Source organism: Leptonotus elevatus, chromosome 4 (genome assembly GCF_054856555.1).
Source record: "Leptonotus elevatus isolate MCC_2025b chromosome 4, RoL_Lele_1.0, whole genome shotgun sequence".
Taxonomy (NCBI): Eukaryota; Metazoa; Chordata; class Actinopteri; order Syngnathiformes; family Syngnathidae; genus Leptonotus; species Leptonotus elevatus.
The window spans coordinates 7,205,791-7,414,963 of NC_141242.1; the positions used below are offsets into that span (position 1 = coordinate 7,205,791).

The following is a 209,173-nucleotide window of genomic DNA, read 5'->3' on the forward strand; positions in this document are numbered from 1 at the left end:
TGACGCTCCGTCTAATGGATATCTGGGGAGGCATTTGGGATATTGAAGAATTATATGCTATGAGTGTTATTATCATTACAATGCATTTTGATCGTTTTTGTTTTTAATGAATGGAGCACAGAATTGTCCAAAATGTCTTCTTCTTTTGAGATATGAGCTGTCATTCAACCGTTTTGTGTGTGTATGTGTGGGGGGGAGGGGGGGGTGATTTCAGATGCAAGCGCTACAATATATGTAAAAATACACTTGGTGTATTTAAAACAACAACGTACCTGCCTTAAAATGGGAGTTTGCAATTTTCTAGTAGCTTAATGCTAACACATTATGGGAAACACTACAGAGCGGCTAACGATTAGCATCTATGCGGAGGTGTTAACGCTTTACGGAACGAACATTTGAACGGAGCAGCAACACCCTGAACACAGCAAATGGAGCAATTCTTATGGGCATATATTCTTTATCCTCTGTTAATTTGGTTATAGTTTAATTTTAAAGTAAAATATTCTATAGTGCTAGTTTCCTTATATCTAAAACATTTTTTTTGTTTTTTTTCTGGCATTTTCCATTCATTTTAACAGGGAAAGATTATTTGAGAGTATTTTGCATGACTAAATTTGTATCTATTCTCTAAGCACATCTGTTGTAACTTCTTGCAGAACTGCTCAGTCAGAATAGCGATTTGATACATGTGTACATAAAAAAATAAAAAATAAAATAAAAAAAAATAAATAAATAAATAAATAAATATATATATATATATATATATATAAATATATATACCAAGTAAATATTGCAAACGTGCCACTGGTAAGTGTGGGGAGACTGCAGTTGGCGCCAAGTCAAAGCATCAGACTGCGTTGTGCACCAATGCGCACATCCACAAAGTCCCAGTGCAAATTCAGCCTGTCAATAAATACATGCTGAATTCATTTGCAACCCGTGTGAAAGTAATCTCTGTTGTCGGGCATAATGAATCAATGGTGATAATGTGCGCTCGGAAGCCTTATTGGGAGTTAACAAGCAATGCGCATTCATTATCACATTAATATTTCAAAGCGCGTGTGTCACACTCAAGGCATTAATAGAATACGAACCCCCTGGAAGATTTGCAATAATTATGATGCCCACAGTTCAATGCATTACAATCCCCATCAGGCAGCACAATGCATTACTCGGCCTGTAGTCCAAACGCGCAAATGCACCGGCGGCTCAGCAGCGGCGCGCATTCATTCACACTGCGACCATTCATAATTATGTGCGAACAAATCGAACTGCGCTTGTATTAATACATCCGCGGTTGAGTACATTCCCTATGGGAAGTCCGGCTCCGCCCCACACTATGCTGACTGCATGCCTGGCATATTTGACAGCACGTAAAAAACCTTCTGAGAGGACTGTCCGACAGCTTCGGTCCAACCTAAGAGTGTGGGAAGCTTTTGCAAAGATACACGCAGGATGTGTGGTTAGTCTTTGGATATAAATGAAAAACTGTTTTCTGATAATGAATTTCTGCACACAGAAACTTAAGTATTCATCAAGTTAGCTATAGAACACTGGTTCATAACATTGTTGTTGGTACTGAGCCCCATCAGTTTCCTATGCACATTCACAGAACCCTTCTTTGTTAATTTTTTTTTTTTTTTCAAAATCAGGACTTATAGTGTTGTTTACTGGTGAACAAAATGAAGAGGGAGAGTATCTTAGAATAGTGTTTTGTTTTTGCTTTGCTAGATAGCTAAATGTGCTGGATTACAATTGCACAGTTTAGTTCACTCAATTCAATTCTATATTTATAGAGCACTTTAAAAAAAAAACACACCACTGTTTTCTTCAAATGGAACCCAGGGGCAACAGATACAATGAAAACAGCAGAGGTCCCAGAATTGAACCCTGTGGAACACCGTACATTCCGTTATACATGTGAATTCATATTGCACGTATTCGTCCGACCACATTTTTTAGTTAATATGAAAAGAAAACATCCACAAGTCGACTACTGAGCGCATCAAATTCCCCGCAGCTCAGATAGGCCAAGCAATGTCATGTGATCATCTGCAACCAGTGATGGCCAAGCGGGGCATAATCATGCCAAACCTCCGCCAAACCCCTGAGCGTGACTCGCACAACCCCTGGGGTTCAATCGAACCCGGGTTTAGAACCACTAACCTACCATTTTTAGTGTGTATTCATAAACGGAGCAAGAACTACGCATCTGGCATTTTTCTCCTCACATTATTTTTGTGAGTAAAAACCCAAAACATGCGGCCGCAGTTAATCTAATTTGTCTAATGTGCTTATGTATAATATTAACTCATCACGAACATAATTGGCAAACGGCGTTACAATTTAATCTTGCTGGCAGCACAAGTGAAAGGAAAGGAAACGAAGTTACATGCTTCCAACGGAACCAAAGCAGACAAATGATAACATGAATTAAAAGTCAGGCAAAAACAAAAACAGTGATTCCAAGAGTTGGCCAAAGTACAAAGCAGTGGAGCAAGACTGAACTTTGGCTCGCTTGTTCTTGACGATCAAGGCGCCGAACTGCGGTTAAAGGGTGCTTGAACCGGTAATGACTGTCAGTTAAAAGAGTTAAGGACACATCATAAAGGAAGTTGACTGGTGAGCAGATCGGTGTGTACACTGTAAAAAACAAACAAAAAAACTGTAATATTTATTTCTCCGAAATTTTAAGTACATTTTACAAGGAGAGTTTTTAGTACTTTTAACCTTTTTGTTTTTAAGTTACTCGAGCGTTGAAGAATGAACTCATGGCCTTCAGCTTAGGGGACACTCACTCAACCACCTGAATTCAGAGGTAAAAAATAATAACAATAAAAAAAAAAGAGTTTTCTGTTTTTTTGAATAATGTTTTTTCAGTTTTTTTAATTGTTTTTTTCAGTTTTTTAAAATATTGTTTCCCCCTGTTTTTCAGAATATTTTTTTCAGCCTGTTTTTTGTGACAGAAAAAAATATTCAGTAAAACAGAAAAAAAATATTCAGAAAAACTGAAAATAAAAAAAAAAATACAAAAAAAAACTAAAGCTCCCCCCAAATTTTTTATTTTTCAAGTGAATGCAATACGGTTCCGTAACTTTTTTTCTTTTTACAGTGAATCTACCTTTCACTCAAAGTCAGCTAATAGACTAGCATACCCGTGACCTTTAACAGCTGTATAAAAAAAAATGATGGACGTTTCTAGGAAACAGTTGGATGCACTTCTGTTACCCATCCAAGCTGTTTTGGAGACGACAAGTCCACGAAGACATTTCCTAAAACCCAGTTTTTGTCCTTTTGCTACAAATCCAAGTCATTAACTATCCTCCGATGTCCCCAGGGTCTTGCTGTCAGGAGAACACATTCCTTGTGATCCAGGCCACTATCAGCCCATTCAGCGGGAGTGGAGCCTGCTTACATGGGCCTCTCTCCGGGCTGACCTCCCGGGTCCTCGCCTGACTCAACACTCCCGCTAATCCACACCTCAAAGACTACAAACACAAAGTCGAGATTAAAGTCTGGAGATGGAGCCGCCACCGAGCAGCCACATGAGCAGAACGTGATCGGAAAGGCGTGCAGGCCTGTCGCCACATACAAACACACAGACGTACTCGTAAAAACAACAATACAGAGTTAGGAACTGCGTTGAAGCGAATGAAAGGACGTGATGTAATCAGTATTGTATGTATTTTTGGCATGACTTCCTTAACATTAAAATCAATAGAAAACGTTGAGTATTTTAAGAACGCTACAGCTTTAAGGTCAATGATATGGCTACAAATAGGCTACATATCTTTGAGGCGGGATTGCCATTGTCTCTCTTGCCTTTAGTGCACGTGTTGCTGTAACACGTACATAAACAATATCGGTCGGTCAGTGAATCTCAACCAGGATGCAGTTGAGAGATCATCAAGGTCGTTGCAGGAAAGGATCTCATTTTACTACACTTGTCCAATAATTAGAATTTGATTAGGGCCCGACTGATAGGGATTATTTTGAGGCAGATGCAAATACAGATATTTGGCGGGGGGGAAAAAATACCAATGACCAAATAATCGGCCAATTAATTAAAAAATATATAGTGCATCAATTCCCCACCCCAACCAATGCATTGTCAATTAAATGCACTTTCCTTTTTGTTTTCCAGAATGCATTGCACCACACAATGCATTTAATTAATGAAGTAATAAAGACATTAATCCATTTGTGTTACGTGTGTCATATTTTACACATTTATGTTGAACTATATTTTTATTTGAGTGTTTTCTAATTTTTTTAAGCTGCTGAATGATTTTTTTTTTTTTTAATCGATACTGCCACATGTGGCCGAAAAATGAAACTGCACACTCACTTCTTCACGTACACGATGCACTCATGACAGCACATCCGCAGACGGAGGGCGGGAAATTCAAACCCAAATCCAGTCTGAAAACTATTGGCCAGAGGCTTGCATTAGTACCCATTGTGAACAGCTAAGGCGTTAATCTACTAATTAGAATATGTTTCAGTCATAAATGGGCAAATAAAAAAGCTATTGTAAAGATATTTGGGGGCAAATTGTTACAAAGAGCAGCGTTAACTATAAACGTATCTTTGTTTCTCTATCTATGCCAGCGACCTAGAGTGACAGGCCAATGCTCTTCCACTAGATGGCAGAATGCATAATAAACCAGTGGATACACCTGCTGCCATTCGTACAACAGAATAAGTTGAGTATATCAGTTTTGTGTTCAATTGAACAGTCCGAGGTGTCACTTTAAATTAGTTTGTGACTAAATTGAGACAAGCTTATTATTTCAGTAGTCATAATTGTTATTTTTTATTTTTTTGGTGGTGTGCCATGACATTTTTCAATTGTAAAATGGATGCCTTGGTTCACTATAGGTAGTATCTAAATATAATTATGTAATTTAAATTTAGGGGCAAAGACACACTGGGAAGATTATCGCTTCAGCTCCAGAGGTCAAATATTTTTTATTCAATTGTATTATAATGATTTTGTCACAATTGTTTACATTTAATTCGAGTTACCAAAAAAAAGTTGCTTTTTATTTTTGCTATTTTAAAATCCCATAAATTATCCAATTGGTGAAAACGCAACATTATAAGGCTCATTGAATGAAGTCTTTTTGATGACATGACTTCAGGACTCCAGCAAAGAAGGCAAACATTTAGATACTTGCAGCTTGTGTACATATTTGTGATGGCCATAGTACACAAAGACGCACGTTGTCAATGGATGTCGTGTTGAATGTTTGATAATGTTGCGCACTCATGCCGACAGGCAGTTGCGAGTGCAAGCGCATTAAGAGGCGATTACGCCGTTCAACTTTGACGTCGCGAAGACGATATGGATATCGCGGCGTTACAAACTGGCTGCCGGTTTGCACTCAGCTCAGCGCAACCGCCTGAATGTGTCGAATGTGTTCATAAACATTCGTGTTGGGTGAACTCTTGCCCTCCGTGCCATGCTGTAAAAATGAAAATACTGTTCCTACTGACGAGCACTGGAGCCAAAACCAACTGGCGAGCGAGCAGATTTTCACGCCTCGGGAAGATATAATACACCCACGCTGGCGTAGCACTCGCATGCAAATGCTGTGTAAAGTTTAAAGTATCCACATCCTGATTAGTCAAAGCTCATTAAATCCATGTTTAGTTTCACGTAAGCGGGCAAATGTCTTGAAGTTATTACCAGCAGGCTCCATGAATGTTTTGACAAAAACAAACCCTCAATCATGTTTGAATACCCACTTTAGTGCTCTCATTTTTTATTCAGTGAGAGCATTTTCCATCTGTCTTTACTGTTCGGTTCCACAGCGGTCGTGCGTTGCATGAAGATGGGAAGGGTGGGGCGTGCAAAGACACTTTGGCGTGAGACATTGCACGTTTTCTTCGTTGCTTGTAAATCGAATCCTTCTAAATTCCAGAGTGAGACATTATGCCAAGTATGACTTCACCTCCTCACTGACACGATTTATGATTTTTTGACACAATTTACAATGGCCAGGGCCAAGCAGGCCTCAGGAAGCAGTTTGGAAATGAGACGCCACGCTCACCAGCAGAGAGTAGCTGAACAAGTTGAGTCATTCGCACATAGAAGAGTTTTTTTTTTTTTTTTACAAACTCTGTGTACAGTAGCTGTATTCTTGTATTGCATTTTTTTTTTACTCTGTATAAGATAATTTGCCTATCAAATGAAAAATGAGTACATTTTGCAAGGAGAGATTTTGACGAAAATTTACTAGTTCATTTTAAAAAAAAAGTCACTCAAGGGTTGAGGAAGAAACCCACAACTTCAGGTTGGAGACAGCCAGTCTACTCACTGAGCTCCTACTGTGTGTTAGTATATCGCTCGTGTCAGCTGGAATCTTTGTGCCTCCTTTTGGATATTAGCAAAGAGTAGGAGTGGCATAGCTCAGTTGGTAGAGTGGCAGTCTCCCTTATGTAACTTAAAAAAAATAAAAATAAAGTCATATGTACAAAAAAAAAAAAATCCTTCTAAAATGTACTAGACGTTTGTCATGGCCAATGCTCTCATACACAGTAAAAATATTTAGAGTAAAAATGACTATGTTTAGAGTGGGACCAAATAGTCTCTAGAGTAAAATGTATGTGTACAAAAATGTACAAAATTTGCCGTGTATATATTAGGGATGTAACAGAAGCCGGTTTGAACCGGAGAATCTTTTTTTGAATAAAACCGAATCTTTCCACTTTGAAGTATATCAAGATATGTATCAAATCGTCTTTTATTGAGAGAGAGATATCTTAAAAGCAAACGGTGCAGTTCATTCAAATGTATGTAAAATGGCAGCAAATAAGCCATTGCGTCATACCCTCTCGAACTGAGAACCGCCCTTGAATCGTTTCACACCCCACATATTGTAAACCGTATCCAATTCTCTTTTGCGGAGATGCACACCGAAATAAAACAGATATTTATGCAAACAAAAAGCGCAGCTAAGATTTTCCATTATGAAAAGCGAAAAAGTATCCGCCATCTTGCTCTTGTGACACATTTTAAGGCGCACGTAGCGTCTTGACGCCACCATGAATAATGGTGTTGTTCACTGATACTCTCCCCTCCATTTCCCTGTTCAAGGATGCTCATTAGGAGACCGAGCAGCTAATCTGGTGTTGGGGTCCTGATAACTGCCCCTTGCTTGGCGTCACTCAAATAAATTGCCGTTACTCCCTGTTAAAAGCCGGCAGTAGATAGCGGTATCAGGAGACTGGCTGCAACGGGGAGACAGAGTGTCCGGCTCCAAATGACCTCCTGAAATAGACAAGGGCCTCAAGACCAAGAGCCGCAGGCACCAACAGCCAAAGCAAACCATCTAAGACGGGGCATTTTCAGGAAGGGCATGTCATCACCGCCATTGCCGTTTTTTTTTTTTTTTTTTTTTTTTTTTTTTTTTTTTTTTTTTTTTTTTTTTTTTATAAGAGCTCAGTATTGTTCATTCGGAAATGTCATCATCATTGCTCTTTTTTTTTTTTTTTTTTTTTTTTTTTTTTAAATATATATATATATATATATACACATATATACATACATATATACATATATACATACATACATACATACTTTTTTTTTTTTTTTTTTTTTGTGTGTGGGTGAGTATGTGTGTGTGCGTGCGTGCGTGCGTGTGTTTGTTAGCTCACCAGAAAACCTATTAGAAAAAAAAATCTTATACCGTTCACCTAAATCGAACACCAGGAGACCCGAGGGGACCGAAGAAAACCAAGGAAGGTGAAATCCAGCACCGACCAGACACCCCCCACCAGAACTCCTCCCCAGCCCAAGAAACATCCAGACCCCAACAAATCCAAAAAACATAAAGTCAGGGAGGCCTCAAGAGACCAACGGAGAGACCGAGAAAAGGAAGGAAGGACAGACGAAGCCGCGTGAGATCCGAGACACCAGCCTCCACCGATTCAATAACCTGAGGAGGAAACAGATTGTGTCTGAGTTTCGGTAGATGCTGGTGTGGTGGATCTGGCATGCATGAAAATCTCCACCAAAGAGGGGAGCCGTCGACCCCCGCCGGAACAGAGCAAGCGCAACACCTCAGGGCCCCCCAGGCCGCGGCAGCGCCAAAGGACGACCCCCGGGCCCCACCAGGGCCACCGGCCGGAGAGCAAACCCAGGAGCAGGAGCGCCCCCCGCCCCAACACGGCCCGCGCCCCCGGCCCAACGCAGCAGGACGGGGCACTGCAGGCCCACCAGGCACCCCACCGGCCCCCAACCCCCGCCCCCCCACCACCCCCCGCCCCCCATCCACCCCCCGCCACCCACCCCAACCCAGCCCCAGCCGCCCCCATGCCCCCAATCCCCCAGACACCCCCCACCCCCAGCACCCCCCCACCCCGCAACCCCCACCACCGCCCCCCCCCCAACAAAGCCGCCCCCCCCCCCGACCAACCGGCAGCCCCCCAACCCCCGACCCCCAGCCCCCGGGGACCACCCGCACCCAGGCACCGGCGCCGAAGAGGGGCCGGACAGCGGAGCGGAGAGGGCAGCCGCGCCCACCCCACCCCCCGCCGTGTGGAAGGACGGAACACCGGGGGCAGAAGGGGGAGATGGGGGCACCGGAGGGCGGCCGACACCCCCGAACCCCAGGCCCAGCGGGGGAAGGCCCCGGTCGTCACTCCAGCGTTCTTTGTGAAAATTAACCCCTGTTACTGAGTCCGCCAGCTCGCGGACTGGCGAACTCTACCCCTAAACCGTGAATGTGACCCCACCCAGTGTATATACAAGTGTGTGTGTGTGGTGCATTAAAATTAGGAGCAGGTGAACCGGAGCCGATGGAAATGATATTCCCACGCTCCGATCCACCCGCCACCCAAGCATGTTGCTGAGTGTATGTGGTGCATTAAAAAAAATAGATAGGGCGGGGGGGGGGGGGGGGGGGGGGGGCGGGTGGCGACACGGACAGGGGACCGCAGCACTGCTCTATACTGCGGCCCCCAACCGATGGCACCCCCACAAGCCCCCAAGCCCCCCCCCCCCCACCCACAAGTTGTGTGGTGTATTAAAATTGGGGGGGAGTTGTAGGGTGAAGACGGTGTTTCCACCCTACCCCACCCCCCAAAGTGTGTTATGTGCCCTATATGTCTATAAAAGTGTATTGTGCAAACCTAGTGTAGTGAGTTAAGAGGTGTGACCAGCGGGGCCCCCCCCAACCGGGCGGGGGCAGGAGGCGCACCGGCCCACCAAGCCCCCACCCACCCCACCAGGACCCCGGCGGGCATATGGGACCCGTCCGGCGGGGCGATAGGGCTCGCCCCCCGGATACTGGGTCCCGCCCGAGGTGTCAGGACGCCCACCAGAGCGGGGCGGGCACGACACCAAACCCCAGCCACCCCCGCCGGCCCCCATAGCACCGAGACCCGGGCCATGGATGGAGCCCCCGGCCCAGGGGAGGGGAAGGAAGGCGTACCGGGGAAGGGGAAGGGAGGAGGGAAGGGGACGACAAGAAGGGCAGGGGGCAGCGGCAGGGACGCAAGGAGAGGGGGAGAGGAGGAGGAAGGGCGACGAGGGAGAGGGGACAGGGAGGCGGAGGACGGGCGGGGAGAGGCGAGGAGGGAGAGGCAGCAAGGGGGAGGAAGGGGGAGGGGAGAGGGAACCACCGGGCACCCCGGCGGCCCACAGGCCCCGAACCGCGTCGCCGGGCCCAGAGCGACGGACCGCGCCGGAACGGCGCCGCCCCCGACACCAGGGAAAGCCCCGCAACGCAGCACCCCCCAAGAGACCCAGGGAACGGCCAAGACGCAGCCGCCACCCAGCAGCCAACAGAGGGGCAGACCCGCCCACTCCCCGCCAGGGGGGACAGCACCCACAGAATTAACCCACTGGCATGCCGTGAATCCGAATATCAACCCCTGGTGCCCATCGGAGGTGAATCCGCTCGATCCCGCTGGCAGCAGCCGGGTTCCTGACTATGGAAACACAACCATTAGTTACAAATTGCCTAATACAGAAACATCAATGCCAGTTATAACGCTGCTGTGGCTCTCGCTAACAGGCAGAATTAAAATCCAAGTTTAGGTTAAAAAAATTCTATATACGTAGACCATGTTTCTTTAAATTTTGACATTTGGTTTTTATTTGAGGCAGATATTTTTTCCATTAAAATATGATTTATGAGGAGGTTAGACCATTGGTCGATATTCAAAGTTTGTTTATTTTTCCAGTTAACAAGAATTGTTTTTTTTGCGATAGTAAGGGCTACAAGTATAGATTGAAATTGTTTATGTGGTAAGTCAATTGTTGTTAAGTCACCTAGCAAACACAAGTTTGGAGAAAACGGTATCCTACAGTCCAAGACAGCGGAAAGTTTTTCTAAGACTTTAGTCCAGAAACACATAACCGGAGTACATAACCATAAAGCATGAAAATAAGTGTCTGTAGTGTTTTGTAAACACTGGAGACAAATGTCGGAGTCTGAGAGTCCCATTTTCTTCATCATATATTGAGTAATGTATGTTCTGTGAATAATTTTATATTGGATAAGTTGTAAATTTGTGTGTTTTGTCATTTTAAAAACATTTTCACAAACTTGAATCCAAAAGACAGATTCCGGAGCTATAGACAAGTCTGTTTCCCATTTTGAGATGGGTAAAGACGTTTTATCAGTATATGAAAGTAACTTATATATTTTTGAGAGTTTTTTTGTTGTTGTTGGAGAAAGCTTGGTAATATCTTTAGCTAAAACAGGCGGTTGGAGCGTACCCTGGAGTGTTGGAATTTGTTTCTTTATCATACTTTTAACTTGCAAATAATGTAAAAAGTTTCCGTTTTTTATTTTATATTTTTGGAGCAAGGATGTATATGATATAAACATATTATCTGAGAAGAGATGGTGGAGATGTGTAATTCCTTTCTGCTCCCACACATTCAAATAAAACGATTGGTTGTTAATTTGAAAGTCGGGGTTATGCCATAGGGGAGAAAGCCCGCTGGGCTCCACTTTGGCTTTTGTCATTTCTAGTGCCTTCCACCAGGCAGTCAGGGTGGCGGAAATCATTGGATTTTTAAAGCAGTTATGGCGCTTAATCGATGTTGTAATAAAGAGTAAATCTAGGAGTCTGAGGTTATTACAATCCTTCTGTTCTAGTTCCAGCCAACAGTTAGTATCTCTATTGGGTTGTGCCCATAAAATAATATATTGTAGCTGGTTGGCTATATAATAGTGCATAAAATTTGGTGCCTCTAGACCTCCTTTGGATTTATTTTTCTGAAGAGTAGATAGACTAATCTTTGCTTTTTTTTTTTTCCAGTAAAATTTTGTAACGGCTGAGTCCAACAACTGGAACCAGTTAGCCGTAGGTTTAAATGGAATCATTGAGAAAAAATAGTTTATTTTGGGTAAAACTTTCATTTTAATAGTGGCTATTCGTCCTATTAGAGAAATAGGAAGATTATTCCAGCGCTCCAAGTCACTATAAATGCTATCCAGAAGTGGAGTGAAATTTAAATGAACTAAATCAGTTAATTTAGGTGAGATTTTTATGCCTAAGTATTTTAAATTACCTATAGGAAATGAGTAGTATGGGTCCTGGCTTGCAGGGTTCCATGAATTTTCTGTAATAGGTAGAAGTGTTGATTTTGTCCAGTTAATAGAATAGTCTGATAACTGTGAGAATTTAGTTATTAAGTTAAATACTTCCCCTAATGAAATAGCAGGCTTTTCTAAATAAAGTAAAATATCATCGGCATATAGATTAATTTTATGTTCTGTTACCCCAGAGTGAATTCCTTGAATCATTCTTTCCTGGCGTATGGCTAATGCAAGCGGTTCAATAAATATTGCAAATAATAAAGGCGACAGTGGGCATCCCTGTCTTGTGCCTCTCTGTAGAGTAAAACTCTTAGATATAATCCCATTAGTAGTAACAGTAGCTTTAGGAGAATCATATAATACTGACACCCAGTGAATAAATGACTTCCCAAAGCCAAATTTATTTAAAACAGCAAAGAGGAAGGACCAGTTAACTTTATCAAAAGCTTTTTCTGCATCCAATGATATAATAACTGCCTTTTTATCATGCCGCTGTGACATACTAATAAGGTTAAAGAGCCTTCTAATATTATTAGTAGAGTGACGCTCTTTAATAAAGCCTGTTTGGTCGCTATGAATGATTGTCGGGATTACTGTTTCTAATCTAGATGTAAAAGCCTTAGTGATAATTTTAATATCAGTGTTAATTAGTGAAATCGGACGGTAACTTGATGGAAGGGTGGGGTCTTTTTCTGGCTTTAATAAAAGTTTAATTGCTGCTGTATTCATGTGTGGGCGTATGTGACCATTAGTTTTAATTTCTGTTACTACTCTTAAGAATAGTGGAGCAAGCATTGACCAGAAGTGCTTTAGAAATATAGCCGGATAACCATCAGGGCCGGGTGCTTTGCCATTTGGCATACTATCTAGAGCACTGTACAACTCGTTTATAGTAAGTGGTGCATCTAACATATCTTTATATTCAGTAGTTACCTGAGGTATACTTAAGCTACTGAGGAATGCCTCAATATGCTCTGGGTTAGGTTTATTAGTTTCTGAGTATAAATTGTGATAATAATTATAAAAAATTTGATTAATTTCTTCTGGTGATTGTGTACATTCACCAGTTGTACCTTTAATAGCCGTTATAAGCGATTTTTCCCGATTACGTTGAAGTTGGTTTGCAAGAAATTTACCTGATTTGTTATTATATTCAAAGTTGTTGTATCTCAATTGTTGTATTATAAACTCTGTCTTTTTAGTTAACATATCGTCTAACTGTATTTTTGTATTTTGTAAGTCAGTCCATATTTGGTTATTTGGGTTTATTGCGTACTCATCCGTCAGTTGTTTAATTTTATCTTCCAAGTCTTTTTCTAATTTTTGATCCTGTTTCTTTTTATAAGATGAATATGATATAATTTTACCTCTAATTACTGCTTTCCCGGTTTCCCAGAGAAGAGCTGGAGATAGGTCTGGAGAGTCATTTATTTCCAAAAAGTCCGCCCATTCTTTTCTTATAATTTTGTCAAATTCTGCGTCGTTTAGTAGTGAGATGTTAAAACGCCATGTGGGTGGTGGTTTAAAGGTATAATCAACTTGTAGGGAAAGGGAGACTGGTGCATGGTCGCTAATAATAATAGGATGTATTTTTGTAACGGTTTTATCAGCAATAGAATTATTTGTAAGAAAAAAATCAATTCTTGAAAAGGACCGGTGCACAGCGGAAAAGAAGGTAAATTCCTTCTTATTTGGGTTTTTAAGTCTCCAGCTGTCGACGAGGCCAAAGTCATCCATATATTCCCCTATTACTTTTGTGGATTGTGATCGCCTTATACATGTTGTTTTATTAGAACGATCTATTAATGGATTTAAGGTTGTGTTAAAGTCTCCTCCAATAATAATAGTAGAGTTCGCTGCTAATTCAAACAGTTTAGAGAAAAATTCATGGAAAAAGGCCGGATCATCATTATTAGGGGCATATAAATTACCGAATGTATATATTTTATTAAATATAGTCACCTGAATAATAATGTATCGGCCCTCTGGGTCTGTTATTGTATTATTTAGAGTAAAGAGTAAATTATTATGTATGAGTATACAGACTCCCCTTTGTCTACTGTTATAAGGGGCAGAGTACGCTTGGCTAAAATTTTTATCAATAAGTAATTTTTCTTCAGATTTTTGTAGGTGGGTTTCTTGTAGGAGGCAAATATCTGCTTTTAATTTTAAGAGATGGTCTAAAGTTTTTATTCTTTTTGCCTGTGAGCGAGCGCCACAAACATTCCAGGAAACCAAAACTAATTTATGCATACAAATAATATAAACACAGTCCTATGTATATATCTGTATAGGCCATTTGCCACCACTGGCATGTTATAGGATAGAATCAAAGTGGTTAGGTGATTTATATAGTTTGTATAAAATATGAGGTAACGTATAAGGCAACATGTAAGGTAATGTGTAAGGTAACGTGTAAGGTAACGTGTAAGGTAACGTGTAAGGTAACGTGTAAGGTAACGTGTAAGGTAACGTGTAAGGTAACGTGTAAGGTAACGTGTAAGTAAATAAAACCGTGCAAAAACGAGTAGGGCGGTGAAAGTGAGGGAAATTAACAGGGGATTAAACATAACAATACACCAGTAACCCCAGCGAGATTTTTTTTATTTTATTTTTTATAAATATACTTTAGATATAGTTGTGTATTAATATTATATTTATAATATAGCCTAAACATAATAAGTATTCATGTTTTTGGTTTTATAACCACATATACAGTATATGTATACACCTAGTAATCAAACTAAGTTTAGTTCCACCAATGCTAATTAGAACAGCCAGGGAGTGGAATTGGGGTTCCGGAATAGTTGGCCATCGATATATAACTTATCAACGGCTATCGTAGTCCGCTTACCCTCCTGCCTATTTTGTTTCATTATAGGAAACAGTACCTTTCGCCGCTCATTGATCTCTCTCGGGAATTGATCATTCATTCCAAATGAGGTCCCTTTAAGCTCCCGTCCTTTACTTTTAACAAATAATTTCTGTTTAAAATGTTCAAACTTTGCAATAATAGGACGGGGTTTGTTGCCTCTACGGGCTCCAAGCCGATGTACCCGGTCAAAAGAGATGTTATTTACCGTCTCCTGAGGAATTTTTAATGAATTCGTCATAAAATTTTTTATCTCAACCTCTGGGTTATCAGAGGTATTCTCAGATATACCTGAGAATATTAAATTCTCCCGCATACTGCGGGATTGTACATCTAAAACTGTTTCTTTTAGCGTTTTATTTTCTTTTTTCATAGTTTCCAGCTCGGCTGAAACAGTCGTGAGTGTAGAATGTAACTCGGCATTTTCCTGTTTAAGGACACTTACCTGCTGACTGATAAATTCCATACTTACTTTTAATTCTTTGACGTCCTCGAGGATGAGGCCGAGGACGTCAAGTTTTTTATTTATGGACTCCAGCACACTGACCGAAACGTCCGTAGTGGTGGTGGTTAGGTCGTCCGTGTCCGTCGCTGAATCGTTTTTCCTCTTCTTCGAAGAGGGTTTCTTTGATGGTTTCTCGACGGCAGGATCCTCCATCGCGCAGCTGTAAAAATATCCGTCGATGAAACGTTCAAGGTCCTCCACGTTGGGTGGTATTTCAGATCTGCCGGATGAAAAAGAGAGAAGAGAAAATGCAAGATATATGATGGTTAAATTTGGATTAGTTTAGTATATTAGAGCTAGTTCTATCTTAGCAGCAGGACGCCGCCATGTTAGGGTTTCTGGTCTCGCTGTAGGTCTCGCGATAGTCACAGCATCTCGTGAGCGACTTCCCCTCTCGTGAGCGACTTCCCCCTCGTGAGCGACTTCCATTGCCGTTAATGGTATGGAGATATACAAGGAAGGCGGCACATATTGAGTAAACCATAACCACAAAAAAAAAAAAGCACATGGTTCTCGCATTGACAGATTTGGACAGAGTGGGATCTATTCTCGAGTTGATGGTAACGTTTTTTTGTTTTGTTTTTACCGGGAGAACTCTTTCGGTAATTTTACCGATTTGACATGTCATCATCATTGCTCTCTCTTTAAAAATTTTTTTTTTTTTATTAATTTGTATTTTGTATGTGGGTGAGTATGTGCATGTGTGCGTGCGTGTGAGTGTGTACTCATTAGTTCGCCTAAAACCTATTAAAAATCCCATACCGTTCACCTGAACCGAATACTTCAGAATCCAGCTAGAGTCGTGAAGTTGTCAGGAGACCCGAGGAAGGATCAAAGAAAAGAAAGGAAAGTGAAATCCAGCACAGACCAGACATTACCAACTACCCACCGGGTTACCAACCAGAGTCTTTCACCAACCACAGAAACATCTAAATTCCAACAAATTAGTGAGACCAAAGGAGAGACTGAGGAAAGGAAGGAAGGACAGAGTTGATGGTAACATTCTGTCTTCATAGTAAGCAGCCAGCGTGTGTGAAATAGGGACTTGTGTTTGTTTTGCTCCCGACTGAGTTCAAGGCTCGCTTCTTCACCGCTCAACGACTTGACTTTCAGAACATCCAGACGGCAAGAGTTGCTGCAAGTGTTGCCTAAATTCTGTGATTTAAGTCCCGCCGGGGTGGGCTCAGTGAGCGTATCTTTCTCCACGTAGCGTAGTTTCCACTTCACCCATCTGAAACGCCTGCTTCGGTCATACATAGGAAGGCTAATTAACATCCTGACTGGTCTCCATGCAATGTCAATAACATGGAAGAACAGGAAGCATTGAATCGTGCATTGAAATTCCAGTGCCTGCTTAATGATCCAGCGCTCGGTGAGGCAGCGTGAGATCAAGTGAGTGAATGAACCTTGGGAAGAAAACATTATTGAAAACACAGATGGAAGAGCTGAGGAGTTGTGGCTAACTGTAAAAGATACGTGACATGATTTGATGTGGTGCGGCGAATACTGTAACTCACTTCGATGATCTACAAAAGATTTCACCATGAACAGAAAGCATTGTAAGCGTCATAACAAAACATATGAAGTCATTTTTCTTCCAAGTCTATGGCAGGTGCAGAAGATTTATAATCCAACTTTGGCTTGAACGACAAATTGCTTCAGTCTGAATTTTGAGTGCAAGATAAGTGTTCAAGGTTTGAGAAAAGGCCCGTCGAAGTCAAATTTTCTGTTGAAAAGAAGAAATGAATGTACGGCTGAAATACAATATGAGGATGGTATCTTGTTTGCTGAAATGTGAGATGCTCAATTAAAAACAGAAGATAGCACCAAATATCATCATCATAACGCTCGATGACCGAAAAAGCTGTTTGTCGAGGCGGCAGGATCAGTTGGTGATTAAGATTCTTAAAGTGTAATGACTTGATCTCACATCTTGGAGGAAACCATGGATCGCCTGCCAGTCTGGCGCTGGCAGTCTCCCTGTGTGACCTTGGTCCATAGAGGCTACTCAGGGCTCAAAATAGGTGGCGCACTGCGACCAAAGTCACCGGTGCTTAAAGAGATGTGGGAAGAAAGGATAAGCTTGAAAGAGTGTGGACATTTGCAAATTTGTTCAGAGAAGCCCCCAAAAAACGTTTTCCTGTAAGACTCATATTGTTGCCCTTGCAAAGGAATTATTACTCTCCAAAATGTTCCCTTCATATTTATTTCGATGTATTATATAACTAAAGTAGTAAGGAGAAAAAATAAATAAGCTTCAAATTTGGATCTGGATTGATACTATCAGAAAAGTTTTAATTTGCGTGTTTATTGTTGTGGTTGTAGTTAGCGGTGGTGTCAGCCTGCACGGCGTGATACTGAAATGTGTTTCCCAATTTAGCATCATGACAGAAGGACTAACTAATAGAAACACATTTCAACTACAGCAGTGCACAGCTCTTGTTAAAATATCCCCAACTTGCATAACACTGGTCTGCATCAAAAAACAAACAAAAAAACAAACAAAAAAATGATATATTTTCTAGATAAAAATTTTTTAACACTGAAAACATTGGTGACATTAATTTTGCTGCTTATGCTCTAGTTTTTATGTTATTTTATTTAAAAAAAAAAATATATATATATATATATTTTTTTTTTTGTGGGGTGGGCAGCAAAAGTTAAGTTTATCCTCTACTGGTTGTAGCCTCAATATGGATCCGTGTAAATATAATGTTATATGCATTTTAGATTTTCTGAGGTTTGCTTGGTAACTCAAGGCATATTTTAGTGGGCAAGCATTTTTGGTTTAAATTGTGGCTAATGTCATGAAAAAAAATTCAACTTTGTTTCAACAAAATAATCAGGTATAATAATAATAATAATAATAATAATAATAATAATAACTAGACTTTACAGAATCTGCATTTTTCGGCCGATCACTGATCAGCAAGTTTGAAAAAAAAGAAAAAGAAAAGATAACCGAAGACCCGTTCGAACTGAAGATCCAATCAGATCGGTGTAAAGTCTAATAATAATAAAATTTGTGAATACCATGTCTCAATGTCAAATTACAGAAAAACAGGAGCATATACACATGAACTGAGATATTTGGATTCTACGTCCAAAATTGTCCTAGCTACTTTGTTAACGCATTAAAAAAAAATGCAGACCAAAGTAATCGTTGTAAGGTGTTCGATTCCACCTAAACGTTATTAGCCCTAGACTTTCTTTATTGTCATTCAAATATATTAAGTTTACAGAACAAAATGTGGTTGCAAAATCAAAACAAAAACAACACCCAACCAGCAGCTGAAAATGCTGAGGTAGAGTATAAATAAAGATATAAAATAGAGGTAAAACTAGAATAAAAATACAATGTATTTAAAAGTGATGCAGCAGTCGTGACTAAGGTAAAGTGACAACAGAGTACAGTTCTTTGTATGGGTGTTGAAATGATTGTTACCCATTTTCTGAACCAGTTTCTAGTGGAAAGAGGGTAAACAGCCCATTCCATTGAGCAGGTTGAGCAACATTGTGGTCAGTGAGTCCAGACTTGTTCCAATGTTAGAAATTCTGCATTTTCGGGAGAAGAAATTTGGCAATTTGTGATTGTGACGAGGGTGGCCAATGGAAACATGCACTTATATGATTATATTATATAATGAGATGGCCAAGCCGAAGCCAAAAACCAAGGGATTCCCCAAGCGTGTCACCCCCTCAAGGTAATGAGTGTTTTTCTTACAGCTTCTCTCTGTCCTATAAACAAAGCAAATCAAACATGGCCTGTTGACTCGTCTCTTAGGCATTAGGCCCGCCTGCCAGAACTTGGTTGTGGAACTGCCATTTGTCATGCTGTATATTTACAGCCTATGTCAGAGCAGGGCGGGTGGACGCGAGAGACGTCTCCGCTCTGCGCCCGGCTCCATGGACGCCAGACGCAGAACCTCCCCTCATTCATCTGTTTACTTTCTAAATATGCCTCTGTTTGGACTTGCATCAGTGGGGAGACAATATCTAAGAAAACGAGGAAGGAAATCTGTGGAAAACAAAGGAAAGGGAAAGAAACCCTATGTGATAGAGACTGCCCCTCGCTGTTCCTGATTACGGCAGATTTGCACAGCGCTTGGCGCCATCAAAATCAGCCATCCAGGCAGCCGGCCGGGCAGGCTGACTGGTAGTGACGTTAGAAAATAACAAGTAGGGGAAATCTTTCAGTGTTTATGTATTTTAGATGAATGTTTTTGCTGTGAAAAGGAGGAGAGAAAAAAAACCGTTAACAGTTACCAAACTTGTTTTGAATGCCAACTTGGCCATTTTTTTTTTTATTTACTGAGAGTTTTTGTTACACTCATTGTATTACTTTACAGCACTTCACACATTAGATCTTATACAATGCCTCTCAATGTGAATTGTGAGCTAAGGCTTCCTTGTAAAGGAAAGTAATTGTCTAAATTGCATTTGCAAAATTCTAGTGACCAGGAATTACCATTACCCTTGTTTTCAAGACTACATATGAACCAAAATGATACTGTACATGTTATTGCAATATTTCAAGTACATATGACACATATCACTATCGGGTGGAAACCATGTGCAGTTATGTCCAAATGAAGAGAGTCAAAATTAGTGCGCTCATTTTGAGTTAATTTAAAGTTCCTTTAACACCACTAATTTTTTAACGCGCGATTAGAAATCCTGTACTGGGGGAATTCCAGTCGCAATGCAGCAGACACATTCACGTCACAATTTAGCAGTAATACATTTAATAATAAAGCATATATTTGTGGAGACTAGGGTCAAGTTGTATTTTACAATTAAATAATTTTTTTTAGTTACTTTAGTCACTTCATGTTATTAGATTAGATAGCTTTTAAAAGAAAAAGAAAAATACACTGAGCTGTCATCAATGTCTTACAAATGCAATTATGCCATCTCAATCAATATCACACTTGTTTTTTAAAGTACAGTACATCTTTTTAATTTTAACTCAATTTTTTAATTTTAACTCAATTTTGCGAAAAATATTGTGAAATTACTGATGCAGTCATATTTCTATTAGTGTAAAAAAAAATCTACTTTTATGTTAAGAATAGAATGAAAACGTAGAAAAAAATTATTGTACATAATATTGTACATTAACAACAGATATAAAATGTGCGATTAATCGTGAGTTAACTATTGAAGTCATGCGATTAATTACAACTAAAAAAAACACCCCTATTCCAACTATGGTCAATTTCACACCAATTTTATATATTCATACTTTTGGTCTGTCCCCGTGGCATCTATAATTTGTATACATTATTAACCAATTTAAAGTGTTGAAAATAGTTTGAGAACAGATCTATTAACCCAATTAAACGCTCAATTGTCTGAGAAGTGCAGTAAAACTCCACCTCTTCTGGCAACACTTCTAGGCCATAAATTAAAACAATTAAGTTCAAAACCGTAAGTACGGGTAACTGACCGTGCCTTCTTATGCCGTGAGGTGAACCTCAAAATGTCATATCGGGAACCTCTTTAACAGAAGATCTCATGCATAAACAAGGGGGAAAAAAATGTTATACAGTATAATTCTATTATGACACTCCTGAACTCTAACTGCTTCTCACTTAGGGAGTATTTTATCGCTATGTTTACAAAGACGGGCTAAATAGGCTAAATAATGACAGCATGAAAGACGCCGCAATCTCGCCTGACGTGTTAACTCCTCACAGAACTATGAAGGAGGCCTGTTAGTTTACATCGACTGTAGATAGCTCCAAAACTGAAGGTCCACAAATCTAAAATATCTAAGGTCAACCATTTACCAAATTCTGTTTAAGGAATTCCTATAGTAAATAAAAGTACCCAATTCATACATGTCCAGTTTACGGCGCTCACAATTTTTTTATGTCAGGAATGTCATGCCAATGTTTTAGACTTAATGTAACGTCATGTTTATATATACTGTAATGTTATAATGCATACTTGTACAAAAAAAGAACTACAGCATTTAACCGTATCTTAGATTAATGCTAAATATTAAATACCAGGAATAAGTCAAAAAAATCAATCAAAAATCAAACCAAAATAATTAATTTCTTGACAATACTATATTCTTTGCCACCCCACTAATCTAAATACAGTATTTTTGGTTAATATTGCATTAGTGGAATATGAGTTAAGCAGTAAAATCCAGCTGTTTTTATCACTATTGGAAGGCGGCCATTTTGCCACTTGCTATCGAGTGAAAATGACATCACAGTTGTTCAGGTCTCAGGTAACAACCAATGACAGCTCAGCTTCAGAAAACAGGTGAGTTGTGATTGGTTGTTGCCTGAGCACGAGCAACTGTGATGTCATTTTCACTCGGCAGCAAGTGGCAAAATTGCCGCCCCGAGATGGATAAAAATGGCTGGATTTTGCTGCAGAACAAATGTAATATTAATCACAATATCATGGCCACATACATTATTGTGAAGACATTTTTAAGATTGACTTCACCTTTAAAATGATACATTTTCACTTCCAAAATGAAATTTTTGTCAAGTTAGCTGATCACTCCATATCTTGACATTTTTGACAAGGTGAAATAGGTGAGGAAATGATTTATAGCATATATGCGCTTCAGGATCTTATTGCTAACTGTTGGTTTGAGATGGAGCACATGGCATGCAAAACTCCATATTAAAAAGATCAAACATGCTTTAAAAGCAGCCAAAGCAGGCTGATACCATTGAACTAATAAATGTTTGTTATCGCGTTCATGTGCCGTTGAACCAGTAATTCCTCCATGTTTTATGTCGCCGCAGTAACTCTATCTAAACTCCATTAAAAAAAAGAACAAGAACGCCATAAAAACAACACGACTGGCTGGAGTCTGAGGCAAGAGTGAAGAGAAAATCAGCGGTAAAGATTTGAAACAGGAAGAGCGTGGCGTCAGTACAGGCGGGAGATAAGAGCACTGCGCTCCATACACAAACACAGGCTTTCTGAGGCTGAGTGACTGGCCGCTCTCTCGGCGCCCTCACAGTAGCTTGTCCTCTTCCCATGGCCCGCTCCGGACCACGGGCCGCCACCCAGCCCTGCGCACAGCAGATCCAGGGGCCTGATACACCCTAACTGACTCCAGGGGTTTTAAAGGGGATTTGCGCAAGCTCAGGGAACGGATGGCCTCAAACAGGAAACTCTGGGGGAAAACGAGGGTACTTTTATCTATGCTGCCTTTTGGCCTTTCCTGCCTAAACGTCAGCACAGATCAAATTGAAGGCAACCAAGTCGTGCAGGTCAAGTCAACCTGCCTTGGGGCAGTTTGGAACGGTAGAGGAACATGGAAAACCGACAAGAGATATTTATCCTTAAATGGTTTTAAATCAACATCTACAATATCTAATTTTTGTAGTGTGTTCTCTGGTGAAAACGTAACAAAAAGTGGAAAAATCACATTTCATTTTTCAATAACGAGAGGTTCAGCGAATGTGCATAGCAAACTGGCGGTGTTCAGTACATTCAACCAGGTTAAGAAGCACTGAAATAGTATCGTAGTTCTAGCAACTACCATCGAGCGTTACTGTGGTATTAAGGTGCACAACCAGCATGACATGTTTTTTACTTCACCACAAAACCGCCATCTATTGAAAGCACGCTTCAAATCCTATTATCGGAAAATCCTGAGTCAGATATCCTCCCTAGTGCATCTCACACGGCCATCAATCAGCAGGCCTCTGTATGTTATGACAGAAAGGTAGTGTGAGAAAAGACAAAGCGCAAGTCAGCTTGTGCACGGGACAGAAGCATCCTAAAGTGAAAAAATTGTAAGACATAAATTGTGTACAATTCCTTCTTGCTCTTGAAAGGTTTTCCAATTTGCTGCCGCCAGTGCGCAACGTTTTCTTTAGCTGGCAGAGTGTGTGTGTTTATGTGTGCATGAGCGGCAAGTAAACCTTACAGAACTGAGTTGAAGGCTGGGAATCCTAGCTGGGTTAATAAAACCAGCCCGTGGGGCAATGTTTTTCCAAGCGCTCTCTGTGATGTTTGAGCGAGAACTCAGACAAGCCTTCATTATGTAGCCGCAGCCCCGCAGCCCATCGGCGCAGGAAGAGAGACGCATTTCCATCGACGGGCTTGCAGCCTGCTTCGGCTGCAGCATATCCGTTTTTTCACAACACTTTACATGGCAGTGGATTTTGCCCTCCTATGACTACTCTGACACAAAATCATAGCTTATTTCCACTTCTTTAGACATCTTCCCAATCATCCGTCATGGAAAAACAGCTTTAAAATCCCGAGAGTAGGAAGACTCAAATCTGCCGTTTGTGGCTTTGGAGCGGTGTGATTGTGACATGTTGGTATGAATGTAACACGTAACATACAATGGCAGCTGGAGTAGAGACATAGGTGCAGCAGCATTCGCCCCCGGGGTTACTTTTTTAGTCTGAGCTAACAGCGGATGACTTCGCATACACTTTTCAAGAGATGGGCGGAGTCAAAAACGGGATGGAGAAAATGACAAGCAAAGAGAATATCATCTCTTGGTCGGCGAAGGACAAATTGTGCGGGGACAAGACAGAACATTTAAGCGGCTTGAGGCAAGATGGCCGATAGGCCTCCAAATGTTAGTCTGCGCAGCTCCCAAATACAAAATGATTCATAACCACTGACTCTACTTAACCGAGTCATCTTCGAAAAAAGTATTCATTATTCATGGAGAAATGATCACAGACTGTTTTGTCTGCTTTGTAAACAGTAAATTCTCCTCCATGGCTCCCATTAAGTGAAAGAAGTGGCTGGTTCTCATCCCGTGCTGTGTTTACAGACGGGGTTTGACTAAGTGCTTAGAGAAAATTTATTGTGTTGTACTTTTAAACCCATACACTTCAGAAACACCCGGCACAAATCTCAGCTCATTTACGACTATTACTATTACGATTATTGGAAGCTACATTGAACGGCGAATCATAAGTATCCCCAAACAGGAAGCAGTACCATATAAATGTTAGTCTCTTTGGTTACAAAGGTCAGTGAAGGCAGCGTGCCACATCATGTGGCAGTGACGGAGGAGTGACACCGCAACAATCCCAAGCATGCATTTCATCAAGCGGTGCTGATAAGTCAACGTAGTTGGACACTGAGGATCCAGGAAGTATCGAAGAACTCCCGCTATGTTGACTCTAGCAACGGGCTACGTGACAAGGAATCTTGCTGACCTCTCCTGTGGCGAGCACTTGGGACAGGTCAACAAAATGCAGGGTGAGAGTTTACGCTAAAGCATGGACGATGCTGAGTTAATGTCACTGAACAGTTTGTCCTGTCGAAAGGTCAGCGAGCTTTGACCTGCTAATTCTTGCACGGTAAATTCTGTAGAGTATGTTTTACTCTAAATAAAGTGTATTTAGTCCCACTCTAAAGAAAATGTACACAATTTTACTCAAAGTATTTCTAGTCTGTTCTAAGAAGTTCTAAGTAAATTTTGCAAGGAGAGATTTTTGACTAAATGTTAGAAGTTTATTAAAAAAAAACACAAGTTACACAAGGGTTGAGGAATGAACTCACCACCTTCAGTTTGGGAGACCTACTCCTTTTCCTACTCCTACAACACACCTCCTGTTTGCTTGTGTCCAAAAGGAGAGTTTTGTTCCTCAGCCCTTGACCAAATAGACTCTGTTTAGCGTAAAAATGTACTCTAACAGAATTTACTGTGTGCCTTAAGTGTACTTTAGTCTGTCAAGCTGATCCCCTTAAACAGCATCACAACTCTCTACAAGACCTACAGGTATTGTTAGAAGATGGTTGTAACCATGAACCCAACACATTTCGTAGAAAGTCGAAATAAAATGAACTACTCGTGTAGCCTACACTTCCTTGGATTCCGCAAGGGCGACATCAAGGTATTCCCAGACCAATTGCAAGATGTAATCCAGTCTCTCCGGTGCATCGGTCCTAAGCCTCATCCCTATTAGGCATTCCCAGAAAACCATTAAGAGGAAAACATCTAAGAGGCATCCGGAATAGATTTGAGAGATGATTGGGAGACAGAATGATGTGGACTGGGTTGTCCGGTCTTCAGTTCCCAAGTCTGATGGAGACAACAATTGGCATTTTAACAATTAGCGCATGCCATTTGGAGACCATACCAGTATGAAACATTCATATTCTCTGTTGATTTATTTGGGGGGAGGGGTTTAACCAGGGCTTTCAAACTTATTTCACTTCAGGGGCCACATTCACCCAAATTTGACACTGACCAGTATATTTGTGGCCTACTAAGTAACAAATAATGACAATTCACATTTTGAAGAAAAAAAAAGTACATCAGGAAAATATTTACACTTATTGATTATTGATGCATATAAGCAATCTGAAATGTCGAAAGAAAAATGAGTGCAATTACAACAATATTAAGTTTTGAATCAGTGTTTTCATTTACACGTGCAATTCACAAATCACACTGGATCTACATATGATCGAGAAATTATTTTAAAGTTCCAAACATGTCCACATCCATCTGACTACCAACAGACAACATGTATTAATGACATAAATAAAAAGCTGGCATACAGTAATTTTAGCTCAAATTCAAACAATCTATCTGAGGTAAGCATTAGTCTTCATGAACAATTAGCAACTCATCTCCAACGCATGCATTAAATGAGCTTGCACACCTCACTAAAACATTGTTTTTTGTGCTCATAAATTCACCTGAAACCTGCTAAAAATCCCAAACCCTTCACCTTAACCGGATACTTCAGAGTCCCGCCAGAGTTGTGAAGTTGTCAGGAGACCAGAGGAAGGATCAAAGAAAAGAAAGATGAAATAAATTGAAATCCAGCACCAACCAAACACCACCTACTACCCACTAAATCATTCTAATAAACATGTCCCAAGTCACTTCACAAACTTGTTTTTAACTGCACACTTGCACACAAAAATTACTTAAGCAATATATACCGCATAGCATGATATGATACTGTATATAAAGGAGTTTGTATGGTTCTAAGGATCCTGTGTCAAAATAAAAGCTTGAGTTTTAAAATAAGCGTCTGAATGTAAGAATGAAATAAGCAGAAAAATACTCACGGCCAGTTCTGGCCCGCTGACCGTATGTTTGGCATCCCAACGTTGCAATGATATGGTGTTGCAGTATTTCCATAGATGACAAAGGTATTGCTATTCTATCTAAATACATGGTGTAGCCCGACCTGGGTTTACTCTCATGTCAGAACTGCAGGGCCGATGTACTAAAGGGACGTTTCCATGTTTGCATTATCCTAATCTTAATACAGCAATTTGAGAGGAGACAGTCAGACTGCATAATTGTACGATATTGGCATGACAACCATTAAGGTTGACTTCCATTAATATTGATTCAAGGAAACATAATCTGCTCATCTGAAGATCAATGGTCTGATGTCTGTTGTCAAGTGTTTTGTTGAATGAGTCAGTGGTAATTGATTAATTTTGATGGAACGTAATCAAAACTCATTTTGTCATTCATTCGGGTACAACTTGTACAGCAATATACACCGTTCGTTGTAAATTATTTTTGACAACTACAATAAAAATAATAGCATAGACGTTTGAAGCAGGATTCAAAACAATATTTTGGGAAGCGGGGGTGGAGAGTTGGGGTTGGGCAGGGACACTGTCGCTCATTGATCTGCGCCCCAGGCACCTCCATGCAGACTGTTGTTGTGAGCAGGTCTGCAGAGCCTTTCTTTGCAGAGCCGGGCAGATTTAAGTGGTGCCACAGTCAAGCGGCTGGGATGTGCAGTGAATACAGTCTGCGAGATAAACAGTGCCTTGTTTAGCCATTTCTTTGCCGCTGCTGAGCCAGCTGATAACAGCGGCGGGAGGGCAGGCGGCTCTCGGAGGCAGTCGAAAAAGGCAGAGGGAGGTAGACACTCTGGCAGCAACGGCCTTCCCGCCGCCTTTGCTCCCCGCTGCCAGGCTAATCTCACATCTTTTCTTTTCACAAAGCACGATTGTGCCTATGAAATGGCAAATGGAGAATGGAAACTTTCAGTCAGGAATCAGGATTAGGGATGACTGATTTCCTCTAAATATTGGGATTTAATATACGATTATTCCCATGTATTTAAAAAAACACACACACACACAATCAATAAACTAATATAAGGAGTCCCCAAGTTACGAACGAATTCCGCTCCTATGCTAGCGACGTAGCCCAAATTTCCGCGTAAGTCGTATATCAACGCTAAAGCCGAAATTTACGCAAAATACTTTGTGCATTAATTAAAAAAAAAATACATATTTGTTGCACCCAGAAGTTGCTGGAACCAATATTTTGTGTTTCCACACGGACATTTATTACTGACGGATGGCAAGGCGGAGCTTAGACATAACGGAAATGTGACGCGCATGACAGCGAGCCGACCTGCTCGATGGACGCCCGTTGCTGGAGGTAACAACAACACAATTATAAAATGGCGTAATTAACAAAAAGGTCCTCTTCCCATGATTTTTTTTTTTTTTTAAACACAATCAATACCAACAATCCGATTTATTGTATAGCTAGCCTTACTACAAGCTAGCAGAAGAAAGATGGGAGTTGAACGGCTCTCCCACTCAACACCGCAGGCTGTCGACTCATTGTCTTGGCCCGGCACCAGTCGCTGGAGTAATTGCAGCAGTGCGGCATTGTGGGGAATGCTTTGCATTCCGACTTTCACAAAGACGTTTTTCTTCCTTCCCTCCCTCACACTTGAAACCATCTCAAACGCCGATGTTTCCTCAGGGATTCCGAGGTGAGGCCGTCACGGTCGTATGCGTGCGTCTACATCGGGCACATCTGATGTTGAACTCGTGAATGTGTTGTATAATATAGGTCAATGCCAACAAGGCCTTTCAACAAAGTCTTAAATGGCTTTACAAAAGGTGGAACTTCGACAACGTTGTGATAAATCAGATGCTTTATTCCCCTACACATTTTGGACCTTGAACAACAGCCACCCATTGTCAACCTGACTCTTCGAACCCTATCGCAAGCCCAAGCAAATCAGAGCATAAGCAATCAATAATGCAGGAATGTCTTGCCCAGAACCCATGAAAACTCCAGCACTCCCACCTCCCCTTCCATTACTACCCCACCCATATTCTGAAGGGACCACATCTGTTTCCAATATCGCTGCCTCTGTGCTGGAGAAGTTACACAATCATCATCAAGTGTGCGTTTTCCAAGACAAGAAACAATCACAAATATGGATGAAGACCAATACCAACACCCTTTTATGGCCCACCAAAGGAATGAAGAACAAGATGTCACTGTGATCACTGAGCGAGGAGGATGCGTTTAATGGTGTGTTGTTTGGAATGCACGTGCCTTGGGGGCATCGTAGTTCCAATAATCTGACTGAGACGTCGTTGACGTTTCCTCACTTCCTGATCACACAAACAAAGAAAATGTTTTATTTTGTGAGTTATGCCTTGAAGCAACTCAGCCAACGGGTAATTGGGAAATGATAGTATATTGCAAGAATTTTTGAACGATATGTTGTTGAGTGCCAGTCTTTAAGATGTTTTTGAGAGGGCTAAATCTCCCACCTAGACAGTGTTATGACTCCATATCATCTTTCTTGAACCCACCCAGGTGGCACTGTGATTTATTTTTATACATTTTTAGTACTATGAAGAGACTTGCAGTTCCTGCCATTATAATTCGAGCCCTCCAACCTGGCATGGAGTTAATTTAGGACTTAGCACCCTTCCAAAATTGACAAAGGACAGAACATAATGAAGAATAAAAAAAACAGTCGGGTAACCCAATTATGGATTAAAAAAAAGACAGATCCACTTTATGGGTCAATTTGACTCAAATTTCTGGCTTGTTTTATACAAAATGACCCAATTTTTTACCCTAAGTTGGGTCGAATTGACCCAAGTAGAGTATCGGTCCATTTTTGACCCATAGTTTGACCCAACTGTTTTTACATTGTAACAGTACATACACTGACAATATTTACATCCAGTCCAGGTTTGTGTTAAGGTCAAAATACCCGTTTACATTCACAGAGATATCAATGTATTCAAGTTAAGCTTCTTTTGCCAGTGGCAACGTAAGATGGCCGCCGCACATACAAGCAGACCAATGCTGCATTCGAGGATGGTCGGAAGTCGAATATATCCGAGATGGTTATTTCTTAAGCATTCCATACAGATCAGTAGTTCACCGTATAATTTCATGCAAGGAGCGGCATACTGTCACGTACGTTGCGTTACGTGGAGTTATGTCGAATATTTATGAATGAAGAAAGCAATCTAGTTTTATACTCGAGTAAATTGTATTTGACCATTCAGGGTCTGTGTTTCCAAAGGTGTCGCCATTGTAGAGTGACGTCACATTGTAGTCCGTCGGTGAAGTCGGGCTCCTTTTTTTACCCCCGACTTCGCAAGTGGGATTTCCGAGTTCCCGTTCACACTTCCTGGTTTGAACTTCTGACCATCCTCGAATGCAGCAAGAGCGTCCTTTTGAACTGAGCATATGCACAACAAGAGCTAAAGTTTCGTTCAAAGGAGCTACCCCAAATATTCGAGTTAAAAAGGTAACCCAGTCCTGAGCATATTTGTGTTTTTGCGTGTGTTTCCATGGCCCGTATTTGGGTTTACTGACTGCATGTAGTTACTGTTAATGTATAAATATGACAACAACTCTGCATATGACACACTTCAACATTAAAGTGACAACATCTTTCGCTCAACAAACCTCATCTTAAATGTGGACCAGCTATTCTCATTTTCATGACTATCCAATGAAACCATTCCTCCAAGCCCTTTGCTAACACTAAGCGTAATTAGTTGCTTCTTTGTATTTGAACAAAATGCTTGAAAATATTCAAGACATCTGGCCAGGCACATTAAAGACAACCGTCTCAGTGGGAAGCTCTTCCCCACATATGGGAATTCTCACGGCTGCACCAAGAAGGAGCCTCCATAAAATATGGTTACAGTCTAGATAGCCCGAATCATACATTACACACTTGGTGCTGGAATGCATTATACCATATTTCAACTGGATCACAGACATCTTTGTAACACCCTTACTTATACATGACTCAAAATAGCTGCCAATGGTTAGAAATTGCTGTGTCATTTCATCTACTTCATGTTATTCGTATAAAAAGGTTTAACCATAATTAGAATCTGATTAGCACTGTTCCATGATTGATGGGCCAGATCAGGGGTCAGCAAACCATTTTAGGCTAAATAAATAACAAAAAAAAATCTGTCTGGAGCCGCAAAACTTTGATCATTGCGATGAATAAAACAGTGTGTTCGTGTTATTCTTAGTTAGTGTAGTTAGTCTAAAGTACTGAGGGCCTAAGAGCTACTTAGAGCTGCACCAGAACAGAAATATAGAAGAACAGCATCCAATATTCTTCTACCTTTCGTCTTCTGTTTTTGTAATTTTTCAGACTTCTTCTTCTTTTTTAATACATTTTTAGACTTTTCTGCCTTTCTGTCAAATGTCTACATTTTAGGCTATTTTATGGACATATTATGGTCATTTTCTGCCTGTCTTCTTCCTTTTTTGGACATTTTTCCTGCCTTTTTTGCCTGAATTTTCTGACATTTTTGTGTAAGTTTTATGTTATTTTCAGGATTTCTTATTTTGTTTTTGGACATTCTAGGGTTAATTTTTGAAAATTTTCTTTTCTAACTTAAAAAAAAAATTCTCTAACATTTTTGGTAATTTCATGGACATTTTATGGTCACTTTTTAGACAGTTCTAGATCATTTTTGAAACATTTTCTTTAATCTACCTTTTGTCTCTTTTTTTTCACAACTTACAAATTTGAGCTCTGGCAATTTTGGAATATTTCTTTTTTCTTTTTTAATCAATCGTTAATCCATTTAAAGAATATTTTATATAAAAAAATAAGAATAAATATGTTTATTAATTTTCTTGTCAGATATCCACAGGGAGCCACAGGAGAGGGACTAAAGAGCCATAGGTGGCTCCAGAGCCACAGGTTGCAGACCCCTGGGCCAAACAAAAAAACAGTTGAGTACTACAAGTAATACCAAGAATACAATGAAAGGTAGACAAGTGTGGCATCAAAATCTACTTAGGAATGACAGGGTGAGGTTTCTTCACGGCACAGCTCTCCTCAAGTTGCATTTTGCAGCAGTTCATTTGTAGTACCACAACTCCTTCCTACCTTTCCTCACCACATAAAACATAAACCTGTCTGGCTTTTGCTTTGTTTGATTACATACTTTGCAAACAATGCCCAATGTTCTCAAACTGGTTCTCTAGCCTGTGCAAACTGGCGCAGACTATGATTCAGCCCAGACGAAGAAACACAATGGGGCTGACCTTAATGAGTAAGATAAAGTTAGTATGTCACGGGAGCCTGAGTGATAACATTTATGACCCATGTCTCTAGTTAGCTTTGTGCCTGGGTGGTGCCCCGCTGGTGCCACTTTGTCTTCTACCCGCGAGCTGATAGAATATTTTTTGTCTGTTTCCCACAACAGAACGCAAGCGTTCTCGCCATCCTTGGCTAACCTTGCATGCACATATCAGCAACACTCAACTCCACCCATCGAGTCACGCCCGTCGGCAGGCTGTGAAGCAGTGAGGGCTGCCAGTAGTATCTGCTTGATCAGACCTTGATGATAGTGAGGAGACTGGTGTCTGAACTTGCCGACTAGTTAGACACGATTTGTGTAAGTAGCGAGACAGCTTCTGCTTTTAGTTCTCATGCAGGGTTTTGACCTTGGTTTTGAAAAACACGCCACATTAATTACCATAAAATCTAGTGGCTGATTTTTTTTTTTTTTCTTCTGGTTTTTTTCACAGTTTCTCTCAAAGCAACACGCGATTCAAAATTAGGCACTTTTGAAAAGAAAAAAGAAAAAAAAAGAAAAAAAATGTTTTAATTAAAAAATTAGGCACTGTTTATAAACATTAAAAATGCATATATATATATATATATATATATACACACAACGACTGAATATTACTGTTTTTTAGTTTTTTTTGTTTGAAGTTTACAAGGAAGCTTTTCGAATACTTTTTTGTGGTAAAAGTTATGTCCTACGGCAGGATGCAATTTTTGTGCGGGGGTAAATACTTTTGGCACAACAGCGGAACGCTTCCCCCTATTTTGGTGTGTGAACATAGCATAAAGCCCTTCTGAAATGTTCCAGTGTGCTCGTGTAGTGTAATCCGTTTCCACCGATATCTATTATTTCTTTATTCCACGGAGTTCTGTCCACCGGCTCCGTTCTCTGTGTATCTGACGAGTCCCGTCGATGTTTTTGTTATCTGTTATTTTGCACATCATTGAAAATATTTTTTTTTAAATCAAAATAAGTTTCCCACGTATGCCTTGTTACAATCATGTTACAGTAAGTGTAATGCAGTAGCCTAATGCATGTGTAAGACCTGTTGTGTTTTAGGTATACCTGTGCCATACGCAGTTTTCTTTGCATTTCGGTGGTTTGAGGAGGATAAATAAATAAAAATTCTGGCTGTGCCGTGACCTTTATGTCAGGGAGTTCTGGTAAGAAATTCTAGCCACTTTCACCCCTGCATAAGATATAATCAGAAAGAATACGACTGGGTTGTAATTGTAAACATACATGGCAATACAATTTATAAAAAAAAAAAAGTGAGGCAATTGCAGTTCGCAGGTTGCATATCGAGCCGGGTTTCTCAATGCCATCTGATCACAATTCACTGAATGGTAGAGTCCACTCTGGATAGATTCCGAAGCCGGGAGATCTTTTCTGGATACGAGCAACAGAGATCTTGACCTTTCAAGTAGCAATGCCAGGAGCGAATACTTAACTACACAGCAACCAAGCGGCTCCTCTGATTGTAAGCCACGCTAAACGAGGTCAGCGGAGACTCCAAATAAATGGCCGTGTCGCCAGTGCTCTCCGCTGCTGAGTCGACTGACGAAATAATGAACCGCGCAGGCTTGTTTGATTTCCTCTGGAGACAGCTAGAGTGGGAGTCTGATCCTCATTCAGCCCTGGCTCCCACTAACCCAATCTGCTCTTTCTCTCCGTCTCTGACCTACAGACAGTGTCTGCGCAGGCCTTTTTAGGAGCCATCTATGCACTGTGATTTATTGTAAATTAAAACGCTGGGAGCTCAGTTGCATGGCTTAAATGCCCTCTCTGACTACCTGGCCATGCTCCATACAGTCTGGGCTGGATTCCATTTCCTCTCATGTCAATGTTGTTGCTATTGTAGCTGACCAATAATTCACATGAAATTGTGTGTTTTCAAGGCGAAGGAGCATTGAGCCCTGAAGTTTGTAGCACATAGTCATCACACTAAAATTAGACAACGGGCATATATGAATATTATATATACCACAGTCTGCTGGTATAGTGCTTTTGGCTGGATTTCACCACACTGCGGTCGTAATATATAGTAATTAGGGCTGTGTGATATTATAGTGCAGAAGTAAGTCATGAAAAGCGCACAACAAATGCAGTATTCTTCTTCTGGGAAATCAGCAGTTTGGACGCGAGCATGTAGGCAGTCAGCGGTGATGTGTCTTGGCAGGCCGAGATACGGGCAACATAGTCATGGAGCCAGTCATCATCATCTGGCCACACATTCCTACCCTATCTGTGCAGCAAACTGGATCTCCTTCTTCCGCTTATCAGCCATGAGGAATTTTCTATGTCGGGCCCTCTTTCCCTCACGCTCCTCACTATCTCTTTGGCTCTTCGGGCTCCTTTTGCCGCGTTTTTTTTTCTCTCCCTCTTCCTGTCCCTTCCTTTAAGTTGACACAAAGCAGAAGCGGTTAATGGTCATTAAGATAAGAAAGCAAGGAGACGGTAGGCGGCTCTTAGGACAGGGTTGAACCCAAACAGCTCTGATGCACACTGCGTCATCATGAAAGGAGGCTCGGGAGCAACATTCACAAGCAGGATGCGTTGAAAGGGGAATTTCTTCAGCTGTATGCAAATTATAGTCAGCCACATGTGCCGATATTGAGGACTTTAACACAAACGAATAGAGCTTGACTTGGGGTGGGGGGGGTAGCGTAAATACTAAGAGAATAAATTTGAAGGGAAAAAGTAGCACATTAGGGAAAGAAAAAAATTGTCCACAAATATTTAATATTACTATTAATATTAACTAAAAGCGAATTGCTTAAAGACAAATGGGCATACGACTCATTCCTGGTCTACATCTATCGATGTATACACGCACTGGTCACAATAATAGGTACCCAGTACAATTTAATCTAATTTCTCAAATGTTGTTCAAACACAAAAACAACAACAATAATAATAATAATAATTATTATTATTATTATTAGTATTTCACCTCAGGCATTTAAATTCTGGGTAGATCATACTGTGAGTACGTCTTATTTGGGGGCCACTATTTATAAAATTGAAGAAAGTAGCAATAAAAATGCTCAGCATATTTAAAAGGGAAATCCACCCAAAAAATGTGTTTACAATAGAATGTTGTATGCGCCACCAGTTGTCTAAACATCGCATTCTGATTCATATTTAGTTTGTGGAGTATGAATTAATCAGCAAAGTCCACCCGTTTTTATCCATCTCAGTGGGCGGCCATTTTGCCACTCGGCGTCGACTGAAAATGACATCATAGTTACTCAAGGCATAGATAACAAGTAACCGACCAATCACGGCTCACCTGTTTTCTGAGTTTGGTCATGTAACATTCGCAAGCTAAGCCACGATTGGTCTTTACCTGAGCCCTGAAGAACTGTGATGTCATTTGACAGCAAGTGACAAAATGGCCGTCCCCTGAGATGGATAAAACCGGGCGAATATTGCTGCTTTATTCATGTTCCAAAAACAGAATAGCAATCTGAATATCGTGTTAAGACTAGTGTGGGTGCATACAATATATTATTGTAACAACATTTTCAGCGTTGAATTCCCCTTTAACTCATTCACTGCCATTGACGGCTATAGACGTCAAAAAATCATTTGAACTATTTCTATTAGTCTTTTTTTCCCACTTTTGTTAACAAGAGTATGATAATTTTACATTTAGAACAGATATCAAATGTATGATTAATCGTTAGTTAACTAGTGAAGTCATAATAATTTAATTTAATAATTTAATTACAATTAAAAAATGTAATTGCCTGACGCCCAAATTAAAAAATAAGATAAATTTAGAAAATTGTCTTCTTAATTAATCGCATGACTTCAATAGTTGACTCACGATTAATCACAAATTTTATATCTGTTATAAATGTACAATAAACATTTTTTTCTAGGTTTTCATAAAAAATGAAATGAAAAAAAAAAGGTAAACTAATAGAAATAAGTTAAAATGAATATTTGACATCTACAGCCATCAATGGCAGTGAATGAGTTAAATACAACTTTTACCATAACAACATTAACCCACCATACTTTTACTATGGAGAAGATTTGGCTTTATTGAATTGTTGATGTGGTTGTCATAGCAACAACAACAGACAGTGGTGGGTGGATGCTTCACTGACAGCTTACTGGCTTACAGAAAAGCACAGATCACATATAGTATGTCAACAGGGTGTCATTACTTGCCACCAACCGTCACGCAAAATGGTAGCCATAGCACAACTTTCAGCATTCCATATATTGCTCCAAATTACCGTACACGGGTGTCTAATTATAGCTTCAGTCATAGAACATGACTTTTTACCATACAGCTGTACATAGGAGCTACTGCTTCAGTAACACATGACATTTGCACCAATGCCAGAGGCAGTAAATCTGAAAACCGTTTCATCCCAGTTGGAGTTTCCATTAGTAATCTTCCACTAGTGCCGCAGCTATGTAGCAATTAAGGCCAGAAGGGGCAGAACCAAAGAAAAAGTCAGTAACTGCTTGCACTCAGTATTCAACATAAAGTCATACTGCAGAAATAGAAAGATTTAATAATTGATTAATTTGGTTGAGAATCCACTCTCCTGGAATGATACCAAATAATGCAAACCGTCGGAGTTGTGGTTATAGTTCTTTCTTCGTTTAACAAATAGTATTTTTTTTTTCTGATGAAAGAAGAAACTTTTGGTAGGTTCCATGTTTTTTATAGGAATAGAACACAATATTCTGTGAGCTTTGCAAAATCAGTCCAAATCCAGTAAAACAGCTGGGAGCAAATGGGGTTGCTTCAGTGAAAATGGGTGAGTGAATGAGTTAATTTCACGCCATTTTAAGATATACTATACAATACTATATTGGGATATATAGATCTTTATTTAAAATGATGTGTCATTGTGTTTGTTTGTTTTTTATGTATCAAAAATACGAGCGGCAACGATACTTGGTACTCACTCGCACTGGTATCGATCTGAAAATAACCGAACATCCCTATTTCATGTTTCATGATAGCACTTAACAACTGAATTTGTCTAGAAAGTATATAAATACACATAAAAAATATTCATATACTGGACCAAGCAACCAAAATGGACTTTCTCCAAACTGCAGCTCTTGCGACTTAAAAACTGTATTATGCTACACATCCATTTGAATTGGATTAATTGTTCAGTTCTACTCCCTCCAGTCTACAAGCTGAAATCCTGCCACTGTGCACTTAATCTTGTAGTATCAAAGCACACAGGGGTTTCTCACCAGTGTGACCATAGACCCCTGAGAGAAGGGCTTTGTTGGTAATTGAGTTTACCTCGTTTTCAAAATACCAGCAGCACTGCCTATTAATGGAAAATATGCCTATGCTGGGGGTGCTTACTATAATCGGACAGAAATTAAACAGCTCTATGCATGTCTCGCAGGAAGCCTGGATAGCAGGGATTTTTAGTCATATCCACAAGGGAGCCTGTAATTACTGAGACAACAGTCTTGCCGTCAGGTCACACACCCCTGATGCTGTTAATAATGTGTCCGTGTTGTCCTCTCACTTACACAAAGCGGTAACACAAAGTTTGTCATTTAAGTTGTTTATGACACTGAAGCAAGTCATAAGTCCTCCATTTGCCTCCAATTCCGCAAAAAGAGTCAAGCATGCTCCAGATGAACTTCAGATAAGAGTGCAATGTTGCCACAGAACTACATGTGATCACACAGCAGACACGCTGCATTTTGTCACTAGATGCGCGCGCGCACACACACACACAAGCACTAATTATTGGCTATCTTACCATCAGCGTGGAGGATGGCAGATGTGCGTCTTTTGGAAATAGGATCCGCCACAGCCAAGACTTTTTCCATCCTGAAAAACATTATTTTGATCTGGTGCAAATGTAGAAAGTGCTCCTGGAAGGACGACAGTATATTTTTAACATTTCTAAAAAGTCAACTTGCCAGTGTAAAATAAGGTATGTGCGATGACAGAATGGCTGATAAGTAAAAAAAAATTCTACTCTACAGTACATCAACGTGCACAACAGCCCATTTATACTGTGAAGAAGAGATAAACTATTCAATAAAGATGCATCAATCAGCAATGAATGCCACATTATCACTCAAGTAATCACTTATGTCCCGAAGTCCAGCAAAAGCGACATCTATTGCATTGAAAAATCCCGCCATTCTTTTGTTTACTTAATATTGGAATTAAGGACAGGTCGAGGATAAAAGCAGACATGACAACTGCAGTTGTGCAGCGCAAACCGCAAAAAAAAAAAAAGACGAAGTCTCAAGAATATTTGCTCAAACTTGGAGTGCCCGATAATCATACCAGTAATGACTGTGTGTTTGCTTTGCCTAAACACTAGGGGCAGTGACCTACACGCATGAAAACACACATATAAACATAAGTCCACAATCTCACACGCGTGTATTGCAGGGAGGCTCATGAAAGCGAAGAAATGACAGGCCAAAGGCTTTGGTTTGAGTCATTCAAAGAAAACCAACAAAAAAATATATATATTTATGAAGAAGAAAAATATTAGGAGATTCATAATGTCACAATGAGAAGGGCTAGGGAATTGATCTGCAGTGATAACAGTTAATTGTGCACATTTTAAAAAGGTATCATAGACATGAATCAACCTCAATTCAGATTCAAGGTCGGGTCAAAAAACAGAATAAATTAAACAAATGAATCAAGCTAATAATAAAGTACTTATCAACCTAACCATAGATGGATATTGAAAAAAAAAAGTTTAAATAAATTTGGACCAACAAATCAAAAAGTTTCCCGTTATGAAGACCCCCCAACTCTCCGCCGCAACTATGAATATTATCATTTGTCGATAAAATTGTTCGGGTTGACTTGGAGCCAGTCACAAGAAGGAGTCATGCCATATCACCCATTACAAAACTTCCTTCAACGCTACATTTACGTCCGTGTGTCTGGGTCATTTCAGTGCATGGTAACAATCGGTGCTGGCCTCTAGTAGTCTAGAGTAGTTTTCCAGGTGTGCTGTCCCAATTTATTTATTTATTCATTCATTTTAAGCGTTAAAAATAAAAAGTGCCGTCCCGAGTTTTACGCAAATAATATATATATATATATATATATATATATATATATATATATATATATATATATATATATATATATATGTATATGTATATTTGCCTCTTCCACTCGCACTTCCAATTCCATCACTAAAACTTAATTTCATGTGGTGCACGCTCTCCCAAATTTTCCATGGAGAAAACCATCACAGCTCGCGTATGATTTTCCAATTTAAAAAACAATTTGAAAACGATTTTCCAACTCAAACAATGATTTGTTACACCCTGGCATATGCATCACCTCGGATCCATCCGGCTTCGACACTGCATCAACGGTGCCACAGCGGTACTCCAACTGCAGCCCAACCCAATAACTGACTGGAAAGCATCCTGTCACAACAGCACGAGTATGAATGAATGAGAACATTAGTCACAAGGTCAGGGTTCACGTCAAGGATGTGGTCGCAGGAGACAAGTCAAACATCCGCCTCACTAGCGACTGACGTTTGCGATTATTAGCTGCCAGGCCCAGCAGGTGAACAAACACTCTGGTATGTCTACTGTGGAACAGGCAACAACTTCCGAGGAGATGATGCTGACGTAATGCTGCTCTCTTGCTCACATTAAAATCTGTCTGGCTCCAGTCGTAGGGTTGGGCAATTCATTTTGGCTTCCCACGATCATAAAATCATTATAATAAAAGAAAACGGCGTGGTGTGTATTTGCGACTTCCTACGTTGTGAAAGCACCCTGAATGCACAATGCTGCTTGTGTAGCAAGCGTGTGACAGATGTTATTCTGCCCTCCCCGAGCGCGCTTTAAGTTGTTAAAGGACACCCCGCTTGGAGTTTACCGTAAAACTAAACACACAACAAAAATAATTCCTCACGTGGGCGCAGATGGCGCTGGGGACGGTGGGGGGAAGGGTTTGCTTGACGCATGTAAGCACACGGTTTGCTGCCTTCATCAAACTTTTCCCCGCTGTGGTCGATAATCTCCCAGGCTATAGGAGGCAGTGAAGAGCGCCTACGGCATATGAGCAACACTCCACTCATTTGCTCAATGTGAAAGATAGAAGGAATAATGTTCAGTCGGTGTTTGTAACTTAAATTAAATTTATAAAATACTAATCAGTAAACTTGTACATGTACACTATAAGATTTGTATGAAAATGTGTTTATTTATCTGAAAATTCAGGCTTATAACTGAGCCACTGCATTTGACAAACAGGTTGCCGTCTGTTTCATGTTTGAACAGCACTGAAATAAAACATTAAGGCTTAATGTTCCATTAATAAAACATTCTTCCATGCTTAATGTGTGAATCCTAACCCTAAGTAAGATGTTTTGTTGAGTATTCCCATAAAAAAATTGCTGTTTAAAAATCGATTCGGCCGCATATCGAATTGATTCGAGAATTGCGCGCTGTAATATCGCGATATATTGCCGAATCGATTTTTTCTAACACCCCTAATATATATATATATACACACACATATTCCCACTTCCTTAAATGCTGTTTTAGTTGTTAGCTTTTCCCTCTGCTGTTCAGGTCACCCCCTCCCCCCACCCTCCACTCATCCAAACCTTTGCCCACAATGCACCTGGAACAAGGCCAGTGTTGCTGTTAATTTGGCCTCGTTATTAAGTTAAATACAGCACAGGCCATGGTGCTGGAGTTAATGAGCAGCGCAAAGCTGGCTGTGCTACTCCCAGCCTCCCTGCCCCAGCTATTACCGAAATTAGAGAGTGGAAAATGACTCCGGGGTTGTGGAGGCATTAATTGAAGACATGAATGAAGCTGTCTCTGATCAGAGTGAACCCAAAATTCAGACTGGGAAGATTTCAGCCCCCTCTACCAAATAAAGAGGTCCAATTTAGGAACACAACGTCCTTTCGGTTTAGCAACATCCCCGCATGTCAAGGACGGAATGTTGCATTCAGGAGCTGAACCACGGTAAACAAAATGTCTTGACGATGTACGAAGACGAATTGTCTAACCACATCTATTGTACTTAAGTTTGTGTTTATATAAACTGGTGTGTTTAGAGAGACTTCTTTTGGTCTTGTTTATTCATTAAGAGGCTTTGTGGGCGGTCGCATTTCTGTGCAGCCGGTTTTGTATAAAGTACCTGAAAGCGACACTTCAGTAAAAGTACCTTTACAAGTGTGTTCACAGAAAACAACTGGTAGAAATTTAAGCCAGCTTTTGCTGTACTTCATTACAAAAAAAATCTGATATTAAAAATATACCTAAATATTGGATGTAAAAAGTACAAATATTTAAAGAAAAGTAAGTGGTTAAAATGTATATATATTCATTTAAATTGCATCCCAACCACACCCGCTTTTTGTGCACTGTTGTTCAAGCATCACGCCATGGAACAATTTCTTCAGGCTTTAGTTTGAATTAATGAGTAAGTTAGATGGTTAGGAGAAACATTAATAATAATAATAATAATAATAATAATAATAATAATAATAATAATAATGCATTCGATTTATATAGCGCTTTTTTGGACACTCAAAGACGCTTACATTTAGTTCAAGCCAAAGTTGCCAGAAATATGAACAACTCTCGTAGTTGCTGATAAAACACAGAAAAAGACTGTCCCAACTACCGGTAAGCTGAAAATGCATTATCTGTTCTTCGCTGAGGATAATGAATATATGAGGGACAAACAAGACACCTGGAAAAACTTAATGTAATCAAATAATGTAAAAATGTTCAAAGCTGTTCTGTTCAAACTCTGCTTAGTGTCTGTCTTTAGTTACGGCAGGGACTGTCTGTCATCTTGTGATTCAGTCAAGACCGTGAGAGTCTAGAAGGTTTAGGAGTTCCTATGTTGAGATGACTTTGAGGGTTTTTCTGCTCTAGCCCTCTCTAAATTGTCCAAACATGACCACACTGGCATTCATTTGCAGTGTATCCCAATGCAGCTTATCCTGACCACACAGTGACAATGTTTTTTCTGGGCGATACTAAGGAGATAGCTGGCCAAAAAGTCTTTGAAACAAAATCAGCAGCTTACGGGGCTCAACAAGAGACTCCGCTTTGATATTAAAAGAGATGGAAAGTTCAGCTTTTGGCTAAAGAAGGGCTCTGAGAAGAGATTGGCCTCAGGTCGGGCGAATTTGCGCGGCAGATGATGAAAATGATGATGTGTTTCCTGGAATGGAAAAGGACACCATTGTGTTTATTTTTTTTCACACAGATATGAATATTCCACTCTGTTGTGCAACACTGCTGGGTGTAAACTGAATTCAGAGAAAAGGGTCAAATAGAATGCTGCGTCAATTGACCGGCTATGGTAGCATCAATGTCTGCATAAGGACATTTAAATTTAAATTCAGACATTGTGCTGGTAAGCTCACTTTACGGAAGTGTTGCAATCTGTTTTAAGTCAGAGGTTGTAGTTAAGTGAGCTTTGTTCCATTGCTCCACTGAGACCCATCTCCCTTCGTTGCACAACTTTAATTAAGCGTGTGGCTGGCGACAGTGTACAGCAAATTCCTGTCACAGTATTGTCCTCTTGCGGGCCTGCTTCTGCAGGAGAGCACTTAGCCATGTTTATAGCTACACAGGTTCAAAGAAAGGCCAGCAGCACAATAGAACTGGACAAGTTGGCTGAAGCACCGCTGTGACGAAAACAGCAAGGACTCAAAACAAAAATATAAAAGGAACAACTTTGCAAGGAAACTCTGTCATTGAATTGAACTTTGACAAAAACATTTCCGACACAACAGGGTTCTTACCCAAATGGTCTTGATATTTGTTTTACTACCACTAATTTTAATTGCTACATTAGTCAAAAACATACTGTGCCGAGTCCAAAATATTTTTGAGGGTTTGAGTTGCGAAAGCGAGTTTGTTGGCATCAACCACTCGCTCAGAGAACGGTTAGGGCAGGGGTCTGCCACATGTGGCTCGCTAAAAAAAATAGTTTTTTTAAATGACCCATTCATTTTTTAGATACAATATTTTTTATTGAATTAATGATTAAATAACAATTAATTAAATATTCAAAAAATGTCAGTATCCAAATGTTTAAGTTGTAAGAAAAAGAAAACAAAAAAGGTAGATGAAAAAGTTTTTTAAATGACCACAAAAATTCCAAATCATGACCATAAAAAAAGGACGCAGAAAAGCAGAAAATTATCATAAATGTCCATGAAATTGCCAGAAATGTCAGAGAATTGATTTAAAAAAAAAAAAGGCTTAAAATAAAATGTTAAGAGTACCCGCTAACTATAAACTGTCTAAAAATAAGAGAAATCCTGAAAATGACTATAAAATGTCAATAAAATTGCCCAAAATGTCAGAAAATTTATAGCCAAAAAGGCAGCAATTTTTTTTTAAAAAGTAGACATAAAATTGCCATTACATTACATGGAATTGCCAAAAATGTTAGAAATTTGACAAACGCAGAAAATTATATAAAATTATGAAAACGGAAGTATGAAATCCCACCCCAAAAAAAATAATAATCCAAAACCAGGTAAAACAAAATTAAGGTCAAAGTATTGGATGCTGCTTATTTTTCTGTTATGGTGCAGCTCTAATTAGCTCTCAACACATGAGACTAATACTAACACATTGTTCCCTTCATCACAATGATCAAATGTTTTGAGGCTCCAGACAGAATTTTTGTTATTTATATGGCCTAAAACGGCTCTTTTGACAGTAAAGGTTGCTGACTGCTGGGTAAGGGTCATAAGAGGAGAGCATTTGTAACAGTGCTTAATATATCAATATGTATGACACTGCTGAATGTTTCAAACAGGTCTCGTTTCATGTTGGCTTCCCGTCATTAGAAGAGAAATCTGCGCATATTTGGCGTCAGTGTTGGTGAAGTGCAGACACGCAGGCCACATGAAAGGGATAAAACTGGAGTTTGGGCATTGAGTAAATGTTTAGCTAACACTGCTTCATCACCTGCTCAGCATTTCACTAAATAGTGGGCCCACGCTGACCATCAAATAAAGTCAGGGCTAGCAGTCTTCCCCTGGTGGCCTTCTCACCCTCAACCAGCCCCTGTGACCTGTCCTTCAGACCCCCTCCCACCAATGCTTTAATCCAGCTAACCTTGTCAAAACCACCAGACCTCATTCAGAACAAGCAGATGACTCTGTGCACGCCAAGCGGCCTCTATAAATAGAAATTTCATTGAGGGGCAGTGGGCTGAATGGGAGGTATTGTAAACAGCAGGGCAGCCTAAAGCCTCTCCGGGGCTAACCTGGGAAAGTGATGGAAAGTGACGTGCTGCAGCCATGAGGCATTCAGTACAATAACAAACTGACACCACTGGGCCACTGTCCTCCACTTCACATCTAAAGGTTTTTAGTTGACCTTGAAACGGCATAATAACCACAGTGCATTCCTTAGTTGAAGCAACAAATCATTGTGACTGATGGTCACAGGAGAAGCTCCAAAGTCGAACACTATCTGTTCTGTGACGTTGCTTGACGGTGGCTGTTGAGCCGAGTTTTTTCCTTTTGACTTTTCAGGCATGTTTTTCCAAGAACTTTTGCTTGAACTCAAATCCTCGTTTGCCGCTTTCGCTGTATTTCCAAGGAAACCATTTCTGAAACCGTCCTCTGACCGACTACTTTGTAAAAGGCAAAGAACCGCTAGAGAGAGAAAGACAGTAGTTGCACTGATTTCTTTGAAGAAACCATTTTTGGCATCATGAAGTCGATCAACACGGCTGCCTTTTGGTCTGAAGTGCAGTCTGTTTTCATTGGTTGGTTTGCAAGGCTACTGTCTTTTTAACTTAATTTCCTTCAATCACTTTATCACTATTCAGAATGATAGATTTGTGATTGCTTTTTGTTCTGTCTCATAGGTGGTTTGTCAAGGTAAGCACAGCCGAAGAGTTTTTGGCCAGGAGGCATATTTGTAGGTCATATTGTGCTTCTGTGCACTTCTGGACCATTTGTCAAGCACATCTGTACTAAACCAAGGGTGCTAAACTGTAGCCTGCCATTTGTGACCCGCCGTCCATTTTTAAGCGGCCCACAACTTATCCTAAAAATGCCATTTTGCTACTAATAAGTTTTACTAGATATGCAAAGATGCAAGTTAACTATTTACAGCAACAGCATTTCTCTTCGTAACTCTATGGTGAATAGAAGATAATGGTCTACAAGCAAAAGTGACTTTTTGGAATTGTGAACATATCACATTAATGATACCCATGTAACTGCTTAAAAAAAAAAAAAAAAAGGAGCGCTTATGAAGGTTGCTCCTGTTTTGGTTCTGAATATAGAGCTGGTATTCGGCTGCTATTCAGTGCAGGAGTTGATATTTTCAGAGGGTCTCCCAAAATCTTGTAGATATTTTAAAACTACTTGCCATGCAGAAAGCTGTTTAGGCAGCAGTTTTATAAAATAACACAGATATCTTGAAAATAAAACGCAATTGCTTTATGGACTGATTTAGGTGTGCTTGATAAATTCAAGTCCAAAAATGTCAAAGCGTTCCTTGCATCCGTCGAGTTTTCTCTATGTGGCCCTCGGAGGAAAAAGTTTGGACACCCCTGTACTAAACCATGGGGAGCGGGAGGGAGAGAGTGAGGACAAGAGCGGGGGAGAAGCTGAGCCACGTTTAAGCCACTCATTTGATTCACAATTCACACGCAGATCCCAGCCAGGGGGCAGGGATTTTGAGGAGGAGAGATCAGTAGCCAGGCTTAACTTAAAATGTCAAACGCTTTGCTTTGACTTCATAGGGGGAAAAAAAAAGACAGTTCAGAGACCCGCAGCAAACCACAAGCTACCAAACATTTGCCCACATTCTTGTATTTAAAAAAAATAAAAAATAAAGGCACAGACTGGCTCTTTCACAGAGCTTCAGCCCTGACGGCCAGCGATACCCAACTTTCAAACTGCCGCTAATTAGAGAATTAGTGCTCATTTATTTTGCGTATGCTGAAGAAGGTGTCAAACTCAAAGAATCATTCAATACTATCCTTCCTGAATATTAATCTAAAGACAAACCCTGGCTTCACAGAAGGAAATAATGCAGGGAACACACATACTGATTAAAAAAAGAAACACACACACCAGTTGTGTTTACTGCTCTTGGAGTGTGTGGTGTACTCGAAATAGCCAACATTGCACACTACAACATACCAACAATGGCTGACGTAGTACCAAGACTGACCTGTGAGAGGCAGCATGTTGCCACAGGTCAACCAGATTTCCAGAAAACTCAAAGAAGAAGAAGGAGAATGTGTAGGGGGGGGGGGGGGGATAGAAGAAGCTAGGTTAATTGTTAAATCATCTGGTAAATTACATTGCTGTTTCTCTTCTCTTTGTCATTTTTATTGTGGCGACTTGGGACGCATGTTGTACAAACACCAAACATTAGGGGTGTGCCAAAAAATCGATTCTCATAAGAATCGCGATTCTCATTTAGTATGATTCAGAATTTTATATTGTCTTCCCTTTGTTTATGTGTGCCTTTATTGGGAGTGCTGTTCATGTTGTACCCTATTTGGCCACTTAGGGGCAGTGTGGTTCCACGCGATCTGATACACTGTTAAGTTGCAGCCACATTAGAGAGTAGAAGGAAAAAGTCACGATCAAGTTATTTCAACAAAAGTTGTGGGTTTTTTTGCAGCTTGGAGCCTTTCTTTTGAGTGATAAAAGTGCTGCGAGTAGAGCACTAATTAGCATTAGCGAGTCAGACTGGAGTAGATGATTACGATTCCTTGAACATCTATAAATTGAAGCAAAAATCATTGTCAATCAAATCATTTTGAATCAAAAATCGCTCATAATCGAAAATCGATTCTGAATCGAATCGCACACCCAAAAATCGGAATTGAATCGAATCGTGAGACATTCAAAGATTCCCACCCCTACTTTTTGTGTCTGTGAGAGCTTTAGGTCGCTTCCTAATTGGTCATCATTCTTCATGCTATCGGGCGAATAAAGACATGCTTACAGGTAAATTATCTCGGCTTGCCATGACACAGTTGGGAACGGGAAACCATTTTCTTGCTTGCGCTTTTGCCAGTGCTTCAAGCTTTCTAGTGAATTGAGAAAGAGAAAAGGTACACGGCACAGTCCTTCATATCCGTAAGTTAAAAACAAAGTCATCCTCCATATGAATTGACAATCCTCAGCAATCAAGACTACATAGTGTTATGCAATTATTTAGTTATCATACTGCTTGGTTTGTAAATGGACCTTTACTCAATTCCCATTTTTCCAGGGGCAGTGTGAGAAACAGCATTCCACCTCTCTATTCTCCTGTACAAATTCATCATTCATTAAAGGGAAAAAGGGCACTTTCCTAGCAATCAATCAGAGAGGCGCTACCATAGTGCAGGGGTTTGAGGTGCTGACTGACACCCTTTATTAGCCTATGACCTAATGCAGGCAAGGAGTGAGGCTCAGTGCGGGACTGATCCCCTCTTTTCAGCTCCACACCCAAATCCCCCCATGTATGTATTTGTTGAACCTCCTGTACTGAAACCACTGTGAGTTCAGGAAAAGATTGGGGGTTGGGCAACGTGCAATTTTCCATGCGAGGCGGGCAATGAACACAGCCTTCGTTAAAAAAGAAAAAAAGGAAAGAAAGAAACCAGAACCAAATCAAAGACAGTAGTCATGTATGACATTTTAAAATTACAGAAGTGTATTGCATTCACTTGGGGGGGGGGGGACTGTTTTTTGGAGGGATTTGCTCTTTTGAGTATTTTTTTTGTTTTATTGAAAGAAATGTTTCCTGTTTTAAAAAAAATATATTTTTAAATGTTTTTCTGAATATTGTTTCCCTGTTTTTTTTCTGAGTAATTTGTTCCCCCTTTTTCTGAATATTTATTTTCAGTTTTTTTTTTAATTTACCCATTTTTCAGATATTTTTTTATAACAAAAACAAATATATAAAAAAAACAGGGGAAATAAATCAGAAAAACTGGAAAAAAATATTCAGAAAAATTAAAGAGAGAAATATACACAAAAAAAAAAGAAAGTAAAATGAGGGGTTTTTTTTCAAGTGAATGCATTACGCTTCCATACAAAACGACTGTTAGAGGGAGAAACGCTGCAACTGTCCTCAGCATACCGTTCACAAGTGAATTTCAAGGAACGGAACGTGCTGCAAGAGCTGGACAGGTTACCTGGTTGTGTGTTTCACTGGGACAGGAAATGTTGTGTTTGCATTGTGTCTCATCTGAGAGGTGTTTCCAGGAACTCCTCAAGTGGCTTCCTCTCTGCCTAAAGCCTGCGACTGACACCACAGACTACATACGTGCATCATAAATGCAACTGAAATTTCATTGGGCAGCTTCAATTCCTAAGTGTACAGAGCCTTTGGCCATGAAGGTTGCAAACAACCTTCAAGATTGAGTTCGGATGGCTAAAAAATGTCTAAAATATTTTCCGTTCTTTAAACAAAACAGGACTGCTTGCTACTTGCGTGTGCAAAGGCACTGCTGAAGGTTCACACGCTTTTGATAAACGGCACCCTCTGCTGCTCAGTCTGTGAATCCTCTCCCTGTCATCAATCTATGGATGAAGTAGAGAAGACCCAACTCTACAACATGCATTGGATGAGACAAACAAATGAGAAAGTTACAACCACACGACCAAGCTTTGGAATTCACAGACAATCATTTCACTCACACAACCAGGGCGGGGAAAAAGACCTTAACAGTTCATACTATAAAAAATGAAAAAGCTAGAGTGAGGAATGAGCAGAGAAATAAAGAGAAATTACAAACAAATTTTAATAATTATACCATGGAAAACTCAATGCTGGAATCCATTTCCATCAGCACTTGGATGAAAACAATGCAATGGCAAATGTATTCTATAATAATGGATATCAACTGCACTCATAATTGTCACGTCTGGTCCATCAGCCACTATGACGTTTGTTTGAATTTGTCGAGACACATGATTAGACATAATTCCATACAATCAGTAGTGGCAGTCGTGCATCAGGGCTAAAGACATTTCATCTCACTTGCTCGGTTTCTATTCAGCTCTCCAACAATAACACCTCCCCAATGAAAGGAAATTCCACCGCCTTCTCTGCCCTCGGCTGAAACACACTTAATCCTGCTCTGGTAATGAGGTCACCTCGCAAGCTACATTTCAGCCCTAGGATTTGGTTTGATGGGACCTCGATGCTGGGTGAAAGTTCCAATGATTGAATCCCCGAAATGTGCTACCCGCAAGTTTTTCAAGCTCATGATGTATTGAGAACCGCGTCGCTGCTCAAAACCCAACTTCCGAGATCAGCCAACGTCGCCTCAAGTGGAAGTGACAGTGTGTCTGCAAGACACATTAGCACTGGGAGGAAATTGGAGGTAAACAGATACAAAAATGCAATCGCTGCTGGAAGCGGCCAGGCACAGGGGGCAGGAAATAAACTTGTATTTAAGCTGATTACCCGAGCAGAGGCCGGGCCTCTTCGGCAGCCCAGCTTCGCCACTACCAATGTTGTTAATTAGAGATTGTTCGGGGTGGGGGGGAAAGGCAGCCTTGTCAGACCCGCTGTAGTGTTCGTGATGGCTGGCTGGAGGGGGACATGCAGAGCTCTTAATTGGGGCTGTATGCTGTATCGGTGGCTGGCCAGAGCGCTGGTGATGATTGCTGTGAGCAGGTGGCCGTGGTGGCAGCTCCAGGCAGGCCGTCCCGGGCCAGCCTGTCTGTTCTTGTCAGGGTCTGGAACACTGAGCAGACAGCTCCTGAGCCCTGCGCTCATTACGCCAAGTTGCCCACCCTGTTGCCGAGCAACGCCCCCACACCCCCCTCCATAACACTTCCTGCCTGGCCCAACAATGTAACCCGGAGTCATGACAGGCCGCTTCAACTTTGTCTAGTATTGGGCGAAAGGTGAACACGCCACTTTTGTCAGTATCCTCTTTCGACACAGCAAGTTGTGCATATTTATCATTTTACGACAGTCAAGGGCATTTAGTAAATAACCATTATAGCTTCATTTTTATCACAGATAATTTAAAAAAAAAGAACTATACATACCCATATAAGCAATTTCAATTCTTCTCATTTAAAATTCCTAGTACCTGATCATAAAATGGTTGATGTCGTGAGTACCGATATCCTGAAATAAGTCCTGGGATCTGCTCGATACTATCCCTAATATTTATATTGCAGATTGCAAGAACTGAATCATTTACGTCCCTTAAATAGATTTTCACATTTTAACTAAAAATTTAAAACTCATTTTTGCATTACTAAAAAGATACAATAGGATTTCTGATAACACAATTCTGATGGTACAAAATGAAGACAACGTGTACCTCAAATCCTCTTTTCCCATTGAAATGAATAGAAATGCCAGTAATCTGTTCCAGCCTCCAAAAATAATTACAACCAAAAAAAGAGTGCAACATGCTTTTTTAATAAAGAAAATAGCACTATGTCATATTCACTTTATAAAACATAATAATAACACAATTAAATAGAAAGTAATGAATTAAAACATTTGTGCATTATGATTAACTTATTAAGTCTGCGAGTTTCTATGACTTGGCCACCGGAGGGCAGTATAATACAGGCAGAAACAGGCAAACAAAAGAGGCTTTCACAACTACTGTAACTGACTTAGTAAATTGCGAAAATAGTCATTTTCCGCATAGAGTACAGAAAACACGCCTCTGAGAATTGTTATACTGTCTTTACGTGCTAATGTACCATTTATGTTTAAAAAATAAAACATTAGTTTAGTGCTGTCAAACAATTAATTTAGTTAACCGAGTTTTTTTTTTTAACATTTTCAATAATTTAATCTCCAGAATTTGTTTTAAAAATGCTTAAATTTTGACAGCCCTACTTTAGTTAAACCATCGTGATTATCTATGCTATTCATTACAAACTATTTATGGCATTTTGTATCATGCTTGTATCATGAAAAACCTATAAATGAGGTTACTTGTATTTCAAGGCAACATCATAAGAGCGTAGAAAAATACAATATTGTATTTCTGACAAGCACATACAAGTGGGTACAAAACCCTTTAAATCATTGAATTAAAAACATAGATTCTAAATTAATCAAGTAGCATAAACCAAGAGCCTAATCACCTTTTGATTGTCCTTTCTATCAATCCCATGTGGGTTGGTGATACAAAGAGCCGTAAAAGTTTCACGTGAAAAGATTTTTGGATAACAGAGAGATTCTTTTTTTTATTTATTTTTTAAGTTTCCTTCTTCAGCGGAATTTTGATGAGCTTCACGAAGTCTAACCGAACCCGCCATGTTAAGACTTTAGCTGTGCAATGAGACGACATATTTTATCCAGCCACATAAAAAATGACAAGTTGGAAAACAATCAAAAGCAACAATATTATCTGATATGCACTCACTAATCTGCCAGTAATAGATGGTATTTATATATCGAGAGATTATGGTTTGAAGAATAAGCACCAATTTTTTATTACGGCGTGTCTAGAATCTGTAATCAAATTAATTCAATCCAATCAGCAATAAACTGATGACACATCGTCCCCGAAGTGATGCCAGCATTCCGAGTGCAAAAAGTCAACATGAAATACATCAAAGCCGCAACCCAGAGGCTCACAAACATAAAATAATAATCCAAACCAGTCCAAGCCAAACCATTCTGCGGTGTTGACCTGGTCGCTGAAGCTGGACTATAAGAGGAAAACCTCATTTATCAATGCCAAGAGGCAGTGGAAAAGTTGAAAATGGGTTATCACAGGCAGCTCGCACGTCTGGAATGTCTCACTTTGTACACTCAGGATATCGGATAAAATGGGTCGCGGACAGGCTTGGGGAGTAACGGAATACATGTACCCGGCGTTACGTATTCAGATTACACTTTTTTTTAAACTGTATTCCATTACAGTAACAGGGAAAAAAACCATCTAATCAGATTACAGGTACATTTATTAAAAATGGGCATTACTTCGAGGGATTACAATTTCTACAATGAGAGGGAGTGCGAAAGAGGGCGAGAGAGAGAGAGTGCACGCCCGCGCGAGTGGGACCGTTGCTACATGTCGGGGAGGTGGGAACGAACGGACTGACTCGTCGTGTCCTCCACACGCGGGTAGCTTCACGGATGGGAGGAGGAAATAGCGACCGGTATTCACTGGAACTTACTCGGAGCGAAAGTTCAAGTCCACCGGCATGCTATGCGCTGCTTCTTGCTAGCTAGCCCGCTAGCCTACAACCATAATTTGAGTTACACCTTCCAAACAAATCTTCCTCCCACCAATTCACTATTTAAACATCATGCACAAAATCCATCCATCCGTTTTCTTAGCCGCTTGTCCTCAAAAGGGTCGCGGGTGTGCTGGAGCCTATCCCAGCTGGCTTCGGGCAGTAGGCGGGGTACACCCTGAACTGGTTGCCAGCCAATCGCAGCATGCACAACATATACACGGCTAAACTTGTGACTGGGATAAAAGTTAATTTTGCAGTTGATGTCACACATCATTTTCATTCTATCTATCTATCGATCTATCTATCAAACTGTGAGGTGTGGGTTGTTTTCAGTGACAGTTCGAAAACAGCATATCAATCAATAGCCTACATGCTTTTTAATTACACAAGGATTTTTACTATTTGTAGACTGCCCGGGTCCCTATCACCCGCAAATAGCAGGGGCACATTGTATAGAATATATAGTGTAGTGATATTTATTTTTATTTAGTTTTCATGAGCATACTCAATATTGGAGTAATCCAAAAGTAATCCAGTTACATTACTTTGAAATTATGGTACTTGGATTACGTTACTAACAAACAAAAAAATAGCAGGTAACTTGTAACTGTAACGGATTACATTTTAAAAGTAACCCTCCCAACCCTGGTCGCGGAGAACAGGACGGCTCTCGCGGTGGGGCGATCAAAGCGAGTGGCGCCAACACAACAGCGTTCACACGCAGCTGTGTCTTCTCTGGGTTCGCTAGCGTGAGACCTCGCGGTGGAAGTGCCTGTAAATAAATGGTTTTGTCACCGTGTTCACACATTCCTCCAAGCGATGAGTCCTCTCAGCCTTGCGCCGCCGTTAGCATAGGATGCCGTCCTCACAGTTGTCTGTTGAAATCAACCTTTTGCACTTGAGGACTTTGCAGATGTACCACAGGACAAAAATATTTTTTTGCCATGTGAGGCACGGACGGGACCGGGCTGAGATGATTTCCATGTTCACAGACGGTGTTCTATTGACTTTACTGGCAATGGGCATTAGCAGGGACACGCTTTGAATGGCGCAAGTTAACAATTCAATATTATTGAATTTAAAAAATATATATACAGTATGTCTGACGCTACCTATTAATTGCCTTGCCACAGATCAAGGTTTGTTGTTTCCATGCTTTCAATCTTTATCAGCTTTTATTGACTTCAATTCAAGGCAAGTGAATAGACATTTGCCAATATCTTTAAACGCAGGCTCTTTTGTTAGCATAGGAGTGAAAATCAGGAGGAAACTTCATACAACGTAATCTTTGAGAAAAGAATGTGAGGAATGCTCAAATGCCTTTGTAGCCAGTATTTGCTGTAGATGAAATGATAAGACTGTTTCTTCCTGCACCAAGAAGTGACATTCTTTATTGAAAATTAAGCAGAATGGAACGCATTCTTGTTCACATTCGGAATAGATGCATTACGTTTATTCACCCGACAACAATTTTGATGAACCTGCTAATGTTGTTACATTCAGCTGAGTTTGATTCACGTAGGGCTAAACATACTGTCCATTCACCGGTTCCCAGAATTATCATGCACCAAAATTGATATTCAGCATTTTGACAAATAGCCGCATCAGCGTTCTTTAAAAATCTGACGGCCAATAATAGATCAATTTAAAACTGTGTTAACTTCAGGGAAGTAATTATTTAATTTTTCAGTAAACTTTATAAGAGATGCTGCTCAAGCTGGGATTTCTCTGAATTTTCTGTTTTTGTTTGAAATTAAAACTAAGATATTATTTAACATTTCAGATATTTTGAAAAACTTTATTTACTGTAGAAAACAATAGTGAGGTAAAAACTTATGTTCATTTTTTTTAAACGTTTTTGGCATCTCCCAAAAATGCAAAAATTGTAAATAAATAAATTTATTTAAAAAATTAAAAAGACGACAAAAATGGACATAAGTGTTTTTCACAGGACAGCGACGAAATGCTTCCTTTATACGGTAAAATCAAATGGCACATTGTATTGCTTTTGCCTGTGACTAGCATACAAAGCAGGCAGATTGTTGTAGTAGTCAAACGACCTTTCGTAACATTTTGAAATCAAAATCAACCTCGCAAATCAAATGACAAGGATCCAAAGTCCAATGCTTCTCAATGAGCGGAGAGCGTCATTTCACCGAAGAACACCGCCATTTTGACTTGTGACGTAAGCTCGGAATCGTCAATAAATCGGTATAAATTCCGGACCTGAGAAAAAATATACGTCTGTCTCTAATCTATACATGCATGTCAGAGCAGGAGAACCAACCTCCACTGTACAACTTGATCAAAAAAATATCTTCTGTGTGTTAATTCCCTCTTTCAGTCTGAGGTAAAAGCAGCCAAAGGGAATTATTTATCTTACCCCATTCCAAAGCATCTTTCATCACCTTATGTGGGGAGGCAACTGGGCGTTTCTAACTGGCCAATAGACAAAATGATAGATGGAATCATTATAGAAAGCCAACAGCAGAAAAATAATTTTCTCCTTTCTGGTCTGACATTACAAGCATGTTTAACTTGAAGTATCAAGGGAGGCGAAGGACCCGCCAAAGAACCAGCCTGGGGAGGGCTACAATACGAGGGAGAGGACAGGGAGCAAGAGAGAGGAAAGGAAAGTCATTAATCACGCTAGTCTTGTTCTGGTGGAGGTATTCTTGCTCGCTCGCTCCATGGAGAAAGGCCAGTGGAAGAAGAACGCTCTGTACGGGTGGTCAATTAGTTTACAAATTTCAGTTGCGATCGAGGACTTGATCTCAGCTCCGCTTCCAAACTGCCGCCCACTCTGCCTGAGCAAACCGCATCGCGCCGGGGGCCAAATCCTCATGCCGTGACCCGTGGCATTCCCCGGCCTGCAGCGTGAAGCCGGCTCATTCCATTTCAGCCCGGCCTCAATCGTTTTACTGCGGTTACATTGGATCGCCTTACATCCTGGATCTGCCAACACGTTGGGCCCAAGTTCAGTTTTCCAGGCATCTGTCTCTTTTTTTTTTTTTTTTTTTTTTTTCAAAAAGACACACACTAACTTTCCCACTTCCATGAGATCAAAACATTTTGCAAATATTTTCCATTTTTGCACAGGACAATATACCTCTGCTTGAGCTTCCTCTGAACATGGGACGCAACTATATTTTGATTGTGATAGCCGTAACTGTCACCTAGCTACACCCGCACACAGTGCTGACGAACAAAAATAATAATAATAATACTGAAACGCACCCCGGTGCCGTAATTCATCTATGATTAACACCACTATCAATCATCCCCCGATCTAGTGACAACGTGTCCACTGGGATGCAATAGGTTTCAATGTGCAGTCTCAAGTGAAAGCTCATACGTCTTAAAAGTACTTCTTACTCAATGGGTGATAACAGAACACACAAAAATAGAGCACAGATCTCTTTGAAAACCGTGTGATGTTAATTGGATCAGCACTGAATTGTAAAGGACACCATTAGATTATATTCATGCATTATTCACTGAGATATGAATGCCCCTTTCCTCACTCTGCTCAACACGGCTATTAATGGTTTCCCATTGGCAACCCCAAAAGTGATACCAGGCACTAAATATTTCTAATAGCTAGTAGTTTGCTGAGCTAATGTTACATTGCATATGGCTGATGTAAACCCCTGCTGGTCGCTCTTGGTCGAGCAGATTTGTGATCGCTATGTCATTGTAGTGTTACAAATGTGAAGATTAGGGTTTTGATTCCGATTTTTGGCTCTGTGATTCGATTCAGAATCGATTTTTGATTCAGAACGATTTGATTGACAATAATTTCTGCTTCATTTTATAGATATGCAAATAATTGTCATGATCTGCTCCAGTCTGGTTTGCAAGACAGAATGACAAATTGAGACATTAAAATGTCTTCTTCTTTTTTTATTTACATTTATAAAAAGTACATTTTCTTAATTGTAAGTTAAGTGCTACTCTATGTAGCTAGCTATCAATGTTCTCGCTTTTACAGTACATTCTGCCCTTCCTGAGCAGACTCACTACAGTTTAGCTGACAGCCTCAAAAGAGTCCAATGCTGGTATCAGTTTCACCCTGTTCCGTTCTCACTGACCATACAGAGCGGACGATTAAAGCAGTGACTTTGCTTGTTTCCCGAACGTAGCTAGCTCAGGGCTAACGCACAATGGAAAGTGCCATTGACTCGCTAATGCTAATTAGCACGCTACTCGCGGCACTTTTTTCACTCAACACAACGGCTATTAATACAAACGCTTCAGGAAGGTATATGTTCTAATGTAGCTACGACTTAACAGTGTATTAGAACGCGCGGAACCACACTGCCCCTAAGTGGCCAAATCGTGTACAGCATGAATAGCGCTCCAAATAAAGACACAAACAAGGGCAAAACAGTGTACATTTTTTTTATTTAAAATCGATTCTGAATCGTAGTAAATGAGAATTACGATTATGAGAATCGATTGGCACACCCCTAGTGAACATCCATGCTACCGTTAGCGTACACTGTTGGACTGGATGCTGCACTATTATTCTTTAAAGAGCGTGTAGACATCACGTACTGGATTTAATATGTGATCTGCTTTTACTGACGACCAATTATAACAAGTTTTACTACCCCGTGTTTTCAACGAGTATATCTACTGGACATTCAAAACATCCACCTAAACACTATCGGATTACCATTTTGTTTGTGAAGCCAAAAGAGCCTAAATTCGAGCTAATTGCTCTTCTATTTTAAAAACAATAATCATCAACATGGGATCATGAAAATTTTGACAATTACAGCCTGGTTCACACGGCAAGATTTTAAAATTGTCGGCCGACTTTCAAACCGTAGGTATCTCACATTAATGTGTGCACAACAAAATGGGGCATACATTGGACAATAAGCAACAAAATATAAATTAAATGATTTGATGATAGTGCGAACTTCAGGTTATCTCGGAACATGAGTAATGTACTCAACTCTTATACCGATATCGCTAGTATTTATGATACATAACAACCCCCCCCCCCCAAAAAACAAACAAACAAACAGATAATTTAAAGAAGACCTATACGTCCCAATATAGCATTTTTACTTAAAATTGCAATAAATGAATAAAAATTGCCTATTCTAATTTCTAGTTGCTGTTGGTAAAACAGCCACAAGAATATCGGTCTCCGTCGCAAATACTACCTTGAAAAAACCTGGTATCAGTACGCGCCCATTCCTAATAGGAATCTATTATGATTATTATTGTTATTTACGGATATGCTCTCATTCAGACAATGACAGTAAGTTGACTTCAATATTTCCCAATTAAGACAAGATAACCCTTATTAGTCCCATATTGTGGAAATTCATGATGAATTTTGGTGTTTTGGTTTTTAATTTGCATGAAATAAAATAAATATGCAACAAATATGATCAAATTGATGGTTGGTGCTAAAGTTGTATACATCGCCGGTGTCGGTACCTCCAAAATGATCACTTTTCTAGGATTGACCACTATGGATTTTTGAAAGAAATTTGAAATATGAATTTAAAAAATATGAAGGTGTCGGCCCGACGCCAGCGATGTGGTTTTTAAAATCTGTCAAATGTATATTTTTTTCAAACAAAACAATTTTATATACTGTATAGACGTCGGCCTCATAATTCTGAGGTTTAGGGTTCAAATCTCCGTTTGCATCTGTCCGGGCAACAATCTGCGCCTAAGCACGGCGTGTTATTCTCCATCCATATGTGTATCATGTCTCTCATACGTGATGATGAGAGTGAACACAATCTCGATAACACTGCGTGCGTGCAGATATGCACGACTATACTGTATGTGTGTGGGAGTTCGGAAACGGATATGTAAAGGCTGAGGTAGTTCCTTGGAAACAAAGGCCCCCGAATCACATGAGTCTTTCCTTTCACAGGCGCCCGAGGCTCCCGTCCACCTCACTGGAACGCTTGAGAGAGAACATCCTGGAGCTGCCACCCCCTCGTTTCCCTTCACCTGACCTAAAGCACATCGCGGCAATCAATAACGCGCTCGTTTGTGAAACAGCAGCAATTCCTACGACAGTGCTGTCATAATGGGAGCTTTGGTTTAGAAACTGAAATGTAGTCAAGTTGTAAAAAAAAAAACAAAAAAAAACATGACCTTTCTAACCTTTCATTACTTTATTGCAGCATGGTCTCTCAAGATATCATCTTTCACTCTGGATAATCAACTTCCCTCACTTTTCATCCCTCCACTTTTGCAATGCTCTTACGCTTGGTTTTACTGGCCCGACTGCGCTGTTCAAAGGTCAACCCCCCTTCTCTTGTATGTGCCCCCGCCTCCTTTCCTCCTCTCCTTTTGGGAGGCCCCTTATCCAACACGCCCAGCGCGGCCGGCATTCCACAGACTGTGGGAGCACCTTCAAACGCTCCACAAGCATAGCAGACGGCCGCTCGCAGCCACATGTGGGGCCGACCGAGCCGTGGCCTCAGCTGCCATTAAGCCACGCTGGCGGCTTTGATTGGGGAAGGAACTATGGGAGCGGCGGGCGGCGCAGTATGTGTGATGACAAGGAGAAAGCAACTGCGTCCGGGGTGATAACTGCGTCGCATTAGCCACTTCCAAGCCGCCACAGCGATACGCGGGGTTCCACAGCGGGGCCTCTCGTGCGGGTGCTGGAGAGGCCGGCAGCTGCGGTGGCCGCGCCGGCTTCTCAGAGCACTTCTTCCCCTGACCTGCGCAAATCCTTCGGGTCGCTACGACACTGACACGCAGCTCCGGTTTCAGTCTCCCAAGCAAGGCCGAGCGCGATCGTGCGCGGGCCTGTGCATAAATGCACGAGTAACTCGCCATCTCTAATAAATGGTCGGTACATTCATAAACGTCACGTATAAATGACAGGATTTATTTTCACAACAAATGCAGTATAGTGGAACCTGTAGAGCAATGTACAGAAGTCCCTTGCGTGTGGCAGGGATTATGTTCCAGAATTCACCGTGATTGTTGAAAATCTGCAAAACCATATATTTTTTGTATTATTTATAAGTATTTGAAAATATTTACACATAACAATACAAAATAAGCATGTAATATTGAGGTGTTATTTATCTCCTCTTGGGGTTGCCATCCTCACATTCTACAATGTTGTATCTGTGACTTTGAATGTGTGTGACTTTAAAAGACAGGGGCTGCGCTCGAATGTGCACCTATATAGTGCCCTACTGAGGGGTCACGCCATTTTGTAGTGAAAATGTAGGGCACTCAAAATTACCCACAATGCACTCTGAAAAGTAGTGAACATCGATTTTCACTCAACCGGGTTGATATATCACTTTTTTTTTACTTAATTACAATCGGTCCAACTAGTCACCAAATGATCTACTAGGTTTCCATCCTCCATTCTCGTTGTTGGCATACCGATGAATCAAAAATAAAGAATAAACCTGCTGTTTTATATCATTCTTTTAACATTTACCATCAAAAATAGGAGCACCTTTACTATAGTTCCTTTTAAACAGGCATTAAACAAAACATTGAACAGGAAACACATAGTCTTAGTCATAGTATAGCAGTTTTATTTTATTTTATTCAGGTTACCTGAGTTTACATATTATACTCGCTGTCATTCTTTACGTCATCTGAAACTACGCTATGCAAAATGAGACAACTACACATGAGCAAATACGGTCAAGCTGTATGCCCTCAAAAAAAGGTGTGAGCAAAACCTGTGTGGTGCGACCAACTGAAAAAGTTGGTAGCGCCAGTGCTACCAGTACAAAAGTTAGTGTACAGCCCTGAATATTTTTTGCTTGCACTATTTTGCACTAGATAGAGAGTGCTAACTTTTAATTTTGATTTGAGATTTGCACAATAGATGTTGTTATCCAAAGTAAATTTATTCTGTCATTGTTTTTTTAACCCGTATAGCTTCTATAAAGGACTATGTAAACCCGTAAGCAAATTATTTATAAAAAAAACAACAAAAACAAACTTAATTCTATACCGTGATATATACCGTTACTGTAAAGGGATGCAGTTTATACCGTGATATGAATTGTTACTGCAGTAGAGTCTGTCAAGTGTATAAATAAAAAGACAAAAGACAAGTCTTAAATGATGAAGCAGAGTCACATGACAGATGTAGCTTACAGATCTTAACGTAACATTTGGAAGATATTGGCAAAATTCTAACGTTTGACTTTTGAAACTGTCCCCCTACGCCCAAAAAAATAATACTTGTACTTCTATGCAATATTGTGAGTAACTTGGATGCTACTGGGTAAACGTAGACGAAAATTGACAGACGATATCACGAGAATCTTCTTAAGCCTGTGTGCCAAATGATTGGAAGGCTTGCCGCAGCTTCTGCTTCCAGCACTTCTGTGATTATTAATGCTCACATCTGGATAGATTTAGCCAAGGAATCCTATAAAGAACCTAATAGGCTTCGCTCCTCTAACATTTTTTGGCGACTGATTAAGAGGCGTTTCAGATCTTGTTCACATCAATGAGCACCATCTGTGATGTATTACCTTTTCACTTGTTCTCCTTCAATATAATGGAGAATGACGACTGATGAAGATTCGCATGCAGGCCTGTGAAGGAGGGGAAGAGTCGGAGGACAGTTATATTCCTCAAAAATGTAATACAATTAACATATTGACATTGCATTCACGCCGTAGCTTCTGAGGCCTAGTTGGCATGACCCTTGTGCATTATGAGTAAACTTAAAATGATGAACTACTGCACATTTGTTACAAATTAGCTTTCCCAATGTCGTAATGTTACCACTTGACACTTCGGTTTGAGAAACACGTGGACATGCATTGAACGTCAAGTCCAGCTGCACAAGAACTACAATTATGGGTAAACTTGCACTATTACTGTGTTACTCTTTACTACTGTTGAGCTTTTCGCTCAAATTTTAATTGTGTTTCAATTGCAACAAATGTCGGCTCAAGATTTCTTAAACAGTGAAAAGGGTAAGAAAAGTTGAAAGACTCAACTGTAACAAGACCCTTCTCGAAAGACTTGCCATTTTGTACTATGTACTAATTACCGTTGTTAACCACGGGATGTCGCCAAACAACAAGCCGAGCTGGCGTTGCATTTATTATATTTTAAATGTCGTACATTCGTTAGTTACTTGATAATATATAGTTTCTAGCACACACAAAAAAAATGAGCCAAACAAAACTATTAAAAGGGTAACGAATGTAAAGAAATGCGAAATGTCAGCTTTCACTCGTAAATCAACCTGTTTTGTGACTGGTAAATAAGCGTATTTTCTCAAAATAAATCTGATATCGAAAATAAAAGATGTAAGCAAATTACCTCCTGCATCATTTGGTGTTCACGAAAAGTCCTACGACGTCTCGGAAAGCAAATATGCGGAAGTGACGCGTAATACAGGAAGTAAACAGGAAGCGACGTTTTGCTATTGTCGGCTGGTTAATAGATCGCTATTTTCAAAACAGACGACTTGCCAGTGTTTTCTCCCGTCACCTCGTCCTCCGTTAATATGCAGCTGTAAACACGACTGTCAACAGAGGTAATGTTGATATTCCTGTTTGGGGAATATGTGGCGAATACGCTGTTATTTTGCGTGCCTCATTTACTCGGAATTAAGAACAGAATGTTGCCGTTTAAAACATATTTTGTGTAACGACTATTCTACTTGACACCGTTTAAGTCGTGTTTGAAAATTAAATCAATGGCGCATAAAGCTATACAACGCATTTGTGATTACACAATTCGCAAAATGTTTGGAAAACAATAGCGTCTTTTGTATTTGTTATGTACAGCAATCATCTTCACAACTGTTCATTCATACTGCAATTCTGTATTTACTTTAAAACATCACATGGCACTACTGTGCAACTGCATTCTGTATACCGGTACATTTACATTGTATACATTGTGTCAGAAAAGTTCCAGGACTGGTGTCATGGATAACAAATTTCAAATCCGAACTGCAGGGTTTTTATCATGAAATCCAACCACATACTTCTCTGCTACGCGTTTATGCATCGCAATGGCCATCTTGATGTTGTCCACGTCTTCAAAACGAGTTATGTTTGACCCCCTTGAGCTTGGCAAAGAGGACACACAAATAAAAAAAAAAAGCTATGTCGGGTGAGTAGGGAGGTTGTTGCGCCAGCATTTTCCTCGACCAGGCGCTGTCAGATGCTCAGGGCATTGAGAGCAGTCACGTTGTCATGTTGAAGCAGCCACAGGTTGTCCTACCATAATTCTTGCCTCTTCTCGCGTAATAAACAAAGCCACCTTCTTTGCAACACCAGTCCTGGAACTTTTCTGACACACCTTGTGTATTTACATGCCTTACATGCACTATACCGTATACTGTTTTGCTATTTCACCAACGCTTACTTTACTCGTGATCTGCATTCACGTGCAATGACAATAAAGTTGAATCTAATCTCATCTAAATTCAATTTCAGTTTGTGGAATGCTGGTGTAAAACCAGTAAAAATGCACAGCCGTCTTCAAGAGTTAAAAAAGGAAGAGGAGACTCTCCTCAAAATCAAAGTTATGCTCCAAGACCAGCTAAACAGGTTAAAGGTGAGCATGAGATTTAAGCAGTGTTTTATTTGTGGTACCAGTGGTTTATATTAGAAATTTTGTATTTTCAATCTGTGTTTTAGTTTGAAGAAGGTGCCTTGAAATCAATCATAAGAGCTCAAACTGAGGAAGCACTACCTGAATGCCCATCTCCAGAAACTGAGGTATCACACCTAACCAGAAAGTGTCAATTCTCCAGATGCAGTGCGGAATCTAATGACATGCACGAGTTGCATCGAAGATACATGAAAATTATACAAAACCCTCAATTCTTATTTCTTCAGGATGTCAACCTTGATGACGAAAACAAGATTAACTGCACCAAACTTCTGCTGAACACCGCTGTTGATTATGAAATGGAGGAGGAAGAGGAAGAAGACGAGGACGAAGATGAGGAGGAGGAAGAGGAGAATGAAGATGACAACAATGAGTTTGGGTTTGTGCCTGATGGGGATTATGAAGAGCAAGAAGATGATGACGATTACTGAGCTGCTGAATGTGACCTCAGTATTTTATCAATCCAACACAACGTGATAGAGATGTGTTTATTTGTCCACCGGTGTCGTATTTTCATTTGAGATGGTTAATTTATTGTCACTGAGTTTTGTGGTTTGTTGGATTCATGTGTGATGCTCATAGTATCCTGTCCATTACCTAGTGAAAGACATTAGGATTTCAGTCAGTTTTTCAGATGTTAGAAATGTCACACTGAAATAGCTAGTGATGTTTAGGTGCTTATTTTCTATCAATTTGACTATTAGGTGATACTGTTCAGCTAAAAACCACAAATCAAAAGTTGAAATGTGCCTGTTAGCATTAAATGGTATGGCTGGGCCATATATTAAAAAAAAAAAAATACCATAAGCACAAAATAAACATTTATGTATGTGTTTTTATGTTCTGGAAGACAATTTTTATTCACATTTGTTACTGATCTGCATTATACATCGGTGACAATTATGATAGTAAATGATTTTCCTATTAAATAATGTGTAAAACCATCCATGTTCAATTTGTCTATGTAAATCCTACAACCAATGGTAATGTTTTAATTCTTGCTGTACCCGAGGCCAATGGGTTATGCAGTGTAAACACTTTCTGCCAACAAACAATTCAGCATTTTCTAACAGCTACAACAATGCAAGCGAGCCTCACAATAGGAGCAGCTTTGAAACCCATAGCGGGGCCAGCGCTGCACAGGCGTGCACTGCTACAGGCGGCAGGCCACAATAGAGGGGCTTTCCTCTATACATCGGAACAGTTTTACACTTAGCGGGCTGAAGTCACAGGAAGAAGAAAAAAAACATTTGGACTGAGCTCACACCTCCTACAAATGACCTCCTCGTAAAGGTAATTGGATTGGGATTTGTCACATTTAAAAGCGTGCGAATAAGCATTTTTTTAAGCTTTATTTGAGATGGATGTCACTTTTTTTTTCTTAGTAAACAAGAGCTTTAAAAAAAAATATTTTAAATGTAAATATATATCAAGGAATATGGGTCATTAAATGATACATTTGTCCGATGATGCCCATTTTATGAATGATCATGTAGTGTGATCATAAAGATATAAACAATTTGGCGCTTACATTTTTAATGCATTTAAAGACAGGAGTATTTATTCAGATTTGCAGTCTCAACTATGTAAAAAAGTAGTTATACGTGGACATCATGTGGCATGACCTGAAAAAATATTTTGTCCAACAAATACATATTTTCATTATAATTTTACTTGCGTGGCTAGCTAGCTTGTTTTGTTTAGATGGCTAATTGTTAGCCTCATAACTTTGATTTAAGTTGAAAATATAATGTGATGTGACCAACCATCATCAGGCTTTCCATGATAGATGTATGTCCTAAATTGTAGATAATAGTAAATAATAATAAAGAATAAATATTGTATGTTTATATCATATATGAACTGTGCTGGGTCTGGTAAAATCCTTATCCATCAATAACCCTTGTAAAGTGTAGCAAGGAAATTATAATAATAATCCAGCGCATTGTGGTGCACTTGTGTCACTATAAATGTGAAAAGTATGTTCTAAAATATTAACATCTGTTACTTTTTTATATTATTTATTTTATTGACCAAAAATGTCTATATGAATCCACATTAGCATCAAATTATCTAAACATTTAAAAAAAATATTAATATTTGTGAGGTTGCGAGATGAGTCCTAAATGTCACGTTTGTGTGCATAATATTTTGCTTACAGACGTGAAATCATAGTTGTGTGAGTTATGTCAGCCTCAGCGAGATGAGTTCACAGCCCATCGAGTTTGAATGGGGGAGTGCGTTTTGGGGATGACGGACCCCTCAGTGTCCGTCACATGCTTCTATGATATTCTATAACCAATTCATTTGATTGTCTTCGATGTGTGAATTGTTGGAAATGTTGTTGAAATTACATATTGCAAATGCATGATGTGGACAGAAGTGGAGGAGAACCAGACCCCGAGTACGCTGCAAGCTGAAGAATATCATGTGGTCCGGCTGTGCACTCGGTGTGTGCCATGTGCTTATGTTGGTGCTGCGTGTGTCTGCGACTGAGGACTTCGACTGGACAAAGAACGACCACGGCTCCTTCTATTATGGCACTTTTCCAGCTGGTATGACCAACCGCTACGTATCAACAATATTTTCACACTTCGCAGTGATTAGGCATTGATTGGAGATCCCACAGTGGGGCTCATTTAAAACCATTAACCTTGCCGGCGAATAATCCCTACCGATGTATCGATCAGGATTTTCGTGGGGTGCCGGCAGTTCAGCCTATCAAACAGAAGGAGCCTGGGATAAGGATGGAAAAGGCCTGAGCATCTGGGATGTGTTCAGTCACAAGAGGGGCAAAATTCAACAAAATGACACCGGGGATTCCTCTTGTGAGGGTTACTACAAAGTCAAGGTAGGAGGATCCCGAGATTAGGGCAAGACTCGTTTCGCATACAAATAGCTGATTGGTTCTTATGTTGGACAGGATGACGTGGCACTGATGAGAGAGCTCAAGCTCAACCACTATCGCTTTTCCATCTCTTGGCCTCGCCTCATTCCCACAGGCATCAAGTGTGAGCAACTTAAGTGAACTGCTTGATGATGTTTTGGTTACCTCATTTACTCTCTCTGCTCGAATTTGAAACTGGTGGCGCATCAGGTCACACTCGCCAACTGTAAAGCTGACCTGAAAAGAATGGGAGGAAAAAAAGAACACTTTGATTGTGCAAGTGAACTTTATGAAGGTCATGTGACTCATGTATTTTTTTCCCCTAAACTCAATTCACAGCTGATCATATCAATGAAAGAGGAATTCAGTACTATGGCGATCTGATCGATCACCTGCTGGGCAGCAAGATTACTCCTATTGTGACTTTGTATCACTGGGATCTCCCTCAGGTCGGCGAACATAGATTAAAAAACGACCCCCCCCCCCCCCCCCCCCAAAAAAAATCTTCTTCATTGTGTCCTTTCATTTTGGTTTTTTTTAGGTCTTGCAAGAGCGTTATGGCGGATGGCAGAATATTAGCATGGTCAACCATTTTAATGACTTTGCCAACCTGTGCTTTGAGAAATTTGGCAACCGAGTCAAATATTGGATTACATTCAGCAATCCATGGGTATGCTTTCTTTGCACTCAGTCCTATTTTACATTTCAACTGTATAAGGCCTGACACGCTAATATTTCATGTGTAGTCTGTAGCGGTGGAAGGCTATGAAACAGGTGAGCACGCTCCTGGATTGAGGACGAGAGGAACCGGAGCATACCGGGCTGCTCATCACATTATCAAGGTAGGATCAGTGATGAGCAATGCACGGGCCTTCAGTTGGGACTTATACAATAGCACCGCTATCATGGCGCAGTTACCGTACAAACCGTCAATATTATGAAAAAAATATCCAATATAACAGCTGTTACAAGTTTTGCTCTGGCAAACTAATAATAAGATGGAAAAATGCTGGCATCATCAATGGCCGGCGCTCCGGCCCTGTGAGGACGAATAAAAACATTGGCCAGGATGACTCGGGCCGGTTAGATCGACTTAGTAGTACATAGAAGCTGAAATCTGATTGGATGGGGAGGAAAAATCTATTTACATACATGGACTCAGCCAAGAGAAACACCGGTACTGCAAAATGATGAGAAAAGACTACAGAATTTAGCTTGTGGCTAGTATTAATTTTAACAGCCATTTTTAATTAGTCAATGTTTTGTTTGTCTTTATTTTAGTCCAAGAAAACATATTATTATTTGTCTTTATTTGTCTGGTTTTGGTCAACAATAACTGCCGACGTTTTAGTCAGGACAACCATTTTACCCTTTTACATTGAAAATGTCCATCTGATCTAAAACTATTTCAGATCAAATTATATTTTCTTTCATCTCGTTGGAAAAACAACTTCACGCACAATCATAGTATATCAGCAAGTGGCTACTATGGCTGTAGCTAGTTAAGCTTGCATTAGTTAGTGTTCGGGTTAATGTTATTGTTGAAATCATATAATTTCAGTCTCGTCTTCATTAGTCAACGAAAATGCATACTATTAGTCCCCGTTGTTGTTTATTAATGGCAGCTTTAGTCTAGTCTAGTTTTCATTCAGAGAAAAATGTTAGTTGACGAAAATATTTTTGTTCAGTGTTTGTTAACGAAATTAACACTAGTTTGTAACTGTAGGTCAGAGCTTCTGATAGGCCATCAAAGAAGGTCTTACTAGGTAGGACGTTATAATAAATCATCTCAATCATAAACTCATTTTTTCCCCTCACAGGCTCACGCTAAAGTTTGGCACACGTATGATACGCAGTGGAGGCCAAAACAAAATGGTAAAGGATCACTCTATTGATCACCTCCCAGAATCCGCTTTTTGAGCGCTGCCTTCTTCATCTGCAGGTCTCGTGGGCATCTCCCTGACAGGAGACTGGGGAGAGCCCGTCGACATCAGCAACCAGAAGGACATCGAAGCAGCCGAGAGATATGTCCAGTTCTCCCTCGGCTGGTTTGCAACGCCCGTCTTTCACGGAGACTACCCTCAAGTGATGAAAGACTTTATTGGCAAGTTCAATGCCAAGTACAACCTACTACACCCCCCCCCCCCCCACACTCTCCCTCCCCCCAGCCTAGGCTATTTTAATAACTAAAACTACAATTTACCCAAGGCTATTTTAATAACTAAAACTACAATTCAACAAACGTTTTCGTTACCGAAATAAAATAAAAACGAAAATGCTTTAAAAACATAAAAAAAACAAAAACTGAAACTACATTTCACATTTCCAAAAGCTACCTAAAACTAACTATAATTAGAGTGAAAATGGCCTTAATTTCCGTCTTTGGTAAGTACTTTAACACATGAGCCTTTGGGGCTAATTTTGAATGTGATTTAGGTATATTTATTCTGATGAGGACGTTTGAAAGTGTGTCGCACAGAAGTGATGTCATCTTGCAGTAGCCAATATAAAAACACCTTCACGTGACGTCGCTCCGAGGTGATAATTTTGCGTGTTTGACTTGCTCGCCTCGCTCGCCTTGCCTGCTTTTTCATTAAATTCTGCCAAAACGCAACGCTAGGTAAGAAGTGCGTTGCATTTTTATTTTATTTACTATGGTATTTAGTAAATCTTCCACACAAGTAATACACGAATACTAAAACAAACTAAAACTAAACTGTTTTGAAATAACTGAAACTAATACAAACTAACAGAGCTGCCCTTAAAACAACTAACTACATTTAAAAAAACAAAACTCAGAACGAAATAAAAACGAACTATAATGAAAATTCCCAAACTATAATAACCCTGGTTTTACCAAACCTACATCCTCATCTATCTCTCTTTGTGTCAGTCCTGCCTGTATGTTAACAGAGAGGGATTTGTGCACAGGTAGGAAGAGTGTCCAGCAGGGTCTCGGGGCATCCCGCCTGCCTACATTCTCCCCCCAGGAGAAGAGCTACATCAAGGGTACTTGCGACTTCCTGGGCATCAGTCACTTCACTACGCGCTACATCACCCAAAAGAATAACCCGTCGGGCCGCGGCACCAGCAGCTTCTTCATGGACCGTGATTTGGCCGAACTGGTTGACCCCCAGTGGCCTGACCCCGGCTCAGAGTGGCTCTACTCTGTGCCGTGGGGGTTCAGACGCATGCTCAATTTTGTCAAGGTGTCTGATGGTGAACTTGTCAGCTTATATAGACCAAAAAAGAATACTGATTTGATTTGTTCTTTTTTTTTTTTTTTAGACTCAGTATGGAAATCCAATGATTTATGTGACTGAGAATGGAGTCTCTGAGAAGATGCAATGCACGGAGCTATGCGACGACTGGAGGATACAATACTTTAAAGACTATATCAATGAGATGCTAAAAGGTGAACACGCTAAAGCTCCTCCATATTTTTTTCTCTTGGCATTATGCGCATGGCATAAATTGAATTTCGTTCTCATCGTGCTCTCATCTCAGCCCTCAGGGACGGCGTGAATCTCAAAGGTTATACCGCATGGTCCCTGCTGGACAAGTTTGAGTGGGATGAAGGCTTCAGTGAGAGGTTTGGCCTGTATTACGTGGACTTCAGGAACAAGAACAAGCCTCGCTATCCTAAAGCTTCCGTTCAGTTTTACAAACGCGTCATCAGCGCCAATGGATTTCCCAATCAGAGAGAGGTATGAGGCACTCACAATGATAAAATGAGAATCTGTTGTTGGACAGTTTTTGAGATGTAATCGGTAGACAATGGAGAAGACAAAAAAAAAGAGAGAAAGAAGTGGTGTTGTATATGTGGTATTATTATCATAGTTAATCGTCGGGCCAAAATCTTGTACTCCAAATTCATCACTTTTCAGGAGACCCTAAAAACGGCACATTTGCCCAACCATTATTAAGATGGCATCATCAAAGAGAGGAAGTCATTTTCAACACTTAAGATTGGTCAATAATTGGTTCAAATGACACGCACACGTGGGAACTGACCAAAAGTATAGATTTTTTAAACAATTAGCCAAATTGCGACATATGAGGTTGCGGCCTTAGGTCTTTTCACATTCATGTTCATAATTGTTAAGGATAGGCGAGTACCGATACCAGGTATCAGTATCCGGCTGATACTGAGCCTTATTTGTGGCAGTTTTACAATCTGCAACAAGAACTTGGAATGGAAAGATGACATTAATTAACATAATTTTAACTCATTTGCTCCCAAAAACGTATAAATACGTTCTATTTTAAATATTACCATGCTCCCAAAGACGTATTTATGTGTTGTTGTTTTTATTTATGTTTTAGCATACAGAAGGCTTTGATGCAGCCTCTGAACTGCAGAGAATGCACGAAGCAATGGTAGTTATGACAAAAACGGCCAGCAGGTGGCAGCACAGTATAAGTGAGCAACCAGGGCCCTGTTGCAAATAAGCTGATTTCCCCACAGTTTTAAACAGATTTGTGAATAATGATGAAACTTAGCTATGTTCTAATGCTAATGCTTTCCTGATGAAAGAAGAGACTCTATTCTTTCTTTTGGTAAATTCCATGTTTATAGACCAATATAACAAAATCTGTCAAAATCCAGTAAAACAGCCGGGAGCGAAGGGGGTTGCTTCAGTGAAAATGGCTGCGAGTGAATGAGTTAAGGAAAAATGCTATACTGAGATACATAGCCTTGTTATTTAAAAGTATCTGTCATACAAGTGGTATTTGTGACGATTCAAGTGTTGAGTACTCGTACTGGTCTAAAAAAAAAGTGGTATAGAACATCCCAAATTGTTATAGTTTTGTTCAAAGAAAATTTGTCAAATTAGTAATAAGTGGTTCTACTGCCTCATATTAAGGCACACAAGGTCAATTTTTAACCCCTCAAGTAACCAAATATGATCCCTTGGCCTCTTTAACACCCATTCAAAAAAGAATACTAAAAATAACATTTTTAATTTTTATAAGCACCTTCTGACTGTCTACATCTGAAGAACGCAGAAAGAATGAATCGCAGTGTTGATCCTACTGGAAAACGTATTGTACAATTCCACAGGTTGAGAACTGGAGGAGGAAGGCTGTGGAGACGTGCTCATCAAGTAACCAGCTCCTTGCTGCAGGTCAGTCTGCTTTAAAAAACAAAACCCCCATCACTAACAACTAGCTGGGGTAAACAAATAAAGATTCTGACCTAAAATGGAAAACTTCAGACTACTATTATTTGGAAATTACAACCAGAGTTTACAAATGTGACACCGAATGAACCAATGATTGGCACTCAGTCGTGTAGACCTCTGCCAAGGCCAAACATTAGACAACTGCTACCAGCACTGCGTTCCTAATACACTTACCCATTTAACAAATTACCTTGGCAGAGAGATTAAGTCAATTCAAGTAGTACAAATGCTAAACCTAGCAAAAGAAATCTGAGAAATCTTCTTTGTTTGCTCCCCCCAGCTAGAAGAAAAGCAACGGAACATGCAGAAAAGCCAAGGGTTTGGCCTGTGCATGATGAAGTTTAGAACTTGATTGAGGGTACAAGTCTTCACTTCAAATTGTGTCCTTTTGTGGTCTTGCGCTTCGCCATTTTACTAACAGTTCACTTGCATGAAGTGTGTCGCCTAACTGATTAAATGTTTAGTCACATTTATGAGTTTACATTTTTTTTAAAAGATGATGGCTGTAGAAAAGCGGGAGGGGATTTTGGAATTGCCTGGTCATGGTGCCAAAGCTGTTTGTTGCAATTGTTCCTACTTAAGATGCATGCAGTTCTCAAAGGGTTATCAATTATTGTTCATCAACTCTGAGTTATTTCTCTTTTTTTAATAGAGGATCAGCGGAGTACTGCTGCCAATATTCTAAGACTTATACATGGTAAGACACCACCTGTGCTCAAAAGAGATCAAATAAGGACAATAAATAACATTAAGTATTTTGGGAAAACCCTTTGAGTGCTGCAACATGCTATATTTTTTTTGGCATCGTCTAACCCAACGTATGCTTGTAAGTTTCTAAAATAGTGTGTGTTCTTTCCAGACCCGCTGACCAGCCACATGGAGATGGTAACTGAGATTGTTGTTCCGACTGTGTGCACGCTCTCCATTTTACTGAGTGCCATCTTCCTCATGTTCCTGCTACAGAGGCGGAACTAAATGGTGCAACAATCACAACCCGCAATACACAACCACTCAGAGGAGAAGTGAATCAGATATTTAATGGATTGTGTGTTAAAATAAATACGTTATTTTTTTGATTGAATTTCAATTTGATGTGGAAACGGTGAATCTTCTCATTAAAACATTGCTGTGAAATACCCGCACTGTTTTGTTTTTGCTTCAAAGTTGAAAGAGTTGCAAGGGACTAAAATCGTTCCTGTGTGACGTTTGTGGTGCTACCTAACCTGACAAAAATGAGAATACAAAGAATTCCATTTCTGTCTTGTGTAAATTCAGGCAAAATTGACATGTCTGCAGCACACCAAGGTGGAGAAGTAGAGAGGCTCGATGTTGTCATCGGCTGCTGTTATATTTGGGCAAGCTAAAAGGGAAGGACGAAAAATGATGTTACATACATTAAAGGTATTTCCACTTGGATGTGTTGGAGTGGACAAAACTCACCAGCTTCAAAGATCATGTGATCAACGAGTGGTCTGTCGCTGACTTGGAAGGATGTCTTCACTTTGTGAGGCCCTTGCCCACTGGAAACTTCCACTCCCCACACGGCTGGATGCTCACTGTAGTAAACATAAACAAAAACTGAGGATGGACACAACAATAGGGACAACAGCACAGTCTAATGCAATGATTCCCAACCTCTGTGCCGTTTTATTTTTTTATTATTATTTTATTACACTTAATTGGCCGAAATTTTTTTATTACCTCATTTGCTCCCAAAAACGTATAAAAACGTTCTATTTTAAAGATTGCCATGGTCCCCAAAATGTATTCATAAGTTTTTAATGTTTTTTTTTATTTATACTAGAGCATACAAAAAAAGGCTTTGATGCAGCCTCTGACCTGAAAAGGTCGCTTAAAGCAATGGTAGTTATTACAAAAAACGGCCAGCAGGCGGCGGCAGAGTATAAGAGATCAACCAGGGCCATGTTGCAAAAAAAAGCTATTTTCCCCAGTGTTTTAAACAGATTTGTGAATAATGATGAAACTTAGCTATAATCTAATGTTAATTGCTACAAAGCGGAAACACAAAGAAACATACTTTTTTCCTGATGAAAGAAGAAACTAATCCTTCTTTCAGTAGGTTCCATGTTTTTATAGCAGTAGAACACAAAATTCCGCGGGCCTTGCAAAATCAGTCAAAATCCAATAAAACAGCCGGGAGTGAAGGGAGTTGCTTCAGTGAAAATGGCTATTGTGCATTAGTTATTTTATGAAAAATAATGTAGTGTTGGCTATGTAAAGTGAAAGGCAGAACAATTAAATGCTCTTCCGCTAAATGGCAGAAGGTATAATTGAAAGCTTCGAGTTCAACTAACTAGCCCACATTTCACAATAAGTACAAATGTATACAGGGTGACACAAAAAAAAAAGGGAACTTTTTAACAATCCAATAAAACCAAGAGTGATGGAAGAAAAATATTTTATTCATAGTAATTGAAACTTTAAAACATCCCATTTAAGAAACAATGATGGAATTTTCTTTAAAAAAAATAAAAATAAAAACGTCCTGCACATGTCATCTTCCTGCACAAATCCGTTGAAATTCCTCATTGACCGCCACAACATCTCAGCTGGGATTCCATCATTGTTTGATTGTAAATGGCATGTTTTAAGGTTTCAATTACTATGAATAAAATATTGTTCTTCCATCTCTTGGTTTTATTGGATTGTTAAAAAGTTCCCGTTTTTTGTGTCACCCTGTATTAATTTAAGACGAAATCCTCATTCATTCTTTATTGATACTTTTGTGACTTTTTGTTTACCAGTGTTCCGTGAGATTTTTCGGTTCAAATGAGACTAAATATGCACAAAAAAATAAATCTATTCTCCCTTACTATAAAGCTACTAAGAAATAGATGACAATTTAAATCAAAATAAAAGTGAAACCATTTGGACATACAGTAATAGAGTAGCTTTTGTTCAGATAGATGTCTTCCTTACTTCTGGTAGAAATGAGTGATCAACGCCGGTTTGATTTGCAGTTTGAACTCATGTGTCTCATCATAGGGGGATGTATTGTAGTGCTGTAAACACAACCTATACGAATGGAGAAGAGAACGCCATAGTCAAATTTTAGTGAAGGTTTAAAAATAATAATAATAATAGAACTAATGCAATGGGAAAACTTAACTTACTGTGTAAGGAGGAAGAGTCTGTCATATGGCAAATCTATGAATGTACTGCAGGTCACAACTACTTCCATGAGATGGTGCAGTTTCCTCAGTCTGATCACCTGCTCCTGTAGATCCGCCTCGGTGTTCAGGTAATAACTCTGTGTGGAGTCAAAAATAGTCAGTATCTGCTCCACAGCATCTGGTAAAATGTCTTCAAGCTTACCAAGTTTTTTGGAGTTGTCAATTCTTGACCTGAGGGAAAAAAAAGAGGGAGTATCATAAAAGGCAATGTGTTTGCTGCGCAACTCCAACACACACAACCTTTCAATATGTATCAATAACTACAAGTATTTTTAATGGCTGACGCCGGTCTTTTTCTGATGAACTAATTTAGACTGAATGAGCACCTCCGTGGGTTGCCGCTGAGTAGCGCACTCCACTCGGCCTAAACAAACCACTTAATCAAATATGCGCATCCCTTGGGCACAAAATCCTCATCCAGAGTGTTGCTGAGCGTTTACCAACGAGGTAGTTGAAGTAATCTTTCCTCATCTTGTCCAGGCCCATTTCTAACAACATTTGGACGGGCTTGAGGCCTGTAAGCGACACATGCTCCATCTTCTGGTGGTACGACTGCAGGATGAGCTTGCTGAGGGAGCTGCTATTGTCTCTGTGAATCTGGTGGGAGCACAAAAAGTATCAATAACACGGCAGTCAATGACGCAGCCTGTCATTTCTCTCTGTTTGCCAGTTGAGAGAAGCCTTACCCATGGCTTGATGTCGCCATAAGTCAGCGCCTCGATGGCCAATTTCAGGCAGTCTCCAATGTCTTGATAGCACGCAACACCTGAAATATGTTTATTTATTGCCACCCGAGTTGCATTCCAACCACCTGCATCCTCGTTTTCCCTAATGACGGAACTGACTCACTCTTTCTCATACGAACCCACAGCTGCTCCACAAAATCCAAATCGCCTCGTTCCAAGAAAGCGTTAAAAAGCGGATGGGCGATTACAGGATCTGTCTTTAGAAACAAATATGTTAGATCAGATGGGACATCATTGACCACCATTCCACTCAGTGAAATTGTGCTAAGATCTTAAAACCCGCGACAACGGCAAAGAGGATACACAATACGATATTACAGGTATAACACAGTGCCAAATGACTGTAAGATGTTGTCTTAAGCGATGTCTTAGTGCAAGGATATCCATCCATCTTCTACTACTTATCCAGTTCAGGGTTGTTGGGGAGGGTGGGGGGTGGTACGGGTAGTTGGGTTGTGGTGGGTGGAGCAGGGGCTCCTGGGTTTACTTTCCGGCCGGTGGCCCCCGCGGTGCCCGGGGGTTGTGCCCTGGCGCTGCCGCGACCTGAGGGGCCCCGGGGGGTTGTGCTTGCCCTGTCCTGGCCGGGGGTCGTCGGCTAACCTCTTTGGTGGAGATTTTCATGCATGCCAGATCCACCACACCAGCATCTACCGAAATTCAAACACAATCTGCTCTCTCCCTCTGGTCGCTGAAGCGGTGGAGGCTGGTGTCACATCTCACTGCATCATCTATCCTTCCGTCTTTCCTTTGGTCTCTTGAAGTCTCCCTAATTTGTTGGAATTTAGATGCTTCTGGGTTTGGTGAAAAATTCTGGTTTGTAACCCCGTGGGTGGTAGGTGGTGTCTGGTCGATGCTGGATTTCACTTTTCTTTGATCCTTCCTCTGGTCTCCTGACAACTTCACGACTTTAGCGGGATTCTGAAGTATTCGGTTTAGGTGAAGGGTAATAGGTTTCAGGTGAATTAATGAGCACAAACTGACACGCACACACATATGCACACGCGCACATAAAAAAAAGAAGAAAAAAACAAGAGAGAGCAATAATGATGACATGTTGAATCGGTAAGATTACTGAATGAACAATACTGAGCCCTCAAAAAAGAAAGAAAAGAAAATATGCCTATGCATTACTGTACCTCTGTTGGTTTGGAACCCTGCTCCAGTTGTGACTTTATGGGGTTATGTAGCTCTTAAAAATAAAAAAAATACACAGGATTATAATAGGTAAACCTGTAAAACTTGTAAAAAGAAGTACCAGTAAATACCTTCAAGGTATTCCTTGACCAAATCCACTGCTGACTTGCTTTCCAAAGGATCTATCCACTCCATCTCACCAGTTCTTAAACCATCAGCAAGAATCTGAAAGAACAAAAAGCAGGAAGAGTCTATAATTGTGTGGTGACAGAGTTACACAGTTTTCAACCTTTTCTTTTTTCTTGATTTGTTTGAGGGTAAGACTAAAATGATGCCCGCTGATGCACTTGGGCCTCTGGCATGAGTCACAACTTGAGCTCCCCAGTGACGTAGTCGAGCGACCATCAGCTGTCACATTATGTCCCCACCAATATGTGGAAGTCGGCTTATGTGCTTATTTTATGACTCCAGTCAACAGTAAATCTTCATTTTTTAAGCTAAGCCTCCTGACGTGATTCTACGTCATTGCATTCATGGTGGATGCAGACACTCCTAGCTCCAGTGAGTGAGAGTAAAATCTCAATGGATAGTGCATAATTGCTTTTTTATGTAATCAGTCCCATTTGGCAGGATTGTTAAAAACTCTGTGGTGTGTCAAATTCATCCATTCCTAATCGCTTATCCTCAACTACAAAACTTTTTATTATTTTTTACAGGTGTGTAGTGTACAAATTCTCTATTATCACATTACTGGAGAAATATGCATACCTGAAGAAACTGCAGCTCCCTGAACATCTCAAACATGGGGCTCCTCATGTCTCCACTGGCAACTTTGATATTCTGCAACATTTGAAATGGTTCGTCACAGTGTGTGTTTGAGTTTGAGAGCCGGGTGACATTTGAGTGTGAATTTAGCTTACTAGTGTCGCAGTAGAGGACAGCGGGGGTGTCTCCAGGACACTGTCGACGTGGCTCCACTTGAAATCCACTGTCACGCTGCTTTGTGATTCAATTGTTGTGTTTTCAACCACAGTGGAGCCAAACATGACGAACTGGGCACTTCCTTTAATTGCCATCTAGAGGCAATCACAGGAGGAGTCACATCCCGTAATAGAAAACTCAAAGTGGAATGAGAGAATGTTGGTTTACCGTGGATGGCTGGTGCCTTTTCTTGTGCTCTTGTTTTAGCTTGTCTAAAGTTAAGAGTGCACTTTTGTTCACAACAGGGCCTAGATGTTACGTTGGGGAAAAAAAAAAGAAAGAAAAGAAAGTCACAAATCATGGGTTCATTTTGTTTTGAGATGATTTACTGTAAATATTTCGGCCATATACCTGTGCATGTAACAGAGTACAATTTGACACCAGTCACTTTACTGGCCACGCAGACACCTTCAGCTCCAAACCAGGTTGTACAAGCAGGATCCGACATGTCACATCGTACCCACAAAGGTCGTAGGGCAGGATCATCCACAGCATTAACGTTGACATTTTGAGATAATGTGTACAAAGACAGCAGCTGCCTTTGAAATAAAAACAGAACAGAAGATTAAAAATATATATATTTCGGCTTATGGCACTACATCCCACAAGCAACCCCAAGCACCACATGAGTAGCCTGGAGAGTGTTGACGTGTTCTAAAAATAGCTCACTAGGTTTGTCATAAGAATGGTATAGAACAGATAATTTGGAAATGTAAATACATGCAGAGATTTGTGTAAATAAAGTGATACAGATTGGATTCCTAACTTGTTCAATTAGTGTTCATAATTACATTATGATCGGTGTCTTCACATGAATATTTGAGTACATTTGTTGTTTCAGAAATGTGACCCTTTCCATTAATCAGTACCCAAGAAGTAGCATTCCGTTTCAAAAAGGTTGGTGACCCTCACAATAGACTATTTGGCTAGATAAAATATTGTGTTATCAATCGCTTAATTTGGGGTGTTATTTTTTTTTTTGGAATCACCTTGCTTTTCTGATGGTGAGAGGCTGTGGTGCCAGTCCAGGGTGAAGGGCAGTCAACACATCGTCGTCTGAGCAGTTTGATGTCTCAAGCGTCGACTCATCATCAGAGTTGTTTGGTTTAGGAACCTATGAGAGAACAGAAATAAAGAACATAATTAAAAAAAAAAAAGCTTATGTTTCAGTTATGTTATGTATGGGCATACAACAAAGATTTTTCTTAAATTGAGAAGTTCTCACAGCTTTTTCACAAATGAAGACTTCCTGGTTCTCGTAGTCCAATAAATTCAGAACTGCGATACTGTCTCCATCCTTTTTCAATATTTGGATCTCATCCTGAAAACAAAAGAAAAATGTTAGAAGAATAGAACAGAACAGAGTTGTATTGCCATTTGCAGAGATTAAACACAACTGTACGTGCCCCTGACTTACAGTAACAAGTAAGCAAAGTGTATTAAACAGACGGTGTAGAAATCTCACTGTCGTCAGAAAATTTTATTACCTCATACGTGCACAAAGGATCGTTTTTATTTTCTTGAAGATCCCTATGAACAGAAAACCACGAACAACATTCATCAGTGTACTTCACAGCTAACGGCTATCAAAAGAAGGCTTTGCCATTTAATCATCCCAATAGCGAAAACCATGCAACGAAACGTACAACTCACCTGAGCGTATTAAAAAACTGTTTCACACTTGATAAAATCTTGGTGGCCATAAAAACGCAGTTTGTTGTCACTTCAACTTGTCTGCTGCTGTTTTGATTTTGACTATCGCGCGCTCTGCTAAAAATGACGTCATGAGGTCAGAGTTCGAAACAAATAGTAATAGTTTCAAATAAATTCTAAAGTAAGGAAATATATTATGAAGAAATATAGACGGTAAATCTGGGTTATTTTGTGGTGATTATTGACATTAAGTAACTACATTAAATAATATCGTCATGTTCGGAAAGCACTTCCGTTTATACGTCCACGTTCGACAACAGGGCGTAAAGAAATAGTCCCCACAAAAGACACCACCTTAAATGGACAGATTTCGATCAACAGGATGGAAAGTCGCAAGTTAAATGCTAAAATACTAATTACAAATATACAATGTTTCTTTTGTCGTTTTTACAGTGTCTTTGTTCATATTTGTCTTTTGGCGGAAGTGGCGTTCCTTTCGGCGGAGGCATAAAACGTCGAGGGTTTATTATACACTTCCTTTTTTCTGTGGCCGCCATAGCGAGAGGAGCGTGGTTCTTGGCGAGCCGAAACTTAAATAACTATTATGGTAAGAAATTACTGCCATGCTCTTTGTGTAACATATATGTCGCGTTGTTGTAACAACGGTATCTTAAGGTTACCAACTAGAAGGGTTATTTTTTTATTGTAATCAACAGTTTCGATCTGCATTGCACCCGGCCCCAGCAACTAGCACGAGGAGCCATTTTGAACTAGTCGGCTATCTCCTTGTGACACGTGTGTCAGCTTTTCCCACAACTTTTCTATCGAAGCCCCAAAAATATTATTTACAAAAAAATACAGAATAACCACATGCAGCTTTTGTTTGTGTAGATTTATAAAAAATATTTTGTGTTTCAGCTATGTTTGCAGGTGCACTTTGTAGACCTACGTAGCTAGGCTAACTAGTGAGCTAACAGGCCCCGTTCGGCTTCTTTACGAGTTAAATATAAAAGATAGTTACTATTTTCATTCCGTTAAATTAAAACTAACAATGGATTATGTAGACTCAGATTGCATTCTTCTTCATGACAATTACATAGCATAATAGCTTTGCGTAATCTTATCGAATAGCTACTGAAAGTAAATAATGATTTTTGCTTTTTAGGCCTGTGCCCGACCCCTAATCTCGGTTTACTCCGAGAAAGGAGACTCCTCAGGCAAAACTGTAGTCCTGCCTGCAGTGTTCAAGGCTCCCATTCGCCCTGATGTTGTGAATTTTGTGCATACCAACATGCGCAAGAACAATCGCCAGCCCTATGCAGTCAGTGAGCTGGCAGGTGAGTGCATTTAATACCGGTCAGTGCCTCATGTAAGCATTTTATGCAATGATGTTAGTTACATAGTGATCTGTGTATTTTAGGCCACCAGACCAGTGCCGAGTCCTGGGGTACTGGAAGAGCTGTGGCTCGTATCCCTCGTGTGAGGGGTGGAGGTACTCACCGTTCGGGCCAGGGTGCTTTTGGAAACGTATCCTTTTTCAATTAGACACCGTCCCGCTACTGGGTAATTGTCACACGTGCACTGATGGTGTAATTTGCGTCCGACACTGCGTCCAGTGACAGAATGCCTACTGTCAAATACTGGCTCAGCTGACTGACGAACATTGTTTCTGAGCATGCTAGTTTACTATTTTAAATATTACATTAGTGTTTGAATAATAACCTTGACTTTGCTATAAGATGTGTCGTGGAGGGCGCATGTTTGCCCCCACCAAGACCTGGCGTCGCTGGCACCGCAAGATCAACACAAGCCAGAAGCGTTATGCCATCTGCTCTGCTTTGGCTGCTTCTGCCATCCCTGCACTTGTCATGTCCAAGGGTGAGCTATGCCTCAAATGGATCACTATCCTTAACTGATAATTTACTTGGTTTACGGCCATACTACCCTGAGAACTCCCAATCTTGGAAGCTAAACTGACGATTCAGTAGATTAAGTTGAGACCACTTGCGATGATGGTGTAATTTGCGTCTGACCTTGTGAACAGTGACAGTTGCCTACTGTCTCAAAGCTGTCACAGGGTGTTGATGTGTGTTTTAAGTCTGAGCAGGTTCAACTCGAGCTTTTATGGTCAATGTGTGGTGTTCCAAATGTTGACATGATCTCCTCTGCAGGACACTGTGTTGAGGAAATCCCAGAGGTCCCTTTGGTGGTTGAAGACAAAGTTGAGGGTTACAAGAAGACCAAGGAGGCAGTGCTCTTGCTGAAGAAGCTTAAAGCCTGGAATGACATCAAGAAGGTAGTCACAAGTTCCAAGAATTTGTTTAAATTTCACAACGAGCATTGGTAATTCATTAATAGGTGACTATAGCGATTTTGATGCAAGTCAAATGTACTCAACAGTTTTTGCAGTGCTCTAATGTTGTAAATCTCCCATTTTAAGGTGTACGCCTCTCAGCGCATGCGTGCCGGTAAGGGTAAAATGAGGAATCGTCGACGCATTCAACGCAGAGGGCCTTGTATCATCTATAACCAAGACGCTGGTGTCACCAGGGCATTCAGAAATATTCCGGGTACGTTTTCATATTGTTGGTAGGAGTGGTTAAATACGATTTTATAAAGTTAGTCCTCGAACAACTCTGCTGTAATATAATCTCGACTTTCTTTTCTTGCAGTCTGTCACGTGTGCACCGTTTAAGTTTGAATATGGGCCAATAAACATTCTCAATCTTAATGTTTATCTGAATAAAGCATACTTTTTTATATGGCCATAAGTGTAGCCCTTCGAGACTACCAATACCTTAAAAAAAGATGAGAAAACGTACAAATTGAATTTAAATAAGGTAATCTAGAAAATATAAAGATTATCAGCAATTTCTCTTTGTGCAATAGCAAAGATGTTCTTAAATGGTCAGTTAATGGCACACAGTTGAAATAGTGCAGGAGTAAAACTAAAGCGCTGAAGTCAACTTTGAAATATTGAACACTAACATTGTAGTAACACTTTGAATAATGTAGTTCTTGCCCAGAGTGGATCAGAGGGCCATGCCTTTCTGTCAGGTGTCACTTGATGAGCGTGCATGCAAATAGATGGACACGTTTAATTTAAACTTCTTGTTAAATGATACTCACACGGTCAGCTTGATAACGTGCGGTCTCCTTTTTTAAGTGAATAAACAATTATTTTTATGCGATCCCAGCTTTCATGTGGACATGGTTTTCGGCCTCGTTTTTCTCACCATCACATTAACCTGAGACTTTACATTGTGTAACATTAAACCAAGCTATTGGAGTTTCATTTTCCGATCTTCTCATACTTCTGAACTATTTTGTCAATTTTAGACCTTCAAAAAATGTGTAAATAAGTGCTTTTTAAACCTAGAACCGATCAACTTAAAATTAAGTGATTGGCCTGATGTCCGATAAAATAAATTGTATGAAGTTGCACTTGTTTTGCAGGCATCACTCTCCAGAACGTGAACAAGCTGAACTTACTGAGACTTGCCCCCGGTGGTCATGTTGGTCGCTTCTGCATTTGGACCGAGAGTGCGTTCCGCAAACTGGACAATTTGTACGGCACCTGGCGTAAACCTTCTACCCTCAAGGTCGACTACAAGTGAGTTTATTTTGGAACTGCACCGTTTGCTCTACTTACTGTGATGAGCTTTCCTACTTCATGGTCCGTGTTTTTGACACCCGTGATATGAATGAAGTTCTGAGTCTATCCAATAACTCAATATGGTTGACATTTTGTGTTGTAAATGAAACAAGTTGAGTAATAGTCCTTCCATTTCAGCTTGCCAATGCACAAGATGACCAACACAGATCTGGGCAGGATTCTGAAGAGCGAGGAGATCCAGAAAGCACTTCGCGCACCCAGGCAAGTGAACGTTTAATTTTTATTTTCCCTTTGTCTGTGTTTCTGAATCGTGGTATGTGTGAAGTCCTGAGCAAAATGCTGCACCTCACATTTAATGGTATTCGTCATTAAGAGTTTGCCTCCACCTTGCAGGAAGAAGATCCACCGCAGAGTCCTGAAGAAGAATCCTCTGAAGAACTTGAGGATAATGTTCAAACTGAACCCGTATGCCAAGTCAGCCAGACGTCAAGCCATTCTCAAGCATGACCCCAAGGTAAGAAACTGGCAACCACTCTTGGTATTTGGACATTGTATTTTTATTTGACGAAATGGCTGATTTGTGTTTGTTTGTTCCAACAGATCAAGGCTAAGATGCTGAAATCCAAGAAGAAGCCTGCAAGGAAGGGAGCGCCCAAGAAAGTCAAGGCTTAAATTTATACTTGCCTGGAGTTCATTGAATAATAAATAAGTTTGGTTCAAATCAAGAGTCGGAGCCATCTTTAACATTTTATGCTAGAACTACTACTGTAGTCGGCAAAGCATTTTAGAAGTCATTGCGGGAATGCACTACCAAACCAACTACAATTTGTCACGTTTCAAACAGTGTACAGTTGCGGCCAACTCTCTAAAACAAATTGTGTACTGCCAAAACGTTTTAGTACATGGTTAACCAAACCTATTTTTCTTCCTGATCTTGTAATCATTTAAGATGAAGGTAAGAATAGGTAATGGCGTGTGCATGTTAACGTCAACTTTTCAAACAAGTTTTCATGAAATTATTTTCTACAGGAATCACTGCAGAATGAAGTCAACCTTCCTAGCATAACCCCTTGGTGTTCAAGTTGGCTGCTCCCATACATGGTCTGGGTGCTTCCTGTAAGATGGATGAGCTGCATACCACCTGCTGTCACCTTGCCTCCACATTGACTGCAAGTGAGTTTCTAGTGTGACACTATCAAAAGTATAAACTTTTGCTACTATGATGAGCTTCCTACTTCGGTCCGTGTTTTTGACAACTGTGATAAGAGTGAAGTTCTGAGTCCATTGCATGGAACATTGATTTAACATGGTTTTTGTAAGGGGAATAATTTGACTACTATTCCATCTTTCAGTCTGCTGATAATCAAGATGACCAACACAGACCTGAGCTGGATCTTAAAACGTGGCATCCAGAAATACCTATGGGCACCCAAGTAAGCAAAGCTTCCGAACTTAAAAAAAAAAAATTAGGCTGTGATGATACTCCTACTTCTGGTCCGTGTTTCTGAATCCTGATTAGTTGGAAGTCCTGAGCAATGCATACCATATCTAGCTATTGCTTAAGTGTGTATGTACAGAGTTTAACCTAAATGCTATTTTGCACTTTCAGCACTACTGAAGAACTTTTGGAAGCCTGGGAACAAGCACCTGCTTAAACCGAGGCATGATCTCAAGCTGGATTTCAAATAAGGCAAAGGAGGCGGCATCTTCACAGTTTAATTCACCAAACTTTTCACAACAACAGTTCTTAGCGTGAAGCACACTTACGATGGCATTATTAATTAGAAAAAGATGGCTTTTCAGGCAGGCTTGCAAAGCAGCCCAAATTAGTTTCACTTTTGTAATTTCACTTGGCATGTCTGTTTGAAATTAAAATACATAACATTTGATTGCACTTTTTGGCCTAACACCTCATACAAATCATAGAGAACCCTGTAGGACGATTAAAGGGCACACACAGCTTGTACTGTCTAATTCGCTGGTGGTGGTCACATAGCTGAGCCATGAGTGGGCGTCCCAGGCTGGTTGAGGCCAATGGTGGTGCACAACCAGCCGGCAAAATCAACTTGCTCTGCCTCTGACTGTCTGATGAAAGAGTGCACCTGTTGGGAGAATGACATGGCAGGTGAGCTGAAGCTTGAATTGTGCAGCATAGTGATAATGTTTCATCGATACACCAACCATCAACTGTTTCAGGTCTGCCCTTTCTGCTGGGTTCTTTATCAAGCTGAAATGGAGGTTAAACCGGTTAAAGTGGCAGTTTAAAATATGTCCGGTAAAAAAATGAAAATTATTTCAGACCCTTTCACCTTACCATTTATTGACAAAGTCTTGGAATTCTGAGCTGAATAACATCCCGGGCAACTTTGGTGGAGGCTAACCAGAAAATACTGTTAGTGAAGTAGTTACCATTATGACATTTTCAAATGGGTGAAGCCTCACCTCATTTACTATATAGTCAAGTAATTCAAAGATGGCCATTGGAGGCCTACTGTCCGATCCATATGCTGAAAGTACAAAAATGCATAGTTAACATGTGCTGGAGGGGGGGGGGGGGGGAAATATTCAAAGGTTGGAACTTTGTCCTTGGACTTACAGCCGCCAGGTCGCCCAGGAAGCCCAGCATTTGGTGAGGACTCTGCGGAGTTTGCACCTCCCACTGAAGTCCCAAAAATGTGTTCCAGCTCCTTTGTGTCAGGCGGTGGGATAGGGAAACGTCCAATGGCCATTTCAACCAGGGACAGACCCATACTCCAGATGTCTGACTGGACCGAGTAATGGGTGCCCTGTAAACGCTCCGGCTGTGTAAAACGATAGAACAGGAAAATAATACATGATGCACTGCAAGGGTTAGGGTTGAGCTGAGATTTGAACCTAGAACTTATTGACTGTGTTTGGTGACCATGCCGTTCTGATTGCAAATGAGTTTCTCCTTTTTCCTTGCCGTTTGCGTGGAAGCGCTGCGTGTCCACATCAACTTACAGACATGTAGGATCGGGTTCCCACAAAGGAGTTGGCCATGGAGTCTATGAGCTGTCCACTCACTCCAAAGTCGCACAGCTTGATCTCACCGCGGGAATTCACCAGGATGTTCGATGGCTTGACATCTGACAGAGGGAGAGATGATGTGAACATAATGGGGATGGCGTCGCTCAAGTTTGACAGGTAGCATGCAACATATGAGACCAAATTTGTAGTAGTAATGTTGGATAAGTGATCCAATGGCAAAGACTAGCACTATTTTGTTCTGTATGAAATACATCAGTGGTGTCAAAGTGAGTTTTAGTTATTGACCTCTGTGCATGATCTTGTGTTTCTCCCTCAGGTAGGAAAGCCCTTTAATGACCTGCAAAAATAAATAATTTCAGATGTCAACATGCTTGTAGTATTTTATTTTTTTGCTGAGCCACAACTTTAGCAGGGTGGCCAGGGTGATGCAATAAAATACTAAAGGGCTTATAAGGTGACGCATGTAACCAAGAGGTTCCGGGTCTACCTTTGCTACACACTGCACATGGCTGGGAAGTCCGTTTATGGTACAGTCCACAGTTATGGTTTCACAGAATAAAATGCACAACACAAAACCTTGCCCAACACAATCATTATACAAGCAGACACAAATATAAGGAAAGTGAATGTTTTGCTGGCCTTATTAGATTCTGTAACTCATTTTTCAGCCAATCCGTGATCAGTAGTTACCGACGGCTGCAACATTTTGCATACTATTATTTATTCAAAGCACAATGTCGCAACCTGCTAATTCGTTACAATTCTAAAGGTTTCTTTTCACTTGGATTTGTTCCTGCTTGTGTTCGTTTCTTTGGCATTTTATTTCATGAAATCCTGACTGGGTGGCATGAAAAATGAGTTCCCAGCCATGTTAATTGTATAAGATGTCAAAGTAATCTAAAAAAAATGCTTACTACATGTATCGAATGTTTCATTCAAAAATATTTTGCCTCCACCCATCAACACTTATTGTGATGGATGGTCAATCCAAATCAGGGGTGCCAAAGCCTGGTCCTTACACAGCCTATTTCAGATCTTTCCCTCCTCCAGCACATGATCAGCATCAGACAACTGCAAAGTTTGCTGATGAGCTTGATCATTTGATTCAGGTGTGTTTGAGGGGGGAAATTAACCTCTAAAATATGCAGCACGGTGTTTGAGATTGGTGAAGATGTAACTTCGCGGGTTTTTTTTCTCCACTAAACTCTAATTGAGCTTTCATCAACTTGTTTTGTGTAATTATATTCTTGGCAAACCGAGCTGTCTAGTGGGATCCACTGAAGCTGTTTGTCTTCATTTGCCATTAACCCGAATCTATTTCAGTCTGAACCAGCATCAAAGAACGACATATGGGCCTTGTCAATCCCTGGAGGTGTGAATTTATGCTTGCATGAGTGAATCATCCCGGAAGTTTGTGGTGGTGGGGGGGGGACTGAATATGAATGTGGGCTACATACGGCAATGCTGATTTTGCCAAGGATTTGCTCTGGGATCTTTCCAGCTTTCTTGAGTGACTGATCCAGGGAGCCACCATCCTAAATCCAGCAAGAAAGTAAAAGATCTCAAGGAGGACTCAAAAACAAATTTGCATTAGAAAATGGGAGCGCTACCATGTGCTCCATGCAGATACTGATTTCGCCATCACTGTAGAAAGCTCCATAGAAGCCCACAATGTAGGGGGAGTTGCATTCATGCAGCACTTGAAGCTCCCTTATGATCTGGTTCCTGATAGCGGGTTTGATTTCCAGGTGGATGAGCTGCAACGGAAAAGCCGTCACTTAATACTCATAATTTCCAGGGAGGAATCTAAACTGCTCTGCAACCTTATACACAGCTTTACCTTCCTGGCCATGATCAGACCAGAAGGTCTGTGGGAAACCTTGAAGACGACCCCGCCGTTGCCCGCGCCGAGCTCACAAATCTTCTCAAAGTCGTCGTCCTTCAGCTCTCCCACTTTCTGCTTCTGCGTCAGGAAAGCTTCCAAACGTTTGCGTTGCTGTTCATCCAGTTCCAGCTCTTCCAGTTTCTTTTGCAGCGCCTCTAAGTTTGTTCTTGCAAAACAAAACAAAAGACACGTGCATGTTAGAATTTCTTCTACAGAAGAATTTGTCATTTGGGGACAATGACGAGCAACCAAGTGAACAGAAAAATCAGCGAAAGTTACTGTTTAGCCATTTCTATTCTCTCGCCCATTTTGTCTTATGTTGCGCATGCGGCTTTCTGTCGCTCCTTTAGCGCTGTCATGGTAACCGATTACCTTGAGAAGCCAACAGGATAAAGCATTAAAGAGCTCTTTTGACAGGCCGCTATTTCATTTATTATTGGTGTCGAGCCGCACTGCATCATTCTGAGTGGTGTTTCTAATATCGAGTCTTGATTGACGGTGTCGTACATCTGCGTTGGGTGACTGCCGGAAAAATAATTAAATACAAATATTTGATTTCTGATCGCAGGCCTGTATAACGATGAATACCGCATGCCGAGTTTGAGTTCGCCGTGGGCGGCGTGGGCGTTTTGTCGACAAGAGCAGAAAAGTGGAGGACGCCAGAAATGCTAAAGCAGCCTGAAAAACACACACACGCACACACACACGCACACACACTCACACATGCTCCACGCACTACATGTGGGAGGGACCAAGAGGAGCGGCACGCTTGCTTGTGGCGGAGGAGGGAAGTGTGCACGACGCAGGCCTCTTGAACCCCATCCACACAATGACCAAGGACATCTGCTAGCGTCGAAATAAAGAGATGCAGTGGTTATGTCATCTGTACTTTCATTTGGGACTTTTTAGCATGCTGACACTTCTCTTGCTTAAACAAGGGCCTCGTACAATATAAATGGTGGCATTGTAGGGGGAAAAATACAAAATATTCAATGTTTTATTCAAAAATAAATCAACCCAAAAATTACAAGAATGTGTTATATGTGCACCCGTTCGTCTAAACAGCATTCTGATTTATAGTGTGTCTGTGAAATCTAAGTTGAGCAGCAAAATCCACCTGTTTTTATCCATTTTGCCAGTTGCTATCGACTAAAAATGACATCACAGCTGCTGGGCTCAAGTAACAACCAATTAAGGCTCAGCTTGCTAACATCACATGACCAAACTCAGAAAACAGGTGAGCTGAGATGAGTGGTTGTTGCCTGAGCCTGCGCAACTATGATGTCCTTTTAAGTCAACAGCACTGATTTGAATATATGACTGGATAGCCGATAGCGATAGCCCATACACGCCCGTGCAAGCCGTTGAAGCGACAGGGCGGCCATCTTGCTCCTCCCATCTCGCGAGTCGACTACTGTATACGTGCAGATTAGACATATTCAGCTCGTAGGCAGTTAGTATGGGGCCGGGGTTTAACAAGTAAAATAAATAATTAACAAGTGGACGTATGGGCTGCTTTATTTTATCACTCAGCTCCTTAGACCCCAATATCAGATTTGGCAGAGGCATCTTTTGTTGAATTAGTTATAATTATTTAATAAATAAAAAAAACATACAAGTTTCCTCCTGTAAACATTAAGCATATAATTTATACATGTATTTAAGGCAAGTTGTCTGAAATCCTCTTATGTTTAACAAATTTAAAACATCCTAAATCGTGCTGTTTCTACTAATTACTGTCTTAAATGTTCTCCAATTTCGATAAATGTATAGGATTGTATGCCGTCATATGGCAGCCCCACGGCTTCAAAAGTCTTGGCCTATCTGCTATCCAGTCATATATTCAGATCAGTGATTGACAGCAAGTGGCAAAATGGCCGCCGCCCTGATATGGATAACAACAGGTGGATTTTCCTGCTTTAACTCATATTCCATAAACATAATATTATTCAGAATGTCATGTTTAGAGTTAGATTAGTAGTGAGGTTGCATAGAACATATTTGTGTAAAGAACATTAAACAGTTTAGCAACAGCATAGCAGACTAGCGGTTAGCATTAGCTGCCTCACAGTTTTGAGATTTGGGTTTTTCGAACGTAGGCTCAAGTTTCCTTCCTTTGTAGACTTTGGATGTTCTGTCAGTGCTTACGTGAGTTTCTCCCCATACTCCCACTTCCTCCCACATTCCTAACACATTGGTTAGCTACACTGAACCGAACACTGAATTATCAATACGTGTGAATCTGAGTGTGAATGTTTGTTTATATGTGGTCTGTGATTGACATTGGGCATTCACGGTTGGAATCGGATCTTGTCTGAATACTACGACTGAGAACTTCAGTGTGAAAGAGGAGGCAGATTTCACCATGTCATAAATTCTTAACTGTTGTTCCATTAGGGTGTGCTGTTCCTTGGCTAGTCACCACCTGCCTCAAGCAACAAGGAATGTGTTCAAGTATCATGCTAACACCATGTCGTCAGTAGCAGCAGTAGCAGTAAAGTCAAGACAACTTTTAGCACACGTTATCAACCCTGAGGTATGTTTTTCAGTTTAAAAAAAAGGAATGTAGCCTACAGTACTATATGATGATCTGTTCTTGGCATCCAACCGTTCCTGCGAGACAAATATTTACTTTCACAATCACACATTTAAATTTACAGAGAGGAGGAAAAAAAAAAAAAAAAAAAAAAGTATATATATATATGCAGTTAAGAATCATTTATTTTTGATTTTTGAGTAGATTGTCTTTCAGAATAAACTTTGATGGTTTGAGTTTTAACAATATTAATATTCACAATTGTATATTTCTATATAAATGAATCTTTGATAGTGTCAGTCAAAACGGAATACTGTATTATGTAAGGCAATATTGCTAGTGCTTGTTGGATTCCTTGAGTTTGTGCGGGTGTACCTAATGTGGATTTATATTTATGTTTTTTAAAGACAGATGTGTGTATATATACAAAAATACAGGGGGGGGGGGGCAAATGGGATACTGCATTCCCTTCAGATGCATGATGACACAATGGCAACACAATAAAAATATTCCACCTCTTTGCCACCTTGGAAAAAGCATCCAACATGAGAGTTGACACATTATGTAATTCCCTGCATGTTTCTTTGGCCTGGCTGGGAAGTGATAACTAGAGCAGTGTCACAACTACTCACTATCAAAATTACTGGTGGTGGGAGGAAGCCTACACACCAAACTTCAATTCATGAATAGCCGCAGACATATGCAGATTAGGATCTTATATAATAGAAGTATATTCTATCAAATGTAATTGCAAAGCCGAAATTGAAATAATATACTGCAAGATCAAGATCCCTCTGTCTAGAGAGTAAACCATGCAACTCCTAAATATGAGCACACACACGAGGGGGTGTTTTGGTGACACTCACTCTGTGGCTCCGCTGCCGTTGATGATATTCCCATCGGGGATCGGGTTGAGTTGGATCGGCTCCGGCTTCCTCCTCTTCTGCATCGTGTTCACAAATGACAAGCGAAACCACCGCTGTGCTGATGAAGATGATTATTGTTGGTAATAACAAGGAGGACTGTGATGAGGATCGAATGTGAGAAAGTGTTAAAAGAGCGACTGCGGCGTTGTGGCGACCTGCAAGACTGAGATAGTTATTAATGGCTGGATGGGAATCATCCGGAAGATGTGACGTCACGAAAATATTTACACTGGTCTTCCGCATGGCCGTGCGTGGTTTAGCGCCCCCTCTGCCGGCATTGAGACGAATTACAAGTCGTTGCAGCAGGGTTAAACTAGGCCATTTTTACATTTAATAAATAAAATAAAAATACGAAACGCCAACAGACGACAATACTGTAATAATGATTACATTTACGCAATGTATGTATTCAATGTCAAATATGGGTCAGTTTAATTGAACAAAGATAATGTGTTCGTAGGAAGCCATGTATTATGTTGCGTGAACGGCAACAGGTGGATACGCAAGTTTTTGCCATCTAGTGGAAGAGCATTTCTGTCCAGCCTGTCATAGCTAGAGGAACAAAGAGACATTATTTGTAGCATAATGTGACTTGGACCACAAAATAAAACCAACCCTTTAAGGTGAACTGCACAGTAAAACGTCTTAGTGCATATCGATGTTCTAATTGCAAAACCGTCTCACATGTAAACGGGGACTCGTGTGCTCGTTTCCTCCTCTTTTTCTATTCCCGTATAAATTTGGTGCCCTTTTAAACGTCTGGATGCTCTAAGCTGAAACCGCCCGCAAATCCAGCGGAACCATTAGAACACACTGCCCATGTAACCATGAAGATCACAAGTCAAGCGTGACTCGAAAGCCATGGAAATGTTCTGTGGCGTCTCAGCAGTCAGCACATTGTCCTTGGTTGCAGACGCACGAGACCGCTGAAACGTGTCTGCCTGACCAAAGAACATCTTGCTGCCAGAAGAATCATTTTCTCCATAAAGCAGCACTGACAGACAGGGAGGAAAGATTGGCTGTGTCCTGTCTCAGCCTCACGGACACAAGCCGTATAAATTCTAAGTTGCTTTTGACAAATTGGCTTACGCGCAGCCGAGCAAAGCAGGCCTCTAATACCGTTCTCCTGCTTGGACCATAAAACATCTACGCTCGCCGAGAATTTTATTTTCGCTGCCTTTAACCTCTGAGAGTGAAATGTGTTCTTTAGAGCTGTGTGATAAAATGATATATTATTATTCCACAGAGTTATTTTTTCCAAGCTTTTGGGACATTGTGCTTCAGATTTATGCTCTGGACAAAATCTCATTTGTGATACACTCTCCCCCCAAAAAAAGACGTTTAAAAAATGGGTTTTGCTCATTGTTACTTGCCTTAGATGTTTGACCTTAACTGTGCTGGAAGATATATGTGCACAAACACGAGAGTATGAATCTACTGAGGGACCAAAGTGAATCAAATTAAGACATAAACCTACAGGGATTTTATTGCGAAGTATCTTGTTGGGAATCTTGCTGAGGCTCACTGTAAAAGCCATTTTTGTTAGTAGGCTACTGTCCTGTCAATGATTTATGTTGTGGATTTAAACTTCCCACCACTTGGGGGAGCAGTGGCGCCAATTTGACACAAATCTACTTATTAGGATGATGAGATGTTGCGGAGTCAGAATTTTTTCCCCAACTTCATACCAGGAAGTATACACGGTAACGACCCTTTGAACTCAGAAATCACTCGACAATGGCGAATCCTGTAGATTTAAAGACCGTGAATGGCAAAACTTAATTTACACAATGATAACAATGTTTATCTAATTATTATTTAGAATATTAATAATAACTTTACATAATCCAACGGGGTTTCGACTGATTGTGTTTACCAGAACAACAAAGAAGTTATCGGAATCAGCCATCTTTAATGTTTACATTTACTTCAAACGCTTTGAGGTTGAGATTGGGAGCTTCCAAGTGAGATATGTCCAACTTCCCACTTTCCACGAATGCAGCATCACATGTGAATGCACTGCCCCGAGCTGGTGAAGCCAGAAGGTAGCCATTTTACGTTGCCACTCTTACTGACAATGTCAATGTGCTTTTCATAGAAAACACTTACCTGTTTGATTTACACCAGGATCTCTGTAAGGACAAAGGGGAGCCTCTTAAAAGAACGAACTTCACTGTTTGCATCTACCGTTCAGAGTTTATTAAGTAATACAGAGGTTATATTTACATACATTCACGTTGACACAAGTTGAAACGTGGGCCTCCTCAACAGAAAAGACTACAGACTGTATACGCTTGCCTTCAAATATATGTTCTGTATCTTTAAATTCAAGACACATCCTCCAACTTTAACGTAATCAATTTGAAGTCATTTGTGAAATGTTTTACTGATGAATATTATATTAGGAATTAATTTGCCCGCCCTCCCCCTTTTAACTTGAATTAGGACTAAGACTAAATCCAGAGCAAACACACAAGAGAAGGGCAATGGGAATTGCCCAGTGCCTCACAGAGGCCACTAAACTTCCCTTTCCACACTTCAGTCTAACACACTACAGACAGTGTCTCAGCACTGCCAGTGACAGCGAACGAGACATAAAAGAGTCGCGGGCCGCAGCAGCAGAACACACTGTTGTTTGATGCTGAGGATTTGTTGCCTCATCCGCCGCTACTCCGTGAGGGGACTTGGGGATTTGTGGTCAGGGATTACAGCAGGCCACGACGGTCGCTTCTGAAGCTGACGATAACAGCGGTCGCTCTCCGACAGGCCCGAACGTACAAATGCAACTACTAAAGGCTGGCGCAGGATGGGACGACTTTAAGTGCATGCCCTCCAAGATGATTGCTGTCTGTGCTTGTGTGGCTTCTTTGTGGATGTTGAAGCTGCCTGTCGGTGTGAATGTGAGAGCGACTGCATTGGCTGGCTCTTATTTGTCAGTCCTGTGACTGACAGGTGATGAGCACATGGTGTACCCCGTTGGGATCGGCTACAGGGTATAAGCAGTATAGAAAATGGAAAGTATCATTCATGGGGGTTCGCAGCAGCACATGCAGGCCTGCTTCATTTGTGTCCCCCGTGAGGGACAAGATGGAGCGCAGGCAAGACTTTTTTGTTGCTTCTGCCGAGTATGAAAGAAGCCAATTGAAAGCTCCTGTTGTTTTGATAAGTGTTTGTTTATCGGTTTGTTTGAATTGGAATTTATTTTCTTCTTGCGGTTTGAGACACATGTTGAGCACTGAAAAAAATTAAGTTAAATTATTAATTTAATAGAAATAATATACTTCTGTTTCTCTAGCTAAGGGTTTAGCAGCCTTTCCTGTCAAAAGAGCCATGTTAGGCCAAAGTAATAACCAAAATTCTGTCTGGAGACGCATAACATTTGAACATTGTGATGAACGAAATAGTGTGTTATTGTTATTCTAATGTACTGGGGCCCAAGAGCTCGTTAAAGCTGCACCTTAACAGAAAAATATTCATTTTATCCTGCCTTTCGTCTTCTGTTTTTGGATTTTTGTGTGTGTGTAATTTTTCATATATTTGTAGACTTTTCTGCCTTTATGTTAAATTTATGATGTGTTTTTTGGGGGGCAATTTTATGGACATATGGTAATTTTCTGCATCCCTTCTTCCTTTTTTAGACTTTTTTTTGGACATTTTTTTCTACCTTTTTTTCCCCATGGACATTTTATGGTATTTTTCAGCTTTTCCTCTTCCCTCTTAGACATTTTACGTTCACTTTTTGGACATTTATATGTTTTTGTTTTTGTTTTAGTTTTTTAAAAACTTTTTCGTCTACCTTTCATCTCTCTTTTTCCAACAACTTAAAAATCTGGACTCATTTTGAATATTTATTATTATTATTTTTTTAATTTAATTATCGATCAAATGGAAGAATATTTTATCAGAAAAAACAAAATAAATATGTAAAAAAAAAAATTCTAATTAATTAAAAAAACATTTTTTTCAGAGATCCACAGGAAGCCAAAGGAGAGGTACTAAAGAGTCACGCGGCTACAGAGCCGCAGGTTGCAGACCCCTGTCTAGCTATATGCCAGCGACAGCCAGTCCCATGTGGTACGATAGTGTTCTACCAAACAGGCTCGAATTTCACAATCAGCAATTCAATTTGTGAGTACATTGAAACTAGATCATCACAGTATATACTTATTGTGATATTTGTTTGGTAGCGTGCAGTGATATTTTTTTAAATTTTAAAATATGTTCCTTGGCTCAATAAAGGTTTGTTGACATTTTACTAACAAACTTATAGAGACAAACAAAAACATTTGGTGCACCACAACTTTTCCCACTTTTTTTAAGGCTGAAAATTGTTGTCGACTTCGTCACCTCGTTCTGTTGTCATTTGAATAGCGACATTGGCCGTGTGGAAGGGGCCAGTGAGAGATTCATCCAAAAAGCAGCAAACCTTGCAGTCTCTTGAGTTAAGTGATGGATTGTGACATTTAATTCCGATCCTCATGTCTCTTAGATGTCGCCTTGTGCAGCTGCTTCCCATCTGTTTTTGCAAAGATAACCAATACAAATGCTACTTGCAAATGTTGTCTTTAGCATTCAGGAGGAGGAAAGCCAAAGAGCACACTCAGAGGGTAGCACTTGTACAATGTGCAACAACACATTTGCAGTCAAATGTATTGCTCGATGACAGTGAACCACATGCACTAATCAGATATGCGTGAATTTAACTGAAAAGTTCATCAGGATTTTAAAAGCATTTGGTGCTGCACATCTATCAATAGACTGCATTCAAATTGCACCTTTCTATTTTCAAGGTTCACAAATTCCCGCAATGGTGATAGAAGAGTGATGAAGCAGCATCAGGTGCTACCGCTGGTTGAGTTTCTTGCCCAAGGACACATCAGCTGGCTGAAAGACAGCAGTGGATCGAACCTGCGACTTTGTGGACAGCCACGCTGGCACTCAAGCTAAGATGGCCCACAAGACTGTGAGTTTCCACAACTTTGTGTGTGCTTCTGTTGTCCTTCCCATTACACTTGAGATATAGACAGCTAGCTACAATAGAATATTACAGTTTATCATGCAAAATGTAATAAATATACAATGGAAAATGTTAAAGTGACAGTGTGTAATTTTTAGCACCATCTAGTGGTGAACTAATAATTCATTCAATTTAAAAACCCACAATTGCTTTCAATAATATGCACACACAAAAAACAGCTTTATCACATCAACGTAATTTTTTTTGGGGGGGGGGGTAATATAATCGTATGTCTCATAATCACTAATTATATGACATGGCTGGAGTCTCACCTCAGTCTCAGAGGCTGACATCTTCCTGCTACCCAAAGGACAACTTTGCGAATGTAGTTAGCTTGAGTGGTGCTTCCATCGAGTGTCGGACCCAACGGGCCGACCGCCGCTTACCTTCCACAGATGGGACCTGCAAGCTTTTTGCTAGCTTACTAGCTTCTCCCACTAGCCGGTCGTTCGCCACTCCAGCCTATATGGCTCCGACTAACTAGCCGTATTTGTTAGCTGCTCCGGCTAAATCCGGCTTGGTCTTTCAGTGTCGCTCGCCGGGCTTCATGCCGGCTGCCGAGTCGACGTCGCTAGCTGAGATGCTCATTCCCTCACGCAAAATAAAAAATGGTGGTAGGCTTGCGAAATGTGGTCTCTCTGAGCCACACTTTTCTAATGTATGCGCTTTGGCTGCATTCTATGCTATAGCAACATCTAGTGGTCACTCTTTACGCACTGTCACTTTAAAATAGATTTACAGTAATTGGCGTTAAAAAGGGGTATATGCTATAGATCTAATGTATCTAATACAATGATTAAAATATTATAGATGGACAATAGAAAGCCTTTTTTTCATACTTCAATAAAGTGCAATTACATATCCACTACAGTAGGTGGCAGTGGCACCCTCATTGTCAGAGAGTGCACAAGGTGTATTAGCTTCTCTGCAGAGACGCATATATAGCAATCTTTACACAAAATTATATTTATAGTCGCGGCAGAGAGTTGATGGAGCGTGAATTATTTTCTTCCTCCTGGGGGTTGGGTGTAACAAAAAATAATTGAGAAGCACTGGTTTAGGTGTCCTTTCTATCTCGAGCTTAAGTGTGCATTTAAAAGTTGCCTTTTCCAGAGTACTTATGTCATTATCATACTCTTTATTCGCCGTATTTGTATATCCATCTCATCATCATGAACCAAATTGGAATGCTACTGCCATGTATTTTGTTTACATAAAAGAAATCATACTTCCTTCAATTTAATCCGTGGAACGAAACCATTCAGGAAATGACCGAGCAAACAATCCATGATCGTTTTCCAATCAAAACTCGGACCTGTTTTTCCGATGAACAGAATAAAGACTCCCACATAAGTGAGCCCAGGTGTAAAATCAGCTATTGACCTATCTCGCGCAAGCTTGTCAGTGAATATTGCGCTAGAAAGATACTGCCATGATTGACGTGATGTTAGCGCGTTTTGTGACTTCACTTCGCGACAGAGAATTTTGTCTTTTGTGATGTGTTGGAAACTAACAGTCTGTAAACCTTTTCTAAAAAAATTGCACACTTGAGTAGCTTGATGGCAATCTAATGTGGCAGCAAGAACGGGATAATACAGAAGAGTGTGATTGCGAACGTGTTCAAAAAGCATCTGTGTGTGTGTGTGTGGGGGGGGGGGGTCTCTGTTTCATAAACATGCAAATACCAGACATCTTCCTTTGTAATACGTCGCACGTCTGGTGTCTTAGCATCAGGTTCTGGGTTCAAACATTCATCAGAAGCACCTGCAACAGCCCTTTAACCGAAAAAGTGCATCCCGAAAGAAGTCTCATTCCACCTGATGTGCTTCTTTTCTTGCTTCATCAGAGAACTGAGGTGTTCACTCTTGCAGAAAAACGCTTGCTCCAATCATGATAATTAAACCTTTCCAGACAATTTAGTCACTCTCCCTTCATATTTTATTGACTGCAGCTGCCAGTGGTTAGAAACGGAAGGAATTCAAATAAAGAGAATGTATCTTGAGTCATGATTTTGTATGGTAGAGCAGTCATCCCTCACAAATATTCCATTTGCATTTGCAATCACACATTTGGACAATTTTGATTTTAACTTGATTTACTCATTATGATACCTCAAGAGGAAACATACACTGTGTTGCATTTTTGTGTGTGTGCTGCACACCACATAGAGAGCCAGATCACAATCACACACATGCAGATATGCAAGAAGAGATGTTGCAGTGAAAGGGTCACACAAGTCACACAGTTGTCGGTGCCTTGCTCAAAGGCACTTCGACAGCAGTCGGGGAAAAAGACTAGCTTCTGTCCAATAACTACTTTCTGTTGTTACGCAGTGGGAATTGAATTGTGATCCTACGGCCAGTCTTCGGTAAAGCTAACTGCATGTTTTTGGAATGTGCGAGGAACTAGAATCTCGGAACCGTGAGGCGGGTGTGCTAACCAGTTAGCTGTTGGCCAGCATACCCCACCCATAATGTATAGGAAATCAGAAAAAGTACTCAGACTACTGTGTAAGTAAATAGAAGTAGCCTAAAGATATTTAGGTTAAAAACACTGGTAAAACGAGAAGTAGACCTCGGCCTACTGATTCCTACTGATTTCACTCCTTTACAACTAAAATGTACTTAAGTATAAAAGTAAAAATGTATTTTAACTGTCAGTTATGTACAACGCCTGTGAAAACTTGGTGAGCAAAACAATTGCATACAAGATAATTTCCCTCTTTAATTCACTTGTCCTCATACAGGGAAGAAAGCGAGCTAGCTAGCATAGGGACATGCTATTATGCTATCAAAGGCATTAGCTTGCTAATGTTGTGAACTGACTAATAAAAAACACTAAATTAGCTAATGATGACAACTGAAAAAATACTACAAAGGGGCAGTCAAATTTTAACTTGCTCCAATTTTGAATAAGTTTGAGAAGATTAAACATTTGTCAAGGAAAAGAAGGATAATGTGGCTTTCACTTGTTGAAGGTAAACGATAGCAACGCTAGCGAATGTTGATGTCACGTCATGGTTTGTTCAATCATGACATGGTGTCTGTCTTTTTTCTTCGTGTCATCAAGAGGCGTAAAGCGCGAGTACAGTTACTTCCCACTACTGTTTCAAATGTTTAAAATGCAGATGAGGGGCCATGTGTGTTGCATTAATGGCTTGTTTGGAGCAAAAAACGTGTGTCTGATGAAGGTGGGCGTGGCGTCGGCATCGGCATCGGCACCCGTGACGTCACTGTAGTTTAAAGTGGGCCGCGCTTCAGCCTCAGATAAGCATCCGCGGAGGAGAGAGGAGGAGCAGAAGAGGAGAAGGGGGCAAGCCGCTGCATTCTGTGTGTGACTCAGGTCCGAGCACCGACCATGCTGTGTTTGCACTTAATTGTGGAAGAGCGTGCCACCCGCGCCACCCGGAAATATCTCTTTTGTTGAGGGTGACAACTTTGCATCCACAGGGGGGTGAGTTTGAATTGATCTTCATAATCGAAAGATGTCATTTTAATTGGCAGTGACGCCGCGATTATACAGCGGCGATTTGTGCTCTGATGTATTTGCTTGTTTGTGTTTTTCCACGAGTTGCGAGCACGCTATCGTCTTATTATTTTTTTGCTTTTGGGGAAGCTATCAGGCTGTGATAAATTGGGCTTTCTATTTAATTGAGCTGTTGGCGAGTCTATGCTATGGAAAGAAGCGTCGTGTGCCAAAACGTTGGATCAGCCAGGAGAGCTTTTCAATTTACTGCCAATGCATTGTGTGCTCCAGCAACGCTATTAGTTGAAACATAGCCTACATTCATGCAAATGGCATGTAAGTGATCGTCCGTGAATTGAAGTGCAACAGTGTGCAATTTTCTCCAAGTGAAGCCCAATAATACCTCAACGTCTCCCCCAATTGAATAAACACTTAATTACCTGTCATTTCTTGCTTTGAGCGAAATGTTGAGCTTTTATCTAATTGTCTACCACAGTCTATTCATTTTGAATGGGAGCTCGAGAGGAAGTTCTGTCCTTCACAGAGGATGAGGACGACTGATGAATGTTCTGATTCCAATCGAAAGATCCCACGCGTACGTGTTGTTTCACAATTGAGCCGCTAGATGGCAGTGGAGTGCAGGAAACCGAAGCTGATTAAACTCCCATTAGTCTCCCCGTCAAAGTAAGTCGGCATTGTTTAATAATGAAGATGTTACTGCATTGTGGGAGAATAAACACACCGAATCACGCCACTTAGTAAAATTATTGTGAAATACGTACACATTGCAGTGTAGTGTGGCTGTTTTGCACTATTAGAGCCGCATATATTAATGTGTAAAGTTCCCCGACGCCATTAATCATAATTGAATCAATGCTTGGAAAAATGAATTAACTTTATTATTTTTTAAATCTTTGCTTGTTTATACATTTTAAACTCGACAATTATGTGGAAAAAAAAGAAATAAACCATAAACCCTTGAATCCAAGAAAAAAATTAATAGAGATATTTAATCTTAAAATTATATTTAATATTCCTTTTTTTTTCTTTTCTTACAGTAACAATGAGATCATGACATTTCCCTCAGTTGAGCGCGGACATGCGAAACAAGAAGAACACAATATCATAAAGCAGATCCTTCAAGGGCACAATAAGCCTTGCAAACTTTTTGTGTTTATACTTTACAATCCAGTAAAAGCCATCCACTGGAAATCCTGCCTTTCATCAATACGTGAAACTAGTGCTGATGAGTCAACGTCTGACTTTTCAACAGGGACGCTTTGCTTCCGATGCTCCTTGTTTTTCATGTTTGTTAAATAGTATTTGTGCTAATGTGACATTTTAACAGCTGTTATAAAAACACATGGGCGCTTACTTTTAATTCCTCGGTATGCTCATTTGGACGCATGCATGCACACCATCCATTAATTAAGAGTTGCTACCACTGGTGGTCTGCAAGGATTGTCTGGTGATGTTGCCTAATGATGCATCGTGTCAAATTTGCAAGACCAACTCGTTATAGAGAGCTCACCTCTATGAACCCCAGTTTTGAAACCACACCAAAACATACATTGTTGTAACTCAAGACAGACTTGAACTTGATTATTTTGCTCTCTGGTTTTTTTTCTCGTCTGTCAAACCGCCTCAAAAGCAACAGCTCCAATGACCTTTATTCCGCGAATGAAGCTGTTTTTGCTCGCCGCTGACTGATAGCTCTTATTATTTCAGCAAAAAGCGCACTGAACGTTGGACAAACACCCTGGAGCCATTACAAGTGCATTAAGAAAAGTTAATGAAATACACGCCGGTGCGGTCTGCACTTTGCTTTACTTGTGAAAGCCGTGGCATTTACATGTTTGGGGAGAAGGGGTGAAAATGAAACACAGAATGTAACCTCTTTTCTGTTATGATATACCAACTTGAGCCGATATGAATATTTTTAAGCCGATTCCGATGTTTGCCAGAATAAAATTCTGATAACCGGCTAATTCATTACAAAAATAGATACTTAACACATTCACTGCCATTGACGGCTATTAGACGTCAAAAATTCATTCGAACTGTTTCTATTAGTTTAAATTTTTTCCCCACTTTTGTTAACAAAAGTATGAAAACATAGATTTTTTTTGTATTAGAACAGATATAAAATTTGTGATTAATTGTGAGTTAACTAGTGAAGTCATGCAATTAATTACGTTTAAAAATTGTAATCGCCCGACGCCCCAAATTTTTAAAATCTTTTCTTTAAAAAAACACTATTAAAAATAAATAAATGTTTTTAAAAAAACATTTTTTAAGAAAAGATTATTAAAAATGAGAGGCATCAGGGGCACATTTGTAATCGTAATTAATCGCATGACTTCACTAGTTAACTCCCGATTAATCACAAGTTGTATATCTGTTCTAAATGTACAAAAAATTATATTCTAAAAATTCTAGGTTTTCATACTCTTGTTAACAAAAATGAAAAAAAAAATTAAACTCAAAAATAGTTCAAATGAATTTTTGACATCTATAGCTGTCAATGGCAGTGAATGAGTTAATAAAATAACTTTTTTAAAGAATTTAAGAATTTTACAATAATTTGTCCTTTACTATTTGTTTTTTTAACTTTACAACACAGAGAAAAGAATCAGCAAAAATCATCCTATTTTTATGGTGGGAAAATGCTTGAATGTCATCTTTGTTGTATGTTATAATCAGAATCTCAATAATCTTCATTGGCCAAGTAAGCAAGAACACACAATGTGTTGGGAAAAAAAATCGGTCATAGATTTTGAAATAGCTAATATTGTCCAATTAAATCTGTCTAATCGGCTGAACTCTAATTATGTTAACTTGCACGACAGTGACATCCAATATTTTCCCCACCTTTATGCAACCACAGCACATATTATACATTAGAAAATGTCATGGCATACCACCAAACAGTGTTACAAGAAATTGACGAAATAATGATCATTTCAAATTTACACTCAAATTTACTCACTCAGTGAACTTTGTTCCAGCTTAGCTTAGCACAAAGCTGATATACAATTTATGTGTGTATTGGTTACCGTACGCCGCCGGCATATAGATGAGCAAAAAGATTAGGGCACAACTATTTTTAGAATAGATTATTATATCGCCTGGATTGGCTGGCAACCAGTTCAGGGTGTACCCCGCCTACTGCCCGAAACCAGCTGGGATAGGCGCCAGCACCCCCGCGACCCCTGTGAGGAATAAGCGGTTAAGAAAATGGATGGAATTGATGTTGTACTCACCTGGCTTTTTCAAACTAATTCAGTCACTGGTTCAGTGATTGTTTTCCAGAATTTTTTAAATTTAAAAAATGGCTCTAAACGATGACTCCATTATTAAAATAGTTGTCGATTAATTTGATAATCGATTACTTGTCGATTAATCGATTTGACACCTCTAGAGAAGATACATTATTTGTAGTAAATGATGATGTAATGAATGAATGATACTGAAGTATTGTGTTCGAGAGCTGTCTGATATAGTCATTCTCAAAGCGCCCTCTAGTGGTATGTAAATCACTTTACTTTTCACTACAATACTTTTGCATTTAATCTTTGTTTTTAAACTTTAATGTAGTAACGTTTATGTGCAAAATATTTTAATTGAAGCATTTTTGACGGTTGACATCCTTTTATTGAGCTGGTCATCACCTTATGCCTGGTGAGTGTATCCTATGCATGTTTATAACAGTCCAAAATGCTTTCTGAGGCTTACAAAATATTGCTGAGGCTTAAGACATATTGTGCACTACAATGTGCAGTCAAAGTGCAAAATGATGATAGACCGTTCAAGCGCCACGTGATTCGGCTGCACGACATCTTCCGACGTCAGCCATTTCAATTCAGCTTGCTTAGCTGTCTCGCAGGTCGCAACCGCGTCTGCATCTGATTACGCTTGCGAGCATTTAATTAATAATTGGACAATTGCCGACGGTCACGTTGGTCAGCCGGCACTCTGCGGAGAAACAGATTGCCTCGCTCTGATATGCGAGCGAGGAGCACGAACGGGCTGATTTGGGAGATACGAGAACTCCGGTGTGGCGCCGTGTTAATCCAATTTCCCCCAAGGTGCCTCCACCTCTCCAATCCCCGATCCTTGCTGTGCACTGATGAATAAACTCATTAGTTTCTCTCTTGTTTAAAGACAGTCATGTATGTCCTTTGTGTGAAGCTAGTGCCTTTTTTTTTGCACATCTATTTTCCAGCACGGGATGTGGAAATGAGCAGCGACGAGAGCCTCCGTGTGCGCGTTTGGGACGCGCTTTTGTCGATAAGGCTATCAGTCATCGTTAAGCCTTAGACAGCAAAAAATCCGCTCTCCGTCATCGTCTGGAATTCTACGCCCAGTTACCTCCTGCTTACAGATCAGATAAACAGGATTCTTTCACTAATTATAGTGGCGTTAGAAAATGTAATCCACTTGGCTAATTTTCAACAAAGTCTGGCCAGCAGGGGACAGTTTGCAGCCCGCATCCCGATTTAGATTTTCTTGCGGTGGATTGATATCGTGGAAGACGGCAATCGGTAGAGCAGAGAGCCGTCCGTATGCCAATCAGGTGAAAATCAAGCTACGTTGAGAACATTTAGCATTATGCAAAAACAGGTGACTTAAAAGCACAAATACTACTTTTAGGAAGTTGACCAAAAAGACACAAATTAGTTTGAATTGTTAAAAATATTTATATCTCCAAAACTAGATCCGATTCAAAGAAACTGATGTCGTTTTCGGACTCAAATTACCCTGAAATCATTAGCATATCCGTCTTAAATGGCTTCTAAATTCCACTTTGACTTCTATTTCTAAAATTTGAATGCTAAATACATGAATTGTAGCGTTTCACACAGATTTGAAATCTACTTGGGTGGGTGGACTCTTGGGGAGGGGGTGTAACTAATGATACATGCGGTATATCTGGCCGCGACACGTTTATTTTTTAAATGCATTTTTTATCTTGAAACCTATTTGGGTGGTGGCCAGTTTATTTGGGTGGCCCGCCCAAGTATTAACCCGGTGTGGGAAACACTGAATTGTTCCAATCTGAAACCAAGTCGAAGCTCGCACAATTTGCCTACAGTGGTTCTCAAATTTTGACAGCAAGTACCACCGAAAACAAAAATCACTAACATAGTGCCCGCGGTATCTATAAATAGTTTAGTAGTGATTGGGCATTGTCATTTTCTTGGAATGTTGTATAAATGTTGTTTATAAAAAGTTTTCCAATCATTATGAGAAATCAAAAACATGACCACCGTCTTCATATGTTCTTAATTATTAATAATAACTAGAGCTGTCACTAACAAATCTTTTTAGAATTGATTATCCTATCGATTAGGTATGGGCGAGTACCGATACCCGTCCTTACTTCAAGGTGGTATCGGTACTCGTGACGGTGACCAATACCAGTATCGGTCGCCCTCTTGTGGCCATTTTACTAAAAATGAGAAGAATAGAAAATTGCCATTCCTTGCATGCAATTTTAAGGAAAAAATGCTATGTTGGGATATTGATGTGTATATGTGATTTTTTTTCAGGGGAAATGTTATGTATCAAAAGGACTGCTCACGGTATTGAACATCCTTACTATCTACTTATGTGTGTAACCCCCCCCCCCCTCCAACCCAGACATTTCTTTTGCCCTTTTTAAGAGCTAATCTCAGCTGATTAAATCAGTTCGCCGATTAATGGGTTGGACTGTAACTGTAACATTCCTAAATGTCATACAAATTACAATTTAGCCACTTGACAATAAAATGCAAATAGAACGTCACTGTTAACCATTTAAATGTATTTAATTGTCTTTTTTTGCACATTTGGAGCAATCAACTTTGAAGGCTTTTGCATGTAGCTTATGAAAATATTAGACACATGATGCACTGCAAACTACAACCACACCAAGTAAATAATGTTAAGATAATAAGTGCGCGTCAATTCAATATTACCTTTGCAAAGGTCAAACTTTTTTTCTTTTTTCTTTTTTTAAATAAATCTTGTTAGGTGTGGTTATAATGCGGTATAGTACAACCGAAGGCACTTGCTTTATGTTATCTGATAAAATAAAAAGCTTAACAAAAAACAATGATATCTTTTCCCAGCATCCCACAGCGGTGAAGATTCATCAAAGTCATAAATTAGCGTTAACGTCTTGCCCCTTTTCCCTTTTCATCAAACATTATTTAATGAATATTGAATAATTTATCAGGCACGCTAACAAAAGACGGAGAGGCTTGAAAGGTGAGGGTGAACCATCGGCGCGGGCTTGATGAAGTTTTAAGGCTGGTGTGATGCAACGTTTAATTAACATGCAAAGCTGACCCGAGCGTGAACCGCTACCTCGTGACGTGTTTCGCTACTGTAGGCGACACTGTCATTAGATTTCACTTTTGATTTCACGTAGAGTCATTCAGTAGCGTGATGAAGGGTCTTCGGTGTGACCAAAAAGAGTTCTGTTGCCAGGTCAACTTTGGACTCTTGCTGAAATCATGCTATTTTTTTCATATGCTGTACTACTACTTTGTATGCAAGAAAGAAATTAAATAATCCCTTTTGATTGCTCTTATGTGAAAGAAAGCTAGATGGGAATAAATGAATAAATACATGGGAGCTACCAAGTTGGATATTGTATAGTATTAGTCAGAGTGCTATATGCCGCCATCTACAGGAATCTACTAGCCATTGCAGTGGTTTACAAACCTGGATTTGACCAACTCTGAATATCCCTCTTCCGTTTGCGTATGTACTCTACATATCGCTACTTCTAATTTCAAATAATCTCCGTCGTCTTTCGTGCCACTCTTTGTAGTAGATTTAACATGCCGAAAACTTCACAACAACAATCACAATAAGCAGCTGGAATTTCCAGAGCTCCGCCATGCTCACAGGTTTCCACATAACACGGATACACAGTGATGTTGTCCAAAAGCGACCCACTGATGACCATGACTTTTCTTCACCTATTCCCATAAAAAAAAAAAAAAAAAAAATACTGTAGTCGACGACAATTTCTGTCACTGCCGCTCCTCGTTAGGTTTCCCGTTGACGACACTTTACGTCAACGGCACTCAAAGAGTTAACAAGAGTATGAAAACCTAGAATTTTTTTATTGAACATTTAGAACAGATATAAAATTAGTGATTAATTGTGAGTTAACTAGTGAAGTCATGCGATTAATTAAGATTTTAAAAAATTAATCGCCTGACAGCCTTAATTTTTAATAATCTTTTCTTCTTTTTTTAAATTGCGTCAAGCGATAAATTTTTTTGTAAAATAATTCATCGCATGACTCCAATAGTTAACTCATGATTAATCACAAATTTTACATCTGTTCTAAATGTACAATCTTTTTTTTCTAGGTTTTCATACTCTTGCTAATAAAAGTGGGAAAAAAAATGGTTAAACTAATAGAAATAGTTCAAATGAATTTTTGACGTCTATAGTCGTCAATAGCAATGAATGACCAAAAAGTAGTTATTTTATTCATTACCATACATTACCAATTGATCAGTTATCGGAATTTAGAATACTGGAATCGGCATCGGCCTAAAAAAAATCTAATCAAATCCATATCGGTTGTGCCCTACTAGACACAGCTCAATATCACTACAACATTTGTATCAAACATTAGTATCTTGAGGCAGCATTTGGAATTTTCTATGATCCTATCATAATGTCGTGTCCAATCTCTGTATACTCACAGGATTAGTCTAGATTGGACTCAAACGGGAAATTGCTTACTTCCACACATGCAGGCGCACCGCTGCGTTATATTTTGCATGTCGCATCGTATCGGCGCATCTCGTCCGCACGCTGAGCCTCGCCTCTTCAATCAGTGGCAGCAAGTGAACTCTGGCCCATTGCCAAAGTCTATTGATGGATTTCCGCGTTATCATCGAGCCAATTTGAGCCCGATAACACGAAGCTCCCGCGTGCGCTTATTCAGCAGCCATCTACCTGGCGTGTGATCAATGGGCAGCTGTCAGAACGCTGAAGGGAGCACACGTTAAACCGCATCTGGGATTTGGATGCTGAATAACTGCCCGTTCGACGGGGGGGCGCCTCTTGAATAATACAGCAGCGCGGCCGCGCGTCGCGTCTCCTACGGCCCCACGCCGGCAACGCTTGTGCACTCGGAGCAGGTTCGGGGCACTCAGGACATGGCAATGGATCATGTCAGCAACACGCAATGCTGCGTTGGGGGAAAGCGTCATGGAATAGACCGGAAAGATCTTTACAACATGTGCACATAAGGTCATTTATATTATTCACTCTGATAGCGATAATAATGGATTAGATATGCTATATTATACAAAAGTCTAGAAAAAAACCACATGCGTTTTAAGGGTCATTTTGGGGGTGAATTATACATAAGATTTTCCAGTAAATGTTAATTTCTGCATCATGAACAAAAGAGTTCAGTAAAAGTGCACTTTATTAACTCATTCAAACCCAAAAACATAAAAAAAAAATTAATACTCCCAAACACGTATTTATACATTTGTTATGTTTTTTGTTTGCTAGAGCATACAGAAGGCTTTGATGGAGCTTCTGACCTGAAGAGGTCACTTAAAGCAATGGTCAGCAGGTGGCAGCAGAGTATAAGAGATCAACCAGGGCCATGATGCAACAAGCTCTGTTCCCCAGTGTTTTAACATGTTTGTGAATAATGATGAAATTTAGCTATATGCTAATGCTATTTGCTGCAAAATGGAAACCGATATAAATATACTTTTTTTTTCCTGATGAAAGAAGAGTTCCATGTTTTTATAGCAATAGAACACACTATTGTTCGGACCTTGCAAAAACAGTCAAAATCCAGTAAAACAGCCGGGAGCAAAGGGAGTTGCTTCAGTGAAAATGACTCGGAGTGAATGAGTTAAATGGATATATTGGCAAAGTAGAAGTACTGTTTTAAACAGATTTGTGAGCAATATTTGACAGAAATGGGCCTTTTGTGTACAAAGCAAAAGTGTTGCGTTTATATTTTTGTTGAGGTGAGCAAAATATAACAGCGTTATTCTACACCACTGTGACGCGCCATCACAATAACAAACATTGTTATTAAATGAATATAGGTCCAACCGTGTCAATTAAAACTGTGCAGTCTCTTTGAAAAGTTAGAGTATTGCATATTATTCGAGTTGAATATTGCGAATTGTTCTGAGTATAAAAGTAATATTTTAGTGTGGGGTCTGTTATGTCCGTGACTGGCCAGGCATGCAGTCTGAACAGAATTGAATTGAGCTCTTATCTTTTGCTCATTTTTTAAAATATATTCTGACTAAGTAGGCGTATTTTGTTCAAGTGGACTGAAGGACATTTAAAAGGTCACAGTGGCAAAATTGGAGCCAGAACTTTTAATGCTAATCCATGTGATTTCACTTTCATTTCACCACGCCGGCTATGCGAAATGTTCCATTGGAGAATATTTTTAGATTCGATGACCATGCAAAGCCATTCCTCTTTCATGGAGTGACCACTTTTCCAAAAGAAATATAAATATAATATATATAAATGTGATGTAGCTTTTCACTTTAAGTTAAAGTCCTTTTAATTAGTGACAAGCAAAAATATTTTTAAGACCTGGATGGAGACTTTTTTTTTATAGTCACTTTATACATTTTTGTGGCATTTTTGTTTTGTGGTGTAGTGTTAGATTTTGTTGATGTGTAATTCAGTATCGGACCTTTTTTCAAGGTATCAGTACTCAAGGTTGTTTTACAATCAGGAACTACCACGTAGAAATTACAAAAAAATTGTCATGAATTTCATGCAATTTTAAGGAAAATGTTTTATTGGGATGTATAGGTCTGTTTTTTTTAAATTATCTGTATCATTTTATGTATAAAAAAATAATAGTGGTATAGGTACTTTGCATCAGTATCAGGTCAGGTTTCTATCCAATTGTTTCAAAATTTCCAAGCGAATCTACTGAAAATACGCAAAACGGGCATGCGGCTTATGCCCGTTTCCATCTGTTCTTCTTTTACGAATATTGAGAGGGGACTCCGCCGCTGTAGGTGGCGGTATACACCATTAAGAGATGTGATCCACCAGTAATTTAAAAGACGAAGAAGAAGACCAGTACGATGGCGTCTACTAAGTTTACTTTTGTAATTCTTGATAAACCGTAGCGTTTCTTTGCTGTGTTCCATCTATCAATATTCGCTTCTTTAATTAATTCAAAAAATATTTCTGTTTCGTCCCCCCCACCAAACATACCTTACTTTATCGTCCGACATTGCTTTGGGACTACAAACGTACGTGTGACGTAATATCCGGTCAAGCTGTGCGTGTATTCGGTCTTGCTAGCGGTTATTTGCAAAACCTGTTTCCATTGGCGAAAATCGCATTTTCCTTTTTTTCGATACGCTTTTAAATCCACCCTCTCGAAGCGTAAAAACCTTTTTTTGCGAATTTTAAGCCCTTTTTTGAATTTCTAGTGTTTCCATTCAGTTTTATTTTCAAATTTCTTGAAAATTTGAATAAAAATGGTTGGATGGAAAACCATCTAGTGACTACTGAAGAGTTTAGTCCTCATACTGGAATTGGTCTAGGAAAAAATAGAGGGATTGAACGTCCCTAGTAAAATGTATATCTTGGCTAAATAACGGGAATATTGTTCTAACCCAGCCACGCCCAAACTTTTTTGCCCCAGGATCTACTTTTTAAGCAGCCAGCCAAACACGATCAACTATTTATTTATGTTTTTCACAGGGTCCCCTCTCGGGGAATCGAACCCACATAGTGACCCTGTCTCTGGTTTATGAGCACAGAGCAGTGAGCTAAAATGAGCTAAAATTCACTTATCTGACCTTTAGATTTAATTTTTTGAATGTCATACAATCTGAATCTACCAATACCTATTTATTACCTTTTGACCAGTCGATTGCGATGGACATATTGGGCACACCTGGTCTAGGCCAATTAATTTGTAGGTGCGTATAAGCTACAACTAAAGCTATTCTTTTATATACTCATATTTTCACAACTCAAAACAAAGCTACCAGTACTTTCTCCTCTGAGCTCTGAAGGGTTCTCATGTGCACCTGACGCGCTGATGCGTGCACCCACGGAGCTTTTTTCTCTCCCGCTCACTGTTGTCTTCACACACCGCATACCCGGCGACATTTGGCTCGAGCTTCTCGCCGCCTTGCGTCTCACAATCTTGGACACTGACACAAAATAAATGAAGACGCGCCGAAGAAGACGCAGGGTTCGGGGTTTGAAGGCTGAGGTGCGAAAGCATTGGTGTGTAAAATTAGCTTGACAGCCGCGCTGTTGTTTCAGCATCTCATTGTGAGAGGGCGTCACGTCACTACTTGCATGTTCGCCGTCTCCTCGTCCTCAACCTTCTCTTTGTCACACAGCAGATGACGGTAGTTCAAGCGTTATTTAAAGAAGTCGTATGTTGGTTTGTTTTCTTGGTTGCTGTTTGACCCAGTCAGAAGTGCATTCAGTGTTATTTTATCTGATTGAAATGCCCCCTAGGTATTTTTTGTCTGAGTGGGAAAAGAGAGAGGTGACCTGGCTAGCACTGCAAAACACATACCACTGGCAAAAATATATCTGTCGACTTGTTGCTTAAAAATAACAACATTGGTGAGGCATGGGCTACGGGAAAAACTACTGAGCATTGGTACACATCGAGACATTTTTAAAGGGAACATATTATGTAATATTGACATTATAATTGCCTTTATTAAAATAGTTGGGATTCTGGTGTCCATAGCCCACGCATTAAATGTAAAGTTAAATGTCCAGTTAAAGCTGCCACTAACGATGATTTTAATAATTGATTAATCAGTCAAATTTTTGGGGGACAATTAATCAGATATATATATATATTTTTATCATTCACATCACTGTGTTCGTCTTTTTTAAATTTATTTATCCAAAATTCGGAATAAAAAGATTTACACGAAAACAGGAATTTTTTCAAATTGACAGTTCAAAAACAAGATGAAAAAAAAAGATTTGATAACTGGTTTGGTTAGTAATAGGGGTGTGAATTTCCGTACCACGATCCATAGGTCACAATTTGATTCGATACAGATGAATCCCGATACGAATCTAAAAATTTATTATTGCGCTGTTTTAAAACTCAAATTTAGAAAATACTAATCTGTAAGCTTCTATATGTACGTTGTATTTGTATGAAAATGCATTAATTTATCTGAAACTTCAGTCTTATAACTGTGAGCCACTGTATTTAACAAACAATCTGTTTCATGTTTGAACAGCATTGAATAAAAAAATCAAGGCTTAATGATCCATTAATATAACATTCTTCCATGCTTAATGTGTGAACCCTAACTCTAAGTAAGACGTTTAAAAACAAAACAAATTCCATTAAAAAAAAATTTGAATTGCGCGTTGTAATATCGCGATATATTGCAGAATCAATTTTTTTTTACACCCATAGTTAGTAACGTCACAAAATTGGCAAAAATATTAATTGTTGCTTTCCAAAGTACTCAACGCAGGACATTAAACTTTCAAATCGCTACTGCCACTTGTGGCCGAAAAATGAAACTGCACACTCCCTTTTTCACATACACACTGTGCGCATGACGTCTCTTCGTAGACAGAGGGCGGGAAATTCAAACCTGAATCCAGTCTAAAAACTATTGGCCAGAGGCTTGTATTGTGAACAGCTAAAGTGAAGTTAATTAGAAGATGTTTGAGCCAAAAATAATCAAATAAAAAGGCTATTGTAAAGATATTTGGGGGCAAATTGTTAGCTATAAAGCCGACGTTTAAACATAAATGCCTTGTTTTGATTCAACACGATAATCAGTCTGCTTTCATAGAGGACTAAATACATCTGAGAATAATTACTGTCAAGAGACTGAAATTGTGAGGATATGGACAATTGTGGGCCTCTAAATGTTTAATTGATCATCAACAAACATTGATCAATTAATTGTTAATTGTGGTTAATTGATTAATTGTTGCTTCTCTACAACTAACTTAATTGGTTGTCTGCCTCGTTCTGAAAATGTGGACGAGCCAACAAATCAAACAACAAATTTGCATACAAACGGACAAATTCATAAATGAGCTAGAGACGTGACAGGTTTAGAGTGCCTTGTTGTTAGCTGTGAGTGCGTGCACGTTACACAGAGAGTAGGGTGGATTATTTTTTTCTTTCTTTTTGACAGCCAGCAGGTGGACCGGCAATTCAGACGGGCAGAGCCACTTTAGAGCACCTCGTTGTCTGCCATGAGTGTGTGTAGACATTGAGTCAATCTTAATTTGTTCTAGCCAATGTGTATAGATATTTTAACAATAATAAAATAATCCCAAATGAAAAATCTAGCCGGAATGGGGCATCCAGCCACGGGGGTTCATGGGGGCCAAAATTGGGCCCCCAGGAAGTTTAACTTTTTTTCTTTTTTTTTTAAAGCAGTTTATGGTGTAGAAGTAATCATTTACTTTTATTGTACTACTACTTTGATCCACTTGTGGTCAGATGTACCGACCAGTTTGCTGCTCTCATCCATCGTGTGGCTGATTCCGCATTCACAAAACAAACGTTAGGAGGGAGGATACAGCATTTCCTCGCGAGCAATTCCTCACCACGGTTGAGAGTTGAACCACGACTGCCCGAGAGCAAACGAGACGGTGTTTGTCTCCTCTGCAGTGGAAAAAAAAATAAAATAAATGAGGAGCGGTTCCCTCCAATGGGCCGTGTCTTGTGTTGGCCTGCCCTGCAGCGAGGCAAGGTTATTCACATGAAAGATGGTGTTGAGATTAGTGAGCCCTGCCCGGGCTCGCGCCGATGTCCAGCGACGCCGCGCTGCGTGATTTATGAGAGTCGTGATATCTGCGCTCGCCGCATGAATAAACCATGTGGCCAGAATTAAGCTCCTGTTAAACGACGCACAGCACTTTCGTGGGAGCCTCGGCCTCCGAGAAGGGACTCCCTGTCAGGAAAGTTGTGCTGTTGTCTTATGGCACTTTCATTAGGCCGCTTATTGATGGCAGGCAGTTGAATCTTCTCTCAGCGAGCTCCAAATTGCACATAATGAATGACTTTGAAGTTGAAGTTGGATTATATTAAGTCCGGTAATGATTCGAAGGCTGTTTGAGTGAAAGAGATGAACAAAGATGGGGAAAAAATAGAATGTTTGGAATGTTGAACATAATGTCAACAGCAGCCTTTGGTCCTGTAGCGACGAATGATTGGCTTTGATTTATTGACGCTGAATTGATTGTTGACGTGTCAACATGGGGTCAAAACGCTTTGACTGCTTCAATGCCACCTGCAGAGATTCTGTTGAATCAACTCCAACTTGTTCTCGCTCTAATGAAACAACAAGACATCAGCTATGGGACGTCGAGCTACAGCCATGCAGACGTTCACGATGGCACAACTCGTCCATGTCTCATTGTACTGATCAATGCAACACCGACAAGAACAATCAGCGAGCGATTATCCCATACCATTAAAATAAATTCATGTTAATTCATTGTAGTACATTGTTGACCAAGGACATTTAGTCAAATACCCGTCCTTCGTAAAACTATGGAGTTATCATTCATCAATTGTAATCTCTTTTCACTGTGTTAAAAAATTTGAGCCAATATTTTAAACCAACTAAGATTTGGTCATAAAATAAAGAACCAATAATATTATTCCTACGCCCCATGAGCCTTTGCGTGAATTATGTTCCCGACTTCCGGGAATGGTGTTTTGTTAGCATCGAAACTGACTACCAATATTGGAACGCCAGTTGCTGCAACTTTAGCTTCCTGCTAATGTAGCAGGGCAAAAAGGCCAGCAACAACATGCAGCTGCTTGTTTACTTTCCAAACTCTGTCGCTTCAATGAGCAAAAAGTTGGTGGCGTTTTGTTAACTCATTCACTCCCAGCCATTTTCACTGAAGCAACCCCCTTCGCTCCCGGCTGTTTTACTGGATTTTGACTGATTTTGCAAGGCCCACAGAATATTGTGTTCTATTGCTATAAAACCACGGAACCTACAAAAAGAAAGATTATAGTCTCTTCTTTAATCAGGTTTATTTTTTTTAAATCTGTTTCCGTTTTGCAGCAATTAGCATTAGATTATAGCTAAGTTTAATCATTATTCACAAACCTGTTGAAAACACTGGAGAAAAGAGCTTGTTGCAACATGGCCCTGGTTGATCTCTTATACTCTGCTGCCACCTGCTGGCCGTTTTTTGTAATAACTACCATTGCTTTAAACAAGCTTGTAAAGCCTTTGTATGATCATATTTGAAAGCACTCACCGGCAACAAAGGAGGTAATTAGCAGCATCGGCAAAAACAAAAAAAATAATTCTCCTGACACTTCATCGGCAATCCAACATGTCCACCCCGCGCATGTATATCATGTCCTTTTCATCAATCGACTGTCAATGCTCTTGGGCGGAAAGTTGACAGATGAACGCTAGTTTTCGCCCTCCACGCCATTGTAAGCCATTAACGCTGCGCCAATGCTTTCCTGCCACAGGGGGGCGTGTTCAGAGAAAGCCACGTGATGTCAGGATCTCTATTGGATGAGTTTTGGGGTGAGTTTAACAGGTCAGAATAACCCCAAAAATGTCCAACACTGACAACTCGCCACCGAGCGCTATTGTGCTGGGAATCGCGTGAGAACGAACACAATCTGTGCCATTACCGATCACTGTGACCTATTTGCACTTATTCTTGTCTGCAATAGTTGAATTATTTGAAATAATTTTGTATTTTTCCAATTTTTCCTCAGCAAAGTGACAGGTGCTGTCAGTAAAAGGCATGAATTATCCATGCTTAAATTTCGGTGCGAACACACAAAATAGCAGCAGAGCCATTAGAGTGCTTCGATAAACACGATGTTTTTCACGGTAGCAGGAAGTCGAGAGTTGGCTTTGTAGTTGTGTTGCTTTATTTGTGACATAGCTGCGTGTCATTACCTCCTCCCAGCCTCGAACACATCAGACGCACATGCAGGTACGCCGCTAATGCAAAGGGGAGCACCGCAGCCTCGCTAATGAGCCCTGACTCTTAATGACATCCTCCCCCACTTCCCCTCTCCCTCACATATGCATGACAAGCGCCGGCCAGCACCGGGTCTGATCTCATTGGCACTCCGTGCGGCTTGCTTACACCTGTAACCTTTGGATCAGTCCAAATTTGTCTGCTCGGAATCCTTCGGCAGTGATTAGCAAACAGATTGAGCAGCAGGATGAATTCTCATAAAAAATGTATGTTGGCGCTCAGCTCACATTTAGACGATTGAACAAAGACGCGATACGCACAAAAGCGCCTCGCTGATCAGGCATTCTCTCTGAGGCTCCGCACAAGATTGCAACGCCACATGTTTTTTTTTTTTCCCCCCTCTCGACTTGCTTATGTACAAGCATATTTTAAATGAACGACTAGCAGTGAGATGAACTTGGGATAGTATGTGAGATCCGGAGATAGGACGCGGTCCTCTTAGCAAGGTGTGCTGTGCAGCATTCATGGAGGAGTGCAGGGGCTGGTCAGCCAGGGGACATGCAGTTTAATTGCATTGCACTTTAATAAGTCACACGCAGAAGACATCCTGCTTTAATCATGCAGATGTCTCTGCTGATAAGCACTACAAGGGACAGAGGGGGGGCGCCGCCTCATCAGCGTCGGAGGTTTCTCTCTGCAGGTGGAAGTCCGACGGTGCCCTCGTTGAGACTCCCAGGTGCTTGTCTGATTTTGGATTCAGAACGATTTTTGATACAATTGATTTGATTGAGATTGATTTGCAAGGCAGAATAACAAATGGAGACATTAAAGTGTCTTTTATTATTTTTTACATTTGCTCCGTTTTGAATTATAAGGAAAGTGCCTTTTTCCACAACTGCTACACCATATAGCTAACTGTAAATTTTTATAGCTTTTATAGTACAGTGGAACCCTCGGAGTTTGAACGTCTCGGAACTCGTACAAATCGGACTTCAACCAAAATCGGAGTAAAAAAATGCCTCTGAATTTGAACTCATTTTCGGAGTTCGAACACCCAAGCAAAGCAAGCTAAGCCGAACGTACCTTGAAAACGGGTAAACGAGTGAAGCCGAGCGAATGCTCACGTTGCGGTAGTTGAGACGATGCACTGCTCATTTCCAGTCAGATCGTGAATACTCCCGGAGCTGCTCCATACTCGCGAGTGCATTTGGATTTTTCCGCGCCAATTTTCTTCGCCATGGGCTCAAAGAAAGACAACAGTGCCAGTGGCAGCAAAGAAAAAGGAGATTATCGCGCCGTTGTAACTACTGTCACTACTTCTGTAAATACTGGCACGAGGACCCCAATTAGCTGTTCAACAACGTGCCTGACGTTAAACAACGCACGCAAGGACCGCTTAGAAGTCTAACAATATGCCCAATGTAAAATACAAGCATTAACATAGCATTTATCATCCACTGATGCCATCACACCACAACAACAAAAAATATTTTTTATTGTTTAAATATTGTACAAGGTGTAAATGTAAAAAAAAACATAAATAGAAATTAAAATAGGAATTTTCAGTTTTTGGAGCTTGGGAACGGATTAATTGCATTTACGTTATTTCCTATGGGGAAAAATGTTTCGGAGGTTGAACAATTCGGACTTTGAACACTTTGCAGGAACGAATTATGTTCAAACTCCGAGGTACCACTGTATATATTCTTCCCTCCCTGAACAGAATGAGTACAGTTTGGCATATAGTAAACAGTCCCTCAAAAAGAGTCCAATGTTGCTGGTTTCAAGCCGTTTATTACACTCCAGTTGAGGTTATCTGTAAAACTAAACACAAAACAAAGAGAATTACACAGCGAGTGAACACTGAAATGCAAACACACTCTGCTTAGCTCGTTTCCCGAACGTAGCTTGCTCAAGGCTAATGAGCTAAAGCTAAGTCGGTAGCGCTAATTAGCACACTACTCGCGGCACTTTTATCACGCAAACGAACGGTTATTCATACAAAACGCTCCAGGTATGTATACAGAGAAGCATCTTAACGCTACTCACACATGTATGTCAGGCACATGCGGTTCATCTTTGCAATAAAGCGGTTATTGATTTTTATTTTTTTACTGTTACAGCATTTGGTGATTTTGTTGACAGCTGATGTGAAGCCTTAATGTTGTTAGCCAACTGGCATTAGCGTCAGCATTTTTAAGACAGGCGTTGGTAACATTTTTATACTTGAGGATAGATTTGTGTATTGTGCAAGTAACTGTGCTCCCATGAGTCTTGATTTCAGCAAGGCGCCATGTCCTAAACACTTGATTGGCTTCAAGCCGTAGACTAATTGATGCAACCCCTAGCGCGAGAGTCATTTGTTGACTAGTTCAAGTTCTGTCTGGTTCTGGCGCATTGCTTATTGTGTGGCTGGCTTTACATTCTAAAAAGTGTTTTTATTTCACTGTTTTGATCATACGCGCAAACAGTTTGAAGGTTTCATCATCCGAGATAAAAGCATTCAGAAATGGGGGGCAAAAATCTCTACTGGGATAATCGAATCTCGGGAGGAGATTTACTTTGACGGAATGTGAATGTTTGAAGTGTAAACAGACGCAAAATGTCTTTATGAATGTTGATGGGGAAAAAAGGATTCATCATTACAACAGTAAAACACACCATTTAAAAAAACACACACAAAGTATTTAGGGCCCATATAAATGGCTACAGGCTTCAATTGTAAATTGTGATTCACTTTTATGCTTCACTGGTGATGGTCATTTGTTCACAGAGGGGTGTTCAGGCTCGTCCACATATTGTAGACAGCGGCCATTTGACACAAACTCCTGACTGATTATGGGGGAAATGATCACCTAATTCATTACTTAATAGGCATTTTTGTTGTTGTACATTTCTCCTGTTGGCTGGCAATCAGTCCAGGGTGTGTACCCTGCTTTTCGCCCTCAGTCCTCCTGCAACCCTAATGAGGAAAAGCGTTAAGCAAAATGAATGGATGGATGTCATAAATGTTATTAATATGGATGGCATAAAATAATAAGGAAAGGCTTTTGGGGCTTTTCTCCCCTGGTAAAATAAAAGTTTTAACACAATGACTTTTAGCTCTTTTTACAACCATATTAATGCTCAATTTCAGGCTGCAACTAAGGATTATTTTAATAATTGATTAAGCTGTTGATTATTTTGTCAAATAATCGATGAATCGGACAAAGAATGTTTACATTTGCATCTTTTTTTTCTTCCAAAAATAGCACATTACTTCAAATGAACAGTGCACAAACATAAATTAATTATGATTCAGCTACTGGTTTGTTGTATAACATCAGAAAATAGGAAAAAATGTTAATCATTGTTTTTCAAAGCCAAAGCAGATATTTTATTTGGATTCAACACAAAGATAATCAGTCCAGTGTTTCTGCTGGGAAGCTGAAATTCTGAGCATTTGGACAGTTTTAAATTATGTTTATTTTTATTTTTATAATGACTCTTCAATTATCAAAAATAATTCAATAATCAATTAGCTGTGGATTAATCACTGCACTTCAAGCTCGTACACTACTGACTTGAAAGAAATGGCAGGGGTCCATTCAGGGGAAACTTGTATCCTTGACATTTACATTTATAATAACCAAGCTGTTCCAGTGACATTAGATGCAGCCAAGCTAAATTGTCGGCGAGGCAACAAAATATGGCGTGAAATCTCTTGGCACAATAGTGACGAATTGCGCATATGGTTGGATTAAAATATTTGTCCCTCTGTCCATCTGCAATTTTATCCATGTCTGTCTGTCCGCCCGTTGGCCCACCCATCCATCCATCCATCCATCCATCCATCCATCCACCAGTCCAAGAGAGCTAATTTCCTACTCACTCCAGTACTTTAATTTAGTTTAACTAACTAACTAACTAACTAACTAGCTAACTAACTAACTAACTAACTAACTAATATTGAGCTATACTACACTACCAACTAACCTAGCTTTGTGTGTTTAGGATATTATATATATTTTTGCCATCAAAAATTCAATATTGGCCTACTTGTTAGACAATTACAGGTTATCACACACTTAATGGCAGAAGTTATTTTTCAGTCTCCATTGCTAACGAACGAACTAACTAACTAACTAACCAACCAACCAGCCTCTTAGTTTTGAGATCATTTTTATAATAATTTTACTTACAATTAAAATGAAATTAGCTCGTTAGCTACCTATGGGCTTCCAGTATGTTACAAAGTATGCTATATGGTTAACTAAACAAAACAAAAACAAAAACAAAAATATTATTTTCAACCAATTGTCTTACTGTTGAAACTAACTAACTGGATATAGTTTTTAAACAAGTGTCTTATAAACTTTTTCAACACCTTTATCTAGCTAATTTGCTAAAATATTTACCTATCGTATAATACTGGACACTAACTAACTAACTAACTAACTAACTAACTAACTAACTAACTAACCTCTTAAACGTGTAAACAAATATTTTTCCCAACCAATTTCCTTATTATTGACACACCATTTTATTAATTTGGTTAACGCTATATTGTAGTATATCAAACTATACACAGTAAAACGCTTGCTATCCTTATATTCTATTTTTAGCACGAACCCCTTTAGACCCATAGATGATCCCATTGGACATGACATATTCGCATGTCTAAACCAAAAAACCCGCATCATTTGGATGATGTCAACACTTCTGGTTCATGATTGGATCTTACATAACCAATCACAATCGCAAGTTGTAATGATATTCATGTTAAAAATGTTGCATGTAAGCTTATAGGTTTACAACACGTTACAGCCATATTATCCTGGCGTCCACTATAACAACTAAAAACATGATAACCCCCCAAAAACATTTCCATGTTGTTCTTATGTGGGAAAAAGAGTCAAAAGCAGCAAATAAATAAATACTAATTGCCCAGCAGAAAAAAAACACAATTTTGTTGCTGCAATGTAAAAAACCTATTTTTACTACAATATGGTTAGCAAAACAGTATTTTTTTCCCCACCAGCCGTAGTGGAAAGTTGAAATGACTATTAAAATATACTGCATATCGTATTCTAACGGAGTCGTTTCCTTTGAAAGGCAAGTCGTCAGTGAGACAAAGATATGTTAAATGAGCTTATTAGGGAGGGCAATGGAGTGTCTCTCCCTGGCAAAAGAAAGATGCTGCATTATTCATTGGGCCAAGAGATAAAGCAGTCCTATTGTGTTCTTGAAGAATCTCAAAAGTGCCCTCTGACCTCACCATGGAATCATTAGCAGCGGTGCGTTTAAGTGCGACGACAAACACACAAATGCCGCGTGTGCGTTATGAGCTCAGTTTAGGCTTTGTTAATGAGAGCAGATCATTTGGTCACACCGCGGACGAGCAAGCGTTTGAAGCGTGAACCGAGTTCATTATGGCTGCCCCTCTTGATTTAATGCAGGCTTTTATTTCTTTAGCAAAGCGGCGAATACCAGGTTGGAGAGACATAGTAAAATGAAATGAAAACTGTGATTGGACGTGGAGGCTGCACCGAATAAATTGGCCTTTCAAGAGCAGCTTATGTGAATTATACCCCTGTGGAGATTCTCGCTCCCGTAACAAATGTACCAGTTTGTGTGTGTGCGAGAGTGGCATGCGCGCGCGTGTGTGTCTTGTGTGTGTCATCATAAGCTCATTAGTTTTCTTCTTGCCAACAGATCTGTGACCTGTCACCGCTTCTCCCAGAGAGCGTGTGTCTAAACACAACACAAAGCAAGCTTCAGAGCACCCTCCCCACGCCCCTCCCACTTCTGTTCCTCGGCATCTGCACAAGCGTTACGACAAGGTGAGCGTTAGGTCACGTGTCTTTCGCTATTAGCTGACGTGTTATTGTCTTTATCTTCAAGGGCTCCAATCACTTTACGTGTAGCGAGCTTTTAACAAGCACCCTGGGAGAGCGCAGACCTCCGTCAAGGTTGAAACGCTTTTCACCTGCTAAATCAACTCGGATCTCAGTAGCCAAATTTTCACCCATAACCATCATTTCTTTGGAACAAAATACGAGTAGATCCTATTGTGCACAATTGCATAAATTGACAAAGATAGAGGTTTAAAGTAAATTATACTTATTTTACTCAAGTTGCAAGTTACATTACAATTTCATTCAAACCTGGATTAGATGACAGATTTGATTCCTCTTTCTTTCTTTCTTTCTTTCTTTCTTTCTTTTTTTGTTTACCTATTATAAATCCATTGCTCTAAAAACAGTTGGGCCAAAAATAGTCAAATTTTGGTAAAATAAATAAATAAATAAAATTAAATCAATTTAACCCAACTTTCTGTGTTTGTTTTTAATGTTTCTGTTTTGTTTTTTGTTTTACAACAAAACCTATTTTTGGACAGTTGTTTTATACAAAACGACCCATTTTTGTCAGGTTGTTTCCTGCGACCCGAGTGGGGGGTTCAGAAAATGTAACAAAAAAATTAGGTTGAGTTTTTTAAAATTATTATTTGTATATATTTGATTATTATTACTGTTATTATTGTTACAAAACTGGGCTGTTTTTTTTAACAAAAAAAATAGTAAAAAAAAGAAGGTGATTTTGTATAAAACAACCCAAAATATATTTTATCATTGTAAAAAGCAGCCCCCAGAATGGGTCTTTTTGCAAAAGAACCCAGAAATTTGGATCAAATTGACCCGAGTAGTAGATCAGCCCATTTTTGACCCAAATTGGGTTAATTTTGATGTTTTTTGTTCATCCATTTTATCTATAGCACTTACACATATAGACAAATGGGCATTCACACTCACATTCAATTAAAAAGAAAAAAAAGTCTTGAATGAACCTCACGTCATACGTTTTTGGAACGTGGGAGAAAGCCTGAGTAACTGTAGAAAACCCACTCAAGCGCAGGGAGAACTTTTAAACTCCACACAGGCCAGAGTCAAGATTCAAACCCAGAACCTCAATGATGTGAAGCAGCCACTACTCAAAAGTGGTGCTATAAAATATACAGTATAGACATTTATTTAACATTTAAATAACAAATATCCAAAGTAGAATGCTTACAAACATCTGTGCTTTTTGCATTAAAAAAACAAATTACAGTATTTTAAGGACCATTAAATGGTATTGTTTGGCAAACAATAGCATTAGGCAGCACAGAGACACAGTGTCTGTATTCTGCGTAGAAATTAATTGGCACATCCTTGGAAAAAATCCAACTAGGAATGCGCACTTGGCTACATTTTCAGCAACTTGGGGACAATATATTGAATAGTTATTTTTTTTTAATGATATGACCAACAGGGTTTGCTTTGCAGTTCTGAAGTTTTGGGTTCTAATAGAGGCGTCCTTTAAAATTCTCAAAACATGCAATTTAGGTTAAATAAAGACAATAAATTGCCCATAGGTGAGTGTGAATGGTTGTTTGTCTATATGCCCTCTGCGATTGGCTGGAAACCAATCCAGGGTATATCTCACTTGCCAAAGTCAGCCATTTCTAATCATTATAGATTGTGAATGGGGTTCTGCTTGAGCCTGTCTATGAAAATACCCAAATAAATAGAATTTCCCCCAGCAAGCATATTGATGATGCTAGTAATAAAAACATTTAATTGACCGTGGGGGAATCAATTAATTGTTTGATGGTTTTATGGAATCTTTTTCAATTCATTTTTGGAAAAAAAAAATTTTTCCACAAAAATAGGACATAGTGTACTTAATTGCCTCAAGATCAGTTCTGCTTAATTGACCGTGTTCATAGCAATCATTCAACCAAATAATTGAATTCCCATCCCTTGACATCACAACTCATGACTTGGATAGACGTGGCAGATTAACTCATTCACTGCCATTGACGGCTATTGACGTTAAAAAGTCATTTGAACTATTTCTGTTAGTTTAACATTGTTTCCACTTTTGTTAATAAGAGTATGAAAACCTGGAAAAAAATTATATTGTACATTTAGAACAGATAAAAAATGTATGATTAATCGTGAAGTCAATAATTAATTATATTTTAAAATTGTAATCACGCGATTTAAAAAAATAAGAAAAGATGATTAAAAATTAGGAGCGTCAGGCGATAACATTTTTAAATCGTAATTAATTGCATGACTTCACAAGTTAACTCACGATTAATCAAAAAATGTATATCTGTTCTAAATGTACAAAAAAAAATCTAGGTTTTCATAATCTTGTTAACAAAAGTGGATTTTTTTTAAACTAATAGAAATAGTTCAAATGAATATTTGACGTCTATAACCGTCAATGGCAGTGAATAAGTTAAATTCAAATCAGATCTTTTTTTTTTTTATTAATATATTTTGACATTCTCAAAAACAGGAGTGCGATTTTCAAATACATCCAAAACTGTTACCGAGAAGTTTCACTCCACTAAACACACAGTTTTCCCCACTCCCACTCATAACCCATCTGCGGAAAGATATTCTGGACATCGACACTTTATGTAACAGCTCCTGCACCTTCCACCACTTGTGAGGTCAGCCAAATAGAAAATGACAGGTGACGCGCCAGTCCACTCGTCCAGAACAGTCGACGGCGAGTGGTCTCATCACCGGAGCAGTAAAAGCGTTCTTGTCAATCAAGTGGTGGCCCTCTTGTGTTTAACTAGATTATTTCAGAGCGCGGTGCGGAATATGAAAGCAGCTGTCTCCTGTAACAGGCGCGCACCTTGATTGATTAATCATCCTGTTAAGGAAATGAACGTGACACTAACCTCTGCCTGCTCGGATGGACTCCTACTTAGAGCAAGTGAAGCTCTGATTGATTTTCCCTCACTTGTGAGTGAACTACATGCAGCAATCAATGCGGAAGATTAGCGGGGCATGTGAACGCTGATGTTATTGGATACAGTTGAGCTCAATTCATATAAAAAAATAAAATAAAAAGTGTACATCTACGTTTGGTTTTTCAGAGATGGAGCCTAATAATGACAGCACAGATGTCAGACTTTCTCTCTGTTCCAAGCGCGAGTTGCTTCTAATGCATGCAACGTCTTTCTCACCAAGGCGGGCGTCAGTTTAGCGCTATTACCTCTAATAGCATGCAGGTATTAACCTATGCCATGCTGTGCACACTCATTCTTTATACTTAGTCCCCATTTGCTTGGAAAAAGACCTGCAGACGGAGGGAATTCATCACTGTCAGCCCCCCTCCCATCGTACGTTATCTCCCCTTGCATGTACGTCTAAAGAAATAAGATGCAGGTCGCAACAAATCACCGTCTCTGTCACTGTCACTGTTGAAGGTTGAAGGTCTCTCGGATGGAGACAAAGCACAGGAACATTTATTCTATAAGAAACTGTTTTGGGAATTCCAGCGACTTGGTTGGGTCTCAAGATGTATCCAATGAATAAAAGAGATTAAATAATTTGAGACATTTTTAAAGAAGATACAATGAAATTGTATGCGCTAGGGTCATAAGCATGTAAAATCCCTTTGAATGTGGTCAGAGAACTTCAGATACAATATTGCTGTCAAAGCTCTTCAGACAGGCTGTAAATCGTTTATTACATGTTTTGCCCCCCATTTCTTCTTATTTTTTTATTTTTATTGATTGATTCATTCATTCTAATCAAAGACATAGAACAGGGATCGGCAACTGGCGTAAACACACTCCTTTAATTAATTTTCACCCCCCTACACCAAAACGTTTTTTGAAAAAAAATTGGGTACTTTTTTTTTTTTCAACAAACCCCACAAATTCTTCTAAAAATGCTGACAAACATTCAAAATACCGTTTCCACACAATTTTGGGGGAAATTAGGAAAATTATTCTCATTAAAAAATGGGGAAAATCCAACACATGAAACAAATCGGTAATATGGAGGAGTTTTAAGTTGTAATATCACCAATAACCACTAGATGGCAGACATGTCTTAGTTGCACGTATACTGGGTCCTATACTGACCTATACGTGAGTAGGCTTTTTTTTTGGTGAATTTGGAATGATATGCTGGACAAGCATAATACTTCACTAATATTACAATTTTGAGTGAGTTAATTTTTGTGAGAAAATGTCCAAAATGAGTTCTTGCACTTAATGTTAATTTATCGTTCATTTTGCCCTCCTTAAATAGTATTTTTGTTTTTGCATTGGGGAAAAAAAATACAGTATGTGGTTATTTCGTCTTTGTTGTTGGTTTATGATAGCGGACTTTTAGAATCATCAAACATGAAATCTATAGAGAGCACGTATTTTGCACATATTTTATCCACATCTAAAATAGCATTTTGGTAAAACATCTGGTTGGGAAGCGTGTGCCCAAATAACCTTGCCCAGATGTCTCTTTTCAAAATCAAACGTGGCCCTTGAACACTTGAAAGTTTGCTCAAACCTGGTTGAGATAAAACTATTGTCTTCCAAAATGTCATGTCATGGCTAACTGATGCTGTTATCAGAATGCAGTAAAATATCAAAGGTCAAACACAATCCAGTCCGCGACGCCGGTCGACCTTCAATTTATTCACTTTTCAAAGTATAGGAAATAATAGTAATGTCACCAGCACAAATCTTGGATTAAATGTTGAGAAAAGTTTTTCATTAACTTTCATACAAGCCTAATCATGTAAAATCAATAAAATAATCTCTCCACGTATATTCTACAATAATGTACTTAAATCTTTGGGCCTCGACTTTTTTGCCATTAGAATTGATGTTGTAAAAAGTAAAAAAGAATTAGTAAAAATAAAAACACCGAGTGTTGATCCTGCGACGCTTTCTGAACTGAATCCCAATCATGGTGTGACTTTATTATTGTTTCAGATCGAGTGATGGGCTCACTTGTTGCCCTGTCGGCCCTGCTCCTCATTTTGGGCTTGACGGCTCACGTATGGACCCTTAACCCGGACGACCCCAATGTCTGCAGCCACTGGGAAAGGTCAGCATGTTTCTTCTTCTGCTAAAAAAAACAACCAATATCTGAATAAGAGACAGCGGTACGAGCTTGTTGAAGCTGCAGTATCTTTCGTGAAACAGGCTCTCTTCACCAAAAGTCTCAGATCCATTCCGGGCCATTACAGCCGTATCGATCCGGCACAGGCTGAGTCGCGGCGCGGTGAGGGATGGGAGGAGTTGCAGCATCAAATGAAATACGCAGGCAAATTGATCAGGCTACTCTCATCCTAATCAATCACAACAGCCACAGAGCCGGAATAATTATTAGCTACGCCGGGTGGTGTTACTTATGAGAAATAAGATGGAATAATTTCTGTCCTCGCGAGGGGGAGGAAAGAAAAGCGTGAAGATATATTACCAGGATCATTGCCTGACCAAGGTGAGGGTACTTAGGATTGCGGTTCCACCTTGTTGGCATTGATATGAATCCCATAAGTGGGCTTTGCTCACGGCTTTGTGGTCCGCCAATATCTATCCACCTGCTTCCTGTGCCGCATACATCAATAATATGAATCACCAAAAAGGTCCTTTAAGGCCCTTATTACACGGCTTCCAATGCAGCTGCGCACTCACAGGATCTTTTGCTGTGACGTTTTCCCTGCAAAGATACAAGCTGCTTTCACCATGACTCAACTAATGTCGGTACATTTGGCTTTTTTTTTAATTTTATTTTTTTAGCTACGCCGTCACTGTTCAGGAGTCTTATGCGCACCCGTTTGACCAGATCTACTACACCAGGTGCACGGATATCCTCAACTGGTTCAAGTGCACAAGGCACAGGTATGTTTGAAAATGTTTTCTCATCTGTCCTGGTGTTTTTGGTTCCTTCAAAATCAGCGAATGTTCTGGAATTTCAGGTTTATCTCATTGAATCTGAATATAGTGGGAGATTTATTTCAGTCGATCAGTTGTCAAAAGTTTAATTCACCGTATTATTTGGATTCACTACACAACATTTTTTGATATGATTTTTTTTTATCAACTTTTTTTTGTGCCTTACTAGAATAAACTTTAATTGCACTGCAAAAAATATTGGTATGGGAAAAGAATATTGTTTTTAACCTGGATTTAAAAGCATTTAAACTTCTTTGGTATGTTTTGAATCTTTGTTGATTTTATTTACTCTGAACTTTTTAAGGGTGATTTTTTTTTTTTTGGGGGGGGGTGCATATTATGCTCGAGTGCATGTTATTCACTGAATTTTACAGTACTCCTCATTTAAAGTCATTTCCGACTATAGGTATAGGCTGAAGTTGAATGGTTGCTAACTTAATTTTACACCACCAAGCAGAGTCATTCATCTTGTTGTTTAATGTCCAAACATAAATCTTACTGTATTTGGTTTCTCAAAATGTTTTGGCGGCAGACCACAATTTGGTTCGTCCCCACACATTATTGGCAAAACATCCCCATGTACATTGTTCAGGCACACTTTCTCATGCTCTGAAATCAAGATGTGTCTTACTTTACCGTTTGAATAAAAAATAATGATAAATAAGTCACTTGATGTGAATCTATTGCAACAAGCATGAATGAAAAAAAAAAAAGCCCAGAAAAAGAGTTCTTGCTCGATCAATAAAATAACTTGCAGCCTTTTACTCTGACAACTGGCAATCCAATCAAATTGACAAGGGATCTGTTTCGGGTCCCAAAGAAAGGAGCTTTTATATTTCACGGACTTTGACTTCTTATGACTCCTTTCTACTTGAAGAATAAATCAAAGCAAAAACATTGCCGTGTTTGTCTTCCTGCCCCTCAGGAGTGTTCCCACATGCTGTACATGACATATCCGTCTGGCTGTGTCTTGTTTCCTCAGGATCAGCTATAAGACAGCTTACCGGCGGGGAGTCCGGACCATGTATAGGCGCCGCTCGCAGTGTTGCCCTGGTTACTTTGAGAGCGGAGACTTGTGTGTTCGTGAGTATCCTGTTTGAATAATTTTTCCATTTTCAGACTGTGTCTTTCAGAGCACATTATTACAAAACGGAAGATAAAGTTGACAACAAAAATGAACATACAGTGTATATAAAAAGTCTACACACCCCTGTTCAAATGCCAGGTTTTTGTTATATAATTTTTTGAATTCAAAATTAGACCAGTACAACTCAATTAAAAAGAAAAGTGCACAAGTATGCACACCCTCATAACAGGGGATGGGGCTGTGATCAAACGTACCTTTCAGAATTTTTGCCAAAATGCTTTTAGGAGATTTCAAGTGTGTCACTATTGCCACCCTGCCACATAGCCCAGACATATGGAAGATGGAAGATTGTTGTGACCTGCTAAACAGCCAGTACTTGACAGAATTTCCTGCAGCTCCTTCAATGTTGCTGTCGGCTTCTTGGCAGCACCCCTGGCCATTTTTCTTCTCGTCGTTTCATCAATTTTCTAGGGACGAACAGTTTTTGGTTATGTTGCTGTTGTGCTATATTTCCTCCACTTGATAACTATCTTCACTGCGTTGCACGGTATAGCCATTGTAATGTCTTGGAAATCATTTTATACCCTCCTTCTGACTCACACACTCCTTATATGCTCTGATGCTGTGCAAGCTCTCAGTGGACCTTAGCTCATGCTGCAAGATATGACTACAAAACTGTCATGGAAAAGCTTACTGAACAGTTCAAGTTTATTTGGTGCTAATTAGAGGCATTTTAAATGGGTAGCAGGTGTGTACTGACTCCCATTTAACCTGAGTTCAAATGTGATTGGGGAATTCTAAACATAGTCACATCCCCGGTTATAAGAAGATGATAGTTTATTTTGAGTGCCGTTTTTTGTTTTAATACAGTTTTTTTTAAATGATTTACCTTGGTCTCTTTTTTTAAATATTACAAACACCTGCCTTGAACATGGGTGTGAAGACTTTTCATATCCACTGTAGTAAAATATGACAATTGCACAAAATTACGTTTATGATGCATGACTGTCAATAATACAGTGCCGTTTTCCAGTCAAGACTTGGGATTTATATTTATATAAAAAAAAATAATATTTTTTTTTCTAAGAGCTCAGTATTGTTCATTCGGTAATTTTACCGATTTGACGTGTCATCATCATTGCTCTCTCTCTCTTTTTTTTTTTTATATAATTATTTTGTATGTGTATGTGCGTGCGTGTGAGTGTGTGTGTATTCATTAGTTCACCAAAAACCTATTAAAAAATCCCATACCGTTCACCTAAACCGAACACCGCCGTCAGGAGACCCGAGGAAGGGCCAAAGAAAAGAAAGGAAAGTGTAATATATAATATTTAAGTGTACCGGAGCTCCTCCTAGGACGGACGTTGTAACATGCTGTTGTCCACCACTAACCCTGTTAACGCAGCAGTAAAGTCATAACTAAAGTAAATATTGGTATGAAAAACAGTTGTAGGCCGTAAATATAAAATAATTCAATGAAAAACGGCCAATACGGCGTTATCCGAGCGTGCCTTCTTCATTGTGCGCCATTAGTAACCTCAAAACATTTGACATCATTAAACCAAGGAGGATTCTGCCTTGTCATATCTTACTACCTGTCCATGAACCAATTTTGGGAATCACCGTTTTAAGCATTGTAAGTAAAGGATTAAAAACAGAATGACAATGGCAAGCACGGGCTAACACTTTACTATACACAACCAATAACACCTCATCAGCACCTCCTCTGTTAGCGAGCCACCATCCGAGGGGCTTTGCTCGGCTTTAGATGACTGGGCCTGATTTAACACGCAGGCATAGCGTTTTACTCCACGGACCGCTCTCTGTATACTTTTCCGGCTAAATTAATTTAATTGAAGCTGTATAACAATGAGAAAAGTTAACGAGCCAACCAGGTCCTGGTGGCAAACTGAGGGGGGGCCATTAAAAGCAATCAGTTTCAAAAAGCACAAGCCGTGAAAATGAGCCTCAAGCAAGATGCTGAAAATAAACCTTAACTGATTATTCTCGCATTAGACAAATACAAATATAATATTTTTGTTTTCAACCATAACTTGACTCATTTGTCGATAATGTTGCTTTCATTGGAAAAACACTACAGCAAGGAGTTCTAAAAACTGCGATCCGGGGACCCCAAGGGTTCTTTCTATGAGCCGTAACTTGGGGTCTGCAAAACAATTTGCAATCATGTTATTTTGTCAAAAGGTGTGTACACACACACACCAATATAAACTAACATACTACAGTATCTCCAGTTATTTTGCGCTATTTTCTCATGCAAGGCTTTGGAAGCGTATACCTTGGGTCAAAGGTTTCCAACATGTTAATAAATCGGTGCTTCATCATATAATGAGCACCATGCCTTTGGCTGTGTTCAGTGTGATTGATTGATTTACTTTATTGTTTGTTTGTTTTAAAGCGGGTGGAAAAGTTGCTAAACATAGCGGCCAAATTGGCCACACTGACTACCTGGAGCTCTTATATTAATTAATTGATTTAGTTTTTTTCTCCTTTCTATTAACTTATTCACTGCCATTGACGGCTATAGACGTCAAAAATGCATTTGAACAATTTCTAGTAGTTTCACTTTTTTTTCCAATTTTGTTAACAAGAGTATGAAAACCGAGAAAAAATGTATTGTACATTTAGAACAGATATAAAATTTGTGATTAATCTTGAGTTAACTAGTGAAGTCATGTGATTAATTACAATTTAAAAAAAAATGCCCCTAATAAAAGAAAAGAAAAGGAAAGATTATTAAAAATTAGGGGCGTCAGATGATTTTTAATTGTAATTAATCGCATGACTTCAATATTTAACTCACGATTAATCAAACATTTTATATCCGTTCTAAATGTACAATAAAAAAAAATTCTAGGTTGTCACTCTTGTTAACAAAAGTGGGGAAAAAAAGTGAAACTAATAGAAATAGTTAATTAATTTTTGACGTCAATAGCCTTCAATGGCAGTGAATGAATTAGTATCGAAAATTTAATTATTATTTGTGTTTAAATATAAATTTAGGTTGAAACATCCCCCAAAAATAATTCCCTTGGCATTGTGGGGTGGACATGGTAGTTATAATTAATCGGCTTGAGGATTATAAAGGAAAACTTTGTCCCCTGTAAGGAATCCTCAAAAAGTTTGCCAACCCCTGCACTATGTCAACTTTTTATTTCTGATGTGAATTTATCACTTCCAATTTCTTGTAACGTTCTTGTACTGTGTAAACAAAGAACAACAAAGAGCCATTATTCCTGATACAATTTAACAATCAAAATACAATTTTAGCTTTCTAGCAGACGCTGTGATGTGGATCAGCAGACCTTTCACTATTGATTTTTTTTCCTTTTTATTTTTGCTAAGCCACCACAGAAACGCAAACTGGTCAATTACAGCACAGCAAAGAAACAACTGTCTGACGGTTTCCTAGTGACTTATTGAATTCAATGAAACACAAAGTTTTTATTTTACATTTTTACACTTAGTTTTGCTTTTAAATTGATAATTATAGTTAAACAAAGTCCAAAATCAACAGGCACACCTTTGTCTTCTCCAAGGCAGGCAAAATTCATAATTTTTCCACATGGACAAAAGGGACAAAATAGAACCACATTGAAATAAAATAAGGTTAGTGCGATGATGCTGAGCCAAGAGGAAAGACTGCATAAAACAAAGAGAATGTCCAAAGTTTGGGATCATTTCACAATAAAAAAATGAAGATAAAGTGCAAACTCCAAAGCAGAACTGGCTTACAGTATGATTGGTAAACATTGTTAGCTAATTCAATATAGCCTACCACCACGGTATAGAACAAGGGTCACTAATTCCGGTCCTCGAGGTCCGGAGTCCTGCAGGTTTTAGATGTTTCCGCCCACTACACACCTGAATCGGGTCAATTTGAGGATTCCTTACAGGGGAGAAAGTTTCTCCAAGGACCCCTTGCATAATTCTCAAGCCACAATGCCAAAGAAGTTATTTTTTGGGGACCGAAATATGGGCATGGATATATATAAGTCTAAACATTAATAATTGTATTTTCTATATGAATAAAAAGGAAATTAACCAAATTCAATGAATTAATGGAGGAGCTACCGGTAGTTGATTGAAGATATGCATCGCTACTAGTGTACTGTACTTCTAATTTGTTTACTGATCAAACAAATAATAGCACATTCTTACTTACACTAGCTGTACAGCCACACACACCGAAGGACAACGTTCACCAGGCAAGCCCCCCGCCCCCCTGCCTTTTAAAGCCACATACATTCAAAGTCGCAGATACTACAGTGTAGAACGTAGGGATGGTGTCCCCAAGTGGACAAAAATAATACCTGCACCACACGTGCATATTTAGTATTGCAATGCGAGTCCCGTGTTTCACTATCCAGGGTTGTAACAAGGCAAAAGCTACAGGCTCCTGCTTGCAACGTTTAGTTTGTACAGGCAGACTGCTTGCGCTGCAATTTCCACTTCTTATTTCTTACACCTTACTACATATATCCTGTAATGTTGGGGATATTCGTTCCAGACAATGTTCTTATTCCCTTGGAAAGAAATTGAAATCACACTCTAATATTTACTAGACCTTTTGCACTCCATGTGAGACTTCCTTTTTGCTTGTCCTTGTTTTAGCTTTCCTGCTCTGGGAAGCAGGCCAGCAAAAGGGTATCAGCCTATACGATCGTCTGGGGGTCGTAAGGAGCGAGTCGCAGTTTGATCAATAATGTATTCATTAATTATTTGACCGACAATGAAGTTATGTATTATGTATTCATTGAATACTTTTCAGGGTGTTAACCAGGAGAATCTGCAAGTCGGGCCTTCGCATTTCACGAGTAGTTAGGTTTGAGTTTGAGTTCATGTCAAGCAGAGGGGGAAAATAGCAGCACCCCCCCTTTCCCCCGCCTCCACTTTGGGACTCCAGGCGCTGAGGGGCCGATAGGGCAGTTTTGCTTTCTGCTGCCTTTGCAAACTGTTTCAGCCCTTTTAATCCTAGCACTCTCACTTCCAGGATTAAGAGATTTGTACTCCCCGAGCTGTTTTGCATGCAGCGACAAAAGGGGGCATTATAGCGCGGATCGACCCAAAATGAACTCAATTTGTCTATTTCAGGACACTTTGTGAGGTGTATGTAAACTATCTGCTTTTGTTTTGTTTTGTTTCACTGCAGCGTTCCCAAACTGATACCGAGTAACGAAAACTGTATAATTGGTTTATATTTAATATACAGTACTATCGAGGGTCGAGGGGTCGAGCCCTATCACGAAGTACGTAACTGATGCTCTAAAAATGATTGTGATTGCCTTTAAACCATAAACATACTACAAAGTCATTTTACAACATAACCCCTTAAAAACAAAGATTATAAAATTATATTTTCCACCTCTCATTTAGCCTGAAAGAACTCCACTGAAAATTACAACCACAATTATTAACATTAATACTTCCATGCTCAGTCAAAACTGAGCATTATCATTATCATGCCTGTAAAGCACATTTCTTTTGATATGTTGGATCTTATCCCCGTAAAATCATGTGAAGATTTTTTTTCTTTATAAAATATCCAAAATTGTCCTACTGCACTATACTGTCCTACTATATACGGATTCATAAAAAAAAAAGAATAAATACAAACTTTTAAGTACCGAAATGTTGTATAAAAAGGTGTACTTTCATTCCAAAATAAAATTGTATTTCTAATGTTACTAATTTACGTAAAATGAAGTACCTTGTTTCCAAATAAATTGCTCACGTGTACACCATTGTCAAAATTAGTCAGCAGCGGCAACAGTTGATCATGCTGGAACACGTAGCGAAAACTTCAAAATAAAATATTTCCAAATTTAGTAATATGCTGACCTTAGTGCCTCGGAACCATTTTGTAAAACCATAATGGCTGGTTTGACACGTTTTTCGTGTCACAGTCGTTGGGGTGTCTCGCAAACTGTTGACACCGACGAAAACAACACAACATCATCCTGAAATCAAATTCAATCGCTATATTAAGGACACACCTAAAAAAACAAAAAAAACAATCACGCAGACATTGTATTATACGGCGCCCGTTGCCAGCATTTAGCGCCGGCTTTAGCGCTCCAGCATTAGCAGCTAGCTATTAGCCGCTAAGCAAGCCAGATGGTGGTAGATTGCGGTTGGACTACTTTTCAAAAGTCACAGAAAAAAACAGGCTTACTCAAATGTGCTGTTTTGCTGGCAAAATCGCTACTGAGGTTCTGATGTCACTTCTTCCTAAATCTCACACATTTTTATACAGATGAAAATTGTCTGCTGCTATCCTAAAAATACTTACATTTTGACATTGGTATTCTCTTTAAGCTACAACCTTGAGGCTGTATCTGTCTTTTCAAGCATGTCCGTTGTGTATTATTTCATTTTTGATGCAATATTGTGGTGGATGCCAACCGTTATATATTTCATATGAAAATAAAGCAAACATTCGGAAAATTTGATCAAAATTAGCAGTAAACAACTTACCTTTTGCAAATGAATTATCACTCAATTAATTGTCAAAATTATCGATATCTCTAAAAATAGAGCCAATCCAAAGTAACTGATGAATGAAATAAAAAGAATTACGCAAATCATTCAAATGTCTTTGGCACTCGGGGGGGAAAAAAATGCTGGCCAGTGTAATAAATGGATGCCAGCAAATCAGAGAACCGTAAAAAGTACAAAGGAGAAAATGTTTAAGGGCGATTTTAGATGGCCGTATTATACATGGGTGTGTAGTATACATGGGATTTTATGGTAAATTATCAAGTATGTCACTTTGTGTGTAAATTGAGACAAGATCGTCATTATTTCAGCAGCAATTCTGAATTTCAATGAACCTCAATACCCCCAAACAATTAGCAATTAACAATAAAGCAATTTCAAAAGCATCGCTGACACCAAATCGGCGCGCTCGCAATCTCTCGAGTGCGTTATCTCTCTTTTTGTGTGTAATTAGAGCTTAAGCTTCACCACTGGAGCTCTTCACGAACGCAGTTGCGTGACCTTTGATCCGTCGGAACCTGTTCATTACCTTAATCAGAAGCTCGCCCGAGCAGAGGATGTGAGGAACTCATTTCCTGTAATAAGGCTGATGACGACAGTTGAGGAGCAAGTGCGAGAAACTCACTAATGACATCACTTGGTTGGTATCCATGCAGGCTCTTTGAATAAGTCGTCTTTGTAAACAGGCAACATGACGCCTTCCCGTCCGCTGCTACGCGTTCTCAGCGCTCTCGCACGTCTTTCGGAATGAAATCAATTTTGTTTGACGTTTTGTGCAGTAACACGACATGTTTCATATTGGAGAGGCGATGAGGGGTTTTTTTTCCCACCAGGAAAAGGATCTCTGCGCCTTTGATATATTTTTCATCCTGACTTTGTTGACTTTTTTCCCGCGCTTCAAAGACAAAGTTTTTTTTTAATAAAATCATCTCCTTGATAGAAAGTTTGGAGGGAGCATGTTTGATACGTGCGATCGTAGATTGATGTCACTTTTGGTGCCATCGCAATTTTATTTCACTTTGGAAATATTTTGACCAAAAATGAGGCCAGTAGCACGATCATTTGCAAAATATGCAAGTCGACCCTCAAGTACAATAAAGCGCAGGTGAAACACAAGCAGTGATGCAGGGATTTTTTAAAAATGTATTTATTTATTTATGTATTTATTCAGCCTAGTTACAATATCCCCTCTTATGTTGGGCTATGTTATAGAACACAAGACGAGACAATGACATTTAGTACAATGCTGAGTTATATTTTCAATAGACTGATTATTGGCTTGGCCAATTATCAGTGTCGATATTTGTCATTTTGACGAATATTGGCATTGGCCTTTTTTACAAATGTGAAGGCTGATAAAACTGGTAAAAATGGTGAATGTTTACGAATTTAGTGAATTTTGAGTATTCTTCATGGTACGTGAAATGTTGCAAAATGTTGCAAAGATGTTCACAGTCAGTTGTTGTTACGCGTCACAAATTAATTTGGAAAATTTTCAGACAATTTTTCACTTTTGACGAACATTGTTGAAAACCCCAAATTTGCAAGCATTCGTCAATAAATAAGATACCAGCTTGATAAATCTATTTATGCATTTTATTTAAATTTTCACTTAACTTTATAAGTGGTGCTGCGGATACCGGGAACTCCTTGCACTTTTTGTTTCTGTTAGAAATTAAAATTTTCAGTTCGTTATTTACTTTTTTGTTACAATTTTAAAATTAAGCAATCTATTTTCTGTATGCATATATTAAAAATAAAAGCTTTCATTATGTTGAAAATTTGAATTAACAAAGTTATATTTTTTATTTTATTTTTTTACACAAATATTTTATCCTTTACGGCAAATAATTATCGGCTCCAAATATCGGTTGTTGGCCTCCTTGCCCACTATTAATCGGTATTAAATATCCGTATCAGTCCTGAAAAAAAAAATCGATCTATCACTATTATTCAATCATTTGCTTCTATGCCAGTTTGTCAAAATATGTCTTTATATAAAACTGGTACATGCTCGTGCAAAAAAATCTGCAGCTGTTTAACCCATAAGCCCAACACAATATAATATACACAGTTATAATATTACAAGTGGCCCTTTTTTGGGGGGAAGGTTCTGTTGAACGTTTTGAAAATAGTGGTTGAGTTTTATGAAGCTGTTTGTCTTTTGTCTGTTCCGTTATGCAAGAAACGTATTTCAGTGAGCCAGCAAATTCACAATGGATTTTGAATGAATTTGAGTGCACCTTGTAGGTGTCCTCGAAACCGCAGCACTAGCAATCAATTTTTTTGTCATACATTTGGAAAGAGGACTAAGATAGTGGCTTGACCGTGCAAGACTATAACTCTTATTAATGCTGCAGCGCATTTACCAATTAGCTCCATTGTTAACTGCTCTGATAACACCTCTTGCATAATGAGCTAGATTAGCCTTTTATCGAGATGAAAGACTCAATTTTCAGATTCCTCAGAAATGAGTTTGGTGGCGTGATTCATGAATTTCAATTAAAATGAAAAGACCTACTCCTGTTTGATTATGCCGTGCCTTTTTTTTCTTTTCTTTTTTTGGAGCGCCATTCAGATCTCAGGATGAAGTGTGCACTTCATCTTTTCTCCCTGGGCAAAAACTTCATTTCCATGTTTCTTTTTGTGACACGTTTGCAATTCCCCTCCTGGTCGCTGATCAAAATTTGCTGATTGAAACAAAATCAAATCAGCTCGTTGTGGTGACATTGAATTCGTCTCCTCGTTTTGAACACTCTGCATATTGTGGCCTCATTGATTACAGGTAGTCGATCTCGCACCTTCGTCAGCACAAATGCAGACAGACTCCTCTCCCCCCCGCCTCATTTTAATTAGACACTCTCCTTGCCAGAATACCGATGCTCAGAAATCTGCCCTGCATTATCTTTCAATCTCTGGTTTGCCGTTTTTGCCTGGGGAGCATTTCCGTGATTAGCAGCGGCTTGTGGCTGTTTGGGATTCTCCCTCTTCCTCCCCCTTTCCGGCCTCATCTCTCCTGCTGGCAGCCGACCCTAATCGAAGGCTGATTGAGTGATAATCTATAGTCGTACAGTTCAGGCATGCTGCCAGCTCCCGCTGACCTCTCTGCCTGCAGGATGAGCGCCATGATATCCCGCACAGAGCTGGGAAAATCAACTCCAAGCTTAGCGCGCCGGCCTGTTGTCTTACTTATGAGGAGAGAGAACAAAAAAGGCAGAATTTGGACGCGGTCCGATCGGGATCGGGTTATCTGTTTGTTTTGCTGCCCTTGGCTGTTTCGTTCGTGAACTGCCGATTCCCGCCATGCTCGCGCTCTTTCCCCGAGATAAGAGAACATCTGTCTTAACCCAGCAAACCTGATGACCTTGTCTTCCAACTTTGCTCTTTCATGCTAAGTGCCCATCTCTGTGATGGATTTTTATTTTATTTTTCCCCGTAAAACAGCAAACAAAATCTGCAAAACTTCCACCCGGCGGATGGTTCCAAACTCCCCGAACACGCTCGCAGGAATACAAATAGGATTCCAACGGTCGGGTGCCGTGTTGCTCAATAAGAATGATCAAGACAACACACACACTTAGTAAACACCGCAGTGCGCTGCCTCGCTGTATTCAACCATGAGTACATGACAAAGCACCGGCTGATCAAATTAGAGGGGATTTACTGCCCGCTCTGTCATGCCTCCGCCTGCTGATAACAGCTCGATCTGGAAAGTAAAACTGTGATAAACTGAGATGTTGATTAAGTCCGCACTCTCTGGAGAAATTGTTTAGTCTGCTGTCAAATAATAGAGATGGATGTTGAATATGAGCGTTTAACGACATATTTTCCCGCCTTCAAACTTAAAAGTGCGGGCTGCTTAGAACTTCACTCAGCATTTAAACACAAACTTAACATTAGCTAACATTACACACTGTGCCCGGTGTTGCTTCTCTATTACTTTTTCCAACATCGTGTGAAGTATGTAGAGAAGTGGTTCTTAAACTTTTCACACCAAGAACCATCTCAAAACTATGCATAGTTTGGAAAACAATCAATTAACCTCTCATATTTCAAAAAATATACACCCTCTTAATTCGTTCACTCCCAGCCATTTTCACTGAAGCAACCCCCTTTGCTCCCGGCTGTTTTACTGGATTTTGACTGATTTTGCAAGGCCCACAGAATATTGTGTTTTATTGCTATAAAAATATGGAAGAAAGAAAGATTAGAGTCTCTTCTTTCATCAGGAAAAAAAAAGTATATTTCTATCTGTTTCCGTTTTACAGCATTAGAATATAGCTAAGGTTCATTATTATTCACAAATCTGTTTAAAACACTGGCAAAGAGCCATTTTGCAACATGGCCCTGGTTGAGCTCTTATACTCTGCTGCCACCTGCTGGCCGTTTTTGTAATAACTACCATTGCTTTAAGCATCCTCTTCAGTTTAGAGGCTGCATCAAAGCCTAATCAAACCCTCTAGCGTAATAAAAAAAAACCATAAAAAAACGCATACATATGTTTTTGGGACTATGGCAATATTAAAAATATTATGTTTTTATATGTTTTGGGGAGCAAATGGGTTAAAATAATGGCCCAAGTCATATTTGGACAAATACTTTTTTCTTCTTCCCCTTAACACAATGTCATCTTCAGTCGACAACAAGTGGCAAAATGGCCGCCCCCTGAGATGGATAAAAAGGGCTGGATTTTGCTTCATAACTCATATTCCAAAAATGTCATATTAATCAGAATGCCATGTTTAGACGAGTGAGGTCAAATATAACATATTATTGTCAAGGAATGTTTAAGGTTGACTTCCACTTTTAACAGATAATTCAATTCAATTTCCTTTTTTTCCCTTCCCTCTTCATTCGCCTTCTTTTTCCCTTTCTCGTCTAAGAAATCGAGACACTGCGTAGCATTTCCCGTTCCCGCCTCCCTCTGTTAGGTGGCAATGTCTTTTTATGTTTCTTGTTAAATCTGTCCATTTGAATTAGAATTTTGTTGCCCTGTGCTTGTGACTACTTGTGCAATGGCAATCAAATCGATTTGTATTCCCAATTCTACCCTTGAAATGAAATAAGTAATTTATATAGTACAATGAAAGAATGACTTAGGTCAGGGGTCGCATACAGAAAAATGGAAGGATGCAAGGGCCACTTTCAAATTATTTTATTTTTAATGTATTAAATACAGTAAGATCAAACAAGAAAGCAATTCTGTGCTATTTATGCTTTCTAGTTAATTTGATAAACTCCTATAGTACATAACAGTTTTCTGTTAAAGGTGATAATGCAAATAGTTGAGGAATTTTTCGAGATTTTCAAGATTTTATCCCACTGGACCTGATTCGACCAAAACCCATCTTCCACATTCAGTACCAAAACAACAGCAAGCTGTAGTACGATGACCTTTTAAAAAACTGTTTCTTCAGGATCATTAATGCAATATCTTCATAAGTCGGACCGTGAAACAGAGCCGAAATTGAAAGAAACTATTTTGTGCTTCTAAAATTGAATGATCTGTATTCACCACAGTATTTTGAGGAGAAACCCTCTTATTATTTTACTCATTAATGTTTCATTTGTATCTTTTAACTAATCTAGACTCTAGCTCACCTTTGACCCTAACGCGTTAAAATGGATGGCTATTTCACAACAACGTGTCGTCATACATCTATTTATATTATTGCTCGACGCAGATCATGTAAAAAGTCAAATGTAGACAAATCTTAAATCTTTTTGTTGTGGCTCTTGAACGGGATCTGTGAGCCTCTTTGATATGCGATTAATAAGGACAAAATTGAGGTCTTATTTAAAAAAAGAAAAAAAAAACATTTGCCATCAGTGTTTTCATGATATGGTTTATTAGCGCTATAATGCTGTTTAACACACCCGTAACCCAAACTGCTGCTGACGTGTGTGCGTGCGTGCGTGCGTGCGTGTTTCCCCAGCTCTGTGCACAGAAGAGTGTGTCCACGGCCGCTGCGTGTCCCCCGATACCTGCCAGTGTGAGCCGGGATGGGGCGGACTGGACTGCTCCAGCGGTGAGTGCGCCTCCCTCCCTCAGTCACTATTCGTTACTTCGTCTCATTTACGCCTAAATGGCGTTCACAGCCTGTTAGTTTAGAAGCATTCGCCTCAGTGTACGCCTATCGCAAAGCTACTGAGCTTTGTATCCTCTCTTCTTTGCAAACACAGCCAATGGAACAGGTAAGTCTCAATGAATTCATTTTCATTTGCTGGAAGTGGAAGCGATAAGCTTGATGAATCAAACGGATGGATGGATGGCCGCGGCCCTGCTTACTGTTATGATCTTAATCATGATTAGACTGGCGCCTGCGACTTGGGATAAATCAATGCAGCGCTCTAACGAGCCATAATGACGGCGGTTCCGTTTAGTAGCTTTTTAACATACCGGTAGGTTCCAAAAGTTGGGAAGATCCTGAGATGGATGCTAGGCCTGGATGCGCTGAAATCACGGCTGTGAGTTGCATTGGCAAAAAGTCGGGCAAGTTGACCATTCGATCGCGCCGGGGCCACCAATCGTGGAGATGTCGTAGATGACGAGACGAGGGGATGAAGGCGGGTCATGTATCTTTACTCTACACACAAAAAAAACCCGGAATGTTCACATAGCAAGCAAGAAACTACTGCGCTTCAACCCTTTGATCGCTCTCATCCCTTTGATACAAGAAACATCGTACTCCGCTGCCTTAAAGGTATACGTCCCTGGTGAATGTCTATTCATTGCAACTGAAAGTGGCAATATAGTAAACGTCTTGATGTCACTTATTTGAAGAATAGTTCTCTATCTGCCAAACTGTTGCTTGTTATTCAGTATCAGAATTGTTTTTGCCCACAAGTCAAAGCAAAAAATAAATTAAAAAATCACCAAGTTTTGCATCCCTATGTTCGGGTCTGCAGAAAACATAAGAATGAACATACTAGGTTGTTGTTGTTGTTGTTGTTGTTTTTTTATGCTTAGAAATTCATTCCAGAGGTAACGCTAATAAATGTTTCATGAAAATTGCTGAACAATCAACTGAGCATCAACTGATTGATACCAAGGGATTAACAAAGCGCATGCATATTTATAATAAGGAACAAGGCCTGGTGCTGCATATCAGACAAAATATGTTGGTTGATTTGCAGCTCCATAGAAATTCACATATACATCAAGGCAATAACTTAATAACATAGCATGTGCAGTGGCCAGCGTACATTTCCATGAATGTGGCTTCACATGACAAATGTCTGTTTTGTCCACAGGGGCGTAGCCAGAAATTTTTCATTGGGGTGGCCAGGGTGCAACCATGACTCATATAGGGGTGGACTTGAGCTCGTACCTGAAATGTCTCAATAAGTGGATCTTAACCATGCAGCTATCATATCACTAACATAGGCTGACATTCAAGCAACATGACAACTGTGTCCAAAAACACACCCGCAGATGCAACACAGATGTTTGTTGATTTTTTAAAAACAATATTGAAGGTTTATAAGAATAAACTTAGGTTTGTGTGACCTCCACATGTGTAAGCTCTGAAATGTTTTTGGAATTATGTTTCTATCTGGTTCAGGAGATGAGATATCGATTATTTAGTAGGCATTGACATTGAGGAAGTAGTTATGGGAATCATTGGTCAGCTAATGCCTCGATGTTGGTTAGGTAATGCCATTGCAGAAATTTTAATATTCGGCCATCTTACGCCTCGCTAATGGCCGGCTAACGCCATGCTAGCAACAACTAAAGGGAATTGTCAAACTTGGACGCCGCACCTGAGAGACGAACTAGCTTAGCACTAGCTTGTGTGATAGATTTAAAATGGGACCAATGACAAAAAACATCCTTTGTTTTACCGTTAGCCAGGTTATGGATCTTGGAGGTTAACATACCGGTAAGTTATTTTAAACTTAAAAAGGTTAACCTTTCCTTGTATCGGTACGCTATGTCAACGTGCCGGTGTAGCCTACTCTTCTATACGTTTGAATGAGATAAGTGAATATGGCTTTGTAAACGTCAAGATAAAGTGCTTAAATAAGTGCAGAACAAAAATATTTACTGTTAATATTTATGTAGAAGTGCTGCTGCTTGCCTCAAAAATTAGTAGGGTTACATTATGTTTGTTTTATAACTGCAATCCATTTCTGTTTGCCTGTAGTTCAATATTGAAATAACTTGATGCTTTAAACTGTGACATTAGTTCATATAAAAGGTATGCATGTTACCATTTTTGCGCTTACTGTATACATTGCATTTATTATAACTCCTAGTAAGAGATCACTTTCTGAGCCACGCTTTGAAACGGCAGACCACACTGCTAACTAGTGTTTCAGTGGTGTAACTGCAGAGCAGCGCTGCCTCCCTCGAGCAACTAAACTCACACAACACATTCTCAGTACACAACAATAAATCAACCTGTCAGAATAAAGAATGAGAAATTATATCAGTGGTGTTAGTGTATGGATCTATGAATTTTCATTAGCAAGAAAGCCATTCTCTGATTAGCAGATGTGTGTAAATCACCTGCTCCTGCGTCAATGCAGACTTGCGGCGAGTTCAGCAGCAGTGCGTGCCCAACCCCCACACGGGTGAGACTGCAACATGGGAGTGTGTCAATCTGTAGGGGGTCCCCCCCGGGAGACTCTTGTCCCACTCTTGGTTGGTTAGAGGTGCAGCTGAGCGTGCAGGTGCTTTGCTAATCCAACTTATTAAAAGACTTGAGCAGTGAAACAGAGGCATTATTCATAACTTTGGATTACCATCGCAGGCGCCATTCCAGGCTTTTCATTTACAAGCTTTCATCTGTTGAAAATGCGCAATGTCTGCCAATTCTCAAATTAAATCTGCCCTCCTTTTTGTAGTGTAAATGGCATGTCTTCCTTATTCCGCATATGTGAAATATATAGGGGATGCAGTCTCATCAGCCTCCATATATGAGCATTGACACATACAACACAGTTATGTTCATTTTATTGATATAGTATGTTTCCGTTTCAGGAAAAGGTATTTAAGATCAAATAAAAGCCAATTCTCTGATTTGATTGCTGGGGAGAGGGTGTGAGCGCTGGTCACATAATGAGGAATGTGTGAATGTGATTAAAAAGCATGTCACACAGGCTTGGAGATGAAGTGGGATGCTCGGCGGCCTAAAGCTAAAGTGACAGCCTTCCAGCCAGTCATTTGGCTCCCAATCAAAGGCTTGGACTTACTTTGTGGAGCAGCACCTGGCAGGAAGTTGTTTTGTATATGTGTCAGGCGGCCAGATGAGACTCCGACTGTTTTTTGGGGCCGGCGAAGGGAAGGCGATAAGCTCTCAGTGATTCACCAAGTTGTCTTGCAGGCAGAAGATATCAGCAGTTTTTTTTTCCTTTTTTCTTTACCGCCTACTGGGATCCACCTGCTGATGCCAGAAAACATTTCATCCTCTCCCCAGTCTTGAATCGAGAGTCCCGCTGGGACCAGAGCTGCCCTGTGACCTGCGTGGGGTCCTGAGGGATCGCTTCCACAAGGATACAGTGGCTAGTATTATAAAGACGGTTAGACGAGGACAAAACAGGATGTTTCTTGTTGACTGTCACAATTCCGAGTTTAGATTTGAGTTCTCCTGAGGAATGAATGAATGATTAATTGTTGCTGCTGGTTTGTGTGGCGTGTTTGTGCTCTTGAACATATTCTCATATCATCATTTTATGTTTATCTTCTCAGTTCTCGGTGCACAACATTAAAATGCATTTTTATGTTTCGTTTTGGCTGTAAAGCTTGAGCTTTCTATTGTTTTGCTGTCTTCTAGTTTTATGATAAAATCTACTCTTATCTTGTGTTGCTCAACAAACGTGTTCACTTTCAAATATAAACTGTGGCAGTGAATAAGTGCTATAAGGCGATATGGTGTGTAATAGTACAGGGGCAGTGCAATGTATGCAATTTCATGAATTTGGCTGAAAATGATTACCGGTATTTATTCATTACGAATCCACCACAGTTTCCTTTGTACAACAAAGTTATTGCTTTATATAAGTTCATTTCACACTAAATTATTTACAGGGTTCCCGCGGGGGCCCAAAAAAAAAAAAGTCTTAAATTCAGAAACTTAAATTTTAGGCCTTAAATGTCTTTAAAAATCACCCATATTTTTATCCCAGGTCTAAAATTTAATTAACCCAACTCTTCAAAATTCTTATATCCGCTCCGTCCATTCCGAGAATTTTCTGTAGGAAAAAAAAAAAAAGTGCCTGCTGCGTTGTTGTTTCTACTGCCTGCATGCTGAAAAACGTCAACACCAAAAGCGAAGGGGGTCATTTGAGGGGGTGCGTTTCTATCGTAGTCAATGTAGTTCGGGCGGGCGGGTAGTTCATAGCGGTTAGCATAGCATCTAGCTTGTTGCATTCGGATCACGGCAGCCTTCGATCGCTGCAAATGGCTTTAAATTGGGTGGGGGTCGCTGTCTGTGCCTGAAGCGGACATTGAGATTGATTATCCGTGCAGCATTCTCAGCAATTAGTCTTGTATTTGTCTTTATTCACTTCGGTTCGAAGTTAGCACATGACGCTATCCCTTCAATTCGTGGCTCTCTTCTTCGGCTGTCTATGAAGTACGTCATTATGCGGGTGTGACTCAGTGTGCCACCAAGTGTTCAGACGGACACACTACAGTTTGTGTGAAGAACGGTTAAATGGGAGCTACTGTTGTATTGAATTTAATTATTTGTACTTGCCTTGAAAAAAATTTGTACAACCACATATTTTGAATGTGACTTTTATGGCCACTAGATATTTTACTTTTATTTTATTTACGCGTTTAGTTTTCAAAATTCATTTTATTGTATATTTACAATAATACAAGCACAAATGGTCCTAGAAATTTGATCAATAAATGTAATGAAATCATCACTTTAATACATAATATACAATGTTTTAGAGTTATGTTTTACTAATTGTGAATTACTTGATCTCTTATTAGGAATCATTACGTTATTTATTATCTTATTTTTTTCTCTCTTATTACAGCTATCTTTTTTTTTTGGTGTCGTGCTTGCGGTGATGAAGTGACGAGTGCTGTGTTGTGAATTTTGTTCAATCATTGACATTGCATCATCAAAGAAAGCAAGCGATTTACAAAATTCGAGATGGGGAATCATTTGTAAAATAAAAATAAATAAATAATAAAAATACACACTAAAACACTCAAAAAGGGTCTAAAATTTAACTTGGTGATTCCTGCAAGAACCCTGTCTTTCGCTATGTGAGGAACAAGATCATGATTTCCGTACTTTTTGGTGTGCCTTGAGAGCCTTGCTTCAATAAAGGTTGGGAAACGCTGCAATAGCGGTTCTACTGCGCAGAAATACATTTTGATGGTCGTATGAAATAGTTTTCAACATATATTGATCCCATGCAATGAGAAATCAAATATCTTTAGCAGTCCCGTGTACTATTGTGCTTTAGATTTGGTTTTAATTCAATAAACCTTCTGAGTGTAGGGGCTAATCCAAGGTTAGACTTCAAACTTTTTGGCTGCATATAACAAAGTCAGCTCAGGGTAAAGAAGGGTACATGAGTAGAGATAGGCGAAATATTCAATTGACTAATCAAATAGAAATACTGTTAATTGTGTACAAATAGTTGTTGTCTACGTCCATGCTATGACCCAACTTCTCCAGGCAGCATTATTCTGCTCAATACAACAGTGGCATTGAAACAGGAGTTCAGAACATTCACATACAAGGAGATCCTCCTATCACTTTAAAAATAGATAAATACATAAATGAATGAATGAATACATAAATAAATGCTATCCATTAATCGAGTGTTAGTTTTTCAGCAATCCCCGCGCATTCCTGCTATTTTCCAAAATTAAAAATTTAAAAATAAACGTTTTCAACTGTATTTTGTCCTGCCTCCTGTTTATTTTGGATGTAATTCCACTTATGACCAATAGATGATGTCACACTATTTTGTTCGACATGGTGTAAATTTGAAAGAAGAATAAAGACAGGAAGTGTTTCTTAAATCCTGCTTTTTACGCCTACAGAAAGTGACTGCTTTAGGTTCATTTATTAATGTACACCTTTGGGCAAGATTATTCATGTTTATTGTAAGGTGATAAGTTTGTTAATTTGGAAAAAAAAAGAAGGGATTTGCTACCTGTAAAGTGTTGGTCCACGGGTACGCTGTTTGTAGAGTATTTTTGTGTTAGCGTTAGCTCTTCCACTGCTCTTGCTCTTTCTCAATATAGAATTTGAACTATTTCTACTGTATATCACATATTTGATGAAGCGGGGATTACTGTAGTCAATCATGGAAATGTGCTCAATTTCCCATACCCTTGGGAGAATATAAGTAAGATAGACACAACCCGCCACACACAAAGCGTCATCATTATCTTTACGGTCAAATAGTGGTTGGTTAGCTACGGTCCACGACGCAACATATTCCTCCCCCAGTTGTCTCCAAATGGCACAAGGTTGGTGTAACACATATTTAATTGATGAATGTAGCCCCAGAAGACTTGCAAAGGCAAATTGCTACAGACAGGGGGGGGGGGGGGCAACTTACTTAATGCTAATTGCCAAATAAATCAGTGACATTATTGCATATTATAATTTGGCATCCGTGTTGGTTACTTGTAGTCTGCTGTGGAGGACATCGCAAGCAGCAGCACCAACGAGTTGAACCATTAACACGGAGCCAGACCTAATCCATGCAGCCAGAGAATATATTTGGAAAAGACTCCTGTGAGGATTCCCTCCCGGCACCCGTCAACAATATTTACACATTATTCTCTGAAGTGCATGTAAGCCAGATGGTTCCCCTCCTCTCCCACAGCAGCAGGACATTGACATGCATCAGCGTCAAAGACCTACAGGATGCAAATGACGCCATCCGGGTGCCACGTGCATGCACAGAAAGACTCACGTCAAGTCAGTTCCCCAGACCATTCATTAGGTATGTACACAATCTAACAAGGGCTGCAGCTCTGTAGCTACACATGCTCTGCATTGCAATTCAAATCTCTGGCATCTGGAAAAAAATCTCATAATCTCACAATTTGGCAAACTTGGTCGTTTTTCCCAAATCGATACTTTTGGTCAGTCCACACGTGTGGGTGTCATTTTTCACAAATGATTGACCAATCTAAAGTGTTGAAAATGGTTTGTTCTCTTTGATGATGCAATGTTAATAGTGAAAAATTATTTTTGAGGTACAAAGTTATATATATTTAATAATATAATAATTTCATTATGTCATGATTATATTCTGTTTCATTCAATAGGATTACAATTCGATTTGACATGGTACGGCTGTAGCTTTTTGTAATGTTTTAAATATTTCAACAGATCTCCAAAGCCCAAACTATCCAAACGACAAATAATCTGCAATGTCAAACCGATTTATATCTCTTATATCTCTCTCTCTCATAAAAGATGATTAGCTATATGGGGTGTGACATGATTCGAAGATGTAACGATTTTAAAATGTGCACACGGTTCGTCAAATCAAAACGTATATATATATATATATATATATATATATATATGATTTTAATCAGAAAATCGGTTTTGATTTGACGGGTACAACATTCAACAACATTCAAAGATGAAACGATTTTAAAATGTAACGGTTCGTCAAATGAAAACCTATATATATATATATATATATATATATATATATATATATATATAAATGATTTTAATCAGAAAATCGGTTTTGATTTGACGAACCGTTACATTTTAAAATCGTTACATCTTTGAATGTTGTTGAATGTTGAATCGAGGTATATATATATATATATATATATATATGTGTGTGTATAAATATACGTATAACAATCTAGCTTTTTACAGATACTAATGCTCCGTTTTGATTGACACCTATGTTTATTGTTATCGTTGGTTGGCAGTAGCGTAGGTGTGCACTGCATCACACTGAGAGGTGTTTAGAATATTTTTGCCCCCTCATGTTAGCTAATATGGTGGAAACCATCTTCACAGGATGCTGTGCAGTTAAAAGACTATTAGAAAAACAATATATTGTTAAACCAGCACTTCTCGGATTGGAGTGTAACAGCAAGAATATTTTCAACACCTCTAGAATTGGGTGTGATTACATGTCCTTGCTGTTTTAATGGTACACGATCCTGACCCCTGCGTGGGTCCAGTTCCCACTGTTGTGGAGTGTTGGTGTGAATGTGAACGGTCTCTATATGCGCTCTGTGATTGACTGGCGACCAATCCGCGGTGTGAGCCGCCTTTAGGCTCGAGCTCGAGAAGATGAATGGATGCATTTATTAGTGTGCCTAATAATAAGGCCCTTAAATTCACCTTCAGTTATCTCCAGTGCATTCTAATTAACTACATTCAAACGGTCTATTTAGGAATAACACCGATACACTAGCAAATTGATTTCCCTAATTAAACTACCCACTCAATTGAAAGTATTTCTGACGCTCAATGTGCGATTTAACAATCTTTTTTTATTTGTAACCAGTATTTGAATCTCATGCCGATATATATTTTTATTTCCCAAAAGTTATGGCCAGTGAGAGAGTATTTGATGATTATTACCACAAATAAAAATCTATTACATTCCTCATTAGGCAAACATGCATTTACTGACAACTATAACAATTTATTTTGTACCGTGTTAGGCTGTTTGCCTGTTTGCATTTCACCTTCATTCCGATTGTTATTTCTTAGTGGATTAATAGGATTTTCCATAGCACTTTTGTGGAGAGCAGTTCCAACTCTGTGAAACGGTGCACGTGTGTGTCCATATATCCATGCATCCTCATAGTCAACAGTATTCAAATATTGAGTGAGATTTTGCATGCCTATGTCAAGTGAGTTAAAACAGCTGTTTGTGTAAATTGTTTTTTTGGCCTCAGTGAGCGCATTGACTCGCCGCTCTGCTCTGGAGAGTCTTGTGCCATCCCATTAAACAGGATTTATGGCACCCATGAGCTCACTACTTCATTGCCTTTGGGGGAAGGCCTAAAATGTGTGTGTACATTTCTGCGGGTGTGTTTTCATACGTGGAAAAGAGAGAGTGGGGGGTGGGGGGGTGGTGGGGGCTGTCATGGTCAGCGCATCGCATTCTGACGGCCGCTATCGCGCGGATGTTTGTCATTATCTACTAAGAGAGTGTCTGAGAGTCTGCATAGATGGCCTGATTTAAGGACATTAAAAGGCCTTATCTGCTGTCCTTAAGAGAAGGTCAGCCCGTTTAAAATATCAGAAATGCCACGATAACAGTTTAGAGAGATGCAATGCCTCCTGAATACTAATGCAAAAACAAAGTCTGGTTGTCACGCTTGGGTTGGGTCCATTGCTATTTTTCAGAGGTTTGTCTGAGCAGACGTCGTCTAATTATTATTTTTGATGGCTTGTTTACACAAGTCGCAAATATGCTCCACTGCATTCCATCCATGCATTGCGATGTTTAGCTTGGAGTACTTTCTTGTATCGCAGCCGAATCTTCTTGTCTTCAAGGTTGTCTGGTCATCACCTTCCAACTGTTTTTTTTTCTTTCTTTTTTCTTTTTTTCCTTTTTCCTTTTTTTCTTAAAGAGCTCAGTATTGTTCATTCGGAAATGTCATCATCATTGCTCTTTATTTATTTATTATTTTAAAAAAATAATAATAATTTTCCTTCCAACTCTTTAAAGCGGAACGGTGTCTTCTCCAAAGGCGATGGATGTTTTTTTTAACATTGTGACGCGTATACAATACGTCATGTGATAAAGGCACAAACACACGAGCGTTTCAAAATGTTACGAGAGCTCAATAATGGCTGCAGGGCACAAGTTGTTTTTATTTCACTGTTGGTACTTAAAGTGCTCTCAGGCACACAATTGTAAATTGGGACCACTGTGGTCAATATCAACACATAAACAATGAAATAGAAGTAAAATATGTCGCGTGTGCACGCAGAGCTACTGTCGGTGCGCGACTCCCGTTGTGCATCAAAGTGAAACAACATAAACACTCATATATATATATATATAGATATATGTAAATTAGAGCTGTCAAACAATGACATTTTTAATCAGATTAATCACATCTTGGAATTTGGATTAACCACCATTAATTGCTTAATTAAAAAGGCTTTTTTTTTTATAAAAAAAAATGTGCCCGCCAAATTTGACGAGCACCTGGTATGTGTTAATTATTTCGGCATTTAATGTGACGAGGACGTCTTCAACATCTTTTTCTAATCAGTTAATTACTTGCATAAAAAAATAACCCCAATATTTTGACATGAACAAATATTCTATGTCATGCATAAACAAACATTTATTAAAAGCTTTACTTTAATGCATGTAGTTGTGCTTATTACGCTGTCAAGCTAAAGGATCATCTGCTGTCAAAATAATAGTTTGAATAATAATTAGTTACCACTTTAACTTTGTCAGCACTGATATATATATATATATATATATATATATATATATATATATATATATACTGTCAAACAATATATATTTTTAAATGGATGGATAACTAATTAATCGCACAATACCATTCATAATTAATCACAATTAATCACGTTTTTTATGACAATTTTTTACTGAGCTTGTAACAGATATTTGCTCGGGTAAAATCTTGTAATTGATGTAAAATCATCAAATAAGAAATTTAAATGCCATAGCTTTCAATGGTCCTTGAATACAACTTTTCTCCTGTAAACAAAACGATTAAATCAGACTCCGTTTTACAGGCGTATTCGTCTCATTTAACAATTCTTAAAACTTCCCGCTTACAGGTTCAGAAACTTCTCACATGTATAGTTCTACCTATAGCCCATGTTTATTCATCTTCCCACCATTGACTCCAAAAAGTTTGGCTGCACACTGAATTAACTGTGTCAAATTTTTTTAAACACTTTAATGAATAAATTAGTCTCCAGAGTTATTGCTTTAAAAGCTTGTTATATTGTATGCATTAATAATGTATGTTTAATTTACTTTAAGTTCCGGAACCCAGGGTGTCATTCCAATGGTCCATCCATTCATTTTCTTTCGGACCAATTTTAAATCCATCCGCTTATGTAGTACTAGTTGCTAGCTTGCGCTAAGCTAGCTGGGTAAACTCCCTTTGTATGCCGTTGTCATGGTGTAAGAGGACAGCAATGAAGTAACAAAGACGACAAAGCCTTGATAAACTGTCTTGCTGGGCTTCGTTAACTGCAGAGTTGAATCTAATGCTCGATAGCCGGCTAGCAAACAATTCCGGGTTCCCTTGCTCAAAGGCAGCGGGGGGGGGGGGATTTCACGCAACACGCGCTCTTCGAACGTAACGCCACACATAGATGTGAGTATGCGTGGCCGGTCAACATTGCTTTAATACTGTTTATAGCCTGAGAACTGAAGCCGTGTATTGTTTGCAAACCCTTAGTCGGGTTGTGCTGGAATCTCGCGCGTTTAGCTTCTTCGCATCTTCGGGGTCCTCCGTGGCGCCTGTGTTGGGGTGACCTTGCTTTATTCTACGTTTGGCGTAATATTAGCAGTCGCTACCCGGATCCGTTGGTGCCCCTGCAATCTCCTGATGTTTAACCCTGCACTTCATCGCAGTGGTGCAGTGATTACAGGCCATCCTGAGGAACATCGATTGTCCTGCTCCTCCTAGGCAAACCCCACACAATGCTGACGAATGAACTCGTGGCCCTGCCAAGTCCAATTAACTGTCAGTGCCGCATCGACGGGCTCCTCCGTTTGTTGAGAGTGAAGAAAAACAAACTTTTAATCAAATTTGCCTCCAGGCCCCAGGGTATTTGGGGTTGTAGTTTGCATTCTGCGGCGCTCTCAAACTCGCCCACATTCGTGGCACGCTATCCGGAGGTTCTATTGCATGTAGTGGGCACGGCAACTTGCACCTTTTCTATTATGTCTGCCTGATAAAATCAGCGAGCATTTTATTAATCATATACAGCGGCACGGTAGGGTAACAAGCGTGAATGGGTTCATTTGTATTTGCGTCCCTTAACGTACAGTACGGCGACACAGAATTACCTTCGTGCATTGTTTGTTTTCGGCGGGAGTTAACAGCGCTCTCGCACGAGTGCATGTCATTGTTTTGAATAGCAATAAAAATAATTGACTGGTTGATCAATAAAAGCAGGTTCCAATATTGCACAATAGTTTTTTTTTTTTTTTTCCAAAGTATTAACATCTCCACAAATCCCCTCTGTTAATTCTCCCAAGGTCGAGATAAACAACTGCGCTCTGCTCTCCTGTGATTAGAGTCATGCAGACATTACAAGCCCCCAAAATTCAATTAAATTGTTTGCTTTTGCCACACAGGGAGAAGGAAAAAAAGGGCAATCTACGATCTACTTTGGGCATTCCAACTCTAGTTTCCAAATATTGACAAAAGGCACTCCGAGTAATGAGGGTCAAATAATCCAAAGTATTTGAACGCATGAAGAAAATAAGCATTTGGCCACCACCCTTACAGCTCAAATGATTTTGTGTGCCTGTGAGAATTTTGTGAAAAAAATGGGAGGGTTTGAGAGAGTCTGACTCACAATCTTTAAAAAAGTTGTTTGAAGTGGTTGAGGTCAGGGCTGTTCTACAACTCAACTCACCTAAGCATGCATCTGCGGTCCTTGCACTTGTAGAAAAGAAAAAAAGGACGCAGCAGTAGTGCAGTCACGCTCGCCATGTCCTGTTGCGTATTCGCAATTAAAGGAGACTTTTTATTGGACCAGAGTGCTGACATTCCACTTCAGTTGAAATGAAGAAGCCCCCCCCCCCCCCCACCCCCACCGTCTGAGGTATTTGAATTGAAACTCCTCACTTTGTGATGCTCTTGCCTTTTGTTCCGGGCAGATGCGTTTTAAAGAACCAATGACACAACCCCCCCCCCCCCTCCCCCCCCTTCCCCCACACACCCAAGCAGACAGCACAAAAAGGGGTTTTAAGGTCTGCGGATCGATATCTCAAACAAGATTCCACGTGGATTCGGTTTCTTACATCGTCTCCTTGTTTAGTCTAATCAAAAGTGACCAGTGATTACACGTATTGACGTGTTGTTTTTAGTATTTTAGACACTCTTCCGCCCATGCTAGTAATCGATCACAATTGAAGGCTCACGCTGACAGTCGCTGGAACCTTGCGTCTTTTTCCCAGATGACTTAATTCATTTGTTTGACGCCTCTTTAATGTAACCACGGTATGTTTTCAATCTCTCTCGCTCGGGCTCTCTCTCTCTCTGCCGCATGCACACACACATAAAGCGCCGTAAGTTTACTTCACTTTGACTTTGAGACTGGAGGGAGAATTATTCATAAGCCGCGTGAGTTTCAGATCGAGGAAGAACGACGCTGCTTTCTGAACCAGCGGTTCATTTGACATGAACGCCAGGATTTCCTCTTTTTTTTCTTTTTTTTTTATAGGGAAAAGTCTGAAAAGAATCCATTTTATCCTGGAGAGATGAGATTGTAAAAAAAAAAAAGAAAAGAAAAAAATGAGATGTACTTTTCTGTTTCTGTCCTTTTGTAGCATGCAGCTACTCTATCTATCAATCTTTCGTCCATCTCTGTAGCATATTGAATGTGTTCATTTTCCTTTATATTTTAAAGATTTCTTGTTAGAACACATTTGTAGTATTTCAGGTGATTTTTTTTCCTGGCAGTGTATGTGTATTTAAATGTTCAGGAATAATATATACGCTCCAGCAACAGCCAGCAGTGTCAGCTCACGGATGCCAGCAAAACATCCTTATCATTTCCCTTTTCTCCACCGATGTAATATACTCCAATTTGGCACTCGTGGTGCGCCGGGCATGCAGGAACTCAACCCAAGAATTTATGACTTTATAATGATCATTTGCATAATGTGATATCATTAAAAAGCAATTATCGCTTAATTTTTGTGCGCCCGTGTCTCTGTGTTGTTTGGAGTAATTTAGTAGGTATCGGGGCGCTCCAGCTAAATTGCGTGCGCGCTCAGTTTGAGGGATGCGTCCATAACCTGTGGCATATGACAGGTACATTTATTGGTTTGGCTCAGAAAAAAAAGCTGTTTGCTAGCATCGAGGGAAACAACAGCACTAACCACTGACCGCAATGTACAGTCACAAACGTTTTTACTTTCATCGTTTGTCAGGTCACCTGTTAGTTAGTCATTCTCTGCCTGGACGATACCATTAGCATCTGGGCTCACAAGTGAAATCTAGTAAAGACATAAACGTGAAAATAAACTATAACGCTTCATTTGCATATTTATCCAGGTCCTTACCAACATTAAAAGACCCTGAAGTCAATTTAGATATTAGCTTCTAAAAAGCATCATAGAAGTTTGAAGAGAATTGCTTTAGAGCGCCTCGTTGTCAGCAGTGAGTGTGCGTATGTCATGGAGAGAAAGGTGAAAAAGTGAGGGGAAAACTCCGACGTGCCTGCATGTGGACCGGGATTTCGATTTGGCACTGCTGCTTTAGAGCGCCTCGTTGTGGGGTGGAAAAGCCCCGGACGACTTGGTGGTGTGTGTGTGTGTGTGTGTGGTCTTGTTTTTGTTACATAGTGGGGCCAACATTCCGGGATTTCACAGAGTTGTGGGGCCCACCCATCCATGTGGGGCCATTTTTATGGGCCCCACAAGTTTAGACCTCTTTTTGAGGGTCAAGACTTGGTTATAGAGTTTAGGTTTGAATTGGGTTAGGGGAAGGGGCTAGGAAATGCATTATGTCAATGAGATGGCCCCACAAAGATAGTAAAACAAACTTGTGTGTTGGGGGATAGGTGTTTTGTTTTTTTTGTATTATGGATGTTTTGATTGTTTAGCACTTTGAGTTGCATTTAAAAAATATGAACGGTGCTATTATAATAATAAGGTTTGATTGATGTGACATTTTGAGAAAATGTTGGCTGTCTCAGTGGGTAACAGCAGCTTCTCTTAAAACTACAGCTATGCTGATAACCCCATAACCCATAGATGTAATCATCAGTATGAGTGATTTTTATCCTTTGTTGAATCTAAATCTTGAGTCAATGTGATGGATCAAACTCTCAACTGAACGCACAATATTGGCTCAGTCCATTTTGGACCCAGCATTGGTTGAGCTATTTCACCCAATTTGGGTTACTTTTAACCCAGCAGTTCGGGTTTTTTTGTTTTTGTTTTTTTGAGAGAGAGAGAGAGAGAGAGAGAGAGAGAGAGAGAGAGAGAGAGAGAGAGAGAGAGAGAGAGAGAGAGAGAGAGAGAGAGAGCTCAATATTGTTCATTCGGTAATCTTACCGATTCGACATGTCATGATGCTCTCTTTTTTTTTTTTGTATGTGCGTGAGCATGTGTGTGTGCGGGTGTGTGTGTTCAAATGTGCGTGCGTGTGAGTGTGTGCTCATTAACTCACCTAAAACCTATTAACAATCCCATACCGTTCACCTCAACCGAATACTTCAGAATCCCGCTAGAGTCGTGAAGTTGTCAGGAGACCCGAGGAAGGATCAAAGAAAAGAAAGAAAAGTGAAATCCAGCACCGACCAGACATCACCTCCTACCCACCGGGTTACCATCCAGAATCTTTCACCAATCCCCAAAAACATCTAAATTCCAACCAATTAGGGAGACCTCAAGAGACCAAAGGAAAGACTGAGGAAAGGAAGGAAGACATTTATTTTACATTTTCAAAATACATGAATTGGCCCTTCCTTAGTGCATGTACCAACCTTTCACTAAATATTAATTGAAAAACAGTTGTGAAATGTTGCGTACTCCTGATCATTTGTACCTTCTTCTAAAGTAACTTACTAAATAAAGACCTAACTATATGCACATGTTCACCCAAATCTTACTATGTCTATGTACATCAATTTTAAATTATTTTCACACGGGTGTTAGCGGCCAATGACGACAAAATAATTTCCTGAGCATGCTTTGACTTTCTCATGACGCTGATGCGGGCGCCCCTATCGACATTCCGCGACTGAACATCAGTCTCTGCATGCGCTTAGACCGGGACCCCTTGTCATTGACTGCTAATGCCCCGTGGCACAATTGGCTCCATGCTAATTACAATTGATAATTGAAAAAAGGAAATCGATGTGTGCAAATAGCGAGTGGTAAAGAGTTGGTTTTATCAGGTTGACATTGTTTTTTGAGCTGTGCGTGTGTGATGCAGCACAAACATGACTTTTGTTTATTGCACTGCAGCAAGTGTGTACTGGTGCGCCCGGTGGAGATAAGCCATTATCCCCCTCTCAAGGCTTTCTGCTTGTTGCTATATTAAACGAAAGCAAAAGGTCTCTGCAGGATGAGTCGGGTTATTAAATAAAAAGAAAAGTGTGACAGTCAGTTTAACAATATGATGATCCACAAGCTTTTATGAGCTGCGTGTGAGGGTTCTGTAGAACGAGCGCCTGGTTTACCGCGCGGGAGCGTCTTTTCACGCTCGGCTCGCGCTGCTACAAGGAAAAAAAATGAATGGTTTTATTTGAAATACCATAAAGTTGTTCGAAATTAAGACTGCAAAGATGCGGTCTGGTCATACTCAGTAGCCGCCTTGTAGCGCACTTTTTTTTCCTTTTTTTTTTTTATCAGAAATGCGTCGTCCTTAAATGAGTTAAGTTATTTAGTCGTCACGTTGAGCAATCCGGATAATCAACCGTCACATCCTGTTTATACCCTTCCACCTGCAAGGCGCTATCAAGTAGCCCGGACGCACGTTCGGACTCAAGCGTCTGAGCAATTTGTGTTCCGAGCGTCTCCTCCTCATGTTGTTAACTTGGCCCCGCGCTCATCAGTCCTCAGGGGGGAAGGAAATGCACAGGGCCTCGGAGAAGATGAATTAAGGCAGGATAACAAACACGCACAACAACAGAAGCTGCTGCGAGCCGCTTCTCCAATCTAGCAGAACCACCCTTTATGACTATTGGTAGATTTTTATGTATGCTCTCCAAATGCATTTGTCAAGCTAACAGCGACGTGTCCGTGCTGTAGTTTTGTTCTGTTTACCTTTTATGGCTAATATCAAAACCTTAAATGGCTGCAGTGTTTGTAATCATTCGCATTTGAATGAGTCACGCACAGCAGAAGGTGCTTAGCATACAAAACTTGGATTTAAGTAAACAATGCTAGACTTGAGAAAAATGCTGACTTCTTAGCTTCTTTTTTTTTTTTTGACAACCCCCCAAAACAAGCTTTACCGTAAGGGAGGGGTTTTCAAGGTGCGTCCCCCTTGTGGAACATAAAATTGTTATTGCTGTTATTGCTGTGCTGCTACTGCTTGTATGTGTTAGTGTCCACTTGGGCATTAAAAGAGAGTTGTCGGTTACTTGCAATCTGCTTCAACAATTTAAAGACAGATTTAAATGTAGTCCTAAAAATAAATCTCTGTTTGAAAAAACTTTTATGACTTTGTGAAATTTAGATTATAATTTTTTTGAGAGCTTAGTATTATTCATTCACCAGCCTTCCCGAGTCAACATGTCATCATTGCTCTCTCTTTTTGTGTGCATGTGTTTGTGTGTATAGGTGTGTGCATGTGTGTGTGCGTGCGTGTGAGTTTGTGCTCTTTAATTCACCTGACACCTGAAACCCTTCACCTTAACCGGATACTTCACCAGAGTCGTGAAGTTGTCAGGAGGCCAGAGGAAGGATCAAAGGAAGGAAAGATGAAGCAAAGTGAAATCCAACACCAACCAGGCACCACCCACAGAGTTAGAAATCCAGAATCTTTCACCAACCCAAGATACATCTGAATTCCAACAGGGTTAGGGAGACATCAAGAGACCAGAGGAAGGACTAAAGGAAAGATAGATGAAGCAGAGTGAGATCCACAAATGCCAACCTAGTTTTAAGTTAAATTTTAAAGGGACAATGTTTAGTATTTAGTGCCATCTAGTGGTGAACTAATATAATCCAACAACATTGCATTTTGAAGCGTGTGCAGCCGAATCGATTTTTAAAGATCAATTTTTGATGGAAATATTCAACAAAATGTCTTAATTAGAGTTAGGGTTCACACTTTAAGCATGAAAGAATGTTATATTAATGGAACATTAAGCCTTAAAATGTGTTTGTTAAATACGGTGGACCACAGTTTATAAGCCTGAAGTACATTTTCATACAAATCTTACAGTGTACATGTACAAGTTTATCGATGAGTATTTTCTAAATTTGAGTTTAAAAAAATCACAATAATTGATTTATAGATTATTATCGGGATTAATCGATATCGAATTGAATCGTGACCTATGAATCGTGATACAGATCAAATCGCAAGCTACTAGGCAATTCACACCCCTAATATATATATATATATATATATATATATATATATATATATATATATATATATATTCATGTTGAAGCATTGGGCCTGATAAAAGTTCTAATAAAATAATCTATGTGGGATTCCTGAAGAGTTCTTAAACTTAATCTCTAAAACGTAATTACACCATTGAGGAAAATATGCTATTTTAAATGGTAAAATTGTAAACAACTAGAATCACAGAAATTTCAATGAACCAATATTTGTCAATGATAAGACTCTTCTATCGTAATATGAAGTTTTCTGAAGAAAGCATACATTAATGGATGCCTCGCTATTCTTGAAAATTGCGTAAGTAGGAAAATAAGGACTGCTTGTGAACGAAGTACATTATGCTGTACTGTACGCAAATCATTTTATTATCTCCCTTCACTAGCTGATTGATTTTGTGAATTTTCTCTTCTCTAGCGTAGGAACTAAATCACCGACATTAAGCTAATATGGCGGGTTGAATTTTTTTTTTTTTTGCTTTACTGCATTCTAAAGCTGCTCGATCACAGTTTATAATCCTCTCTCATTTCTGTAGTAGTTGCTTAGTTTGTATGTTTAGGAATTAAACATACGACAAACAATACACCGATGCTACCTAGAGTAGAACCAAAACTATAAATGACAAAGATCATACACAAGTGTCCATTCAAATGATTAAAATATCCTACCTCACATCTACTCCCGACACACTGATAATAGCTATTTCATCTGACATAGTAAACCTGATGTCCCGTCTGAATTTCCCAAAGACGAATAAATAACTACAACTAATAAAACACGGACCAGATAGTGTACCCTGTACAGTATTATAGCCATAAATATAACCAAAGTGAGATAAATGTATCACTTTACACAATCATCATCACTTTCCCCGTCGCACCAGTTCTGTGGAATCTTCACTTTATTCGTCCGCATGATTTATTCCATGTGCTATGAATGCATGAACGTTTGAAGAACTTCATTGGACGTCCCTGCCGCGTTACCACCAGCGCATTGTCGAAACTGTGCATAATGCGGCGTCAGCTGAATTGCAAGCAGAATTGTGTCATTGTTCCTATAAAAAAAAGATGAATGTTAAATATTTTTAGCGTGGAAAGCCTGCCTCGCCGTGTTCAAGTCATAATATGACTTTGTTATCCCATTGGGCAATCAATAAAGTTGCTACTCGTAAGTCATTTTAGTTATGAAAGATTCCAGTTCTTTGTTATGCCATCACTAATGACCCTTTGAACAGCAGTTATTTGTATATAATAAAACAGTGAATAGTAGGACAGATTAATTAGGGTTCTATTCGGTTTATGTAAAATCACAAAACGATTGTAACTATTAAAAAAAAAAAAAGTAAAATGGAGAGTGTGTGAGTAAAGCCATCAGCAGCCAGTGACACAATTTTCACACCAACTGCGAACGGAACAATCTGAGACGGAACGCTGCTGTCTTCGTTAGGGGTGGCAATCTTTGGACGCCAACACGATTCGATTCCGATTTAGGGGCTACGATTCGATTACAAAACGGTTATTGATCCATTTTTAATTCATGTATATTGATGCACTTGTCTCACTGAAGTGTTAATCATTTGGTGCAACGGTTCAAAAACTCAGAGCATGGATTTCAGTCACAGATCGGATCGTTTTTTGGGATCAGGAAAGACAAACAACAAAAGATAAATAGAGCTTTGTCTTCATTTATTTTATGAAATACTTTTTTTCCATTGAATAAAAAGATTCAACTCAAAATGTCAAATATGTCCATTTAGAATATAAAGCAGGACACCTTCTTATTTTATACATGGGCCATAAGCACGCCTTATATTGCACATAAAGTTGCGTTCCTAAAATCTAAAAGGCCATATTTGACATTTTGAAACCGGCCTGAAAATGGACCGTCCAAACTGTTTGGTTTGTCTACATTCTATTCAGTCCAGCATCTGAGGCTTCTCCAGTTGGATTCATAATGACGCAGGTCGAAAGCTCCTATGTCAATATTTGGTAAATGTAATCTTTTGAAAATGGCTTGCTCTCTTTGACAATGCAATGTGTATATTTTAAACAAACATACCATTTTTGGGGTCTGCTGATTTTATTTTTTTCGAGTTACAGGGATTCAACCCGACACCAGAGATGTGCTATTTTTAAGGCAATATTCTTGCAATATTACAACTACTACTATGACTTTGACCCTCTGCATTTTAGAAAACAGTTTCCTTTGCTTTTTGTGTTGTTTTTTTGGGTGATAGCTTACTTTGTCATGCATGGACTAAGAAATGACTGATGTACATTTTTATTATGTATGTCACAAATAAAAGTGTAGTGTAAGAGGAGGTTAGCGCGGCTATTTTTCATGTTTGTGTTTTCTGAGTGTATTCAACAAAAGACAGAAATAATTAGGTATGTTCATCAAACGGTGATCGAAGACTTTTACATTGTACTGTAAATCAGGCGTAAAAAGCTCTCAGTGTTTCTCACTCAACCGGCAACAATGTGTGTTAATAATAATTATGAGGCAGCGAGTCAATAGCAACAATGTGTTTTTCAAAGGAGACACATTACAAATTTTTTTTTCATTATCTAAAACCCAGGTGTCTAAATAGCATCAAAACACAGCAATAATGCACTATTTACGCCCCATACGATGTCCTTCTGAAATCAGGGACCAGTCTGTGGGACAAATCTTACAAATGTATGTTGTGGCCAACCGCTTAATTGTAGTCATAGAAGCCGAGCCCAGACTGTGAAAAACAGAGAGCATCTGTATAGACGGTAAAATCATTTTGACTCCTGTGGGCAGCTGTCTGTAAACTACGGTGCACTGTGTGTATGTGTCGAATGGACTCTGGCTGTTGTTTGGAAATTGACTCTGGGTTTTCTTAAAGGACTGTTATTAAGTAAAACTCCACTGTTTCAGGGAAAAAAAAGTATATTGTTTAATTTCACACTTCATTGGTGCGTGCACTCCTCAGACCCAATTATTTGCGAAAAAGAAAAAAAAAGTACATTTTCAATGGTATAGTGTAATCTCGATTTGCATATGTCCTAGTATGATTCGGTCTTCGACATTCTATTTTTGCTGTCTAAATTTTGTCCTGCTTTTCGTACATCCGACCGCTAAAGAACATGTGACTTGACCATTCATTTCCAGGAATTGATTCATGCAAAGCATTTCATAAGTTGTGTATTTGTTCAACAGACAGCAAAGCGTCTTCCGCAATGCAATATTTTAAGCTCGGCGACACTCGGGCAACATCAATGTAACACATCCTGTCAAAGGGACAGACCTTCAAAATAAAAGAAAACATATAATAACAGTTCCACCACGCTTTCTTGGGCCACATTGTGGCTTATTTTGCAGTCATGCTCAATAAACAAGCACAAAATTGTTAGGGATCGAGTTCTAAATAGGCCACCTTGGGCTCAACGAGGCTGTGGTGAAACTGCTATTATACTGCAGTGCTCTTATTTTGAAGGCCTGGCTTATGACAGGATGTTATGCTCGAACTTGTCCGAGTGTTGCCAAGCAGACCGGGAAGCTTGTTATTGCCTTTAGTTGTTGATAAAAGCTTGCATTGTGGATGCGGCTTGTCGCCTGTTGAACCTTTTTTACACTAAATGACTGTAAGTTCTGAGTTGCAGCTATTTAATAAAGAAGGCAAAGTTAAAAGTGAGGTTTATCGACTTGTCTTTTATATTTATATTTCTCTGTTTTTGTATGTGGAGCAGTAATTATTCTCTATAAATTGCATTTTTTTTGTGTGTGTGTAATTTCTGGAACGGATTGATCAGATATACATTATTCACAAAGGGAATTAGCGCTTTGGGTTTCGTACAGTTAGATTTTAGTCAGACTTTCTAAAACTGGTTCATGGTGAAAACCGAACTATATGAAGTGGAAAGGATCCAACTGCAACGACCTTGCGGACAACTTTCCCAGACAACCTGATTTGAAGGAGTTTGACTCGTCCATTTTGACTTGAACTTTGAGAGGCTTCTGGTGACTTTCTTTGGCACATCCTTATTATAGGGTGTCAATCAGTGTGTGCTCAGGAGGCCACGCAGAGGAGAACCTGCGAGCAAAGTCAGCTGCTGGAAGTTGTTTGTTCTTAATCCCACTGCAGCCGGTCACTCATCATGCCGACTCTTGAGCGCACTTCAAAGCTGGGCACCAGCGCCACGGCTTTCAGAGCCCGTGATTTGGACGTCACCTTCAAAAGTTTGCCATTGGCTCCTTCCTCACAATGCAATCTCTTTTGTTCCAGCCAAGGAGATTATACCCAGCACCTTGGGATTGTTCTTCTCCCCTGTATGTGAGGTTATCCGCATCCTTGCTCTTATACAATATGAGCTCTGAGAGTCCAAGGCGGCTTGTGTATGCGTCCGCTCGTTAGGTAGCCTGACCCGGGTCGGCGCAGTTAATGGGTCGGATGGTGAGACTCGCCGGCTTCAGACGCGCGGCGAGACTTGTTGCCGGCGCAAAACAACTCACCGGGGGCGGATCGTCGCATCACTCAATTTAGCCGCGCTCCCCAGAAACTGATGTCCTCACGCTCGTGTCCTCTCTCTGTGTTTGCTTGCCGCACATCAGCGCCGACTTCTAAATGACAGTTAACTGCTGTCAATGCGGGCAAAGTGAGAGGCGCCTGGGCCAAGTTGGATAATGGGCTTCCAACTGCAAGCCTGGCGGTTTACGACGCCGAATGGTAACACGGGTTGAGCTCACAATGCAGCTTTGTGTGATCACCTACACAGTAAATTCTGTCGAGTAAATGTGACTCTAAACTGGGTCTATTTGGTCCCACTCAAAATAGAGTCAAATTTACACTTGGAAGAGAGTAAAATACTCAAGTATGTTTAGTGTTTACGAGAGAATTTGCCTATCACATGAAAAAAAAAAAACTATTAAAAGATTTTTCACTCAGAAAATCAAAGTAAATTTGGTAAGAAGAGATTTTGACAAAATGTTGTTAGCTTGTTGTTGTTGTTTTTTAAGTTACCCAATCTTACCTTCAACTTTGGAGACTGCTACTCTACCACCTGAGCAATGCCACTACTACAGTTTGCTTTTATTCAAAAGGAAGCCAAAAAACATAATTTTTGGTCTTGGAGCTCCGAAGATTCCAGTTGACACAAGCGATTCCTCAACCCTTGAGTGACTTTTTTTTAAAACTCTCTTCCAAGTTTAAATTTTACTTTATTTAAAGTGGGACCAAATAGACTCCATTAAGAGTAAAATTTACTCGACAGAATTTACTGTGTACTGTATACAATGAAGGCAACTATGTGTTCATTGTGTTTTTTAATATTTATGAAACTTGGGTGTATTTGAATTGTATTTTTGCAAACCAAATTTCTCCATGGGGACAGTAAAGCCCTTCTTCTTCTGTCGAGTGAAATAGGGTCTGACTATCTGGCATCTGAATGGTCATGCTTGCTGTTATTATACTTGCTGTATATATCAACAAATTCAACTGAAAATGAAAAAGTAAGTAATTTCAGAGATAATGGTGCACTCAGCAATTAGCAGCAGAACAAATCTAGATGGAAACTGGAAAGACATGCACTTAACTCATTTGCTCCCAAAAACGTATAAAAACGTTCTATTTAAAATATTGTCATGGTCCCCAAAACATATTTATACGTTTTTTTATGTTGTTGTTTTTTGTTTTGTTTTTGCTAGAGCGTACAGAAGGATAGGACAGATTTTTGAATAATGATCAAACGTAGCTATATTCTATGCTAATTGCTGCAAAACTGAAACCGATAGAAATGTACTTTTTTTCCTGATGAAAGACGAGACTAATCTTTATTTCGGTCGGTTCCATAGTAATATTCTGTGAGCCTTGCAAAATCAGGCAAAATCCAGTAAAAGAGCCGGGAGTGAAGGGGGTTGCTTCAGTGAAAATGGCCGGGAGTCAATGAGTTAAACTACTCCTGCAAACTCGGCCTCAATGCCCTGACATTTTTCAAGTACTCAACCTTTAGGTAACCATTAATGCCGCACACGAGGCCACGCAGGAGCAGATTTATGTTCACTCAATACGGCCCGCGAGCCGCGCCGCCTCTTGTGGACGCGGCCGCAGCAGCCACGGCGGCCGAGCGACGTGTTTGATGACCACCCTCTGGGCGCACCTGTCTGTATCCGTGGAGGGAATGATCATTTTCCTGCAGTGTGCCTGGAGAAACAAGCTTGGCTGGCAACCACCAAATAGGCTTCATTGAGCTCCCACATTGGCTGATCACACCTCTGGCAAAACGGACATACGAGACAGCGGCCCCTTCGCCTGCCAGCAATCAATAGTAGAATATTCACCTAACAGGCTGCAGCCGATAGGGCTCAAAATGTGCTTTTATGGGGAGCAATAGAGCAGGTGTTGATGGAGCTACATCAGGCCATACCAATCACTTAAATCAGCACTCCACTCTCTCAAGAACAATTAGGTTTGCGAGGCAGCCGGCAACCTGCGCTCTGGGCCAATTGGTCTTCCCATAAAAAATGGCTGTTTATTTAACATTGAAGGATTAGCTCTTTGCTTGCAGTTTGTGGGATTATTGAGTGCCTCTAAACACACCTGTCACTTGCGCAGTGTGCAAATGTGCTTGTTTTACACCACTCCCTCAGGCCACACTTGGTCATGTCATCGGGCTATTTACTTGAGGCCACGTGAAGTAGCAATTTTTACAGTGTCAATTTAACAGTGCGGTTGCAAGAGCCAAGAGTGCGATTAGGGGAGATGAATGTTGTCTCATTCAGGTATCGTCTGCGCAATTACTCCAATGAAATACAATTAGTTTAGCAAAGTTGTAAGAGCTAACACTTGACCATCAATGCGGTTTTGTCAATAGTGACTTATGTATCTTTAAAGATTTGCCTACTTGTAGACTCATTTAAGGTTACGTTTTCTATTAAAGTTCTGATATATCAACATGCAATGGAAATTAGTAGAAAATAAGTAGTCGGCATTCCCTTTGCAGCTATTCCACAGTTCTGAGAAGACTTTCTACAAAATGTTGCAGTGGGTCTGTGGAAAGTTCAATGATGTTGGAACAGAGAGACGGCCTGGCTCACTGCCTCTGTTCTGGCGCATCCCAAAGGTTTTTGATGGCGTCCGCACCATACTTCTCTGGGCATGCCTGACTTTGTGCACTGGGAACAGGAAGAAGAAAAAAAAAGCCATTACTAAACCGTTACCACCAAAGTTGGAAGCATTGACTTGTCCAGAATGTCTTGTTACGATAAGGAATTAAATGGTGAGTACGCCGTTTTAAAACAGTTAGCAAGATTTAAATGTAGCTTCACTCACTTCACTAATCCCACCCCCCAACCTCAAGTTTGACCAAAGTGTCATTTATAATGGCATGTAATCATGAAAGCACATAGTTGTAAGAAATAGCTAGACAATGCTGTCCAACTTTTAATAAAATAGGCAGCACTAGCAAATAGCAATACTAAGCTAGCATTAGAACTGTAAACAAGCCTACGTTAGCCACAGCTGCTTCGTTGGTAGCATTTCTACAGTGTTACCATAACTCTAAATGTGTCAATTTGAAGTCACATTATTTTGAATGTGCAATCAACATTAGCATTGTAAACAAGCCTGCGTTAGCCAAAGCTGCTATGTTAGTCGAAGGACTTCTTCGTAACAGAAGCAGGGATGGCCAAGTTTGGTCCTCGAGAGCCACTATCCAGCCTGTTTTCCATGTTTCTCTCCACTAACACACCTGATTCATGATCAGGATCGTTATCAGGCTTCTGCAAAGCTTGCTGATGAGCTGATCATTGGATTCAGGACTCGAGGACCAAACTTGGCCACCTGTGTTAACACTAAATGTGTCAGTGTGAACAAGTCATATGTTTTGGGAATGTACAATCGACAAAAACCAAAAAGAGGTGAGAAATGTTTTGCTAATTCTGCGTGGCTTCTGCCTGAGGTCCCTTTGCTCAGCCTGTTTGCTAGCATTATGGCTAAATGTTAGCAAAGAAGGCCAGAGGTGGATAACCGGATATTCCAAAAATAGCTTGTAGCCCAAGCTAGCAGGTCAGCGTGCGGCTACAAGGGTTGGGAATGACTAAAAAAAAATATTTTTCGTGGTTTTATTCATTTTGGTACAGCACAGTGGTCTAATAGTTGAGAGGTTCTAGGTTTGAATCTTGACTCTGTCTGGAATTTTCAAATTCTCTCCGTGCTTGTGTGGGTTTTCTCCCAAATTTGTTAGATTTGTTGAAGACCTCAATTTGTTTGTGAATGTGAATGGTTGTTTTTCTCAATGTGTGCTGGGATTGACTGGCCAGTGGAGGGAGTCAGATGGACTCGGCTCCAGCTTCAGGCAAGCGCTGTAGAAAACAGATGGAAGCTCTGAAGAATTTGTATTATATTGTTGCTAATTCTTGGCAAAAATGCTGGCGCAGAATGTATTTTTTACTCGTAGGCCTAATGCCATTTGTGTTTTCCTGCAGGTTGCGAGAGTGACTTCTGGGGACCTCATTGCAGCAATCGCTGCCAGTGCCAAAATGGGGCTAAGTGCAACCCCATCACTGGGGCGTGCGTCTGCACCGATGGCTACCAAGGATGGCGCTGTGAGGAGCTCTGTGAGCCAGGTTACTATGGCAAAGCTTGCCAGCTGCCATGCCAGTGTCTCAATGGTGCCACCTGCGACCACGAAACCGGAGAGTGCATCTGCGCACCGGGCTACACGGGCGCCTTGTGAGTAGCGACGACATTTGACACAAGTTGAACTCCGCTTCCAGTTTTTACATGTCTGACTGTTGACTTGTGTTGGTGGCAGCTGTGGCGAACGTTGCCCCTACGGCAGTCACGGGCCACAGTGTGAGCAAGGCTGCCCGTGTCAGAATGGGGGCACGTGTCACCACATCACCGGGGATTGCTCCTGCCGCGCAGGGTGGACGGTAAGTCCCTTGAGTTAACGTTGAAAAATATTCATCAATCATGTATGATGATGCCAGGTTGGGCTAATTATTTTTGACCTCACACATTGAGTGGGCTAATGTTGGTAGCGAATTTGAAGAAGATTTAGTGTTACGTTATTGGGCACTATCAGTCAGGTGACTCCCGGCACAGGAAGTTTGCTTCTTCTCAGAAAATGTTTGTAATAAAATTAGCAATAATAATCCATCTGCTTATGCAATATATGCTGTATATGCAAAAATAACGCTTTCAAATTGTCTTTTGGCCCACTATCCATACCGCTTCCGAAACAGATAACTGAACATATCCCGCTGTCCTCTTTTCCACTTGGTTAGTGGAGAGGCTGCGGATCTAGTGCTCAATACCCACACCAAGCAGGGGGGCAAGCTCCTTTCTGTGGATCCTTTGCCTAGCACGCCCCACTTTGCAATACAACCATGTCACACTATTGTGTGCCCTAAAAAAAAGTTTCCCTTGAGGAACAATTAGTTCATTTTAACACTCATAGAAATTTACATAACTTGAAATCTTACATCAACCTTCCAAGAGACTACAGATGAAAACTAGCCTACGGCTAGAATCTGTCACATTTACATGCAAATGTTCATTAATATGCACTGTCTCTTTTTGGATAAATAGATCCTGAACAGAATAAGTGCTATAGAAAACGAATGGGTGGCTATTTACATTTTTTGCAGTATTACCACTACCTTGCTTTGCTATTTGGCTTGGAGACATAATAGACATCACGTTTCTCCAGCTCAGATGTTGGGTGTTACCAGATATGATTGTATTTATTTTTTTACACATAAAAAGCTACTAAACATCAACTTGTGTATCTATTACTACATTATTATGAGAAAAATAACAGAAATAGCATGATCATATTAATTATTTAAAGACTATATAGCATATTAATCATGTGTAATACGAATGTTTAATAATAAATGACGGGCTCTGAACCAACGGTGTTCGCCTTCATCTTCCATTGAGATATTACTTTTTTTTTTACAAATTTTCTTTTTCGTGTGAATCATAATAAAAGGTCAATGTACAGCACTTAAAATCATCAATTATGTACTAATACAGTAACAGTAACAATTAGGTATTGGTACATCATACATGCACTACAAATTTTTATCAAATTTTTTTGTAGTCACAACATTTTACATTATTCCATTGAGCATTAAAGGGGAAGTCAACCCCAAATATATATATATATATATATATATATATATATATATATATATATATATATATATATATATATATATATATATATATATATATATATATATATATTCAGCCCCACTAGTCTAAATATGTTTTTCTGGTTAATATTGCATTCATGGAATACGAGTTAAGCAGCAAAATCCGGCAGTTTTTGTCAATATGAGAAGGCGTGCGTGAGGGTTGACCCAAATGCGGGGAGAAACGGCAGGGAGACAGGAAAGAAGGGCAACGTGAGGATCTTTATTGAAACACGCAGAGACAGAGACTGGACTGGTCGCCAGGACCGGGCAGGGCGAGAGGAGGCTGGTCGCCAAGACTGGACTGAGACGAAGATGACTTGACTGTGACGTGGACAACTGGGTTAGCTGTGGCGATGACGGTGATTTGGCGGTGACGAAGACTTCTTAACGGTGACAATGAAAGATGCTTGGCAGTGAGGACGAAGGCTACTTAGCGGCCTAAGAAGACTTGGCGGTGAGGACGAAGAAGACTCGGCGGTGTGGACAAAGGCTACTTAGCGGTAAGGACGAAAAAGACTTGGCGGTGAAGACGAAGAAGACTTAACTGTGATGGAGACTTAACTGAGACGAACCGAAACGCACTCCTTGCACACATGACACCGACAATGCTTCCACACAGACTGGACAAACACAACAGACTAAATACACCAACACTAACGAGACACACCTGGGGAACACATAACGAGACGGGAAGAAATCAGGAACACATGACAAACACCAACCAGGCAAACACAACACCCATAATAAACAAAACCCAACCCCGACAAAACCGAAACATGACAAGGAGGCCATTTTGCCACTTGCTGTTGAGTGAAAATGACATCACGGTTTCTCAGGTCTCAGGTAACAACCAATCACATCTTAGCTTCAGAAAACAGGCGAGCTGTGATTGGTCGTTGCCCGAGCCCTGAGCAACTGTGATGTCATCTTCAGTCGACAGCAAGTGGCAAAATGGGCGCCCCCCGAGTTGGATAAAAATGGCTCGAGTTTGCTGCATAACTCATATTGCACAAGTGTAATATTAATCACAATGTCATGTTTAGACTAGTGAGGTCACATATGAATTCCCCTTAAAGCATTCCAGTCATCTATTGATAATGAATTGAAATGTAATTTCCACATTTTCGAAAAAAAAATTATTCCCTGAAATTGTTAACTATGAATCAACACACTTAAGAATATCTATTAATGGATCTCATATGCTTCTGCTCTTCACAGGGTTCTGTTTGTGGCCAGCCGTGCCCTCTCGGCAAGTACGGCATCAACTGCAGTAAAGACTGTTCCTGCCGCAATGGCGGCCTGTGCGACCACGTCACAGGCCAGTGCCAGTGCGCAGCCGGCTTCAGCGGCCGCAGGTACCGCCATGACATCGCCGACATCTCAATTTAACACACGAATGATGCAACGTGACGCCCACGTTGCATATCGGTCGGACAATGGGGTGATATATCGATGTTCCATGCAAAGAGTGACAGTTTTCACGCTGACAATTACACACCCTGTAAAGTCGCTCTCTGACCTATTCTCTTTGTTGACTTGCTAATGAGACACCAACCTGTTATTTTAAAGGAGAGAGTTAACGCTTGAATAAGTCCATTCTCAAGTGAAAATAAGTTGTTATAAAAAAAGCCATTATTCCATTTCAAGGTGAGCTGGAAGCTTCCAATAGTGTTGTAAATGTTTAATTAATCTCGTACTTCATACCGAGCGGTCAGGATTTCATGTCTCCAGCCTTCATCTTCCTCTACTCCCAACTTGTCCATTGATCTCACGGTGGGCTACATGCTGTTTGGGTTCTGGTCATTAACTATAAGTAATGGGTTTTTATTAAAGTCTCATTGAAATCCACACATCTTTTTCGTTCGCTGAGTCTGCCGCAGCAGCCCAGAGCAGCTAGACTTTATTACTCCAGCTCAGGCAATCGTCACGCTGATGAAAACTTTATTTTACCTTATTATTATTTTTTGCCAATTTGCGCTTATTCATTTTGCCAGCGATGAGTGAATTAACCTGCTAGGAATAGTCAGGCCCAGCCTAGCATAAAGAGACATACAGTATTGTGGTAGACATCCGCTCACTTTAGATAAGCCGTACAGAGGTGGGAGTAAGTCAAATAAATGCAAGTCATAAGTACCGGTAAGTCTGAAATCGTAATCTTCAAGTTCCGCGCATGTCCCGAGCTAAGTCATTAGCATTAGCTACTATGTACAGCGGTGTCTGCGCTGGTTAGCTTTTCCAACCAATTGACATTTCACCTTTTTCATGGTCCCAAACCAGCCTCCGTATTGTCTACTTTAATGTCTTTTCAATTAATTGGATAACCAACATGAAGCTTAGCTAATGTTTGACCAGCTATCGGTTAGCTAAACTAGCTATCTGTTTTTGTGAGTTTTATAGTCCTGTAGATGTTACACTTGTTGTTTCTCCCATCTTTGAATTGTAATTGTTGCATGTTGTAATTCTTTATTAACCCATTTTGTCAAAAACCTAGTTCTTATACCAAGATGTAACCTTGTGTACTGGTCTACTGGTGCAGCGCTACAAAAAAAAGAAAGAAAGACATTTCCTTCAAAAGCAAAACAAATCGCCATTGCCACATTGCCTTGAAAAACAGGCAAGTCATGTACAGAATGTTAGATTATAAGTCAAGTTATATGTCAAGTCTATTAGAGTCTTTCATGTTTTAGCCAAGCGAGTCCCAAGTCCTAAATTAGGCCACGTAACTTAAATCAAGTCATGTAACTCGAGTCCCCCACTTCTGTCAGATCAAATGAACTCCAGAAATACATACAGAAATTGACGAGAAACTGTCAGAAACATACAATATTTATTTAAAAAATAAGTCGTTTACAGTTATGTAGACTCTCATATTAGCTAGCTATTTGACTCCAAATGTGCAGCCCAGGAGATATTATTAGATCTGAGAATTTGAATATACTTTTGCTTTTCTTTCACATCTACTTCTCGAAGAGAGACGCAGTCATATCTGGCAGCGATAATGGTTACAAAGTCCAACCCCTGCAGAGACACTGAAGTGCTTCTCGCATACTGCAGGGAGTCACTTTGGACCATTTGTTCCCCTACAATATGAATGTAACATTTATTACTGTATTTAAATGTGTTGATGCTAAGCAACTGTTCATAAATTCCCGTTTAAGATGGATTTCAACTCTGGCGCAGTCGCTAACTAAACTTTCGCAACAAACAACAGACTAGAGCTTTAATTTCCTATTTCTTATTCAGTTTCCCTTTTAGGGTAAATGTGTTTTAAAATACTGTACAAAATGTGATTGCGTAAATCATTAAGCAGGCAATTTCTTGGCAAAGTGCTTTTTGATTTATTGTAATAAAGTCATTTGTTTTTATGTATGTGGTGATGTTGTTACATTATACGTTTTTGTAAATTTGTGACCCAGGGACAAAGCAAGTTTCTGATTTCTGTATTGAGCTGAAAAGTTTGGAAAACAGCAATTTCAATGGAGACTTACAGCTTTCAAATGAATAGCATCTGAAGTCACTTAACTCATTCACCGCCATTGACGGCTATGGACGTCAAAAATTCATTTGAACTATTTCTATTAGTTTAACATTTTTCCCACTTTTGTTAACAAGAGTATGAAAACCTAGAATGTTTTTATTGTATTAGAACAGATATAAAAAGTGTGATTAATCGTGAGGTAACTAGTGAAGTCATGCGATTAATTACGATTAAAAATTGCAATCGCCTTTCGCCCCTAATTTTTGCTAATTGTGTCTTTAAAAAAAAAAAGATAAAAAATTAAAAAAGAATAATTACAATTATTTGATTTTGAATTTTTTTAAAGATTTTTTTTTTTTTAATTAGGGGCGTCAGGCAATTACATTTTTAAAATCAGAATTAATCGCATGACTTCACTAACTCACGATTAATCACAAATTTTATATCTGCTCTTAACATAAAAATTAAAAAAAATTCTGGGTTTTCATACTCTTGTTAACAAAAGTGGGAACAAATGTGAAACTAATAGAAATAGTTCAAATTAATTTATGACGTCTATAGCCATCAATGGCAGTGAATGAGTTTAAGAAAGACTTTACCCCTGCTGTGTACAGGTGTCAGGATGACTGCCCTGTGGGCACGTACGGCCCGCAGTGTAACCAAAAGTGCGAGTGCCATAATGGAGCCAAGTGCCACCACATCAATGGAGCCTGTCTGTGTGAAACTGGTTTTAAAGGGCCCAACTGCCAGGAGAGATTCTGCCCCCCGGGCCTTTACGGCCTGATCTGTGACAAGTACTGCCCCTGTAATGCCACCAACACTGTGAGGTAAGTCAACGGGCTTCAAATAAAGGACTAGTCTAACTTCCATTTCTGCCTCACTTTTAACTCTCAAGCACTCCTCATTCTGAAGTCTGAACACCGCTCGGCCGTGTCGCCCAGTTAGCTTTTCATTGTGACCTCTGCTTCATTCATAATTTCTCAGCATTCATAGTTAATGTCGTGTTAATGCTCTGATTCTGGCTGCATAGAAGTCACCACAGAGTGAAGGAGAAAGGAGACGTCTCATTCATTTCAAATAAGCACGCACGCGCGCGCGCGCACACACACACACACACACACACACATGGGTTTACATCTGTAGTGGGGACATCTCATTGACATAATGCATTTCCTAGACCCTTACCCTAACCTTAACCATCACAACTGACTGCCTTACCCCAACCAAAATCCAATTCAAACCTAAACTCTAAAACTATGTTTGTACCCTGACAAAGACGTGTGGACTCATAGTGACCCCCAAAATGTCCCCACAAGGACACGTGGTTCCCACAATGATAGTAAAAAATAAATAAATGAAAATGGTCCCCGTGATGTGATATAAACCTGTACACACACACACACACACACACACACACACACACTTGTCTTTATATCATCGTGTTGACATCTCAGTGATTTGATGCATTTCCTAGCCCCTTCCCCAAACCCCAACCATCAAAAATGATTGCCTACCCCCATTCCTTACCCTAACCTCAACCATAACCCAATTCAAACCTAAACTCTAAAACCAAGTCTTGACCCTCAAAAAGAGGTCTAAACTTGTGGGGGACCACCAAAATGTCCCCACAATTTCAAGTTGGTCCCCACAATGGTAGTTAAACCTGGAAATGTATGCATGGATGCATGTATGGATGCAACAGGCTGATATTGTGCCCCTGTACTTCATCTAGTAAAAGTCCAAAAGCTTAATTTCTAACACATTGTGAACCGCTATGGACGGGCTCACAAATGGCATCAACGTTGCAGTATAAAACCTTTAAGTAACAAATATTGCAAACAGTGCTGCAACAAATACACAGAGAGAGAAAAGTGTTATCGTCGCATCCCTAATCCACGCACACACTCACGTGTGCATATTCATGACCTCAATTCCGTTTTTGTGCTTTTTTAGTCTCATCTGTTCTTGTTATGCTTCAAGCTGCCACCCCCTTTCTGGAGAGTGCACCTGCACGGCGGGATGGACGGGGGTTTACTGTAATGAGACCTGCCCGCCTGGCTACTTTGGGGAGGGATGCATGTTGCCGTGTAGCTGCACCAATGGAGCTGACTGCAACCCGGTCGCTGGTACCTGCATGTGTGCGCCAGGCTTTATGGTGAGTCTATGTGTGTTTTTGTATTTTATCCAAAGTATAAGTTGCTTTTATGACCAAGCAACATGAGCATGATGTACCTGTGCCCGTTCCTTTTGCAAGTAGAGCCCTATATCCACTGACACACGCTGTTCTGAAAATGCTTTTCTTTTTGTGCCCATATTAATAAGTGGTTAGGTGATTACAGTCCAATACGTCTATTTTCTAGCACTTAGCATTTGTTCTCTTAGGGCGGCAAATGTCATTTTACGAGAGGCACGGTACATAGCCACCAGTCAATCATCGTAAATATAGAAATAACCATTCAAGCTTTTGTCACATGGGGGGGGGGGGGGCTAAATGCATCATTCAAACCCAGAACTTGACAACTGTGAAAGTAGATGTGCTAACCACTGGTCCACTTTTCAGCAGGTTAAGGGCGCTAACGTTTCGAATATGTGCCGCAGGTACGGGACCGACTCGCTACTGGGGTCTGTTTGACCCAACTTCCTGGGTTGCATTGTACGAATGACCCGGTTTTTGTGGGGTTGTTTTCCACAAAACGACCCAGAAAGTTGACCCAAGCGGAGTGTACGCTCTAAAAACTGTTAGGTCAAAAATAACGAAATAACGAGGGGTGTGCCGCTCAAGGTTATTTTAGTTAACTAAAACTAACGATAAAACTAAAATTCAAAAAACAATTTAGTTAACAAAATAAAAACGAAAATGCTTTTAAAAAAAGAAAATGAACTGAAACTACATTTTATGTTCACAAAACTAACTAAAACTAACTATAATTATAGCAAAAATGTCCTTCGTTTTGCTCTTTGGTAATCAATTTAATGCATGAGCCTTTATTTTGATATTAACCGCAATAAGAACATTTAAAAGTGCATCACACAAAAGTGACTCATCTAGCAGCAGCCAATAGAAAAGCACCTTCAGATGTCGTTGCTACCATGGTGTTTTTTTAATGTTGCGCACAAGTAATACACACTTTTTTAAAAAACTAAAATTAATACTGAAACTAACTAAAACTAAGCATTTCTAATAAAAACTAACAGAACCACCCTGAAAACCAATTAAAGCTAACTTAATTTAAAAAACAAAATTCAAAACGAAATAAAAACTAACTAAAATGAAAAATTCCAAAACTATAATAACCCTGGTGCCGATCCAATATTGAAATCAGATACCGTTCCGATATCAGCAAAAAAAACTGTATTGTAATATTTCCTTTTCGAAAATCTCCGGTATTAGAGTATAATTTAGGGTACATTTTCAGGGTCCTTTATTTTGTATTTATTTTATTCAAGTGCAGTAAATGTGCACGTTTGAGGTTGAATTTATGTAACTAAAATGTTTGAAACAAATCATTTACATAAAATTAATATTACACACAGGATACATTTCTACTCCAGTCCCTTAGATGTCGCTAATGCATATTACACAGTGATTGAGAGCAGCCAACAGAAGGGAAACAAGCCAGTTTTTGCAAAGGATGATCATTTGAAAAAAATCTACACTGAAATGTAATTGTTCCCTCTTTGGGCAATAAAAAAAAAAATTGGGGGGGGGGGGGGGGCTTACACTGGTAGCAAACGTTTAAATAAAAATTACCTTCTGCATTGGTGCTTGTAGCGAAATGATTACACTTACAATTTGTAGATTGACATTTTTGTCCTTGCTCATTGTAGTCTCCAATGAGGCAAAGGGCAATATCTGACTTTTCCAGTTTCATAGTAAAATATTTCTCATGAGTTTTTCTCTCCCCAAAGTCAATCTTTTAGTTTGCATCATCTCGGCTTTAATCTCGTGTGTCTCCTTTGAATTGAGTGCTTTGTGTGCCTTCACTTGGAACGTCAGAGAAGTGAAAACAACAAGTGATTTACTGTACTCCCCCACCAAACGCAATCTCCAGCGTAGACGTGTCCGCTCCGTGCGGCCACATCGTCCCCCTCTTGCAGCTCTAATTATTTGTACAACTTCACTCGCGTGTTTCTTGTCTTGCAATCTGAAGTTACAGAGCAAGTGTGACCGGGAGAGTGCATTGCGGGCAACATAACATTTCGGTGGAAATTGCCTTTGTCTTGGAGCGGGGCCTCTGCGGCGAATTGAGCCACGGAGCGAGGCCGCAGACTGTGTCTTAATTTGCTACACCTGTTCTCCCACGCCGAGGAGGTCTGCCAGATCCATTAAACAGACCTTGAGGGCAAGAGTCGGACGGGAACAGACGCACTACATATGGAGGATTGGTGGGTGCGTGCAGAAAGGCGGCTGGAAACCTTTAACGAAAATAGCGCACATCATAGAGGCTGTGTCGCTGTCACATGGCGCCCGATCATTATCGCACTGGGCGCTTTTAAAAAGAACTTGATGATGGCGTCGCGGCTGTGATTGTCGGTGAAATGGCTTCCCGGGTCAGCGCCGATGGGCCCGAGCCTCCCCGCTGCATCTTTGTTCTGCAGCCACATCGGGGAGCAAAGCAAGCAAAGTAGACTGAGCTCCTCCATGCTTGATTTAACTCTGGTAATTGGACATGCTCTTTTTTACTGGGACAAAGTAATTACATGTTGCCTATTCAGGCATCCCAGTATTACATATGTTGTCACGTAACAATATCTGCGCTATCTTTATAGTATGTGCTAGGGATAGGGTGAAAATGCCAAATATCGGCATCTGCCTTTTTTGCAAATCTGAAGGCCGATAAAGTTGGTATCTCACTTGGTATCTCTGCTTGCCAACGTAGCAAATTTAAGGGTTTTCATCAGGATTTGTAAGATGTTCACAGTCAGTTTTTATTTTCGAACATATTACATCTGTCTGCGAAGATCGTTTAAAACCTTTTACGAACCCTGATGAAAACCCCATATTAGCTACATACGTTTGCATGTATTTATTGCTCACTGAGATACAGGGAATTTTTCATTTATGGATTTATTTAAATTTTCAATTCATAAAAAAAATTATGCTGACACTGGGAACTCATTTTTTTTTATATTAAAAAAAAAATTGTTGAAATTTTAGAAAACTTTATTTACAGTAGAAATCTTATGCATCCCATCCCTATATATATTTATATTTTTTAACTTAGCTCACATACTGATGATCCTGAAAGCTCCCTGCAATTTTTGTTATATTTTTTAAACAAAGCTGTCAATTCCTTATATGTTTGAAATTAAAAGAAAATGTTGTTTTGTTTTGTTTTTTTACGCTAATATTTTACCTTTTACTGCAAATGAATATTGGCTTGAAATATCGGTACTAGTGGTGCAACGGATCACGAAAGTCATGGTTCGTACCGGATCACGGATTTGAGCTACGGATCGGATCGTTTTTTTGGATCAGCAAAACAAAAACAAAAAAAAGATGAATAGTCTTTTGTCTTTATTTTGTAAGATGCTTTTCCCCATTAAATAAAAAATAATAATTAAAAATGTCCAATATAGCCGTTTAAAATTTAGTGTCTTCATTTATTTTGTAAAATGCTTTTTCTCATTGAATACATTTTTTTTTAAAAGCTATTCAAAATGTCTAATTTAGCCGTTTAGGATTTAGGAACATTCTCATTTTATACATGGTCCATGTGTAAAATAACAAGGTAATAAGGGCTTAAACTTGTGTTCCTACAATCTAAACGGCTTTGATTAACATTTTGAGTTGAATGTTTTTCTTTTTTAATAGGCAAAAGTGTTTTTATAAAATAAATAAAGACAAAGTTCCATTGATTTATTGATTGATTGATTTATTTAAATGATGAAAAGCCCTCAAAGTGTAATTTAAAGCATTAAACTCGCGGCTTGAGTTGCTCGATAACAAGTCGAGGTGACAGTGGACCAGATAGTCGTCCATAGCTGGAGCTCTCCATTCAAGTGGGCGAGACTTCCTTGTTTGCCGACCCGCTCACTCGACAAATGAAAGGCAGTTTGCAACGACGGAATCCAACCCAAGACACGCTTAGGACCGCCCCCCTCATTTGAATAACATTTCGTGCTGGCAGTTTGAACCAAAACTGCCCAAATTTAAAATATATAAATGACTAAATAAATTACTAAAAGTGAAAATAAAAACGTATATTAAAAAAATATAATTCAAAAATTAAATACAAATATATGTATTTGTGTATATATATTTTGTTCTTGTTTTTATTTCCATTTATATTAATTTTTTTTATTTAATTTTCGAATTGTATTTTTTTTAGATACATTTTTATTTTCACTTTTAGTCATTTATTTATGTATATAGTCATTTATTTATTTATTTTTTTTGCCGGTTTTGGTCCTTCATACCGTTGCATCACTATTGACTACTAATATTCTGTATCGTGTCGGCCTTGGAAAAACCATCGGCCTGTCACTAGTTTCTGCATTCTGTTAGCACTGCCGCATGTGAATGATGTGCGCATTAGCAAGTCTGAGATAGATTCCAGTCGGCCTTTGTTGGTGGCGAAAAGAAATGATTTCCTCGTCTCTCAGGGCTTTCCAACCTCATCAAAAGGTTCACAGGTTCATTTTCTGTCTTGCCGCATGAATTTTAAGATGCGCCCGCTCGTCGGGCTGTTAGATGAACTGTTAAGCAGTGAGACTGATTGGTAATTATCAGTGTCGTTTGCATCCAATCTCAAAGGGTAGCAAGCAGATCAATGTTGTGTCAGCGAGCGGCATTCGGGATGAAAACGGCAAGGAGTCGAGGCCAAGGACGGCCTGGTTTGTAGGTTCGACTCGTCACCTCGTTGAATGGGTTGTTACGTAAGGTCCTGCGACTCCCTCGCAGGGCAGACTGACAGCCCGGTGTTTTAATAATGACTCTCCGCATGCATGCTTTATTCTTCCTACAGCTCAAAAGGAATATGAATCAGACGATAACGAGGCCGTTCGTCTCTTGAGAGCCGCCCAACCGCAGGTCTGCTCTTCGTGGATAGCGGCAAAAAAAAAAATCAACATGGTCGTTTGCGGCGGCGCTTGGCTCGGATCCAGCGGTCATTTAGCGGCAGCTTGGCCAGTTGATCTCCTCCCCGCGCCCAAAAACACAGCAAAACTGCTTTTCTTAGCAGTCCTGGCGCTGTAATTTGCAGTAGAACAAAGGTTTATTGCAGCCGATTGATCAAAATTTCATCGGCAGACAGGGGCTTTTATGTCACACTGGGGGGGGGGAGAGCCGTTTTAAGATGCGCCTTCCGCCCTTGCTATCCGCCAGCACATCTCCTGCCTTCTGTTTAAACAGAGTTCAAAATGCTAATGAGAGCAGTGTGCGACCATCAGTCCCCCAGCGGTCGAGAGAGAGAGAGAGGGGCCCGGGCCCCTAATTGGAACTCTAAATCATTGTGTCACCTGTCACTCAAGCCTGCAATGAGAATGTGAGAGTGTGTGTGTGTGTGGGGAGGGGACTGTGTTATCCTTAGACTGGCTATGATCTCCAGCTTATAAGGACGGACGAGACAGGTGCGGTTAGTGCTCCGCCTTTAAAGCAGAGACATTCAAATGACAGCAGGTTATGGAGGACATGATGGGCAATACAGCGTGTCCTTTACCAGACGTAATAAGGAGCTTAAAGGCTGCACCACAGTGGCCACCAGCCTCCCATTGGCGGTGGTATTAATATGAGATTTGGAGTCAGTCAACGACTTTCTGTGATATCCCCGCACGTCTCACTGCCCACCCAGCGGTTGTTGTATTAAGCCCCCCTTTTCACCCCCACTTTCAGCCAAGCCCAGAACATGATCATCCAGCAGAGGATGAAGAAAAATCGGAGTATCCCCCAATGCACCATATGCACGGCGTTCTGAAAAAAAAGTCCGAAAATCCTACCCCGGCGCTCACACATGACCCCAACAAACGATAGCAGTCATAATTTTGGGAGGGGGGGGGGGGGGGAGGACGTGACCTTTGGAGCCATTACTGTTCGCTAGGATGCCGAACCAAGCTAGAAAAAGGAGAGTTGGTCTCTATGGCAACTGAATCCCAGTGTGTATCAGGTCCCCATTACAGCTGTTAACAGAACCAATTTACAGGCAGCATACATTTGACACAAAAATCCATCACACAGCAAATATTTATCTATTTTATTTTCTAACGCACATCTTTGACTTTGGACTAATTATATTGAAACCATTTTAACGTGAATGATTTAGTTCAGGGGTGTCAAATATATGGCCCATCAGGGGGTCCGATCTGGTCCGTGAGGACAGAACACAAACTGCAGTTTTTCCACTGAAATGAACCGTTGTTGCTTATTTTGTCCACTGCAAGGCGCAATGACAACCACGTGTGCAACCCGTTCTAATGTTTAATCATCAAAAATATCACATAACGCAATACAATGTTTTTAATTATTTCAAAAAAGAACAACAGACAAAATGTAACCAGCAATTAATTAGCTTACACTTACACAAAGAAGTACTTTTGAGAATATGATACACAACAGTAAACTATTATCATGACACTTCATACATTATAACTTCATGTGACTGGTTCTTAGCCTGGGAATCATTACACCTTTTCAGCAGTATCTTAATTGTATCATTTGTATATAAAGTACATTCACTATTCATAGCTAACTGAAAATGTTCATAACATTGACAGGAAGAGTTGCATCAAATTCTGCTTTTGCAATTACAATACCATTGAATTGAGATATTTGTTTAGCAAGGTCAAAAGCAGACTCAGTAATGCAAATTTTCCAAATGTATATCTCAGAGACATTTATTGCTATGCTGATGAATTCCCTCTTGCCTTGATGTAATTCCATCACAGGGTGAAGACTGTGCCACCGAGTGTCCTCTCGGTTTGTTTGGCCCGAGCTGCATGTCCACCTGCTCCTGCCATAACCACGCCTCCTGCTCGCCCGTCGACGGATACTGCATGTGCAGGGAAGGTGCGGTCCAAGTAACGTAATATCCCACCACTTCAAATCATTTGAGGCTGCGTCTGATGGCCTGTGATCCTCTAATGAAGTACTCTTGAGGCCTGCTGCCGAACAGCAACGGAGAACTTCGTGTCGTAAGTGACGAGCTGCTCTCAAAGGAATTGAACTTTTCTTCAGGCATTCTTCAAGGAGGTGAGGCCTCTGCAGCCCTTTGCTGTGTGGCCTATATGACAGGTTATGTCTAATGAGGACTCCAAGGAACGTGGAGGTCTTATCATTCTTATCAGGAAGCAGAGTTTGTGGTTCACTCCCTTGCGGCGCTGAGAGAGTAGTTCTGGTCCAGGATTCAGACCTGATCGGCGATACGGGTCTTGTTATGGTGACGGGATCATGCGTTGCCGTGCTAGGTAACAAGTTACAGTTCAGCCCCGGTTTGAAAAAGCGTTGTGTTCCAAGTGAATGAACGCCAAAGCAGTATTTCCTATAAGAAATCATGTAAACTGAATTAATCTGTTCCGGAGTCTGTAATCTAATGCATTGTATAGCAAATAACTTTTTACAAACAGAAAACAGTTTGAAGTAAATATATATGACTAATGATAAAAATAAGTATCAAATGGCTGAACATTTTGTTGCACAGTGTTGAACTCTGTTTTAAAAAACGTATAAAATACTTTAGAAAAACATGCATTAACTCCGGGAAACTTGTTTTTTGCTCTAAATATAGGAAACTGGAACAAAATAAAGGTGAAAACATTTGTCAAACCGAATCGTATAAAAACTAGGGAATACGAAAGCTAAGGTTCACTGTTAAAAAAAAAAAAAAAGTAATATTTACTTGAAAAAACCTAGTAAAGTTTTTTTACTCAGAAATTCTCAGCAAATATTAAAGGAGAGTTTTGAGAACATTTTAACCAGTTGTTTTTTTAAATGTTACTCAAGCATTGAGAAACAAACTCATGTGCTTAAGATTGGGAGAGAGCCACTCTATCACCTGAGTCATGCCACTCTTGCTGTTTGCCAGTTGCCACTATACTCCATTGCGAATGTGTCAGAAATGAGACCAAAAAATTGGGTCTCTTGGAGGTACGAGGATTCCGCCTGACACCATCAATATACCAACACACAGCAGGAGCGGCATGGCTCAGGTGGTAGAGTGGCTGTCTCCCAACCTGAAGATTGTGGGTTCGTGAGTATTTTTTTCTTAATATACAAACTGGTCAAATGCACTCAAAACTCTCCTTGTAAAATGTATTTAGAATTTCTGAGTGAAAAAAACTTTACTAGTTTTTGTTTCAAGTAAATATTACTCTTTATTTCTTTCTTCTTCTTTTTTACAGTGTTCCACAGTAGGAAACCTCATTTTGAAGAGGGTTGTTATTGAGGTTAAAGATCACCTTTTTCTGTTCCCTCCCATCACTACTCTTTGCTGACCTTACCTTTTCCACCCATTATTTATAATTCAGGTAATGTTTGTGTTAAGCCTCCTGATTTTGGTAAAAAAAATAAATAAATAAAGTAAGCAGAGATTGAATAAAAAGTCAATAAACATTGTCGCCGGGGCCCTGTCATCGTGTGACTTTGCAAGTTTCCCCAGATAAAAAGCTGCTGATGGATCTTGCTGTCTGTCACTTTTTTGCCTGGCGTACTCTGACGTGAACGCTCGTCGCCATCCATCACCGCACTGGCAAGAGAGGAAGCGATCAATGGCCGTTGTTAGACTTTGACACAGTCAGTGAGAAGAATGATTGAGTCAACAAGAGGGGACTTTCCTCACTGTTTAAGAGGCTCAATTGGACTGCACGATCAATACACTTCTCCATGTCATGGTCCACATATCTGCCGCAGTCAATAATGTACTGTACAATATTATGCACAAGAGTGGAACGCGGCCGCGTCCCCTCGGGAGAAGCTGGCAGGTGTTTCAGACAGCTCTCCAAATTGTCCATTTCGTCCCGCCGCATGCGTCGTGCTGTTCGTGAGAACATCAGAGCGAGCAAATCAGGTTTCAGGCAGGCGGGATTGCGGCGTGAAAGCAAGACTTTAGAATTATTTGATCATTTGCTTTTTACACAACTTTTTCAACTTTTTGGTTCTCGCAGTGTTTGGTCCTCCTCATTATCCAACCAGTTTGGTCTACGACTACTATTTTTTTCATTCTTTCTTTCTTTTTTTTGTAATTCAACATGCAGGTCGATAATGTCTGAGAGGTGGAAATGATTGCATTCATTTGAAATTGATAGGACGACGTGAGCGTGAGATGTGGGTAGTTACACTTTTAATTTATTTATATACAACCCCCTGCCCGAGGCTAGAGCATTGTATTTTTTCAATCCACATTTATACCATCACTCTATTTGGAAAAACACTAGACAGTCGTACAAGAAGGAGAAAATGAGCCACATTTTATTGAACAGGACAAACAGTCAAGCACACAAATGAGAACACTCACAAGGAGCTGCTGTTGACCACAACTCACATCAAGACGCTCACATGCCGACTCACGGCTCTTTCTTGTTCTTTTGTTCTTTCGCTGTGTCTTTCTTTCTTTCTTTCTTTTCTTTACTTTTTTTCTTCTGTCTTTCGTTCTAGAATCACACCTTAACAGTTTTTTTTCTCCAAGTCATAAAATTCCTACCACACCAAACATTAAAAAAGGCAGGTAGGGTTAATTCAAAACTCAAAAAAATCTGGAATAGCCGTCAGTTACATCCCGCTAAAAAAATTTTTTTAAAGCGCTAATGATTATTCAATATACGTTTTCTACAAAAAACAAAAACTAGTGGAAAAATCTCAGAACAAACAGGCAAAATAGCATATTGAAAAATATTGAGGGGGAAAAAAAGGAAATCTGAGAAGTTTAAGTTGTAATAACATCACTCACCACTAGATGGCATACATCACTTTTTATAGATTTGGAATGATATACAGGACAAACAGTACCTCAATAATTTAAGGGGGGAGGGATGCACAAAATGAGTTCTTGCACTTAGATGGTTTTCTGTTCAGCAGTTTTGTGCCATCTTTGAATATTTATTTTTGTATAAAGATTCATTTTTGTGCAAGACAGCCCTTTGTGCTGGGGAAAATAACACGGTATGTGGTCATTTTGTTGCTTGCTTCAAACCCTTTCTTGCTGGGTTAGGATAGTGGATCTTTTATACATGTATTGAGAAACATATTATGAAAAATTTAATATTTTTACAGGAATGCATTTAATTTGTCCGTATTTAAAGTGGTATTTTTGTTATATATCTGGTTAGGAAATGTGGCTCCCGGTAGCACTAGGTTACAAGGTGAGTTTGAATTATTGTTTGATTATCCAGTATGGTATGTGCCCCTGTGATTGGCTGGCAACCAATCCAGGGTGTAATCTCACCTCTCACCCAAAATCACCAAGGAGAGACTCAAGCTTACCTTCAAGCTGTTACCTTCATAGGGACAAGCGCTATAAAAAATTAATGGATTAATGGCTTTACATTGGAATTAATAGTGTCTCATTTGTAGGAGTGCAGTCAAATGAGCTATATCCCTTAAAAGCTTTTTTAAACTATATATAGACTGAATGAACATGATCACTGAAGTCATTTTAACTAAAACACGGCATGATCCATAATACCTTGTACGGTATTTAATGTTTCTCTGATTCATCTTGTACTCCAGGCTGGCAGGGGGTGGACTGCTCCATCCTGTGCTCCAGTGGTCTTTGGGGTCTCGGCTGTAATCAGTCCTGCGTGTGCGCCAACGGTGCCGCTTGTGACCCGGTCGATGGCACCTGTACATGTTCTCCGGGCTGGAGGGGCCAGCACTGCAAAGAGCCCTGCCCGGTAAGTTTGAAAGTAAACTAAGAGGATATTGCTAATCTCTTCATGACCTTCAACCCAGAATGGTGTTCAATTGTTGAACAAGGCTTAATAGTGAGGTTTTTTTTTTTTTGTCCAGGATGGCACTTTTGGGCTGGAGTGCAGGGAGCGCTGCGACTGCAGTCATGCGGACAGCTGCGACACAGTGAGCGGCTACTGCCGCTGCCACCCAGGCTGGACAGGTCGGTACTTATTCTTGTATAATATAGGGGGGGGGGGGAATTAGCTCTCTCTCAGAGAGCATGAATATTCATTTTCTACCTTTCAAAGCTGAAAGTCACCAGAAGCTAGACAGACATCAAATGAACAAAGAAGTACAAATAACGACGGCTGGTGTGAGTTGTAATGCATGTTTACACGCTTATGTCTAGGCTGTTAATTAAATGTCCAATTTGTTTTTGCCACTCAGCCAGCAGGTCACGCGCATGAGAGATGTTGAAAAGTAAGCCCTAAATGAGCGCTTGCAAACTAGCTGGCATACGACGGCGTTGTATTACATCCACGCAACCTGCTGACCCCAGCGGATAAATATTTGGAGGTGGAATCTATTATCCAAAGCGAAATTTCGCCAGCAGACTTTTAACACAGCTTGCCGTGCGTTTATTTATGCTTACCTAATCCAGCTCGTTAAATTTCAATGTTGTTTTTGTTCGCTTTCTGTGTAAAGATAATAAGGCTCAGCTTATGGATTGGATGGATCAGTTTACTATTTGGTTGCAGTGCAACATCACTGCTATGATTATTTTGTCCTTTTCCCATGAAGTTTTTTTTTTTTACTTTTTAAAACAAAACAATATATTAATGTGTACTACAGATTTATTATATATATATTATTTTGGTCTTGTTAATTAGGCTTTCTCTAAAATAAAGGCAAATCAACTCAATTTAATTATCTATTTCGATTAGAGTGCTATCTTAGTAAATACTTTGGCTTGCAGTTTTTTTTACATTAACTATGACAACTTCACAATATTCAATAAAACAAGTGTGGCACAAAAATAAAATCAATAAGTCATAAATTGGAATAAAAAAATAATGCAAACAGATTCATGGCTTTATCACTTCTTTTCATGTTTTTGAAACAATGATTGGCTGCACTTCTGCATTGAACTTATCGAGACACTATACTATATTATGAATAAATGCTAGTGCTGTCAATAATTTTTTTTTAAACTAATTAATCGCATTTTTTTTCTGTAATTAATTGCAATTAATCACGATTATTCACATTTTTGCTAAGAAATCTTGGATCACTTTGATCCTTGAATAAAATTCCTCTCCTTATTCATATGCTATTAGAATTTGGCTGGGAAAAGTGTGCAAATTACTTGAGATTTCGCCACCAAGCGTAAAACTGAAAGTAAAACCACGTATAATCAGTGTTTGTCGAAGTTTATCTGCAGGTTATAGACCGTAACATAACATTTGTTAACGCGTTTAGGAATTTAAATTAATCTCCAGAGTTAACGCTTTAATTTTGACAGCCCTAATAAATATACACTGAATTTGATTCATTGTTTAGCCCTACTAGTAAAGTAGCTAAATAACGTTAAGATCAATGAGCAGAAACACAAATAATTAATACACGGAGGAGTGGATGAATGTGAACATTTAAAAATGATATAAATAAACGAACAACAACATAATGTGGCTCATTTATGTGCTCCGTGGCTGATATGGCTGCTGCAATGTTGTTTCCAATGTCTTTTGAAATATTTTCTGAGCTGCGACTCGAAAACGTGTCGCCAAAACCAGTGTATGCTTAAAACTAAAATGTTGCATCAGAAAGTCAAATTTGAGGTAGGGATGTGGGTGGTGGTGGTGGTGTACGCGGGGGGTCCTCCAGCGTGGGTGGAGAGATGCACTCATGGAAAGAATAGATTCAGCAAGAAGGGTTAAGTGCGCTCGGCCTCCTGAGCTCGGGGCATTTATTCCGGGAAACTGTGGCTTTTATTATCTGCAAGAACGGACCTCTCTGCTCTAAATCCTGCACCGGTCGGGACCATCTGTCTGCCTTAATTGAGTCACGGGGGTGCAGGGCCAGGGAGGTACCCAGTGGGTCGGACAAACAGGCATTCATGCTCACTTGAAGTCATAGAACCTCCATAATGTGTTCTCTGAGAGGAGGTGCACAGAGGGGGACGTTATGGTCACAGGAGTCAATCTGAGAGGAAGTGAGCTGTCTATATGCTCAAACTATAGAGATCCTAATGTTCTTGTATTGCAGGAACAGCAATATTCCAGTCTGTATTTAAAACTATTTGATAAGATCTCGTTGTGTGTGTGTGGCCGCGGCCATCATTGGCCACCACATAGCTCCGCCCCTGGCTTCTGCCATCCATTCTTGGCAAAAGGGAGTCATTTTCTATGGTGTCGAATCATTATTTAATATTGAGCTACTAACATTTATATCCAGCAAAGGACCACAGCAATAAAGTTAAATGTGAACTCAGTACTTGGCAGGAAGTAGGTCACTCTCGCTGTTCTTACTTCACAACTGATCACAGTTTATTAAAGCTTCATAAACTATTAATGAACTAATTGAAAACCGTTGTGCTGTAGCCTACATGGGATAACCTTATCAAGGTAAGAGGGAGAAAGTATAAGTAAAGTTTGAACATTTATTTTCCATTTTCAGTATTGAAAAGGTAGAGCCAGAAGTTATATTTGTTTCTCATAAACTAAAAAATTGCTGGCTTGTTTTCCTAAACCACTTGCTGGGTCACCTGCATTTTGAGTAGATTGGGTTATTTTTACCCAAGGTTGGGTTAATTATTAATTAATTGATAATTTGATCCAACTTTGACCCCCACCCCAAAAAAATGACTCAACCCAAAAAGAACTTGACCCAATTTGCGGGTCGGCACCTAATTGACCGAGATTGGGTTACTAGCGTTCGTGTACTGAAACTATAAAATTATTAGAAAACGTTAGTAGTGGTTTGTGTTGTGTCAGTGAGTGACTTGCTGTGTGAGTCCTAACGGGGAAAAGTCATATTAATAATAATAATAATCATCATAATAATCATAATAATAATGTTTCAAAGTTGCTGCTTCTTCTTTGAAAATGTTGGCAATGAAATAAGTCTCATTTTAAACCAGAGGTGAACTAACCTGGCAACCCATTACTTGGTAGCTGTATTTTATTTATTTTATTTTATTTATTTTATTTTATTTATATATATATATATATATATATATATATATATAAATTATATATATATATATATATATATATATATATATATATATATATATATATATATATATATATATATATATATAATTCTTATTATTATTATTATTATTATTTTTTTTTTTTTTTTTTTTTTGTATTTTATTTATTTATTTGAAACCCCTTGTTGGATCCTGATCTTGACCCAATGTTGCTAGGTCAACCCAATCTGCTGGGTTCTTGGTACCGTTTGAACCCAGCGCTAGGTTAGCTATTCCACTTAATTTGACGTACTTTTTTTAACCAGTCTTTGCTTCCTAAATATGTGGCCATTATTCTAAAGTAGTTGAATAGACCATACTCCAACAATCCTGCACTACTCATATCAAGTAAAATGGTCGTCATTGTATTAAAAGTGTCTGTGATTATGGTAAATATTTTGTGTGGGTGACACACTGGATGAATAATGACTCACCTGGCGCAAATCAAACAACCAAGATTTGCCCAACTCCAACAGCTCTTTGACACTTAAATTTGGAGCTTCATTTCTAGTTCACGTAGTACTTCACCGCACTTCGTTTTTCTGTCGAGTTTCCTTTTGCGGCTAATTTGAGTGTTTACATGGACTGCCCGTTAAAGCGAGAAAGAGTGTTTTGCTTTTCTCTCCTCGCCTTGAACAAATTGGATGGCGAGACCTCTGGTTGCTTTGCAGCTCCTTTGAACACACCTGAACTTTGTCTTTTCTTCTTGTGGCTCAGCAGGCAACCAAAGTACCTTCGTTTGCCACCATTATATCAAGCTCTGTCCGCATTCATTCTCTCATTCTCTCTCAAAGCCTTGCACTTTTTCATCCTCAGTTTGCACAAACAGAACCGCACGAGTTTTTCCCTTCTTTTGAAATCGACGGATGGACTTGTGGTTAAATCATTGGTTACTGTGCCCCCGTTTTCATCAACACCAACATGTCCTTTCCTCTCTGCTCCTCCACAGTCAACCTTAAAGGTGCCAATGTTATTGTATAAAAACGACGATAGTCCCCAGAGTTTGGTGCCGGTCTAATTCAAAGGTAACGCTGTTTTAATGGCCACGCTATTCTCAGATATCCTCACTCAAAGGAAATTTCAAATGAGGCGTAAAGATAAAGGCAGGTGCTTGAAAGGATGCAGAGTGTGCAGTGCATAACTTTACATGTGCGCAAGTAACGGTGTAGTGTGACTGAAGAACCTGCATGCGTACACAGAACATGCGACTTTGGCCTTGGGTTTTCAAAGGCGCCAGGCATGCTAGCGAGAAAAGGCGCCGCTCCGTTGGATGTGCTAATAGATCTGCATGCGCAGCGAGAAGCCCCCCGTGTGGATGCGACGTTTTCTCCTTCGCCGCTTGGAGCTGATCCCGAACGTGCAGTGACACTTCCCACACTTTTGCCCATGTAGCCCGAGTAGTTTTTTTTTTTTTGTACTGTACTCCAAACCGGCTCTGCTGAAAGAGAATGGCAGACAAGCTGGCGCTCTCCTGAGAGGTAGCCCTGTTAATCAGCACGGCGCACTGGCATGGAGCCCTCGTCAGATCAAAAATAAAGTACATTCAGGAAGAACAGGGGGAGTCGGAAAAGATGGGCTGGAGTTTAAAAAGAAAAAACACCCTCTTCTTATCTGGGTGGAAATCAATCGGGGATCCATGCTGAGTAAATATCCCTCGGCAGAACTGCTGTGATGTGACATGACATTATCCTACGTAGCGCGCGTACGCTTTCATAGGTGTCATTGTCATGTGCCCCGCAGGAATCCATTGTGACAACGTGTGCCCGCAAGGCTACTGGGGCAGCAACTGTTCACTCAGCTGCCCGTGTCAGAATGGAGGCTCCTGCTCTCCAGAGGATGGAACATGCGTGTGCGCACCCGGGTTCAGAGGGACTTCCTGCAAAAGAAGTGAGTGGAATCCACAAAACGCTTGATCCAAAGTTATGAAACCCGTTGACTTCCACGCAGCTCAGTGGTAAGCAGTGCAGGTAGGTCTTTGTGTTTCATGCAGGTCTTGGGACATTTTTCACCAGATTGAGAATTGACCAAATTCAATGCTTCTCAATATTTTTTGTGTCACGCACACCCCAACGAGGAAGAAGTAATAATTTCAGACCCCCCCCCCCCCCACCCAACCCAAACTCTCCACCATGACTAAATTTGTCGATAAATTTGTTAACACACATCTGCAGATAAACTAGTACTCCTTCTGCACTCTCTGCCAATGAGAGCGCCACTGCCACCTACTGCAGGGATGTGCAATTACACTTCATTCTAGTACATCCCCAAAAACAAAGTTCCCTGAAGTCACACGCTCCCCCCTGGCATCACATTGTGCCCCCCCCCCCCTATTTGAGAAGCACTGCATTAGACAAACAAGCCTTCCAGGGTCCCCTCCAAACATATCGCGAAAAAACAATTATAAAGTTAAAAGGACATTCAAATGTATATTCCAGCATGGTCGTTCCGATGTGATTCAGGAAGACTGCAAAATTAACTTGTTGGCACTGCGGTTTTAACTCATATGATCATCTATCATATGATATATATATATATAGTGGAGAGTCACACAAATTATGCTTTTCATCACAAATACATCATTAAACATTAAATGTCGATTAATGTTCTTATCAATTACATAAAAACATTTACATGATTCAGTTGTTAGATAAATCTTCAAGAAAATTGTTAAAGATTTTATCTAGCTGAGGAAAAAGGAGAATTTTCTCAATGTGACACATTTTAGTTGATGAATAATCACTGGACAGGGGCATGGGGAACATTAAAAAAAATGGTTACGTAACTTCAAAGCTATCAGATAATTATTTTTCAATTGACCTCTTGAAGTGAAAATGAAACTTTTCTCAGTGCAGTAGACAGTTGTGGAGATAACTGCATCATACAATACTCTTAATATTGTACTTTTTTAAAACGTACCAAAACAACACAATCTAATCAAATCATTGACCTTACTTTTACTGTAACATAAATGTTGGTGACCTTGTAAAAACAGTTCCAAGGTGAGCCAGCTGAGAGGCAGCACTTGAGACGCCCGTGGTTCAATCAGAGTGTAACACCCCCCCCCACGCCCCAGCAGCACCCCCACTGACCTCTCACCTGCCTTTCACGGCCAGCTCACAGTGGGAAGCGCACAGGCGCAGCGCAGCACTCATCACACAGCAAGTGTCACGTCTGGTTTGTGAACACGTCTTGGTCGGTCTGAAGCCGCTCACAAGTGATGAGCTCACTGATTGGAAGTGAATTTGCACTCACCGGCCTGTAAACATCAATTGTAGCTGAGTGTTAGCGACAGGTCAAAACAAGCTGTGTCTAATGTGTTTGTGTGAACAGAAGAAGAATAACGTACCTCTCCGGTGGTGCATTATGTCCGCGCTTCTTAACTCAAATGAAGACAGCCCTCCAGGCAATGATCAATAATTCTTCTAAAAGTCATTTTAGAACAAGAGTAAAGTAAATCCCACTCCGTAATGGTTTCTGGGTTCATGGTGCTGCTTTTTCACAGATTATTTATTTATTTATGTATTTATTGTACAGTTATAACTTAGTCTAGTTTGGTCTGGGCCTTATTCATTTTCATGTCACTCCACTGTTGGCCATGAGATGGCGGCGCATTATTGTTTTACACTATGCCAATTTAAAAGAAGAAGACCGTAAACAGGAAGTAGACCAACATCCTCAAGGTTGCCCAGTTTTGTGCTGAAAATGATTTGATGTTAAATCCTCTGAATCCTGCGATTTAAGTCTACATAAAGTGACAGCTGTAGATTCATTTTATAATGTACATCTTTGGGCACAATTGTTGATGTTTATTTTAAGATTAATTTGTTAGTTTAGAAAAACTGAATGTTTGAGCAATATGTTTGTCTTATCTATTGCTATTGCACTCTTTCACTTTATCATAAATGTGTTTGTATTATTTTAAAAGTGTTTTTAAAGACCTTTTGGAAAAAAAAAAGTGCCATTAATTCTATGATTGAATAGAACACATTTTGTTTGAAAAAAAGTGGCTCCATTTGCAAATATTTAGTTCTGCTTCAACCACCCTAACAATTTTTCATGTAACTTTCTGTCTCTTTGCATAGTTTTATGTTTGATCATCTCGCACATCCCTTAAAAATCACCTTTTGGTTACCTTAAAGGTTTCTTATCTTTCAATACAATCGTGCTGACTTTTACAGATAAGCATCTGTGAGACATAGCGAACATGAAATGTTCTCAACTCTCATAACTTTTACAGTACACCCCGTGCAGCACAAGGCATGGGAATTATTGCATTGAAGACTTTTTTTCTGATGTCTTCCTCCCTTTTCTGTCTCTCTTGTGTCGCTTATGCTTTAATACCTCCAGATCACATTTTTCTGCACTCCCTTGATCACTTTTGACATGACGTTTTGCATTTTTACAAAATGATGTCTCGTTTTCTGTCCACTGTTAACTTGAACTTCTTGTCCTTTTCTCCGTTATGCTTTTGTTACCGCAGCATGCTCTCCAGGCTTTTACGGGCATCGCTGCAGCCAATCATGCCCGCGGTGTGTTCACAGCACGGGACCATGCCATCACGTAAATGGCCACTGCGAGTGTCTGTCGGGCTACTCGGGCCCTTTGTGCAGCCAAGGCAAGTGTCCTTCCCTTTGCATCCCCTTGTCATTTTCCCTCACTGACAAATGTATTCACTGTGACACCTTTTACTACTGGCAAATGTATGTTCCTTTCATCTGGATGTAGAATGCAAAATTAGCACTACCTGGTCAACATGGTTTGCGGAGACACATAAAATTGCAACCATGACAAGGCCATAAGAATACCTTTACACACCACTGCAATTGATTTTAAATAAAAAATTAGGGGTGTCAAAATTAGTGCGTTAATTTTGAATTAATTTAAAGTTTCATTAACACCACTCATTTTTTTAACACGCGATTAATAACAGCCCCTTACTTGGAAAGCCTGTACGGGGGGAATTCCAGTCGCAACGCAGCAGACACGTCCACGTCAAAATTTTGCAGTAATAAAATTAATAATAGTGCATATATTTGTGGAGACTGGGGTCAAGTTGTATTTTACAATTTTTAAAACGTGCAGAATTTCACAAGATTAGAAAAAAATGCGTGCCCAAACGCAGAGATCTAGCAGCCCGTGAAATTTAGAGTCCATTTTAAAAATCGGCTTAAAAACCTATCTGTATGTTTCGTGGGCGTTGCGCCAAGCAGCCGGCTCGGACGACGTCATGAGAGGGCCGTGGCGGCCGCAGGGGGAGAGGCGGGTTTTTGGTTTTTTTACTGAACCGAGCGTTTGACTTCCGGGTATGAAAAATAGCCACCGAAATAACTCATATTTCATAAGAAATTACATCGCGATTGTGTCAAAGGTAAGATTTCATCATTATATGCCTATAGTTAACTGTGGAAGGGCTTAAAATACCATGGTGCAGTCCCTTTAAATCATTTTTGTTTCATTTCAAAACCATTGCGGTGGTGTTTAGGGCCAAATATGTGGATGACTTCCCAATATTTATGGACATGACTGTATTTCTGCCCTGTGACTGACTGGTGACAAGTCTAAACTGTAATCTGCCTTTCACCCAAACTAAGTTCTTCAGTTATTTAGTTGTATAGATAAATGAATAGATGGATGGATAGTTTTATTTTATGATAGTCAAGGTTTTATGACGGCGACGGCTTTAAATGACTGAATTTACTTGACATTATTTGAGAAGAACTTGGAAGTCAACCATGTTCTACTGTACAGGCCAATACTTATGCAGAGCACCTCCATTTTGAGGGAGTAGATAGCACTGACGACAACCTGTGCATTTGGTACCTTGGTCTTCAACGGGGATTTATCCGACTTAATTCACTTCTCTTCACACCACCACTATCATGTTACAATGCTCACTTTATTACTTTTGCTTTATTCCAAAACATCATGGTCCAAATACTTGGACCCAACGAGCTGAGACACTTTCATACTTGAGATTTGACATCAAATCATTTTGAAACTGATAAAGTAGGGAAACGCTGGTAGTTTTTTTAATTCTCTTTCATGACATTTGAGAAATGTTTCATCCGATCAAAGTTTAACACCATGAAAAAAAAGCAGCGGGAAAGTAGTCATTTGTCTGAACCGTAATGAAACGGCGAGCAGGTGCGTGGCGAAAACAAGTCCCGGCGTTGAGCGTTTGTTTGCGTCCTCGTTCGTCCTCCGTCCTGCCAGACACAGCCTTAATGAAGCTCTCCTGGTGTGATGAGGCTCCAATCCCCACAAGCAGCCGAACGGCGGAGCTAACCTCCTGGCATTAATGACAGCCTGCTCGAAGGAGCATGAAAGGGGTCTCGACAAGAGCGGAAAGGCTGTTGAAATGAAATCATTAAAATCAGCCCAGATAAAAAAATAAAATAAGTATAGCAGCCACCTTATGTGACGTTGCTGAGTTATTCTCTTTATGACAGAGCTTAGATGTGCCGCGTGTCCTGTTGCTGCCGTTCCCTCATCCTGATGGTGAGGAGCATCTGGGCCTAATTTGTCCCGCTGCCCAACAATAAAGTACAATGGAGGTTTCATTGCAAGCGATATCTTTTATTGAAGAGTGCCAAGGAACGCTGAAATATTAATTTCATGAAAAATGTATCCAGTGGTCTGTGTACATGGTCTATTTTAATACTGTGGCGCATCAGTCATTCCGCTCGGGTTGGTGAAAATGGGGCAATTGTGCCACGGGAGGCGGTGATTGACTTCTTTGGTGTCGAAGCACATCACTTCATGTCCACTCAAATGAACACTGCCGTCCTTCTCATTAGCCAATGTCAAACTGCATTTTCACCGTTGCTTATTTCTGCTGACTCGCTCCCATTATCATCAGTTTTATTTTATTACTTGTAGCATATTCTGTATGTTCATATTTTGTGGAAATTCCAAACTTTCTTATAACTAATAGTCCAGTTTAGAAAGTATATTTTAGTCATATAGTTTTTGATCTGAGTGCGGATGTGCTAACCAGTGATCTTTGCAAACATGAAAGGAAAAGTCAACCCAAAAAATGTAATGTTCTTCACATTAATATGTCTTATGCAGCCCTGCTAGTCTAATCATGGTATTCTGGCGTTAGTGAAATATGAGTTAAGCTGCAAAATCCAGCGTTTTTAATCAATATGAGAAGGCAGCCATTTTGCTTAGGGGGTGGCCATTTTGCCGCTTGCTGTCGACTGAAGATGACATCACAGTTGCTCAGATCTCAGGTAACAAGTTAACAACCAATCACAGCTTTCAGATTCAGAAAACTGGCGAGCTGTGATTGGTCGTTGCCTGAGCCCTGAGCAACTGTGATGTCCTCTTCAGTCGACAGCAAGTGGCAAAATGGCCGCCCCCTGAGATGGATAAAAATGGCTGGTTTTGCTGCATAAGTCATATTCCACAAATGTAATATTAATCAGAATGTCATGTTTAGGCTAGTGAGGTCACATATAACATTATTGTCAAGAAATGTTTCTGGTTGACTTCCACCTTAATGAGGTTTTATTATAGTCTCAAGGATTTGAATGACATTTGCTGCATGTATGCAGGGCCAATAGCTATTTTATTGTCAAATCAATTTTGTCATTAACTTCTTTATCAGTTCACATATGATTTCAGAGAGACACTTTTGCCAATGTTCACATCTCAGTAGTGTCGTTATTACTGTTATTACTGTATTCTCCATTATTGCCCAGTCACTGCATCATTAAATTTGCTCAGTATTGCACACTTTATATTGCTAATGAGTGTCGTGCCTTTTTGCAAAACTCAGTGACTCTGACCCCGTTTCTCTGTACACATTTGTGTCTGCCAGGTGTGATCATATCAGGTTGTAATCTTGTTGGGGTTTTTTTTTCAGTCTGTCCCAGCGGCAGGTATGGAAGGGCCTGTGCTGAAATTTGCCGCTGCACCAACAACGGTACCTGCAACCCCATTGATGGATCCTGCCAGTGCTTCCCTGGTTGGATCGGGTACGACTGCTCTCAGGGTATGTCCACCCTCTTTTCTCCTTTGGTCTCATTTTCTAATTAACCTTCTATTTGCACCCCTCTTCATCATTTGATAATCTTGTGGTTTGCCACAGTCAATGTTTTAGGAGGACCTCATATATGAAAAGTATTCTCGATAATGTTTAGGATTGCAAAGTAGCGAAGTTTCGCTAGGGAGTTTACTGCAGAACTGTAATCCCACTTGACTGGATATTTTGGTCTCAATATCCCCCTGCAAGTAAGTTTGTGTTGTTATAGTTCTCTCTCGCACCAAAGGTACTGTCATCAAAATAAGATTATATTGCTAGTTTGCCCCCCCCCCCCCACCCCCCATAACAAACAATGTAGCTTCCCCTGTTGTACACGACCTATTCCAATTGATTATCTTTTATTCTCATTATTTGTATTACTAACCCAAATTGTATAATGCTCTATAATGTCAACCACTCTTTATTCAAGACTACTCTGTTGTAGTAGAAATAATTTCTAATAGATGTTATTTAGCTTTAGGCAATGGAGTCTGATGTATTCATTATATTCGCAAATAATAGAGTGGTTGAGCGAAGAGCTCCCAATTAATATTCTGTCAGCTTTCCATTTTATAGTTTGACGCGTGCGTAATAATGATGTAAAAAAAAAAAAAAGTCCCACGTTGCTCCTCATCTTTGGCTCATGTCTCTGTTGTGTGCAGCCTGTCCCTCGGACCGCTGGGGCCCAGATTGTCTCAACTCGTGTAACTGTCACAATGGAGCTCAATGCAGTGCCTATGATGGGGAATGTCGGTGCGGACCTGGCTGGACGGGCCTCTACTGCACGCAGCGTGAGTCCTCGAGCAAACACACACTGTCACCTAGAGGTTGTGTGGCTTAACTGCAGCAGGCGCAGACGCTGTCGAAACATCTGGGCAGATGCTGGAAGCCACTTTATCATTTAGATTCGAGTTGACAGCAGCATAAAAATTAATACATGTTTGAAGCGGCAGTTGTGGAGTTCATCTAAGTTAGTGTGACTCAATATGTCTTAAACTGTCAAAATGTGTTCCTTATATACTGTCATACAAGGTTCAGCAGTCTTTTATAGTATATTCATATCTTTGTTTAATAATCGACATCAAAGCATATTCTGCTGCTGTAGGAAATATTCGATGTCATTCGCGTTGTCCCTTATTGTGCATGCGGCACAGACGTTGAATGCTATTGATTTTGCTGTTGCACCGCAAAATGACCTTGGCTCTCGTCTCAACATTGTCTTCCCGTCTCTCCTCCATTGGCAACATTTCGCGCCTCCGTCCCAGGCTGTCCCTCAGGCTTCTACGGCAGGGATTGTTCCGAAGTGTGTCGCTGCCAGAACGGCGCCGAGTGCGACCACATCACGGGCCTGTGTGCGTGTCGAACCGGCTTCATCGGGACCGGTTGCGAGCAGAGTTTAGTAGGCCCGCCACATTGAGCTCTGTGCAAAAAAACGCCCAGTGGATGAGAATAAGAGGGCGTGCTATAAATAATTTTTGATACAGACGCTCTCTCAGTGCTTTAATTTTGCAGTAATGCACCTCTCCTCCATGCAGAGTGTCATGCCGGTACATTCGGATACGGCTGTCAGCAGCTGTGTGAGTGTCTGAACAATGCTACCTGCGACTACGTGACCGGGACATGCTACTGCAGCCTGGGATATAAAGGAATCCGCTGTGATCAAGGTGAGCAGATGACTGAGATGAGCGAGGCCGTCTCATTGGATCGTGATCAAAAACACAGTTGGGAAACTTGTTTTCATAGCAACCACATCGTCGGTCAGGGGTCACCAAACTCTGATACTATTTACCAAATCCGTTACTGAATTATCGTCAATTTGGCAAATGAGTTTTAAATGCATTTATTTCAGTATTACAGCCGCGGCCTTTTGCCGGAAGAAGGAAGGTCGAACGGTCTGGGAGTTGTAGTCTTTTACTTGATTGCTGCGTAGAAGCGACATCATCTACTGGCAGTATATTTATTTATTTTACAAATTATGTTTATAAAAAAAAGATGTATTCAACGTAGAACCATGTTTATTCTCAACAGGAATTCAAACTACAAATCCACTTGAGAAGAAAAATAATGGATAGAACATCCTACACCTTTAAGACTTTCAAGCTTACCAATATGTATTTTTTTTTCTTTTAAATCTCGCACAATTTTTTTTTATTAAGCTAATACTGAAACAAATAAAAATTAAACTAAAACAATGTTGAAAAAACAAAAACTAAAGAAAACAAACTTGCTCTGAAAACTATTGTTAATTTAAAAAAATGGTGAAAAACAAAACTCAAAATGGGAAAGAAAGAAAAAAAGCTAATTATAATGAAAATTCCAAAGCTATTACAACCCTGCTTCACTTTGGTTTAATCATTAAACAATAAAAGATAAACAACAATATTTGGTTAAAAATATTTTGCAATAAACAAATGAAAAATACATTTTTATTTGATGAATCATAATATTTGATAGAATAGAAATTAGTGACAAGCCTACAAAATCCAACACTTTATTTCTCTAAATCTCACCCGTTGTCTTAACAAACCACTCTGCAATGTCCTGTGTATAGCGTCTCTCATGATGGACGAGCTGAACCCCTACACCAAGATTAGCCCGGCCCGCGGCTCGGAGCGCCAGTCGGCAGGCGCCGTCATGGGCATCATCTTCCTCCTCCTCATCATCATGGCCATGCTCAGCCTGTTTGTGTGGTACAGACAGAGGCAGCGGGAGAAAGGACACGAAATCCAGCCTAGCGTGTCGTACACGCAAGCCATGCAGATGACCAACACTGACTATTCTCTCTCTGGTGAGATCTGCTATGCTTCTTTCCATCACTTGTACTCATTTACCGCGCTTGTTTTAAGGCACTTCATTAGGTACACCTTCTCAGGTTTGTATGTTCTTCCTGTGCTTCCCTCGGGCTTTCCTTAGCTACTCCGGCTCCAAAATCATGCATATTGTTAGATTCATTAAAGACTTTATATTGTCTATAGGGTCGAATGAGGACAACAAGCAAGTGTTCAGTAAGAAAACATCGCTAATAAAGCTCATATCCCATTGAAGGGTGAACGTTTGCAAATGTTGATTTCTCCCCAAGGGTCGTTCAAGATCACATTAGCTAAACATTCGCCAACAGTTTTAATGTTTTTTGTTGTCACAAGAAAATTATTGACATGTTCAAAATTTCCTTGCGTTAAAAAAAAAACACAAAAAAACGTATGAATGCGTTTTTTGGGAGTGAAGGACAAAGTATTAAAAAAAACTTATTTACACGTTTTTGGGTTTGAATGAGTTAATTAGGGATGTTCAGTAACACTTTTTTTCAGACTGATACCAGTACATGCACTCAACTCTTGAGTACTGTAGTAACTGACAGCGATACCAAGTACGGATACCACTAGTACTTTTGATACATACCCCCCCCCCCCCCACACACACACACACAAAAAAACAACAACAACACTGATAGATAATTTTAAAGAAGGACCTACACATCCCAACATAGCATTTTCCCTTAAAATTAATGGCAACTTACTTTTCTAATTTCTAATTCCTGATCGTAAAACATCCACAAGAGGGCATTAGATACTGGTGTCGGCTGCCGTCGTGAGTACCAATACCTTAAAATAAGGCTTGGTATTGTCCCGATACCAATACTGTAACTGGTATGAGTACGTGGCCATCTCTAATATTAATTGTTTTGCCTTTATTTTTGCATAAATCTAACCTACAAAACCAAAACATTTATGTATAATAAATCAAATATTGTTTATTGTAATACAGATTAATTAATTGCTTATGTTTGGTAAAAAAAAAAAAAATTGATGTGTTTTTTTCCACATTAATTCGATTTCAAATCATTCAGCCCTAAAAAGCTCTATAGAAAATTGATGGATCAGTGAGTTCCTCTCCTGATTTGATTAAAAAAAAAAAATCTGTCATTGTGTATATAACTTGTCTACATGAATATGAATTGTTTCTGAAATCGTCAGAGTGTGGCAGCACCGTGGCCATAAAGACGAGCGCAGCTGAAGTCAACCACAATCCAAGCAGCGGCGGCGGCAGCGGCGGCGGCGGCGGCGGCGGCAGCGGCGGCAGCGGCCAGTGCTTCTCCAACCCCAGCTACCACACCGTGGCCCAGTGCAACGTCGTATCAACCATCTCCAGCAACCTGGACGCCACGCTGACCCTCAAAGTACGCTCACACGCCACACAAGTTGCACTCAAATCAAAATCAACCCGCGTTCTTTCACCCCCTCGCAGTCGAGCACTCTGAAAAGCCGAAACGCTTCCGAATGGAGAGCCTACTGCAACCTCAACGATCTGGGTGAGTTTGCCTCTCTCATTCCCCCACGAATAAGCTCATCCATCGTGACTTTGCGCCGCCGCCCCAAGGGCAGAGACGTGCGTGTCTTTAGCGGGCGACCTGGCCTCACTGCTGTGAATGAAGATGAACCACAGACTCCTTGTTAGAAAAAAAAAAACCCTTTGCTCTCATTTTCATTTGATATGCGTCTTAGAAGGAGAGCGGCGCGGCGCGGAGGAGAACACGGGTCAGTGAGAACTCGTTAGTATGCCTTCTCACCCCGTGTTGGATTCCTCTGTGATGGCTTACGCCAGGTCAGCTACTGCACTCTGGAGGAATTGTGGTATTAAGAGAAACATCCATAATTGCTGAAATGGTTGAATGTCCACTGGAGAATCCTATATTTTAGATAGAATATATTGAATATACGAATCATGTTAACCTCTGTACTCTCATTGGGCTCAAGTTGAATTCTATTTTAGACAGGAAATGAGAATGCACTCTTTAACAAATATTTTAAAAGGCTGATATAAGGTAAATCTAAAAAAAATAATAATAATTCTCAGGGAGCTATTTATTTAAATTTTCAGTTAACTTTAACTTCTGAACCATTTGTTTTTGTTGGACATTAAAACAAGGAAATTTGAAATATTAAGATTTCAGGTATTTCTACATTTTGGGGAAAAAATATTTACTGTAGAAAACTATACATTAGGGGTGTTAGAAAAAATTTATCCGGCAATATATCGCGATATTACAGCGCGCAATTCTCGAATCGATTCAATATGCGGCCGAATCAATTAAAAAAAAATAAAAAATTAATAGGAATATTCAACAAAACGTCTTACTTAGGGTTAGGATTTAAGCATGGAAGAATGTTATATTAATGGAACATTAAGCGTTAATATTTTATTTCAGTGCTGTTCAAACAAACAGACTGCAACCTGAATTTTCAGATAAATAGATACATTTGCATACAAATCTTACAGTGTACATGTACAAGTTTACTGATTAGTATGTTCTAAATTTGAGTTTTAAAAAATCGCAATAATCAATTTATAGTTTCGTATCGGGATTCATCGGTATCGAATCCAATCGTGATACGAATCCAATCGCCAGTTACTCGGCAATTCACACCCCTACTATACATAGTATTCACTGACGTCACGGGATCGCGAGTCCGCCCCTCATGGTGGGTCAACGTTGCTTCTATTGTATTTACGCCGAATGTTCTTTTGTTATTGATGAATGTCACCCCCAGCTTCCTTTAACGTTACTTGTGCAAGCAAGATGTGTGCGGAAGATTTAGCTCAACATTCTTTGCAGCGGTACACGTTGAAACGTTTGGTTAGCGGAATCGATTGGATTGCAGACATTTGCCGATAGTGCCCGGACCGGACCGACGCTCCTCAGCATTTGCATGCGTTGTCTCGCTTTCTGTTTGCCCCAACAAAGGCGTGCTGGGTCGATAGGTGGGGGTCGGTGACGTCATGTGAATACTTTGTATGGAGAGGTATGGTATTTTCCTTGCTTAACTTTCCAATAAACTTTTTAAGACATACTAATAACCTTGGGAGCTCCCTTTATGTTTTGTTAGAAATTTAAAAGGATCTCAATTGTCTAATATTTAAAAAAAAAAAATCTACATTTTGAAAAGTCTGAGAAATTGTTTGATAAACATGCGTCAAGATTGGCATTTGTTTTTGAAAACATGTTGACGCCAATCCCCCCCCCCCTACTAGACTACTAATAATCGGTATCAATGTGTTCCCAACTCCATTGTTCTGCAACTCTGAAGTGAATAACCAAAAATGCTAAATTAGCGACGGATAACTATGGAGGGGGAAAAAATACACCGTATTTGTTTTTTTTTTGTTTTTCCGATTAGATGGAAAATGTGGTAGAAGCAGTTGGTTTCTAGGCTGCCAAAATGCAAAATGCATTCGCCACGTGTTAGTCTTGTAACCGATATCATCAAACAATTCTCCCAATCTGTTGACGTCGTCATTAGTGCTCCCTGGTTCACATTTATTCATGTGACTGCTGTCCCTGTTTTTTTTTTTCTGCCTTAAAATGTCCGCTGGATCTCACCCAATCAAGATATGAACCGCAGTCTATTTGCGTCTTGCTTTTTTTTTCCCCTGCATTGTCAGCCGTGGACGTTGGTAAAAGTTATGAGCCTGGGTTTGACAAAGTAGAAAGTACAGATATCTGTTTTCAAATGTAGGGAGAAAAAAAAGTAAGTTGTCAGAAAAAATACTCAAGTTAAAGATGAATAAAGTGCACAAAAGACATCAAAGGTCTTGTCTTGGCATGAGCTGTTAAGGTATCTGACACCATTTCTATGAATTCTCAATTTAGTTTTCAGTTCTGGTGTTATTTTTTAGATTGAAACTGAAAATGTTGAAAATGTGGCAAGTTTTGAAAATAACAAATGCTGAAAAGTGTGAAAACAGATTGCATGAGCATTCAAACTACGTCACAACAACAAAAAAGGATCACTGCACTCTTGCAGTTTTTTGTGTATATAAAAAAAAAAATCAGCGAGTGAGCATGTACTACTTGTATAGCCGAAAGGTTTTCAAATGTCAGTTTGGAATAAAGCAGTTCTTGTGCAACAAGGTAGAGGCAAAACAAATGGGGACAAAGATGGCTGATTTTTTTTTTTTTTAACAAATTATATTTGTCATGGTCAAGTCAATTGTTTTGACAATATGACAAAAAGTCCGTTTTTTATTGCAATCTCCCTCTTGTATTGTTCTAAACGTTATTTACAAGTAATGTATATTTTTTTAATGATCTATACTCTACCAACGACATATCGTGTCTAGCAGAGCAGTTTAAGACTTCATCTCAATGGCAGAAGGTTCAATTAATTAATATGTGCTAATTGAGACGAGATCAATACTTGTGTGACGTTTTTGTTCAGTGGTGCTTTGTCTCGATGTCGATGCATGTGCTTCGTGATTTCGATGATGGAGGGCTGGTGAAGAGTCTCTTCTCCATGATTTTGAAAATATCCCATCCTGACCTCTGTTGACTGGAGGAGGTTATGGACGTGTGATAACTTGCAACTTAAAAAGTATTCTCATTGAAATATATATATATATATACTACAAAGAAGTACTACGTTGTGCCAAAACAAAAAGTTAGCCGCAGATTGTGCGAATTATGCGACGTCTGACTTTCATCTTTTGACATTTTGCAGCAGATGTTCAACAGGGGGAGACGCAGGCTCTGAGAGGCTCCAGGAAAGGTAAATAATTCATTTTCAGCATCACCGCACGTGTGTGCGTGCGTGCGTACATACTAAATTGTGAGGACCGAAATACATCTTTAACCAACAGATTGAGGATATTTTTCTTTCTGAGGGTCAAGACTTGGTTTTAGAGTTTATGTTTGAATTGGGTTATGGATGAGGTTAGGGTAAGGAATGGGGGTAGGCAATCATTTTTGATGGTTGGGGTTAGGGGGAGGGGCTAGGAACTGCATTATGTCTATGGGTGTCCTCACAATTATAGTAGTAGTAAGTACAAGTGTGTGTGTGTGTGCGTGCGTGTCTTGTTCGACTTTCCTGGCACTAATAAAGTTGAAAATTGTCTTTACAAAAATTGGTTCTATGTGCCCCCACTATCTCGAGGCGGCCGTTTTGCCTTTTGCTGGCACTTCAACTGAAAATGACATCATAGGGGCTCAGGTAATGACTCGAACGGCTCACCTGTTTTTCTGGGTTTGGTCATGTGACGTTCGCAAGAAGAGCCTTTAGGCACGGTGATGTCATTTTTAGTGGACAACAAGTGGCAGTAGAAAATAACAAAATGGCTGCCCCCTGAGATAGATAAAAACATTAGGATTCTTCTGATGAATTCGTATTCCACAACCGCAGTATGAATCAAAATACTGTTTCGACTAGTGGGGGCCCATTTTTGACTCGACTTCCCCTTTCAGCCAATTTCACCAAATGGTTCCTTTGGCCACTTGAATGCAACACGCACCCCAATCTTCTCATACCCTCCATTATTTCTGTGGAGATCTTTCTGAAGAAGGTCATGCAGTTTTCTCCCAGTGGTAATTGCCCTCAGTGGCTCAATGCCCGATGCGTTATTTGTTCTCCCGCACTGTGCGGTCGCTGGTGGCTGCCAGAGACCCAAGAGTGTGAAGAGAGGTCTGAAGTAGCCTTACTGTGGTCCATAATGAGGCCTCATAGACTGACTGATGAGACTGTTATGGATGAGATGAGTCATCCGCTCGCTCCTCTCGCTACCCACATTACTTCACATCGCCATAATTCAGCCGAGGCAGAACAAGTGTAACTTTTTAAAGAAGCGGTTTTATTACTCTTCTGCTGGGACCGCTACGCACCGGCGACCGTGGCTTTATCCTCGCTGTGACTGAATGCGCTTGTCTCCGTTGTGGCAGATTACATCAAGGGCCCCACGTGCAACAACGAGAACCCCTACGCCACAATCAGGGACCCGCCAGGGCTGGCGTGCAAGCACACCGAGAGCAGCTACGTGGAGATGAAGTCGCCCTCCCACCGCGAAGTGCCCTTCGGGGGCACCGCCACCCTCCTGGGAGGCACGAGAGGGAACATCTATGATGTCGGTGAGAACTTGAAAGCTAACTAAAACGGAAATTGGACAAACATTATCAGCAATGAAATAAAGTCAAAACGAGAGCATGTTAAAAGGACAGAAACTAGCTGAAGTTACATTTTACGTTTACAAAACTTCTTCTTTAAAATTATAGCAAAAATGTCCTCCATTCATCTTTGTCAATTCAGTTTCGTAAATTCACTTTTTGGGTTTTGTGTATTTTTAAGGAAGGTCAAACTGTTGTTTGGGGAATTGTAGTTTCCTAAATTATTTGACAATATCTAGTGACCTTTTCTTTTTCTTTTTTTTTACCTTGCACACAACAAATTATCTCTCTCTCTCTCGCTCATATATATATATATATATATATATATACTAAAATATATATACTATATACTATACTAAAACTACTTTTTTAAAGTATCTAAAAATAATTTATAAATCCATTCTATAAACTAATTAGAACTGAATAAAAAAAAATATGAAATAAAAACTATGATGAAAAACTTAAAACTATATTTAATCCCTCCTTTATTTTACTCTTATTCTGTGTTTATGGATTTATTTATTTTTATATTCAGTTCGACACCCTCTGGAGAACAAGTTGACTGTTTTCGTAATAATGTAGTCCAATGATTCCAAATAACTCGTGAGAGACCTAGTTGGTCACAAAATTATTATTTAATTACAACAAATAATATATCTTTGGCAGAACAATTAGAGGTACAATGACTGTAATTTCTCAAGTATAACATGGTTTGTTTTTACTGTTTTTTTTTAAGTATCAAAAATTTGTCACATTTTGTATCGATGTTTGTGAAGAAATTTTTTTTTACTGTCCGTTTATTCCAATATCTTAAGCAATGTCTAATTTTCCAAGTTTATATAATAATGTGGTTTTGACGTATTTCCCCCAAGAATTGAAAAACTGATTCTCATGTGGTTTTGAGAAGTTTGTCTTCTTCTTGGCATGTTCTTCTTCTATTTTCTTTTGCCGGTTGCCATATATTTTTTGTGCATTAACACCACCTTCTGGCCACCAGTGGTAATTCACCAATAACAATTTCCAATCCGCCAAAAGAAAGTCAACACAATTAGGGAACGGGGATTTTGGATGCCAGTGCGAGCTGTAATTCAAAGTTGCACCTGAGCCAAAGTGATTTTTTAATTTTTTTTTGTGACTTATAGTCGGAAAAATACAGTATGTCATTTCTGTGACATTTTGTGCCATGAAATTTTTCAAATGTAAACTGTGAGCCTTGGCTCAATAAAGTTTGGGAAACACTGGTGTTGTAAATATTTTACTGACCACCCTTCCCTTCTTGCCCCCCCCCCCCCAACCCCCCTTTGTCCCTCAAGCAATCGCAGAGCCCACAGTGAGTGTTTTGCAAGGGCCCAACGGGATGGCCACCGGCTTCTCCCAGAACCCGTACGACCTCTCCCGCGCCGGCCACATCTCCGCCCACTATGACATTCTGCCCATGCGCCACAGCCCCACGCACACACCCCCGCCGCCACACCCGGAGAGCCCCAGCTCACTCCTCTAGAGGGCCCGACCCGGCACGCTGGAAACACTCCCGTCAGTTTTCATACAGTCCCTTTGTCTTCATGTGGTCAACAAGGACGTGACAGCCACAGCTCTTTTGGACCCGAAAGGAAAGGAGGAAAGCCCACACACCAGCAATCAGTCACCTATTTTATTTTCCAAAATCCCCCAGACTGCTTCCTGGATCTTTATGGACGCTCTGGAGCGGAAGGCGGATCGACAAGAGGGAGCGGAGGCTGCCACGCTTGGATTGGACGGATAAGTTATTTACAGGGACAGAGTCGTCCTTCACTTGAGTTTATAGAAGGGCAAAATGTGGTTGACGTGAGTAACGGTTGTGCCAGCCCCAGTTAAGAGTGTACAGCAGTTTGGATTTATGATGTACAGCAGGGGTGGGAAAGCTTTTGAGCTCAAGGGCCATATTTAATTTGAAAATGGCCAGAAAGAAAAATGTTTGGAAGAGGGAGTTTGCAGTTTTCAAAAGAAAAAGAACAACTTTTGTCATGTTTATCAAAATAGCCAGTATGACTTGTCAATGTGAAAAAAAATCTGCTGTCTCTGCCAACATCTGGGCCTGTAATTTGATACGCGCTCCAAAAAAAAAAAACTGAGGAAGAACAAACAAACAGAAGGCATGACTTAAAATGAAGTCAACCTTAAACATATCTTAACAATAATGTTATATCTGACCTCACAAATCTAAACATGACATTCGGATTAACACTACATTTGTGGAATATGAGTTATGCAGCAAAATCCAGCGTTTTGTATCCATCTCAGGTGGCGGCCATTTTGCCACTTGCTGTCGACTGAAGATGACATCACAGTTGCTCAGGGCTCAAGCAATGACCAATCACAGCTCACCTGTTTTGTGAAGCTGAGCCGTGATTGGTTGTTACATGAGACCTGAGCAACATTGATGTCATATTCAGTCGACAGCAAGTAGCCAAATGGCCGCCTTCTGGTATTGATAAAAACTCCTGAATTTTGTTGCTTAACTCATATTCCACTAACGCAATATATCGTATTTAGACTAGTGGGGCTGCATAGAACATATCATTGTCAAGATTTTTTTTTACGTCCCCTTTAAGTTTTATTTTTGGCAAAGCCGCACGGTAGTACTCGCGATGTATTTGCCGCAAGTATTCAACAAATGATTGACACCTCGTAAGTCACGTCTTCTCGCCGTGATTGGTTGTTTTTCCTTAGGTGGAATGGTTTCTTGATTATCAAATTAGAAGCTTTTTTTTTGTTTTTCACACATATTTAGCATGTAATACTGACAAGCCATGATGACTGTTAACAAATATGACAAGTGTTTTTTTGTTTTGTTTTTAAATTGCAACTCCCACTTTTAAGATTTGTGTAAAATATGTAAAATACTGTAGTAACCGTGACCCTAATGAAGACAGGCGGTGTAGAACATGGATGGATGGGTTTATTTTAATAATAAACAGTCCCTCTAATTGTATTATTTGAATATAGTGATTTTACTAATTTATCATTTAAAATAAATTAACTATTAAAAAGGTAATATATATATATTTAAGTGTTCAGTGGGCCAAAATAAAGAACGAAGCGGGCTGTAAATGGTCCACAGGCCCTACTTTATGGAGGAGAAAAACTGCCAAAATTCAAAATAAATGACTAAAAGTGAAAATAAAAACGGATATAAAAAATATATAATTGGAAAATTAAATCCCCAAAAAATAAATATAAAAGGAAATAAAAACAACTATATATATATATATATATATATGTATACACACACACACACATACATTTGTATTTAATTTTTGAATTATATATTTTTTATATCCATTTCTATTTTCACTTTTATTCATTTAGTGATTTATTTAAACATTTATTTATTTTAAATGTTGGCAGTCATGGTCCTCCATACCACTTTGCCCACCCCTGATCTACAGGCATCACATGGCAGACGTAGATGAGATGACGAGCAGTGTAAACATGACAGACATGATCTCATTGATTTTTTTTTTTTTTTTAAAGCATGGATACAAAATGTCGTCAGTCGCAGTCGGTCCTTTTCTCCGCTGTAATGAGCACACAGTGATGAGATGCGGGGTCAAAGTGAAGAGCTTCATTTGTGTTGCAGTGTAAATGAGGTTATGATATTCAGGTCAGCAGAGTTTATGCGCTGACTGCATCAAAAACACGTCTCAACTTTTGGATTTGCTCCTCATTAACGAACTGACTGGATCTCGTGTTGTTTTTCTGTGTCGGAACTTTTCTTGCAAATGTCTGTACAGGGTGTCAGAGGATGGCTTTGACCTTTATGTTTGGTATTTATACGGCTAATTTCTTTATTTGTTCATTTATATTATTAGTGATGGTAAGTTTAATCCGTGTGACATTAGAATTACATTTAAAAAAAAGAAAAGATGAGCATGAACACATAAAAGGGTACCCACTGATGTACATAACACCAACACATCAAATGTATCATCTTGTAAGATGTAATTTTGTGAAGCGTTTTAAAATGAAATTCTCTCGTTCTCTTTCTCTCGCTCTGTGAGACTGTAAATTAAATTTTAGATTTTACCAAAAAAAAAAAGAAGCTTTTATCTGACCAATTCAACACCCACGCATATCATGTGTCGTTACATGTGGAAAAAAGAAAAATCATCTGTTTGCATTAAACAAATGCCATTTGTTATCAGTTACGATGAATTGATTCATTGACTTTGTCGCTTGCATTTTGGCCTCTACGGAAGCAATGACGTAGTGACAATCATTACCCAGGACTGCATTTCATCTGTATTGACATGATGCACCTTACTTTACTTCAACTTCACATGACTGTTATCTCTCTAGAGGAGATTTATTTTTGAATCTCTTGGTGTCATATCAATGCTGTTTCTTGTTTTGGCACATTTCAGATTAAAAAGCCTTTTGTGTCATTGCAGGTGTTTCAGTCAGGTTTATATCCAATGTCGTATGTATTGGCGGGTTACAGTCTTATCAAGTGCACGTGTCCTCAAACATCGCCACTCACATTCATGGTAGGGCTGGGTGATTATGGGGAGGGACCAAAAAAGAATCGTGTCTACTTTGACTGATATTGAAATCACGATTTATAAAATATTCATATATATATATTACTCAGAAATATTTTTTT

General features: G+C 39.8%; 6 protein-coding genes, 2 long non-coding RNA genes and 5 other non-coding genes across 29 annotated transcripts; 10 read left to right on the top strand and 3 right to left on the bottom strand.

Moving 5' to 3' along the window:
* Window positions 1-58,989: 58,989 nt before the first annotated feature.
* On the bottom strand, window positions 58,990-60,810 carry LOC147175303 (uncharacterized). The gene is made up of 2 exons (XR_015094514.1): window positions 60,766-60,810; window positions 58,990-60,026 (listed from the first exon to the last, which is right to left on the bottom strand). It is a non-coding gene; the product is annotated as an uncharacterized LOC147175303 (long non-coding RNA).
* Window positions 60,811-60,846: 36 nt separating this feature from the next.
* On the top strand, window positions 60,847-63,014 carry snapc5 (small nuclear RNA activating complex, polypeptide 5). Its single transcript, XM_086072617.1, has 4 exons — window positions 60,847-60,982; window positions 61,893-62,013; window positions 62,097-62,177; window positions 62,298-63,014. Exons 2-4 carry the CDS (start codon window positions 61,924-61,926, stop codon window positions 62,499-62,501), a joined length of 375 nt encoding a protein of 124 aa, XP_085928743.1. The 5' UTR covers window positions 60,847-60,982; window positions 61,893-61,923; the 3' UTR covers window positions 62,502-63,014.
* Window positions 63,015-63,193: 179 nt separating this feature from the next.
* On the top strand, window positions 63,194-71,281 carry lctlb (lactase-like b). Of its 9 annotated transcripts, XR_015094513.1 has the most exons (17): window positions 63,194-63,363; window positions 64,451-64,625; window positions 64,761-64,921; window positions 64,994-65,081; window positions 65,297-65,406; window positions 65,499-65,627; window positions 65,704-65,799; window positions 66,778-66,832; window positions 66,900-67,065; window positions 67,893-68,166; window positions 68,246-68,372; window positions 68,465-68,664; window positions 70,023-70,086; window positions 70,424-70,501; window positions 70,796-70,840; window positions 71,003-71,028; window positions 71,107-71,281. XR_015094513.1 is itself a non-coding variant. In XM_086072609.1 (16 exons), the coding sequence occupies exons 2-14, from the start codon at window positions 64,499-64,501 to the stop codon at window positions 70,486-70,488; spliced, it is 1,662 nt and encodes a 553-aa protein (XP_085928735.1). In that variant the 5' UTR covers window positions 63,194-63,363; window positions 64,451-64,498; the 3' UTR covers window positions 70,489-70,501; window positions 71,003-71,028; window positions 71,107-71,281. The 9 variants fall into 9 exon arrangements, 8 of the variants coding, with proteins under 8 accessions (XP_085928735.1, XP_085928733.1, XP_085928730.1 ...); XM_086072609.1 differs by lacking the exon at window positions 70,796-70,840; XM_086072607.1 differs by lacking the exon at window positions 70,424-70,501.
* On the bottom strand, window positions 71,162-77,992 carry zwilch (zwilch kinetochore protein). The gene is made up of 18 exons (XM_086072611.1): window positions 77,852-77,992; window positions 77,686-77,728; window positions 77,424-77,519; window positions 77,188-77,312; window positions 76,550-76,737; window positions 76,367-76,446; window positions 76,138-76,293; window positions 75,986-76,057; window positions 75,349-75,442; window positions 75,220-75,272; window positions 74,187-74,280; window positions 74,024-74,103; window positions 73,778-73,934; window positions 73,480-73,508; window positions 73,278-73,414; window positions 73,084-73,179; window positions 71,584-71,699; window positions 71,162-71,503 (listed from the first exon to the last, which is right to left on the bottom strand). Exons 1-18 carry the CDS (start codon window positions 77,899-77,901, stop codon window positions 71,415-71,417), a joined length of 1,755 nt encoding a protein of 584 aa, XP_085928737.1. The 5' UTR covers window positions 77,902-77,992; the 3' UTR covers window positions 71,162-71,414.
* A 299-nt stretch (window positions 77,993-78,291) lies between these two features.
* Window positions 78,292-82,188, top strand: rpl4 (ribosomal protein L4). Its single transcript, XM_086074461.1, has 10 exons — window positions 78,292-78,458; window positions 79,017-79,188; window positions 79,272-79,378; window positions 79,591-79,729; window positions 80,023-80,147; window positions 80,292-80,421; window positions 81,308-81,464; window positions 81,645-81,732; window positions 81,865-81,981; window positions 82,068-82,188. The coding sequence occupies exons 1-10, from the start codon at window positions 78,456-78,458 to the stop codon at window positions 82,137-82,139; spliced, it is 1,110 nt and encodes a 369-aa protein (XP_085930587.1). The 5' UTR covers window positions 78,292-78,455; the 3' UTR covers window positions 82,140-82,188.
* Window positions 79,429-79,527, top strand: LOC147175308 (small nucleolar RNA SNORD16). Its single transcript, XR_015094747.1, has one exon. It is a non-coding gene; the product is annotated as a small nucleolar RNA SNORD16 (small nucleolar RNA).
* Window positions 79,857-79,957, top strand: LOC147175309 (small nucleolar RNA SNORD16). The gene has a single exon (XR_015094748.1). It is a non-coding gene; the product is annotated as a small nucleolar RNA SNORD16 (small nucleolar RNA).
* LOC147175310 (small nucleolar RNA SNORD18) lies at window positions 81,500-81,571 on the top strand. The gene has a single exon (XR_015094744.1). It is a non-coding gene; the product is annotated as a small nucleolar RNA SNORD18 (small nucleolar RNA).
* A 493-nt stretch (window positions 82,189-82,681) lies between the features above and the next one.
* LOC147175311 (small nucleolar RNA SNORD18) lies at window positions 82,682-82,750 on the top strand. The gene has a single exon (XR_015094745.1). It is a non-coding gene; the product is annotated as a small nucleolar RNA SNORD18 (small nucleolar RNA).
* On the top strand, window positions 82,700-84,018 carry LOC147175312 (uncharacterized). Its single transcript, XR_015094668.1, has 2 exons — window positions 82,700-82,900; window positions 83,077-84,018. It is a non-coding gene; the product is annotated as an uncharacterized LOC147175312 (long non-coding RNA).
* Window positions 82,936-83,003, top strand: LOC147175313 (small nucleolar RNA SNORD18). Its single transcript, XR_015094746.1, has one exon. It is a non-coding gene; the product is annotated as a small nucleolar RNA SNORD18 (small nucleolar RNA).
* map2k1 (mitogen-activated protein kinase kinase 1) lies at window positions 83,169-90,028 on the bottom strand. Its single transcript, XM_086074460.1, has 11 exons — window positions 89,764-90,028; window positions 86,317-86,527; window positions 86,087-86,233; window positions 85,934-86,011; window positions 84,762-84,813; window positions 84,450-84,574; window positions 84,064-84,268; window positions 83,910-83,974; window positions 83,782-83,843; window positions 83,649-83,694; window positions 83,169-83,569 (listed from the first exon to the last, which is right to left on the bottom strand). The coding sequence occupies exons 1-11, from the start codon at window positions 89,844-89,846 to the stop codon at window positions 83,456-83,458; spliced, it is 1,188 nt and encodes a 395-aa protein (XP_085930586.1). The 5' UTR covers window positions 89,847-90,028; the 3' UTR covers window positions 83,169-83,455.
* megf11 (multiple EGF-like-domains 11) lies at window positions 88,217-206,848 on the top strand. Of its 9 annotated transcripts, none has more exons than XM_086074451.1 (28): window positions 88,217-88,265; window positions 88,759-88,897; window positions 94,614-94,786; window positions 119,960-120,087; window positions 125,037-125,151; window positions 125,847-125,948; window positions 126,985-127,085; window positions 139,545-139,637; window positions 166,301-166,547; window positions 166,630-166,750; window positions 169,241-169,377; window positions 172,115-172,327; window positions 173,481-173,655; window positions 180,384-180,504; window positions 184,159-184,322; window positions 184,438-184,540; window positions 189,314-189,460; window positions 192,054-192,188; window positions 195,444-195,572; window positions 196,265-196,393; window positions 196,868-196,996; window positions 197,138-197,266; window positions 198,154-198,390; window positions 199,577-199,779; window positions 199,848-199,911; window positions 203,099-203,146; window positions 204,310-204,495; window positions 205,845-206,848. In XM_086074451.1, exons 5-28 carry the CDS (start codon window positions 125,045-125,047, stop codon window positions 206,030-206,032), a joined length of 3,408 nt encoding a protein of 1,135 aa, XP_085930577.1. In that variant the 5' UTR covers window positions 88,217-88,265; window positions 88,759-88,897; window positions 94,614-94,786; window positions 119,960-120,087; window positions 125,037-125,044; the 3' UTR covers window positions 206,033-206,848. The 9 variants fall into 9 exon arrangements, with proteins under 9 accessions (XP_085930577.1, XP_085930579.1, XP_085930578.1 ...); XM_086074452.1 differs by lacking the exon at window positions 88,217-88,265 and adding an exon at window positions 88,415-88,509; XM_086074453.1 differs by lacking the exon at window positions 94,614-94,786.
* The last annotated feature ends 2,325 nt before the right edge of the window (window positions 206,849-209,173 follow it).

Bases quoted from the DNA above. Each gene is read 5' to 3' on its own strand.
- snapc5 (XM_086072617.1), top strand. From the start codon at position 61,924: ATGCACAGCCGTCTTCAAGAGTTAAAAAAGGAAGAGGAGACTCTCCTC. The intron at 62,014-62,096 runs GTGAGCATGAGA...TCTGTGTTTTAG, and splicing joins ACCAGCTAAACAGGTTAAAG to TTTGAAGAAGGTGCCTTGAA. The intron at 62,178-62,297 runs GTATCACACCTA...TTATTTCTTCAG, and splicing joins GCCCATCTCCAGAAACTGAG to GATGTCAACCTTGATGACGA.
- lctlb (XM_086072604.1), top strand. From the start codon at position 64,499: ATGTGGTCCGGCTGTGCACTCGGTGTGTGCCATGTGCTTATGTTGGTG. The intron at 65,407-65,498 runs GTCGGCGAACAT...GGTTTTTTTTAG, and splicing joins ATCACTGGGATCTCCCTCAG to GTCTTGCAAGAGCGTTATGG. The intron at 65,800-66,777 runs GTAGGATCAGTG...TTCCCCTCACAG, and splicing joins CTGCTCATCACATTATCAAG to GCTCACGCTAAAGTTTGGCA.
- zwilch (XM_086072611.1), bottom strand. From the start codon at position 77,901: ATGGCCACCAAGATTTTATCAAGTGTGAAACAGTTTTTTAATACGCTC. The intron at 77,313-77,423 runs GTGAGAACTTCT...GTTCTCTCATAG, and splicing joins TCTTCATTTGTGAAAAAGCT to GTTCCTAAACCAAACAACTC. The intron at 76,058-76,137 runs GTAAGCTAAATT...CAAATGTTGCAG, and splicing joins TGTCCTCTACTGCGACACTA to AATATCAAAGTTGCCAGTGG.
- rpl4 (XM_086074461.1), top strand. The intron at 79,189-79,271 runs GTGAGTGCATTT...TGTGTATTTTAG, and splicing joins TGCAGTCAGTGAGCTGGCAG to GCCACCAGACCAGTGCCGAG. The intron at 79,379-79,590 runs GTATCCTTTTTC...CTTTGCTATAAG, and splicing joins GCCAGGGTGCTTTTGGAAAC to ATGTGTCGTGGAGGGCGCAT.
- map2k1 (XM_086074460.1), bottom strand. From the start codon at position 89,846: ATGCAGAAGAGGAGGAAGCCGGAGCCGATCCAACTCAACCCGATCCCC. The intron at 83,844-83,909 runs GTGAGGCTTCAC...TTTTCTGGTTAG, and splicing joins TTGACTATATAGTAAATGAG to CCTCCACCAAAGTTGCCCGG. The intron at 83,695-83,781 runs GTAAGGTGAAAG...CCTCCATTTCAG, and splicing joins CAAGACTTTGTCAATAAATG to CTTGATAAAGAACCCAGCAG.
- megf11 (XM_086074451.1), top strand. From the start codon at position 125,045: ATGGGCTCACTTGTTGCCCTGTCGGCCCTGCTCCTCATTTTGGGCTTG. The intron at 125,949-126,984 runs GTATGTTTGAAA...TTGTTTCCTCAG, and splicing joins TTCAAGTGCACAAGGCACAG to GATCAGCTATAAGACAGCTT. The intron at 203,147-204,309 runs GTAAATAATTCA...CCGTTGTGGCAG, and splicing joins TCTGAGAGGCTCCAGGAAAG to ATTACATCAAGGGCCCCACG.